Here is a 288,358-nt window from a genome sequence, read left to right as displayed (position 1 = left end):
CCAGGATAGTGGGCAAACTTCCTGTATGAGTAGCATCATTGCAGAAGCTCGCCCTCCTGGATGTACAGTAATGGCACAAACCACAGAATTATGTTGCAATAGGCGTGGCCACAATGATGTGATTCGTAATGTCACCCCTCCCACCTGGACCTCCCCAGATCTCCCAGACTCCTGATAGGGAAAGTAGGCAAGCATGGTTTTAGATCAAATACATACATAATCAGGGCCGGATTAAGGAGGGGGGGGTGACAGGGGCAGTCGTCCCTGGGCCCCGACATACAGGGGGCCCCCACACAGGCTCACTGCAGTAGCGGATTCACACTAAGAATCCCAGGCGACTGCTTAGGGCCTGGCAGGTCCAAGGGGACACACCGACAGAGAGCATTTCCCGGCGGAACCTGAGCTCCGCCGAAAATGTCCAAGCACTGGGCTGGCTAAAGCCCGGCAAGCTGTCAGTGATGACAGCTGCTGGGTGCCAGGTCCAGAGCAGCGCACGCCTACATTTTCTGTGCCCCTTGTGTGTGAGCCATCATGACGTATGTGCGTATGACATCACACGCACAGAGAGGATCCGGGACACACGCCGCAGAGGAGTGAGCCGCTGCCTGTGCCTGCTGAGGTATACGGTAGGCTCCGGGTGGCTAGGGGGAAGGGGGTGGCGGGGGGACAATAGACTCTGTGTAACCAAGAGGGGGAGTGTCTATGTAGGCTACGTGTGGTAAGGGGGGAGGAGGGGATGGCTGCTTGTGGCTTGAAGGGGCCCCCACAATTTAGTTGCCATGGGGCCCCCACAAGCCTTAATCTGGCCCTGTACATAATAGCAAAAATCTTATACCTGTAGCACACAACTATTTATTTTATCGCACCTACCCCTCAATATGAAGAAGCGAGTAAACAGTTTGAGTAGTTTATCTTGCATGAATATGGAATATGGACGCAATGCATATTCACATATGTGGACTTACGTGACTGGCATTCTCACCTGCCTGCACCTGGAGAAGTAGGACTGGGGAGGGAAGAGGCGTCCTAATGCAGCCCAAGTACAGTAAGGGAGTGGTTGAATAACTGGATACACATGCAACACTGTAACCAGACACATATACACCTGGGAGAGCCGTAGTATTTACTGGTGGTCCTGGGCAGGTGCAATCCACAATAATGACGGTCACCAACATTACCAACCCACCTGGGATTGGCTCATTGTAAATGCACCACTGACAAAGATTGGATTTTTAAGGTTATCAATGTCTATTAGCAAATGAATATTTTGCAAGCAAAATATTTGGTTTAAACCATATAAATGTATGTAATGTATGTCTGGTGTACACCAGGCACTGTGGCCCTGATTCAGAGCCGGACGCTCTGACAGAGCACTCGCTCTGAATCAGGGCCGGCCCTCTGTTTTTTTAGAGCAGCCTCCTGGCCGCTCGCATAGCTGTGGGTGACCACCCACAGCTATAGCGAGTGGCCAGGAAGATGGTCGTTATGGTCAAGACCATCGGGCTTGCGACGAGACTCTTGTGGTAGGGTCTCATTGCCGCAAGCCCTAGAGTGCTTTCGGCTCTACCAGAGCCGAAAGCGATCCCAATGACATCACTTGTGATGTCAGTTGGGCCGGCCCCAGACGGTAGGCGTTCCCATGGGAAGGCCTCCATCTGGCCAGCCACGCCCCCGGCCCGCCCACCAAAGGGGGCATGCTATCAATCAACATCGACAGCACGCCTACTTTGGTATGAGACCCAGAGCGACGGCTTGCCTGTCGCTATCCGGGTCTCGCGCATGCGCACTGGGCCAACATCGACCCGCTTGCGAGCGCTCAGCGCTCGCGAGCGGGTCTGAATCAGGCCCTGTGGTCACTAGAATTATTTAGTTACGAAGGATTTATGTATATTTGTTTTTCTCATCTGATGTCCACTGTTAATTTTCTTGTGACTGACAAGTTAAAATCACCATGCCTTGGGGTATGTCACCTTAGCCTGAAAGCATTTTGTGATTATCAAATTAATTCAGGAGGCTTAAATATGTGAACATGAATTTCTGGACACCATGGTTCTAACCCTGTGAACAGAATTTTATAGAACTAAACTTCAAAACTTTTGGGATATTTGAAAGTGAGATTGTAATTACTATACGCTGTTTACAAGTTTCAGATAACTAGATACGCAGCTTTAGACTGGACACCTAAATTGTTGGGATCTTTCAAAACCCATGCTAGTAACTTTCATATATCTCTTACCCCATAAATGAAAATAACCCTATGTTTCCAGGCACAATTCAATTACCGAGGGAAACAATGTGGAGTTTTAGATCAATAGACTATTACGCTTGCAATGTGCAAGGTAATTTCAATTTTAGGTTCATTGTCTGAAATATGTGATTGGATTTGTTGCCCTGCCAAAAATTTTTGGAGATGAAATATAAAACCAGACGCATCATAATTCCATTTAAGGAGTTTATTTTTATAGTTACAGATTTACTTATCATTTGCTTGGGCATATGGGAGTCTCATCACTATATAAAAGCAAGCATGGGAAATTTATGTTTTATATGCAGTATTAAAAAGAACCTTATGTTCCCAATTTGCTTTGCTACAGTCTAACAATAGGAAATGCAGCAAGGGGAGCTGTACTTTGAGCACCAATCTAATAAAGCAAATATATATTTAATAATATATATTTAATAAGGGCTGGCAAAAGGATTAATTAAGAATATACTGTATATCTTCTGCACAAAGCATGGGGTAGGTGTAAGTACCGATATTAGTGATGATGGTCGCTCTCACAGTCAGGAGGCTGAGGGCAGTTCCACCGCATATACAGGGCCGGCAATAGAAATCTTGGGGCACAGTCATGTTTTTGGAGGCCCTTATTCCCTCCCAGTAGGTACATGCAGGTTGGCCATTGACACATCCCCTTTGTCTATCCACCTTCATCCCCAACTGTGTCTCTCAGCCTTATTCTCACCAGCCTCAACCCTTGTCTCTCCAGCTCATCCTTGCCTGTGTCGCTCCAGCACCATCCCTGTCTCCAGCCTCACCCCCCTGTGTCTCTCCATCTCCATCCATCCACTCATCTACCCTGTGTCTCTCAGCATTATTATCCCCACACCCATCTCTCAGCTTCATCATTCATAACCCGTATCTCTCGGCTTCATCTGCTCCACTGAATGTGATTCATTCTCCAGCCTGTATCTCTCAGCTTCATTCTCCAGCCTGTATCTCTCAGCTTCATTCCCCAGCCCCTGTGTCTCTCAACTTCATTCCCCAGCCCCTGTATCTCTCAGCTTCATTCCCCAGCCCCTGTGTCTCTCAACTTAATTCCCCAGCCCCTGTGTCTCTCAGCTTCATTCCCCAGCCCCTGTGTCTCTCAGCCTCATTCCCCAGCCCATGTGTCTCTCAGCTTCATTCCCCAGCCCCTGTGTCTCTCAGCTTCATTCCCCAGCCCCTGTGTCTCTCAGCTTCATTCTCCAGCTCCTGTGACTCCCAGCTTCATTTCCCAGCCCCTGTGACTCTCAGCTTCATTCCCCAGCCCTGTGTCTCTCATCTTCATTCCCCAGCCCTGTGTCTCTCATCTTCATTCCCAAGCCCCTGTGTCTCTCAGCTTCATTCCCCAGCCCCTGTGTCTCTCAGCTTCATTCCCCAGCCCTGTGTCTCTCAGCTTCGTTCCCCAATCCCTGTGTCTCTCAGCTTCGTTCCCCAGCCCATGTGTATCTCAGCTTTATTCTCCAGCTCCTGTGACTCTCAGCTTCATTCCCCAGCCCCTGTGTCTCTCATCTTCATTCCCCAGCCCTGTGTCTCTCAGCTTCATTCCCCAGCCCGTGTCTCTCAGCTTCATTCCCCAGCCCTGTGTCTCTCATCTTCATTCCCCAGCCCTGTGTCTCTCATCTTCATTCCCCAGCCCTGTGTCTCTCATCTTCATTCCCCAGCCCCTGTGTCTCTCATCTTCATTCCCCAGCCCTGTGTCTCTCATCTTCATTCCCCAGCCCCTGTGTCTCTCAGCTTCATTCCCCAGCCCCTGTGTCTCTCAGCTTCATTCCCCAGCCCCTGTGTCTCTCAGCTTCATTCCCCAGCCCCTGTGTCTCTCAGCTTCGTTCCCCAATCCCTGTGTCTCTCAGCTTCATTCCCCAGCCCATGTGTATCTCAGCTTTATTCTCCAGCTCCTGTGACTCTCAGCTTCATTCCCCAGCCCCTGTGTCTCTCATCTTCATTCCCCAGCCCTGTGTCTCTCATCTTCATTCCCCAGCCCTGTGTCTCTATTCTTCATTCCCCAGCCCTGTGTCTCTCATCTTCATTCCCCAGCCCCTGTGTCTCTCAGCCTCATTCCCCAGCCCCTGTGTCTCTCAACTTCATTCCCCAGCCCTGTGTCTCTCATCTTCATTCCACAGCCCCTGTGTCTCTCAGCTTCATTCCCCAGCCCCTGTGTCTCTCAGCTTCATTCCCCAGCCCTGTGTCTCTCATCTTCATTCCCCAGCCCTGTGTCTCTCATCTTCATTCCCCAGCCCTGTGTCTCTCATCTTCATTCCCCAGCCCTGTGTCTCTCATCTTCATTCCCCAGCCCTGTGTCTCTCAGCTTCATTCCCCAGCCCGTGTCTCTCAGCTTCATTCCCCAGCCCTGTGTCTCTCATCTTCATTCCCCAGCCCCTGTGTCTCTCAGCTTCATTCCCCAGCCCCTGTGTCTCTCAGCCTCATTCCCCAGCCCCTGTGTCTCTCATCTTCATTCCCCAGCCCCTGTGTCTCTCAGCTTCATTCCCCAGCCCTGTGTCTCTCATCTTCATTCCCCAGCCCTGTGTCTCTCATCTTCATTCCCCAGCCCCTGTGTCTCTCATCTTCATTCCCCAGCCCTGTGTCTCTCATCTTCATTCCCCAGCCCCTGTGTCTCTCAGCTTCATTCCCCAGCCCCTGTGTCTCTCAGCTTCATTCCCCAGCCCCTGTGTCTCTCAGCTTCATTCCCCAGCCCCTGTGTCTCTCAGCTTCATTCCCCAGCCCCTGTGTCTCTCAGCTTCGTTCCCCAATCCCTGTGTCTCTCAGCTTCATTCCCCAGCCCATGTGTATCTCAGCTTTATTCTCCAGCTCCTGTGACTCTCAGCTTCATTCCCCAGCCCCTGTGTCTCTCATCTTCATTCCCCAGCCCTGTGTCTCTCATCTTCATTCCCCAGCCCTGTGTCTCTATTCTTCATTCCCCAGCCCTGTGTCTCTCATCTTCATTCCCCAGCCCCTGTGTCTCTCAGCCTCATTCCCCAGCCCCTGTGTCTCTCAACTTCATTCCCCAGCCCTGTGTCTCTCATCTTCATTCCCCAGCCCCTGTGTCTCTCAGCTTCATTCCCCAGCCCCTGTGTCTCTCAGCTTCATTCCCCAGCCCTGTGTCTCTCATCTTCATTCCCCAGTCCTGTGTCTCTCATCTTCATTCCCCAGCCCTGTGTCTCTCATCTTCATTCCCCAGCCCTGTGTCTCTCATCTTCATTCCCCAGCCCCTGTGTCTCTCATCTTTATTCCCCAGCCCTGTGTTTCTCATCTTCATTCCCCAGCCCTATACGCATAAGACTTCTGATAGCTGGAGACATTTGGAATAGCAAAAGCATTACATGTGACACCGAATCAGGCACTGTATGTTAGATGAGTAAATGACACTGGCCGGAAACAGAACAATAATCGCTGGATTATTAGATAAAATTAGATGTATGCAAAACAGGCTTGCCTACCCTCCCGATTTGGCCGGGAACCTCCCGATTTTAGGGTGCCACTCCCGGCCCCCCGAAAAGGCAAGCAAGCCTCCCGGAATCCACCAACCCTCCCGACCTCCCCCAAGAATAAACTAGAAATCGCAATTCGCGCTGAATCGCGTCATCGTGGCCCCGCCCACTGCTTCACAATGCCGAAAATAACGGTATTGTGAAGAGGGCCCACGGCTCCACCCCCAAGGTGACATTAATGCCCGGACACGCCCCCCGCTGTTAGCTGACAATCAGCTCCCTCCCGGAAGGAGGGAGCTGATTGTCGGCAAGTACAGTATGATGCAAAATGGTAAAATGGGGCTTAGAACATTATTAATAATCTCATTTCCACTCCATCTCTTTCCCTGAAATTGGGAATATTTTCGCTTTATGGGTACTAGCCAAGATTCCCTTCTGAGCTTTCATTTAGAGGCACTGAACATGCACAGCCTGTGTCTTGTAACACATAAGAAAAGCACTTAGGGTTTACTGTCCCCCATTACCTCAGCAAGGACAGTTACAAAACCCGGTATGTGGGCCTGCACCTACGAATGCACTAAGCAGACAATTAGACACATTTGTAGTAAACAAAATACTGTGCTCGCTGTTTTGTATATGAACTGTACAGACTTAGTGAACCTATCACCACAAGGGTGTTTGTGTTCCTTTATAATTACAGACAAAGCCGGTGTTAGGACATATATTAGCATTTCACACAGATTTATGTGTGATACAAACATGGCTTTACAGCGGTGGCGAAAGACATTTGACCTACTACTATACAGCTTCATTTATAAATGTATACATTTATTTGTGGATTCATACAGTATATGTATATATATATATATATATATAAAATATATATATATATTTATTTAATTATTTATGTGTTCCTGACCTTTATTTTTGTTCTTCATTTTCCAGACTCTTTAGAATTTTTCCCCTATACTCTTCATCTTGTATTTTAATCTTACTCTTATATACTTTTACCCCAACACCACAATATTTATTCCTATCCACACCTTTATTTTTTCAATATTTCCCTCCACATACAATCTGCATATTGCCTTTTTATCACACTAAGGAGTCTATGTACTAAGGGCCTGATTCAGAGACGGACAGAATTGCAGAGACGCACACAAGCGGCTGCACAACTCTGTCCATCAAATACTAAAATGCAGCAGGAGGCGTCTGTAGGAAACTGGGATCACCATCGCAATTGGTCGCAATGGTTGCTCCTTTCGCCAGGCTGCAGTAGCTGAAGCTTACCGCAGCCTTACTGGGTCCTGGTAGCTTGCAAAGCCAGGAAATCTGCATCCACCAATGCAGACACTGCGGAAAATGGGGGCAACCCCCGCTCTGCCCCCCCCCCCCAAATACCACAGTATGTCAATTATGCTGCACCTTGGGAGGGGGCAGAATGGGTCCTGCATAATCGCACGCAGCCCCTTTAATGCCTCTGCCTGCTTGACAGGCAGAGGCATTTAAGGGGCGGTGCGGGAGAGGGTCCAAGAGTGGCAAGGCCAGGGGCTGCGTTGACAGATGCAGTTTCTTGGCCTCGCAAGCCGGTGAGCATGAGTAAGCTGAGACTTACTCAGCTGGTTGGCGGCGTGGCGCTGTCCACCATCGCGACCATCGATGGTGATCCCAGCCTGCGGCCTCGGTCGCACTGCTGGAATGGCACATGCAGCAGGGGGCGACATTCACCTGCTGCATTTGCAAAGACGGAATTGCAAAGCTGCCAGCGTCCAACTATCTCGCATCCAGCTGGACAGTCCTGTTTTTCTGGGACTGTCCCGCTGTCCCACCCGCGGGCTGCAGTGTCCCGCGGTGGGGGGAAAGTTGGGGGTAGCACAAACCACTGCTCTGCTATGCAGAGCAGCCGGTGTGCATGAGGGAGAACAGATGCCGTGCGCATGCCCACAACATCTGTTCACCAGTATACGGAGAGCCTGGGGGCTGCCCAGCATCTCAGAGAGTGCTGGGCACGCCCCCATAGTGACGTAAACGGGGAGAACCAGCAAGGTCCTGCCATATTTTCCTGAGGCTCCTCCCATTTCCCCCCAAAGCCCCGCTCATTTTCAGACGCGCAAGCCTATGGCGTGCGAATAGTCCCTCTTCGGGGTACCTAAAAGTTGGGAGGTGTGAAATCAGCTCCTAACTGTCACTTTACAGGTTGTGTTTGAAAAATGACAATTAGGAGCTGATTGGTTGGTACTTTATCTTATCCACTTTATCTCTCTTCAAGGCTTAGTACATAGACCCCTAATTCCATTACAGTAACATAGAACTGATACACTGTTGTATACCTATCTTGTTCCCCTTATTACCTGCAAAATGTTTATATCCTACTTGGAATACTACCTAGGAGTTGTAGGGCAGCAACCCCTCCAGTAATAGCTGCCCGGCGAGCTCCCAGTGCATGCACTGGCTTCATACTGGAAGCGCTTTCTCCTGCTAATCGCACATCGGGCTGTCAGGCCCAGAATCTCCTTTTTCTCCATTGCACCGATAGTGGAATTTACAGATTCTGGGCCTGATTCAGACCCACTCGCGAGCGGCTGTCCGCACGCAAGTGGGTCGATGTTATGGACTGAGCATGCGCACGACGGAGGGAGCTCCGTCGTGCGCATGCGCCAGACGCGACGAGCGAAGGAAAGTCTTTCGCTCGTTGTGTCCGATCAAAGGGGGCGTGCTGTCAATGTTGATTGACAGCACGCCCCCTTTGGTGGGCGTGCCGGGGGCGTGCCTCCCTGATGGGGGCGTTCCCACGGGAACGCCTCCCATCAGAAGCCGGCCCACTGACATCACTAGTGATGTCAGTGGGAGTGATTTTGGCTCTGATAGAGCCAAAATCACTCCGGAGCTTGCGGTTGAAAACCTCAACCGCAGGCTCCGGCTCGCAAATTCGATGGTCGCGATGGTCTCGACCATCGCGACCATCACAATGCACGCTCGTATAGCCTGTGGGTGGTGACCCACAGCTATACGAGCGTCCAGGAGGACGCTCCATGAAAATGGAGGCCGGCCCTCATTCAGAGCGTGCGCTCTGCTCAGAGCGTACGGCTCTGAATGAGGGCCTCTATGTGGAAACATTTTGATTTGAGTCTTTGTAAATAAAGATTAGTTCTTAAATCGGCTGAAGACTTCTTCACTCGGAAAAGCTTTGAATAGATGCTTGTGCCTCTCTTTAATATAGGAACAGAGGATGTTGTTGTAAAGTAACGTTTGTTGTATGCTGTCGTACAATGTCTGTAGCTCCACTGGGGAGAATGGACCTGCGAGGTTTTTCCTGCAGGTGCGGATTTTTTGCTGTTCAATTAGATGTGTTTTTTTACTCTATTTTGCGCGCCGGGAGGTTTTTATTCTCGCGCCTCCACAGCAAGTTTGATTTTTTTCTAAAATCGCTAATTGTAGGAAAAATCAGTGGGACTTGCTCTGGGACCCCGGCGGCACCCCTCCTAATGACTAATTAAGCTTTTGGAAGTTTCCAATTAGCTTAATTAGTCAGTAATTACTCACCTTCCGAAGCAGCGTCGGGACCCGGACTCCAGCAGCAGCGGTATGTCAGTGTGTGTGACTGTGCATGAGTGATTGCGTGTGTGACCCCCGTTGTGTGTGACCCCCGGTGTGTGTGACCCCCACAGTGTCAGTGTGCCCCCCCCTCGGAATGGGCGCTGTTAGAACTACATCTCCCAGCAACCCTTGTCATTGCCACCAGCCCCCGGAGCCTCCCAGCAGCCCCCTCTCCAGTGAGAAGATAGAGGGGAGGCCATCAGGAGCCGCGGAGACCACCAGAGACCCCCGGGCAGGTAAGTGAGGAGTTATATTATATTTTTTTACGCAACGCAGGGTTTTCAGGCCACTTTTTCCTCGCTAAACCTTGCGCCCAATTGAATATACCCCTAAGTCGGAGGCCATCATGCTACATGTCCCCCACCAGGAAGCTGAATTCCTCAAAACCTTTTATAGCTTTTAGTTGCAGCACAAAAAAACTCTTTACTATGCTTCAGGTGGACCTGGTCTACTAAAAACTGCTCATAATCTTGTGGCTGGGCAGGATCATAGCTGTCAAAATGAATATTCTTCACAAATGGCTTTACCTCTTCCAAACCCACCCCGTATCAGTTCCACTCTCCCTTTTTCATAAACCAGATATCTATTAACCATTTTATTTGGCAAGGTAAATCCCGGTTATCTACCTCTACTTCCCCTAAAAAAAATCTCCAGAGGTGGCAGGGGGCTCCCTGATTTTAAGCTCGAATACCTGGCCTTGTACTTTTCTCAAATCGCCTCCTCATATTCCCCCACCCAGTTCAACCTCATGGCTTGACATTGAATCCAATTATATTCATTTCCCAGATATGACCTCCTTATGGGGAAATGGGTAAAATAATTCTGACTTTCCGCCAGGTCTTCAGGCCTCGCGCATGAAGTCATGGATTGCAACGTCCCTTTAATATCCTGCCGACTTCAGCTAACATGGCGTTTGGCTTCCCCTTTCGGACTTACAATTGAATTCCCCAACTCAACCTCTGAATCCATTTGAACACCTGCAAATACGGCACTTCTTACTCCCTACCACAGGCTCCACTTCTCCGTGCCCTCACCCTTTTTGGATCTCTTTGCAAATACAGTCCCATGTCCAAGGGTACGATTTCCCAGATCTGTGGCATCCTTACCGATGCCGCTCTCCCTGTCTGTAATCCCCATGAATCAGCCCCCTGACTAGCGATTGCTAAATCCTCCATTTCTACCCGCCTTAAGGAAACCTCTTATAACCTATACTACCATTGGTATTATACTCCACCGTGACTCTCCCAAATGTTTCCTTCTGCTTTACCCCTCTGCTGGAGAAACTGTGGCTTCTGAGGTACCCTCTCTCATGTCTGGTGGACCTGTCTTCTGCTGGAATCCTTCTGGACTTCGGTAAGCACACTGCTTGCTCGAGTCTCCTATACCAAGAGATCGATGGATCTTCATTCTCGCCCCTCCCCCCCCTCCCCCCTGATGTTTGTAAAGCTTCCGTCAAATTGCTGTCCCACGTATAAGTTGCTGCTAAAAGTCTCATAGCCGTAACTGGATTAAACCCCGTCCGCCATCTTTTTCTGCTTTCAAATCGTATATTTGACACGTAGCACCTATGGAGTATTACTACCTCCCTGACAAGGGACACATGTTTACCGAAGTGTGGGTTCCATGGCTCTCTTATCAGACTGCCAACTCACCCACGTCTCTCCCATCTACCATCCCCATCTGACCTATGCGTAATAGGTTGGTATGTTATACCTGCTACTACTCTTTCTTGCTGACCCTCACCTCCCTTCTCTCCTTGTGTTTGCTATGCGTGACATTCCCCTCCTTTAGATGTTTTCTGGCCACCATTTTCATATACTCCATAGCATTTTACTTCTCCCTATAGTCCAGTAATTCCTATTTCCCTTTCCTTTCCCCCTACTCCTTTGACTCACCTTATGTATAGTGTTTATTATTGTGTACAATTTGCCTACAACAATTGTCTCACTCATTTTACTTCCTGTATCTGTTCTTCTTTGCTATTTGTCTGTTTATGTGAGATGTTTGGTGCATAGTTGCCAACTTTCCATTTTTCCTCTCTGGGAAAAGCCAATGACCACTCTGGGGGCGGGACTGGGCGCCTCACATCATTGGGCCCAATCCCCCTTGCAGAAAAATGCAGCAAATGATCGGCCTTCATGGAGGTTGTGGAACTAAAATTACACTGATCGCATCATATTGGCCCCACCCCCTCCTCTTTGGACCCGTGATTCCCAGAATTATCTCCCCATCCTGCCCAGTTCACTAGGAAGTGGGCAGGAGATCCACCACTCTTCCAGAGGCCCAGGGGACTACCCAAAAAATCGTGAGTCTCCTGGACCTTCTGGGAGAGTAGGTAATTATGGTTTGGCGATATTTACAGTGTGAAAATGTTCATGTCAGATATCTAATGCTTTAACAGTTTAATACATATCATCAAAAATAAATTAGCATGAAAACCATATGTAAATTGTAGTTTTCACAAAATTTTCACGAAAATAACCTAGATATATCTGCACCTAAGCTCCGTTTAGAAGTTCTTCAGATTAGGCTGGCCTTTATCTAACATTTGTCATTCCTTGAATTTAGCAACATGAAATATACGGTACACACTGCTCAACCGAAGGTTCATTTCTCCAGATTTAAAGATATCTAATGACTCACAAACTTCATTATTCAGGTAATTGTCCAATTAAGATCTTCAGGGAGTTAGTAAAACATTACAATTGCTGCAGTATATGTGATACAAAACAACCATTTACTGATGGTTTAAAAGATGCATTATAAAGTTATGATACTCATTGTTTTTTGTCCTCTTGAACAGGCTCCAAGAGGGAACTGAAGAAAGAGAACGGTACAATAAGCCAATCCGTCACATAGGGGGAGGTATATCAAACCATCTAAAGGGGATAAGTGGAAATATTTCTATGGGTAACTGGGTATGACACATCTCCCCCATAATGTAGAAAATACCCCTGACTAGTTGCAAACATAGGACTTTGGCCCCCATTTACTAATGAGTTTTATCACTAAAACGAGTGATAAATGTCACTGTGTATGATAAATGGTGCTCCAGCCAATCAGCTCCCAACTGTCATTTTTCTAACAGTTGACAGTTGGGAGGTGATTGGCTGGAGCACCATTTATCATACACACTGACATTTATCACTTGTTTCGGTGATAAAACTCGTTAGTAAATGAAGCCCTATATCTGCAGGTTGTATGCTTCCCAGTATTTGCGCAGTGTGAACAAAACAGACAACACAGACTGCTAAAAGTAAGGAAGTAAATGTTTGTGTATTTTAATAAGAATGACCTGGAAGTGACATCACACGTGCACAGTGGCGTAACTACTGCCCCGCAGCCCCCGCGGTGGCTTTGAGGCGCTGGGTAGCTTGGGGGCGACGGGGGCAGTAGTAGTAACTACGGAGGGTGCAGGGGGTGCGGTCGCACCCCCTGCACCCTCCATCTGCTGGGCACCCGCTGAGTGTGTTACCAGCGGGCGCTCGGCTCCTATTCAAACCCCCGGCGGCTGCCGGAGGATGGAGCTCCCTCCGTCTTCTGGGTCCCGCAGGGCACTATGGGAGTGACGTAATGACGTCACTCCCATAGTGCCGAGGAGCGAACACCGGGGACGGAGCTCAGGAGTGAGCTCCGTCTTCCGGGTCCCGCAGAGCACTATGGGAGTGACGTAATGATGTCACTCCCATAGTGCCAAGGAGCGGACGCCGGGGTATGGACGGCAGCAGCACTAGAGCGGGGATAAAGGTAAGTGTTTGTGTTTTTTTCTTTTGTGTGTGTTTGTTTGTGTGCGCGCGGAGGGGGGGAGCAATTACAGGGGGCTAACTACAGGGGGCTAACTACAGGGGGCTAACTACAGGGGGCTAACTACAGGGGGCTAACTACAGGGGGCTAACTACAGGTGGCTAACTACAGGGGGCTAACTACAGGCGGCTAACTACAGGGGGCTAACTACAGGAGGCTAACTACAGGGGGCTAACTACAGGCGGCTAACTACTAGAAGGGGCACTACAGGGGGCCCTGCATAATGGGCACTACTACAGGGGGCACTACTTTAATGGGCACTACTACAGGGGGCCCTGCATAATGGGCACTACTACAGGGGGCATTGCATAATGGGCACTACTACAGGGGACATTGCATAATGGGCACTACTACAGGGGAAATTGCAAAAGGGGCACTACTACAGGGGACATTGCAAAAGGGGCACTACTACAGGGGGCATTGCATAATGGGCACTACTACAGGGGACATTGCAAAAGGGGCACTACTACAGGGGGCATTGCATAAGGGGCACTACTACGGGGGCATTGCATAAGGGGCACTAGTATAGGGGGCATTGCATTTTGGGGCACAACTACAGGGGGCACTGTATAAGGGGCACTAATTTGATACACAGTTTACAGGTTATAAACTATGTTCCCAATAATCTGGTTCTACACGGACATAAAAACTGTGCAACCTGTCTTGAGCTGAGGTGACGGACTGGCAGGAGCAGAAAGGAGGGTTGGTGAAGTAAATCTGTCAGGGTGGGATGTAATGGGCATTACTGTTTGGCATAATGTGTATTTGGCATTACTGTGTGCACAATGTGCTATTAGGGGCATTACTGTGTGGCATAATGTGTAAGGGGCATTACTGTGTGGCATAATGTGTTGTATGTGGCATTACAGGGTGGCATAATGTGAAATAGGGGCATTAGAGCACTGCATAAATTTGTTATAAGCGCTTTACTGTATATCATTATGTGTTATATGTGGCATTATTGTGTGGGATGTGTAAGGGGCATTGCTGTGTGGCATAATGTGTTGTAAGGGGCACTCCGGTGTGGCATAATGTGTTGTAAGGGGCATTCCGGTGTGGCACACTGTGTTATAAGTGGCATTACTTAGTGTGTCATAATGTGTAAGGCACGTTGCTGTATCATGTAACCACACACCTTATACGTAGTCTTTAGGTGTGTTTTATCTTTGGGTGTGGGGGGGGCGCCTGAAACTTTTTTGGCATGGGGGAGCAAAATTTATAGTTACGCCACTGCATGTGCACCTGCTGAGATTCTCACTGCATCATAGGCATCAGCATATAGAGAACAATAAAGCCCCCAGTTACCTGCTTGTATGTAGAGACCAGGAGTGAAAAGTGATAAGAAAGTGATAAGGTGCCAGCCAATCAGCTCCCAACTGCCATCTCACAGGCTGTGTTTTAAAAATGACAGTTGGGAGCTGATTGGCTGGCACCTTATCACAGACTTGTCACTTTTCACTCTGTCTCATAACACTGCTTAGTAACTAGACCCCCAGGTTACATATAGCCATACAGTTGGCCATGTTTTCTGGAACAAAACATAGCACAGAAAATGACCCACTTTTGCCACACACAATGCTGGGACAATGTATGCAGTACACCGGAAACAGGTAAATCCACATAGAGTAAAATAAAACCCTAGCTCAGGGGTTCCCAAACTTTTCCGAATCACGGCGCCCTAGAGTATCAGTATTTTTTCCATGACACCCCGGGCCAAAAGTTTTATTGAGAAATGCAGCAAAATGTAAATGAAGTAAATTGTGCTTATATGTCACCCTTAGGGTCCAGTGATGTGATGGTTGACAGGGCTGCACTTCTTTTTGTCCACAATTTTTTGATTGGCAGCCATTAGCACTGGTTTTTCCTATCACACTGACTAAAAATCATTTTATTCGGTACTGGACCACCAACCCAAGGCACCGCTGCAACTTCCCTGAGGCACCCCAGGGTGCCGCAGCACATAGTTTGGGAACCACTGCCCTAGCTGCTCTACAGGCCTCGTATACTTAGCTGAGAAATAGGAAAGACACCAGGAGCTACCTTACATACCCTCCTGGTGAGGAAAGGGACTTTTTTCAGTTTCTAGGTTATGCCAATGAGTAAAATAAGACATATTTTGGTTCTGTTATTTTTGTAGGTCATAGTATGCAACTTAGAGCGACAGGGAAGTGTGTAAAAACTCCAAAGGGATGAACCTATCAGGTGAGAAATGCATAACGGAATACGATTTTACATTGCAGATTTACATTCGTCCCCAGCGATCGGCACAAAAATCGTCAATTTTCACACAATTGTTGGTACCGTATACGGCAAATATACATGCACTGCTCTGCATTACACCTTGCAATTGAATCGACCTCCAAGAAGTGTGTTTGAATCCCCCAGTCTTCCTTCATTCATTTGATGAGAACCCCACATTATTGCTCTATGCCAAGGGTCTTCAACCTTGGCCTCCAGCTGCTGTGAAACTACACATCCCAGCATGCACTGCCACCTTTTTGATATAACACCATGCTAAAACTATGGCAGTGCATGCTGGGATATGTAGTTCCACAGCAGCTGGTGGGCCAAGGTTGAAGACCCCTTCTCTATGCTGTTGAGAGACCCTAATCCTTTTTATGTCTGTAATATCCATTTTGTCTTCGCATTTTAGGAGATTCCCTTTGTCCCATGCAGTTCTAAACTCACTCACATAGCAAGAGGGCACAGATTACTTCCTCCAACAAGATCAGCACATTAATATCCTGATATACTCTGTGCTGCTATGAGAATATTGATAAACGATTGGCTGCAGGTTAGACCCCCCTTCCACTTCAAAACTGGGGGGACACAGACAAGCAGGAGATTTAGGTGGAGATGAATCAAACATTCTAAACAGGACAAGTGGAGAATTTGTTCATAGCAACCAATCAGCTTCTGGCTATCAATAGCTTTATCATATTAAGTACAGTGGTTCTCAACCTCAACCCTCAAGTTTTCCCAACAGGTCAAGTTGTGAGGATTTTTGCCTGTTGAAACTGACCCAGCAAAATAGATTAACTCACCTGTGCATGACTAAAGATATCCAGAAAACATGACCTGTTGGTGGTACTTGGGGACTAGATTTGAGAACCCCTGATTAAGTACACTCTATAAAATGATAGCTAGAAGCTGATTGCTGAGGGCAACTTTTCCAACTGTCCACTTTGGAAGGTTAATACTTCTCCCCCTAAGAATGAAACTAAAAAAGTTGCTTTGACCATAATGAACTTTCAAAAACTTGATTTAAATGTTGTATTTTTTAATAACACTACTTTTTTCACATAAGTATTTACTGTACAATGCCCTTTGTTCCCAGTTTCTGTGATGATTGGTTGGCATGCTGCAATCTTTGTACAGAGTGAATCATACTTACATACGAGTTGCTGTGCAATTAAATAAAAAAATTACTTTCAACCCAAGTTTCACCTTTCATGTTTTTGTGATTACAGGTTGCCTTTAAGTTTGCCACAATTTAATAATACTGTAGTCAAGGGTGCAAGACTTCAATGGGGAAGGTGTGCCACTCAATAATTAGCCCAGCTCAAATTAACACTGAAAAATGCGCTTGGAAATTATAATAAGAGTAAATTATATTCTGCCTTTCCATCAGCCGCTAAGCTAATGCTTACTATAGACTGACACTGCTTTGCATTGAAGCACAGTGGAAATGAGCTAGAACAGTAAAATTGTGGGACTAAAGAGATATTGAGCACACATGGGACCTCATTTCGTGTTAGGATTAAAGGGGTCTATGTACTAAGCAGTGATAAGTGACAGAGTGAAAAGTGATGTCTGTGATAAGTGCCAGCCAATCAGCTTCCAACTATCATCTCACAGGCTGTGTTTGAAAAATGACAGTTGGGAGATGATTGGCTGGCACTTATCACAGACTTATCACTTTTCACTCTGTCACTTATCACTGCTTAGTACATAGACCCCAAAGCCAGAAGGTGCACTCCTAGGAGAGTAAATAGGGGAGCATTTGCTTAATGCTAAATATACTATAAAAATAAGGCAGATAATAATTTGTGTGCTGTACGTGTACAGGTCTGGTGTGCATGAGGTCTGTATATGTTGGGCACTGGACATATATGGAAAAGGAATATTATAATGGACAGAAGTGGGCACAAGATTTATACTTGCTCCAAACTCTGTACAGCCCATGGTGGTAAGCAGGGACGTGCGGTGAGGTCAGTGGCTGGGGAGGCACTGGGTAGTATCAGAGTGATATCTTGTTGGAAACAAATTGTGTAGTGTACCAAGCTTTACACAGAAGGTGCCAGTCCCTGCATAGTGACGAGGTGCCAGCTACTGGTGTCTGCAGGGAAACTCCCTATCCTGTTACAGTGATTTACAAGCCCCCAGACACTGTCCTGTTGTCCACAGCAGACCCTCCTCACCTTTTGCTCCTTTGTATTTCCTGTCTGCATATTCCAATTTTCTTCCCTCCTCGGTGCTGATGAGCTCTAATGCCTGAGTACTTCCTGAACTGGTCATCTGATCATCAGTGGTGTTCATCAGAACTCAAGGCACGCCCCCTCACAGTGAGGCATGCCTCCATTAGCTCTTTTTCTCTGTGTTTTTATTGGCTTCTTCGTGGCCCAGCCCCCAGCTTCAGGCAGTGTCTGAGCTATCAGAAATGAGACTGAGCTCTTCTCTCCCTGTATTTTCCAGGGAGTGCTGCAATTTTGGTGAGTTTTGCCTATAAAAACATTCAGAATACAAAAAATATATTTTCCCCTGCCTACCCTGACTGCACGTCCCTGGTGGTAAGGTGGGTACACATTAGACAATATATTGCCCGATCCCACAGATCGGGCCAACATATCGTCCACATCGGGGGGCAGCTGGGGCTGTTTGGCAGCTGGGACTGTTTGGCAGCTGGGTTTAAAAGCACCAAGTGTTAAAGGCACAAAGGACCTCATTCAGAGGCAGTCGTTAGTTGCAAGCGGTTGCACTGAATCAGGCGGCCACTTGCATCCTGACCGATCACCTGCTTGTCGATCGCTAAGCTGTGGGTTACACCCACAGCTCTAGCGACCGACATGGGTGATGGTCGCGATGGTCAAGATCATCGCGACCCTCAGGGCTTATGACCAGACCCTAAGGTTGGGTCTGGGCACTCGTAAGCCCCAGGGAGCTTCCTGCTCTGATCGAGCAGGAAGCTGACCACTGACATCATCAATGGCGGGAACACCTCCGTTTGGGCAGGCACGCCCCCTGCCCGCCTCCCAAACGGGGTGAGCTGTCACTCACCATCGACAGCTCGCCCCGTCTGCTGCGAGACCCCTAGTGATGGAGCGTCCGTCGCTAGCCGGGTCTCGCGCATGTGCACAACGGAGCCGGCTCCGTTGTGCGCATGCCCAGTGGGGCAACATCGAGTCGGTTGCGATCGCTCAGTGCTTGCGACTGACTCTGAATGACCCCTAAAGTGTGATAACATAACAGTTAATCAAACAGTTGAACAAGCATTGACCAACATCTAAGGTAATTTCAGATTAAAAAACTGATTTCCTTAAAATTTGTCTAAAAGTAACAAACCTAGGGCCTGATTCAGACCCACTCGCGAGCGGCTGTCCGCTCGCAAGTGGGTCGATGTTCTGGACTGAGCATGCGCACGACGGAGGGAGCTCCGTCGTGCGCATGCGCCAGACGCGACGAGCGAAGGAAAGTCCTTCGCTCGTTGTGTCCGATCAAAGGGGGCGTGCTGTCAATGTTGATTGACAGCACGCCCCCTTTGGTAGGCGTGCCGGGGCTGTGCCTCCCTGACGGGGGCGTTCCCACGGGAACGCCTCCCGTCAAAAGCCGGCCCACTGACATCACTAGTGATGTCAGTGGGAGTGATTTTGGCTCTGATAGAGCCAAAATCACTCCGGAGCTTGCGGTTGAAAACCTCAACCGCAGGCTCCGGCTCGCAAATTCGATGGTCGCGATGGTCTCGACCATCGCGGCCATCAAAAAGCACGCTCGTATAGCCTGTGGGTGGTGACCCACAGCTATACGAGCGTCCAGGAGGACGCTCCATGAAAATGGAGCCCGGCCCTCATTCAGAGCGTGCGCTCTGCTCAGAGCGTACGGCTCTGAATGAGGGCCCTAATACTCACCATGTACTACACATTTCTTTTCATCAAAACTATTCTTTATGTTTTCTCTAAGGATATAACATCCTTAAGTCTGCCTCTATCTCACCTCTCTGTGCTCATTGCATCCATATTGATTCACTCCCCTCCTCTTAAAACTCATGAGCTTTCTTTTCATCATACATTGACTATTACAACCTCATTGTGTCACTTTAAAAAACTTTTACACACCTCCTACAACTATATCTACTTCTCCATCCTTCTGCTTTTATTATCTGGATACATATCACCAAATCCAGGCACCACACACACAGCGGTTTTACTATGGAATAAATACTGTATCCCGCAAACCCCACGTGTCCCCCATCACCCTCCAAATCAATAAATGTGCCTTACAGTGGCGTAACTATAAATTTTGCTCCCCCATGCCAAAAAAGTTTCAGGTGCCCCCCCCCACCCAAAGATCAAACACACCCAAAGACTACGTTTAAGGTGTGTGGTTACATGATACAGCAACGTGCCTTACACATTATGACACACTAAGTAATGCCACTTATAACACAGTGTGCCACACCGGAATGCCCCTTACAACACATTATGCCACACCAGAGTGCCCCTTACAACACATTATGCCACACAGCAATGCCCCTTACACATCCCACACAATAATGCCACATATAACACATAATGACATACAGTAAAGCGCTTATAACAAATTTATGCCCTGCTGTAATGCCCCTATTTCACATTATGCCACCCTGTAATGCCACATACAACACATTATGCCACACAGTAATGCCCCTTACACATTATGCCACACAGTAATGCCCCTAATAGCACATTGTGCACACAGTAATGCCAAATACACATTATGCCAAACAGTAATGCCCATTACATCCCACCCTGACAGATCTACTTCACCAACCCTCCTTTCTGCTCCTGCCAGTCCGTCACCTCAGCTCAAGACAGGTTGCACAATTTTTATGTCCGTGTAGAACCAGATTATTGGGAACATAGTTTATAACCTGTAAACTGTGTATCAAATTAGTGCCCCTTATACAGTGCCCCCTGTAGTTGTTCCCCAAAATGCAATGCCCCCTATACTAGTGCCCCTTATGCAATGCCCCCTGTAGTAGTGCCCCTTATGCAATGCCCCCTGTAGTAGTGCCCCTTTTGCAATGTCCCCTGTAGCAGTGCCCATTATGCAATGCTCCCTGTAGTAGTGCCCCTTTTGCAATCTCCCCTGTAGTAGTGCCCATTATGCAATGTCCCCTGTAGTAGTGCCCATTATGCAATGCCCCCTGTAGTAGTGCCCCTTATGCAATGCCCCTTGTAGTAGTGCCCCTTATGCAATGCTCCCTGTAGTAGTGCCCATTATGCAGGGCCCCCTGTAGTAGTGCCCATTAAAGTAGTGCCCCCTGTAGTAGTGTCCATTATGCAGGGCCCCCTGTAGTGCCTTCTAGTAGTTAGCCGCCTGTAGTTAGCCCCCTGTAGTTAGCCACCTGTAGTTAGCCTCCTGTAGTTAGACGCCTGTAGATAGCCGCCTGTAGTTATCCCCCTGTAGTTAGCCACCGCCTGTAGTTAGCCGCCTGTAGTTAGCCCCCTGTAGTTAGCCGCCATTACGTCACTCCCATAGTGCCCTGCGGGACCCAGAAGATGGAGGGAGCTCCGTCCTCCGGCTGCCGCCGGGGGTTTGAATAGGAGCCGGGTGCCCGCTGGTAACACACTCAGCGTGTGCCCGGCAGATGGAGGGTGCAGGGGGTGCGACCGCACCCCCTGCTCCCTCCGTAGTTACTACTACTGCCCCCGTCACCCCCAAGCTACGCAGCGCCTCCAAGCCACCGCGGGGGCTGCGGGGGCAGTAGTTACGCCACTGGTGCCTTATTGTATTGGGATAGCAAAATGGCTACTGACAGCCATTTCTATTCATGGTTCTTATGTGTGTATCAGACATGAAGTGGTGTATCAGGCATGAAATGGTATAGGAATGTGGAAAGCAGACAGGCCATAAATCCACAAGGCGTTGTCTACTGCGATGTACGCTTGCATTAAGTTTTAGAAAGTCCTTATCAGTAGTTAACCAATAGAGTAGTTTGAAGTAGGTTTATGCCCATAATAGTAGAGTTAGATGGGTATGACAAGTAGGATACTATATAAACAAAGAACAAAGGAGATACCAGTGGCCTGCCATAAGCCTGGACCAGAGACTGCAGCTGGTGGCCAGGAAATTGTTTTTTCCAGCTCTATTCTGAGAGGAGGCTCCTGGATTGTGTAGCCATCTTATATTCCGAAGCTAAGTAACTGTTATTCTTTTATATCTTGTCATTTGTTGTAATAAATTATATATTTTTTCAAGATACTGGTTTGTGTGGCTTAATTAACCTTCTGCATCTAAGAACCTTATTCCCTTCCATCGGGAACATTTAAGTGATGTTAGAAAGTGGGATACAGAGAGTTAATAGTCATAAATCTTCTTGGAATGTGTAGTCGATTGTTTTAGCATTGCTGTGCAAACGTAGTGTTGTGCAAATGCAGGGTTGTGCAAACCCATGTAAAAAATCCTCTGTCTCATAAGTGAATGAGGGAGGTGTGACCTAATCAGTCACAGAGTGTATACTGTACGTCACAATATATCTGTATGTTGTCTGTTTACTGTCTTTGTGTTGTTGAAACAAACAAGAACAATGGATTTTAAGATTTTTAAGAAATATGCAAATATGTTGAAAGATGAATTAGGATTTCAGCTGGCTGATTTCCAGAAAAAGCATAATGTTGGTTTTTCACTGCCTGGTATTGATAAGAGTAAAAATAGTGACATTTTGCATAGACCAATATATGTTGAAAAGTGTAAAATCTGTTGAGAAGAATGCAGTGATAAAGCCTGTCTCACAGACAGAGAGTAAGCCTGAATTCACATTGTCCCAGAAATTCCCAAGGGAGGGGGAGTGAATGTTCACAAGAAGTTGACATTTTAGGTGATTTACACACAGCAGAAATTAGTGAGTTAGAGATATACAGAGAATTGTGTCAGAAAGAACTTGAAACAGAAAATGTGATTGATCAGAGGAGTCATTGTGTGATGCAAATTTCTGATGATTTTACAACATGTGAACAAAATGTTGAAACCCATAAAATTCAGGGAATATGTCCAGAAATCAGAGTCAAAATTGAATGCAAATGAGGTTTCTGACAAAATTGCAATTGTTTGTGATACTTCTGAGGTGAATGATTGTATGTCTGAATCACCCAGGACTGTCCAGCTTGCCATCCATTGTGATATGAATGCAGAACAGGATGTATGTTCATGGCCAATTAAAGGGGTGTTGCTAAGTGAAGGGGTGGTTATGATGCCTTTTGCCTTGTCCAATGAGACATGGGATTTAACCAAAGTCAGGAGATGGGAGTTAGGAGGGATTTCAGTAAATGTCTATGCCCCTGAGACTGAAGACTCCCCCTGTGACAAAATTACTTTTACATGGCATGATCAACGTGTCATTGTTGAGTTTAAAAATGTAAAAAGTGAACAAGATGTGTTTTCTGACGAAACATCCATTGCAAATGATGTTCATGGTTTACTTGTTCATTGTGAAGGAGGGGTTGGTGGGTACACACTGACCAACCACAAGGGGCATACATGCAGCACAGACACACTGATTGTGGGAATATTTTGTGACAAAGTTGCAGATTTTGTGTTTGGTAATGAAATTCGCATCCCAGTGTATTTCCTTACAAAGCCTTACCAGCCAAAGGTTTTGAAGCAGCTGAAAGACACACAGTTGCTTATGACAACGGCAGAAACTCTCACGCTGATTGAGGCGATTAAAAGGCTACTTGTTGGCTGAGTGAAATTTAAACCAATGTTTGAACTGTCCATACTGGATTTCTTTATGATCACAGCTCCACGGTGGTGGGAAGATTTCCAAGACAGAGAGCATTATTGGTTCATGGACTATGGTTCTGCTTGCACCCACACAGGATTGTTGTGGATTTTTGCTGAAGCAAAGCAGCTTTCTTTACAAGCTGACAGCCAACAGACAGAAGAAGGGGCTAGCGAACTTGTTGCATCTATGACTGTTTTCCAAGTCACTGACAAGACTGGTTGCCCTGTAAGTCTTCACACTGAGAAATGGACATTTGACACAAAGTCTATATGCGCTGCTGTCCAAAGCTGGAAGAACGACGTGGGGCATGCTGATACACACACCTACAGCTTCAATGGTGTGTGCACAAGTCAACTGAGCACAGAACATGGTGTGCAATTCACCGCAAAGACAGCACTGATGGTGCTAGAACTGTTAAGCCATGACAGAGCTGATGCTGCATTCAAGCAAGCTCAAATCAAAGGGATTCCTTACATCCAAACCATGGTCAGAGACATTTCAAAAACCTGTTGTGTTTGCCAACAGCTGGAAATGTGGCCTACCTTGCTTGCTACTGATAAAGGCCTCGTATACTGTGAAATGACTGTGAAAGTCTGGCAGTTTGAAATCATCGTTTGCCACCAAGATGATGGAGGACAAGTGCTGTACTGAACAGCTACAAAACACTGTTATTCAGGAGTGAAGTTGTCTTAAGCAGAGTGATACAAGATAAGAGACTTTCCTGAACATGTGACACAGACTTAATGATTTGTTGATATTATGGGATGTCCAAGAGGATTCAAGCAGACAAAGACACCCATTTTACAGATACAACATGAAGTATATTGGGTTTTCTATGCTTCATACCATTCACAAAACTGACATCAGTATGATTGAATGAATGGATGTGTTGTTTAGGAAACAGGAATGTTTATATAAATCTATATGCAATGTTGGGTTTTTAGAGCAGGCTGTATACAATATACAGTCAGGTGCATAAATATTGGGACATTGATCGAATTTTCATATTTTGGCATCTTTTCACCACCACGATGGCTTTGAAATGAAACAAACAAGATGTGCTTTAACTGCAGACTTTCAGATTTAATTTGAGGGTAATTACATCCAAATCAGGTGAACGGTGTAGGAATTACAACGGTTTCTATATGTGCCTCCCACTTTTTAAGGGGCCAAAAGTAATGGGACTATCAACTCAAAAGCTATTTCATGGACAGGTGTGGGCTATTGCCTCATTATTTCATTATCAATTAAGCAGGTAAAAGGTCTGGAGTTGATTCTAGGTGTGACATTTGCATTTGGAATCAGTTGCAGTCGACTCTCAATATGAGATCCAAAGAGCTGTCACTGTCAGTGAAGCAAGCCATCATTAGGCCGAAAAATCAAAACAAACCCATCAGAGACATAGCAAAAACATTAGGTGTGGCCAAATCAACTGTTTGGAACATTCTTAAAAAGAAAAAACGCACCGGAGAGCTCAGCAACACCAAAAGACCCGGAAGACCACGAAAAACAACTGTGGTGGATGACAGAAGAATTATTTCCCTGGTGAAGAAAAACAGTTGGCCAAATCAAGAACACTCTCCAGGAGGTAGGTGTATATGTGTCAAAGTCAACAATCAAGAGAAGACTTCACAAGAGTGAATATAGAGGGGTCACCACAAGATGTAAACCATTGGTGAGCCTCAAAAACAGGAAGACCAGATTAGAGTTTGCCAAACAACATCTAAAAAAGCCATTACAGTTCTGGAACAACATCCTATGGACAGATGAGACAAAGATCAACTTGTACCAGAGTGATGGGAAGAGAAGAGTATGGAGAAGGAAAGGAACTGCTCATGATCCAAAACATACCACCTCATCAGTGAAGCATGGTGGTGGTAGTGTCATGGCGTGGGCATGTATGGCTGCCAATGGAACTGGTTCCCTTGTTGATGTGACTGCTGACAAAAGCAGCAGAATGAATTCTGAAGTGTTTCGGGCAATATTATATGCTCATATTCAGTCAAATGCTTCAGAACTCATTGGATGGCACTTCACAGTGCAGATGGACAATGACCCGAAGCATACTGCAAAAGCAACCAAAGAGTTTTTAAGGCTAAAAAGTGGAATGTTATGCATTTTCCAAGTCAATCCCCTGACCTGAATCTGATTGAGCATGCATTTCACTTGATGAAAACAAAACTGAAAGGAAAATGCCCCAAGAACAAGCAGGAACTGAAGACATTTGCAGTAGAGGCCTTGCAGAGCATCACCAGGGATGAAACCCAGCATCTGGTGATGTCTATACGTTCCAGACTTCAGGCTGTAATTGCCTGCAAAGGATTTGCAACAAAGTATTAAAAAGTTAGATTTAGGATTGTTTAGTTTGTCCCATTACTTTTGGCCCCTTAAAAAGTGGGAGGCACATATAGAAACCGTTGTAATTCCTACACCGTTCACCTGATTTGGATGTAATTACCCTCAAATTAAAAATGAAAGTCTGCAGTTAAAGCACATCTTGTTTGTTTCATTTCAAAGCCATTGTGGTGTTGAATAGAGGCCAAAATATGAAAATTCTGTCAAAGTCCCAATATTTATGCACCTGACTGTATATATTTTGTTAACCGGAGGGTGGTAAAAGGTTGAACTTTTAAATAAGATATCTGGTGCACAGACACAAACACTTATGATAAGGTTGTTGTGATGAAATATTTAATAGGAAGAGAAACAGAGACAGGTAGAATAGATAATTGCTGCAGGATAAGTAAATGCTTATTTTATTTTGTTGTTATGGTTTATCTCACACTGACTGTTTCTTTGTTTAAGCCAACAGGTTGATGGTTGGATCAGGAGGTGAGAGAACGTCGCTGAAGGTGTGCCTGAGATGACGATGGCCAGAGAGTGATTTCTTATACAGGAGAGAAAGACCAGGAGGACAACAGAGTTATATATCTGATGGCACAGCTATTACATACATCGGTGTGTATTGTGCAAGACTGCCATATATTGGTTGGATCCACACTCTCACCAATATTCTCAAGACTTTTTCAAGATTTCACTGAACTGAACTTTAATTTACTGATATTAATTATCTTATAAGTAACTGATATATTTGATATAATCATATGTATTATTCACTGTTTTATTAGAGTATGCACATAGAAAAGGGGATTGTTTATGTTTGAGTACATGGTGGGTAGGGGAAGATATTTCATATCCGGGATGTAGGAGCTCAATTAGTTAATACTGCCAGGGAATGGTGGGCTCTGTTAAACATTACATGCAATTGTAGAAATACCCCAGACATGATGCAATTAACACCTGATCCTGATTAGAGCAGAGCTCTTTTGGCCAATGTATACACTGTGGTAGCTAATATTCCATATATTCTTCCAGATGATGTGTATTACCTTTGTGGGAGAAAGACATACAAATGGTTGCCCTATGGGGGATTTGGTACTTGTACATAGGGACGTTTGATACCCACCACATTCTTTACAGATGGAAATCAAGTTTATACCAAACAGATTCCACATCATTTGTTAACCAAGAGAGCAGTGCGGCCATTAAAACAGTATTATGAGAAAAGTTGGTTGCGGTGGTTCAACCCTGTTCAGAAATAGGGGGTTGCTTCACTGGTTTACTGCATACGCTTATTTATGGAATCATGATTATAATATGTATGTATCTTGGGATCAAGGTATTATTTCTTTGTGCAGGGAAATGTTGTAACATGCTGGTGTCACAACCCTGTCTGGTTTTTACCTTTTGCCTCTTGACTTTCCACTGCCAGCTGGCTCCATGGATCTGTGTGTGTGACTGCCTGGAGGATCTGCTCTGGTCATGCTGGCTGCTACACTTCTCTGTGTGCATTCCCTTCCACACTGATTGTCCACCTGAGCCTCCTCTGTCTGTGAGCATTGCTAGCCCTGATTTTAGTCACAGGTGTGATGCTAATTCTCAGTGCTGCAGAGATGAATACTCCCTCTGCATGCTGTGCCTTCCACCACTCAGAATGCTATTGCCAGACCACCTGTCCATATCCACCAATTGCTGCCAGACCCAGGGTATATATTTCCTCCCCTGATAGCATTCTGGGCCTGAACATCTCATCTTCCCGTGGTGTATGGTTCATGCTGTTTCTGCGTTCTAGTGTATCCCTGAAACCTGCTGGCAGCAACCCCCGGTGCATCCTGAAAACCTGTTACAGCTATACCTGGCAATCCAGTAAACCTGCTGGCAGCAACCCCCGGTGCATCCTGAAAACCTGCTACAGCTATACCTGGCAATCTAGTAAACCTGCTGACAGCAACCCCTGGTGCATCCCGAAAACCTGCTACAGCAATACCTGGCATCCAGATGTCCTATTATAGCAATACCTGGCCTGTGCTCTGCTGCTAGCCCTACTCCTGGTTGGTCCCTGGCACTCTGTAAACCTGCATCGTGTCACCCTGCCTTGCTTCCTGCTGTGGATCAACTCCTGCTCCTTTTACCTACCTATTCCCTCCCTGAACCTAAAATTCCCAGACCTACCCTTTCCTTCCTGAACCTGTTATTCCCAATTACCCAATCCAGCCTGCACCTGAGTTCCAGCCTTTGTCACAGCATTTCTGGATCACCCTGTTTAACCCTTGTCTCAGCATTACCTGACTTCCCTTCAGCCATTGTCACATTATTCCAGTCCAGAGTCAAGTTCCTGTCATATCAGTTCTATCCACGTTGTTCCAGTCCAGAGTCAAGTTCCTGTCATATCAGTTCAGTCCACGTTGTTCCAGTCCAGAGTCAAGTTCCAAGCTCATCAGTTCAGTCCATGTTGTTCCAGTCCAGAGGGAAGTTCTTAGTTCATCAGTTCGATTCAACAAGTCTTCCTGCCGGTCCCAGTCTGGTTCCTCAAGTTCCTGTCAGTCATCATCAAAGGCAGTTTTCACTGCTACACAAGTCTTGTAAATAGAGCTATCTACATCACCCATGGTTCTGGTCCAGCCAGCCTCCAGAGAATCCAGTTCATCACCTGAGACAGGTAACTCACAAGCACCAATCATGACAGCTGGATTCTGTTAAATTGATGCCAATTAGGAGGAAAGATTCCTATGAGAACATGATATACATGTCTTCCACACCATAAGCCCAAGGGTGGACTGTATTGGGATAGAAAAATGGCTACTGACAGTCATTTCTATTCATGGTTCTTATGTGTGTATCAGAGAGTTTTAGAAAGTTCTTATCAGTAGTTAACCAATAGAGCAGTTTGAAGTAGGTTTATGAGGGAAAAGAAATAGGGAGAGCGCTGGACAATAATGTTATATTTATTATATCACTTGAAAGATAAAAAATACATACAATAAAAATACATATAAAATACTAAGTAAAGGATCAGACCAGACTGTTAGCAAATAATAAATGGGAGCTCCTGGTAGGTCAAGTAGATTGTTAGTATGATGGTATAAACATAACACAGCGGTTGTTAGTGCATGCAAGGTCATAAGATGACAATATATTAATACATCCACAATAAGTGGGAAGAGGTTAGAAATGACCACTGTGAATCACAGTAAGCAAATAAAACTCGCACATGCAGTCACCCAACAGGAAAAGGGCAATAGGTAATCCGTGGGCTTTATATAACCTGCAGAACCAGCCTGCACATAGGTATGTAGCAGTCAGAAAGCACTCCTCTGATAGCCTCACAATGTCACCAGTAGACGGTCCCGCTGAATACCGGCATCCCGGTTAGTCAGCCCTATAAGGATAACTGTGTAACGGTGTTGAACGGTGAGCGTAGTGTTCTCCTGCTTGATAGCGGAGAGCTGCGTGCAGAGGTAGAGGTCCCCAGGTGGAATGAGTGGCGCTGAATAGTGCAGTGCAGGCTAAGGTGCGGGCGTCCAACACGTGAGGATCTCAGCGGCTGGGTGAACACCGCCGCGACTTCACGCTGACAAGGTGGAGCAGGCTCGCTGTGAAGGGATGGAAGCATGACCAATCAGAAGCTCTCTCAGTCTGAATCCTGAACTTGTCACCTGACGCGTTTCTCAGCCAATTAGAAAGGCCGTTTCATCAGAGGTAGCTAGCTGGTCTGAATGACCGGTATTTAAACAAGTTTGAAACGATTTAATTAATAACACTTGAGATAGTATAAATTAGTAACCAAAGACCTAACTGGTTATATATGGTTTTGAATTAACAACCATTAATCATAGAAGATGTCATTTAAAACAAGAATTGGACACTTGTACAACAGGAGATCTAAAATATATAAACACATATTACATAGTAATATATTGCTAATAAACATCAACACCATATTGATAATCTCAGAACTGACCACTAGTAACGTGACTTCTTTAAAAAAATAAAAATGAAATTAAATCATACTATTCAGAAAATATTATCATTACCAATATAAAATAGAATAGAAAAAAATAATAAAAAATATATAATATATAAACAAAATTATTAATAATAAATAATAATAATAATAATAATAATGGTAATAATAATAATAATGAGTGTATATACATATATATGCATAAACACATAAAAATAAATAAATAAAACGAATCAAACAATCCCTTATAATAAGGGGATCAGTGGGAGTGCAATCATCACTCCACTAGCCGACTGAGAACTCTATTGTATATAGCTGATCAATCAATGACACATATACAAACATATACACACATATAAATAAATACATGTGTAATGCACATATATAACACATATATGTGTACACACACCTAATATGAACATCTATATGCACATAACAAGAATGTTCTATATGTAGAGCCATATGGAAAAAAAATCCAAAGACGACAGAACAGAACCCCTAATGGTCAACATTTAATAAACTCCGAAAGATTGTTAAACTGACATAAGTCGAGAGGAAAAATGTCTATGGCTGTTGAATAGAAAATTAGACCAGAGAACAACATAACCTCAAGTGTAAGACTAAATGACAAAAACATAAATCACCTAATGAAGAGAACGGACCAATGTGGACCCATAGTGTCACAGACTATTCAAAAGAGAATGTTCTAAGATCAAAACCATGAGCTGTTTACAGATGATTAAGCTTTACTGTGTCATTCAGCCCGAAGGGGATCAAAGTGTCCAACTGGAAGATCCAGAAGGCCTCTCTTCTACACAGTCTCTGAAAGTGATCTCCCCCTCTAGAAGTCGAGGGGATCTGTTCCAGAGCTGTAATAGAGAGTCCGTCTAGACTTCCTTGTTGGCAAAGGGTTACGTGTCTCGACAAACTATGGTTCCTGATGCCATTCGTTATATTGCACCTATGTTCCATAAATCTAATGTGTAGGGGGCGACTAGTCCTCCCTACATATTGTAGACCACATTTACATTGGATAACATAGATGATATAAGTTGATTTACAGTTCAAAAAACTAGTTATACTGAACTGTCTCTTATTCTGAAACGAAATTACAGCAGTCGTTTTATTTTTAGAGAATTTACATGTAAAGCATCTTGAACCACCACATTTAAAATAACCTAAGGGTTTAGGAGGCAACCATGCAAGTGTGCTGGAGGATTGATCTTTTGTTTTCCTCCTAAAAAGACTAGGTGCCAAATGTTGTTTCAAATTGGATGCCTTTCTATAGACTATATGCTGTTGGTTATCTAGGACCGAGCTCAAGATCCTATCTGATTTCAATAGTGAAAGGTTTTTAGAAACAATTTAGTTGATGGCATAAGCCGCCGTATTATATCGCGTAATAAATGATATACGTTCATTTTTCTGTGTATAATCATTTGTATACGCAGGACATTTTGTTTGTGTTTTGAGTAAACTCGTTCTGTCTGTTTTAGCAGCTTCCTCCAGTGCTTTATCTAACAGTGCACAGGGATATCCTTGTCTCACAAAAGTGTTATATAGTCCTGAAGCCTGGAATTGAAACGATTCCAAGGATGAACAGTTCCTCCTAATGCATAGGAACTGACCCTTGGGAACATTATTCTTCCATGGCTTATAATGACTACTAGTTTAGTTCAAATAATTCCCACAGTCCACAGATTTAATATACGTGGTGGTAACAATACGATCATTCACTATTGTCAGAGTGATGTCCAAGAAATTCAGCGTGGTGCAACTAAAAGTGCTCATGAAACTTAATCCAAAAGTGTTAGTGTTAAGGTGATCAACGAAAGAGTTAATAGAAGCCAAGTCACCATCCAAAATAAAAAATAAATCATCAATGTATCTGCCATAGAGAACCAGGCTCACCCCGAACCCTCCACCCCACACGTATCGGTCCTCAAACCTACACATTTAGAGGTTGGCATAGCTCAGGCCGAACCTGGTTCCCATGGCAGTCCCCCATGTCTGAAGAAAAAATTGTGAATCAAAAGAAAAATAATTGTGCTCTAAAATAAATCTAATACTGGTTAGGATGAAATCACGTGATGTCCCTTCCACCATAGGATCACTTGCCAAATAGTGATTAGTGGCAAGAAGACCCTGCTTGTGTGGTATATTAGTGTATAGAGACTCGACATCACATGTTAATAAATGATAAGAATCTTTCCATTGTACTTTATCAATTAAATTAAAAAAATTAGTTGTATCTCTTATATATGAAGGAAGGGACACCACGTATTTCTGTAAATGTGTGTCAATGAAAAAAGAAAGATTACTAGTGAGAGACCCAACACCAGAAATAATAGGACGACCTGGTGGATTAATAAGTGTTTTATGGATTTTAGGTAAATGATAATAAATTGGTGTGACAGGGTGAATAATGTGTAAAAAATAAAAAGTGTCTTTAGATATATTACCACAACTTAATGCATCCTCCAGAAGTGATCTAAGCTCGGTCCTATAAACACCAATCGGATCACCCGAAAGTTTGGAATAGAAAGTATCATTCCCTAGCTGTCTACAAGCTTCTGTAATGTAATCTTGAGTATTCTGTATCACTAACCCCCCTCCCTTGTCAGCTTGCTTAACAATCAGATCTTTATCCTTAATCAATCTGTTAAGAGCTGCTCTCTCAGGTCTAGATAAATTATCAACCAAATTAGAGCTGTCAAACTTACTACATAATTGTCTAAAATCTTCCATTGTAGTGCTATAAAAGCTCTCAATGAAAGGACCCCGATATTGTAACGGATAAAAATTAGACAAAGTTTTAAATTGAGAACGACCAGTCGTCTTATTGATATCAAATATTTGTGTAGAATCTGTAAAATTATCTAAATCTCCTATGGAACACAAATCTGAGTACCCTACATTCTCATGAGCTAGGGACTCCAGAATATTAAGTGATACCCTATCATCGTTATCCAACACAATCGGATGTCCATCAACCTGTTTATTTTTCAGGGATCTCAATTCAAAAAAACGTTTGTGAAAGAGAGTCCTGACAAACTTGTTCAAATCCACAAATAGTGTAAATAAATTGGGTCTCTTAGCTGGCGCAAATTTGAGACCATTTTTGAGTAACAGAATTTCACTGGTGGTCAGAGTTTTATCCGAAAGATTAAAGATACCTCTGGGATTATCTAACGCCATCTTACGTTTTTTATGGGATTTCTTATTTATATTTCCTCATCGTTTTCCTCTAAATCTATTTCTCTGTTTCTTTTTGTGGACCAGCCGGATTGTGTCCCCCCTTTGTAGATCTGGGGCAGAGATGGAGGTGTCAGATGAAGTTTCCTTAAATCCTTCTCTAAAAAACGTGAGGAATTGGGAGATCGGATTGTGTTGGGTGATTTTTTAATAGTCTTTTGAGGCCTCATGTCATGGGTGAAATGATCTGATTCACCCGTCAGAGAGGAAAATCTATTTGGATGTTCAAAGTCTGACCATGACTCCTGTCTTCTTCTCATCGTGTTATTGGGCCTGGGTGTTCTCCTAAAGCCAAATTTATTATATGGTTTTCTATCCATATCATTTCCAGAGGATCTAAGTGAAGATCTCTCTGCTGGACGTGATATGTAAGGTAATCTAGAACCAAATCCAACAGATTGAGTATTCCTCAATTGTTTGTTGTAACTCCTTACTTGTCCCTTACTATAATCAGTTTGATCTCTTATCAATTTTCTATTTTTTTGTATCAGTTAGTGTTCTTTCAAAATTCTCAATTTTCTTATTAACTGACCTATCTCTATTTTCAAAATCGGGGTGCTGTTCATGGGCCTTTAAGGAGACTTGCAGTTTTTCTAACTCCAACTGAATACCAGTAATCTTACTATCTCTATATTTAATTAGAAGTTGCATCAAGTTGATAGAACATTGATCCAAAATAGTCTCCCACTGTTCAGTGAAAGCACTATCATCCTTAAAGGAACATGTTTTAAACAACCTCAAGCCTCTTGGGATTCATTTTTTATCAATATATTTTTGAAGTGCCCATAATAGTAGAGTTAGATGGGTATGACAAGTAGGATACTATATAAACTAAGAACAAAGGGGATTCCAGTGCCTTGCCCTAAGCCTGGACCAGAGACTGCAGTTGGTGGCCAGGAAATTGTTCTTTCCAGCTCTATTCTGAGAGGAGGCTCCGGGATCGTGTAACCATCTTATATTACGAAGCTAAGTAACTGTTATAATTTATTACAACAAATGACAAGATATAAAAGAATATCTTTTTTCAAGATACTGGTTTGTGTGGCTTAATTAACCTTCTGTATCTAAGAACCTTATTCCCTTCCACCGGGAACATTTAAGGAATCCACACTCTATCACAAGTTATCATTATTTTACATCTGAACATCTCTTTACAACAACTACTTTCACCAATTTCTACATTTACCTGAGACTGCTGGTTCAGACCTTAACCATACAGTAACCACCATGGCTTTCCACAGACACCCAAAGAAACTGTCACGTAAAGTAGAATGTCAGAGGTGTAAATCTTACTCCATCTTACTTGCTCACATAATGTAAAACAGGAATCCACCCATCTGTCATCCTAACCCTCTGTCCCATGCTCATTGTCTACCCCATCTGTGTCACCCCTGTCTGTCTGCTCTTCCCCTTTAGAATGTAAGCTCTCACGAGCCGGCCCCTCTTCCCTCATGTGCTTTTCTTTCCTTTACTTATATTGTTATCTACTCTATACTCCTTATAACAGCACCTAACCCTTGACTTTTGCCATCCTGCTATCATGTACTTGTCCTGCAATGTCTTATACTGTATGTCAGTGTTTTCTTGTTCTGTTCAACTGTTTATGTACTGACAACACAAACACAGCGGTTATCAGGCACAATAGTATAAAAAGTATTAACTAGTTGGGTTATAATTAGTTATATTGCTTAAATCGCTGCTCCTATTTGAGTGAATCTGTAACACTCCCAGAATACACAAATCAATTTGCAATCAAATTACAAATAAAAAGGAGCGCAAATCATTTAAAAAAACTTTACTGTGTCCAAACTGGACATCCAATTCCATAAAATCACAAAAAAATTTTTTTGCTTGGGTGTTTTACAATCTGACAGCATATCGAGGTTGAGAAATCACCTTATGCCTAATTAATTAGCCTGGTAACAGGTGTTCAGACAATACAGATTTAATGATTGGCTAAGGGGGTTTAAATACTCTCCCTGGGAGCCTTACACCCATATACGATTCCGTCTGAAGAAACCGCTGAAACCCTATAGCGGAGAAACGCGTCAAGGGAAAGGGGACTTTGCCGGCTGCAATCGTTTTATCTTCTAAGCATCTAGCAAACAATGCTAAACATACTACCGGTGATTGGTACACTCCCTCCCCGCTGCAGAGGACATGGTCTCTGGATACTGTGTCACCCAACTACCCTCTTGAGCGGTAAGAACTTGGGATTCATATTCCAGCTGGGCTGGATACATTTCCGCCAAACTAAGGGCTCTAAACTACTCACTAAAGAGACTCTAATAAATGGGGAGGTAGCAGTGTCTTCACCTCATCTGCTATTTGATAAGGATTAATAATCCCACAGGAGTAATTACTGAAAGGCTGTACAAAGTATAAATATACCATCGGGATACAAATGTTCAAAATTCTTTCTTCCAAAGGAACTATTTTGTGCTTTACTCAGTATCTGAGGGAATCACAGTATTAATACTTTGGATTGCATTTGCCAGAGGAGAGTGCAATACATTCTCACGCACATTTTTGTTGTTTTATTTTTATATTATTGAATTGTATTGATTTGAATTTATGTTGTGTGGAAAAAAATGTTTGATTTTATGGAATTGGATGTCCAATTTGGATACAGTAAAGTTTTTTTTAAATGATTTGCGCTCCTTTTTATTTGTAATTTGATTGCAAATTGATTTATGTGTTTATGTACTGTTTCTGTACTTTGTTTTTGTACTTGTCAGGCGGTGCGGAACCCTTGTGGCGCCATATAAATAAAGGATGATAATAATAATCGGCAAATGTGTACCCACTGTCGGACCCTGCACGGGCATTCATCGAAACGACAGATTGAGCTGCATGCATGCTCAATCTGTCGTGCGGTCACCCCTATACCCCACCCCCAGCCTGTCATGTTATCAAGCCCAAGGCAGGAGCGGGAAGAAGGAGAAGGAAGACAGTCACACACACAGAAACAAACACCCAGAGAGACAGGGAAACCAGAAAACAAGGAGAAACACCGCCAGTCAGCTGCCTCAGGATGGGCGCCCTATGGAGTTCTAAGAAAAGGACTTAACAGCTAAGACATGTCTCCTTTTCTTCTTCACTTGTCCATAGTGGACACAGGGACTATGCTGGGGACATCCCAAAGCAATCACCTTAAGGGAGGGGACGCTCATGAGCCGTACCCGTCGCACAAAAGCTGCATCCGCGGAGGCGGTAGCGAGCGGAGGCGGTTGCGAGCACATCGGTGCTTGCGACCGGGTCTGAATGACCCCCCCTGGCCCGCTTACAAAAAGGGGTGATCTGTTGATCAACATTGACAGCCGCCCCTTTTGTAGTGAGCTCCGGAGCGAGAGAGTTTCTCTCGCGCGCCGGGGCTTGCACACACGCAGTGCGGCCGCTGCACGTGTGCACAGGGCCACCCATCGACCCGGTTGCGAGCACATCGGTGCTTGCGACCGGGTCTGAATGACCCCCAGAGACCTGTACTTTTAAAGGAAGACAGACAAAGACGCAAATCCAGGCCGGACTGTAGAAACGAGAGAAAGCCGGAAGGATCTGGGGTTAAAACCTCTGGAAGTACACCAGGAGAAGTAAGCGCACTGAGGGCCTGATTCAGACCCGCTCGCTAGATGCGTTCGCACGCAGCCGTCAGCTGCCAAAGTATGCAAATCCTGCGATTGCACGCACATTATGCCTGGCGTGCGATCGCAGTGTGTAATTAGACACCCACCTGCCTGTCTTAAGATGCCCACTTTCCCTTAGTGATACATGTCATCTCCAGGATATGTTTGCAACCATCGGTAACATTGAGTACCATCGGACCCGTAGGCAGCACTTGTGGCGGACAATACCCTACCACAAGCACTGCAAGTACTTCAGTGTGTAATTCAACCATGTGACGTGTACTATGATGCTGTGTCTTATGCACGCCCCTGAAACGGTATTAAGACACTCAGACACGCCTGCATTCGCACCACCATTCCATTTCCATCAACCAACCCGTCACCACCCACAAACGGCTCGTCCTGTCATTCAATCTAGTGAGGCGTCTATGTACAAGGGGCAATCGCATGGACTGGTTCCTGCACTCACACTGCATTGCATAAGCACATTGCAAACATCGGCAGGCTACGTGTGAACGCAGCCTAGCGAATGGGTCTGAATCAGGCCCTAAATCCGATGATAAACTTTGGTGGAAGAAGGTTTCCACGCACTCAACATGACGCGAATGACTGACTTCGAAAAACCTTTAGCTCTCAAGACAGATGTCTCAAGAGCCCCCCACTACAATCAAAGTGAGGCAAGTCAGATCCATGTGGAAGTACGTGCCCTGAGACAGAAGATCCGGCCGTGGAGGAAGACGCAGCAGGACGACGATGGAGAGGCTCAGAAGATCTGCGTACTAGGTTCTCCGTGGCCAATCGGGAGCTACCAGAATCACGGTGCCGCCTTCCAACTTGAACTTGCGGAGAACACTCGACAGAAGTGAGATCGGAGGGAATATGTACATGAGATTGAAAGTGCACCGAATCGCCAAGGTGTTTCTGCTGCGAGATCCGTACTTTACCACCTTGTGGTTGTACCGAGACCCTATCAGATTGACTGTCGGCAGGCCCCAACGATGAACTAGAAGCTGAAATATGTCCAGATGAAGGGCTCACTCGCCGGAGTGGACATCTTGACGACTTAGAAAGTCCGCTTCCCATTTTTGGACCCCCGGAATGAAAACTGCCGACAGAGCTGGGACATGCTCCGCCCAACGGAGTTTGCGACTGACCTTTTTCATGGCGTTGCGAGTGCCACCCTGATGGTTTATGTAAGCGACGGCCGTCGCGTTGTCCAATTGTACTTGGAGTAGGCGATGCTGAAGGAATTGTTGAGTCTGACAGAGAGCTCTGAAGACAGCCCGAAGTTCCAGGACATTGATTGGGAGACGACAGCCATTCATCGAGCCTGGAAAGACTGCTGGCAGGTTACTGCTCCCCACCCACGAAGACTGGCATCTGTGGTGAGAAGGACCCAGTCCAGAATTCAGAAGGGGCAACCCTTGTCCAAGTGGGATCTCTGGAGCCACCACGCAAGGGAGAGATGAACCCCCTGAGATAGGACTATTGTCTACAGCTTGATCTGGAGATGGGATCCGTTCCAACGAGTCAGAAGCTCCACCTGGAGAGGCCAGGAGTGAAACTGAGCGTACCCCACCATGTCGAAGGTGGAGACCAGAGATCCCTAAATCCGCATGCAGGTGTGAATTGACACCCGGTAATGAAGTAAGAAATCTCAAATTCTGTCCTGCAGCTCCCGAATCTTATCCACTGGGAGAAACACTCTGAACCCGTGAATCTAACAGAGCCCCCAGGTGGAGCATCTGCTGGGCAAGAGTCAGGGAGGGCTTCTTCCAATTGATGATCCACCCATGCAACTGGAGAAGCTCTATTGTGAGGCAAAGGAGTTCCCTGATCATATCCGGAGATCTGGCTAAGATAAGAAGATTGTCCAGGTAAGGCAAAATTCTGATACGAAAAAAGGTATTGGGCGCTAGTCAAATAAAAGGTACATTTAATACATATTCACAATAAAGAATGTATAATTGAAATGAAAAATTAAAAAAATAAAAAATAGCAAATAAATAAAAAATAATAATAAAAAATAATTAAAGAATGGCAATGAAAATTTAAAAGGATATATAAATATACAAGTGAACGATAAAATCAGCATACACCACAATTGATATGGTGCTGTGTAAACAAGAGATCAGCTCTTAGATAAACCAAGTATTACTGCCTAGCAGCTCAAAAAAGATCCCATAAGGAAAGAAAATTCCGGTTTGTAATATAAATGTCATAAAGTGTCACATAATAAATCCAATTAGGATGGATACTTGATATCCTTGTTATTGAATCATGGCAAGTTCACAAGAATCTTAACAGCACAGTTCTCAAAAGAAATCAGTGTGTTTCATGTGCCGCTCTTTTGTAAATACTGTAGATCCAATTTAGATACTTTGTAATTGGTAAGGCTGTAAAGTTCACACGTGGTTTGCCGATAGTGGTTTAAAAAAACATGCATGTATTACGAGAAACATCTCATTCATGTGAAAGATAAGGTAAAAAAAAAAAACAAGGGTGTCCCTTGTCTCTATCGGGTGCTGCCCGCTTAGTAAGGCAGAGTAGTTACCAATCGCGATGTTTCCAAATGTTTCCAGATGGAGCAGGGAACCACAGTCAGAGGGGACGGCAGCCCGCAGACCTACAGCCTTTTATCAGGTGGGCACTTGTTACGCGTTTCTCCGCCTCCAACCCATCGGCGGTTTCCTCAGACAATGTGCCTCCAGAGTCCAGCAGCCACTATAAATGCTAGTCTGCCATCAATTAACCACATGTGTTTTCTCCAGTGCTGTAATGCGCTTGCACAATCTCATATGTGTGGCAAGCCTCATTCCGAATATACAGAGAATCGGGGCAGGATAATAAAGCTGATTTAATTGTATTGCTAGTAATTGTAACATAGACTCATATATATTGTCACTTTATTACCACAGTTGGTTTATAATGAGCGCTATGGCACATGATATAACCAAAACATAATCTAAGAATTGTATGGCCAACAATATTGTTCCAGTCTATATAATATTAAACAGATAAAGAGAGAAATATATAATAGGAAATCTACTGGGTGGCACGAGGAGGGGGAGGGGACAAGAGAGAAGACTACCTATTGATATCTAGATATACAGTATGTACTGTGTATAACTATACATAGAAACAATCAGAGGATACACTCCTATCTCTATACAATTATATTATATATTTCTCTCTTTATCTGTTTAATATTATATAGGTAAAGTGTAATATTTTAATGTATTTAATTTAATTGTTCTATATGATAAAGGCTCTTAATGTAGGTTATTTTATGTCAGTAATGCACCACTAAAAGATTTGACATTTGCCATAGCGCTCATTATAAACCAACTGTGGTAATATAGTGACAATATATATGAGTCTATGTTACAACTACTGGCAATACAATTAAATCAGCTTTATTATCCTGCCCCGATTCTCTGTATATTCGGAATGAGGCTTGCCACGCATATGAGATTGTGCAAGCGCATTACAGCACTGGAGAAAACACCTGTGGTTAATTGTTGGCAGACTAGCATTTATAGTGGCTGCTGGACTCTGGAGGCACATTGTCTGAGGAAACCGCCGATGGGTTGGAGGCGGAGAAACGCGTAACAAGTGCCCACCTGATAAAAGGCTGTAGGTCTGCAGGCTGCCGTCCCCTCTGACTGTGGTTCCCTGCTCCATCTGGAAACATTTGGAAACATCGCGATTGGTAACTACTCTGCCTTACTGAGCGGGCAGAACCGCAATTGAGACAAGGGACACCCTTGGGGGTTTTTTTTACCTTACCTTTCACATGAATGAGATGTTTCTCGTAATACATGCATGTTTTTTTAAACCACCATCGGCAAACCACGTGTGAACTTTACAGCCTTACCAATTACAAAGTATCTAAATTGGATCTACAGTATTTACAAAAGAGCAGCACATGAAACACACTGATTTCTTTTGAGAACTGTGCTGTTAAGACTCTTGTGAACTTGCCATGATTCAATAACAAGGATATCAAGTATCCATCCTAATTGGAGTTATTATGTGACACTTTATGACATTTATATTACAAACCAGAATTTTCTTTCCTTATGGGATCTTTTTTGAGCTGCCAAGCAGTAATACTTGGTTTATCTAAGAGCTGATCTCTTGTTTACACAGCACCATATCAATTGTGGTGTATGCTGATTTTATCGTTCAATTGTATATTTATATATCCTTTTACATTTTCATTGCCATTCTTTATTTATTTTTTATTATTATTTTTTATTTATTTACTATTTTTTTTTTTTTCCATTTTTCATTTCAATTATACATTCTTTATTGTGAATATGTAGTAAATGTACCTTTTATTTGACTAGCGTCCAATACCTTTTTTCGCATTGCTAATTCTTGTTTTGGGATTCCAGTTCCCTATTGTAGAGGGCTTGTTGTCTATTAGTTCATAATTATACATCAACATCATATTCAAGGTTTGACCATTACTATTTTATAAGTGTTAGCGCTTGGTTTCTTCCTTTTACAGAATTCTGATACCGTTGCGCCGCAAGTGAGCTGCCATGACCTTTGTGAACACATGAGGAGCTGTGGCAAGACCAAAGGGCAAGGCCCAAAATTGGTAGGGCTCCTCCTTGACTGCAAACCGGAGGAATCGCTGGTGACTGAGACAGATAGGCACATGTAAATAAGCATCCTGGATATCTAAGGAGGCCATGAAATCTCCCAGTTCCATGGCCAAAATGATGGAGTGTAAAGACTCCATACCGAGCTTGGGAACCTGCAAATTCTTGTTGAGGAATTTGAGGTTGAGAATTGGGCAGAAGGAGCCATTCAGCTTCTGAACCAAGAAGAGAATGGCTTAGAAGCCAGAGCCCCTCTAATCCTGAGGGACAGGGACTATTACCCTGCAGGCTAGTAGAGAGCGAATTGACTCCCGCAGTGCTTTTACTTTTCCCAGAAGGCCTGTGGTAAAAAATCGTGCCAGTGGACTCCAGAAAGTTAGAGCATAGCCCTTGCAAGACTATGTCGTGAACCTAGGTGTCTGACGAGGTTGTCACCCAGACGGAGAAAAGCAGAAGCCAGCCTCCCACACTGGGGTCCCTCCAGGAAGAGGCCTGCCCCATCAATCGGTAGGCCAGAGCTGCTTGCTTCTGGGTTTGGAGGTCTTAGCGGAAGAATTCTGGAATCTAGAAAAAGACTGCCCCTTGGCTTTCCCTTGCAGGCGAAAGGAGAATGCCCGAGCTCAATGGGCTGCCGCCAAAGGCAGAAACTCTGTCTTGGAAGCCGCCATCGTGGCAAATATTTTATCCAATTCTGGTCCAAATAGAACGTCACCGGAAGGAAGGGCTTAAAGGGCCTTCTTAGAGTCCGAGTCCACATGCCAGTAATGCAACCAGAGGGCCCTTCTGCCAGACACAAAAGAAACTGACACCTTGGAAATTAGGATGCTGGTGTCCAGAGCTGCGTCATCCAAATAGGAAGCAGCCTGCTTGATATGCGCCACCAAAAGTAGTAGCCAGTTGCCATGGATCCCCGACATAAGGCCCTCCTCCAGGGCATCAGCCCAAGCACTAATCCCCTTAGCCACCCATGCAGACGCCATGGCCAGACATGCAATAGCACCAGCATGTGTATAAATTCTCTTAAGGAAATTTTCCAGCTTCCTGTCCATTGGATCCTTGAGGGAAGCCGTATTGGAAATAGGAAGGGTAGAACTTTTGATGAGACGGACAATGTGCACGTCAACAGGAGGAGTGGACTCCCATTTGCTATGCTCCTCAGCAGGGAGCGGGTGAAAGGATGCAATGCACCTGGAGACCTGAAACCACCCGTTAGTAGTGGTCCAAGCCTCCACAGGATTTCCTCAAGTTGTTCAGACCATTTTCTGACATTTGACAATCATCACCTTGGGTCTAGGAGCTGGTTCCTCATCTTCAATAGAAAGGACCGATCTGACTGCCCTAACTAAGGCAATTACATCTACTTGAGGGAGAGGCACTTGAACAGACAAGATCTAATCCTCAGAGGCACCGGAAGAATCCTCCTTTAGGTCTGAGAGCTCTGTCTGGGGGACAGAGCTCTCATGCCTGGACGGTCTGCATCCGGAAGTACGGTCCCTATCCAGCATTTGCTGAAAGGAGGCAGACACCAGAGCTAAGCCTTGCACTGACTGTGAGATGCTCATCCATGCAGGTTCCAGTGCAGGCAGCTACAAATGAGTCTGCATAACAGGGGCAGACCCCCAAAGTAGGAAGGGCAGGCGCGGGAGCTGTAAGGCGATCCACCTAGCTGTGGCAAGTTGGCAGCCCATGTCGGTTTCTGGTTGGAAGCAGTAGAAGGGAGGTCTCGCTGCGTGTCTGAGTAATACCGGATACAGAGACCATCCTGGACCGCAACCTATGGGGAAAGACCAGCAGGACAGTGTCTACATGTACGCAGCAAAGGAGCCTCCTTCCCCTTGGGCGCTTTGTTGCAGTGTTCACACACCAAGTTACATAACAGGGGTGCATAATAAGAACCATTGCACTGAATGTAGGGGCCACACAAGTTTAACGATGAGTGGGGCAACAAAGGGTGAAGTTAACCCCTTTCACAGCTATAGCAAGATCAACAGGAAATAGTGAAAAATGAGAACAAGCACAGAGTCACATTCAATGCAATATAGTAAGCAAATAATGCTCAACAATCCAACCCCAGTCTGCTGGAAGGAGCTAGACTGTATAACCTGACCTGAGGGGATGTATACAGGGAGACAGGAGCCAAACCTCTCTGGAGACTAACTACCAGCATCTGTGTAAAATGGCTGCTCAGTGTCTGCCTGAAGGAGGAGTAAGTAACTAAATGCCCTTGTGGTCTAGCAGGGGTGCAGGCGACCTGGCCTCCCACTTCGTCAGCACCAACAGTGGTCTCCCTGCAGCAGGAAGCCGATCTCTTACCTGCGCTAGCCCCGACGTCCGGCTGGTGTCCTCTGTGTGCTGTGACGACCCGGCCAAGGTCGCTGACCCACTCTCGTGCACACTGGCGCTGGGGGTTGGTGGAGCAGCAGAACAGGCATCCTATAGGACACCCAGCGCTGCCTGCTCAAAGTAGAAGAAAAGAATAAATAAAACTGAAGAAAAATAAGGCTGCTTTAGCAGCAGCCCCCTTGTTAGAGGTGCCGGCTCTTGCGGCACCAAACTAAACTGGTCTGCCCTGGCTGGGGGTGGGGTATATGCAGGGCTGGATTAATAATGGGACGGGTGGAGCTGCAGTTACAGGCCCACCCATGGAAATAGGCCCACAGTATCTGCTGGCAGTGTTGACAGGAATTTTTATTTTTCCTGCTAGCAGCTATGTGGTGTCCATGGCCCCACCCACTGAGACTCTGCTGTGCCACTGTCGCTATCCCCATCCTCTCCAGTCATCCCACTTGGGAGATCTTGGAATAACTATCGTGGCGTGGGTGCAGTTGCTACTGCTTACTGGGTCCGCACTGCCTCCAAGGCCTGCCTTCTCCTCTGCACCCTGTCACGTCATCAAACAGAACACAACTGCCTGGGTCTTGTGGGAGGAACTGTGTAACGGCCGCCTCCCTGCGATCTCTACCCACTGCCCAGTGCCAGTTTATCAGCAGCAGGGCCCCACAGTATGTGACAGGCTGGGCACTTACTGCATTTGATGTTGGCGGCAGCACCGGTGACATAAATCATAATTACAGTTGTTTCAAACTTTGCTGATCGCTGAATGTCATTACCTCTGACTGTGGTTCTGACTGTAGGAGCACAATGGCTGTGGATTGAACCCAGCAGTGACATTATAATATAATGTTGAAGATATTATCATGCCTATGGAATCAACTCCAGCAACTTGCATAAGTACCAAGAAATCTCTATATATTTCATTTCATCTATCTATCTATCTATCTATCTATCTATTGTATATGCATGGAAATACAAAATACTTTCCTTATAGGAGATTTCTTTTTTTCAGTGTTTGATCAGATTTTTCATTAAAAAAAAAGAAAAAATGTAAACATAGTATGATACCATAGATGAAAAGGATTTCATAGATGCGGCAGCTGCCCTATGTGTATCAACGTAAAACATCCCAAATCACAAACTACTATATCAAAGGGCAAAAATACAAAATAAATGAGTTTATCACCTGCCATACGACCAATGTCGTTTATGTAATAGAATGTAGTTGTGGTCTTTTTTTATATTGGTCGTAGCACAAAAGCGCTAAAAACCAGAATGGGCGAACATATGAAATGTGAAAAAAGGACTTGAAACACATTCGTTATAAGACCACTTCAAAAAATTCCTAATTCCTCCATTAGAGAGATCCGCACATCCTATGCCATTGAACACATCAAAGCCACATAGCGTGAAAGGGACATTGACACAAAATTAGCAAGGACAGAGATGAAATGGATAAACAAACTTAAAACCCTCTCACCAGGAGGTCTTAACAAAGACTTCGAATTAAAGTGATTTTTAAATTAAAATTAATTTTATGTCATTTAATATATTGTTTTTGGACAACCTTTTAAATTGTTTTAAAACTATAGTTTGTATTTAATCTTGAAAGAAAAATGATTAATGGGTTACTCTATTACCAATTTTTTAGGGATTTTTTAAAAAAGGATATGTTTACTATGTTAATTTTGTCCCCTTCTTTTTCATATATACAGTATATATGGAGTAATACCCTTTTCTGCTTAAAGTGGGCTCCTTTGATAATTGGGATGACCAGATGTTTACAGAGAATCATTGAAAGTCCTTGGCTGGTGAAAGTACCATTGGGCCACGATGTGAGGCACGTGGAGCATGGCTCTGAGACTACTTCTGGTTTCTACAGTAGCTACTTCCGGGTCGGATGACAACAATCCCTGTAACCCAATGAAGAAGACAATACCATCCATTTCATGTGTTAGGAGTCCCACAGACGTCTTTACGGCTGTCCTCTAAATCACCAAAGGAGACAAGGAGTATAAGGACAGGAGAGTGATTACCACACAACGTACCAGTGCCGCAAAACCAGAAGTTCGGGACCGTGTCACTTCCGGTTTTTTGTTTGACACGCGGTCTCATGTGTTTATAAGGCCGTCCACAAAGTAATAAGGATAACCCTGAGGAAGAGCGTTAGCCCGAAATGCATTGGCACCATCCTTAACTACTCTACATCTGATTCAAGAGTACTATCCAGCATCCCCTCCAGTTAGACACGCAGGGTAACATTCGGAGTTACCTTACTTGCACCCACACATTTTCTTGGGAGGACATCTGGTAAAGTGTGCCATCTTGTGGCTATTCATATGCTGTGTTTACTTTTCTCTGCCATTTTATTGCACAGTCACTTTAGCCATTTTTTGCACTTTATCTCCTATGTACCATCCTGATGTTCTTTTATGCTCTTAATCCGAGCTGAGTCACCATTTTTATATATTACTTTACATTTTTATCATTTCATTAATACATTTATTTATTTTTTTATGATAAAAAATCTGATCAAACACTGAAAAAAAGAAATCTTCTATAAGGAAAGTATTTTGTATTTCCATGCATATACAACATATGTATTGTTAGAGTCATTAGCGCCAGGAATTGTCATTACCTACTTTTGTTGCACTTTAATCCTAGAATTTGGTCTTTAGGGTGACCTTAGTTTTTATAACTCCAGGCTGCTTTGTTGCCCTTTTCAGTCACTTACACCTTTTGCAATATCTTTCTATCTGATTGGCTGGTGCTTTATCTCTCACAATTTTATCTCTCTCCAAGCTTTATTAAATCTCCCCGTTATTGCCAGCGTTGGCGTTAGCGATACAGTGACAGACAGCTGTAAGGTAAGCTTACTGCTGTTATATAAATACTGAATGGAGAACATAACCCCTGTAACGAGTGCTAAAGGGGTTATGTCTCATTGGGAAATGGAGCCCAGAGTCAGAGAGAGACTGAGCACTGCAGAAACCCTTGTGGCAGACAGGCCCGGCCTTGGTGGGTACTAGCGCTTCCCTATACGAGTGATTTATTATAATATTATTACATTTAGAAATGCTGAGTTTTGAGGCAGAATTTATAATGAATGGGGTTATTCAGTTTCAAACAAGTCTGGTTTGATAAAAAACCACAGATGGTAATAAATTACCAAATAGGAGCGCTGCGATTGGGTGATTTTCAGTAAATTGGGAGCAGCTAGAAAAATAGGGATCGTTAGTCCCTTACACAAGGAAAAACATACAAATAATACCAGCGCTCAAATATGATGACATAAAAATGTAAACCGTTTTAATCGAAAAAATAAAATAAAATATACACATAAATTACAAATAGTAAAACCAATACACTGTATGAAATTGGTAAAAGAAAAATATGCGTTCTGGGCAATAAATGGACATGGAGTTGGTCCACCACAAAGGCTGTATATGATCCGTTAGGTGAATGTAATTAACAGTGTATTTTGCCACAATATCGCACTGCAGCCGTGTTGGTAAAGTCTAGTACCGCAATAGTCTAGAAGTGGCAGAGTCCCAAATGGTGGTATAGTGAGAGGAGGTGTACACTCTTCATAGGAGATATAGTTACCAGTGTCAATGTCCTCAATCAAACGGGGTCTTGATTTTTAGCAATGCTCTCAGAGCTCTCGCAGATAAGTAGTCCCCCTGGGCATGAATTCTGGTCCAAAAATCCGGAATCTCCAATAATGGGTAATCCCACCAAATGAGGGAAACGAATGTAAGTCAAGCGGTATGGGTGGTCTCCTGTAGGCCAAATCCTAGTCCAATCCTGTCTGGTTTGATGCTTGCATTAATAATGATAGGCAGCAGTAAGCACACCCCCATATCACTGTGGTCGAACACTGCAGAGAGATTAAAGCTATGGGGGGGAAGGGGTCCTTTAAAATTTTGCCAAGTGGCCCACAAAGTCCTAGTTACATTCCTGGTATGGGACATAATACAGATGTTGCCGTGGCGCAGTGAAAGGCTTCACAAGCTCTCCATGAGCAACATAAGGTCTCAGCGCCCCCTCAGCACCTAAAGGGACAGAGTAGCTGAGCAGCCTAAAGTCTGTGAAGTCGGCCCGGACCTCCCTATGACCCGTTGTCAATACCCACACTAATAAAGAGACCCGGGTCACCTCGGTCTGTCTCCCTCACTGCCCCATCCCATTTATGTGCTACCCACACCCTGCAGCCCAGGCCACAGCCCCACAGCATTGGTCATGCCTACCACATCACTAGTCACACCCCTGTGGTGCTGGTCACACCCCCAGCAGCACACAATAGGCCCTTCATAAATTTCAGCTCCAGGCCCATGTGCACCTTAAGAAGACAAAAGAAGAAAAGCAACTGTCATCTTTGCTGGGGATACTCTTAGACAAAATATAACTTTTGCATGTGCACCTTAATCTGGTACTGCTTTTGAAAACTGTTATTAATTAATATAATATTTTTTATTTTATTATATATATATATTTTTTTCTAAATAAATTTCTACAACACTTTTCATAGTTGCTCTGCAGTTCTTACTGGGGACGGGAGAGGATGGGGAGTTGCGCTTTCTGGCTAATATGATGTTTAATTAAAATCACAATACCAGTCAATGCCATAAACAGTGATTAATCCTTAATTGAGGTGATCACTGATACATTAAAAAACAATGTAACCACAGTGAAATTGGGTTCATACAAAGCCCTATATACAGTAGCCAAAGATTAATAGGGAAACCCTGCCATAAAAATAATCTGATGTGATTAGGTCAGTCATACAAAGAAGACACCAGGGGCCTCAAACCAGAAATAACCAGTCTTGGCCTGCCTGTTGGAGTCTGTGAGGTCATGCTGTGATGTCATAATGGTAACTGCCTGTATCAGGGCTTTGCTGTTGCTGCCTCTCTCATACACTACCAGGTTACTGACACTGCACCACACACCTGCAGGAGATACTCTATAAGGTTAGTGACTGGACAAAGATAAGGGCAGCTTAGTTCCATGCATCGGCAGACAGCGTGACTACTGTAATATGACTTATGACCTTGGGGACTGGGCAGTATTGGGTAAAAACAGAACCTCACACCTAGTGCGACAGTGTCATTACAGCCCAAAGCGGCTGCATCCTGGGTGGTCACTGTCTGGATGGGACTATACTGTTCCTAATTAATTCCGTTACACAGTGCTCCAGGTGGGTGTTGGATGGGACTATACTGTTCCTAATTAATTCCTTTACACAGTGCTCCAGGTGGGTGTTGGATGGGACTATACTGTTCCTAATTAATTCCTTTACACTCTGCCTCCTAAACCTGGTATGCCAGTATTGCGGCCTGTTCCATTATTATTAATCTGTAGAGGTGTGAGAGAATTACAGCATATGCAGAACACCACAAATAAAAAAAATTATTTTACTTTAAATAAAAGCTTACATAATTATTTAAATATATTTTGCTTGAAGTTGTCTTGTATTTTTATTAATAAATACTCTCACAACATGAAGAGGCTGAAGTGAGGCCTGGCGAGGTAAATGAGAGCAGAGTTGGTAATGGAAGTAATATGGTGGTAGGGAGGCTGAGAGGATGAAGGCACAGCTTAGATAAAGTACAGGTAAAAGGTGTGAGATCTGCAGGTTTAGAGCCAAAAACACTGAGGTGACAATGCAAATGAGAGGGCTTTATGGGGAAATTCTGAGAATGGATTGATGCCTCTGAGTAATATGTGATCAAGAATTGGTAGGGAAGCATTATATTTGTATGTGAGAGATTAATGTAAGTCAAAAATACCATACATGGGTGATAAACTCCTGCTAAGTAGTAACAATAATAAATAAAATACAAAATAATAATAATATAACATTTATATAGCACTTTTCTCCAATAGAACTCAAGGCGCTTTACAGATACCATGAACATAATACAGAGGTTTAGATTTTCATAAAATACAGAAACCATTAATAAAATACAAATAGCAGCCACTTTGGGTCATCATTTCCACAAAGGATCCAGGTGAGGCAGTCACTTTAAGCGCACTACAGATAAAAAAAAATACTAAGAGAGATCCATGCTAAATCATCAGAACCATGCATTGTTTATTCTACACAAGAGAGTACCAGGTGAGGCAGCCATCTTGGGTGCAACTTCATAGGTTACAATGTGCGATTAGCAATACGTGAAAATAAGACATACAAGGGAAAAATGAAGAGCGACTAACACGATACCCAATGCATAAATCTGCAGCTTAAAGAATGAGGAATATGGTCTTACTCTAATTGTTTTTATTCACTTTTTACAATTTTAAAGTGAGCTGAGGGGAAAATGTCAAAAGATGGTCCAGTCACATTAATAATTTACAAAACAGTATCTGACAAAGAGAAAAGAAACAAAAAAAACCCGATATTAATTATTTGACATTCAGAGTCTGGATTGCATAAAATCTTTGTATGAAGCCCTCATGGATTACAGACACCTCAGGTGTGATGTGGTAACTTTAGGCTGTGGTAAGGGTTCCAATCACACAGATTTTATTTAGGTGCAATATAGAGAAATGCAAGCGCTATGGGACCACCTAAACGTATATCATTACATTTCTAAACAGCAAGAGTGGCGTTAGTATCATATAGGTTTAATCTTACGATCATATCAGAACCAATATCAATAAAAAGGAATAAAAATGTGGTGGTATATTAGCATAAGCACTGTAGCTCCAATGTATATAAGGGACACTTTGAACAAAAATCAAATAACAATGTGCCTGTTATCAAATAAATCCTGCAGGGTGCTTGGATAAATGGCAGCTCAGGGTGGGCACTAGGTCTACTAGCAGACTGTGAGAGAAATGTTGGATACCTTATATTACATGTAAAGTGCAACCTGTCTTGCATTATTGTATATCTTCAAACTATACTAGAAAATGGATGTTGAGAATAAGAATACAGAAAGTATATCTGTACCAACAATTTATTACACTCATATTATATTAAGACTCAAAATACAAGAAAAAAGTACGTAATCTGGGTTAAAAAAAAAAAAAAAAAATACAAAGGTCAGAGGCCTGATACAAGTGACCCGCGCCATGCCTTGTGCCACGTATTGTTATGATTAAACTGACATATGTACATTTTTAGTAGGGAGCACTAAAGGAAATTTCTGCCCTGTGCTCCACTTTGTCTAGACCCCGCCCTGTACTCAACATAGTTCTGAAAATGTTGCTTATCTGGAGAACTACACTGTATATAACATGCCTGCTCCCCTCTAACCAGGATCCTCTTCACAATAAGAGAACATTCTGCTCCTGATATTCACACTAATTTCCCACCTGCAATCTCCTGCATTCATTATTTGGCGATAAAAGCATTTAACATCAATTTATTTCATCCATCACTTGCTCAGATGTCTCAGCACCGCAGACAGTCTTCACCTCACCAAAGCCAGCCGTAGTCAGTACTGTTGGGTTCTGAAAAAATTATCCCCCAGAGCACCATCAAATCCATCATCATCAAATGGAAAGAACATGGTACCACAACAAACCTGCCAAGAGAGGGCCGCCCACCAAAACTCACAGACCGGGCAAGGCAGGCATTAATCAGAGAGGCAGCACAGAGACCAAAAGGTAACCCTGAAGGAGCTGCAGAGTACCACAATAAGCCGTACACTCCATAGAGCTGGGCTTTATGGAAGAGTGGCCAGAAAAAAGCCATTACTAAAGCTGCATACACACACAACGATTTTCTGTCAGATTTTTTCAAGTGTAATAAACACCTACATGGAATATATAATTCAGGTTTAGAAATTGAGACAACGATTTTTATTCCTTCATTATACTTCCTCATACACATTTTAATAATAATCTTTAGTGGAAAGCATGCTTAATGATATTATCCATATCTCACTATACAGTTTATGTATGTTTAGGACTGACACTTTACTAATATTAATTAAACTTATGCACGTTCATGTTTACACAAGGTAACAGATATTTTATTACATGAATGTACCTCTATGATTCACATCACTTCACGATTAAATATATGCACTTTTATAATAAGAGTTAGTAAGAGACTTGAGCCCGTAATAAAGTACTATTTTCTTCTTATTATTATTATTTTTGAAGGTTAGAAATAAGTAGTTTTCTTATTATCATTATTCTTGAGGGTTATAAATAAGTGTTATTAAAAGGGTTAATACATAACTTCATGTATTCGGTGATAACAAGTATTACTACACTATGCCATAATTGATTTTAGTTGTAATACTATATAGTAATATAGCAATATACATACGGTAATGAGTGTATATTTACCCTATGAAGAAATGAATATCATCAGAGAATTAATTAGAATCCAACATCCGCTAGCGGGAATATATTAATGCTAATGATAAATAATAATTATTATTGATAAGGATTTGTGTACTACTAAAACGAAGACATTGCAGAGGATAATAAAGTAAAAAATTTTTTAATTCTTGAACATCTACTAATAACTAATTGATTAATGAGATCTAATGAGACATATATCCCTGTAGCTATACATTACAGTATATTTGTATGATAATAAGAACATCAATTATGAGCATATGAGATCACTAATAAGTCAAACTAAATAAATGCATCGGCAATGAATAATAAACCCATTTTTTATCTTCTGATGTTTAATTGACGGATACGTTAGTTCAGGTATGCTGCCATAGAAATGGTAGGAGGACCTATCAAACAGGAGTATATGGCAGCTATATTCAAACTGACCTATGAAAGACTTTAGCGGTGTATATAAACAGGATACGGGTGACATTCGGGTTGCACTGCTTTGATAAAGCCGCTTACAGGCGAAACGCGCGTCAGCACTACACGCTGCCGCCGGACTTAACAGCACAATAGTATGCTGTATACGCATGAGATATATATATATTATTTAGTCCGGGTGTATTGTTGCTGTCTGGACAACCTTATGTACATATGCTAGCGGCGTACTCAAAGCCGTTATGAAGGAAGACTAGCCTGTACACGAGGCTGTATAAGTTAAGCACAGTGTTATGTGACATCTGCAAATAGGTTCTGGGGACTGAGAATCCCTATTTCTCTATGCTGATATATAGTCACTTTCAAGGGGAGTTGATTATCTGTATTTAAAACTAGTACATGTACGAACCTATTCAAATGAAATACAATTGTAGCATGACTGCTCCAATGAATGACACCATTCGATCATTTTGTTAAAAAAAAGTGGCTAATGTTCATAGTAAAAACAATAAAGATACAACTTGAAACATTGTTGTTCCAGTATGAATACACTGGGTGTTTATTAGATTAATGTGAGAGTTGAGTTTAAAGAGAAGATCTTTGGAACCGATTGTTAATTGGCATGAGTAAGGTATTAAATTATAACTAATTGAACCTCTTGCGATCTATACCAACTCACACCTTTGTGAGATCTTATTTAATTAAAAAGAGAATTGTGTCAATAAATAACTAAGAACGTATATCTGATTTGAAACTGTGATACAATTTGTGATTCATACGACACAGAGATACACTCCCCAAATAAATGCATTACATATGAACCCCGGCTAATATTAATCTGCATAATTAGACCGACGACAGGTGACATTTTAAATCACTTTTTTCTTCTAGATTTCACGTATATATCTTATTCTCTGCATTTTAAATATTTCACCTTTCATTATCTTGGACCAATATTACCTTTTAAATAAAATAAAAGTTATATCTTAATATATAATCAGAGATAAGAAACTAATTACTGTGATCCCCTCAGTGCACCAGACAAGATACCTTGCTTTTTCTCTGTGTGTTGTCAATTTGATTTAGGTTGTCAGGTAGCACCTTCATATATGACTTCTAGAAATATGTTTATGAAGTTACTTGGGGTATTGGAGAATAATAATAATTTATCTCTGTAACATTCAATACAAGAAATATATTTTGGTGCGAGGTCATACCTTGTGTGTGTTTCAATAATCGTTCATCGTTTGACTCAGAAAGTGAATGATTTTTCAAATGATTATTGTTGAAAAATATCGTTTAACAATAATCGTTCACAAAATCATTGTGTGTGTATGCAGCTTTAGTGATAAAAATAAGAAGACACGATTTGAGTTTGCCATAAGGCATGTGGGCGACTCCCCAAATGTATGGAGGAAGGTGTTCTGGTCAGATGAGACTAAAATTTAACTTTTCGACCACCAAGGAAAACGCTATGTCTGGCGCAAACCCAACACATCCCATCACCCAAAGAAGACCATCCCCACAGTGAAACATGGTGGTGGCAGCAACATGCTGTGGGGATGTTTTTCAGCAGCAGGGACTGGGAAACTGATTTGAGTCAAGGGAAAGATGGATGGTGCTAAATACAGGGATATTCTTGAGCAAAACCTATTTCAGTCTGCCTGTGATTTGAGACTGGGACGGAGGTTCACCTTCCAGCAGGACAATGACCCGAAGCATACTGCTAAAGCAACACTCGAGTGGTTTAAGGCAGGGCTTGACAAGTTTTTCTAAAATCTAGGAGCCATGGTGAAAGTGTAGGAGCCAGACCACTGTGCAGCCCCCCCACCAAAAAAAACAAAAACAAAGTATTACAGGATTAAGGAGCACAGCTCTGTGTTATGCAGCTGTTACACGCACTCTACTAATCTACAAAATGGCCAGTTGAATGGATATAGCAAAATGTAATAAAATGGAGGCCCCCACTCTGCACAGCTCCCCTGCTCTACCCCCTCCCCAGAAATAACAGACCACATTTACACAGATGCAAAAGTACAAGCAATTATCACCCTCGGCAAACCCTCCCCAGGGCCACATTACGTCGCACCTCCCCCCCGGCAACCAACCCTTATGGCCACACAACTAAGGGGGTACACTCAGGCAAAACACCCCTCTGCACCATTTCCCCCAGGCACAGGAGGAGTCAGCGCAAGCCGGGAGACTCAGAACATGCACATCTCCATACCTCCCAACATGACCCTCTCCAGGAGGGACACAATGCTCTGGTCCTGGACATCCCTGGTAAGAGGTGGGGCTGCAGCACAGTTCAAATAGGGGAGTCATACCAACTGTCATTTCACACACTGTCAAACATCACTGGCTGGGACTCACTGGCAGTTGGTGTGACTCCCCTACTTGAATTTTGGACTGTTCTGCAGCCCCACCTCTGGACCAATCATAAATTACCAGGGAAGTCCAGGACCAGAGCATTGTGTCCCTCCTGGAGAGGGTCATGTTGGGAGGTATGCATCTCTGCTGGGGCTGACAAAGATCTGCTTCTTCCCTCCCTGTAAAATCTGGTCGCCATGGCGACCTGGCCCCCGGGATTTGTCGAGCCCTGGTTTAAGGGGAAACATTTAAAAGATGTTGGAATGGCCTAGTCAAAGCCCAGATCTCAATCCAAGTGAGAATCTGTGGTCAGACTTGAAGATTGCTGTTCACACGCGGAAACCATCTAACATGAAGGAGCTGGAGCAGTTTTACCTTGTGGAATGGGCAAAAATCCCAGGGGCAAGACGTGGCAAGCTCATAGAGACTTATCCAAAGCGACTTACAGCTGTAACTGCTGCAAAAGGTGGCTTGACAAAGTACTGACTTCAGGGGGTGAATAGTTATGCACGCTGAAGTTCTCTGTTATGTTGTACTAAATGTTTGATTCACAATATATATTATATATAAAAAATAATAATTCCTTGGTTGTAGGCATGTTGTGAATGAAATGATGCACACCTTCAAACAATCCATTTTAATTCCAGGTTGTGAGGCAACAAAACATGAAAAATGCAGAGGGGGTGAATACTTTTACAAGGCACTGTGTAAATATATTTTATTTTTTTGCCTCCCTCATTGCCCCATCCCGTTTATGTGCTACCCGCAGCACAGGCCACACCCCCACAGCATTAGTCATGCCTACCCCATCACTAGTCACACCCCCTCCGGCAGCACACAATGGGCCCTTCATCAGTTTCAGCCCCAGGCCCATGTGCACCTTAATCTGGTGCTGGGTATATGGGGGGTGGGGTTTGAGCCTCAGCTGCAAATCTCTGAAGAAATTAACGGTTTGGTGCCCACCTATACTCCCAGTGTAGTCCCTGTGTCCCCCCCTATGGACAAGTGAAGATATATAGAACATATTCTCTTTTGGCAAATTACTACACATTGCAAATAGCAACAGGACCTTGCTAACCAATTGTTACACTGCTATCATAATAAAAATAAATGACTGGCTCCAAATATACAGAACAGTATACCAAGACCCAAATATAATAAGCCTGTGATTTCTTGGCATCGGTACTAATATGGCAAGATGGCCGCTAAATTTAAAGCGGCATTTAGGTTTAAGGCAAAACCAACATTAAAACTAAATGGCTCTAAGTTTAGCAACAGTCTTGTCAGAATAGCGCCGATACACACATATCGCAGCCCATTAGATTTGGGCCCATGTCTTTATTATAGCTCCATGTTTACATCTTATACCTTTTCCAATTCAGCTATTACCTATAGAATGCCTTAGTACTAGATTGCTCCAAAGCCAACTCACAACACGTGTGTCCTTTACACAATGTTCTGCCAGAAATGCGGTTTTATAGCGCTGGAAGTAGAGCCACCTATAAGTATCGCTAACATAAGGTGGGAGCAGTAGAAAGCACAGAATCGTGATTTGGTTACAGTCGTAGACACTATTATTTGTAGTATTCGAGGGCAAAAACAATGCGGTCGATACATCGACGGCCCCGTTCAGCCGATCCACAGACTCAGATGATCAGATTTGTCGGGGGATGTTAATAGCCGACTCGCTGGTTCTGAAACGGCAAATTGAGATTGTGCAACATGTTGGATTTTCCTAATTTTCCCAATCCCCCGACCCAGGCATCGGCAGAAGAGGGAATTGCCCCGATAGAGGCCTGATGTATTTGCCCCATAAGTCTGCATGGACAGTTGAATTCTCTGAAAGTGGACTTCCCCTATAAGTCTGAGGACTACGTTATGTAGTAAACATTAGTTAATCACAGAGAACTATTTACAGTCAGTACAATCTGTAATGTTTACAAGAGACAGGCTTGTACAACACACATGGCATTCAATACATTTATTAGAAGCGTAAAACAGTAAAATGTGTTAAAGCAACAGATACATTCTGAAAAAAAAAAAAAAATATACAAATTTTTTAAAATCAATTGACATAAAATAATAAGACAGATGAACATGGAGAACAATGACTTGCTTTAGTTGAACGAGTAGTGCAGGTGTTTGCCTTACACAAAACAGTGATTATAGGCAGGTCTGACGGTGAAAGAAAATGGTGATCTCAAGTTAAACTTTTGCAGATGAGGTTTTTCAATGGGTTCACAGGAAGAGCTGGTCATGTATCCATGTTCAGTTATATATTATATAGGATTACAATCATGAACCAAATGAAGGCCAGGTAATGAGGTACAATAGATAAATTCATTCTTCTGTGTACATCAGATAACAGTAGAGTTAGAAGTTTGTATTTGCATCTGTACAAGTTAGGTAAAAAAGGCAGGACCGGCAAATTTCTCGTCATTGGTAAACTGCCATAATGCGGTTATAGAACTAACCAAGTAATGCAGCAGGAAATTTATTCATCAAGAGTATGGAGCACGACCGTTGGAAACCAACTACCATCCAAGTATGTATTCCATGGCTTTAGATACAATACTCTCATCCTTTTTTGGTGTCTGTTTGTCGGATAATACCTGCAAAAAAAAAATAAAAAAAAATGTTGTATGAATTCTAAATTGTGGTGTTTTGACAAGATGAGATGTGTGTACATATCCCTATACAAAAGGGCAGACACTATATGGTACTTACTATGGGATGTAGTCGGCATTGCCGCGCGCACATGCCGGCAGTCAGAATCGCGGCGGCTGATTTTAACAGTAAGTATTAAGGTTAGGCTGCAGGGAGGCGAGGGTTAGAATACTTGCCTGCATGTATCGGGATTTCCACCGTTGGGATTACACTGCCGGGATTCTGACCGCCGGGCATGATCAGCGCCGGGATCGCATACCCAAAAACTCTTACTATAGTTATAAGCAGGGAACACTCCCGGTATAAAAGGTCACATTCAGTCCACCATAATACAGGATTGGAACGCTGATAGTGGCTAAGGACCTGATTCAGTGGTGGGAGCGAATGCAGTTGCGCCTTTACTCATGCCGCAGCCTATGGGATCCGTACAGAGACTCCCACCGGCTACAGCGCTAAGTTATCAAACACTGCACCAGCCCTATGGAGACGCAGATCATCAGTCACAGCATGGCCAATTGAAATCAGTGCAACTGCTGTGTCCCAAACTCTAACCATCGGGACGCACGCGCAGACTGAATATATCGGCCACTTGCGGCTGACATGCATATTTCGGCCACCTCTGAACCAAGCCCCAATGTGTAAAATATATTTTATACATGTTTAGCAGGCAGATAGGGAATCCCCGGCATTGTGCGGTACACCCGACGCTTTTATGCAAAGAGTGAAGATCTATGTTCTCAGCTCTTGGTTTCAAGAAAACAAAAAACTTTTGGCCTGATTCAAGTATGGATGCAAATGCCATCGCAGCTGCAAACTCTCACAGATCGAACTTGCTAAAATATGCTAATGACTCCCCCCTCTCCCCCTGAAAGCATCTCACATACACCCCTCATGCACAAAACCTGAAACATCAAAACGCAGATTGGGCGGCCATCAGCCATCCGATTAAGCTGTCGCAGGACTCCCCACACGCAGAGGGCTCTCCTGCTGCCAGCAAGAATGCAGTAGCTAATTTATGCACAGCCGGAAAAGTGTTTAAATAGTCCGGCAAACCTGTGCTTTTCTGCGACTTGCGCACATGGGCTAAAAAATTGCTCAATCTGAGTAAACATCGGCATTGCGTCCAAATGTAAGGTGAACCTGTTGTATTCCCTCCGTCGCGGCGCCCCCACTGAAACAGCCTGTAGGTGCCGTTCCCACCCGCGGGTGGTAGTCCCGCTGGTGGGGAATACTGCGGTGTAGCTGTCACTGCCAGTGAATGGATGCTGGGTGAATGCGCCCAGCAACCATTCACACTTCTAGCAGCACTTGGGGGCAGCCCGCCATGTCCGTAAGTGCCGGGCAAGCCCCCAAGAATGATGAAAAGGGGACAAGTCTTAAAGACACGGTCCCTTTTCAGGCGCTCGCAGATGTGCCCTTTCTCTAGGTCCGGCGCCGGACCTAGAGTGAACACTATCCTGGTAGACTAAAGACGGCCATACACATTTGCCTTATCAACAGATTATCGGCTCATCAGCAGAAAATTGTTCAGTTTCTGGATATGACCAAGCAGCAATCATCACATGCCTGAAAGATACGATAATTGCTGCTCAGACCTGAGTGGATGTACTCCCCATTGGACCGGCCAATCATCTGGCAATGTCAGAGAAGACTGTCTGATGGCGAGTTCTATCTCAACGCGAAAGGCCAGACTAAGTGGTTCCCAGGCAAAAGAGAACATTTCAATTACCTACATTTCCCAGGAAAAACAGGCTATTTCCCCAACATACAGTAGGCACAGGTAACAATTCTTAGGTCAAATAAACAATGAGGATAATTTCCTACTGTGCCTGAAGGCCCCCATACATCAGCGATGGATTGCTGCGATGTAGCGATCCTGCAACACGGATTTCAGCAATCCTGCAATTCCAACGTGTTGGATTTCACAGAAGCAGATTACGATCAAAAAATGATCCTGATTGGCAGATCGGTGAAATTTAACATGTAGAATTTCACCGATCCTGCGACAAATCGCTTAACATCGATGTCCGCCGGTCAGCATTTCCGACCGGCGGAACGTGGAGATCCGTCGCAGATGGGGACCTTGACACATATCAGGCATTGTGCACAATACATGCCATTCACCAGTTATTAAATAAAAGTATTAGCCTTACAGCAGCATCACTCGGTCTGCCTCCTGCATTTCATCTGCCTGAGAGACTACAGAAAAGCCCTCGCAGTGGCTATTTTGAATGGTCTACTTACAAAACAGCATTTAAATATAAGCTCAAAACAAAAACAGGTCAATATATTCATACAACTACGAGTTTGTGGTTGGAAACAATTCCAGCCAAATAGACATACCTGGTAGTCACTAGTTGAAGCTTTGTAAGCTGCAGCAAGAGGTCTCATTGCAGATCTTGGAGTACCAACTTGCTGTTGAGTGGGAGTACCTATGGTTTTAACTGGTGGTGTGAAAACTGATGAGTACGAGGAGACTGAAGACTTCTCGTTGCTTTCCATAACACTCTGAAAGTAAAAGAATCACATATAATGTCAAGTCCAGTAAGGGATATTTAAGGAGCACCATGTGTGAGGTTATTTGCAGAGCAATAGCGACTGTTTAACTTCTCCAGTTTTAAAGCATCACCTAACAACTGAAGAAAAAAGAAAGTGTAGCGGATATTTGTTATTTAAAACTTTATTATCCATCATGCAGAGGTAACGAGGTCACCAAGCAGAAATCCAGCTAAATTCCCACTAAAACACTGCCCTACATAGAAAGCTCTGCCATTACCATCTCATGGCTGAGAAAGAAACCTCACTGCACGGTCATCGCCCGATTCTATTCTACATAAACATGCTGTGGGGAATGGCACGGGGCATATAAATAGATCGATAACTGGGAATAGATCATTTTGCCTGTTAGATACAGAACCGCTTTACAGGAATGCAGCTATCAGTTTATATTTTGGGAACATGGCACGTGGAAACAGTGTAAAATAACCAGATAAAACAACAGTCTATTAGAACACTATACGCATCTCAATCACAATAAATTTGTAAGGATATGCTGGGGCCGCACGGGACCTAGCTATCAGCTTTGCCACAGCAAAAAATATTTTCCACGTAATGCGAGGCAGAAATATCCAGTGCTAGGTCAAGGGATAGCCCAAAAATACATGGAGGAGAGGGACATGCACACCGGAATGATTGATTCCAGCTGCCACGTATGACAAGAATTTAAGCCTGCGGTAAACCCACAGATTGTGCCAGAAAGACCCCAAACCCATACTGCCAATGTGAAGCATACATAGGGGATTGTACAAGACCCTGTACACTGCAGCGTGCAGAATACATAATTGCACTTGTCACTATCCAGAACAAGATAAGGCATCTTTAGCACTACTTATTATAGTGTCCTACTCAGACACCAGCCCCAAAATCCACTTCCCATTTAAGCTGTAGGGGGGTTCAAAGTTAAGTAATGGGAGGACATCAGCATACTGAGGTAGTAACTTTATGGAACTCCAACCTACAGAGGAAAGCAGACGACAGCAAAGGATTTGCAAATAAAACTATGCCTGGTCCACTGTCTGCCTCTCCCAAGCTTTAGCATCTCTGTACAGGTACAATTACCCCTGATGGGGCACAACTGGGGTCAAGCCCCACAGCGCCGGATGAATAAACAGCGGTTTCACCTCAGTAGAGCCTGCAGAAGGAATGGAGCAGTCTGGCTGAAGATCCTTCTATTCAGGTGAACCAGAAAGTGGGAGGCGAGGGTGGAAGAAAAAAAAAAAAAAAAGTACTTTGTCTGCTCCGGTAGAAAGCAACGCAATGGGAAAATCACCAACCCATTCACAGCGATTGTATAGTTGAATCGATAAGTCAGGGCTCGACAAATCCCAGGGGCCAGGTCGCCATGGCTACCAGATTTTGCTGTCTGGCCACTAGATTTTGCAGTGAGGGAGGGAGCAGATCATCATGCCTCACAGCACTGAGGTCGTGGGTTCGATACCCACTGCGGCCCTAACTGTGTGGAGTTTGTATATTCTCCCTGTGCTTGTGTGGGTTTCCTCCCACACTCCAAAAAATATACTGGTAGGTTAATTGGCTCCCAACAATATTACCCCTATTGTGTATGTGTGTATGCGCATGTGATAGGAAATATAGAGTGTAAGCTCCACTGGGGCAGGGACTGATGTGAATGGTAAGATATTCTCTGTAAAGCGCTGCGGAATATGTGTTCGCTATATAAAAAACTGGCAATAAATACATTTATAAAGCTGTATATATTAGCGAATATGCGCTCGGGAATATTATAATGTTTGCATTCGAATTTTGTGGCTTTTTTTTTTATTCTTAAGCGCTGCAATAGTAACCTCACCTTATCAATGCAAGGCTTCACACCGATCATAATGCAATCGCCAAATATCCTGCCATCTTTACTTAAAGCCTTCCTGGCCTGTAATTTAGACTGGTACTGTATGTGCATCCAGTTTCCAGTGTTGGACATCTGTAAAGAAAACTAAACGTTATCACCAACAGAAAAGTTTGGCTTGGTCAAAGGAAAAGAAACAAAGAGAAACTAATACTCACCACATGTTTTATTACGTTCCCATACTGAGCAAACTGTAGTAAAATATATGAGGCAGAGGCCTGGGGAAACCTGAAAACACCAAGTCCCAGGGTCAAATACATAAAAGATTTTTTTGTAAAATAAAAGCAGTCAAAAGAAAATGATGCTACAGTTGTATAACAAGGACGACGACCATACATACAAATAAATATCAACTAAAAAAAAATAGGCGTTGCACAACAACACTTTGCCTAAACCCTGCCTAGTTATTTGGTAGGGCTTCCCCCAGCGATCACTGCTATCAGAAGTAGCTCCATTCTATCAGCACTCCAGCAATACTTGCATTTAGTAGAGCCTCAGGTCACTGTTTCAGGACACAAGTTGTAAATAGCAAGGAAAGAGGGTCCTGCTAGCAAGAACTGATAGGCAAATATTTTAAGTGTTTGCTCTTGCAGACTATTCACAATTTCAAGTATACATCAATTCTCAGCAAGATCAGTACAAGGACCCCCCAATAATGGCTGTGTACTGGACACAGACGGTGTAATGGTTTGCACCACTGCCTCACAGCACTGAGGTTGTGTGTTTGATTCCCACCACGGCTTCAACTGTGTGGAGTTTGTATATTCACCCTGTGCTTGAGTGGCTGTCCTCCAGGTACTCTAGTTTCCTCCCACACTCCAAACATATACTGGTAGGTTAATTGGCTCCCAGGATTGATGTGAATGGCCAAATATTCTCTGTGAAGGCGCTGCGGAATATGTATGGGCTTTCTAAATAACAGGTATTAAATAAATAAGGGACGGAAATAGACCTCTGCTACCGATATGATCTACTCTACCAACAGCTGCAATAGTTATTCTGCTCCTTACAAGTCAATTTCATCACTACTCACAATTATGGAAGGAGATTGGCCATTGACGATTATCAAATGGTTTGCTACCAATAGTCAATATTTTGAGGTCCGAAGGTGAGGCAATTTTTTCCCCCCTTGACACATGTCCCTTAGCCCTGCCTTCCTCCTGATTGACCTGCTGCTGTTACGTGTCCGGTGTCCCCACTTGTAACAATCATCAATGTGTCAAAATCATTTGATGGTGAATTACACCATGGCCATCTTTAACTTTCCTGTAACTGTAGCATTAGGATTCCAATAATGTACAGCAATGAAATATAGTAGATGTACCAACACTGAACAGAGTGGAAAAATGGACCAGTGGAGAAGTTCGGACAGCAACCAATCAACATTGAGGAAGCAGTTATCGGGCCAAATGTAATAGGGTGAGAGTTTAGAAAAGTGAGAGTTTCTGACACTTTTTAAACTTTGCCAATGTAATAGAGTCCAAAAACAAAGTAACAGAGCGAACTTGCATGTTTTTTTAGACTTAGAAAACTCACGATTTAAAATCTCATCCAGATGTTTTCCCATTTTGAAGATAAATCTCGACCAATGTGAGAGTTTACTGCTAAACTCTCACATTTTCTAAATTCTCACCCTATTACATTTGGCCCATCAAGTCTAATCTATAAAATGATGGGTAAAAGCGGATGGGTGGAGAAGTTCCCTATAACAACCAATCAGCTTTTACCCATCATTTTATAGAATGTACTTGATAATTGCTACCTCAATGCTGATTGGTTGCTATGGGGAACTTCTCCTCTAGTCCACTTCGCTCTTTACACTGCTCGATACATCCCGTCCCATAATACCTTACTTACCCAAATACCGTAACCCATGTATCATCCAGCTGGTCATCAGATGTCAGAGCATCACCTTGTGTGTAGAAGGGATCAAGTTGAGCAGGTGATAATGTCGCTTTCCTACTTTGCCCAATGTGTGCTGGACTGAATACGCTTGTAGCTGTTTACATAAAAGGTTTTCATCCATTAATAGTAAGCATAGAATAAAGCAGACTTCACAAACAAATTAGAGGTGTACATCAGACAGGATGGGTTCTGACGGTGTACCCTGACTAACTGTAACCTCCCTGGGCTAAAAAGTGTTTTCACCAACCACTGGTCCTAGACTTGTCACAGTAACAAAACAATATTTCAGATGAAAGGATTCTGGCGATTATAACTGACAACACGCGTTCTGGGATCATGGCTGGGAGAGATTGTGTCTTGTGGTGCAACGAGGACATCTACTGACAAATCATTTACACATCGGTCCTCCCTTTTTCCTTCTTTTCAGACTCACTATGGGGGAGCTCCAACTGAAAGCCCGAACACACTGGACAATATCCATGAACGATATTCGATATCGTTCAGCAGTGTGTATGCACTCACCGACGAATGATACGCGCTCCAGCGACTCGGCAACGATATCCCCAGTTGGCTATACATGCAGCTCAATATGGGAATATTGTTAGCGCTGCTATGCTGCTGAATGCAGCATAGTCCCACTCCCGCCCGCCGACGATAGTAGTTGCCGGCATCGGCAAGTGTGGATGCACTTAACGATGCCGGCACCCACGCCGTCAACTACATCGCCCTGTACACACATCATCCAATGTGAACGGGCCTTTAAATGTGATGGCACATTGAGGCCAGCAACATCGCTAGTTTTTCTCAGACCCCATAGGAGTAATACTTTTTACCTATAGACTCAAACCTGATAGACATTAACAAAACTGTTGATTTGTAAAAAGTTTTCCTTGAAAGATACACACAAGGAAAAGGCCATGATCTTTCACTATTTAATAAACGCACAAATAATTGCTAACGTAAAGCCCAGCCAAGCATACAACAGACATTGCTGTGATTTAGTATTATAAGGGTGTTTGATCTAAGTGTGCATGTGTTACAAGTGTATTAAGGATCTCTCATCACACAATTTGGAGTTAGGCAAGAGTTGATCTTCGTTACCTTTATCACTTTATCCGTTCTTTCACCCACAGATAATTATCTAATACCCTGGCTACAGCACAGTGCTCATTAAAACAAAACATGTTATTTTGAATGAATATAGGGTATATACTGCCTTACCATGATTTGTGTTTGGATTTTAGCTTTTGTGGTGGAAGGTTATTGGGCCTGGTTCATGTCACTGATCACCTGCATCTGTTACCTAACCATAATCAGTGAGTACTAGCTGCAAGCTGGTGTGGCTACTACACAGCTAGAGTCTTTGGGCCTGATTTAAGGTGCACTCAGTGATTGAGCAATCATTTGCTACTGCGCATGCACAAAAACACCTGGAAACAACTATGGCACATGCTTACTACTGAGCGTACGCAGAGATCGCTGCTACAATGCGGAATCGCGCCCATTTAAGCTGGCGGTGGATATCCATGGACTTTCCTAAAGTGATCGAGGAAGGAAAAAAAAAAAAAAAGACCCCTCATAGGTGTGTAATGGGAGTTTCATGCCTGCGTTCACCGACATAGAAAGAGGACTACAGAGCAGGCACGCATGTAACGCAGGAAACGTCACAAGCTCAGGCTTCTTTACAATGGCCAGTTATATACAGGGGACATCTAACTAGGAAAAGGTTATATGATCTAGCCCCACAATTCCGCCTTTTAAGTTCCGCTATTGAATACATCTTTATTAGACACTTACATGTACATGGAGTTGATGGCATTACACCAGTGAGAGAGGTCTGCATTCCAGAATAACTGGTCTGTACAAAGAAAAAAAAAAAGGAAAGATCTAATATATGACATTAAATTCATCCTTATAGAGATAAAATAAAAAAAAATCAGTCAATGCGTCGAGTGGGCTTACACTGGTAAATGTGCACGAAACCCTGTAGAGCCAAATAAGAGGCTTACATGCCAACGTGACATAATATGAGAAAACAAAACGTCAAAGATTACAGGTGTGCCCCCATATATATCTATCCTCAAATCGCACCAAATAGCCTCGCCATGGACCTAGCCACGCTAAGCTCCCGCCAGACGCTCTCAAAATATACATCTTATTGGCATAACATGACAAAAGTACAATGCACGGGAACCCTGACGCTGGCATATGATGCGGCTCATCTGGGTAAGACAGTAAGCGGTTTGATAGGAGCGACCCGCAGCATTAAGCTTAATCAGTGGCTTTAAACCAACCCCTTTCTAACAAAAATACTAATGCTTAGTACCTGGGGCACTAAGAAATTTTGGATGCAGCTCCAAAGCGAATTAGACGCAAAGTTCTGTGGTGGAGCATCTAAGTGTCGCACCAGATTAGTGTATGAGGCACATCTGTAGTCACAAGCACAATATTACTACCTTTAAAAAGGAAATCTCCTACTTACTTTTTATTAGACTATGGACCTGGTTCAGAGACGCACAATAAGTTAATGTCAGATGTAGTTCTGAGCTGTTTGTTACTGCGCACGCGTCGAAGTCACACTGCGAATGCGTCCCGATGGTGTTTGGACAGAGTCGCAGTTGCGATTTGAGACACACGCACTGAGAAACGTATTGGAAATAAGCTGGGTGTACTTGGGCAGTGACTTGGGGGGGGGGGGGGGGCTATTCAGGTGCACAAATATGATCCATCCTGTTAGAGGGTCACTGGGGTGTTTGCGCACACAGACGCTTACATCGCTCACATTGCCGGCCATACTCAGGCGGAGATTCTGCACCTTCCCTAGCGCAAGCTTCGATGGTGCGACCAATGATGGCGTCTAAAGACATACCCAGCGGTATTACAGTGTCTGCAGTCACACAAAGGGGTCCTTACACATTCAGACACGCTTATAAACCAGGGGGAGGGCTGATAAGACTGCGAGATGCAACTACGGCAACAGACGCTACAGCAGTCGCAGCAGACCGCAACCCAGAATCAGGCCCTAGGGGAGAAATTTGGGGGCATTTAAAAACAAAAACACATTTTCATATTCCACCTTTGTATAACTATTTGTTGGTCTCCATTTCCACTTGCAGCACGTTCTAGCCGACGTGTGCTTACATACTTGGTCACATTGTGTAAGCCAGTAACATGATCTAGTAATAGATGGACTATATAGTGCCAGCACTAAGATGCCCGTTTCATTAGCCAATATCCAGCAGGTTAATATAGTTCCAAGTCTAATTTTACTGCAGTGAGCAAAATGCTTTTCTTTTTTCAATTTGAACTCACTGAAGCAGTTGCTGTGACAACAGCCATGTTAGGCCAGGTACACATTAGATGACCGGCAATCTTGCCAATGGTTGGGGCGATTTACCTTTACCCTGGACCATGCAAGATTGCTGGTACACATAACCCAAAGTAATGGACGGAACAATACCACGTTCCGTTCTTCATTATACTGCACAGCCCCACATACGGGTTGGGTACGGGATCCCGGCGGTCAGAATCCAGATACCAGCATCCCGACAGGGTTATGGTACAGACACCTGTTTGTAGGTATTCTAACCCTCCAGTGCCAGAATCTAACCTCCCCCTAGTGCCTAAACATAACCTTCTCCCTTCCCCTAGTGCCCAACCCAAACCCCTAACCCCGCTACTTACCATCGGGATTCTGGCAGACGGGATGACAGCGCCAGGATTATGACCACATCCCCCGCATACTATATCTTGTGATTGGCCATGTAACGCGGACAATCACTTGCGGACGCAGGCGACCCGCAATCATGGGTACACAGACCAGGGGTCAGGGAACATTTTTTACCTTTTACCCCAAAATATATTTAGATATGCCGACGTTACCCCCTTGATTTGAAAGGAAGGAAATCCTATAGGCGTGCCCCCATAGTTATGCCCCTGTAGCAATGCCCCTGTAGCAGTGCACCCATAGTTATGCCCCTGTAGCAGTGCCCCCATAGTTATGCCCCTGTAGCAGTGCCCCCATAGCTATGCCCCTGTAGCAGTGCCCCCATAGCTATGCCCCTGTAGCAGTGCCACTTGTACAAAAAAAAAAACCCAACAAAAAAAAGCACTTACCTTAATCCCCGCTCCTGCATCCGCCGCCGTCCTGTCCACCCGGCTGCTCCTCGGAACTATGGGAGAGACGTCATGACGTCTCTCACGTAGTGCGCATGGAGAGAGGCGGAAGCTGGAGTTCAGAAGAGAGATAACCCCCTGGAATTTCAGTTTTACCCCATGTGGGGTAGTTTACCCGTTCCCCGACCACTGCATTAGACGCTGTGCCATATACATCGTTCTGATCTGCCTCACAACAATGTATCGTCTAATGTGTACCCAGCCTTATTGATCTGTGTACCCAGCCTTATTGCTCTGTGTACCCAGCCTTATTGCTCTGTGTACCCAGGTTTCAAAACAGGAACTTCCAATTCTCATTGCCTCAATTAGACAAAATGAATGCATGGACAGGTCTCATTCTGCAGATACAGCTTTCATTGCAGGCGAATGAACATTTTCAGGTTTATACAGTAATCTTAGATATTAGCACATACAATCTTAGATTAGATCTATTGACTATGTTTTATTGCTGCAAGTCATTATTCATTTACTGGACTGGTCTGTTCATTTGCTAGCATTGCGCGTTCATTCACTGGTCATTTCTACACCTCTCCTGTTTTTTGGTGGTAAAACTAACTATTTCTTTAAACTTTAAAAATAAAATAAAAAGTATTTTAGCAGTATACATAATGATGGCGACATTTCACAATAGTTATGTTGTATCTTCTACATACACCATCGCCTTAAATATGAGAATTCCCTTATCCGTTCACTCACTGGACGATTCACCCTACATAAAAAGGAAGTTTAACAGAATTCATTTACCGGCTTTCTGGAACTTAAAGGCGTAGAACCAAGACCTGGGCTTGAAAAGTCATCATAAATACTTCTAACTGGGGGTGCTCCACTCTTATCCTTATGTGTAGGGACCATAGGCTGAGGAGGGGTGCCACCTAAAAAGGAAAAAGTTTACACTTATTTACCAGTTTAAACTTTAACATACACATTATATACCATATTGCAAACTACTACTCCACCATGTGAATCAGACCTATTCCTTTGGATCAAAGCACCATTAACCATTTTTTTTTTTAGAATTTTTTTTTTCTTTTTATAAATAAAAAACAAAACGAAGAATAGCTACCCAATGTTACCTCCTATTAATTGGGTACGCAGCTCCATAACTCCTGATGGACGCGGCTGTGGGGTCACTGGTGTTGGTATGTCACCCATTAAGAAACCAGGCAGAAACTGGGCACTGGCACCAGGCTTAGGAGACGTTGGTGATCCTAACGCCATTGGTTCTACACCTGAAAAAGGAAACAAATAAATAAAAATCTAAGAAATGTAGACATATAGTACTTCAAATTTATAAAGGTGCAACTAATGCCTCCGCTCAAAGAACCAAGGGCCCGATTCAGACCCGCTCGCAAGCGGGTCAATGGTCGGCCAGTGAGCATGCACCGGAGCGAGTGAGAACTTCACTCGCTGCGGGGCTCGCTACAAGACAGGGCGGCTGTCTATGTTGATCGACTGCTCGTCACCTTTTGTAGGCGGGGGGGGGGGGGGGCTGGACAAACGGAGGCGTTCCCAAAGGGTTAGTATGGCCTGCCGTTTGTGGGCGGCCCTACTGACATCATTCGTGATGTCAGTAGTGAACTTCCTGCTCTATTAGAGCAGGAAGTTCACTAGGGCTTGCGGGAACAGAGACCCTACCACAAGGCTCTAATCGCGACCATCGCCAGGCCACTCGCAAAAGCTGTTTAAAAAAAAAAATCCGCCCTGATTCAGAGCAAGTGCTCACAAATAGTAAGCGTGTCTGAAACAGGCCCTAAATCCACAATCCTCAGATTCAGTTGACTTAGCATTTTTTGCTGCCGGGATTTTTTGCCATCATCGCCACTTTTCCTGGGGATAAAGTATCGGGCGCGTGCCCCATATTCAATTAGGAATCGACAAATACCGGACCTGACGGAAAGGTTAAGTACCGAAAAGTCCTGTCTCTTTTGGGGAAATCAGCCTGTCACTCCTCAAAAGATGGTCAGACATGGGGGCTCACTATGGGTACCCCCAAATTGGCCTACAAATGGTATTAGGGGTTTTTAAACAGCCGCGGCAGGTGCTTTAATGAGTCTTTAAAAAGTGAAGAATAGCATTTAGCTTCACTTTTTAAAAAAAAATAACTAGACCCATCAAATATGGGGTACATGAAAATAGGTGCAAGCATATTTTTAAGTCCCTAAAGTGAACGTTACAAAATTCTTCAAAAATCCACCTGCCGTAACCAGCCGCATTCTAGAAAAACAAGAGATATGGTAAGAACTTACCTTTGTCATCTCTGTTTCTACGAAGTCCATAGGGTCCACAGGGTTGACCTTGGGGTATAGCTGGATCTGGATCCACGGGCACCACGCAGTTAAAGCTTTGCTGCTCCCAGGATGCACTTGGGTCCGTCCTCCTCTATACCCCGCCCCGGCCACAGGCACCTCAGTTGGTAAGCAGCTAAGGCCGGAGGAGGAGACTAAACAGAGAGAAGGAAGACTGGAACACACAAGAAACCATACTCACAGAAATGGGAGACGGAAAACCGGTGACCAGCCACACAGCCCATTTGAAGCCAGGTGCGTCAGGGCAGGCGCCCTGTGGACCCTATGGACTTCGTAGAAACAGAGATAACAAAGGTAAGTTCTTACCATATCTCTTGTTTTCTACTTCAGGGTCCATAGGGGGTCCACAGGGTTGACCTTGGGGATGTCCCAAAGCAGTTCAACTAAGGGCGGGGACGCTCCTGTGCTGAAAGGAGTACCCGGCGCCCAAAGGATGCATCCTGAGAGGCGAAGGTGTCAAACGCATAAAACCTCAAAAACGTCTGAATTGAAGACCAAGTAGCCGCCTTACACAGCTGAACAGTGGAGGCGCCACGTCTAGCAGCCCAAGAGGGACCCACAGAACGAGTGGAATGAGCCTTAACAGAGGCTGGCACAGGTAAACCCTCCTGCGCATAAGCCTCACAAATAACTGAACGAAGCCAACGGGCTAACGTTTGCTTGTTGGCAGGCCAACCCCTCTTGTAAAAACCGAAGAGGACAAACAAAGAATCCGACTTCCTAACCGAAGCAGTCCGGTCCACATAGATTCTAAGTGCCCGGACCACATCCAAGGAAGCCTCACCAGCAGAAAGATCAGGTGACTGAAAAGCTGGCACAACAAGTTCCTGATTAATGTGGAACTTTGAAACCACTTTGGGCAAAAACTCAGGACGCGTGCGGAGCACTGCCCTGTCCTGGTGAAAAATCAGAAAAGGAGGGCGACAGGAAAGCGCCCCCAATTCTGAAACCCTCCTGGCCGAAGCAATTGCCAGGAGAAAAATGGTCTTAAACGTCAGCCACTTGAGCTCCACCGACTCAAGCGGCTCAAAAGGAGGACCCTGCAAGACCCTCAGTACCACCGTCAAGTCCCACGGAGCCACCGGAGGCACGAAGGGAGGCTGGATCCTGAGAACACCTTGGAAAAAGGTGTAAACATCTGGCAGTGTAGCAATCCGTCGCTGAAACCACACGGATAAAGCAGACACATGAACCTTCAGAGAGGCCAGGCGTAAGCCGAGGTCCAAACCCGATTGAAGAAATTCCAAGATTCTGGAAACCCGGAACACCTGCGGATCATAGTTTCTGGATTCACACCACTGAAAATAAGTGCGCCACACCCTGTGGTAAATCCGCGCGGAGGCAGGCTTGCGTGCCCTAAGCATGGTACCAATCACTGAACTGGAGAAACCCCTAGACCTCAAGACGGCTGTCTCAAGAGCCACGCCGTCAAAGACAGCCGACCCAGATCCGGGTAAAGGCAGGGCCCCTGAGACAACAGGTCCCGACGCTGAGGAAGAAGGTACGGAGCGTCGATGGAGAGGCACCTCAGATCGGAGTACCAAGGACGTCTGGGCCACGCCGGAGCCACCAGCACGAGCGTGCCGCCGTCCTGCTTGAATTTCCGCAGAACCCGAGGAAGTAAGGATATCGGAGGAAACAGATACGCCAGGTGAAACGTCCATTTCACCGACAGAGCGTCTACCAGACAGGCGCCTGCGTCTCTTGTCCTTGACCCGTAAACGGGCAACTTGTGATTGTGACGGGAGGCCATCAAGTCCAGCTCCGGCAGCCCCCACCTGTCCACGAGTAGCTGAAACACCTCTGGGTGAAGCGACCATTCCCCGGGATGCACATCGTGACGGCTGAGGAAGTCCGCCTCCCAATTGAGGACTCCGGGAATGAAGACTGCCGAGATCGCTGGAACGTGACACTCCGCCCAAGCAAGAATGCGAGACACCTCCGACATTGCTGCCCGACTGCGAGTTCCCCCTTGGTGGTTGATGTACGCCACCGTGGTGGCGTTGTCGGACTGCACCTGAACCGCCCTTCCGTGAAGAGCGGGGCCGGACGACTGCAGGGCCCTGTACACAGCCCGCAGTTCCAGGATGTTGATGGGGAGAAGTGCTTCTTCCGCGGACCAACGACCCTGAAGCGATAATGAGCCGGTCACTGCCCCCCAACCCCGAAGACTGGCATCCGTCGTGAGCAGGACCCAGTCCGGGATCCAAAAGGGGCGCCCCTCGACCAGATGCACCGTCTGAAGCCACCAAGCCAAAGACTGCCGAACCTCCGCGGACAACACCAGCATCTGAGAGCGGATCCGGTGAGGTAACCCGTTCCATTCCGATAGAATCAGCCCCTGCAGGGGCCGGGAATGGAACTGGGCAAATTCCACCATGTCGAATGTCGACACCATGGACCCCAGAACTCTCATAGCTGAATGGACCGACAGGCGGCAACTGCTCAGGCAACTGTGTATCCGCAGCTGCAGGGAGGAGACCTTCTCTGGAGTCAGGAAAATCCGCTGCTGACGAGAATCCAGCAGGGCTCCCAAATGAACCATCCGCTGTGATGGAATCAGGGAGGACTTCTTCCAGTTTATCAACCACCCGTGTGCTTGAAGACAAGCAATGGTCAGGTGGAGATGTCGAAGAAGCACCTCCGGGGAGCTCGCCAGCAGCAGAAGATCGTCCAGGTACGGCAACAGACGTAGACCCTGACCCCGAAGGTGGGCAGCCATAACCGCCATCACCTTGGTGAACACCCTCGGAGCCGTGGAAAGGCCAAAAGGCAACGCCCGAAATTGGTAGTGATGGTTCAGGATAGCAAACCTCAGATACCGCTGATGTGCCGGTGCTATGGGCACATGGAGATAGGCGTCCTGGATATCGAGGGAGACCATATAATCCCCGGGTTCCATCGCCAGAATGATGGAACGTAACGTTTCCATCCTGAACCTGGGAACTCTGAGGTATCTGTTCAGAGACTTCAAATTCAGGATAGGGCGATGAGAACCATTGGGTTTCTGTACCAGAAACAGAGTAGAATAGTACCCCGTCCCGCGCTGAGACTGCGGAACGGGAACAATGACCCCTGCTTGTAGCAAGGATTCTATAGCTACCTGAATCTGACCAGCTTTGGTCTTGTCCAGAGAAGGACTCGTACAGAAAAACTGGTGGGGCGGCCTGAACCGAAAAGACAGGGCGTACCCCTGAGAGACTACTTCTCGAACCCAGGCATCCGTGGTGGTATTGTGCCAACACTGGGCGAATTGGAGAAGTCGGCCTCCCACTCTGGGGTCCCCCAGAGAGAGGCCCGTCCCATCAGGCAGCAGGCTTATCCTCCTGCTTGGAAGAAGGGCGCCGAGCACTCCATGCCTGCTTCTTGGGCTTGGGTGCGGCCTTGGTCGCCGAATGTCTCGGGAAGGACTGGCCCTTGGCCTTACCCTGAACCCGAAAGGACCGAAAGGCAGAGCTCCTCACTTTAGCCGGCGCAGAGGCCGAAGGGAGAAAAGCCGACTTGGACTTAGCCAAAGTATCCACTATTCTGTCCAAATCCGGACCAAATAGTAAATCACCATTAAAAGGCAAGGCCTCCAGACCCTTTTTTGAATCTGCATCAGCCCTCCAGGACCTCAGCCACAGGGAGCGCCGAGCAGATACCGCTGCAGCCGACACCCTAGAAGTGAGCAGGCTGGCATCCAAAGACGCTTCCCCAATATAGGAAGCTGCATCCCGCATCTGTCCCACTAACGCTCTCTGGATATCCGGAGCCTCATCAGGAAAGGTATCCTCCAAGGCATTGGCCCATGCCTCAATGGCTTTAGCCACCCAGGAGATAGCCATGGACGGGCGAGCCACCGCCCCGGAAAGAGAATAAATGGACTTTAAACAAGTCTCCACCTTCCGGTCCGTGGGATCCTTCAAAGAGGAGATAGACGGCAATGGCAACGTGGCGCTTTTGATCAAGCGGGTAACGTGGGAATCCACCGCCGGCGGAGTTTCCCATTTCCTGCAATGAGCTTCAGGAAAAGGATAGTTCGCCGCCAACCTCTTCTGTCGATGGAACCTCTTACTAGGTAATTGCCAGGCCGCCGCCATATGATCCGATAATTGATCAGACAGGGGGAACACAGTTGAGGTCACCTTGGCCTTTTTAAAATTAGGAAACTTCGACCTAGGAGCCGGCGCATCATCCTCAACATGTAGGATAGCCCGCACCGCCCTAACTAAGGCTGGAACATTAATGGAGGACTTAGCTTCCACCTCCTGCCCCATGACATCAGAGTCAGAGTCCTCATGGATTTCTCCATCATCTGAGGACACTTCCGAGTCCGACAACTGCGCAGCTAGTGAACTCACAACCGGACGTTTAGACACCCTTGGTGGCACATCACCTTGCAACATGGACTGAAACGCCGAGGATGAAGCCGCCAGACTCTGTACGGAGCTGGATAGAACATCCACCCAAGGCGGAGGAGCCGTCGGAGCAAAACTCTGCAAAGGCACTACAGACTGACGCGTCCCTGGGGAAGACTGCACATACACAGGCAGTCCCGAGTAAGGACCCACAGTCTGGGCCCCGGGGGAAGACCGCAACATTTGTGGAACCCTCGGGGAATGGGGGATGGTGGGCTGCGGTAACGCCCTAGAAGGGACCGCTGATGGGACTGATAACCGGTCCGCAATAGACGCCAGCACCTGTGAAAACATCGCCCAAGGAGGTTGGAGGGGTCCGGTACCAGCTGGCACCGCCCGCACAGACCATCCTGAGATAAGTCCTCCCCATCAACTCCAGCAGCACAACGTCTGCAGGAAAATAGCACAGGAGCCACAGAGCGCTCAGTCTCCTCATCAGACATGATACCGTAAATCACAAGAAATAGGTATCACCAGAGGACTTACGGTTTTAACACCCGCGCACTCACCAGTATGCGACACAACAGCCCAGATATGGTACTGTGTAGCACACAACAGTATGTGACTGACCCCACAAATACGTGTTTTATATAAGTGAGGGTCTCAGAAAAACGCCCTTCCCCCACACACCTGCCGGGCCGTAGGAGAAGGAAAGGGATAGTTATAAGCTGACAGTAAGGAGAATAAGTCACAGACAGGCAGCACTAGCAATAGTCACATACAATGCAGAAAAGTTATACTCACTGCACCTTCCGCTACAATCAACCGCCCAGATTCAGTGTCTGGGAGGGCTATAGCGCTGTGTACACTGTCCTTTAGCAGGGGAGAGGTACACAGGGGGACCGGTCCACTTGATACCGCCTGGGAGTCTGCGATGTGCCAGTAAAGATGGCCGCCGGAGACCTCAGAGGAGGAGTGGCCGAGAGATAAGAGCAGCTCAGCGACGCCAGACTGCTAGTTGAAAGGCGCGCTGAGCTGAGGGGAGGAGCCGCTAGACAGGGAAGGCTGCCTCCCCTGGCTAGCAATTAACCCCCGGGTTGCCGGTCCCGCTACCAGCCTGATACCCTGGTGGTCTAGCGGACACGCGGGGTATTCCTCAATTGAGGGGGAGCCCGCCGCCGCCGCTAGCGCCTCCGGTCTGTCCCCAGAGACCGGAGGCTCCTGACTGCATTGAAGTATCCGCGGGCCGCCGCACGCGGCGACCCGCGGCTTACCTGATCCCCGTCGCGTCCGGCAGCAGTCAAGGGAGTCCCCAGAGCCCGGCTAGTACAGGCTCTGGGGTCCCGCCGCGATCCCCAGAGCTGTACTGGCGTCGCGGCGCCAGCGGGGAGAAGGAGCGGCAGCGTGGACGTCCTAAAGGACAGTCTGATGCTGCCGCTCTGACAGTGTAAAAAAAGTAGAAAAAAAAAAAAAAAATTTCTCTTTTAAAATAAAGCTTAGGGGCTGCTCCTGCAGCCCCACTGCGACAGGGTGACCCGACTCCGGCCGGGCACCAACTAAAACTGAGGTGCCTGTGGCCGGGGCGGGGTATAGAGGAGGACGGACCCAAGTGCATCCTGGGAGCAGCAAAGCTTTAACTGCGTGGTGCCCGTGGATCCAGATCCAGCTATACCCCAAGGTCAACCCTGTGGATCCCCTATGGACCCTGAAGTAGAAACACCTGCCGCATACTTGGGGACCCCCCCATAGTCAATTTTGCTAGTTTTTAAGTTTGTCCACCAACTTTTTTTTTTTTTTTTGCCCCCAAATCAAAAAACACTTTTTTTGGAGTGTTCTATGCTACTTTTTTACATTTGACACAGATAACTTTTAGGGGACATTCCAAGGGCTGCAGGGTACTTTTTTAAAGTCTGTAACCCCAAAACCCCAATTCTGCACTTTTTTTCGCCACCTATTCAGTAGTGAAAACTTAAGCCCGTTTTTTTTACAAAGACTTTTCGCACCTGCGAATAGTCTGAAATTGAATTTGGGGATAAGTGAAAATGACATCACCGTTTTCGCAGCCTACTTGAATATGGTTCTATAAGTCAGTTTAGAAAATAATAAGTGAATAAATTAGGTTGGCCTGGCGGCAGAGGTTTTGAAAAAAAGTTTCCCAACTTGTGGTGTAGTAAGTCAGTGGTGGCCACATTGTAACGTATGACCCTCTGCTGCAACTTTGCAGAACTCCCCTGCCCTTCTCGTCTCCAAAGAGACTGGATGAGCTGCTAAATCAATCACTGAAAATAACCAAACCCCTGGAATGACAGGTGGGCAGAGTACCATATACTCACATATGAAAGAAAACATTGGTTTGGGCAATAACAAGTCACTGCAAGTTAGTCTAGGAAGTTTCAATAGTGAATTACCCAAGAATCCCATCACAGTTTGCACAGCAGAGTGCTACCGTAGTTATTTGCAAGATGCCAGTATTTACAGGGTAAGCAAACTAGGCATAATTGGGTTTAGAGATTTTTTTTATTTTACCAACCACTCATTCGCCCTCCTATATAATACTGAGGAGTACACACAAGTAGGACGCATTATCTTAGGAAAAAAAAAAAATCCTGTTTTTCAGTTCCTAGGTGCAAATATCAGTTTATATTTTAAAGTTGGCAATACAGTGCATGATAGCCATGCAAACCATATGATCAACAGACTGGTTTGAACTATTATTGTCCAGTTGGGGGGGGATCAATTTGGTCACCAGAATGGCGCATAGCAGGCATCCACCAGCTTTGCAAGTTTTCCCTGATATCACTACCACCATAACTGGCATATAGGTGCGCAGCCAAACAACTAGCAAACGAAATCCATACTGTAAATGGTACTGAACAATGGATCGTTCACAGCCTGAAAATGGCTGAAAATCTGGGTAGATCATTCGGTTTTCATTCCTGTCCAATCCATCTGATCATTTGGGTTTCTAACATTTAAAATTTGTATTTAAGCAAATACTAAGCAGTGCTTAGTACTGTATATTCAAAACCTTAAACTGCTGGATTACACCAATGGTTGGCTTCTAAAGAATCTTTCTCCCCAATTTGTGTCCACCACAGAAACTGGGCTACGTAGGATTTGAGGTGGAGTCTGGATGTACCTCTGTGCTTTCTGTTGCACCACTTGGCCGAACCCCAAATCCTTCCTATGTGCCAAGTTTGGGCACTGCTGTTCAGGCCCACAGAATAGTGCCTGCGATTTATCTGTAAGTGCTTGAAGGCCAATTCTTCTGGTACTTTGGGAAATCCCAAATTATGACCATCCCTTCCAACAACTCAAACAGGAACAATAAGAGAGCAATCAACTGCAAAAATACCAATCTCAAATAGCCAAGGGGGGGGTGTAGCTAGGTGACACAACAGTCTATGAATGGCCATTGGTGGGGTATCCATCCATGTTCCATCAGTGGTTGCCTTCGATGTTACAAAAAACATCAGGTTTGCACCCCTCACTGGCTGCCACTGTTGAGGACACGGTGGGCCAATCAGAAACAGGGTTTCGCTGCCACCAGGAGCGGGGCTAAACTCAAACTCATAAAAAAAATGTTTTTTAAAAATACAAAAAAACACATTCATCTGGATCCACTCGGTCATCGATGGCAGAGAACCACTAGCTCTCAGCCATCGATGGCAAAACCATCATTTAACACCAAAGGTAGTTCTTATAAATAGCAAAGTACCAAAAAAGACAACATACAATTTATGTCATAGCAAATAGGACTGATGCGCTATGGGGGAGCACTGTGTTACATTTATGGAACTACAGCTAACATAACAGTATACAGTTATATAACTTATTCACTCTGCTGAATACTTATCAAGTATAAAACCAGCATAAGCATTACCAATGGGGGCAGTCTGGGTGGCTGCTACTACACGTGATAGGTATTATTGAGCTGCCCAGGAACCTACAGCCCACTTTGGGCAACAGTCTGACCCGTTGGACCACTGCGATGGGGGCGTGACACCGCTGCTCCTGGGCTCCCTTCCCCGCCGCGCGCAGTGGGCGCTACTCACCTAGCGGCTCCAGGAAGAAGGCTGCCATGGTGACTCCCTCCGCGCCCCGACTCACAGCGTGCGACCACGATTCAAATTAGACAGGGAAGGACGGGAACTCAGCCGGGCGCCAGGAAAGCTTCAGGCCACGTCACGTCCGGTGACGTCACACACACTGGTTACATAGCGACGGCTGCCTGCGTTCTATTTCAAATGATACGGAATGGCGCGCCATCTAGTGGTGACAGCGCCAGTGACGTGTGCAGACGCTATTGTAGATTTACACACGCACACACCTGCTGAGTAGGTGTTATGCTTCCTACAAAGTGTCCACCCAAAACTATGTTTATACACTTTAACCACTTCACTGACTAATATTTTTTACAATAATGTTCCCCAAATTGTTGATTTTGTTTTAAATTATCAGATTATGTAAATAATAGCTATTTAAACACGAAGCAGTATTAACAAATATGGCCAACATGCAGATTTGTTGATGAACTTATACTAAATAAGGGATAAATAGCTAACATTGACATCATTCGATCACTTAAAAAAAATTGTTTTATACAGTTAAAATAGAACTTTAGGTTATGTATACTGTATACAGTACTGTATTAGTTCGGATTTTCCAGCCAAGGCCCGTATTCAATTAGCCACGATAATGTCGCCGCCGTTGGCGGAATCTACTTTCCGCCTATATTGCGTGTTTTTTGGGAATTTCGTGCGGGGGCTGCTTTCAATTCCAAAAGACGCGGAAATGGAAGCCGACAAAATTCTAACAGGCGGAAAGTGCTGTTAAAACCGAGGATACCAGCCTGACACCCCCAAAAGATGCTCTAACATTGGGGATCAATATAGATACTCCTACTGAAGCTATTTGGGGTACTTAAGTTGTGTCAATAGGTTCGTATTAGGGTCTTTGTACAAGTGGTGAAGAATAGCATTAAGCAGTATTTTTTGGTAAAAATAAGTATTCCTGTCAATTTTGGGGTACTTGAAAATGGGTGCAAGCATATTTTGACGTCCCTAAAGTAAAGTTTTAAACAACGTGAAAAACGCACATGCTGCAAAATCCTGCAATCCCAAAAACACATGTCCCATACTTGGGGACCCCCCAGTAGTCTATTTCGCTACTTTTTATGTTTGTACCCCAACTTTGAACTTTTTTGCTCCCATTTTCAAAGTCAGATTTTACGGTGTCACTCATTTTTTTTAGTTTTTTTTTTACGCAGTTGTCCTTTGGGGGGCTGTCCCAAGGCTGCAGAGTGGTTTCCCAAAGTTTGCACCCCAAATACCCAATTCTGCACTTTTTTCCGCCTGCTATTCATAGGCGAAACTTGTCCGCCTATGACATTTCATTGACTTTCCGCGTACACGAAAAGTCTTTGGAACTGAATACGGAGATAAGTTTCTGCCTGGCGAAATGACGTCAACCACTATACTTTTCCACAGATTCGGACTTATCGCAGCTAATTGAATACAACCCCAAATTTGGAATTTTCACGCCAAAAATCAGGTCTCAGAAAGAGGCAAAACGTCATCTATCATGGACAAACATCATCTTTCATGGACAAAGGTCCATGAAATATGATGTTTGTCCATGAAAGACGAGGTTTTGCCTCTTTCTGAGACCCGATTTTTGGCAGGAATAATCCGAATTTGGCTGGAAAATCCGAACTAATCCGAGCCTGCACGTCTCTAGGAAAAAATGCTGCAAAGTAAGAATACTTTAAAAAATAGAAGTGTTAATAGTTTATTTTCAACAATTAACAAAATGCAATATGAATGAACAGAAGAGAAAGCTAAATCAAATCTATATTTGGTGTGACCACCCTTTGCTTTCAAAACAGCATCAGTTTTTCTAGGTACACTTGCACACAGTTTTTGAAGGAACTCGGCAGGGAGGTTGTTCCAAACATCTTGGAGAACTAAGCACAGATCTTCTGTGGATGTAGGCTTGTATAAATCCTTCTGTCTCCTCATGTAATCCCAGACAGACTCGATGATGTTGAGATCAGAGCTCTGTGGGGGCCATATCATCACTTGCAGGACTCCTTGTTCTTCTTTACGCTGAATAATGTTCTTAATTACATTGGCTGTATGTTTGGGGTCGTTGTCCTGCTGTAGAATAAATCTGGAGCTAATCAGACACCTCCCTGATGGTATTGCATGATGAATAAATACCTGCCTGTATTTCTTAGCATCGCGGACACTATTAATCCTGACCAGATCCCCAACTCCATTTGCTGAAATGCAGCCCCAAATTTGCAAGGAACCTCCACCATGCTTCACTGTAGCCTGCAGATACTGCTCAGCGGCCGCTGCGGTAGTGTGCAAGACAGGGACAGCTAGCTGAGGGTCAGAGGCGAAGCGGGCCCCCCGCCCCTGGAAACATCCCTGACTATGAATATTTAACTAGTGACTGGCTTCTATTAATATGAAGCTGCATATGCTTCAGTGGTTATTGCTTCTACTGGGATGTTATCCCTATGCCGGCTGCCGTTGCTCAGAATGCCAGCACTGGAATACCGACACCAGTCAGAATCCTGACCGCTGGCATCCCAATGGTAAGTAGTGGGGTCAGGGGGAGGATCAGGGGTTAGATTAAGAGACCAGGGGGAAGGATAGGCACTAGGGAGGGAGGGTTAGGTTTAGGCTGTGGATGTTGGTATCCAAACTATCGGGATGCCGTCGTCAGGATTCTGACCACCGGGATCCCTAGAGCTGGCACCCCGTACCCAACACCCTCTACTAACCAAACACCCACTGATTTAACTAGCAACTATTAATAAATCTGTACCCACAGTCCATTTGGATTGTGTGAATTTGAAGAACCAATTAGATTTGAGGATTACGGTATAGATGATTTATCACACCTCCCAACATTAAGGGGTCTATGTACTAAGCAGCGTTAGGAGACAGAAAAGTGATAAGGTGCCAGCCAATCAGCTGCTAACTGCCATCTCACAGGCTGTGTTTGAAAAATGACAGTTGGGGGCTGATTGGCTGGCGCCTTATCACTTTTCACTCTGTTTCCTAACACTGCTTAGTAAAGACCCCTTAGCCATCCTGGGGAGGGACAGTTCACGCGCCAAGGAGCGCGCGTCCGAAAAGGGGCATGGGTTCTGTAAAAGGGTGGAGCCTATGGAAACCAGGATGGAGCCTCGCGGCTTCCATCGTTTTCGTCACTATGGGGACGTGCCCAGCACTCTGAAATGCTGGGCAGCCCCCAGGCTCCTCCTGCACACCCACTGCTCTGCTTTGCAGAGCAGCGGTTTGTGCTCCCCCCCACCACGGGACACTGCGGCCCGCGGGTGGGACAGCGGGACAGTCCCAGAAAAACGTGACTGTCCCGCTGGATGCGGGACAGTTGGGAGGTATGGTTTATATTAGGGGTGAGCGGGTTCGGATTTCTGAAATCCGAACCCCCCCGAGGCCGATCCGAGTCAGGCTCGACTTTTCCCGCCTGACTCGGATCTGAAATCGAGGCAAAACGTCATCATCCCGCCTTCCGGGTCTCGCGGGTTTTAGATCCTATATAAGGTACCCGCGTCGGCGCCATTTTCTCACTCGGCTGTGGACAGTGAAGAGGGAGGGTGGGAGTTAGGGCTGGCTGGGCTGTGTAGTGTAGTGTATAGTGCAGAGTAGTGTTGTGCTGTGCTGTGCTGCGCTGCTGTTGTCCATAGGGGCTGTGTCCACTACTTCAAAGTCCATAGGGGCTGGCTGTGTTGTGCTGTGCTGCTGTTGTCAATAGGGGCTGTGTCCACTACTTCAAAGTCCATAGGGGCTGGCTGGACTGTGTTGTGCAGTCAGTTCTCCATAGGGGCTGTGTCCACTCCAAAGTCCTGTGCAGTGTCCCAGTCCTAAAGGGGTGCTGTAGTGTTGTCCAGGGGGTGCTCTGTCCGTCAGGCGTGCTCCCCCCAAGTGCTAAAAAAAAATATTTTTTCTGTGTTTGTGAATTGTGTGCGCAGAAGCCGCACGTGCATCAACAAAGTAGTGCCAAGCGTGCGCCTGTGTCATAAGTAAAGGGCCGGCTGGCTTGACCGTTAAAGGGTGCAGTAACCCCCAAAGTACACTCCAGTCCAAACCAAATAAAAAAATATTTTCTATGTTTGTGAATTGTGTGCGCAGTAGCCGCACGTGCATCAACAAAGTAGTGCCAAGCGTGCGCCTGTGTCATAAGTAAAGGGCCGGCTGGCTTGACCGTTAAAGGGTGCTGTAACCCCCAAAGTACACTCCAAACCAAATAAAAAAATATTTTCTGTGTTTGTGAATTGTGTGCGCAGTAGCCGCACGTGCATCAACAAAGTAGTGCCAAGCGTGCGCCTGTGTCATAAGTAAAGGGCCGGCTGGCTTGACCGTTAAAGGGTGCTGTAACCCCCAACGTACACTCCAAACCAAATAAAAAAATATTTTCTGTGTTTGTGAATTGTGTGCGCAGTAGCCGCACGTGCATCAACAAAGTAGTGCCAAGCGTGCGCCTGTGTCATAAGTAAAGGGCCGGCTGGCTTGACCGTTAAAGGGTGCTGTAACCCCCAAAGTACACTCCAAACCAAATAAAAAAATATTTTCTGTGTTTGTGAATTGTGTGCACTGTGGCTGCACGTGCATCAACAAAGGAGCAGCGCCAAGCGTGCGCCTGTGTCCCATAAGTAAAGAGCCGGCTGGCTCATTTCTTAAAGGGTGGTGTAACCCACAAAGTGCACTACTCTCCAGCAAAAATAAAAAAATATTTTCTGCGTTTGTGTGCGCTTTAGCCGCATGTATATATCAATATAACATAAATGGTGGACCAAACTTTCTCTGATAAAAATAAAATAGGGATAGATCAAGAACCACTTCCTCCTAGTGCTGTTGCTGCTGCTGGGAGTTGTTCATCATCCCAGAGAGGAAGTAGGAACACCACTACTTTTACTAAACAATTGACCCTCCAACAGTCCCTAGCGATGAGGATGAAGTATGACAGCAGTCATCCTGAAGCAAAACGTATAACTGAGGCCTTGACTGCTATGTTGGTGTTAGACGTGGGTCTGGTATCCGCCATTAGTGCAGTGGGATATAGACAATTGATGGAGGTAGTGTGTCCCCGGTTCCAAATCCCGTCTAGATTCCACCTGCATCCTCAAAGCAGCAGCGACAAGCGTGCGTCTGTCTGTTAAAGGGTGGTGTAACCCTCAAAGTGCGCTCCACAAACAATAAAAAACATTCTTATTTTTTTTTCTGTCTTTGTGAAATGTTTGGGCTGTAGCCGCACTTGAATCCTCAAAGCAGCAGCGACAAGCATGCGTCTGTCTGTTAAAGGGTGGTGTAACTCTCAAAGTGCTCCAAAAAATAAAAAACTATTTTTTTTATGTGTTTGTGACTTGTGTGCGATGTAGCCGCACGTGCATCAACACAGTAGCAGCGCCAAGCGTGCGCCTGTGTCATAAGTCAAGGGCCGGTTTGGACATCTGGTCCGGACTGAAGGACGTGCCAACAATTTCTGACAAGTCTACTGTCACTGCATATGATACTGTCCTAACAGCAGCAGCGACAAGCGTGCGTCTGTCTGTTAAAGGGTGGTGTAACCCTCAAAGTGCGCTCCACAAACAATAAAAATATTCTTCTTTTTTTTTGTGTCTTTGTGAAATGTGTGGGCTGTAGCCGCACCTGCATCCTTAAAGCAGCAGCGACAAGCGTGCGTCTGTCTGTTAAAGGATTACATCGGTGACAACATCCAAGTAGGCATGTCAGACAGTCCGTACCTGTACTGGCAGGAAAAAGAAGCAATTTGGAGGTCCCTGTACAAACTTGCTCTATTTTACCTGAGTTGCCCCCCCTCCAGTGTGTACTCCGAAAGAGTGTTTAGTGCAGCCGGGAACCTTGTCAGCGAAAGGCGTAGAGGTTGCTTCCACAAAATGTGGAGATGATGTTCATAAAATGAATTATCAACTCTTCCAGGGAGACCAGCCTCCTGAACGTACAGAGGGACCTGTGGTTGTGGATTCCAGCGGGACGAATTAATACTCTGTGAGGATGAGGATGTACACAACACTGAAGAGGGTGAGGAATCGGTGGATGAGGACGACATCTTGCCTCCGTAGAGCCAGTTTGTGCAGGGACAGATTAATTGCCAGCTTGTTTTGTAAGGGCCCAAACGAACCAATCATTTCAGCCACAGTCATGTGGCAGACCCTGGCACTGAAATGATTTGTTTGTTAAAGTGTGCATGTCCTATTTATACAACATAAGGGTGGGTGGGAGGGCCCAAGGACAATTCCATCTTGCACCTCTTTTTTTTCTTTGCAGTATGTACTGTTTGAGGCCTAGTTTTTCAAACTGCCATCCTGTCTGCCACTGCAGTGTCACTCCTAGATACGCCACTTGTTTGTGCCGCCCACTCGTGTCGCTTAGCATAGTCATCCAGCTACCTCGGTGCAACCTTTTGGACATAAAAACACTATTGTGAGGTGTGAGGTGTTCAGAATAGACTGGAAATGAGTGGAAATTAAGGTTATTGAGGTTAATAATAGCATAGGAGCAGAAAAACCCACAAATTCTGTGATTTTAGCTGTTTTTAAAAAAAATACAGATCCAAAACACAAAACCCAGAACCCAAAACACGGAAGGGTGGTTTTGGCAAAACCAATCCAGATCCAAAACACGAAGAAAGATCCAGATCCAAAACACGAAAAGTGGCCGGTGCACACCCCTAGTTTATATATATCATATCATGTATGTTTTTATATGATTTAGGTGTAACACATACAAATATTCATTGTTGATGCCTTTATATATATATATATATATTTTTTTTTGTTAACTCAGTAAAGGTTTTGTGAAGGTTTTCTCTTCAGATAGATTGGGCAGGCACCACAGGCGTCCTCTGGACCAGTCATGGGAGGAATTTGACTCTGGCCTTTCCTTTGAGGAGGAAAGTGAGGCAGCAGATACATTAGAGTAGAAGAATGTCTGTGTCACACCTACTTCATTCAGGACACAGACGAGTCTTACTCTAGACATTTTTCTCAGTTCAGAACCCATAAAAGTAACTTGGATTACAATGTGAACCTGATAGACCTGCAAACCCATTGGCAACTGGACAGGTTTAAGATGGGAGTCCCTGAAATGTGTGATATATAGAGAGAATAATGAGTTCCTGGTGTGAATGGACATCAAGAATACATACTTACAGGTTCCAACGTGGCAGGTCCTTTAGTGCCAACCCAGACTTTCTGTACCATCTCAACATTTTCAGTTTTCTTTTAACTCAGCAACAGCACTGTCTTTACTAAATTCATGGCTGATAGGGTGACTTACTTGAGAAGCAGAGGTGTAGTAGCCATTTATCACTTGGATGACCCGTTAGTAAAGGCAGGACCCTCATCCCTACTCTACGACAACATGCAGATATCAGCACTGGCCTTAAAGTTTTAAGGAGCCCATCAACTACCAAAAACCTAGCCTAATTCCAGCTAAGAGAATATATTCTGAGACTGCTATTTAACATAATACTGCAAGAATCTCTTATTACAGGATAAAGTTTCTGGAACTAAAAACAGTATTAAAAGCTGTCATCAAAGCACAACCTCGCCTATTTTAAAGGATGTAAAAATTCAGTCTGACAATGCCACAGCAGTGGAATATATAAAACAGGGAGGCACCAACAGGTCCAGTGCAATGAAATGGGTTGGGTACGGGATGACGACGGTCAAAATCCAGATGCCGACATCCCGACACCTGTCGGTAGGTATCCTAACCCTTCCCCTACTACTCGCTCCACGCACCTAACCCCTCCCCCCTTAATTGCTAAACCTAACACTCTTCCTAGTGCCCAACCCAATTCCATAACCCTAACCCTGCCTGTCCCCCCCCCCCCTACTTACCTTTGGGATACCTGCGGACATGTTCCCGGCAACGGGATTCTGACAGGCGTCAGGATTCCGGAGCTGGTATTCAAATCGCTGGTATCCCATGTGCCAGGATGTGACTATGGCCCTCATTCAGAGGCGCTCGCAAAAATCGAGCGCTCGTTCTGAATGAGGGCGGCCGCTTGTATTTTTTAGTGTGGCCTCCTGGTCGCTAGCTAAGCTGTGGGTTACCACCCACAGCTCTAACGCCCGACCAGGGTGATGGTTGCGATGGTCAAGACCATCGCGACCGCTCGCTAAGACCCCTTGCTAAGCTTCGCTAAACTGTGGGTGACCACCCACAGCTTTAGCGGGCAGCCTGGCTATGGTCACGATTATCGTGACCATCAGGCTTGCGACGAGACCCTTGTGGTAGGGTCTCGTCCACCGCAAGCCCCAGTGAACTTCCTGCTCTAATGGAGCAGGAAGTTCACTACTGACATCACGTGTGATGTCAGTAGGGCCGCCCACAAACGGCATGCTTTCCTTGGGATGGGAACGCCTCCATTTGTGCAGCTACCCCCACGACCCGCCTACAAAACAGGGTGAGCTGTCGATCAACATCGACAGCCGCCCCGTCTTGTAGCGAGCCCTGGAGCGAGTGATTTCTCACTCGCTCCGGGGCTCACGCATGCGCAATGGCCGACCATGGACCCGCTTGCGAGCGCTATGCGCTCGCGAGCGCGTCTGAATCAGGCCCAATGTACTTTGTGGAATTTGCACATACAAAGGGCCTGAATTATTACGGATCGCAACTGTGAATTCAATAGCGATTACGCACGCAGTTCAACTGCGATAGCATGCTAATTTATTACGATTGCTAAGCCGCCGCAGCACAACATAAGGACGCCAACTTTACCTTACACACATCCGTAATGTTCAGCAATACTGCGAAAACATTGGTACAATCGAGTACCATCGCAGCCTCACGCACACTTGCACAAGCTCTGACCTTACTCCGGAATTGCTAACTCCAGCGCACGTTATGAGGCCTCAGGCTGCGTAGGACATTGCAGTGGATAATTTATGCACGCCCATGCAACAACGTTGAAATGCACTGGCACGCCTGCGTTTCCCCGTCACCACCCACAAACAGCACATCCTGTCAATCACTCTGCGATGGGTCTGCGTCAATCACTCTGCGATGGGTCTGCAGTCCCGATCACAGTTGCCGGTTTGCGCATGCGCAGTACACAACAATCGGCCAATTGCGTGCCTATTAGCAGTTGCGTTCCTTGCTGAATCAGGCCCAAAGGACACTAGTTCCCATGGATCTTCTCACAGTAACCACAGCCAATCTTCTAAGACTGACTTCTAATTTGGGGGTAGATTTATCAAAGCATCTAGAAAAAAAAACTAGTGGTGTTGCCAACAGCAACCAATCAGATTTTGTAGGATGTAGTATGGAAATGATCACCACCGCTTTTCATTTTTAGAAGCTTTAGTAAATCTATCCCTTGATGTCAACCTAGTAACTAATGCTACAATACCTTCTTCTGTTATAATGCTGTGTGACTAAAGCTGGGTACACGCTATACGATGTAACGATACATATCGCCAGCCGTACACTGCACGATCCGGCGTACGACTGCGCAATATACCGCTCTATGCTGCATTTAGCAGCATGGCGTCATTCATTGCATCGTCCCACCTGTGCAGCACAGCAGATGGAACGGTGCGATGAATGACTGACGTGCACGGGCAATCGGGCGTACGCTATGTGCAGTGTGTACCCAGCTGTAGATCTAAAAGTGAGAGTGTACAAGAAATAAGCTGGCTGCAGAGTGAGATATGGAAGAGGCTTGCTGTCTATTCAGCAATTTCATACTGTACATTAGAACATCTAGGGGTAATACAGATATTTTATATTTAGGTAAGAGAAGAAATGAAAAACCAGCTATCTTTCATGAACAGGTTACTTTTTACTCCTATAGCAAATACACACACTGCAAAAAAAAATAAAAAATCTGTTTTTCTAACAATATAAAATTGTAATTAATTTATTAAATTAAATTAAAAAAAAAAAAAAATTAAATATTAAAAAACAGGAGAGAAAAGTTGTTTTACAGCAATTTCGTACCAGCAACGGAGCCTTTTATAACCACATTTCACAGAAAAATAAACAGAACAAACTGAACAAATGCCCTCTATGGTGTAAAAAAAAAAAAAAGTCAAAAAATGACTGTAAAAGAACCGACTATCTGCCAGCATTTACCCTCAGCGGCAGCTTCTTCAGTCCACATACTAGGTGACTCGGGAACAGAGGGGTGCTACACTTTTAATAGGATCCGTAAATATTATTTTCACCAGTGTGTGCTAAATTGTAAGAAGTGGGCATTGACCTATCAAGAATTTGGTTTACTTTCATTAGACACTTTATTTTGCACATATACAGTACAGAGCTTTTTCTGTGGGGGTACTCAGTGGGGGTTGGGTACGGGATGCTGGCAGTCAGTATCCCGACAGGGTTAGGATAGCGACACTTGTCGGTCAGTGTTCTAACCCGACCGCTAGCCCTCCCTCCCCGCTGCCTAAGCCTAACCTCCCCACAGTGCCTAAACCCAACTTCCCACTCCCCGCACCCTATACCTAGCCCTCCCCCCTTAGTGCCTAACCCTAACCCTCCCCCTAACCCCAGTACTTAATGTCAAGATGCCGACGCCGAGATTCTGACAGGTGTCGGGATTCCAGTGCCACCATTCTAAGCGTCGGCATCCCAACTGTCGGTATTTTGACCGGACCTCCTTAGTGGTACGCCACACCAGAACCTTGTGTAATCTTAAAAGTTTTGTCATTACTTCCATAAACAAGACATCAATTTATTTCATGAATAAATATCTGAACACATCCAGAGTATAGGAGCTTTACTATAAATGTATATCAAATTGTAACTTTAGGTGAGTACCGACACCTTTTTCCACAACAAAAACCTGTGAGCGTCCAATGCACTTTTCTCTCCTTATTTGGACACAATGATACCTATTTTTCCTAGCCTACTACTGTGGTGTTTCAAAAGGGTTTGAATGAAGTGTTGACCCAAGATCCCAAATTTTGACCTGCTTTTTGCTCCCATGGCAGCGACGATGAGGGAGAGAGCTATGGCCAGGACACTGACATTCCTGTTCTAAGGCAGCTGATTGGACAGTAATCATGTTGAATCCATACTTAACCGTTTTTTGTCTTTTATTCTTTGGAAACCGTCCCAGACGGTAGACGCAGAAGGACACTGTCAGGAGCGGGCGAATCGCTTCATTATTGCCTCGCACGGCACAGTACTGCAAATCACATCATCACACAGAAGTGGGCGGGGCCACGATGGCGCAATTCATGTTTAATGAGAGTAGGGAGGTACGGTCTAACTCTAAACCAATCGGCTGCTGCATACAACGCACATCTCCATACTATATCCTAGAAGAGCTGGGGCAGGTTGAGTCATCCACATTTGACAGTGCTGCTACGACACCATGTACTGGAAATTGAACATGGGTAAAAAATTACTGCAACACGGAGAAGACACCATTTGCTAAAAAAAAAAATAACACGTAACTTATTAAGACACAAGGCTGAAAACTCAGGATTTCGGAGAATAGAAGTCTTAACAGTTCCTGTCAGTCAGTCTTTTCGTGTATACCATCTGTCTGTCTTCTAATGCAGTCTTGATACTTGTGCAGCTGCTCCATGAAGCCGAGATTCGGACATGCCGAAGGTCTTGCATTTTTTACTATAGAAAAGGCTCGGGCAAAATTAAGTTTTTCATTGTACATCAAATAACCAATAATTATTGCTGGCGCACGAGACACTCCTGCATTGCAGTGGACGAGCAGCATGCCATCCTGCCAAGACAAAGTGTAGAATTGTCAAATAAAAATGACAGTTACAGTAATACAATCAATGACATCATCAAATATTATTATTATTATCATTTATTTATATGGCGCCACAAGTGTTCCGCAGCGCCTTACAAAGTACATGAACAAATAAGTAACAAGTGACTGACAATACAATGCAGGACGTGGACATGTATAATAAGCATTGTTATATTAGCGACCTTTACGCCCACATAAGCAGCCGAGTGTTAGTTGCCCTAGTGGGGAGTAAGGGATAAATTAAATTACAGTAGGGCGAAACACAAGAGGGTAGAGGGCCCTGCTCGAAAGAGCTTACATTCTTCAAATCCAATCACAATACATAATAAAAGTGTATGCTGCCAAATAAACCTCACTGCATTGTCTCAGGGCTAGATAAAAGCAAGTTTGCTTTGTCTTAGCAAATAAAAAAATAAAAATAAAAATAAAAAAAGATTCCTGATTTTAAATTAATATTAGCTACATAATTGTTACAAGGCCAATATGCAGTATGTAAGTGCCGTTTTGTCCAGCTAGTAACTACTTGTTTTAACATCAGTATACTTTTATGGAAAAAGATCCCAAAAATGACAGAATAAAGTGAGATTAACAAGTTTGTCAAAGAATTTAAAGTGACCATTTTTTAAAAGCAATAGATGCCTATAGATGTGACCTCATTTAGTTATCCTTCTGGTCAGGCCCGAATTAGGAGCCATATGAGCCTGGGGGGATGTATCAAACCTTGGAGAGAGATAAAGTGTAGGGAGATAAAGAACCAACGAACTAATCAGCTTCTAAAGTCAGGTACGCACTATGCGATCTATCGAACGATGTATCGTTCTGACATGAATCAGAACAATAGATTGTGAGTACAGACTATCTGCGCACACTCCCGCGTTCGCATACAATATCAGCCCGGATGGCAGTGCTGCCAGTCCAGCTAGACGATATTGCATGCAGCGCCATTGCAGGTAATGAAGGACGGAACGAGGGATCGTTCCGCTCAGGGATGGACTGACCCCACAAGGGTACAGGAGAAATCCCCGGTGAATCCCATTGCCTGAGGACCCGCACCCTCCTCTAGGTGCCTGGTTCCAGACTGTGCATATGTTACATTATACTGCATTTCCAGCATTATGGTATGCATGTACTATCAGTATTTACCAGTGGAGGCTCCAGAGGTGGGGCTGCAGTGCAGTTCAAAATTCAAATAGGGGAGTCACACCAACTGCCAGTGAGTCCCAGCCAGTGATGTTTGGGATGGCAGTTGGTCTGGTTCCCCTATTTGAATTTTGAACTGCGCTGCAGCAACACCTCTGGAGCCGCCACTGGTATTTACTATATATGTTTATAAAGGTGCTCAGACCATGTACTCTCTAATGGTTCGCCAAGCCTTTGTGGTGGCTTGCCGCACCCCCTCTGCAGCCATGGGCCCCTACCTCTGTATTCCCCTGGTGGGCCTTTCATGCACCAGTCTGACACTGGTTCCGCTGCTCAGTACATCGCTCAATGTGTACCCGCGGCCCTGTCGGCCCGTCATATCGTCCGGGTACACATTGGCAAGTGTGTGCCCAGCATTCCTGTCATTTTACAGACACTGCTAGAACTATTACAATAAGAAGCTGATGTGTTGGCATGGGGGCGCTCCAATTAAATTAGGCAGTATTTTTCTCCCCTGTCCCTTTCAGCTGATTTCCTGCACGATCGGGTTGTGTATGGCAGCTTAAGATTTTTAACTTAGTTAGTATTTAAGGGGTCTATGTACTAAACCTTGGAGAGAGATAAAGTGGACGGACATAAAGTACCAACCAATGAGCTCCTAACAGTCACTTTACAGGCTGTGTTTGAAATATTCTATTATATAAACAAGCTAAAGCCATGTGTCTAGCGCCGGTCAGGTACAGAGCTGGAGAGTGGCCCTGCCCCCTCCCCTCACAGCTCTCACTGGCTTACTGGACACACAACTCCTCCCTAGTGATTATACCATTTAGCTGCCTGGGCTTCCCCAACCAACCACGTTCCTAAACTATCACCACCGAGACACAGACAATCTTTGGACCACAGGTGGTGGCAGCTTCAGTTAATGTGTTAAGCTGGGTACACAATAAACAAGGTGTACCCAGCGCGATATCGTGAGTGGCAGGACCCGGCAGGGTGCCGCAGGACACGCTTGCCAATGCTGGCAGCGACAGAATGATAGCAGGGGCCATGCTGCATTAGGCAGCATTGCCCCCACTGACGGTATCGGTCCGATGTGCAATGTCACTGATGATACGCGGTAGCGCACATCATTAGCGACATAGTGGATACACCCTGGCTGATGTGCCCGATATGTCGTCTGACCTGCCGGATTGGGTGACATATCGTCTAGTGGGTACCCAGCATTAGACCAGGGCAGTGTGTGAGTGACTGGGGAGATGGTATTGGAGAGCAGGGAGACATGGCAATCGCCCCCTTCCTCGCCTCACAACTCTCACTGGCTTACTGGCCACACAATTCTCCTCCCAAGCAAACCCGCACATATTACACCATTCAGTCTCCTGGCCGTCCCCAACCAACCAAGTACCAGAACTATTTCTGCTGAGACACTGACAATCCCGGCACCCCAGGTGGTGGCAGTCCCAGTTAACGTGAGAGACTGAGGGTGGCGTGTGTGCGCGACTGGGGAGATGTCATGGGGGAGCAGGGAAACATGGCAATCGCCCACTCCCTCCTCTCACATCTCTCATTGGCTTACTGGACACACAATTCTCCTCCCTAGTGAACCCACAAACATCACACCATTCAGCTGCCTGCCCGCCTCCACCCAACCAACAAACCACCTGAGCTATCATCGCTGAGACACTGACAATCTCGGGACCCCACGTTGTGGCAGTCTCAGTTATCATGTAAGACCGGGGCAGCGTGTGTGCGTGACTGGGGAGGTGGCACGGGGGAGCAGGAAGACATGGCAGTCACAAGACGAGACCGTGAGCTGGATAGGGGAAAGTCGGGGGACACTGAGGCAGCTTGTGTGTGATCAGGGCTTACTCCCTCCCAGCTCCAGCATAGGGGAACAGGGAGACACAGCAATCCTTTCCACAGCTGGCAACCTGGGGAATCATGACGGGTTTACAAGAGCTTGTCAAATATACTAAAAAAATAACCACATTGCCAGAAGCTGAGTAATTAACCACTTGGTTGACATAATAAGTTCTATATGCTAGATAAAAATTGAAAACATTAAAAGTCTTGTCACAATTTGATTTGTTTATATTTTTCATGTACCATTTATTAGATAGATAGATAGATAGATAGATAGATAGATAGATAGATAGATAGATAGATAGATAGATATGACATAGATAGATATGACAGATAGATAGATAGATAGATAGATAGATAGATAGATAGATAGATAGATAGATAGATAGATAGATAGATAGATAGATAGATAGATATGACATAGATAGATAGATATGACATAGATAGATAGATAGATAGATAGATAGATAGATATGACTTAGATAGATAAATAGATAGATAGCTATGACCAGGGCCATAGCTAGGGTAGTGCGGCCGGTGCCATCGCACAGGGCACCACAGGTCAGGGGGCGCTGTTTGGGCCTGTCAAATTTCTGTTTATTATCATTCTTGCTTGTAGCTTCCTCTTATTTCATCCCCAGCATCTCCTGGCCTCCCCTATCTCTTCCCTGGCCCTTCCCCATGAAGCTATGGCCCTTTTTTGGGTACATTAAGTCCCTTTGAAAAATGAGGGGGCGCCAATGCTCTTTCTGGCATAGGGCACCAAAAAGTCTAGTTACGGCTCTGGATATGAGATAGATAGATAGATAGATAGATAGATAGATAGATAGATAGATAGATAGATAGATAGATAGATAGATAAACCCTTTGAGTGCTCTAAACTATCCAAAATTACATATATTGCCAAAATGGTGCAAGCTAATTAAAATCAGCTCAACCTTGTTGCAATCCACTCCAGCTGGCGGATTATTGAATTAACACCTGAAAAATGAGGAAGCGCTAATGGTGCCACATATCATTCCAATACACGTCAGCAGAAATGATAATTATGCATGCAACTTTTGAAATATACAGGAAAGCTTATCTGGAATATGGAATTCCTTCAGGCCGCACTGCACCAGAAAAAATCCTCTCTGGTGGTCACTATAACAGAAAATGACCAACTAGTGTAATAATGGTAAAATAGAAATTGTATTATAACACAGCATAAAATATGCTCAGAAGCGAGCTCTTAATAAAAAGGCTAATCTCAATATCCAAGTTACCGGATCACTCATGCGTGGACCTCTGGGCCAATATGGAAACACCAAGGACCAGATAACGGCAGTAGAAGCACCAGACTGAATAGCGAGGGAGGCCACCCACCACGTTTTTCCCGCAAGGACTACACCAGGGGCTATATATATATATGTATGTATGGATGTATATATATATATATATATATATATATATATATCCATCCTATCCTAGGATGTTTTGATAATTTCAGAGCAGTAAACGATTTAAGACTTATAAGCTTGTAATTTATTGTGCTCATTATTTTGTGACTTAATGTGATAATATATCTCACTGAAACTGAATGGTTTTGCATACTTAACATCAAATAGAAGCTTCTGTAAATGAAGAGCTAACAAGAAAATGTTATTGTACTGCAGTATAGTGCAATGTAATCACTGAACGCATTTCTGCGAGCCCATACATGCACACAAAACGGAAAACTTTTAGGTGTCAACAGTTGTACGTAACCTGAGTGAGGTCATTATGCAAAGTCGGATTCGGATGTCCTGTAAATGATTCCACACAAGGCAACAGGATACCAAACATCGCACAAAGGACCTGTGCAATATAATCTCCCTAGCTGGTAATCTAATGATAAATAATACACTTTAGGTCTGATGACAAATTAATCTCGTATAAAGACATGCACTATACCGACAACATCTGTTAATATAATACATGAAGTTATTCATTAAGATCTTTTGGGAGTTAGATCAGAAGGTGAACATTTCTGTTTTTTGCTCTTAGAAAGTTCCAGGAATATTCCTTAGCCCTACAGATGCAGGGGCGTATCTATAATGGGTGCAGGGTGTGCGGTCCACACGGGCCCCTGGGTCCAGGGGGGCCCGCACCGCACACCCTGCACCTATATAGTTTTATACTTACCTGACCGTAGTGCAGAAAAAAATCACTGGGAAAATGGCTGCGGACATTTTCCCGGTGACTCGCGCATGTGCAATACTGCTGTCCCTGGGAAAACGGGGCGGGTGCCATTTTCCCGGAGACCCGCACATGTGCAATACTGCTGTCCCTGGGAACACGGGGCGGGTGCCATTTTCCCGGAGACCCACGCATGTGCAATAGATTCTAACACTAAGCCATAATCTACTACACTGCGGGACCGCCGGAGAGAGGAGCGGACCCACACTGAGTCTGCACATAAGCCCCCTCCTCTCTTAAAACGCCCCTGTACAGCTGTGTCCTCATACACCTGCGTCATGTGGCACAGAGTTTCATACTTATTTCTGAATTTAGATTCTTATTGGCATTGTAGCTGCATCTATAGCTGCATACAGTCTTAGGGACGGTTAGTACTGTAATTCTGTCGCATATAGGTATTGGTAAAATGTCACAGATTAAACACGACACCGCCATGCATGGCGCGGCTCTCTCGTATCGGTCCTCAATCTTTTGCCTTTGTACCCAGGCTAGCGTCTGAGTCACACACAGCAGCTGCATGCCATGCCAGCGCCCATGGTACTTGTGCATTGTACTTTTCTCGCATTAGTGATGCCAATAAAGTGTATACTCGGAGCAATACTGTGAGGCGAGACGCAAGGTACTGCTTAGTCGCAAATTCTAGGGTGCGCCAAACATATACCAAACCTTAAATTGCCCCATATAGCCTTGTTTGAGGCACCATAGAGTTTGCAACTAAGCCGAACCATATACCCATTCATAAATTGCTGGCCTGGCGAATGTAATCTGTATATTGCTGAGATTTACACATCTGTATATAAATGTTCAATCTCACCAACATACAGATTACATTATACTTTTATGTGAATTTATATACTGTATTAGTCTGTTTTAAATAATACTGTCAGTTTTATTCCCATGTCCAGTGCTATGGAACCCCACATGGGGCCTTATAAATAAAGGATTATAATGATAGTATTAATCAGGGTCACTCACTGGTTCCGTCCTCCTCCTGGCTGGGTCCCGGCGCTTGCGCAATCGATCTGTCAGACGCCGGGACCGGCACAAGCGCACGAGCTGCATGCACATGTCACCACCGGCTTCAAAAGGGCTGCATTGTCTGCAGCCCCAAGGAGTCGTTTAGGGCTGGCGGAAAGGCAGAGTAGCGGCTTCCTCCTGGAATTGCTAATAGCAACCTGGACTGGCAGTCCCAGGGGGAGGAGACACTTCCCCCTGGGGCCGCCTGTTGTATATGTGACTGGCAGGTGGCACTTCCAATAGGAAGCCACTGCCAGTCACAGTGTAGCCAGTGCAGTCACGGACTACACTGAGGTGGCGGATTTTGCTGGGGGGGCTGCAGCTTCGCAGCTCCTAGGCAAAATCTGCCACTGGTAATTTAGATTCCCTTATATTAGCCATCTAAATAATATAACTGACATGATGCTGTACTGTATTAGAACAATGGGGGCACCTCACAAATGTCCCTGCACAGAATAGTATGATAATAGTTATCCCTTAAGAGCAGTGGTTCTCACACTGGGTTACTAAAGTTTATTCTGCGGTTCCCACCATTGACTTTAATGGAGGGAGCCGTTCATTGGCTTAGAGAGGTGTGGGCGGACCTCTCTCAGCCAATGAACACTCCGATACGGCTCTACAAAAGGTAGAAGTCGCGTCTTAGCTCTTCATTCGGGAGGCAACAACCATTGTGGTTGTTACCTAGTTCGTGGATCGCATTTCTCGTTTTTTTATTTTACGAAGATCATGGATGTCTACAGGGAGAAGGGGATCAGTCCAGGTAATGTAGGAGAGTATGTGTGAGTGTGTATGTATGTATTAAAGCTATACGGTCACGGTGTGTATGTATTGTGTTTATTTAACAATTTCTTTACAGGTGAACTACAGGTACCAGAGGGCCCTTAATGCCCCGTATGCTGGTACTTGTGCTTCTCCAAGTACCAGCATGCGAGGGAGGCTTGCTTGGATCTGCAGTTCTACTTGTAAAGACAATGTTTATACTCTTCTTTTTTTACACTACACTTACACTATCAACCCGCCACCCACCGCCCAGGGGTGGCGGGGATAGCCCCGGGCTATCAGCCTAGGCCAGGGGTGCCCTGGAAAGGGGGAGGGATCCCTGGCCTGACTAGCGGTCAGGGCAGATGCTTCGGCTGGGGAGCCCTGTGGCATAAGCCCACCGCTAGAAAGGGTCCGGTGCTGGTTGTGGAAATTACAGGGAAACCATACGCTTATCCCCTGTAATTCCAGAACCAGGACCGGATCAGAGCGCAGTGCTGGTTGTGCTAAGTGGAAATTACAGGGTAACCCTACGCAATTTTTTTCCCTGTACTTACACAACCAGGACTGGCTATGAAAAGTCAGGGGCTGGTTCTGTTTTAGGGGGGGGGGGGGGGGGAGACCGTGTAATTTGTTTTTTTAACTTTAACTCTTTCTAAGCTTTTTACAGTAAGATACACGCATGCATCTCACAGATGTATGCAAGTATCTGTCTCAAAACGAACTGCTCATGCTGAAAATTAAAGGATGAAGCAGTTCTATTCAGTCGGGGCTTTGAAGTTCGTTTTGAAGTGGGATTTGCTGTTCGATTTGTAAATGAACATGTAAAATCATATAGCAAATCACTGTTCAAAAACGAACCAAATCTAATTCGATTTAGAAAATGCTTCTAAAATCGAATTTTAGTAAATGTGGGATTTGAAGAAGGATTTGTACTTTTGATTTGATTCGAATTGAGGGGAGCTAAATTGAACATCAAAACGAAAGTAAAAAGAAACATTTAGATAAATATACCCCAAAGTAACTATGCACCCTGGCTACCATGCTGCACTGCAGGTGGGGCAGATGTAACATGTGTAGAGAGATTTAGATTTGGGAGAGGTGTGTCCATCTCAAATATAAATTGCAGTGTAAAAATAAAGCTGTCCAGCATTTGTGGGCTACAGGCAAAAGCAGCCAGTATTTACCCTGCATGCACAAAAATAAATGTACTTGCACCCCTTGCATTGCATTGCCGCATGGTTTGACCTTTTGCAAAGTTACTTGCTCTTTTCTTGCCTTACTCCCACCTCAGAATCAGAGGTGTCCACATACATCTTACGTCCTTGCGTGTTACACAGCCCTTCTAGTCGCGCCATGTCGTGGCGTGACTCAATAGCACCGAGCGTCTCTTCATGCGACTTTTTACCTTCAAATGTGTCTTATTTGCACCGCGATGTGGATCACCGCCTCAGAGACCGTAGCGTAGCATTTCGCATGCAGATACACCCGCAGTCGCACACAGAACATAGGCATGCCGCACGTCATTTTAATCAGCAGAAGCTGCTTGTGCCTCCTGTTCGCATCGCTGTGCGAATGAGATGCGTTGAAAGGGAAAAAGTTGCACGAAAAGACGCTCATGCGTTATGTTTAATGCGACATGTACTCTAGCACGGAGAGAGGATGTATGTGGATGTATGTAATATTATAGGAAGAAAAATCTTACTACCTTCGTCTTCGCTTGCTCTATAAAATCAAAGCACTCTGGGAAATACGATACGATGTCAGTCTCGGGTAGATCAAGGATGCAGAGCTTCTTGTAAGTGAATTCATCTGGATAAATATTTTCCACGCCATACGCCACATTCAAGATATGTGTAACCTGTATCAAAATAATACAAACATACATTTGTAAGTGCGGGCGGTGAATTCTACAGTATATAATAAGATAGACATAGTAGAGGTGCGTCCTATATTAATTGGTACACACAAAAACTAAATTACACCTCTGTTGGTTCCACTTCGTCAGTTAGATGATGAAACAAAGTAAAAGGGAATCCTCTAGAAATGTTCCCATATAATACATGTGGTTATATTGATTATTTAATTTGAGAGCCAGGGATTGCTCTTCTTCAGCTGATAAATGGATAAAGATGGCACCTATAGGAAACAAACCTGAGATTGGCAAAACAAAAATACTCAAAATAGTACTTTATGTTTGAGGCTGCACAAAACACATATTTTAAGATTAATTATAAAACAAAAATTAGGAACCCGATTTGGTTTAGTATTCTCCCAAAATCTTTTTGCAGAAGGATTTCCCATTCTGTAAAATACCAAACCCAAACCCTAATTTGCTAATTACAATTAAGTGGTACACATGTAAGTAATAAATAGATAGTGTCTTTTTTTTTTTGGCCTGAAAATGCAATGTAATGCGACTAGGACGCACCGGGAGACTGCGCTGATTCATTTGATATGCGACATTTGTATATCTGTGTGCCACTTCATCTCTCAATCAGCATGCAGAGTGCTTCGATGCAGCGATGCTTCGATGCTTCTTTCCACGCCAAGTTAATTTTACAGACTCAGCCGCACCTTTTGTGACTAAGACGCATTTTAGGTAATAAAAGAGGCCAATAGCAAGCAGAGTTTCATGGGACATGGCGGCTCACTCACTCCAAGCGTATTGAGACTAGATGTATGAGGACACATCTGTACTCTTACATTTTAGCTCCTGGCGGCAATAACTGTGCATTGCATGGACGCGGAACAGGTTGAATTCTGGTGCATTCAGAGTAAAAATAACCAATTATTGATATGTTCTTAATTTGGCTACTACCTGCAATATTTTCTCCTCCACGCCTTCACCATTTCATATGTTGTGCAACTACATCTCCCTACTTCACTCTTAAGTCGCCCATACATGGTGCGATATGCACTTTGCGAAGCGACGGGTGAGCCGACGGCCGACATATCGGGCGGTCCCCACACATGGTGCGATCGAGTGGCCGACCGCCCTCTATGCCAGCAACTCCCTCCCCCACCCGTATGGGATCGTACATTGCATCCCCAGATCAAATGAACCTGCAGTAAGATCTGGAGGTGCGATGTACGACCCCACGGGAGCGCGCACTGTCCGATATCATGCCCACACACGGTACGATATATAAAAGCGATATCGTACCGTGTATGGGGGCTTTAAGATGGGCAATCCAGTAAAAGATATCATGGAAGGGGTTAAACTAATAACTAATAATGGGAGAACGTGGCCATGGACAGTCTGCAAAATGTTTAATTTCATGTTGAAATGTTAACAGTATAATTTCCATAAAGCTCAGCTTTACGGGAACATTAGCCACAGTGCTCAGCTCGTGCAATGAGCGATGAGCTCCAGCAACAACAGGAGCGGCGTAGCCATTTAACTTAAGACAGCTTTTGGCAGTCACACTTATTATGGACGATGCCCGCGATGCAGTGCCCATTAATACGGCACATACGGTAGCTTCAAAATATCCATTTTATTACACACCACTATGGGACTGCGAACTAATATGCGCAATTTAGTAAAAAAAAAAAACTTTTTTTTTTTTTTATAGGCAATGGCTCCAGGGGTCGGAGCACCCTCTGCGAGCCCTTAACAGAGCGCCCTTGCATCGTGCGCGGCGAAGCCAAAATGGGGGTGTGGCCTAATTACCATAGGCCATGCCCCATAAGTGATGTTATTTGGAGGCGTACCCGCATAGCCCGCCTCCAAATAACGTCCGGCTTGGGGGAGCCTCACTAGCTGGGCTTCCCCCAGCCTTCTCCTGTCACTGAATGGATGCGGCGCACCATCCATTCAGACTCCGGGGGTTCGGCACCGCCACACAGCTGCAGCGATGGGGGTCCCCAACCTCCCGATTTGACCACCCGCGGGCCACTTCGGCCCTCGGGTGGAACAGCGGAACAGTACCACTGAAATCGGGATGTTGGGGAGGGGTGCGCCCTCTATAGGTGGCGCCCCTGTGCGGCCGCACTGGTCGAACACCCCTAGAGCCGGCCCTGTGGTCAATGAAGGTGCTCCAGAGTCCAGCTGCACATTTTGGGCATCGTCCGCATTGAAATGACCCCTTATTTTAAGCACTTTTTACATTTAGATGTTGTTCATTTAATAACTCTGTATTTATCATCACCACAGTCCTACAAAAGCAGAGAGATTATAGATGTATAGTTATGTTATGAATCTACAAGTTCTACAGAGCAGTCATGTGATATTTTAAGACATCGCCCTTCTCTATAACACGTGCAGACTACCATTGTTTCCAGGGACAAAAGGGGAAGAAGAAAAACTTTCTTTGTGAAATGTACAATATACAGTATAAAGCCATGAGCTGTAGATCTATCTGAGAATATCCGGCCTTTAAAAAGTGAAGATTATCCATTAACACAATACAGCAATAGCTAAATAATACATGAGCACTCAAGGTGATGACTGCTACATCCTTTAGTGGAAATGTAATGCCTGGGCTATATTTAAGAAGCGGCGGCTTTAATCGAAACCCATGTTGCGTTTCTGGGGCTAAATCCAATTGTCTGTTAGTAAATATGTGATTTAGTCCCAGAAACACAACATCGATGTTGATTGATTTTTATCGATTTTAAAACGATCAAAAATGAATTAAAATCGATCTTAAGTGTAAAGCACGTCGCTCTATCCCCGGTATCCAATTAGCCCCGACATTTTTTCAGAGGCAAAAAACGGGAATCTTTCATCCGATAATCCCCGTTTTTCGCCAATGTTTTTTCCCCCCATATCCTATTATTTTGGACAAAACAATAGGATATTTCGGGCCAAAAACACATAGGAACCGTGATAAGCTTGCGGACCTATGCGATTTTGACATTACAGCGGTGACAGAACTACACTTTTCATGGATTATTATTCGGGACACATCACTGATGGTCCTGAAAAAAACCCACGATAAGTGCTAGCGTCGGGCAGCACTTTGGGGCTGATTGGATAGCTCCGCAACGATCCATTAGCAGGGCTACTTTAGCACTGCTAATTGGACACCGCTGTATATGTGAGTGCCGCTTTCAAATTTCACCTAAACCCACCGAGTAAATATAGCCCATTGACACTTCTCCCGTACAAAGTTATAATACGAGATCTATCACTGTATAGCACATTACTAAAATCAGCCAAGAGCTCTCTTTTACCTTATACTTTTTCAATACATCCAGATCCTGTGCAACATCTTGTGATCCTAGTAAGATACATGAAATGCATATAACATATAATAAACACATATTACTCTTCAAATGCAACAGGATAAAGGGCCATATTCAGCATTGCAGGCAAGTGCACTGTTGATCGCAGATACCCGATTATCGGGAATCTGCACGTGCGCAGCACCCATTCTGTGAGTGTACAGAATGGGTCCTGCATAGTCGCACTAAGATCATTCTATGCCTCTGCCTGATGACAGGCAGAGGCATTGAGGTGGCAGAGCGGAGTCGGCTGGCATTCCCGGAAATGGGGGCGTATCCGCCCCGTTTTCCGGGAGTGGCAAGCCCATGGTCGCAGTGCCCTGGGTTCGCAAGCCGGCCAGCCTGAGTAACCTGAGGCTTACTCGGCTGGCTGGCGGCCTGTCGCCTTCCACCATCGCGACCATCATCAACCGATGGTCGCAATGGTGATCTCAGCCTGCGACCTCCGTCGCAGTGCTGGGATCGCAAATGCAGCAGGGGGTGCTATACACCTCCTGCTGAATTTGCATAATATTAAGGACTGAATTGCAAAGCTGCCTGCGTGCATACATCATATCTATAGCCTGCGTGCAGCTTTATGGTTGCCATCCTTGCTGAATCACCCCCAAAGAGTCTTGATTCTAGTAAAAACAGATAAATAAGGCTGATTGCTTTGTTGACATATTGATAGACATTATACATCTATTACACACTGAAATGGGATATCAATGAACTATGAAGAGATGAACAGTGGTTATGCCTGATATAGTTTACAGTAAGTAGTCCCCATTAAATGTTTCCATTTCCTAACTTAGCAACACTAGGGCTCGATTCAGACCCGCTCGCTAGATGCGTACGCTCTCTGGATGCGTATGCAAATTCGGCTAAGTGACAGCAAGGCAGGCGATCACACGGCAAGGCATAAGCACTCCCACTAAGTGTTGGCGTGCAATCGCTCTGTGTATACAGAAGCCCACCAGCCTGTCTTAAGACGCCCACTTGCGCACGTCATCTCCAAGAAGTGTATGCAGCCATCGAGTATCATCGGAAGCGAACGCAACACTTGTGGTTGAACATATCCTACCAAGCACTGCGGGCACTTCAGTATAAAATCCAGCCAGGTGTACTATGATGCTGCCTCTTAATTATGCACGCCTCTGAAACGGCATTAAGACGCTCAGGCACGCCTGCGTTCACACCTCCACTCCCCCCGTTTTTAATGGCCAGCCCCTGTCACCACCAACAAACGGCTTCTCCTGTCGCTCATTCAGCCGGGCTATCTATGCGCGGCGAGCGAACGCTTCCCGATCGCTCAGACTGGTTCACGCACGCGTACGCATGCGCAGATTGCAAACATCGGCTGGCTGCGTGTGAACGTATCCTAGCGAGCGGGTCTGAATCGGGCCCCTAGTGCGATGATGCTCTGCGAGATAATGCAGGTAAGAAACATTGCTTAGTTTTGCTTGCGTCTCATAGAGGTGTCAGCTAAAATAAACAGTGTTTTACTTACCCTAATACACGATGCACATAGAGCCCTATTTTTGCAGAGTTTGTAAGTTCTATACACATTTGCAAAGGTTATATAACATTTTTACAATTGAAAAAAAAAAAAAAAACAGCCCTAAAGTAGCAAATAATGCAAAATTAATTTCTATTGCTAACTCGTGTTCCCCAATTATTTTTGAACTACAAGTCAGAGCATGCCAAACTAGTTTTTTGGACCTGAGGTGCGGTGGTGCCACTATTACTGACACTTGCTTTGCACACAAGTTGCAGTCAGACAGGGTAACATTGTCACATACGGGCTGTATAATTACCCAGCAATAGCCAAGGCTTGATGACCCCAATCTGCAGGTCCAGGCTGAGATCCTGCACATAACCGCAGGCTGTACCGCCACGCTGATCTGGATCATCCACAACATGCACCAGGGAATCTTTCCACGTCTCTATAATCCTCTTCCCTGATAAGGTTGTGACTCTTGTGCATTGCTTTTTGAGTTTGTTTTTAGAAAAGCCTTTGATTTCATCTCCAAGCGAGTGCATGACATCAGCCTGAGCTGTGCAATGTGCAGCCACAGAGAGGGTTGATGCTACCTTGTACTCCAGCAGCCAGGCCCAGATAACAATGATCCCCAGATTACATTGTACACATTGCTGCAGGATTGTGTTCACATGCTACATGCTAGGCCATACCTCATTGGCTGCACTGTTGGCAGTTGCAATTGGCTGTTTTTTTCAACACATTAAACTGAAAGCTGAGACTACAGATCTTGTTTCTCGAATGCGTGTGTCACATACAGCGATCGCTCATTGTAGACTCTGCTATTTGAACAGGCTCACTTTTTACAGGGAATTTTATGTGCCCGGAGGAAAAACATTTTTCAATTAAAGCTTGAGAACAGGTTCAGAAGAAAAATAATTGAGCAAGACAGTCCCCACAGTTTCTCTTTGTTCTGAGTGCAACTCTCAAATTTATTTATTAACAGTTTCTTATATAGCGCAACATACAGAGCTGTAACTAGGGTGGTGCGACCTGTGCCAGGGCACAGGGCACCGCAGGGCAGGGGGCGCTGTTTGGACCTGTCAATTTTCCTGTTTATTATCTTTCTCACTTGTAGCTTCCTCTTCTTTTATCCCCAGCATCTCCTGGTCTCCCCTATGAGGCCATGGCCCTTTTTCAGGTGCGATGCTCTCTCTGGCACAAGGCACCAAAAACTATAGTTACGGCTCTGGCAACATATTCCGTTGCGCTTCACTATTGGAGACATTAATAAAACAAAACTGGATAGTGACAGACATAGGCGAAACTAGACATTTGGTAATGGGTGGTCCCAGTTCCAGCCCATTACCAGAACTTGTTACCTTGGAAGTTTGGCAGTGTGTTTGTGATCATTATTTAGGCAGCAAAGAATTGTAATGTTATTCCTATTAGTACATGATCAATGGCAAAATATTTTAAAGATTCCAGAATGTGGTTCAGATGGAACGCAAACTTGCGGTACGGCCTGGTGACTAACCGGAAGTCTGCTTCTTGATGACTCTTCCGGAAGCAGGACACCAGCGTGGGAGCAGTGACGGGAGGTTTTTGGTGTTGGTATATATGTGGGTGTGTTATGTTATTCATTTGTATTATCTGTTTGGTCCTGACGACGGGGCAGCAGCTCTGAAACGTTGCTGTTCTTGTCAATACAACTTTTTGCTACAATTAAATAATGCTCTCTAGTGCCGTTTTATATATATATATATATATATATATATATATATTAGGGATGTGCAGGCTCGGATAGGTTCGAGTTTGCACGTGGAGTTCGGATTTTTCCCTCCAAAAAAACGGAACTCAGAAAGAGGCAAAACGTCATCTTGCATGGACGAACATCATCATTCCTGGACAAAAGTCCAGGAATGATGATGTTCGTCCGTGCAAGATTTATTTATTTATTTATTAACAGTTTCTTATATACGTTTTGCCTCTTTCTGAGTTCCGTTTTTTTGGAGGGAAAAATCCGAACTCCACGTGCAAACTCGAACCTATCCGAGCCTGCACATCCCTAATATATATACACAGTCAGGTGCATAAATATTGGGACATTGACAGAATTTTCATATTTTGGCCTCTATTCACCATCACAATGGCTATGAAATGAAACAAACAAGATGTGCTTTAACTGCAGACTTTCAGATTTAATTTGAGGGTAATTACATCCAAATCAGGTGAACGGTGTAGGAATTACAACGGTTTCTATATGTGCCTCCCACTTTTTAAGGGGCCAAAAGTAATGGGACTATGAACTCAAAAGCTATTTCATGGACAGGTGTGGGCTATTCCCTCGTTATTTCATTATCAATTAAGCAGGTAAAAGGTCTGGAGTTGATTCTAGGTGTGACATTTGCATTTGGAATCAGTTGCTGTCGACTCTCAATATGAGATCCAAAGAGCTGTCACTGTCAGTGAAGCAAGCCATCATTAGGCCGAAAAATCAAAACAAACCCATCAGAGAGATAGCAAAACCATTAGGTGTGGCCAAATCAACTGTTTGGAACATTCTTAAAAAGAAAGAATGCACCGGAGAGCTCAGCAACACCAAAAGACCCAGAAGACCAAGGAAAACAACTGTGGTTGATGACAGAATAATTATTTCCCTGGTGAAGAAAAACCCCTTCACAACAGTTGGCCAAATCAAGAACACTCTCCAGGAGGTAGGTGTATAAGGATCAAAGTCAACAATCAAGAGAAGACTTCACAAGAGTGAATATAGAGGGTTCACCACAAGATGTAAACCATTGGTGAGCCTCAAAATCAGGAACAACATTTAAAAAAGCCATTACAGTTCTGGAACAACATCCTATGGACAGATGAGACAAAGATCAACTTGTACCAGAGTGATGAGAAGAGAAGAGTATGGAGAAGGAAAGGAACTGCTCATAATCCAAAACATACCACCTTATCAGTGAAGCATGGTGGTTTTAGTGTCATGGCGTAGGCATGTATGGCTGCCAATGGAACTGGTTCCCTTGTATTTATTGATGATGCGACTGCTGACAAAAGCAGCAGAATGAATTCTGAAGTGTTTCGGGCAATATTATATGCTCATATTCAGTCAAATGCTTCAGAACTCATTGGACGGCGCTTCACAGTGCAGATGGACAATGATTCGAAGCATACTGCAAAAGCAACCAAAGAGTTTTTTAAGGCTAAAAAGTGGCATGTTATGCAATGGCCAAGTCAATCCCCTGACCTGAATCTGATTGAGCATGCATTTCACTTGATGAAGACAAAACTGAAGGGAAAATGCCCCAAGAACAAGCAGGAGCTGAAGACATTTGCAGTAGAAGCCTGGCAGAGCATCACCAGGGATGAAACCCAGCGTCTGGTGATGTCTATGCATTCCAGACCTCAGGCTGTAATTGCCTGCAAAGGATTTGCAACAAAGTATTAAAAAGTGAAAGTTAGATTTAGGATTGTTCAGTTTGTCCCATTACTTTTGGCCCCTTAAAAAGTGGGAGGCACATATAGAAACCGTTGTAATTCCTACACCGTTCACCTGATTTGGATGTAATTACCCCCAAATTAAATCTGAAAGTCTGCATTTAAAGCACATCTTGTTTGTTTCATTTCAAAGCCATTGTGGTGGTGAATAGAGGCCAAACTATGAAAATTATGTCAATGTCCCAATATTTATGCACCTGACTGTGTGTGTATATATATATATATATATATATATATATATATATATATATATATATATACACACATACATAGTGAGGTGTGCCTGGCACATAAGTAGGGTTAATGTACATACAAAAAAAGAGCCAGCACATCCAGATTAATGAAAAATAGAAAAAACATTTATGTGCACAAGCGTAAAGTGCATTATAGTGTATACTGCATCAAGGCAGAGAGAAGGGAGGCTTTAAGCATCATGGTAAATCAACATCAGTAGAATCAAATATGAGAAAAGTACTCATCATATCCATATGTGAATGTACGCCATCCCAGTAGTAGCCAGCCCAACAGCCATTTCGGGGGTAACAACCACCTTCGTCAGGAGCACGGCCAGTAATGGGACAGGAACAAACCATATACCATTAATCTAAATCAAGCTCACCTGAAATGACTTAAGAACAAACACAGCCTTCCAGTGTCGCACAGCAAGCACCGGAAGTGACGCGACGGCAACCCGTAAAAATACAAATACAAAAAGACAAAACAAACACACAAGAGAGGCACTGAAGAGAATGACCAATACACCAGAAAAAAATATAAAAGAAAAATAGAAAAAATACACTAGAAAACTCCCACAAAAAAAAGTGCAAAAAGAACAGCATCTGGGCATACTGAGCAAAATGTCTAAGAGAACGATGGGTGTCAGACCAGAAGAAGATTCCACCAGGAGATTTCCTTCAATATAGGCACAAGTTTAGGGTCGCACTCACATCATAGATAGAGTCATCATCACTGGGGTGCCTCCTGAAGATGGCCCTATATGGACCGAAACGTTGGGATATCTTTCTTCCAGCCTAACCTATATGCTCTATATGGAATAAACCTGATTGATACATCTTTAAGAAAAATCTGGTGAGTGCTCCTTTTTTTCTGCTCTGTATTTATGGACCCCAAGTCCTGGATGCACCCCAGTGATGATGACTATCTATGATGTGAGTGCTACCCTAAACTTGTGCATATATATATATATATATATATATATATGTCAATAATGACGAAGGGTTGTCCCACTGGAACCTTACCTGCTCTGCTGACCTTGGCGGACACAGAAGGGTACCCTCTGCACCAGCCCTTCCCTGCAGCGGTCAGCGCCGCTCCTCAGCTTGCCAAGCGCTGGATCCTTACTTGCCTATCGGCGGTAGCTTGACTTCACCGGCTACTTGACGCCCGACCGACATAACTTGAACATCAAAGAAGCTTTCTCACTCTCTCTCTCTCTATATATATATATATATACACACACACACACACATACTCATACACATGTAAAAAGAATACATATTATGATTGCATTAGTATATTAGTATAATGTATATTAGTCCCATTTTTCTTCTTCATAAGATTATTTTGAGGTTTATATATGTCCTTTATACTAAAATTACCATTGCCATCATAACATATATTATTTTTGCATTATCTCACCTACACTGAGCCCCCCTTCCCTTATCTTACCTACACTCTCCCCCTTCCCTCATCTTACCTACACTCTGCCCCCTCCCCTTCCCTCATCTTACCTACACTCTGCCCCCTCCCCTTCCCTCATCTGACCCACACTGTGCCCCTCCCTCCCCTCACTCACCTATGACAACGCATGCCAGAAGTGGAAATTCTTAGTCCTGCTCCTCTGAGCCTGGCTGCTGCAGCTGTCATCAGGCAGCCGGGCTCCACCCCCACTCCGGTGATGCTGTGCTCAGCTTTCTCCAGGACAGACACCGCAGAAGATGCTGCTGATGCCCACACTCTCAGCGCCGCGTCCAGGCAGCCTCTGGGGGTAGTAGCGGGCGGCCGCAGGACCCCCGAATGTCCGGCCATTGGAGTAGGTAGGCAGAGCGTGGGAGGTGCCCCCCCAAGTATCCGGCCGAGACCATGATGCCGGTCCTGAGTGGTTTGGACTGCCATTGCAACTCCGCTCCTCCAGTCCTCACAAGAATGCGATCGCGCACGGCCCGACGTCATCGCGCGCTTGTGCATCAGCAGGATCAGATGGCTGATCCTATTGGTGCCGATGCGGGGGAGGCGGATCTGGGGAAGGTCCTCCTGGTCAGACGCGGAGGTAACGCATTACTGACCGGGTGGCGGTGCCCATTAATTACATATAAAAAATTTTTGAATCAGCACCAGAGGCTAATGGGTGGTCCGGTGCACCCCCGGACCACCCCTTAGTTTCGCCTATGGTGACATACATAGAGGTAGGAGGGCCCTGCTCGAAAGCTTACATCTATAGGTACCTCGGGCTCCATTTACCTTTAATAATCTATTATAGGTAAGTCCTAGATACATTTAATAGGTCAGTATTAAGGATGTTAAGGTCAACCCATCAGGTGGGTCCCTGACGTGGTAGGTGGGCATACATTTCTGGCCAAACATGTACTAAGAAACCGTATTGAAAATGTTAATGGATAGAGTCTATTATATATGTTTTGATTATCGGTATTCTTAGCACTAAGGGCCATATTCAATTAGAAGCGAAAAGTCAGTTGCTGGACTTTTCGCAGTCATCGCTGGTTTTGGGTGCGAAAAAGTATCGCGCTCGTCCCCGCTTATCCCCGTATTCAATTCCAAATCTTCAAAAACGGGACCCGGCGAAACTGAAATCGGCAAAAAGTTCTGTCAGTTTTGGGGAAATCAGCCTGACACCCCCCAAAAGATGCACTGACATGAGAGATCACTATAGGTACCCCCTAATAGCCCAGCTAAAGGTACGTGGGGTCTTTAAATGGTCTCAATAGGTGCTATATAGCATCTTTGGTAAAGTGGTGAAGAATAGCATTTAGCAACTTTTTGGGGGAAAAATACGGTGTCCCATCAGATTTGGAGTACATGAAAATGCGTACTAGCATATTTTAAAGTTGCTAATAGGAAGCTTTAAAAAACTTGAAAAATCCCCCAGCCGCAACTACCTGCAATCAAAAAAACACCTGGGGCATACTTTTCACTAGTTTAGTAGTTTGTCCCCCAACTTAGTTTTTTTTTTCGCCCCCAAAATGAAAGAACTTTTGTGGGGTGTCCTAAAGTACTTTATACATTTTTTTTACGCAGATTACCTTTAGGAGAGTGTCCAAGGGGTGCAGGGTGGTTTTTGGGAGTCTGCACCCCAAAACCCTTATTCTGCACTTTTTCTCGCCACCTATTCTATGGGGATACTTTTTCACCAGGTCTGTTACATTGACTTTTCACACCGGCGACAAGTGGGCCAAATTGAATACGGGGAAAACTGGAATCGGCAAAAATTACGTCATTGGCGAAAAAGTATCGCTGAAACTGACTTTTCGCTTCTAATTGAATACAGCCCTTAGAGTGTGCACCTGCATGGCTGATGCTAGAACCAAGTGGGCTGAAGGACTTCTGACGTCACAACCATGTGACCCGCAATGGCAGGGGAAGGGGCAAGGGCGGTGGGCTAGCACTTTTACTATTCCCGTGGACATTGGGAACAGTAACCTGTGGCGAGCGAAGCAGAGTGGAGCGAGCCACCTTACACAGAGCATGGCGAGCGAAGCTCGCGTACGAAGGGTACACTGGGTCTCATGTTCTGAACCTTGCTCCTCCCCCTTATGTCGCAGGTAACATGGTTGTGATGACAGAGGTCCTTCAGTCCACTTCAATTTAGACGTAACCCATTGGGCATGTGTGAGCTGATAAGGTCACGCATAACCAGTCAAAACTTCAACTTTCGGTACTGTGCATGTTGCACATGGATATTGCCCATGCACAGTAACACTTATGCCTAGGAACGCGATTCGCAGACGTGTAATTACAGCAAAACTTTATGCTTTCCTCTAAAACTGAAGAATTTCCTCTAAAAGTGAATCGTCGGCAGGACACTTTCCCCATACTTGTGTACAGTACGAAGAAGCAAACTTCAACTAAATTTGGGAGACCGCAAAGAAAATCTTAGATTTTTCCAGGCAATATCTTGCTACATGAATAGTCCAAAGCAGTAAGAAAGCCCTTTATCACTAATAAAGGGCTTTTCACAGATTTTTAAATGGAGCCCTTAGTATCACTGCATCTCCCAGTAATAATTACTATTACACCGTTTGTATTTAACATTACTTATCTGCCCAACGTTAGCACCCTGCCAAATTCTATATTTGTATCACATCATTCCCTTCCCCAGTGGAGCTTACAATTTATTTTCCCTACCATATGTGTACACTCATACACACTAGGGTAATATCTGTCAGAAGCCAATTTACCTACCAGTATAGTTTTGGATTGTGGGAGGAAACCGGAGCACCCAGAGGAAAACTATGCACTGACGAGGAGAACATACAAACTCCACACAGTTAGGACCTTGGTGGATATCTACTTGATTTCAAGTCATACAGGACCTTTGTCAAGACATTCTCCCTTCATCACAATACCACCAAGGGCCCCCGCTGCAATGTACATCAGCTGTGCACCCGGCTGTCCTGACTGCTGTGGGGGTTGTGAATAGATCAGTAGGAATCGAAGGGAACTGAACAGAATTGGAATCAGAGGTACTTGAACCGGAGGCGCCCTTGGATAGAACCGGATTGAGTCCGGAGGGACTGGAATCAGTTGGAACTGAAGGATACAAAACCAGATTGAAATCGGATTTACTTGAACCTGGAGGAGTCAAAACCAGATTGGAATTGGATTTACGGACGGAACTGAATTGTGTCCGGATGAACTTGAATCGGCTGGAACCGAAGAACCATGCTAGTAGTCAACACGGTAGTGCTCTCAGGATGTGGCTGACAGGAGTCCATGACTGCCTCTATGGCACTATGAATCCCATCTGTAATCTTGGCACTGAGGACCCCTGCTAGGGCTGAGACCTCAGATACCCTTCCTGGGGTTGGCAACACGGATACCCCTCCTGGAGTTGGCAGATCAGATTTTTCTCCTGGAGCCAAATGCTCAGATGCCTCTTCTGGAGCTAAAACCGTATAATCCACCTGGGGTTAGGACATCAGACACCTCTTCTGAGGCTGGCGGAATTAGACGCCCCTCCTTTGGATAGAACATCGGGTGCCTCTCCAGAGGCTGGAAAACTGAATGCCTCTCCTGAGGCTGGCAAATCAGATGCCTCTCTCAACCTGAAAGATTCTTGTTTGGTTCCCAAAACTGGTATAGGGTCTTCTTGTTACGGGACCCCAATCATAAACTTGAAACTTCTTTTAAATGGCAGACTGAACCACTTTGCCCAGAGCTGAGGAAACCGAAACTGCAGATGGTACACCGGATGGCTTGGAGACATGAACACTATGACACTGACTTATGACTATTGGCTTGCAAAAAGAAAAGTCTTTAATGAAGTGGTCTGAACTCCCACGGTAGAGGCACAGGTGAAACTCCTTGCAACGCTGACGTTCAGCTTCTGAAAGCTTGGGCCATGGGTAGCTCTGATGTTTACCTTTACTCTGCACTGAGAGAGAATCCTTGTTTTAAAAAAAAAAAAAGTCTGTAGCAAGAGTTTGTTTGGAGCACCTCTAATAATTTTCAGGTAACATCAGGTTGATTCTGGATAGGAGATCCTGCAACTGTTCCAAAAGTTGACGAAGACTCTTAAAACGTTTGGGCATTAGAGCACTGGGGAGCCGAGGAGTCTGAAATCAATTGAGGAAGAACTCCACTCAGGAGGCACTGCTTTAGCAGAAGTACCATTGAGATTGTTCAATGCCAGTAAATCAAGTTGCAAAGCGGGAGGAGGAGCTGAGACTGCTGAACTGATGAATTGATTCCCTGGAGAATCGAAAGTGGTTCGGATGAGTTAGGAAACTTAAGGCCTAAGACATTAGTTTGAAAGCTATCTTGGCGAGCCAAAATCTTTTGCAGAACCTGCACCAATTGCCGCTGAGATAACTCGGGCCCTTCAAGGCGACCTACAATGTTTTACAGGATATCTGCCCTACTACCAGAACTACCTGTCGAATCCATTAGGGCACACTCTTGAGAGGGTTCAGGAATACGGAGAGAGAACATAGGAGGTCTGATATAATTCCAACTCATGGGATGGATAAGGAACTGAAGGAATGGACCAGTGTAAGGGAAGTTGGCTGAGACCTAAGTAGAGGTGCGGAGTCTAACCCATTGGTGGTTTTCACCAGGGACCTCCGCAAGAGGATTTGGGCTTGGCTGCCCCCGACGAACAGGTCGCGGTCCCTTACTTAGGTTTCCCTGTACTGGTGGAAGATAATGAGAACACGCTGGATGAAGATGATAATGATAATCGGAATGGAACCGGACAGGATTCACCGGAATGGAACTGGACAGGATTCATCGGAATGGAACCGGAGCCAGGGGTGCAGTGAGGTGGGAATCTGTACTGAGAAATAGAGATTATTGCAGGAGCTCAAATGGAATCAACACCTAGGCTGAAGACAACATTGCACCGGCACAGTGCAAGGGACTTCCTTAAATACCCTGGGCTGGCCAGGGATTGGATCATGGAGTCAGGTGACGGCATATTGGGATTCCATTGGCTGTAGGTTAGTCTCCTGATTGCCAGCAAGATGGCTGCGTCCATCTCTGATTTTGGAGGGAACTCAGGTGTGGAGCACACTGTGGACATGTGGGGGAATGGTAAGCACTGAAGGACTGGAAACAATATATCCACATGATCTACGCAGTTCAGGTCCAGCCTATCAGCTGGATTGCGAATCTCTGCTTGTAATCAAGAGTCTGCAGCTCTCACAGACAGAGGCTCTCAGGTGCACAATCAGTCCAGAAGGGGAATCTGGCAATTAGCAACACAGACATATGCTGCAGCCTGCATGCTGAACAGATCTCACAGGGAAATCTTGATATCCTAACCTGCAGAGCAGGTGGCAGAGGTAAGTCACAGGACAAACTAGTAAATATGAGGAAAATAAGTCAGGATCATGACATTTATGATGGCAGTCAGCCCACTGGAGAGGGACTGCAACATCCCACTCAGGCCGGGCTTCCCCCATTGGGACCATAGAAAACTCTGGGAACAGCCGTTGTGAGCACTGTTGCTTGCAAAGCAGCAGATATCTCTGATTTATCCTGTCACAGCTGCGGCTTTTGCAACTGTGGATGAGCGGAAATATGCAAATGCAAGTTGCAGAAACATGTACTGAGACGCCCACTGGAGCCTTAGTGGCTGTCCGCAACTGCGTACACATACGCAGCATTGGACGCAGATCAGGCAAACAGACTCCTTGAGTAAGCCTACAGTCATGTAGAAATGCCGCCGCACCTGAGCCGCTGAAGCCATGTTCTTTGCATACACGATCGCAAAACACTGTCGGGAACACGCCCAGAAAACTGCCGGGACATGCCTTTAGCGGTCACTCTCCATTACCGCCAACAAAATGTTCGCTTCCTGTCAATTACTTGCGATTGAATCCTCACTGCAACAGTAATCGCAGTCCACCGATAATCGCTCAGCTGCGTGAACATCGGAATAGCGTACAGCTCTGAATCAGGCCCCTAATCTTCATTAGCAAATTTGTCCTGATAATTAATTTCTTATTGGTGGAAATAAGAAATTATTGGGCCAATGTATTAACAAACACATGCAGCGGTAGGAGCTCCCGCTATTGCAGTGTGCTTAATGTACGCTTTGGTTCGGAACCGGCATAGCTACTGCACACATGCAGACGTCCATCCGTTTATATGCAAGCAAACATTATTGTAGATAGATCCGAAAATTTGGTGGAAATGTATCCTATAGGTTACAATGGCTAACACCATCGAAATATGGTGGTGCATTGAGGACAAGCTCTGGGGAGCTTAGCTTTCCGGAACATGATACATTTCATACTTAAGCAGTCCCCATAGAAATCTATGAAGGCTGCTTTTGCGAATGAAAATGGGTACTGCAGCAGATATAGGGGGGGGGATGTATTATTGCAGCGCTTATCGTGCCGCTATAGCTCTTCCTGCTTCGCCTCTTATTGAGGCAAAGCAGGAAACAATAACGTTGAGATGTATTAACAGCTCGGCCACCGGAGTGGCGGGAGAGAAAACTCCCTCCCAGCGTCATCCCGGTGCATATCAACGTCCTGAGTACGCAATCCTGTGTACTGCCGCTAGTGTCATCCCGGCGGCACTTAGCGCATCCCAGCGTCACCTAGCCAAGTTTACCAGCCCTAAAGGCTGCTACTTGGCCCAAAGACCGTATCTAGCCAAGTTTACCAGCCCTCAAGGCTGCTACACAGCCCAAAGGCTGATACTCGGCCCAAAGGCCGCATCTAGCCACGTTTATCAGTCATCAAGGCTGCTACACAGCCCAAAGGCTGCTGCTCGGTCCAAAGGACGCATCGAGCCAAGCGTTCCAGCCCTCAAGACTGCTACACAGCCCAGTGGCTGCCACACTGCCCAAAGACTGCTACCCAGCCCAGATGCTGCATCTTGTTATTTGGCCCACAGGCCACTACTTGCTACACCCCAGCCTTCTAGGCTGTTGCTGGACTTAGTTTTTGGGTAACTATCCTTACAAACCGTAACAGATGTTCTGTGATCTGGATGGTGGTGGACCCTTTTAGCAAAATGGTGCATTATACCATTGCCTAAGCTCCCTTCTGCCAAGGAACTCTCCGCCCTATTTTTCCAGAATATCTTTCGCCTACACCTTATCAGTGGATGTCGTGTCGGATCGAGGAACACAATTTGCGGCACAGTTCTGGAGGGCTTTCTGTGCTTCCTTGGGCATTGACCTTAGCCTGTCTTCAGGGTTCCAATCCGCAGTCCAATGGACAAACTGAGCATATTAACCAGTGTCTGGAGCAATATCTATGCTGCTATGTCTCCATTTGCCATAATGACTGGGTATCCCATCTACTGCTTGCTGAGTTTGCTTTAACAACTCGTGCCATTCTGCATCTTCGGTATCTCCATTCTTTTGTATCATGGGCCAACATCCGAGAGCAAACTCTTTCGACTCCGGTTCTCCAGTCTCACCTTCTGTCTCTCGGCTCTCTCGTATTTGGAGCAAAGATCACCAAAATCTTCGGAAGGTATCCCTCCGCTCCAAAAGGTCTGCTGACAAGCATCGGAAGGCATGTAGGTTCAAGAAGGGCGATTTGGTTCGGCTCTCCTCCAAAAATATTAAGCTTCTCCAACCTACGCAGAAGTTGGGTCCAAGGTTCATTGGTCCGCATCATTTCGCAGGTGACCCCAGTAGCCTTCAAACTTCAGTTACCCAGGTATCTTTGTATCAATAACACCTTCCACTGTTCCTTGCTCAAACCGGTCTTCTGTTCAGTCAAGTTAAGACCCAGGTTTCTGTCCAGGCCTGCTTCAGTTGTGGTCCACGGTCAACACGAGTTTGTGGTGGTGAAGATCTTGAACTCTACAATTTCCAGGGATCATCTGCAGTTCTTAGTCCACTGGAAGGGCTATGGTCCAGAGGAACGCTCCTGGGTTCATGAAACTGCTCTGCATGCTCAGAGGTTGAGGAGACCTTTCTTCCAAGATTTCTCGGACAAACCAGGTTCTGGGGGTTCTTCAACCCCGCGTCAAAGGGGGGGTACTGTTACAAGTCGCGGTCATGACACGTTTTCTGCTAGCAGTTTACCTCTTACTGACGCTGTTGTTCCGGCGCCATCAGTTGCAGGCAATCAGCATGCCACAGGAAGTCACATGCTATCCATGGCACAGTGTGATTGGATGGTGTTCCTATTTCTACACTTTGGACTTTTTCCGCCTCGCCGACTATAGCGTTCCTGTAGGTTCCCCCGGCTCGGCTGCACAGTCAGCGTTCTGAACCTCCTTGTGGTGAAGATTCTGATATTCCCGCAGTAGTTCTGTATTGGCTTGGGCACTCCAGCCTCTGTAACGGCTCCATAGCCGCACCAATACTTCTGTGCTGCTTTCGGCTCTCGGGGCCGCAGCACTTGCTACCAGCGTTCTACCTTCGACTTTTGCCGCATTATTGTCATCCAAGCCGCACCAGCAGCTTCCGTGCTGTCTCCGGCTATCCAGTTTCTGCAACGGCTTCCTAGCCGCACCAACGCTGCCATCGGCTTTCAAAGCTGCAGCACTTACTACAAACTTTCTACTGTCGGTTCCCTAGCCGCACCAATAGTTTCCGTGCGGTCATCGGCTCTCAAAGCCACAGCACTGCTACCAGTATTTGGACCATCGGCACACAAGCCACACCATCAGCTCTCATAGCTGCAGCACTTGCTACCAGTTTGCATCTTCGGCTATTGCCGCACCATCGACTCTCATAGCCGCAGCACTTGCTACCAGTTTTGTATCATCGGCTATTGCCACACCATCTGCATATTTGCCACACCAACGGCCCTCATAGCCGCAGCACTTGCTACCAGTTTTGTATCATCGGTTATCGCCGCACCATCGAAACACAAGCCGCAACATCAGCTCTCAAAGCCATACACCGATTTCTAAGCCATTTCTCTTACTGTTTTTCCTTATTGTCCCACTCACCACTAGATTCCATTGTACCTTCGTGTGAACCACTACCACCCAGAGTATTAAGCCCAGGCGGCCGCCGCCTAAGTACCGGTGAATACGACCAGTTCTAAGGGAACATCGGGCGGTTGTTATTGGCGGAAGACCTCGTCAGCTGGGTTCTAGTCGGTTCACACGGGGCAGGCTTTGGCAATCATAACAGGACAGTCCCTCTGGCATCCTTCTGCGCATGCGATCGGATTCCTCCCAAGGGGGAGCGTCTTGATGAGCCCATTGTCACGGTCCTGCAAGCCGACCCTCCAGATACACCAATCTGAGAATCACCGCCCGTGAGTTTTACAGGTCACCTCAGCACATGTAGTTAACTAAACCTGGTAACTGCTACCAGCAGAAGAATATAATGCTAAAGCATAAGGTGAGCTTCTGCTCTCACCTGCATACACAACAATCAATACTTAGAAAAATAGGTAACATGAGCCCTATGAGGCCTTGGGTCATAAAAACACAGATCCAGAACTAGAATTAATGTTTAATTCAAGAATATCTTCAAAGCTTATGTGCAAAAGTTACAAAGAATATAATAATGTTAAAACAGAATCACACCGTTACACACTTTTCAGAAAATAAAAGTAAGAAACAAACCATTTGGATCACGTTGGATTAAATGGTTCTGGGATGAGGCCTTCCCAGTGACGAATTAGGGAAGATCTGTATCCTTCGATAGCCTCATGCAGAATGAACAAAGGGCCAGGGATGAGTCACATATTTATGCCTGCTATTTCAGGCACCCCCTCCCTGGGGATGATTTTAACCCTTCCATTGTTTAGGTGACTGTAACACAGGGTCTCCCGGTCACCTGAGCAGGGGTTAGGTAATTGCTCTCTCCATCCTGTTTGAAGCTCAACTGGCTAGGAGAAAGATTTGACACCTTGCTGGTCGGTCTGTCTCACGTTGGCCTGTAAGCCTGACCCCCTGTGGGCTTATAAACTTACCCCAGTATTTGATCTGTGCTTCAAGTGAGAAAACCACAGACATTAATGGTGCGTACACACTGGGCGATTAAAGTGGACGACTGAACGATAACGATATCGTTATCGTTCAGTCGTCCACTTTATCGTCCATTTTTAACACAAAAAAGATGAACGATGACGACGACGCGCGTTCCCGCGGGTCGTTCGTCATCCTCGTTCATCGGGCTGACATGCAGGCCAACCTGACGACCTCGTCAGGTTGCTGCATGTCAGGGAATGGGTGAGAGCCCGGCGCTGAACGATATCGCTAATGATATTGTTCAGCGGCTGTGCTCAATGTCATGAACGACATTGAGCACAGCCTGCCGGGGACACACTAGACGATATCGCTCAGGGAGCATATCGTCTAGTGTGTATGCACCTTAACTTGTACACTGAGCCTAGTGCAATAAGTAAACACTAGCCAGTCAATTACCTCTCAGCTATACAATTTAAGACATTTTTCCTACAGAAAATAGATACTATATACAATGTAAGCAGTACAATTTGTTAATACATAAATAAGTGGTAATAAATATTAATAAATAATACACCCATTCCAAGACGAAATGGGCTTCCCCACTACACCCATAGGCTTCTATTAGTGGCGGTAGTACATTCGGTGAAAGCGGTAAGACCCCCGAAAACTGAATTTTTATGGGTTCTACCGCATTTTCACCTTTAGTACATCCTGTCCCGACTGTAAAGCGACAGGTGCTGATTGGCTGGTACTCTATCTCCATCCAAATGATCTCTTTCCAAGGCTTAGTACATAAGGGGGGTGTCTCTGACACATGCACAGTCCACCTTTGAATCAGCTCCACAGTGCAGTGCTGCCTGTTGTACTTATATGACATATCTATCAGTACCCAGGTACTGTGGCTGCTGCATCATACGGGTAACCAGCGACCAGCCAAGGAGCGGCCACATGATGAGGGAGCAGTGACGTCACCACACACAGCGCACTAGGGCTGGCGGCGGCGACAGGAAGGCGCATGCCCGGGATCCGGGATCTCCTCGCAGCTGCACAGGGAAGAGGGAGAAAGGGGGCGGGGCCTAGGCTGGGCAGGAAGGGCGGGGCTGGCGACGGTGGCGGCGGGTGTCATAGCGTTACACTGCGGAGCATGGGATCTGTGTGAGGGCGCTCCCCCCCCTCCCGCCCCCACATAACAACAACAAACCCCCCCACCCCCCACCCCGTCACACCGAGAGCATCCCCACGAGCCAGGCCTGACCCCCCCAGCTCCGGCGGCATGTCGCGCTCCGTGCTGCAGCCCAGTCAGCAGAAGCTGGCCGAGAAGCTGACCATCCTCAATGACCGGGGCATCGGCATGCTCACCCGTCTCTACAACATCAAGAAGGTAACACGGGAGGGGGGAGGCCGGTCCGGGGATCACTGACCGGAGCATTATTACTGTGTGCCCGGCAGCGGAGGGGAGATCCCCGGGACAGCTGCCAATACAGGGGTGAGGTGGGGGGTAATGGGGTGGGGGTGAGGTGGCCCTAAGCATACAGGGGCTGGTAGAGACCAGGGCGGTGCAGGATCTGTGATCCCAGATGCAGGGTGGGTGGGGGGGGGAGGAGGAAATCCTCCATGTTACTGATTGCTCTCTCACATTCCCATGCTACACACATATGTACATACATGTCCTATAGGTGACATGCCTGTCTGTGTGTGCGATAATGGGACCCTGCCTGGCTCTGTCCAATGACTATTATGTGGCTCATACATTCTCTTACATGCATAGTGCCAGCTGTACAGAATTACCCAGATTTGGCCTGGAAAGGATCTGTCTCTTCATACCCTATTCTATGCCATCTGTCATGATGTGGCTGCAACAGTCAATGTTTTGCCCCCTAGACCAGCATGTGGCACTACAGATGCTATGGAACTACACATCCCAGTATGCCCTGCTGCAGCTTTTCTGTTAGGACATGCTAAAACAGTGGCAAGGCATGCTGGTATCTGTAGTACCGCAGCAGCTGGCTGGCTGGCCTGCCTGCCTTAAGCTGGGTACACACTGAATGATTTTTTTTTTTTTGGAGCGATTTGCCCCTATTCTGACAGATCAGAACGACTGCGACGGACGATACCATGCATCGGGATGCGGCAGGGGTTGACATGTTGGGCAGTCTGGCAGTGGATCGTCTAATGTGTACCAACTGCCCGATACGTCGGCAGGGGGGGGGGGGGGATTTGCCAGTCGGATTGCTGGGCACACATGCCGTTTAGTGTGTGCCCATCTTTAGACTGTGGTGTGGCTTATGTATAGCAGAAGTGTCTTTGGAAATTATATTCAAATGCTGGCAGCAATTATTAAAACAGCTTGTTCTGGACTACACTGATGATAATGTATTAAAACATCATTAGCCTGCTCTGAAAGTTTTACGTGTCACCTACACATTGCGCCTCCAGCTGAAGTCTCTGTCTCCTAAGGAGTTGATAGTTTTTCATTCTGCCCACAAAACAGCTGTGTTGTGGCAAGGGGGTAAACCTACTGTTTCCTGAAATGATTTAATGACGACTGGTTATTTAATATGTTTCCTTTGCTGTGGTTAGTGTGTGTATATATTTTGTGTATCTGTTTGTATATATTTATATGTTACAGCAGAGACATTTTAAAGTTCAATATATGTATCTTGTGCGGTATAATAATTGTGTATTAAAGTGTAATAGCTTGTTATATGCACATCGATGTCTGTGGTGTCATTGCTTTGATGAACGACACACCATGTGCACTTTAGGTAACTTTATGTTTAGGCTATTTGTAATGTTAACTGCATCCTATATATGGTTTTGCTGTTATGATTTCTTTGAAATCTGTATGTAATGACGGCTGTCGGGATGCTACCTGTCACAATACCAACAGTGGTATCCCGATGGTTGGTATCCCGACCTCCTCTCCCCCTAACCCTCCCTTTTTGTAGCCTAATGGTGCGTACACACGTAGCGATGATCCAGCACACCACCAACTTACTGCCGACTATAGCGATTCGAGATCGTCGATCGCGGGTCCCTATAGTAACTTGCTCAAAATTGAGCAAGTTGATCGGCATGCATGGACGATATCGCTATCGTCCATACGTGGCCGCGCATCTCTGGTCGAAGGTAAGTTGGTAGGGACCATTTAAAAGAACAATTTGAAAGATAGCGGTAAACTATATTGATATTGTTCAAATCGTCCTTTTAAATTGCTACGTGTCTGCACAAAATTAGCCTAACTGTCTCCACCCCGCTCCCTAACAATGCCAGTTAGTGCCTAAACATGTCTCCCCCCTTCGTGCCTAACCCTAATCCTCCTCCTTTAGTGCCTACACTCCTCCCCCCTCAAACCTAACCCCACTACAGTGCCTAAACCTAACGCCCCACCGCTAACAGTAAAGGCGACTCTGATTTACCTTCTGTATTCTGGCGTTAAGATAGGTGTCTGTATTTTGATGGCTATCTTAAGTCCCTTGTCAGGCTTCCCCCATCAGGATTTAGACCAGCAACATTGCAGTCGCCGATCTCATAACTTCATCCCGATTTCTTTCACTTCTATGCATACACAATGTTGTTTTGTGTTTTGATATCGAATTGTTTCTTTTTTAAATGGTTACAGCTAATTTTGTTGTACTTAAAAAATAAAAAAAATGCTCAGAAATTTTAAATGTAACCACGCAGGATTTCTGAAAAATGTCCTTTTCATATGCTCAATAATGAGTGCCTAAAATGTTTTACTTTTCTATACACCTTTTATGTAGTGTGTACTGTTTATATGTAATACTGTACTCTATTATATAAAACTAGCTGTCTTAAATGAGTGCTAGTTCAGTAACATGTCCTTATTCTCTTTTTTATATTGAAACATTTTGAGCAATTTGGTTGTTTGGCATTGTGTATTTTATAAACTTTGTTTTCTTTGTGTGATTTTATATATATATATATATATATATATATATATATATATATATATATATATATATATATATATTTTAAAGATTTATGAGAGAATACACTACAGAATGTTTTAAATGGAATCGCTTTGCAGAATCAGAAAATTTCTTCAATCCTTCACCCAGCCGTCTGAGCGGCCGATTGGCAAGCTATACACACCTGTGGCCAGTGTACAGGCGGTCAGGGGTCGCCTTGACACACAGCCAGAAGTACTGATATATCAGCATCGACTGTGCTACAGGGCCTACCTGGTATGTCTGGGAATCACATAGGGCGCTCGCTCTGAATCAGGGCCCTCCTACCCACAGCTATAGCGAGCGTCCATGATGATGGTCGCGATGGTCTTGACCATCGGGCTTGCGACGGAGACCATGCAGTAGGGTCTCGCTGCCGCAAGCCCTGGAGTGATTTGGGCTCTATCAGAGCCCAAATCACTCCCACTGACACTAGTGATGTCAGTGGGGCCGGCTTGAGACGGTAGGCGTTCCCATGGGAACGCCCCCGGCATGCCCAGCAAAAGGGGCGTGCTGTCAATCAACATTGACAGCACGCCCCCTTTGGTGCGAGACCCGGAGCGATGGAGAGCCCGTCGCTCGCCGGGTCTCGCGCATGCGCACGACGGAGCTCCCTCCGTCATGCGCATGCGCAGTGGGGGAACATCGACCCGCTTGCGAGCGTACTGCCGCTCACGAGTGGGTCTGAATGACCCCCATAGTTCACAGGCATATCGGGTGTACGCGCTTGCGATATGTCGTTCGATCTAATGAACGATATATCAACAAGTGTGTACCCAGCTTAAGAGAAAAGTCTCTTTAATTTTTTTTTTAATTTTCTATTAACTTAAGTATAATTCCAGATGAGCAATTTTTGATTGAAATCAGTCCGCTCTGTGTGCCTGATTCAGTAGCGATTGCTAATGCAACTACGTACGCAGTTTGAGCGATTATTTTAAGCATTACGCATGCGTATAAGCCACACTGCGATTATGCACTCACAGAGAAATCAATCGCAAGTGAATGACAGGCTGTGAGCGTTTGGGGGGGGTGACGGTGTGATTGGTAAAACGCAGCCAAGGCTGTCCGTGTGACCGCCATTTCATGGGCGTGCATAAATTAGCCACTGCAATTGCATGAGATCTCTTTGTGTGCGACGCGACTTGCAATATATGCGGCTGGTCAGACCTGGTGTAAATGCTGCGTGGCTGACCGATTTGCGTCGATGTTACCGATGTTTGTGCAGGAGACCGAGGTTGGCAGCAGTGAGCATCTTTTGCCGGCTGTGCTTTGGCAGGAATTAGCGTAATATCACAGCTGTGGTTGTATTAGCGATCGCCACTGAATCAGGCCCTGAGGCTGGAGCATGAGTCATCTAGTCTAGTTAAGGCGGGTATCCACTAGGCGATTTTGACAGGCGATTGAATGATAACGACGTCGTTATCGTACAATCGCCTACAAATTGGGCATGCAAATGACAAAAACGACCAGCGATGTGCGTGCCCATTGCTCGTTTTTGCCATCTATCATGCTGGTCCTGTCAGGTTCAGTATGTACGGGGATGATGGATGTGCCTGGACTGAACGAGAGAACGCTCAATCTAGGCACAGCCCATTACACACTTGCAATGTCGTAATCGTGCTCTCGTTTGTATGTCTATAAGTGGATACGCACCTTAAGTGTTGCTGGTTCATGCAGTCTATGGTCATTGGCGGATAATTTTAATGTGATCAGCTGTGATTAATGTTTGATGTAAACTCTCCTTTTGGGCAAACCAGCAGCACTTTGGGGCAGATTTGATCTAATGTTACTACATTGGTTGTTGAAATCTCTGTATGGGCATCTGATACTGCATTAATGCAACATATTAAAAAGTTTATGGATTGGTCTGTGCTTCTCTATCTGGATGGCCATATCTATATTGTCGACAAAACATGAGAATGTCAACATGGTTGTAATGGTGACATGCAGCACGTCGACATTGACCCTTGGGTGTCCTGCGGCAACGTACTGATGACTTCCAGCGGATCTTGTGGCGCTTTCAACGGTACTACAACTCCAGACATTGGGGGGCGATTCCATTCAGCGCAACATGAATAGCGCCGCGAGGAGTTCCTGGGGCTATTGACTGGGCTATTAAGCCCGACTACAGGATTTCCAACTAAAGTGCCAGCCGCGATGCTGTTTTCCGGCTTAGCGCGGCGCTAACGCCTTCTTGGCCGCCACTTTAGTCGGAGAATGCCAGTTACAGCGACAAAACACCCAGCTTAAGGTGCGGTAGCCGCCATTCTTCGACTTAAGTGGTTCTATTTGGACTTTCTTCCCGGGGCTATTCAGCATTGCGCTGAATTGAATCGCCCCCGTTGAGTATTTATAAAGACCAGGCTTTAAGGTACAATTGCTAATTGTAATACATTGTAGCATATGCTGACAATATAAATAGATGTTAATCATTAAAAGTATTGTTGGTACAGTCGTTATTTTGACGGTCACAATTGAGAATAATGAGGAATATCCCAAAAATATAGGTTTTACGGCGACCTCTTGGCATTTGGCCATGGTATCGTTCATTGTACTTTGAATGTGTTTTGGGAGATGTAAGGACTCATCCACACCCAGGGGCGTAGAAAGGGTGGTTCCGGTGAAGCGTGCGCTCCAGGCGTTGAATTGGTAAGAGGGCGCTGCCTGCGGCTGGAGTCCGGCAGCTGTTTAAAAGCTGACAGACAGCCGGGTGCCAGCTCTAAGTATGCTACTTCTGATCCACTCCTCCTCTGCTCTTCCACGGTGCCATAGCTAGCCCCACAGTGGGGTTGTTAGGATCCAGGGTGGGCACCTAGCTGACTATAGCACCGTGGAAGAGCAGACGAGGAAAGGATCAGTAAGAGTGGGAGCGACTCCTAATCTGTCCATCCAATGTCTCGGCAGCGGTTCAGATGTCGGGGTGGGGGGCAAGGACAATAAAAGACATAGGGGGTAGAAGACAATACAAGATATGTGAGGGGAATCTAAAACTTAGGGATGTGGGGGGACAATATATAAATCAGAAAAGGGGGCGTGCACACTACAGGGCATACAGATTAAAGAGGGATGTAGTGCATAATATAGATCATATGGGTTGAACAGTACAATCTAGGACATATGGATAGGGGGCAGCACAATGCAGGATATACAGATGAGGGGAGACAGTACATTACATGACCTACAAATGGGGAGGGGGGACCAACAGTACTATGCAGGACGGCTACAGCTAGATCCCCTTCAGTTAATGGACCTTGACATCATCATTTACTATCCACGTAGACATCTATTGGTATTAGTAACATGTGGTGAGCGAAGCTTGCCCAAGAGGGTACAAGTTTTTACTGTTGGTGGCCAGATACTACATTTGGGCCAAAATACCTGAGCTTTAAGGGCATGAAACTGTACTAATACCCTCACTCAACAACACATCCAGGTCCATTAACTGAGGGGGATCTAGACCTAACCAATGCAGGACATACACGTGGAGACGGACAGCACAATGCAGAAAATTTCTATGAGGACGAATAGACTGCACAGTGCAGGACACCCACATTCGGAGGGGACGGACAGCACAATACCAGGACATACAGACGAAGGGACGAAAGGCAAAGTACCGAATATAAATATACAGAGGACAATTCATGATTTTGTTTTTCACTTTAAAATGTCAAATTGGCATCATATGCTGGCCACGCCCACATAAGAAAAATTCAGTAGTGTGGGAGGCGCCATAGCATAGGCACGCTCCAGGCACTATGGCTCCACACTACACCACTGTCCACACCTACTGGCTGTTAATGCATTTTTCAGCAGCTAATTCCTGAAAAGTACATTAAAAACAAAATAAAGGTTTTTCTTTTTTTTTTTTATTCTTCTGACTTTTAAAAGATTTTTTTTAAATGTTAACACTGCACAAAAGAAAAGTGGCATGGCTGTGTGTGTGTGCGCTACCAGTATAGTGATAAAAGTGCAACTGTTGAAGAGCTTGTGGAAAACAAGTTTAGAGTCAAGGAGCCCATACACCGTGCGATAGGCACCTTGCGCTGCGACGGACGATCTGGCGGCCGACATGTCTGATGGCCCCACACTCGAAGCGATCCGCAAGGCCCCCACTCTTCCCACCCCCCCTCCCCCGAATAGCGCTGCATGTGATTGTACATTACATCCCTAAATCTTATGTGCAGCATGTAAGATACGGCCCTACCTGTGTGGAGTTTGTATATTCTCCCTGTGCTTGCGTGGCTTTACTTTTGTCATTTGCATATGTATGACTGTTCACCGCATGTCACTATGAAAATGCAATTGTTCATGCTCCTCCCTTTAACAGTAATGTATTATAATAACAAACCGCTATCTACCCATGTATTACATTATAAGAAGTCAACTCTCACACTTGTGATGTTGTCCAAGTCTATTAACAAAAATCTTACATTGTTGTCTGTGTGTTGGACTATCTTGTGGTTTGCGGAAATCTTCTTGGAGCTATACCTGTTGCACTCAAACATTTGCACCAATTCCCATACGTGGCAGTTACATTGTGCTTTGTCTTTTAGCTGCCAGTTAAAAGTAGTCGCAGTGCCTTTTTTCTATGCGTAAAATTGGCCTAGACTTAAATTTAACTTTTTTTTTCAAAGAATTGACAAATGCAGGTCTAAATCAAAAATTATTAGCGCCTGCCAGGCATTGTCTGCCAAAGCTGGCACAGATGGCAAAATCAACATTTTGCTGCAGAAACTCTGAAGGATTATAGATAGATATTAATGATACTTGCAGCCAAATACATTGCCTCACACAGGCATGTAAACTCTGTGTAGGGCTCCAACAAATTGTGATATACATATCATAAATATATGTAACACCCCTGCAGCGCAATAGATTGTACAAAGGGAGTGTTTGGTGTGATGCTGAATATTAGAGGGTGTACCTCTCACCTCATTATCTTCAATTGGTGCCCCACCCTAATTTTGACACACTTCAACCTTTCTGGGAGGAGTTTCCAGAATCGGGAGATCGGGGACACCGCATGCCCACTAAAGCTGGCCACACACTAGATCAACTTTCATCCAACCATCCAACTAGTGGATTGGTTGGAATGAAAATCTGGTAAGGAATGGGAGTAAATGATGATCAGCAATTTGCTCCTAAATGCCAGAAACCAGATGAAAATGGCCGTCAGACAAGTTTGTTAAATGTTTGATCTAAACAATTTGTTCAAACAACAGTTTTTGTCCATTTTCCGGCGTTTGGCAGCAAATTGCTGATTGTCATTTGCTTTCATACCTTACCAGATTTTCATTCCAACCAATCAACTAGTTGGCTGGTTGGATGTAAGTTGGTCTAATGTGTGGCCAGCTTAAGTGACTGGTCCCCACACACGCAAATTAGCCATGACAACTATTACGTTAGTTGCAGAAACCACTGCAACACATTTATTGCTAGATAAAGTCGGCTGCAGGACTTTTTATATATTTTCTTTGGAGAGAAAATATTTTAGATTTATAAAGGACGATATCTACAAATTAATTAGGGGTGTATATTGTATATAGGTAAGGCAATTCTCTGTATTAGTACATTGGTACCAGTAGCAATCTATGATGAATGGACCCACAATATAATGCTGTGAGAGCCTCTCGCTTTCTCCACTCATTCGCATCCTCTCCACAATTCTCTCATTCGAACCGCTATCTGAAACCCCTGGGTTTGCCTCTGTGACCTCCCGCGGTGGACAGGTACAGACATCGCCGCTCTGGTGGTTTATACATACAAGAAGTCCGTACATGGGGCCTGATTCAGAGCCGGACGCTATTTGCGCTCGCTCGTTCAGAAAAAGGGGGTGGCTATTCAAATGAACCATTCGCTCTTTGCGGTCTGTTCACGCCTCTAGGACTGAACGAGCGAACAAAACTTGCGGTCGTTTTTTGGAAAACTACGCCCCCTGGCCGCTCGCATCCTATGTCATGTCCGCTATTTATTAGATTAATCGACTACATCGACCAGCTTATGAACTGCTCGCTATTCTTATGGTTGGTTTTTCCTACTGCAATCATGTGAGCAGTTCTGACTATAAAATAACCCAGTGACGTGGTCAATGACGCTGCTGTATTAATTATGCACACCCATAAAACGCCCGTTTTGACCTTTTAAGCACGCCTGCGTTCTGATCTCCACTCCCCGTTTTCAAGCACCTTCCCCTGTTACCACTCACATACGCCTCCTCCTGTCACTCAAAATAGCAGGCATTCGCTATATAGCGAACAAACGATTTTCGGCCGCACTGACTGGTTCGCGCATGCGTATTACGATCCGTACGCATGCGCAGTTGTGCAAACATCGCTCGGAATGAACGAGCGGCCGCTTACGAGCGGCTCTGAATCAGGCCCATGATTCAGTCAAATAATGGTAGAAAAGTTGTAGCCTTTTATCAGGAATCTACACATTTTTTGGATATACTGTAAATATCAACATGGACTTAATACTGTGTTTCTCTTTAAAATGGAGGTTGAGCAAACAATTAATAAGTTACCGCAGGTGCTGCATAGGGGTTTACTTAGGATAACAAAAAGAGAAGGAAAAAAACCCTTCTTTGTGGTTCCCAAGCAGTTCATGTTTTCCAGGTCTCCTGTGGATCTTGAAAATGTGACCAGTTGGTAATACACCTGTGCGCCTGCTAGATGCCCTGGAAAACGTGAACTTTTTAGACTCGTGAGTACCATGGCCGTAGCACATTGCTGTCAGCCAGTAAAGAAATCTTACTATAATTGCCTCCTATTCATAAATAAAATGCAGAAGTCTTGGTCACATATTTGCAAATATATGATAAGCCATTCGCCACTTCACAGCCTCACTGCACTATGTGGGGAATGCAATATTTTCCTTTTCTAGATAAACCATTAGTCACGCACCTGTCGATTGTAACATAAGTGCATACCCAGTGGCGATGTCGCGTGCGACAGGACCTGGCGTGGTGCTGGCATCGGCAAGTGAATACACTCTTGCCGAAGCCGGGAGCGACAGCCATGCTGCATTTGACAGCATGGCCCTCGCTGACGATACAGCCCGTCTGACCTGCATGCAGGTTTGACGGGCGATGGCGCTGACTACGCATGGGAGTGCATATTGTCAGCGACATAGCAGGTACACACTGGCTAATGTGCCCGATATGTCGTCCAATCCGCCAGATCGGACGACATATCGTCTAGTGCACAGGTTCTCAAACTCGGTCCTCAGGACCCAAAACAGTTCATGTTTTCCAGGTCCCCTCACAGAATCACAAGTGATATAATTAGCGCCACCTGTGGATCTTTTAATGTGTGTCAGTGAGTAATGACTACAACTGTGCACCTGCTGAGTAACCTGGAAAACATGGACTGTTTGGGGTCCTGAGGACCGAGTTTGCGAACCACTGATCTAGTGTGTACTGTGGGCCTGATTCAGGGCCGGTCGCAAGCGCTGAGCGCTCGCAACTGGGTCGATGGTGGACCAGAGCGCATGCGCACGACAGAGCCGGCTTCGTCGTGCGCATGCTCGAGACCCGGATAGCGACGGGCACTCCATCGCTCCGGGTCTCGCAACAAAGGGGGCGAGCTGTCGATGTTGAGTGACAGCACGCCCCCTTTGGCGGGCGGCCTGGGGGGGTGGCTGCCCAAACAGAGGCGTTCCCATGAGAACGCCTCTGTTAGAGCCGAAAGCTCTCTGGGGCTTGTGGCCACGAGACCCTACCACAAAGGTCTCGTCGCAAGCCCGATGGTCTTGACCATCGCGACCATCATCATGGCTGCTCGCTGTAGCTGTGGGTGGTCACCCACAGCTATGTGAGCGGCCAGGAGGCCGTTCTAAAAAAAAATAAAAATAAAAAAAAAAGCCCGGTCCTGATTCAGAGCGAGCGCTCTGTCAGAGCGACCGGGTCTGAATCAGGGCCTGTGTATCCGGAAATAATTTTGTTAAGCATATATGAGCTCATTAGCTGACGGGGAATGCTTGTCTTTATAGTGCCTCCTGTTTAGAGGATTAGGTGTACCTCCAGGTCAGTTTATGCTCAGTTTAAAAAAGCATGAATAGGTGACCTATGTAGGGTTTGTACCATCCTTTTGGCAAAAACACAGTGAATAAATGTGTGTATGTATAAATATAAAAACAATTCTAATTTATATTCTAAAGAATTTCGCGTATGGTCATTAAAGAGAGCAATTTTATTATACATACAAATGTATTGGCCTCAAACATAGAAATCTGAAAAATTTGCATGAGACTTTATTTTTTATTTTTAATGCAGTGAAAATATTCCTTGCAGCTTTGCACAGTTGACATAACCTTTATTTTCATGTATGCGCTATTATATGTCCATATTGTTGTTTTCAATGGTCTTCATTGGTTGTAGAATGAAAATAATTAACATAATTTATTGAAGTGTAAAAAGTATAATAGTTTCTGTATGTCAGCTGTGCCACATAGCGCTGTTACTATTCTGCCTCAAGACGTTAACAGGTTAAATAGAATTCTTCAAATGTTTAAAGGAGAACTAAAAGCATGTCGTGTTATAGTTTCATTAGCTGTGTGGGCTTCTTTAAGAGCCTTGCAAACTTTTCTTGCAAAAAGATCCTTCTACAATACAGATCTTTTGCAGGAACATCGTATAGACCTTGTACTGTTAAAAAAAAAAAAAAAAAAAAAAAAAAATTAAATGGGATTCTATAGACACAATAACTGAATACTTAGTCACTCTTTCTCACTGGCATTGCATTTGTTAGATGCAATTGGAAAAGCATATAATTCCTACGCATTTGTTCTTGTGATGAATATGGATCACAGAAGATATATAAATGTCTGATATAATGCATTCAGCACGTAAGTGTTTGAAAAAATCTGGATGCATGCAACCATTTCCTTTCCCCATTAATTTCAGTGGGATTTCCAGCATATAAAGCTCCTAATTGCAATGAATAATGTATTAAATTTATGAAGAAGCTCTGCTAGTATAGAAATAACAAAATAAAGTCCAGTCTCTTCTAAAATCCGTTGTGGAACCTGGGCTTACCATTAATGGAGACAACAAGCATGGGGTTCCACTGATAGTGTGGGAATCAGCACCAGGTAGATACACTGAGCGTATTGCACTATAACGGGGAACACTGAAGCATGGACTACACGTGTCATAGACAGAAGCAGCGGTAGCCTAGTCTTTGCTGTGGTGGAGTAAAGGGATGGGGGCTCATGCCAGCATCCCCCTGGAGGGTCCACGTTTACTGCTAAGAACTCCCTAAGACCTGCCCTACAAGTATAATCTAGATAAAAAGAAATCAACAGGCACTCTGTTAAGGCAACAAATGTTTTGTTTCCCACATGGAAGAGGATGTGGTTGCTAGGCAGTAACGATGAATAATGGCATCTGTATTCTGTATGGCTCTACACATGCTGTGTCATGTGATTGAGGGCTGTCTGCTGACACATGCATATTGCAGTTACTTCTCTAACCGATAATTCAAGTCCGTGCGATGTTGAATAATGCCGGGAATGAGTTCCTGGAGCTATACAGTTGTCCCCATCGCCCCCTGCACTTGTCAGAAGATGCAGGCTACAGCGCCTAATGCTGGGTGTTTAGTCGTTGTAACCTGCATTCTCCAACTTAAGTGCCGGCCGTGATGCTGTTAGCACGGCACACGCTAACCCAGAACCAGCATCGTTTAGGATGGTGTGAGCAGAAATTTTCTAGTTGAGGTTTTTGGAGGCAGTGTGTGTGTGTTTTCCAGGTCTCCTCACAGAATCTCAAGTGAAGTAATTGGCTCTACCTGTTGATTTTAAAATGTCTTGGTGAGTAATGAATACACCTGTGCACCTGCTGGGTGACCTGGAACACATTAACTGTGTGGGGTCCTGAGGACCGAGTTTGAGAACCACTGGTCTAATAGAACAGCCATTAGGTTCTATTCATGTTGAAGAGTGTAATAAAATAGCCATTACAATATTAACTAGGGACTTAGTTTGGGAAAGTTCAGAATAAGTTCAGGCAACCATTGTAGAGCAGTTATTAATCCACCCGAAAAGTAAGCACCCTTCCCAGCAATTGCCCCAATTTACATATCTTCCCTCGTGTCAGAATATCTGGACTTGTGCGCTTTGTCCAAGATTTGCATCTCTCATTTACACTCACTACCTGCTCTATGGATCTAATCTCTCGTACAATAAAGCTGGGTACACACTCACTGAGATATATATTGGCTGTTCAATTGATCGGCCAAGATATCTGCCGCCTGTCGGCCAGTGTGTACCCGCGATATGTCTGTGAACGACGTGGTTCACAGACATATCGCACCTGCTGTGCTGCACAGCCGATGGACAGATATGTCTGCAGACATATCTGTCCATTGGCAAGTGTGTATGGGCAGTCTGCAGTCCGCCCGTACACACAGCGGCAGCCGCGTAGAGGGCGCAGAGCACTCCCCCAACCCCCCACACCCCCGCAAGCCGCTGGGACCCAAGGCCAGACACAGATAATGGCCGTTCAGTGTGTATGAATGACCATCTTCTTGCAGATATATTTGTATAGTGTGTACCCACCATAAGACTTCAGTTTATCCTAGTAACCTACAAGTGAAATTTCGCCTTTGTGGGCAAGCCTATGAAATTCCTAAGCCATCTGCATTAGTGACATTTGTTGTTTATGTGGGTTGTGTTCAGGCAGCAGACAAGTGACAAAGGAAGTATTGAGGAGGAAGCAGTGATGAGAGGAAAGATTGAATGCTAGAGGGAGAAAGGAAGTTGGGAGAAGAGGAACTATGGAAGAGTAATGGTAAAGGGTCATGGTGTGTATTTCCTTTATCTCCTCCCTGAGCTCTCCTCTCAGGCTAATGAGGCGCAGGGCTTTTCTAAAATCTAGGAGCCAGGATGAAAGTGTAGGAGCCAGACCACCGTCCCCCCAAACAAATTACAGGAGTGAGTGAGGAGCTCAGGTCTGTGTGTTATACACACTATACTAGTCAACAAGATGGTCATCGTTGAATGGATACTGTAAATGGAGGCCCCCTCACTGCTCTGCACAGCTCCCCTGCTCCACCCCCCATCCCCCAGTGATAACGGACCACATTTCACATAAAATAATGGTGTCAGAAAGTACAAAACCCCCCTCCCCTCGTGGTCACAACGTAGACCCTACTACCGGAGAGCTCTATGCAGCCGGATATAGGAGACAGTAGACAGCCAGGACGTACAGGAGGATCAGCCCAGACTGGGAAAGACAGCAGGGATCACTGCAGGCCAGGATGGAGAGGAGTCGTCAGTTCAGGCTGGGACGGACAGGCACAGCAGTCACCGCAGGCAACACTCAGCACATGCACTCCTGTGCATGATATGAACACTGCAATACTGTAGGTACAAATCTCTGCCGGAGCTGATGAGGATCTGCTTCCTCCCTCACTGCAAAATCTGGTAGCCATGGCGACCTGGCCCCCGGGATTTGTGGAGCCCTAAATGAGGGGGATAAGTTTGTATCTGTGCTTCTCTTTCCCCACCCCCCAAAAAATACCGCCTTAATTTATTTTCCATAGAGTGATGATGAATTAATCCAATAAGGTCAAAAATTATAAAGGAATAGGAATTTGGGGGCAATTCATTTGAACGCGATGTGAGTAGCGCCGGGAAGGAGTTCATTGAGTAATTCAATAGTTTTCCCGCGCACAGTACTTAGTTGAGAGATGCCGGTTGGCGCAACTTAAGCCGAGTGTTTAGGCACGCTAACCGGCATTTTCCAAGTTAAGTGCCTTCAGCGATGTGGTTATCGCTGCCCTAAAATGAATAATGGCATGGCGGCTAGCACTTTAGTCAGCTTTCTACTTGCATTCTCGGCAGGGCGTGAGAAGAAATCCTTTAGTAGGGCTAACAACGCGGTGAATTGAATAGCTCCAGAAACTCCTGGCCGGGGCTATTCAGCATCGTACGGAATTGAATCACCCCCTTAGAATGTAATAGGTGCGTATTTAAAAAAAGCAGAAAATATGAACGGAGTTTCCAATCTCCTATTTTGACACGACACCTGCGATAAGGCTTTGAATTTATATTTAAGAAACACTGAGGATAATCAATAACTTCAAGCCGTATTTTAATCAAATTGACGCATATTATTGAAGCATAACAGGTTTGGTATAAAGACTCCACACTACTTTGGTTATTTTTATATGTATCTTAAACTGGAGAGGTTTTTGTTTTTTTGACCACATTATTCCAGTGTCTTAACCGTCAGTGTATATGCAGGTCGTATTTTACCTTGTTAGTCTATATGAGAAACTGGTCTATTTTTTTTAAACCTGTAACATATTTCTAAATTACATTTCTTTACCTTTCCAGAATATATTGATACACTGGCATAGTATAAATGCCGTTTAGCTACTCCTGTTCCTCCTATCGGTCTAATTGAGGTGTGCCAGTCTGATAAAATAGCTTGAGTGCGTTGTCAATAGACATGGAATGTGGATTGTGATATCATTGGTGTCATAGTCTAGTTTGGAAAGGACCCAAATTTTGACGACAGACAGTAGAGTGGGATAACGTAAAACGATATCTAGCATAAACCTCGCTCTCTGTTGGTTAGTAGTGTTCATTCTAGCACCCTGCACCTGTCACAACCTGTGCAGTTCCTCTTTGCTGCCTGGGGTATCGCTCTCTGAGAGAGAGCGACACCCCAGGCAGGAAAGAGGAACTGCACAGGTCGAGACTGGTGCACCCTATAGATTGTAAGCTTGCAAGCAGGGCCCTCTTACCTCTATGTCTGTCTGTTATTACCCTGTTTTGTTCTATCAATGTTTCCAATTGTAAAGCGCAACGGAATATGCTGCGCTATATAAGAAACTGTTAATAAAAAATAATAAAATGGTGCTAGAATGAACACTAGGTTAGTATTGAGCACATAAATCTTTTGAGGTTATTGCCCCTTTTTAACTTGTGTGATCTGCTACAAACCAATGCTGAAGTGTGCATATAACGCAAAACTCATTCTATGGGTGCAATTCAATTGTTTTAGCGCGCCCGATGTCCCATCTAAAGTGACGGGAGATTGCGGGGCGCTATTCAATTGATGCCAGTTATCGTGCACATAGAGGTCGGGTTTAGCCGCGTAAAACAGCTACCCCCGACCAAAGTACTGGGCCACCGGCAGCTGATTGTGCTCGACAGGAGCACAATTGAATAGCTCCGTCGGGCGTGAAGAGGGGCGCAAACCATTGAATTGCACCTTAGATGTCCTTTATGCTTTGTGCATGTGAGTTCTGCGACCCAGCCCCACATTTACGTGTCAGGTGTGTTGGTAAAGTTAATTGCGTTGGAAATAGAAGAATTTAGTGCATTGATGGGGAACTTGAAAGGATTTTCTGGACTCGCCATCCTACAAATCTCCCTCGCAGAGTTCACTATTCTAACATTGTGCTGGACAAGGCTGTGTCACTTCTGCATTCAGGAGGGTAAACCATCACCTCTTCTTCCTTGATGGTGGAGAGTTTGTTCGTTCATTTCCTCTAGTGTCAGATCAATAAAATTACACTTAAAACACAAGCTTTGATGTAATGTGTTGATTGTGCTTATTAAGTCAAATGAATGACTGTTGTCTGTAGGCTGAGCAATTTGAGGTTCTATTTCTATTCAATAATCGGGAATCAGCGATCAGAAGTGCACGGCTGGATCAGTCCCAATGTCCTTTAATACACTGACCACAAGACAGTTAACGCCCCCCACACAGGGCCTGATTCAGAGCTGAACGCTCTGACCAGAGCGCTCGCTCTGAATCAGGGCCCTCCTACCTTTTTTGGAGCGTCCTCATGGACACTCGCATAGCTGTGGGTTACCACCCACAGCTATAGCGAGCGTCCTTGATGATGGTCGCGATGGTCTTGACCATTGCGACCATCGGGCTTGCAACGGAGACCCTGCGGTAGGGTCTCGCTGCCGCAAGCCCTGGAGTGATTTTGGCTCTATCAGAGCCAAAATCACTCCCGCTGACATCACTAGTGATGTCAGTGGGGTCGGCTTCAGACGGTAGGCCACCTTTGGTGCGAGACCCGGAGCGACAGCTTGGCTGTCGCAGTCCGGGTCTCGCGCATGCGCAGTGGGGAACATCGACCCGCTTGCGAGCATACTGCCGCTCGCAAGCGGGTCTGAATGACCCCCACAGTGCGATTTGCAAACGATCTGATGTAGTTTGCGATTTCCCCTAGAATCCTGAAAAAAAACATATTGTGCCTACACATGGAAGGATTGTACAAACGACCAAATGATATAGATGGCTCGTTGCCATCTACAGTCAGGTCCATAAATATTGGGACATTGACAGAATTTTCATATTTTGGCCTCTATTCACCACCACAATGGCTTTGAAATTAAACAAACAAGATGTGATTTAACTGCAGACTTTCAGATTTAATTTGAGGGTAATTACATCCAAATCAGGTGAACGGTGTAGGAATTACAACGGTTTCTATATGTGCCTCCCACTTTTTAAGGGGCCAAAAGTAATGGGACAAACTAAACAATCTTAAATCTAACTTTCACTTTTTAATACTTTGTTGCAAATCCTTTGCAGGCAATTACAGCCTGAAGTCTGGAATGCATAAACATCACCAGATGCTGAGTTTCATCCCTGGTGATGCTCTGCCAGGCCTCTACTGCAAATGTCTTCAGTTCCTGCTTGTTCTTGGGGCATTTTCCCTTCAGTTTTGTCTTCATCAAGTGAAATGCATGCTCAATCGGATTCAGGTCAGGGGATTGACTTGGCCATTGCATAACATTACACTTTTTAGCCTTAAAAAACTCTTTGGTTGCTTTTGCAGTATGCTTCGGGTCATTGTCCATCTGCACTGTGAAGCGCCGTCCAATGAGTTCTGAAGCATTTGACTGAATATGAGCATATAATATTGCCCGAAACACTTCAGAATTCATTCTGCAGCTTTTGTCAGCAGTCACATCATCAATAAATACAAGGGAACCAGTTCCATTGGCAGCCATACATGCCCACGCCACGACACTACCACCACCATGCTTCACTGATGAGGTGGTATGTTTTGGATCATGAGCAGTTCCTTTCCTTCTCTTCCCATCACTCTGGTACAAGTTGATCTTTGTCTCATCTGTCAATAGGATGTTGTTCCAGAACTGTAATGGCTTTTTTAGATGTTTGGCAAACTCTAATCTGGTCTTCCTGTTTTTGTGGCTCACCAATGGTTTGCATCTTGTGGTGATCCCTCTATATTCACTCTTGTGAAGTATTCTCTTGATTGTTGACTTTGACACATATACATCTACCTCCTGGAGAGTGTTCTTGATTTGGCCAACTGTTTTGAAGGGGTTTTTCTTCACCAGGGAAATAATTCTTCTGTCGTCCACCACAGTTGTTTTCCGTGGTCTTCTGGGTCTTTTGGAGTTGCTGAGCTCTTCGGTGCGTTCTTTCTTTTTAAGAATGTTCCAAACAGTTGATTTGGCCACACCTAATGTTTTTGCTATCGCTCTGATGGGTTTGTTTTGATTTTTCAGCCTAATGATGGCTTGCTTTACTGATAGTGACAGCTCTTTGGATCTCATAGTGAGAGTTGACAGCAACTGATTCCAAATGCAAATGTCACACCTAGAATCAACTCCAGACCTTTTACCTGCTTAATTGATAATGAAATAACGAGGGAATAGCCCACACCTATCCATGAAATAGCTTTTGAGTTGATAGTCCCATTACTTTTGGCCCCTTAAAAAGTGGGAGGCACATATTGAAACTGTTGTAATTCCTACACCATTCACCCGATTTGGATGTAATTACCCTCAAATTAAATCTGAAAGTCTGCAGTTAAAGCACAACGTGTTTGTTTCATTTCAAAGCCATTGTGATGGTGAATAGAGGCCAAAATATGAAAATGATGTCAATGTCCCAATATTAATGGACCTGACTGTATATCGTCTATATCCAGCATCTGCTGGAACATTTAAAGATAGTGAAGGGGAGTGGCCAGGGTCAGTGACGACAAATCGTGCGCGCACACGAAATGATGTGTGCCAAATCGTGAAAGATGGGTCGATATCTTCCTGCAGGTTCAATTGATCAGTGACCAAGATCAGCGACAGCGGGAGCGCGCATCGGCGTCGTAATCATCCCCACACACGGCACTTTTTACATGATTGGTCGTTCCAATCCATCGATTACGGCCAAATTGTCTAAAAAAACGCACCGTGTGTGGGGGCCTTTACTGTGTCTGCATTGGGGCCTGAAAACCAGATACTTGTTCATAGTAATATAGTTGTTACTATTATCAGCAGATGTGTGGTCATTAGTCACAACGATGTGCAGGGCTTATCAGATGACTGTTTTATGGCAGTAATAGAACAATGATCAAACAGTGCCAAGTTCCTCAACTGAAAGCCCTGAAAAACTACTAAATCACATTTTGTGGTATTGTGGTTGGGTGTCTTGTGTGCATTGGGGTTATAGTTGGGGGTGGGAGGCAGATTGTGCAATGACCGGACAAATGATGCTATAGGACATTTTCTTTGTGACTTAATAGTTTGCATGATTTTAACTGTTTTTATAATTTTTGTTTTTGAAAACTTAAAATTTTGAAAATTATTTTATGTTGTGATGCATTTTATACCAGAATCGAGTATTGTTTTCTTTACCTTTTTAAATAGTTGGATATTCTTGTTGTGATTATATAGTTCAATCCAATTAGGTGCGAGTTGGCTTGTGCTAGCCGTTTTCACGGCAACCAAACTCACATTTTTTTTCCAGAGGAAAATCGCGTTTGTTTTTGCAAGATAGTAGGGAAAATGTCTATTTTAAGGTAAAAATGTGCAAAACCCATTGGACAGCCCCCCTAATGACTTATTATGCATGTAGAAGTTTTCAGTTGGCTTAATTGGCCCAATAATTACATGTCATTTTAGGGTGTGTTTAAAAAAAAAAATTGGCCTCAATGGGGGCGACTCAATTCACGTCCGGGCGAGTCCGGGAGCCTGGAGGAGCAGCAGAAGAACCTAGTACTGCCCTGGACATATTGTATATGTACATATTGGGCTCTATAGCAGTGCATTCCTAACAGTGCATGTTTTCCAGATCTTCTAGTTGATGCAGAGGTTATTACTGGCTGATACATGTGAAAAGATCCACAGGTGGTGCTAATTATTTCATTTGTGATACCGAGAAGAACATGCAGCACTAGTAACAATCTATTATATTACGATTTCTATTGTGGTCATGGTGTTTGCCTGGGGAGGGGGGTTTCCAGGCAGGCGGAACCCCCCCTGCGTTTGCCTATGTCTAGTGTTATGAAAATGTAATGCAATATTTAGAACAGAGCATGACCTTGCTCTTATGTTGACGCTTGCAGTGTTAAAAAAAAAAAAAAAAAAAAGTGCATCATTATAATGTGAGCCCTGAAATATTACTTTTTAATTGGTGATTATTTGAAGAAAAATCTTAATCTACTGTTTTTCAATTGCAATACTTTTAATAATAACCTGCTAGTTTGCATTTGTACTCTTTAACATGCTCCAACTCATGCTATTTACATGCACTATCCTGCAGCTAAGGTACCTTGTGTGATCTTGATTGACAGTCTCTGCTCTGTAATAGGTACTTAAACTGTTGCCACTGTCGTTCAGCTGAAATGCAGGAGGAAAAAGTGTATACATACTTACAGTGCTCAAAGTGGTTCTGGTATCAGCACTTCTCCTCACTGCTAAGTCAGCAGTACCAATTGTTGATTGTCACAATTACACTTGTCTCTAAAGCAGAAGCCATAGCTGGAGAGCTACTTGCATAAGCCTGCGATATCGTTATTGTTCAAAACGGTCATTACTAACTCACCATCGACCAGCGTTGCTAGGCCACGTATAGACGATAGCGAAACCGTCATCGGCATGACTATCAGCCAGCGATATCGTATCGCTGGCTGATCGCTACGTGTGTACGCAATCTGCAGAAAAATGTCTTCTATAACTTACTCTGTAATAGAGACGCACAGTCCAGATAGAAGTAAATTCATCTGAATGTGAAGTTCTGGTGAAACTGAATGTTGTTCTCAGCATCTGTTCCTACTGGCCTATGTACCTCTGTGTGTGACATGGGAGACCTAAAGCAATGTTAAATTCTGTTATTTAATATGTCTTTGTATTAGTGTTCATTTTAGCTCTGATTTTAGATGCATTTTAATTAAGCTTACTAAGTTCCCTGAAGCACCAGGAGCAAAGGGGCAGTTACAGTCAGCCGCGAGCTTCCACACGTTACGATAGACAGATTCTGTTTGCAGCTTCCACGCCTAATTGAATCTGCCCCTTAGTGGCCCCTCAGTCTCATTTACCATATCACTATTACCACCACTGTATAGATGTATTATAGGATTGTACCTTAATTTACCATCAATACAAAAATATTAGAGGTCACAGGTATTCCGCACATAAGTAGTATGATGGGCGTCTCTGAACTAATTAGTATATACTCCAAAAATTCTAAATAAGTACTCCTGGCTACTAGGATTATGCAGAAAGCATTACCCCAAGGCGTAAATGTCCGTTTCTTTCCCAGAAGGTGCGGGATTTCTGCTATTTAGTTAGGTGAAGGGTTTTTCATTTTTTTTTGAACGGCAGGAGATTTTTTTTATTGTTTTTTTTTCGCAGCCTCAGAGTTCGACCAATTTTTTCTAAAAATCCATATTTTAAAAAAAAAATGGTGGGGGATCGCTCTGGGACACTTGTGGCACCCACCCCCTTATGACTGATTAAGCAATTGGAATTTTCCAATAAGCTTAATTAATTACTCACCTTCCGAAGCGGTGTCTTCTTCATCCAGGCTGTCTGGACCCAGTCTTCTGCAGCAGTGTATGTGTGTGACTGTGTGTGACTGTGTGAGCCACATCTCCCAGCAGCTCTGTGGTGGCCCAGTAGCCACCTCCCAAGTGGAAAGATGGAGGAAAGAAGTGTTTTCACGCACCGCGGGGTTTTCATTGCTGTACAGCGGGTATCGAAAGCGTATATACCCGCAGTAATCCAAAATTGGGCATGATGTTCGCGTAAAAACTTTGCTCATAATTGAATATGCCTCTTATGCTGCCCACACACATAGCGATATTTTACCCGATCTGGGCGATTCCGACACATTGGAACGACAGATCGTGTAAAATATGGCCAAATCCTGAGTAAATCGTGAGTCCCCACTCACGATGCGATGCGCATTCCAACTGTTCGCACATCGCATCATCAGATCTGTCAATCTAGGACACTGTGAAAGTCTGACTGCAGGAGAGATCGTATGAAGGTTGGACACCAAATCGTGTGCAGAGCTGCCGGGGAGAGTTTCAAGGGAAATCGCACACAACGCATTGTCTGATCGTGTACAGATCGCCATGTGTGTTGCCAGCTTTAGATGTCATGTGCAATGATGGAATAATGCGTAAAAGTAGATGGAAGATCAATAGACAAGGTGATGTTGTGCTGCTGCTTAATGCTGGCCATACACTAGTATGACCAGCATAAGATTCATCTTACAATTTCCCTTGAACTCCCCGGCGGCTCCTTGGCAGTCCCGAACGCACTTCTGCAACACGATGTAGATACGATCTCACGTTACGATCGATCGTGTTCCTGCTGAAAAACTGATCATCATTCTTCAAAATGTCACTGAAATGACAGCAGTCGGGCGCACGATGCATCGCATGCCCAAATACACGGCACGATCAACATACGATCACGATAGATATGATGGGCTGCACATCTGATCAAACGACACGTTTTAAGAGCTGCGGCAGCACGCATCGGATCGTATCCTACCTTTTAAAAACGACACTATTTCCACACGATTCATCGTACGCCGCTTCGCAAATCGGGCAATCGGCCCAATATCGCACTAGTGAATGGCCAGCATAAATCTTCTCCATCTGCTGAGAAATCATTAAACCGATGATGAATGCCTAAACCTACCCCATCATCCCCCTTCCTCTCCATGTATGTTTGATAAGCGCTTTTGGTGAATGGAATTTGATACCATTAACAAGCTGCAGAGTTGATATTTGAACCTGGGTTTTGTTTTAGGTCTGAATACAGTGACACTATTCCATGTTCTGCTACATACAATGAAATCGCTGCATTGCAGTTAGGATCGACTGTAAACAACTGCAGAACAAAATAAACCACTGGCTATGGTCACTGTCATTTTAGAAATGTAATTTCTAGGTTAACTGTTAAACAGCCCTGCTAAGGCTCGAACACACATTAGTTTCACCAATTAGACAATTGTGAACCCACTGATATCTTGTATTCCAATTTGATCGACCATCGGTTAACCAAAATATTTTATTGCAATGTTTGGACAGATTTTTTGTTTGTTTTTTAAATTGTTGATATTAAAAAAACATTTGTTTGGAGTGCTTTGTTGTGTGTTGGTTAAAGATCACTCTCTTATTGTAGGGGTTGCTGGAGTAAATCCCTTTTTTTTTGGACAGATGTTGCTTTCTTTTCTTTGCAAATGTATTTTCTCTTTATACACTGATTGTTTTGTTTCAGTTTTATCTGCGACTGGTAGGTCAGCTCCAGCAAGCAAACTTGTCTGTGTCTTGTTTTTCCCCATTGCAGTAGAAACCTTTTTGAGTAGATTTGTGGTATCGGGGCTGTTTTTTTCCATTGGTACACTGGAGCTTAATGTTCCTCTCCTGGCTTTTTTTGTTTGTTCGGCAGCACAGAGCTCTCTGGTTTGGACCACCAACATTGGCACTTTTTGCCCCATAACGCGGTGCTTGTAGCCTGTAATTCTAAGGTTAGACAATATTTACTGACCTGTGTTCTAACAAAACACAAATATACGAGGGTGAGTCAAAAATTATCCGCGCTCCAGTTATATTAAAACTTCTGCTGGCCGCACTGTCTTATCAACGCTTTCCATACTAGGGGGTCTTGTTACTAAGCAGTGTTAGGAGACAGAGTGAAAAGTGATAAGGTGCCAGCCAATAAGCTCCCAACTGCCATCTCACAGGCTGTGTTTGAAAAATGGCAGCTGGGAGCTGATTGGCTGGCACCTTATCACACACTTATCTATTTTCACTCTGTCTCCTAACACTGCTTAGTAACTAGACCCCTGTGTCACTGTTTCCCCAGCCTAACCCTAACCTCAATACTTACTGTCAGGATGTCAGCACCGGTATTGATTTAGGGCAGTGGCGTCAAATTCTGGCCCTTCAACTTTTGCGGGACTACATATCCCAGCATGCCCTGCAGCAGTTTTAGCATGCCCTAATAGCAAAACTGTGGCACTGCATGCTGGGATGTGTACTTCCACTGCAGCAGAAGGGCCTGAGTTTGATACCACTGGTTTAGGGATTCCAGCACCAGGATCTCAACTACATCCCGTTTGAAGTTGTTGGGAAGTCTGGAAGAGAGTGTTTGGAAAAGCTGAGTGGATGGTTTTCAAACAGATGTTGCTTATTGCTTACTTTGTGCTCAGTGGAAATGACCTCCTTCTCTTTATTTTACACTAATCCAAAATGAAAAGAAACTGGATAACGAACCTGAATGTGTTCCTAAGCTGAGTAGGAGACCTGCTCTTTGTATACATTAATATAGTGCAGGTCACATGGTGCAGCACTGTACAGAGAATATATAATCATTCACTCCAGACCCTGCTCCATTGGAGCTTGCTGTCTAATTCCCGAACGCCTACACACAGGTCTATTTGTGGCCAATTCAACCAGTATGTTTGTTGTACTGTGGAAGGAAAACGGAGCACCTGGCAGAAACTTACACATACATGGGGAGAACATACAAACTCCACACACATCAGGCCCTATCGGAATTGAACGCAAGACCCCCAAAACTGGGAGGAAGCAATGCTAACAACTGTGCTGTTGTGTTGAATTAAATAAGATTTTGTCTGAATGTATTTTTTTTATTTTATTTTTTTCCCCTTCCTCTAGTGAATTTCTGTTTTTCCCTGAATAGTTGGATTTGTCGTATATAGGGCTGAGTACCAGCTTGCTGTTCTTTCTATACCAATTAAAAATCGCTGTAAACCCTCCTGAACAATCCTGTGCTGTGTGTAGGAGGGAAATGTAGCAAGTCTGACATGTATCAAGGCTGGCTTTCTTAGCATTATGTGCTTGTTGGCAGGCAGCTGAATATTCATGCTTCTCCTACTGATTACTTTAGTTTTCTGCAACTAGAACACTTACAGGGAAAACAAAGTACCGGCATTCAGGGGGCTGAATTCATCCTGAATATTGCACAAAGACCAGCAAAGTAAGAGTGCCACACTAGGCTAGCAGAATCCCTAAACACGTGAACATAAAATGAAAGTGTATATATACATTCTGTATATGTATGTTGATAAAATAAAATGGCTTTCTTTTTGCCTGTAGTGGAAATGGTTACTATTCTCAGCCCTAAGGGTAAAGGTGCCCACACACACATACCGATGTCCTCACGATATGATTTTATGGCCAATTTCCTCATGAACTTTCACGGGAGCTCCCTTGCCGCCGTGATCACGATTTGGAGTTAAAAATGTCCAATCTGACTAAAGATCCATCTTGCAGCCAATGCATTGTATCCCAGATTGGCTAATCTGCCCTACAGCACGGCAGATCAGAAGATGCGATGTACGACGAGCGGGGACGCGCATCGGCATCGTGCTCGTGAGTATAAACTCACGATTTGTTCCTTTTTTACCCGATTCGTCGTCACGATTCATCGAAATCGGCCAAATCGTGTAAAATGTCGCTATGTGTGTGGGCACCTTAAGAGCGTGGCTATCGGATTGCTGCTTTTTTTATTCGTATTTGTACAACATGCACATGGCATCAATGATCACTCTATACTGACCGCCCGTAATGACTTATTGCTTCCCCTGTGCCAATGGATTAGTCTTTAGTGTGTATGGCACTTTCTCCATATTTCATTGTGACTCAGCCTGCTGTTAATAGCATGGGGAAGGAGTTCCCGGAGCTATTCAATTCAGCCTGCTGTTAATAGCATGGGTAAGGAGTTCCCGGAGCTATTCAATTCAGCGTGCTGTTAATAGCATGGGGAAGGAGTTCCCGGAGCTATTCAATTCAGCCTGCTGTTAATAGCATGGGGAAGGAGTTCCCGGAGCTATTCAATTCAGCGTGCTGTTAATAGCATGGGGAAGAAGTTCCCGGAGCTATTCAATTCAGCGTGCTGTTAATAGCATGGGGAAGGAGTTCCCAGAGCTATTCAATTCAGCCTGCTGTTAATAGCATGGGGAAGGAGTTCCCAGAGCTATTCAATTCAGCGTGCTGTTAATAGCATGGGGAAGGAGTTCCCGAAGCTATTCAATTCAGCGTGCTGTTAATAACATGGGGAAGGAGTTCCCGAAGCTATTCAATTCAGCCTGCTGTTAATAGCATGGGGAAGGAGTTCCCGGAGCTATTCAATTCAGCCTGCTGTTAATAGCATGGGGAAGAAGTTCCCGGAGCTATTCAATTCAGCGTGCTGTTAATAGCATGGGGAAGGAGTTCCCGAAGCTATTCAATTCAGCGTGCTGTTAATAACATGGGGAAGGAGTTCCCGAAGCTATTCAATTCAGCGTGCTGTTAATAGCATGGGGAAGGAGTTCCCAGAGCTATTCAATTCAGCCTGCTGTTAATAGCATGGGGAAGGAGTTCCCGGAGCTATTCAATTCAGCGTGCTGTTAATAGCATGGGGAAGGAGTTCCCGGAGCTATTCAATTCAGCGTGCTGTTAATAGCATGGGGAAGGAGTTCCCGGAGCTATTCAATTCAGCCTGCTGTTAATAGCATGGGGAAGGAGTTCCCGGAGCTATTCAATTCAGCGTGCTGTTAATAGCATGGGGAAGGAGTTCCCGGAGCTATTCAATTCAGCGTGCTGTTAATAGCATGGGGAAGGAGTTCCCGAAGCTATTCAATTCAGCCTGCTGTTAATAGCATGGGGAAGGAGTTCCCGGAGCTATTCAATTCAGCCTGCTGTTAAGTCCGACTAAAGCCACTTAAGTTGGAAATTGTTGGTTACTGCGCTTTTTAAGCTGGGTGTTTAGTCGCGCTAACTGGCATTCACCGAATAACGTGCCGCCTACAAGGCTGTTAGTGCGGCGCTGAGCCGGAAAACAGCATCGCGGGCAACACTTTAGTCTGATTTTCTGCTCACACACTGAGGAGGCTGCAAGAAGAAATCCTTTAGTTGGGCTAACAGCGCGCTGAATTGAATCGCCCCCACCATTCAGACTTAAGCTGGGTACACACTACACCATAATAATAATCATGGTGTACCCAGACGAGACAATGTAACGATACGTTGCGCCGTCCGTACACACTACACCAGTGGTTCGCAAACTCTGTCCTCAGGACCCCACACGGGTCACGTTTTCCAGGTCACCCAGCAGGTGCACAGGTGTATTCATTACTCACTGACACATTTTAAAAGATCCACAGGTGGAGCTGATTATTTTACTTGCGACACTGTGAGGAGAAATGGAAAACATGCACTGTTTGGGGTCCTGAGGACCGAGTTTGAGAACCTGTGCACTACACGATGCAGTGTACAACAGCGCAGTGTATCTTTCCATGCTGTTTAACAGCATGGCGTCGTTCATCGCATTGTCCCATCTGCTGTGCAGCACAGCAGATGGGACGATGTGATGAAGGACCCGTGGGCACACTATGCGATTTGCGTCAGAACGATGTATCGGGGAGCGGACCTCTGTGTGTACACAGCTTTACAAGTAAACATTCCATAACAACCATAAATTGCCCATAGAAGGCAGATGGTGCATAAAAATGTTACCCCCCACCCTACCGACCTTCCCAAGTAAAGGACCCTGTGCGATGTCACTTGCCGTGGCCCCTATCTTACATTCATTGTAAGAAAAACATGTTGCTTGGTCTTTATAGCCAGTCACATGATGCTGCCAGAATGCCACATACTAGTTTTGTTTTAAAAAAACGTTCTTTAATATATTGTTAAATACTCCCACTAAGTTCATATTCGAGAATTCTCAGTTCATCAGAGCCTGTAGAGTCTTCACAGAGTAGTCTACCTAAAACATTAGACATTAACTAAGATGGGGAAAGTTTTTATAGCCAGAGGGTTTTCACCTACTTTGATTTATAGACAAATTAGAGAAGTAATGAAGATGTCAAGGACTCTGTTACTACATATAACCCAGCCTGCTAAACGACTTCTGGTAGAGCTGTTATATTGTGGGGTCCATTCAATGAAGTGTGACGCATTGCGCACATCGGCCGTACATACAGTAGGTCCAACATTGGACGTTATAATATGCACCCTTATGTGGCTGTGAACTAAAACAAGCAATCTATGGGCTATGAAGGGTGCCGTAGCCAGGCATTCCAGCGGCACAACGCGGGCATAGTCTGCTCACTGTGCCTAATTGCTTGGACCGAAATGAGTTGGTTTTTTTACGTGTGCTTAAAGACCCAACACATTTGCCTCAAAAATGTGCTTATAACAGAGCTATGACTCATATATTTTTTTTTTTTTATTTTCAATAGGATTTTGTTGGTGTGTTTCATAAGAAAAAACATATCAAGTGCTTAGAGGGTTTCTTCTTTTTTCCTCTTTTTCAAACAAGTTTAATTTTACAACGGTTTACACTAATGGTACATTCACACTGGACGACCATCAGCGATAACGATATCGCTGAACCATCTCCCGGGTGTGCTGGATGATCGATATCGATCATCCAGCACACCACCAACGGCGGGCAGCGACCGGGTCGATATCGACCAGGTTGGCCAGCTTTCACGGTAGATGGACAATATCTTTATCGTCCATACGTGCCCACGCATCGCAGGTCGTTGATGGGTTGGAGGCACCGAAAAATGCACGATATTAACGATAAGATCGTTATCATCGTGCATTTTAATCGTACCGTGTGTACGCAACTTAAGACTATGGGGTATGTTTACTAAAGTGCGGATTTTTAGAAGTGAAGATGTTGCCCATAGCAACCAATCAGATTCTAGCTATTATCTTCTAGAAGGTGCTAGATAAATGATGAGTAGAATCTGATTAGTTGCTATGGGCAACATCTCCACTTCTATAAACCCGCACTTTAGTAAATATATCCCATAGTCTGTATTATTGTATTATAATACTTTGGCTATATGCAATGAGGGATTACCTTTAAGAATTTTGTACAGAATTCTATTGCTGGTAAGAGGTGTACAGTTGCCCAAAAACTCTTGCACATTCTTTAGAAATTAACTCCATAAAGTTATATAAGCTTTAACGTATTTAAAAAGCACTTGAAAGTTGTTTAGAAAAAACAAAATAAAAAAAAAACCAAACGCTTTCAAAATTATTTATTTCTACATTCCACACTGCAAAATAAACAGGAGTGAATGTACACTCGGGGCTTGTTTGCAAGTATGCTTTTGGTGTATTTGATTTTTGAATTGTGTCTGGTCTGTTCTATGGAGCAGATGTGCTCAAACTCTGCTGTTGCATTCCAGGTTTTAAGGATTTCCCTGCTTGAGTACAGGTGACTTAATTAGTACCTCCGTCAATTTGCTGTATCCATCTGGACTCGAGCACGGATATCCTTAAAACCTGGACTGTAACGGCAGAGTTTGGGAACCTCTGCTATAGGGGAAAGTACTGTACCATGCATATACCGTACACAGACATGGAGCGCCATGTTCTCTATAGACAGCTCCGTTAATCATGTGAGTCATATACATTGAACACACACACACAATTCAATTTATATGCGTGACGCACATGATTTATATCATATATCTATATATATATCTCACTGCTATGTACATGGCCAAACTACGTTTTAAGACGATTAAGAGTGTTTGGTGCTTGTAATAAGTTGTAAAGTCTTTTGGAAAAGTTTCATTCAATAGGAATTTTGTTATTTCATTGAGTTGTTTATTTCACTTCATAAATCATTCTCACATCTGTCTCCTTGGTTTCAAATACTAGGTCGTATGTAGACTGCACTATGCAGTTTGGGTAGATGTATAACTCGGGAAAAGGGTGCGTCTCTATGGGAGAAGTTGTTCTACTGCATTGATGGGTGTAGCATAAAAATATCCATGAGGTACACACTGTGAAACATGAAATCCAGCATAGGAAATGCTGTCATCCGTACAGCTGGAGTTCAGTTTGCCAGTGGTGTAAAAATCCAGCTATCTCACCAGTCAGGAAAAGGTCACTTGTCCAGCCCACACAATGCAAACCATCGCCTGCTTCTATACAGTGACCTGCTAGTCTGCAGCAGTTTCCTCTGCCATGGGAAGTGGCTTAGGGGCTGGTTACTGTTTGCTAGTCAGTCTAGGCCCACATAGGATTGTTTAAAAGCACCCTAGTTGAAGTTAGAGAGATGGTCTTTGGCTGCACACATACATTAATTTCATGTCTGTGTTCCCAGTGAAGAACTATTGTATATCTCTATGCCATCTAATCTGATGTACTGTTGCCTCTAGTTTTTATCTAGAATGGTTAATATAAGGGCACAAAATAATATCATGTTTCATGTTGGATTGTCCGCTTTAACAAAATGTATTTTAGGTTCATGTGAATAGAGTTCTTGGGGTATATTTACTAAAGTGAGTTCTTACAAGTGGAGATGTTGCCCCTCTCAGGAATGGGGAACCTCAGGCCCGGGGACCGTATAAGGCCCGCGGAATCATTCGGTCCGGCCCTCCTGAGCTTTTTTTTCTGCTAGCCTCATCTGGCTAGCATGGTGCCTATAATGGCATCCTGCAGCCAGAATCTATGCAGCAGTGCCGCCTGGAGCGTCCATAGGATGCTTCAGATGGTCACATCGCTGCCCTTACAGCTCCCTGGAGCATCCTCAGGATGCTCCGGGCATTGCTGTAATCACTGGAAATTGTGGCCCCGCCCTTTTGATATCACATGGAGGGGGTGTGGCCTGCACCAGGCTCTCAAATGTTCTATATATCAAAATGGCCCTCGGCAGAAAAAAGGTTTCCCACCCCTGTTCTAGAAGATAATAGCTAGTATTTGATTGGTTGCTATGGGCAACATCTCCACTTCTAAAAACTCTCACTTTAATAAATGTACCCCCTTGTGTCTGATGCTTATATGGATGGCAGCATTATACTTTTGATTTTGATTTTTTTTTTTTACGACTGTAAGGCATTTTTAAGATAGTTGTATTCAGAGATGATTATGGCAATATCTCGCTGATTCAGAGCCGCATGCAAAGCGGCCACATTGCATGCATGAAAATAGATACAGATCTCAGTCTGTATTCCACCGCCGGCCTCATGAATGCGGCGGCACAGTCCCTATACATCGATGAGAGCAGACATATCGTCCTTTTCAGCATTTCCAGCAACGCTATGATTTTTTTTTTCACGGCGATTAAAAAAAATATTTGTATACATGCTATTGGATATTGTAAACACATTTTATAAAATATCAATTATTCAAAGTCCTTATTTATGGCTGTAACTAAATATTTGGTGTGCGTCCAGCCCACCCCACACCCTGATGTATTGTTACGGCCTGGTGGAGCTCGCAGCCAGTGCCTAAATAACCTCTCAGCACCAGGAATTCTGTTCAGGGCTGGAAAAGACGCCAACGTGCCTCCTCCGTCTGTATGGAAGATCCCTTTCCTGAACAATGATGAATGAAGCACCAGCCACACCACTAGAAAAAAACATATTGAGCATCTTGGCGCACTCAGAGATATGCCTTGTCTATTACACCTGCCCCAATTGTACTGTGCATCCAGAACTTGTTACAGCTGTGTAGAACAATGATGAGGCTGACCTGGACGAGCATCCCGGTATTCAAAGGAGATAAATACTCCTCTGCAGGTGTTAATGTGATCTCAGCGTGAGTGTAATATTTTACTGGAGATTAGGCTATATTTGGCGAGTACTAACTTCCATTCACTAACAAGGATAGAGATGCATTTTAAACCCAATTATAATAATAATAATAATCCTTACTGCAGACATTTTAAAAGTACTTTTACTTTCTTATATAAATGGAATGTTCAGGGTAATGTAGCCGTTCCTAGAGTTATAGATACTGTAATATCTATGTATGTGTGTAATGACAAATGTTACAAGTGTCCCTGAAACACATGAGTAACATAGTATCAGAAAATGTTTGTTTATAAACCTAGTAACATTGAAGGCAACCTAACACTGTTTTGGATTTGTTGGTAGTTGTGTCAAATAAATAATTAGATATGTTTTTGTATATTATATTTGTAGGATGTTGAATATTTTTGTGTGTGTTCCAGTTTACCATGTCTACTTGCAATGATCATCATTTACTAGTGAGACATTATATTTCTCTCCTCCCAGCAGCCGCTTGTCCAATGTACTCATGTATGATAATTCCCTCGCAATAACGGAGACTGTACTGGCATGCTGTGGGTGCGATCTTGGCACGTGGCAGTGGTCACAGGTCTGATTAATATGACCGAGGGCAAGCAAAGAGGTGGCAGACACTACAAAGTTTGCTTCTAGAGAGGCATTGCATAACCTAGCTGGGACATTTTTGGAAACTAGTAAACTGGTGGTCTCCATAGTGGCCACATAGATGTTTGCAGATCTCCCCAAATGTTTACAAATCAGGACAAAATACTCTCTACCCAAACGCCGTCACAATTTGCACAACCATACTGGTGTTCCCATGAAGCCACGCACCGTTTAGAGTCTCACTTACCGGATCTATGTCTGCATTGCTTTTCTAAACTGCTCTCGAAAAATGGATATGGAGCTACAGGCAACACCTCTGCTTTGTTTTGCATCTGTTTTGATCAATGTCCCATGCGCTTTGTGCACGGATTCCTCTGCACAAGGCGCAATTAAGAGAATGTGGGGTCTATTTACTAAGCAGTGTTAGGAGACAAAGTGAAAGGTGCCATCCAATCAGCTCCTAACTGCGATCTCACAGGCTGTGTTCGAAAAATTACAGTTGGGAGCTGATTGGCTGGCACCTTATCTCCTTTCACTCTGTCTCCTAACACTGCTTAATAAATAGACCCCTATATTTCATGAGGTTAGGGTGTCTTTAAGTGACGTATCTCTGTGTTAATTGTTAAAATGTGCATGTTTAGTTTGCTATAAAATGTCTGTATGTAATTCTTTCTCTCTCTCTCTTTGTTTAAATGCTTTCCCAGCAAGGACAAGTTTGGAAGGTTTGCATTGATTTTCACCTTCCCTTTGCCCTTTTTTGTTTTAAAAGCCAGACTACACCATGACTACTTTGTCTAATCTACAACCTGACCCAAAAGATCAGTGACTAAAAGTAGTTATAGCAGCCTCACTAATGGCGCCCTGTACACTACCAGCGTGCATGCCGGATCAGATTTGCATGTAATGACTATTTCCAGTTTCCAGCATCTTTTTTTCTAATCTAGGTATTTTTTTTTATTTTTTTTTATCATTGTCCACAAAACTTTAAAAACTTGAAATATACATATAACCTTTACGCACCCAGAGCATGTTTAAAGGCCGTTTATTAGATGCTGTAGCACATGTGCTTCTAATAATTTGCTAGCCTGATGGAGATTCCTATCTCGTAATCCATACTTTTAATAACTAAGTCACCAGCCCACTTTTTTGTTTAACTGGATCGCCTCTCCTTGGGATTCTCCCTTTTGGGTCCCATAATAAAATGTTTTGCAAGTATATTTTAAAGGCAAAAGTGCTCTCTCTGCCTTTGCTTCCATCATGCAGCCGTTTTAAACTCCCAGCAGTAATAGATGTTATGCGGTAGCCTGATTCTGTGCGCCGATGGCGAGTAGGAAGTGACGTTATTAGCAGCTCTCTTGTCACTCGTTGCTTTGCTTACAGAATGGGCCCCTCTTTTTGTGAGACCAAATAGGATCCATGATGTTAACAGAGAGCAGGTTACCAATAGAAAAGGAGCTTTATATGGAAATCCTGTAAATGTAAAGACACACAAAAGAATGTTCCCAGTTCATTATGAGGTGATATGAGATTTACTGCTAAGATTTCTGCTGCTTTAATATTTGTTTGGTTCTAAAGTTTCTATTGAAGATTTATACTGTATTCGTTTGAAAACCTATGGCTTTGGGTCTTAAAAATCCTACATTCCCTATTTTATATACAGCAGAACTTGGATGGCCCGATCATACCTATCAGCTCTGTGCTTTTTATGCTAATAAAAGCACAAACAGCTCATTAAATATAGATCTCATTACCTGCGATTGAAATTTTCAAAGGAAGTGTAACCTATTTCTTATGCCGCCAGTACAGTTGATTTATATTAAGAGCCATGTATGTAGAGCAAATGTTAAAAAGCCATCGCTAAATTGCATATTAACATTATTTAATCTCTATACGTAGCACGTGTGCGAACAAGCTCAGAAAATTTGTTTTCTTTTTTTATTAACCCCCTCCCCCCCGTCTTTAGTCTATTGCAACAATGGTCCGTATTCAATTAGCAGCGAAAAGCGCCATGTTTTTCGCCACGGTGACCTTTTCAGGCAACAGGTAAAAAAAACTGGAGAAAAGTTTTCTCCATCCCAGACCAGGAGAAGAAAAAAAAAAAGCAAAATCCCTATTTTTGGCTAAAAATGGGGGTATTTCTTTCAGAAGCCTTTGGAAACCCCCCGCCCCAAATGATTACCATAAAAAAAAAAAAAATCATAAGTTGTGTACTTTGGCGAAAAATGGCTGCGCAAATTTTGGGCGGAAAAACATTTTTTTTTAAAGCTATTTTTTTTTTTTTTTTAGGAAATTACTGTTCCATGTAAATTAAGGGTACGTTAAAACGGGTGCAAGTATATTTTTGTGTCGTAAAAACATAATTTCTACTTCAGGGTCCATAGGGTATCCACAGGATACCTTGGGGTATAGGTGTGACGTCAGTCGCAGGGCACCAAAGAGTTAAGCTTTCAGCCTCCCAGGATGCACTAGGTCCCCCTCCTATACCCCGCCCCCGGGCCAAGGCACCTCAGTTTAGTTTGGTGCCCGGCCGGAGTCGGGTGCACCTGTTGGAGTGGGGGCTAGAAGAGCCCCTGAAGCTTTTTCTTCATGCAGCTGTGGCTGCACATCTGGATGAACAGCATGGACAGTCAGTCCTGACGTCCATGCTGTCTTCCCTACACCCCGCCGGTACCAGAACGCCGGTACTGATCCGTGGATGCTGGTGGGCGTCTGGGGTCACAGCTAGCGGTGACCCCAGATGCTCCGGACCATGGCCGGATTCAAGGGGGACAGAGGTAAGCAGCGGGGTCCCGCGGTGGGTCCCCGCTGATCACATGGTCCTAAGTCCCCAGGCAGGGGGCTCCCTGGGGACTGGCTGCAGCGTGGAGCCAGGCGACCAACCTGCGCTTCCACTACCCCCTGGGACAGCGGACCGCAGCAGAGCGGTAGCGCTGCGGCGTCCCAGGGGTTAAATGCATGCCAGGGGAGCGCGCCTTCCCTGTCTCACAGCCGGCGCCTCCCCCGCTGCACACAGCCCTCTCTGCATGCTGCCGACTGGTCCTGTGGCAGCGCTCCTCCCCCAGGCCAGCTTCTCTCTGCTCCTCGGCGGCCATCTTCTCTGCAACGCATGGTGAACGCTGCTGGAAGTCTGGAAGGAAGCATCGTGGTCTGGGTCCCCCCGCATACCTCTCCTCCGCTGTGGCTCAGGTCTGTGTATGCAGCGCTGTGTCCTACCAGGCCCTGTGTCTGTGTAGTTGAGTGATCAGCGCTGTTAGTGCAGGAATTGTTATTTCTCTGCATTGTATGTGACTGTGCTAGCGCTGCCTGTAACTTTTCTTCTCTAAACTGTCAGCTTTATTACTGTCCCTGTTCTTTCTGCTAAAGCCCTTGCGGTGCGGTGCTGCAGGGTGGTCTCTCGCCTATTTAATACTTAATTGGTGAGAGAGGTCACATACGTGGTGCCATCATGTCTGAAAGTGATTTTCCCCTCCGGCTACAGTGTACCACGTGCAAAGTACCGTTAGCGGAGGGGGAGGGTAGCGCGGAGGGCCTTTGCCGGCAGTGTTTGTCCATGGCGCGGCCTATTACGGTTACAGCACCGGTACAGGAGCCGCCCTGGGCTTGTTTCGCTCAGGCGTTAACAGCTTTAGTGGGCCAGTTAGCTCCGCAGCCCGCGTTTACTCCGATGGGTTTGTCCCAGCAGTCTGTGGTGTCGTCACCCATGCAGGGGTTCCCATGACAATTGGTGGTACCCCACAGTCTCCCTATTTCCCCGCTCCCGGGTTCTCAGGAGCCAGCGTGGGTTAACTCCCTGACGAGTTCTGTACAGCACTTGTCGGATGTGTTGCAAGGGGAGTCTGTGATGCGGTCTCATAAAAGGCCGGTGGCGTCTCTGTCCGCTCCTTATGAGGATGACGAAGGGACGTCTGATGATGGGGAGATTCTGGATCCTTACGATCAGGAACCTTTCCATACTAAGGACGCTGATGCTAAGTCCAAAGTATATATTCCTGGACTTATTCGGGCGGTCCGCACAGCCTTGGTGATTGAGGACGAAGTTCCCCCAGCGGCTAAATCTAAGTATGCCTTTTTCAAAGATGTGAAGGGCGATGCCACAGTCTTTCCTCTTTCGGGTCAGTTGGTGGACCATTTAGAGGAGGCGTGGAAACAACCTGGCAAAAGATACCAGCCGCAGAGACGCCTGGCGGTGGCTTATCCGTTCGCGGATAATTATTTTGCTAAGTGTGAATCCCCTCCACAGGTGGATTCTCACGTGACCCGTCTTGTCCGTAGTGCCACATTGCCGATGCCATCCATGTCCTCCCTTAAGGATGCTACGGACCGCAAGGTAGAAATCTGCCTGAAGTCCGCTTATTCCCTTGCTGGGGGGGCAGCACGGCCGGCTATGGCCATTTGCTGGGTTGCCAGAGCGATGGAGCGCTGGGCGGATTCATTAGAGGCTTCTTTTGAATCCGACTGTCCGGCCGAACAGGCGGAGTTGATTGGCAATCTCCGTGATTCGGCCACCTACATCAACGAGGCGGCTCTAGACATTAGTACTCTGGTGTCTAGAATTTCTTCAGCAGCGGTAGCTGCTCGTCGCACCTTGTGGCTGCGATCCTGGAAGGCGGACGCAGATCCAAGAAAGGTCTGGAAGCGTTGCCGTTTACCGGAGAAGTTCTCTTCGGTCCGGATCTGGATAAGATTGTGGCCACGCTGGCGGCAGCCAAATCTGCTTGTCTCCCGTCGGCCGCTGCTCCTTCTGGTTCTGGACCATCGTCCTTTCGGTCATCTAGGGCCCAGGGCAGGCCCAAACCACAGTCGTTTCCTCGACAGGCTGGCCCTAAGAAATCGGTCAAGCCCCGGAAACAGGCATGGAGTACCAGACGTCCGGCCCCCAAGCCAGATGACAAGCCTGCGGCCTGACGGTCCGGGTCTCCCCTTGGGGGATCCCAGGGTGGGAGGCCGCCTGCTGCAGTTCTCCCGGTGTTGGTCGTTCACTACGACAGACACTTGGGTTCTGGAGGTGGTCTCTCACGGGTACGCCCTCTCCTTCCGGCACAGACCCCCGGCTCGATTCTTCACCACGGGTCTACCATCAGACCGGAACAAGGCTACGGAGCTGCGGAAGGTATTGCACACTATGCTCCAGGCTGGAGTTATAGTGCCTGTTCCATTCTCCCAGAGGGGCCAGGGTTTCTATTCAAATCTATTTTTGGTACAGAAACCCAATGGGTCATATCGTCCGATTCTCAACCTCAAAGCACTCAACAAGTCTTTGCGGGTCCCGAAGTTTCGGATGGAGACCCTACGGTCCATCATTCTGGCGCTGGAACCTGGGGACTACATGGTGTCATTGGACATACAGGACGCTATGGCGGTCATGGCGGCTTCTCTGCGGCTGCAAGGAGTCCGCATGTTGCCGTACTTGGACGACCTGTTATTGGTGGCAGGATCTCCAGAGCTCCTGTTACACCACTTGGACCTGACCATTGCACTGCTGCAACGGCACGGCTGGCTAATCAACTGGCAGAAGTCCACTCTAATCCCGTCTCGGAGGATTCTGCATCTTGGAGCCTTATTGGACTCGGGACAGCAAAGGATCTTCGTGACGGAGGACAAGATCTCTGCTTTACAGTCAAGGGTGCGCAGTTGTCTGCACAGCCGCCGGGTGTCCTTACACTCGGCGATGAGGTTACTGGGCTCCATGGTGTCGGTGTTCGACATGGTGGAATACGCCCAGTTTCACTCCAGACCTCTGCAGCACCTGATCCTGTCTAAGTGGAACGGGCTGCCTCAGTCTCTGAAGTTCCAGACGATTGTGCTCACCCCGGAGGTTCGCCTGTCCCTTGCGTGGTGGTTAAAGACGACCCACCTCAACAAGGGACGTCCGTTCTGGGTTCCAAATTGGGTCCTGTTGACAACGGACGCCAGTCTTCGGGGCTGGGGAGCAGTTTCGGGTCCACACTTGTTCCAGGGCAGGTGGACACCGACAGAAGCGGAGCTTCCAATAAATATCTTGGAACTCCGTGCGGTCTTCAATGCTCTCCTGCAGGCACAGCGGTTTCTCCAGGGTCACTCGGTGCAGGTCCAGTCGGACAATGCTACCACCGTGGCCTACATAAACAGGCAAGGAGGAACTCGCAGTCGGGCGGCTCTCGTAGAGGTCTCTCGGATCCTGGTTTGGGCGGAGCATAATCTTCCGGCCATATCAGCGGTCTTCATCCCGGGAGTGCTAAATTGGGAGGCGGACTTTCTAAGTCGCCAGGACGTTCATCCAGGGGAATGGTCCCTGCACCCGGACGTTTTTCAACTACTGGTGGACAGGTGGGGTCTTCCAGAAATCGACCTCATGGCGTCCCGGCACAACAACAAGTTGCCGGTGTACGGGTCTCGCACAAGAGACGAAGGGGCGTCTCTGGTGGATGCTCTGTCCGTCCGGTGGACGTTCAGGTTCGCATACCTGTTCCCTCCGGTCTCCCTTCTTCCACGGGTAATCCGGAAATTCAAACAGGAAGGAGGAACGCTCCTGTTGATAGCTCCCGCGTGGCCCAGACGGCACTGGTTCTCAGACCTTCAGGGTCTGTCCGTGGACAGTCCTCTGCGGTTGCCGCTACGACCGGACCTTCTGTCTCAGGGTCCTTGTCTTCACCCGGACCTGACTCGGCTGTCTTTGGCGGCGTGGCTGTTGAGACGGCCATGCTGAGGTCCTGGGGGTTTTCCAGCTCTGTGGTGCGTACCATGTTACGAGCTCGGAAACCGTCTTCCGCGAGGATATACCATCGCGTGTGGCATACGTTCTTCCAGTGGTGTCGACCGAGAGGTTATGCACCGCGGGAGTTTCGTCTGTCTCGGATTCTCGCCTTCCTGCAAGCGGGACTAGATCATGGGCTTCGCCTTGCTTCTTTGAAGGTACAGGTTTCGGCCCTATCTGTCTGGTTTCACCGTAGGATTGCTACAATCCCGGATGTGCGCACCTTTATGCAAGGTGTTCTCCGTATTCAGCCGCCCTTTGTTCCACCTGTGGCGCCTTGGGATTTGGCTGTGGTCCTGAGGGCTCTCCAAGGACCGCCGTTTGAACCACTGGGCTCAGTGGATATTAAATGGCTAACAGCTAAGACTGTTTTCCTTCTGGCCGTTGCTTCAGCCAGACGTGTTTCTGAGTTAGGGGCTCTTTCTTGTAGACCCCCTTTCTTGGTTTTTCATGGGAACAGGGCAGTGCTCCGCACTCGGCCCAAGTTTCTTCCCAAAGTTGTTTCCCAGTTTCATGTTAACGAGGAAATAGTTGTTCCGGCCTTTAACTCACCGGGTCTTTCCGTGGGTGAGGCCTCTTTGGATGTTGTGCGGGCCTTAAGGACTTATGTTGACCGCACTTCTTTGTTTAGGAAGTCGGACGCTTTGTTGTCCTCTATGGCTTCTGTAAAAAGGGTTGGCCTGCTTCAAAGCAAACTTTGGCAGCCTGGATCCGTATGGCTATTTCTGAAGCTTATCTTCATGAAGGCCTACCGGTCCCTCCTTCTCTGAAGGCTCATTCCACTAGGTCTGTGGGTCCTTCGTGGGCAGCTCGACGTGGTGCCTCGGCAGTTCAGATCTGCAAGGCTGCTACGTGGTCTTCTGTCCATATCTTCGTGAGGTATTACAGGTTTGACACCTTCGCCTCTCAGGATGCTTCCTTCGGGCGGCGGATTCTCCTTTCTGCACAGGAGCGTCCCCACCCTTAAAGGATACTGCTTTGGGACATCCCCAAGGTATCCTGTGGATACCCTATGGACCCTGAAGTAGAAAATATGAGATATGGTAAGAACTTACCCTTGTTATCTCTATTTCTACGAAGTCCATAGGGTTCCACAGGACTCCCGCCCTGTCGCACCTGTGCTGCAGATGGGCTTTGCTCTGGTCACCGGTTTTCCGTCTCCCTCTGGTGAGAATGTGATTCTTGTATGTGTCCAGATCTTTGTTCTCTCTCTTCCTTCTCCTCCTCCGGCCTATGGCTTGGTAACTAACTGAGGTGCCTTGGCCCGGGGGCGGGGTATAGGAGGGGGACCTAGTGCATCCTGGGAGGCTGAAAGCTTAACTCTTTGGTGCCCTGCGACTGACGTCACACCTATACCCCAAGGTATCCTGTGGAACCCTATGGACTTCGTAGAAATAGAGATAACAAGGGTAAGTTCTTACCATATCTCATATTTTTAAAATCCTTAAAAAAAACGCCTGCTGTGACCACGTGCGATATTTAAAACACTTGACGCATCCATACCTCACCCCAAAATACCAGACCCAATATGTTCAAACCATTTTCAACTATTTTTTTTTTTTGTCTGTTGCCGTTGTTGCCTTTTTTTGGGGTGAAAAAAACAGCAGTTTTCAACGCTAATTGAATACAGCCCAATGTTGGTTATCTTCAAAATCTTTATAGTGATACAGAGAAGATCGGCATTTTAAGTGCTGTTATTTAAAGGGGTCCTTTTACCATTGTTGTTTCCCCAAAGAGAGCAGTCAGGTCCCCTTCATTGGCACCCACTCCATTACCTTAAGTTTTGGATTCTCAATAATCATTGTTAGTGTCAGCAGCGCAGGTGATTTGCGAAGGCTATCCGTATCGGAAACGCAGAATAATCTAATTACAAACCACCATTTTCTTCCAGACACAAAATACCTCTCGAGGTTGAAAGTCCCCCCATGCTTATAACACCATGGATTTTGTGATATTTGCAATTTTCCTATTTTTAGGTTAATAGTGAGTGTTCTAGTAGAAGAATCACCTTCTGGTGGGAAGGAACACATAATGGAGAGAGGTTCTCTAAAGATGTCCCTACAGGACATGACAGAGGTGGTCAGTTCCTTTAATGACAAACTCATGTCCAGGACCCCAGCAGGTTCTCTGAAACTCATCCGTCTTTATGGGTAACTTATTTCTGCAGGTCTAGACACCCCAGAGTACGTTGAATGATACCACTACTCTATCGCTATGATTGGGTCTATCAATACATGTGCCGCACACTTCATTCGCATTATTCACAATCTAGGAAATATAGATATAAATTAGTTCTCTTGTGTTTTGTGTTGTATAATGTTCCACTTGTGTGTTTTTTTGTTTTGTGAGTATTGTGTACTGTAAAAAATATAAGGTTTTTTTTTATTTATTTTTATTTTTTTACATGACACACCCATTTTCAGATATTTATGAAGATATATTGAGCCAAAGCAAATCATTGTTTTATCCTTATCACTCCTATTACCAGCTTCATACATTTATTTTTATTTTATAAATCTTGTTTTACTTTAGGATTGACCATATAGTGCTTTCTTCATGGCTTTAAACCTCTCCATATATTATTTCTCTAGGAATTTTTTTTTTTTTTTTTTTTTTCCGTCTTCAGTTACAGCTATGACAACCCTCAAACTCTTATTTATTTCTCATACCAATTTGAAACAACAAACTTTTCATTTGACAGCCCGACTATCCCAGGTTTGTTTTTGAGAGGGGAAAAAAAAAAATTCTGATTTTTCTTTTCTCATTTAACTTTTGCTAGGCATGTGGGGATCCCAAGGCAAAGCCTTCTTATCTGATCGACAAAAACTTAGAATCTGCCGTAAAGTTTATTGTCCGGAAGTTTCCAGCAGTTGAAACCCGCAACAACAATGTAAGTAAACTGCATTCCTTTAATGTATAGCGATCTAGTATTTTTTTTTTATTTTTTTTTAAAGCAACAAATGATGGACCTCTTTGTAGTGGCTATTTAATGTGTTCTAGAGCCAGCCAATTTGTATGATGAATGCAGCCGATCCGTTAAATCGAAGTCGGTGATATCACTGAGATGCACGCAAAGTGATGCCTGGGTACATAATAAGGGTAGACGTTGGAGATCTCTTTGCAGCTTTAAAAAACGGATTTTGCAATGCTTTTTATAGATGATGTTCTCCGATAACCATTTAGCTCTTTCATTAGTGGAGCCCCAAGACCTGCGCTCTGAAACCATTTTCCCAGGGTTCCAGTGTTGCTTGTTGTACAGCACCTGCAAAAGCCTGTGTGTGAGTGGTGGAAAGACACGAGCATTGAGCAGGGCAGCACAGATGGTGTAATGGTTAGCGTTACTGCCGCACAGCACTGAGGTTGTGGGTTCAATTCCCACCACGGCCCTACCTGTGCAGAGTTTGTATATTCTCCCTGTGCTTGCGTGGGTTTCCTCCGGGTACTCCGGTTTCCTCCCACACTCCAAAAATATACTGGTAGGTTAATTGGCTCCCAACACAAATTAACCCTAGTGTGTATGCGCATGTGATAGGGAACATAGATTGTAAGCTCCACTGGGGCAGGTACCGATGTGAATGGCCAAATATTCTCTGTAAAGCGCTGCGGAATATGTGTGCGCTATATAAATAACTGGCAATAATAATAAATAATAATAATTGAGCGCGCAACTTACTGTGGTCTTCTCGCTTGCATCCATTTTTGAATGCAGCAGAGTAACACTTAAAAAAGAGCCTTATGATAGTTTGCATGAGGGGTTATTTTTCCCCTGAAGCTACACACAACCTTAAACTTATTTAACATATGATGAAGTTCTATGCATTTTGTTGAAATTTTTTATTTAATGTGATCATCATGTTTGCCAGCTCAGGGCATTCTCCATTAATATATAGGTGTATTGAATCTTATTAGGTGCAAAAGTACCCCCAACATAAAATACTTTGTATTCTTACACTTTTTCCTCGCCCTTGCATGACTTTAGCAACTAATTTCACGTGTTTAATTCTAACTTTATCCACCTCCTGGCCTGCGTGCTTTAAGGATACTGAAAGGTACCTTGCAGCTCAGCCTGCAGCCCTTGCTGTGTATCCTATCGTTAGGTGACTGTATGCAGAATATAATCCTCTATGTTCGTCTTCCAACGCAGCAGTCTCATAGGTTGGCGTTTGCAGGGTGCACCTTTTGAACTGGACAGGGAAGATGCAAATCTCCCTAATAGAGCAATATGAATTTTCCATAGCCAAATGTATAAAGTTGCACTTAGAAGTCCCTGGAAGAGAATATCTCCTCGGAGCACATAGACTGCCCCACTGTATCCATTACCTTCTCCTCCGCCAGCCTCTGGACCAGGAGGACCCCTGGCACTGCAATACTGATAATGGGGGCAGCCTTTTTATGAGGAAACTGTACCTACAGGCAGCTGGAAGAATTTTATACAAAGAGGGGTTTAAATACTATTTGCACCAATACATTCACTTTTTCGCCATTTGTCTTCCTGCTAGGTATGGAATTAGTTGAAGCATTGAGAGAACCTTTGATCTTTATATAGATTGGCATATTTAAATGATATCCCTCCCCCCACCGCACAATCTTGTGATGTAATTTTAGTAGGAACACTCGCAAAATATTGTACTTTTTTTTTTTTTGTTCCTTTTTTTGGGGGGCCATTTCAGGCATGAATTTTGGTCCAGTAGACATTCCCTTTTTTCTCATCACCGTAGGTTCTCTATACCCCCTACTATACATTGTAGTCCCCCTACTATACAGTGTTATGAGATACTTCTAGAAATGGTAGATAGCGGAGCAGACTAATCAGCCTTAATAAGGTTAGCTAAGAATTTGAGGGTTTTTTTGTTTGTTTGTTTTTTGTGTTTTTTTTGTTTTTACTGTGCTCTTGTTCCTGAAATGAATCCATTAAAGTGGGAGAGCTTCCTTCTTAATTCTATTTAATGAAAATGACTCAATACAACCACAAATATCTACTGTTTTTTTTTTTATTTCCCCTATTAAAAAAACAAAACAAAACAAAAAAACAGTTGCCCTTCACGTAAACTCATTCCTGGGATAACCTGGCGTGATTGTACAAGTCCTTGTTAAACAGAGGAGGAGGGGTGACCCTCCAGCACTAATGTCCTGTTGGTAATATTGGCTAAACATTCTACATATCTAACCCTCAGTTCTCTTCTGTTGAGGCCAGAGCCTTTCACAGTGTTGTCACATGTGGGAAATAAATGTACGACACCTAATGGTTCCAGGGAAGACTATAGCATTCCTAGCTATGCTAACATGCTCTGTATGAAGCTGTAGCCATGCCTTTATTGATTCATTTCCGACACACTGAAAGGGTGATTCACTCACTGCGCGTTCTAGGGTTGGAGCGAAAGCTGGTTTAACCTGTTCCTTACCTGCGAACCTGTATTGCCATGCAGCACAGAGTAAATAAGTGTGTGCAGTTGGGCTGCCTGGGAAGTGTTGGGAATCTCAGTACAGTACTGTAGCAGTTGTTTATATATTTGAGCACATTTCATACCAGGCTGGGTGTGTTCTTTGATGTCCATACTTTGCACCCGATGAACAAGGTGTCATTTGTACATCAGAGTATTTTCCAGAGTGCCCGATTTACTGCAGAACTTATTAGTAAGGCTATCATTAGTCCAGAATGTTGGGAATTGTATGGAAATGGATACATTGTAATGCACAAACGTGGTTTGACCTTTAACTTCAGTCATTACAATTTTTAGTCTGTGTGGCCTTGGAGCAAAATGACCTGTACACCAGGCCAATAATAACTCCGTTCCCCAAATATCACCAACAGGCCATGTTTTGTGGATTTCTTTATCCATGCACAGGTGAGTTAATCTATTTTGCTGAGCCAGTAATTATGCCACCTGCTTCCACAGACAGAAAACTTGAGGGTTGAGGATTGAGAACCAATACTGTACACATTGGACCTGCCACCAAGTTAGACAGAAATCTGACGTATTTTGTTCCCGAACTGCGTGCATGTAAACACTGGGAAGATTCTCCCATATGTAGAGTTGTACGCCAGTGATCGCGCTGACCGGACTGGAGGGGCGGGGGACTAGTTGAGGAGACTCCGCCGGTGGCTATTGGTTGAGAAGATGCTGCCGGCGGCGATTGGCGGCTGCAGCTCAGTTTTTAAAACCGGGTCCCCATCTCCTTGTAGCGTGTAAAGATTCGCTATTGGGCGTATTTTGATATCCCTGGTACACATCTTACAAAGCACCTGCCCCCTGTGTGCGCCTGGTATGCTGTTAGGCATCAGTGTTCATTAGCACCTACTCTATACCAGTGTAAAAAGCACACCTCCAAACAGGCATATTTGCGCTTACGTCTAACGCTGCATAGCCTGCTGTTCCGTTGCTGCGCTCTCACTTTGCCAATGTGAGGATTCCCTGTAACAGTTCAGTTACACGTATTTCGTCGTAAGTCTACATGCGATCCAAATGCATATGACCCTGCATTACCTGCACTTGCGTGCTCATATTTCCAGAACTTGCGCAGTGCAGAAACTCGGGACCTACGCTCTGACCACAGGTGTACACTCTGTGGTGTTTTTATTTTACCTTACTGTGTTAATAGGAGATGAGCATGTGCTCAGTAAGAGACGGACAGAGTACCTTTTATATATTCACTTTTCTTTCATGAGAGGGATGTCACGCACACATCATTATAAACAACGCTGACGGTGCAATCATGAAGTACCATGATTTTACACTGTAAACTAGTGGTTCCCAAAAAAGGGTCCGGTTGTCGGCGGCAGGTCTCTGGGATTCCTTCTCTCTGGCAGTCGTCTCCTTTTCTTGGGTCCTGTCCAGCGGCCACGTCTTAGACGGCAGTGGGTCCTGACTCGGCAGCGTCGGGACCTTCAGCAATCACACATCTTCGTCTATCAGGCTGCGGGTAAGGGCACTCAGGGTCCATCACAGCACCCATCTTTCCGGTAGTGGGTCCCTCGTTGATCTGACCCTACTGCGGTCTCCCTTCTTCACAGCGGGGTAACAGCAGCCTCTTGCTCATCTGGGCGCCGGCTTCCACCTGTTCCGAAAAAATACTGGCTGGGCTCCGACTGGGGTGCCGCGGCGCACAGCTTGGGAACCACTGCTGTAATCTAAAATGACCATGTTTTGACGCAGAATGTGGTTTGGCTGCTAGCTGCAGGCTGTCTACAGTCTTGAAATATAGCAGAACCTATTGTTTGGAGGTCATGCTATATGTACAGTCAGGTGCATAAATATTGGGACATTTGACAGAATTTTCATGTTTTGGCCTCTATTCACCACCACAATGGCTTTGAAATGAAACAAACTAAGCTCTCCGGTGCGTTTTTTCTGTTTAAGAATGTTCCAAACAGTTGATTTGGCCACACCTAATGTTTTTGCTATCGCTCTGATGGGTTTGTTTTGATTTTTCAGCCTAATGATGGCTTGCTTCACTGATAGTGACAGCTCTTTGGTTCTCATATTGAGAGTCGACAGCAACTGATTCCAAATGCAAATGTCACATCTAGAATCAACTCCAGACCTTTTACCTGCTTAATTGATAATGAAATAACGAGGGAATAGCCCACACCTGTCCATGAAATAGCTTTTGAGTTGATAGTCCCATTACTTTTGGCCCCTTAAAAAGTGGGAGGCACATATAGAAACCGTTGTAATTCCTACACCGTTCACCTGATTTGGATGTAATTACCCTCAAATTAAATCTGAAAGTCTGCAGTTAAAGCACATCTTGTTTGTTTCATTTCAAAGCCATTGTGGTGGTGAACAGAGGCCAAAATATGAAAATTCCGTCAATGTCCCAATATTTATGCACCTGACTGTATAAGGGAAGATGGTTTGAGTAGATTATTTCATCATCTTGTAGGTGGATATGCTGCTGTCATGGCTTCCAAACAAAATATCTACCGTGCATGTGAAAAATAAGCCAAAAGCATACAAATGTGCATTAAACAAAAAACTAAAAAATAATGAAAATAGTTGTGTGGATATCTGGATAAAAATAGTTTACTTAGATTAAATATGCCAACTCCTGGTGAAAACATTAACTATAGTTAGTCAGCTTTCATTCTATGGTGTCATGAAATCGCTTTGCTTTTAATGTGCATTTTCTCATTGTGAATTCACACTATCCCCGTAACTGTATCTTAGCTTTCTAATATCTCTCTCTGCTTTGCTCATTATTCTCTCGTGTCTAACAAGAAGTGTTTTTGCTTTTTTTCTTTCTTTTGTTCTTCTTTTTTTTTTTTTTTTTGCTTCTGTCGTTCTTGTGACTATTTCTATTTCTCGATCATTTTTACTGTATTTTATGTTTGTATCTACATTTATTTTGCATGCGTAACGTGGCTTTGCCTGGATATTCTGTTTGGTAAGTTCAGAATTTTAAGTGTCCCTATGCTTCTACATCTGAGAACGATGCCTTCCTCTATCTTTCAATTAACAGCTATTTTACTCTTAACGTCTTTTTGTGGGCGACGGATTATTATTTTTTTTCTTTTCATTCTGTGCGTTTGACACATTGCGTAACAATCTTTTAAATGCGGCTGTCTTTGTATGTTGCTTGCAGGGTGGTAAGTGCTAAAGAAATTTTTTTTAAAAAGCTTCGAGCCTGAGACCAAATTATTGAATTATTTGCCGTTTTGTTGTTTTTAGCTGAATATATGCCTTTAATTTTACAGCAACAGCTTGCGCAACTCCAAAAAGAAAAATCTGAGATCCTGAAAAACCTGGCACTTTATTACTTCACATTTGTGGATGTTATGGAATTTAAGGTTGGTGTTTTAGCTTGTTACTAGTTCTGTTATTATAATGGTTGTGTTCTTCGCTTTTCATGGTGATCCCAGATGGGACCATCCGCACTGGTGTCTGTGTTGATAGCGCTGGCAGCATAGTACAGAGATCAATGGACCTCTGTGCCTTGGTACAGCCCCAGCGTTTTTGTAGCGTTGTTCCATTCAATAGACTATGAAAGAGAACTTTTGTAGAGGGATGAGCTTATGAATATTCCTAGTTAGGCACAGGTTATTTAACCACTTGTGATTATAAAACAAGGTTCTTATTTCTTCCTACTTTGAATAAAAAAAAAGTTCTAATTTGATAAGATGTGAACAATTATAATCTCTGACGAGGGGCTCCCCAGTTAAGGTGATTATTATTTTTACAGACTCAAAATCCAAAGTCCTTTTAATTGGGGGAATTCGGTCAGTAAATTGTCACTTTGGGCTATTCTTCATTCATATTTTATCCGATCTCCTAAATCTGAACCTAATACAGTATGTGGGGTTATCTGACACATATCTGGTTGTTTTTTTTTTTTTTTAAATCTCATTTGATTGGAGAGTTCCATACAGTTTGTGGCCAGTCCTATGACTGAGTTCAGTATTCTAGCAGACTAGTCCCTTTACACAATACTGCATTAAAAGCAGATTTGTAGTGTTCTGTGTGTGTGTGTTGTTTTTTTTTTTTTTTTTAAATGTGTACCACTCTCTCCCATTATAGTGCCCCGAAAGCCGGGTACACATTACCCGATCCGCCAATGCAAAGTCCTATAGAACGATATATCAGGCGGGCAGAACACACTGCACGATACGGTGTCCCACTCCCTGATACATCGTTCACATACACGATTCGCCCTCCTAACGTCGGTAGCTGGGTCCTCCGTTTGCCGTGCATGCCCGCTGATGGAGCGACCCCAATGTCACTGCCCGGGAGCTTGCATAGTGCACACACACTAGATGATCCGGACGATATCTCTGTCCAATTCACCATCTCATCCGAGAAATCGTCGAGTGTGTACCCAGCATAAGACTTTCTGCCCCAGTACAGTGTCTACATTCCTATGAGAATGCATGAATCAGTGTTCTTCCACAATTCTGTTTCGCTGAGACGTGTTCGCCTAGGTGGGGGCTGTGGGGCTAAGTGCTGTGCAGTGACCACTATTGATTATATTCCTATTCTTATTTTTCTAGGATCATGTATGTGAACTGCTTAACACTATTGACGTTTGTCAAGTTTTCTTTGATATTGTAAGTATACAAGAATGTGTGTGTGGTTACAGAACGGTTTCCTGAATAACGTTTTAAGTAATAACTGAAATGCATATACTTGAGCCCTGCAGGACTGTATCAGTGGGTCATTGACCTGTGTGTAGGTGTAGCTACTTAGTGTATATTATACACACCTGTGGTTTAAAGTGCACCTGTCACCTACATTCAGCAGTGTTGGCTAAACCAGTAATTATGAGAATGCAGCCTATATTCATGGCCTCCTGTTTATGTAGGACTGGTTCCTAGGCTGCTTTATCTTGAAGTGGGTTCAGTTCACAAAATGAAACCAGCTGTATGTGCATAGGTTACAGATACAAATGGGTTTTGTCTTTGGGTAGGCCTGGCTAACCTGTAACTCCAGCTGTTGTGAAACTACACGTCCCAGCATGCCCTGTCACAGTTTTGTTATTAGGGAATGCTGAAGCTGTGGCAGGGCATGCTGGGATTTGTAGTTTCATAACAGCTGGAGAACTTTTAAAGGAGACATCACATCTTTGTAAATATATTCAGTTTATGCATCGTATTTGCAGATAAAGTTCATTTGCACCAGTGTTTATATCCTGGTCATTATGTTTATGGAGCATCCTCAACAAAAGATTTTTTATTAAACATAATAATAACTGTGGTGTCGAATACAACCCATAGTGGGGGATCACTATAACAAAGTGTATTTATAATTGTATGCTTTGTCTTACATAGATACTAAACTGCAGTGTTGTGTATTTAACATCCTATAAATTCCAGTTTTTGTTTAGAGGACTGCTTAACCTATTAAGTGGGTAGAAGATCACTTAGCAAACTGCAGAACTGAATTTCCCATCCTCCTACATTGTTTGATCACTTTTCTGTAAAGATTTGTCCCCCCAGTGCTGGTATTGGCCGCAGCCCTCGGTAGGTTTTTGGGCGCTGGACTACAGCTTAGCAATAGATAATTATGCTGGGCCATACCCACCACCTGGTAATAGAGGACTGCCGAATCCGTTTTCTATACCAACTTAGAGTGGCGTTGGAGGAAGTGGGTGTGGGTAGGCAGGAGAGGACAACAAGGCACCGAGGGAGGTGTATTAAACCTTCTAATGAGGACAAGTGGAAGAATTTACCATAGCAACCAATCCGCATCTAGCTATCATTTCATAGAATGTACTAGATCAGTGATCTCCCAACCTCGGTCCTCAAGGCACACTAACAGTCCTGGTTTTAGTGATATCCATGCTTAAGCACAGATGGTTAAATCAAAATAACTGAGGTACTAATTATGTCACATGTGCTCAAGTATGGCTATCCTTAAAACCTGGACTGTTAGTGTGCCTTGAGGACCGTGATTGGGAAACCCTGCACTTGATAAATGATGGCTAGAATATGGTAGCTATGGGCAACTCCTCATGTCCTCTTTAGACAGTGTGATACATTTCCACCACAATTCCTTGATTTGCAGCCTGTGATTGGTACACGTGAGTGGAGGCAGCAACGAGATTGCATAGTGTCCTTTCTGACACTCCTACTGGCATACAGTCTTTCAGTTTCATTCCAGGAGTCCAAATACTGTGACTATATGTATGGTGTACAAATGACAGCACTGTAAAAGTGTAAAAAAGGAGATATTTGCATAAACACTCTCATATTAGCATTTCCAGTCATTGTGCAATTGGTTTACAGTGCAGTTTTCTAATCATCTGTTAGAGCTTTTCTTCTCTTGCTATAGAGGTTAACGATCCTGTCTTTGTTCTGCAGACTGTCAACTTTGATTTAACCAAGAACTACTTAGATCTGATAATAACTTACACTACACTAATGATAATGCTTTCTCGGATTGAAGAGCGAAAAGCAATTATAGGACTCTACAACTACTCTCATGAAATGACTCATGGTTCCAGGTATTTGCGTTATGATGTATTTAAATACTGTCTTCTTGATTTTAAAATTAAAGTTGGGAACAAATCCTTGTAAAAAAAAAAACACAAACTTTGTAAATTAGGATTTTTTTATTCTTTTGGAACTTGTAGCATTAATTATCACAATTTTACGTCTGCAGAAAAATCATTTTGAATCTTACAACTTTTCTTGTAACAGTCATTTAATTGCTTTGTGGGTTTAAGAAATGTGAAGTCGGAATCGTAGAGCTTATTGTAATTATAGAGCCGTTAACCTGCAAATATTGAGAAATATGCTTTTAGGGGGCGATTCAATTGTTTCTGAGTTATGGTTCTAATGCCGTGTGTGCTCACCCAGAAGCATCAGCTTTTGCCGTGCAAAGCATCTTAACCCACCTAAAGTACTGTTTTGGGCACCCAAAGAGCCAACTTATCACACATTTCTGCTGTCACCCCAGGAGGCTGCGAGCAGGAATGTGTGTAGCTGCGGCTCTTCGCACCCGGATACAGCAGCAATAGAATTGCTCATTCGGGCACCTAAAAGAAATAGCCGCGGTAAAAACAATTGAATTGTTCCCTTAGTATTAGTCCTTTTACTAGAGCATTTTTGTAGTCACAGTGCATTGTTTTATATGTTCTTACTAGTGATCGGGAGTATCCTCGACTTGGACAGATGATAGTAGACTATGAAAATCCTTTAAAAAAGATGATGGAAGAGTTTGTACCCCACAGTAAGGTAATGATAGAATTTGTAACGTGACAGGCCATTTTTAATTTTTTTTTAAATGGAACTTCCCTGAAATAACTAATTTATTCATCAGTAAGTAAATTAGCCCAGCATGATCTGTACCATTCCAGTTTTTTATTTGCGATCTTTTAAACAAATGCTGTTCGTGTAGAGCTTCAGGATTTTACATTCGTTAGTACAGAAGCACAGTTCATTGGCTCGTAGTCTCATAGTTAACAGGTGGGTTCACACATAAGAACGTGGCTAGTGACGGTACCGCATGTTTGAGGGTAAACGGACTCAAATAATAGTGACTCCACCCTTTTAGCCATTGTCCAAACCTGGTCACTCACACTGTATTACCCGTGTTATTGACAGTTAGCTGCATATTACTTCATGCATTATCTTAAAATATGCCTGATACTGTTTCTAAATGGATCGGGTCATTGTCATACATGCTGATGTTATCAGAAGAATACCGCTGTTTTCCTGTGTGTTACCAAACGAACAGGCCCCAGTGTCAGCAGAAGAGATACATAGCCAAGGGGTACCCCCAATCTAGTGCTCAGCCAAGTACATGGATTGGTTTGTGTATGTCCATTGTGGTTTATATTCATTTGGGTTCTTATATTTTGTCAGAATAGCCACATTGAATGATTAAACCAGATGCTGGGTCTCAGGTTTATACCTTCTCTCCTGAGTCTGTCTGTTATAAAGCTTCTGTGTGGGATCAGACATCTGGGAACAGATTTATGTGTAGTTATAGTACAATGTGTGTGTGACAATCCTAATACTGTCCACGCACTAATAATGTCTTCCTGCCCCATCACAACTAGATTGTAAGGTGCAGGAGATAATAATTTTGTTTAATTCCAATTTTTATGCCTCCATTGTATTGTGTAAAAAAGAAATAAAAAACCATATGTGTGTGTGTGTGTGTGTGTGTGTGTGTGTGTATATATATATATATATATATATATATGTATGTATGTATATATATATATATATATATATATATATATATATATGACAACTAGGTGACCGGCACTCCGTTAAAAGAGAAAACAGCTCCGGTGTCCTTCCCAGAAAATTCAGTATATAGATCGGAGATGGGAGGCACTCAGCGAGACTTACAACAGAAATAAATCACGGCAATACTGTGCGTCCTTTGGTCAACGTTTCAGTGTAAACCACTTTTATCAAGACATATGTCTTGATCTATATGTGTGTGTGTGTATATATATATATATATGTATATGACCAGTTTTAAACTCCACCTAAAATTAAAGTGCAAGAAACTAGCATGGATAAACCAAATCAGTCCATTACAATCTGCGGTTATGTACTATTTTAGGTAAAATGAAGATCAAAATAATAAGAAAAACTTAAAAACAAGGAAAACCGTATTTGAAACATTTCTAGTGTCAATGGGGGACATGTATCAAGCTGTGGAGAGAGATAACGTACCAACCAATCAGCTTCTAACTGTCATTTTACAGGCTGTTTGAAAAATTACAGTAGCTGATTGGTTGATTTTTTTTTTTTTTTTTTCTGTCTTTCCCCACGGCCCCTCCTCTTCTGTTTTATACAGAGCAGATATCAGACAGGTGGAGAAGTTGCAAATGGCAGCCAATCAGCTACTAGCTATCTCATTATGGAATGTACTAGAGAAATGATAGCTAGAACTGAATTGGTTGCCCTCTCAGGAAGGTTTGATACACTTCATACCATAATGGCATTAAGGGAGGATGTATTTCAAAAGTAACCACTGTTTTATACCTGGAGTTGTGACGCCCCCCTCTGGAGTAACGGGAGCGCAAGTCATTGGGACCATCACACATTGCACCATTAGTTGAAAGTTTCGGCACAAGTAATTAGGGAGGCAGGGCTATATCCATTGTTACATGCGAGATCCAGAGTGGCCCCATAACGCTATGCTTTTCCAGCCAGTCTGTATATTGGATCCAACTTTGTGGAAGTCCAATATCATTAGTGGCAACCTCAATATACAGTATCTGTGCAGGATATTTGTGGGGGCTAAGATTACTGCACTGTTGTCCTCAGTTACCTTGTATGTTACATTTGGCTTGGCAGCATCTAATGAACGGCTACGTCTGTTGGAGAAGTGCTGGAGTTATAATCATTTTCCTATCTGTGCGTTTAATCTCCTATAAGCATCCCAATCAATTTGTAACTCTGAGATTAAAAAAAAACAAAATCTTCTTGGAACACGTTCTACTTATCACTGCAGCTCCGTAACCAAAATAACAGCATTGGCCTGCAGTTGTGATTTTAATAGCTGCAATTATTATACTGCAGAGTATTTATTCACTTTTCTTCTCTTGCTGTATAAATATATCCATATTCCTTCCGTTATACAGAGATTGAGGATCGCTTTGTGTTTTCTCTTTTAGTCTTTGTCAGATGCCCTAATTTCACTTCAGATGGTTTATCCTCGGAGAAATCTATCGGCAGAACAGTGGCGAAACGCCCAGCTCCTCAGCCTCATCAGTGCCCCAAGTACAATGTTGAACCCGGCACAATCGGATACGGTAGGACTACATCAACAAAAACAGCTAGGGGTCAATTTATGAGCCGTCGGTTTCAAAACCGACGGACACTGATGGCGTGTTTGTATCTAAACGGTGTGCAATTTACTATCCATCGGTTTTCAGTGTCATTTGAGAACCGAAGGCGATGTTGGTTTTTGCTTGTGTTAAGTTAGTCAGTGTTGTGATTTCCTATGGAAATCAAAAACCATCCAAAAACTGACTAACACACCAAAGTGTTTTTCTATTGGCCCAAATATACCACACGCTATTTCTCCATCACAAACTCCTTATAAAAATTCCCCAAAGCGCCCAGGCACATTGTGAGGGGCTAGTGAGGTGTTAGAGTTGAATTTTGAGAGTATTTCGGTGAGTTATACAACAGTTAGCTAAAAGTTGTCTTATGTTTCTATGTGGAGTCTTTAGTTTAACGTTTGTCTCGTCAGTGTTTATTTGCGTTGGTGTGTAGGTGAGGAGTGCAGTGTAAAGTCGGGTATCCACTTGTAGATATACAAATGAGCGCACGACAGCAATGTCGTAATCGTGCTGTCGTTTGTATAGCTAGTGATGTGCCTAGACTGAACATTCACTAGTGCCTAGACTGAACAGGCACATCCTCATCCCCGCACATGCTGAACCTGACGAGATTGTCAGGTTGACCAGCATGTATGGGCGATGTTGGAAGCAACCAGCGGGCATGCACATCGCTGGTCGCTTCTGACTAAACATGCCCGATGCATGCGCGATTTACAAGTGATTGCACGATAACGACGTCGTTATCGTGCAATCGCTTGGTTAAATCGCTGTGTGGATACCCCCCTTTAGTGTAGGTTTTCTTTTTCTGTGTTTATCTTGTAAGTCTTTGTGGTGTTTGTTATTCCTTTACATGGAGGAAGAGCAGAGAGGAGGTTAGGGAGCGTGAGGTAAAGGAAATGGCGCCGGAGGTGGATCGGGAGTCTAACTTAGCGGAAGAGAGGAAGGCAGCCATAACCAAGTCTAGACGTTATGTCCGATCTTTTGTTAGGAGGAGAATGTGGTCCTGCTGCACGCATTAGTGCCAAATTATGATGCGTTTTTGGGATTCAGGCTTCACACACTTCATTTTGGCGTAACAAACATCTGTGGACGGTGGCAGTGGAGGCTGTTAATGCTATCGGCCATTTCACGAGGAGCAGCTCCCAGTGTGCTAAGTGCTTCTCTGACGTCAAACACAGGTGGTCTCAGCCAATGTGCGTGCAATCTGTAACACCCAGGACATTGGGCATGCCCGCGAGACTACAGTAAGCTGGGACTCCCGGCTGTAAAAGGAAAGGGTCTCTAGTGCTGCCTTGACCTGGGTGAGATGGCAGCTAAAAGTTGGCTGAGATATGCCGAGCACATTAGACGTGACTGACTGGAAGGAGCCAGTGGCAAAAAAATGCGGCATCTAGCGCAGGCCTGATACGTCACGTGACCGTGCAGTGTCTGGCTAAAGCTGTTCCTTGATGAGATCATACAGATTCAGGTGGTACGGTTGAGGTGGAACATCTGTAATGACCTCACCAACAGACACTGCATTGAGATTTAGCTGCTCCCTGAAGAACCTAGGCCTGCGTAGGCTCTGCGGTACCTCATGAAGCTGTGTCTCTGCTGTTTCTGCGTTCCTGGCTCCTTTGTCAGGTGGTGGTGTGCTGCATATCTCACGTAAGCCTACCTCCCAACATGACCCTCTCCAGGAGGGACACAATGCTCTGGTCCTGGACTTCCCTGGTAAGAGGTGGGGCTGCAGCGCAGTCCACAATTCAAATAGGGGAGTCACACCAACTGTCAATTTCACACACTGCCAAACATCACTGGCTGGGACTCACTGGCAGTTGGTGTGACTCCCCTATTTGAATTTTGGACTGTGCTGCAGCGCCACCTCTGGAGCCGCCACCAATCATAAATTACCAGGGAAGTCCAGGACCAGAGCATTGTGTCCCTCCTGGAGAGGGTCATGTTGGGAGGTATGCGTAAGTGCTGAGTATAGACTACTCTTCAAATGCCATAGTGTGTGTGTGTGTGTGCCTTTTTATTGGCATCATGGTGAAGCTTTGTCCAATAGAATGTGTTTTAGAACTCACATGCCTGTCAGTTGGTAGTGTATTATATGGGTAGGTTGGCCGTCTGTTTTTGGTCGGTTTGCAGAACAGCTCTTAGTAAATATGCTGTTTGTATACTTGTCTATGTTAAATAATTTGATAGTTTAGTCCGATGCTCCATTGTATTCTAAAGTCTGTCATTTGTTCGGTTTTCTCTTTATTTTGACTTAAGTAAATGGGTGGATTGCAAAACCGACAGAAGATCGCCCAAAAAAAGCAAAACCGGTGGTTAGTAAATTTACCCCCCCTTACTCTCAGGGCAGATATCTGCTGTCTGTAGTAGCTTGGATTATAAATGTGGGAGACTTGGCAGCCATAACAGACCAGCTCAGTTGTCATTGATAAGCCATAAATACGGATCAGTTATTCATTTTATCTGACACATTGCACAACTATGAGAATTGATCACGTCGTAAAGATGTTAATTTGCTGTCAACTTGCAGATGCCGTGTGAGTACCTGTCACTGGACGCAATGGAGAAGTGGATCATTTGTAAGTGCCCCATAAATATTTACCCATGTGCGCTGTGTATGTCTATATTGTACAAAACCGATACAAGCGTCTGTTGATGATTCACTATTTGAAGCAGGAAATGCTGGTGTCACCGTGTGCCGCGCAGTCCTGGTTGATCAATAGACTATACAATAATTAGACTTTAGGAGAATACATATTGGGGTCTTTTCTAGTGGTGAATAAAAACGTTGCTCTCTAGCAGGGATTAAAGATCGTTACAGCTACAGTATGTAATTCACTTATTCACTTCCTGTTGACTGAATGGTACAGCCAAAGGGGGCAGTAGGGGGGGTTATATGGACACTTAAAGCACATCTGCTGAAGCCCCATGTTCTGCGCTTCAGCTTGAAGATCTTCCAGTCATTATTATTTACCCTTATACCACCATTACTGATCTGATTCTATTCTGCAGAACTTAGACGTGTTTTGAAAATTAGTTATGTCAAAAGTAAGGCAGGCCCTGTTGGTTCAATCATACGGACGTACAGAAAAATCTGATGCCATCAGTGGTAGCTTAAGGGCTCCATACATCTGCTAGCGGATCCGACCGGAACTGCTGATCTGCCGGTCGGAAATGCAGATTGACGGCCATCGATGATCGCCGATTTATCGGTTATGTTCCTCATGTTAAAATTCCCCAATTTGCTGATCGATCAGCAAATCGGTGAAATCCAACATGTTGGACTTCACTGATGCTCCGGCATCTGGTGAACGGAGATTTGGACAAAGATGTGTGGGGGCCTTTACTTGACCTCTTGTTCACAATGTTAGTGCTGGGAGCATGTTTCACCTCGAGGGGTAAATTTACTAAAGTGAGAGTTTTTAGAAGTGAGTTTTAAAAGTGATGTTGCCCATAGCAACCAATCAGATTCTAGCTATTATCTTCTAGAAGGTGCTAGTTAAATGTTAAGTAGAATCTGGTTGCTGTGGGCAACATCACTTTTAAAACTCACTTCTAAAAACTCTCACTTTAGTAAATTTACCCCTTAGTCTCATTAGACTTATGCATTATTGCAAGTGGGCACCGGTATGGTGCAAACCTGTACTCGCCTGGGGTGCAAGTGGCTTGTGCCACATTGCTTAAATTAATAAAAACAGAAAACTCACCATTGTTAAATCACTTACAATAATAAATAAATAATGGGGTTTTGGTTCATGGATTGATCAATGCATTTAAGCCTGCAGCCCTCATCACGGGACCCCATTTCTCTGCAGGTCCTACACTATATATCATATTTATGGAAACCTGGTAGCTGCTATCACAGAGTTCAAACTGACAAAATGTTATCTGGTTTAAAGCTCACCTGCCACTTATGGCTTTTAAAGGCAAGACAGTCACCAAATATTGCTTCTGTCATACTACCAAAAAGGCAGCTGACACAGGTTATTATAAATGAGCTTGCACAGGGGAGCATGAGACAGCTGTGATCACAAAAAGGCTAATTAAAAATTAGCTAAATAAACAAAGTCAGAAATCCACTGCACTCGCCACTCTCAGATTTGGGGTGCAAACCTGCACTCGCTGTTCCCAGGACTGGGGAGCAAGTGGCTTGTGACCACATTGTTTAAATAAATAAATAAAAACCGAAAACTCGGCACTCGCCATTGTTAAACCACTCACAATAATAAATAAATAATGGTGTTTTGGTTCATGCATTATTGTGAATGATTTAACAATGGTGAGTGCTGAGTTTTCTGTTTTTATTTATTAATAAATAGATTTTATATATATATATATATATATATATATATATATATATATATATATATAATCTCTAGTTTACCTATTTATCACGTTAAGTGAGACATTGGTTATACATTACTGTATAAAATTTGTTTTGACTAAAGACAACATTTTTGCTTTTGTGTGTTTAAACCTTTGGTATTTTTTATTTCATTTTTGGTTTTTGTTTCTCTGCTACAACACAATGCTTTTTCATTTTGCGAGCATACTTTTACTGCTGGCTACCCTGGCGGGCGCACATATATTTGTGAATTATCCTGTCACTGCATTGCAGTATGATCTGACTGATATAAATGACGCCCACAAAGACACATTACAATGCTTGGCAAGCAGCAGATGAATATTGCTGAAAATGTGGTTAGAATATTGAAGCGATAACTGGGTTTTAACTCCTGCAGTGCCAGCGTAGTATTGGGTAAATTGTAATCAAAATTTGTGCAGGTAATTACTCAACTGGTACTGGTTACTGGTAACAGTAACATTGAAGCATATCATTCTTAAGCTGGGTACACGCCGGAACGATGTAGTGCCGATTTGACCAAATCTGAGCGACAAATCACGCAGTGATACGATGATTTAAACAGCACAGAGCCTAAATTCTACATGCATTGATTTTGCATGCTTTTACATAATTGGTTGCCTCATCCATACGTTTTCTGCGGCTTCAGTTGTAATTATTTTTACTTTGGTAGTTCAGTAGACTTAGGGCCATTTTCATTTTGAGGTGAAAAGTCCGTTATCGGTGATAATTTCTTGCCGAGGACGTCATTTTCGCCTGTTTCACTTATCCCCATATTCAATTTCAAAGATTTTTCCCAGGTGCGAAAAGTCTTTGTGAAAAAACGGAAATACGTTTTCTCCACTGAATAGGTGGCGAAAAAAAGTGCAGAATTGGTGTTTAGGGATGCAGGATAAAAAAAAATAGCCTGCAGCCTTTGGAATGTCCCCTTAATATAATCTGTGTAAAAAAAAAAAAAAATCCTTAGGACACCCCAAAAAATATACTTTCATTTTGGGGGCAAAAAAAAAATGTTTGGGGATAAACTTAAAACTAGCGAAATTGACTCAGGGGGGGTCCCCAAGTATGCGGCAGGTGTTTCTAGAATGCGGGTGATAGTGACAGGTGGATTTTTGAAGCATTTAAAAAAATTACTTTAGGGACTTGAAAATGGGTGCAAGCATATTTTTTTTTTTTTTATGTACCCCAAATTTTATGGGACTAAGGTTTTTTTTTTTTTTTTTTTACAAAAAAAAAACCTAAGTGCTATTCTTCACTACTTCAAAAGCCGCATTTAGGCACCTGCCGCGGGTATTAAAAAACCCCGACTACCTTCAGCAGGCCAAATCGGGGGTAATTATAGTGACCCCCCCCTGTCAGGACATCTTTTGGGGGGTGACAGCATTATTTCCCAAAAACTGACAGGACTTTTCGATACTTACCTTTCCCCCGGGTCCCGTTTTCGCCGGATCCTAATTGAATACGGGGATAAGCGGGCACGTGCCCGATACTTTATCCCTGGAAAAACCTCCGATGATGGCAAAGTCCAAGCTCTGACTTTTCGCCTCAAATTGAATACGGGCCTTAGTCTGTTTATCACACAGTCTGCATCATTGAGACTGGTTCAAGTTGTTTTTTTATTCATAGAAGTAATGCTTCAGTATTTGGAGATCTTTGAACAAGATTTCAAGGCATTTTTACTTCAACCACTTCCTGATGCTCAGATCTGAGGTGTCCTGCACTGCCCCCCAGGGCCAATCAATGTAACTGCACCAGCCAGAAAGGCAGTTATTAATCAATTTGAAACACATACATAAACAGCATTATATAAGTAAAAAAAAAAGCCTATTCTGTTGCATTTTGCTAAAGTAAATAGCCGTGAGCTAAATATCTCTTTCTATAGGTCAGGCTTTGAAATTAACACTTGTACCTTCCACATGAGAACCTGAGCAGACTTAATTATGAAGTGATTTATATAGCATAATCGTATTACGCAGCACTTTACAGAGAATGCTTATTCATATCAGTCCCTGCTCCAAGGGAAATGAGTTTATATTCACTATCGCATGGACATACCGATACATAAGGGTTCATTCTATGTCAAAAGCCAGTTAACCTACCTGTATGTATGTATGTATGTATGTATGTTTGCTTTTTTTTTGTGGAAGGAAATCCGATCCCTGGAATTCATGTAAATACGAAAAGTACTTACAAATTCCCCACATATAGGGCCATGTACAGGAATTTAACTCATGACCTCAGTTCTGTTAGGCAGTAGTTCTAGCATTACACCACCATGCTTCCCAGGGTTAGACTGTATTGTGGTTGAAGTCTGGGTCTAAGCAGCTATGCATTTGGAAATTTGATGTTCTCCAGTGAATTCAGGGTCCGATGCAGTAGATAAATAGAATTTGTTCTCCTGAATATCTGCAGCATTATACAGAACATAGTCTTCATACTGTACTTCCCTAAAGTATAATTTGATAGTATATATAAATAAAGCTACCATACTTTCTTCTTCAGGGTTCATAGGGCTCCACAAGGAGACATTGGGGTGTAGGTGGTGGTTGAGGACCACACAGTTAAAGCTTTCAGCTCCCAGGATGCATCGGTCTCTCCCCCTATAACCCGCCCCCTCAGTTTCGTCAGTGCCCGGCCGGAGTCGGTCACCATTATGCAGTGGGCTGCTTAGGCAGCCCAGACAGCTTTATTTTTATGATTTTATTTATTTTTCTGCTGAGCGGGTAGCAGCAGACTGTCCACAGGATGTCTGCGCTTCAGCTCAGTCACCCCTCCGGGCGCCGCATCGCTAGCTGTGGCTGGGGATTTCGGCGGGCATCCCGGGGACCTTGATAGCCGGCCCCGCGTATGGACCCAGACTGCATTCCGGACATAATGGGACAGGTAAGACGGGGCACCGGATTGGCAGTCTTACCTCCGGTTTCAGGGGACGGACCGGAGGTGCTGAGAGTGAACACAGGCTTTGTCCACAGTGATCCACTAGACCACCAGGGTACATATGGAGAGGGAATCCAGTGTCCCGGTGGTTAATCAGGAGGTCAGCTTTCCCCATTAAAGCGGCCATTCCCCTCAGCTCAGGGCACCATTCCTCTTGAGGTCTCTCTTCCCTGAACTGCTCTCCTCCTCTGACCACGCCCCCTCAGAGGTCTGCAGCTGCCATTTTATCCAGGCTCAGCCACAGTTCTCTCAGGGAAACACTGGGTCCGGTCCCCCTATACACCTTAACCTGGAGTCAGGTTATCTAGCGCTATAGCATACCTGATGTTGAGTCTCTGACCACACAATCTGTGTAGTTGATTGTGGTGCCATTCCTCAGTTCTATTGTTTTTCTGCATTGTGTGTGACTTATGCTAGCACTGCCTGTCTGTATATTTCTCTATACTGTCAGCATATATCTTTCCATTTTTTTTTTCCTTCCTTACTTTGCCCTAACATACAGGTGTGTTCAGGGTTTTCCTGTGCACCACATATCTTGTATTTGTGAGGGTTGTCACATAGTTACTGCACTGTGCCATATTTGGTATCATTGGTACTCAGATCTTCGGAGTGTCTCATCGACACTCCGTTCCTGCTGCCACAACATCCGGACCTTGTTGACCCAAGTCCGGGTAAAGGCAAGGACCCTGAGATGTCTGGCTTTGACGGTGTGGCTCTTGAGACATCCCTCCTGAGGTCCAAAGGATTTTCTAGCTCTGTGGTCCAGACTATGCTCAGAGCGCTTAAGCCATCCTCTACTTGGATCTACCACAGAGTGTGGCATACATAATTCCAATGGTGTCGTACCAGAAGCTATGACCATCGAGTGTTTAGGATTTCCAGAGTCCTGGCCTTCCTTGAAGCTGGATTGGACCTTAGACTCCGCCTTGCCTCGCTGGAAGTGCATTTCTCTGCTCTATCCAATTGGTTACAGCGTAGACTTGCTCCACTACTGGATGTCCACACCTTCCTCCAGGGTGTCCTCCGGATTCAACTTCCCTTTGTCCCTCCAGTAGCTCCATGGGATTTGTCAGTAGTTCTCCGTTCCCTTCAGGGTCCTCCGTTTGAACCCCCTGGAATCGGTGGATCTCAAGTGGCTTACGGCCAAGACTTTTTCTTCTGGCTAAGGTGTTCGCCTGTAGGATGTCAGATTTGGGGGCGCTTTCCTGTCGCTCCCCTTTTCTGATATTCCATCAGGATAGGGCTGTGCTTCGTATTCGCCCTGGTTTCCTTCCAAAAGTTGTTACTCTTTTTCACATTAATGAGCAAATTGTAGTCCCGGCCTTTCAATCACCAGATCTATTGGCAGATGAGGCCTCCTTGGATGTGGTCCGTGCCCTCAGGATCTACGTGGACCATACCAGTTCTCTTCGGAATTAGACTCCTTATTTGTGCTCTATGCATTTCACAAGAAGGGATGGCCAGCCAACAGACAGACATTGGCTAGGTGGCTTTGCATGACTATCTCACAGGCTTACACACAGGCAGCTCTTCCTGTACCGGCTACTGGTACTGCTCATTCTACCTTTCTGAGGTTCTATGCGTTCGATACATTTGCCTCTCAGGATGCTTCATTTGGACACAGGATTCTCCTCTCCGTGCAGGAGCGTCCTTCAATAACTGCTTTGGGAAATCCCCAGGGTCTCCCTGTGAAGCCCTATGGACCCTGAAGAAGAGAATGAGAGTTATTGTAAAACTTACCTTTTGTTAACTCTTTCTTCGAAGTCCATAGGGTCCACAGGGCACCCGCCCTGGCTTCACATGGGCTATGTTCCTGATCACCGGTTTCCTGTTTCCTTCTACGTGAGAGTGTGATTCTTGTATGTACCAGTCTTCTTTCTCTCTTCTCCTCCCCCGGCCTTTGGCTTGTCACGAACTGAGGTGCCTCTAGCTTGGGGGGTGGGGTGTAGGGGGAGGGACGGATGCATCCTGGGAGCTGACAGCTTTAACTGCGTGGTGCCCGGTCCTCAACCACCACCTACACCCCATGGTGTCCCTGTGGATTCTATGGACTTCGAAGACAGAGAGTTGAAAAATGTAAGTTTTTACCATAACTATCATTTTTATTGTCATGTGAAAAATAAAGTACTATTTATTTATTATATATGGTTTGTTTTTAGATTTTAGGACCTAATTGATATTCATCCATATCCTTTATAAGGTCTTAATTTCATAAATCTAATCTCATGTGACAAACATCAGATTTTTTATTTGTTTTGTTTTAAAAAAGAGCCAACACAAAATCTCCAAGGGGCTGAATTAGCGGTGATGTGCCGCCGATATCAGTCTTTTGCAGTTGGCTCGGCATTTGCTAATTTTCTGCACACCTCTATGCGGTGCAAAGACAAGCTAGCCGTGTTACTTGGAGTATGGCCCTGGAAGGCACAATGGCGCCAAGCCACTAATTGAATTGCTCCACATAAGCGGAAAAAAGTAAATACACATGTACGGCTTCCATATCAATAGAGAACTATGCAGCTATGTAAGCTCTTAATTTGATCAGCAGATAAGAGCTACTGATTGTTTGTTTATAGAAAACCATTTTACAGTCATTGGCCCTCATTCAGAGCCGTTCGCTATTTGCGGTCGTTCGTTTAAAAACAAGGGGTGGCTATTCAAATGATCCGTACGCACATTGCTGTCTGTTCACACCTCTAAGTCTGAACGAGCGTGCAAAACATACGCTCGTTTATTTCTTAAAAACGCCCCCTGGCCGCTCGCATCCTACGTCATGTCCGCTATTTATTAGATTAATCGAGTACATCGACCAGCGTATGAACTGCTCGCTATTCTTGTGGTTGGTGTTTGCTACCACAAATTTGCGTGCAGTTCTGGCTATAAAATAACCCAGTGACGTGGTCAATGACGCTGCTGTTTTAAATATACACACCCATAAAACGCCCGTTTTGACCTTTAAGCACGCCTGCGTTCAGATCTCCACTCCCCATTTTCAAGCACCTTCCCCTGTTACCACCCACATACGCCTCATTCTGTCACTCAAAATAGCAGGCACTCGCTATATAGCGTACAAAGGATTTTCGGCCGCACTGACTGGTTCGCGCATGCGTACTAAAACGCGTACGCATGCGCAGATGTGCTAACATCGCTCGGAACGAGCGTACTGCCGCTAACGAGCGGCTCTGAATGAGGGCCATTATTCTATAGCAACTCTGAAGACTGTTACCAAAGCATTCCAGTGGTAGATGCCCCAGCAAATTCATCCTTGTGATTTCTCAGAGCATCATATGGTCTATATGATGCTCTGAGAAATCACAAGGAACACTGGGTCTCATTCAGACCCGCTCGCGAGCGCAGGACGCTCGCAAGCGGGTCGATGGTACCCAAATGCGCATGCGCACGATGGAGGCTGCTCCGTCGTGCGCATGCGCTTCCCCGTCGCTCGGGGTCTTGCACCAAAGGGGGCGTGGTGTCGATGGTGAGTGACAGCATGCCCCCTTTGGTGGGCGTGCCGGGGCGTGGCTGCCCAGACGGAGGCGTTCCCATGGGAACGCCTATCGTCTGGGTCCGGCCCCACTGACATCACTAGTGATGTCAGTGGGAGTGATTTGGGCTCTGATAGAGCCAAAATCACTCCAGGGCTTGCGGCAGCGAGACCCTACCGCAGGGTCTCGTCGCAAGCCCGATGGTCGCGATGGTCTTGACCATCGCGACCATCATCATGGGCGCTCGCATAAGCTGTGGGTGGTAACCCACAGCTATGCGAGCGTCCAGGAGGACACACCAAAAAAAAAAAAAAAAGCCCTGATTCAGAGCGGGCGCTCGTTCAGAGCGTCCGGCTCTGAATCAGGCCCACTGATCTGTCCAGAGCTCTACCGGCTTCTGACGTTAACAATGTAACATGCATACATTTGTCCTCCGTGTGCTACAAGTCGCATTACACATTATTCGTGAGCGCTGTGCGACTCTGTAGACCAGATTGTCTTTTCATGCAACTTTTTCCCTTTAACATGCTTCTTATCCGCAAAGCACTGCATATAGGACCCACAAGCGGCTGCTGCTGATTACAATGATATACAGCATGCCTACATTCTGTGTGCGACTTCGGTTATGTCTGCATGCGAAATGCTACGCAAATTGCTGCGTTGCAGTGTCAGCGGCTGTGACACTGTAACATAGCATTTTGCATGCAGATACAACCGCAGTCACACAGAATATAGGCATGCCGCATATCGTTTGAATCAGCATAACCTGCTTATGTGTCCTATTCACATCGCTTTGCCAATGGGGCACATTTTAAGGGAAGAAGTTCCATGAAAAAACGCTCTGCACCACAGAGTTGTGCCGCGGCATGGAGCGACTGGAAGGGCTGTTTAAGGTAAGAGGGTAGATTTATGTGGACACATCTGGAAATATACAGTATACTGATGACAGTATACAAGTGATCAGTAATAAAAGTAACAAACTCCTAAATCAGAGAACCCTAAAAAGGGGAAGCAATCGGGTAGCCGACTGCCTATATACCGGCAGCCGGCTTCCCGACTGTCTTATCCCGGCAAGGGTGAAATGCCGGGCGTCTAGATGTAGACGCCCGCATTTCCCCGACGTTGGGAGACCGGCGCCCGGCATCACGATCGTAGTGATGCCGGGCGCCGCGGGGGGGAGGGTTAGGTTTAGGGCTCCCGGGGGGGACTTAGCGCTAGGCACCCCCCCCCAGGAGGGTTAGGGTTAGGCTAGGGGGAGGGAGGGTTAGGCACCCCCGGGGGGGACTTAGGGTTAGGCACCCCCCCGGGGGACTTAGGTTCAGGCAGCGGGGAAGGGGGTGGTTAGGGTTAGGCACTTGGGGGGAAGTTAGGGTTAGGCACCCCTAAGGAGGGTTAGGGGGGTTAGGTTAGGTTAGTGGATACTTACCTATCCACGATCGGGATTTCCAGCGCTGTCGGGCTTCCGCTGCGTCGCACTCTGCTCCTGTCGGGCTGCCGCTGACGGGAATCAAACCCGATGATATACCAATTCCCTAAAAAGCAGTCTAGAACGGATCTGCTGGGTGTTCACCAACACACCCTCAAGTAGACACACATACAGATAAAGAGTACTGGACATCCTTTTCCTGCTGCTTTAAATTCAATGGATGGACAACTAAAAAAAAAAAAAAATAGGGCCACAGTAGTCTACTTTCAGTCTAATTCTAAGATGTTGTGTGTTCTAGCATTCTCCAATAGTGCTGATCAATCCTCCAAAACCGTCCTGTCTCAAGTGGCTAATTGGTGTACTACACTCCTCCACGCATGCCTGTTTCTACCTGAACAGGTCTATGTCAAGGCATAATTTTTGCCTTGGCAAATGCCTGTTCAGGTCGAAACGCGTTGGCAGGGATGACTGTACATCACCAATTGACCACTTGAGACTTGCCAGTTATCTTCTCCCTGGTTGAATGGGCATTTTCCATCACAGAAGATAGATTGAGGATATGCTTGAAATACATCATTATCTGGGAAGAGAGAGTACATTGATCTGCCTACTTCCTTCTGAGTTTCAGTAAGTTTACATCCAAGGGTGATGCATTTGGAAGTTTTTCCATTTGGACAGAGGGGGATAACTTTTTCACTGGCATTGGGCATGTGATCACGTGTGTAAGTCTATTTAATTCTATAACAATCCACAGGGGTCTTCAACCCATGGCCGCGGAGCCATTCCCCGTGGCCCGCTGGTGGTTAATGTAGTGCAGACCGCAGTAAGTGCAGTCTGCACTACAGACAGAAACAAACACACCGGCGCCGGCAGCAGTGTGTTTGTTTTGACAGCCAGCCAATGAGAGTCAGACAGACTCTCATTGACTGCTGCGCCCACTGCAGGAGCCAGGCTAGAGCTCACTCATGAGCTCCATCTTCGGCTCCCACAGTGGGTAATGGGAGAGACGTCATGACGTCTCTCCCATAATTCAGAGCGGGTCGGCCCGGGAGGAGGGAGGAGCGAACTGCGGCAGGAGCCGGGATTCAGGTAAGTGTGTTTTTTTTTTCTCTTTACGTGTGTGTGTGTGTGTGTGTCTGCACTGCTGGGGGGGATGGATTACTGTTGGGGGCACTACATCGGGGAGGGGGGGGGGGGCGACTACTACTTGGGGTATTCCTAGGGGGGGACCCACTACTGGGGGTACTGTATCGGGGGGACCACTACTGGTGGCACTGTATAGGAGGGTGGGACTACTACTGAGGGCACTATATAAAGGGCACTGCATAGGGGGGGACCACTACTGAGGGCACTGCATAAGGGGGGACTACTACAGGGGGCACTATATAAGGGACACTGCATTGGGGGGACCACTACTGAGGGCACTGAATAGGGAGGAAAACTACAGGGCGCACTGTATAAGGGGGACCACTGTATAAGGGGGACCACTACGGGGGGCCTGCATAAGGGGGACCACTACGGGGGGCCTGCATAAGGAGAACCACTACTGGGGGCACTGCATAGGGTGAACCACTACTGGGGGCACTGCATAGGGTGGACCACTACTGGGGGCACTGCATAGGGTGGACCACTACTGGGGGCACTGCATAGGGTGAACTACTACTGGGGGCACAGCAGGGGGGGACTACTACTGGGGGCACTGCATAATGGGGACCACTACCGGGGCTACTGCATAATGGGGACCACTACCGGGGCTACTGCATAATGGGGACCACTACCGGGGCCACTGCATAATGGGGACCACTACTGGGGGCACTGCAGAGGGGGGGCAGTCATGGGATATAATTAAAATTGTAGGAGGGGGCAGTTATGGGTCATAATTGTGTGAGGAGGGGGCAGAGTTTAAATGCCGCAGCATAGCTTAGTGGCTCTCGGCTTCGTTGAATTTTTTAATGTGGCCCACACTGCCTTAAAGGTTGAAGACCCCTAATCTACTACATTATACTGTATATATTTTTCACTGTGGGCATTTATTTTGTTTACTTGTTTTTGGAGGATTGATCAGCAGTGTTCATTTTGACAAGGATGCTACATTTTTAGTCTTAGGGGTACAATTACTAAAGTGGGAGTTTTTAGAAGTGGAGATGTTGCCCATAGCAACCAATCAGATTCTACTTAGCTAGAATCTGATCGGTTGCTATGGGCAACATCTCCACTTCTGAAAGCTCTCACTTTAGTAAATTTAGTCTCGTATTAAAAATTGTAGTTGGTTTTTAGTCTCCTTTTTTTGCTTTGTTTTAGTCAGTGAACCTCAGTTTTCATTTTAGTCTAATTTTAGTCAATGTTTTTAGTTTGTTTTGCAAACCATTTAATGATACTTTTCTCTCAAATTCCCTAGAGAACGTGAAGTCAGCATACATTGACCTGTGTGTTTAATAATCTAGGCGCAGTATGCTGAGTGAGAATGTGTTATATACTGACTTACCGTAGTACTCCTCCCATGTATCATGTACAAATGAATGCCTTAAGTTAGTTAGAATAAGTGCAAAACACAATCCTATTTCCTTAACAGGTCATATTTATTTGTTGCAAATATCTAGAAAACATACTTGTACTTAAAAAATGTAAAGTAACCCTACTTCAAAAATAGAAAGTAGTGTATGTAGTATCGTTGTTTCATTTTAAATTGAGTTTTAGCCACTTATTTAAAATTGATCACTGATTTCGTTTTAATATCGAAAATTACCGTTAGTTTAGTTCTCAAAAATAAATCTCGATTACGTTTAGTACTAATTAACCACTTGAGCGGTAGAATACACAACGTCTTAGAATTGGACTGAAAGTGGACTCCTGCTGCACTTTTTGTTAAATTTTTTTTTTTTATTCTTTCTTTGTCCATCCATTGAATTTAAAACACCTGTAAAAAGTTTTCCTGTACTCCTTAATCTGTACAAGTACCCAATACACTTATCAATTGCACATTGCTGGCTGGACATGGGGTCAACCTGTTTCTACCCTGTCAATCTATCATTAAGACTGACGGAAATTTTGGCTCCACTATGACCCCTATCTGACTTTGGCTACACTAATTGGGCCCTTTATAATCTAGCTATTCGGCCAATGCTATGGAGATTGTGGTTAAAGGGCCAGGGACGTATCGTTGTATTGGTACCTTTAAAACCGCCCCAGATATATTCTCATTTATTATTTGGTCTCGGAAATTGGCAGCCTCTTCCCCCCTCATCACACACTGCCAGTTTGTGGCCCTGAATTGGCACACATTGTCAGCTTGTGCTGCCATTAACCATTTAGGGTGATTTTTTTTTTTTTTTGGCGCCATTTAAATAAATGATAACAATAGGGTGTGATCTTAGTGGTGACTGCATGTCCCATGCACAGTGTTACTACACAATGTGCTGCTGTAAAACCCTGGACGGCTCTGGTTACCCTTAAGTTGTACTATATATGTCTCAACGCTTTATCTGGAATCGAATCGCCAAAACCCAGCTCCTGCGGTCACTGGCAAAGCCACAGTCCTGCACAGCCTCTTCCAGTTTAGAGCAGAAGGTGAATTCTTCAAAGGACCCTGTTACATCTAGATTACAAACGGATTTTTAAAATCTAATGTGCTTCCGGCTACTGGACCTACTTCAATAACCCAGCTGTTTATAGACCCGCACATTCTACAAAGACTCCATTCCGAGTGAGTTCTAGTATTATACTGACTTGCAGCAGCGAATCTAGGCTGTGCTATATAATAAAGCAGAACAAATGTTCCGTTGCTTACTGTTCTCATATATTTTTGTTTTTAACTGGGGATATGTGTGTGTGTGTGTGTGTGTGTGTGTGTGTGTATTTATGTATGTATGTGTGTGTGTATATATATATATATATATATATTTTATGGATATCTATTATTGCCTGCAATTTGACTATTTATTTTTTTTTTCTTCCAGTTGGATTTATCCTCTGTCACGGAATATTGAATACAGACGCTACCGCGCTTAATCTGTGGAAGCTCGCCCTGCAGAGTAGTTCATGCCTTTCCCTTTACAGAGATGAGGTTTTCCATATCCATAAGGCGGCAGAAGACCTATTTGTCAACATCAGAGGGTGAGTCACTAATAAATTGGTTTTGGTATTACAGCAAATACTACAACGATTAATATCTTTAACCACCTAACTGGCGCTATCACATGGGATGCGACCGCAGCCAGCCGTGATTCAGCGGACACATCGCATCCTGCTGCATCCCCGCTATTTAAGGAGAAAATCCGTTTGGGTACTCCCTCCTGCCTGATCATCCCCCTGCAGTGATGCGGGGGGGTGGTCTGTGACCGCCAACATCATTGCCAGAATTGCGCACCAGAATGCCGCGTGAACAGCGTTCTGGAGCGCATGCACTGGAGACAAAAACGCAAGGAGGGGAACTTCGGTTACCGTCTGAGCCCTGTTTGGCTGATCTCGACAAGTGCAGAGATCAGCTGTAGCGGGGGGGGGGGGGGGGGACTGATGATCATTCCCCCTCTGAACCAGGCTCCGTTGCGCTCTGCAAGATGGTAATTTTGTAGGTAGGTATTGCCCCATTAATAATTATTGGTGTGGGAGGCCTCTGCCACTGGGGATCAATAACCACTAGGGAGTGGGGGAAAATGCCAGTGGTGTTCTATTGCCCCTGGGCAATCTGTTAACACTCAGGGCTGGGAGGTACAATTAAAATGGGGGCCTATGGAGATGGGGGAGGGTGCGAGGACACCCCCAGAATTATATATATTTTTTTCAACAACATTTTTAAAAACATATTCTAAAGTTAATTAATTGAAAGAAAAAAAAATTAGCCAGTTAAGGTAAGAGACAAATGAAATGGCAAATACAGTACGTCCATTAGACAGGCAAAGTGATAGATCGTCTTTGTAGGTTTGATGGGGTTCCGGTCAGAATGTCGACAGCTTCTTAATGTTGACGTTGGATCAACATGTGAAATGTCAACATTCCCAAATGTCGATAAGTTGGTATTGTCAAAATGTTCACATGTTCATTATGTCAACATTTAACATGACACCAGAAAAAATGAGCAAAAAACCTGTATGTCGGCTTATAGCCATGTTGACCTTTTCCTTTGTCTACCTAATCCTGACTGTCAGCATTCAGAACCTGTCAACTGTTTACACCACACCCGTTTGCACTCTTATTATCCCCAGTAGCTGCAATGATTTCTGCTTATTGGTAACACGTAAAGTAGAAGCTCCATGCTAAGACTCCTCCCTTCCCTTACATATAAGAACTGCTGTGTTTAGCAGACACGTACCCCGATTTCGCCTCCGCTCCTTTTATTCCTAACAGCCTTGCTGTTGGGGATAAGGGTGTTTATGCATTGAGGCGTTTGTTTTATCATTTTTTCGGTAATCAATTGTTACGTTTCTTGTTCCTCAGCTACAACAAACGAATAAATGACATCAGAGAGTGCAAAGAAGCTGCCGTCTCGCACGCGTAAGTAACCATTATACAGGGACCCTGGATTCAAATGTTCATCTTCAAATTGTGTTTTCTTTAGCTCTTCTCGCTGTGTAAGGTAGTTGTACAGAAATGCGCACTTAAAGACCGTTTCTTGATCACTCTCTGAGGGCACTGTACTATTGGAGCCTATGAGTAATGTTTCATTGTCCCTTGACTTTGTGTCTGGCTATGAGGAGTATTTATTCCTGCATTGCTGAAACGGGGACTTGGGTTCACGTGTGACCAGGACACTGTGCTTGGGGTGTATGTTATGTCCATGCTCACGTGGGTTTTCTTGGGTTGCTCTGGTTTCTTTCCATAGTCCCATAACAATACAGGCAGATTTATTGGTGTCTGGCTTTTCTGTGTGCGAGTTTCCGAAACCAGTCTACTAACTCTTTCCTACATTCCTTTGGTTTACAGGTTTAAGCTTATTGAAGTTTACTTCTACGCATGATCAGGACTATTTGTAGGGTTATCACAGCAGCGTCCTTATACTGCATAACTTGTGAAATAGGGATGTTCAGATTTTTCCCTCCAAAAAACGGGACTCAGAAAGAGGCAAAACGTCATCTTGCATGGACAAACATCATCATTCCTGGACAAAAGTTCAGGAATGATGATGTTTGTCCATGCAAGATGACGTTTTGCCTCTTTCTGAGTCCCGTTTTTTGGAGGGAAAAATCTGAACTCTGCGTGCAAACTGGAACATCCCTAGTGTGAATGGGTGAAGTTCAATCCTCTTGTTTAGTGGGGATCAACTACAAAGCAGTTGTTGTACATGCCGACCACACTCTGTAACATCATGGCCAAAATTGGACACAATCAGATTGAACTTGATGTGATGGTTATCGGTCATGTTTCTAAATGGTGTCAGCAGATACACCGATGAGGCTGTCTGGTTATATAGTCCCCTTCTGACCAAGCTAACTAAGCACCTTGGGCTGAGCAGCAGGTTTCTGTCCAGCTTGTCCTTTGTGTGACCAAGTCGGACGCTGGTTTTGTCCCCGTATTATCAGTTTAAAGCCTTTTAAATACATGTTTTGTATTACCTTTTTTCTTTTGTATAGAAATGCACAGAAGGTGTTAATAGTATTTTCTTCATATTTAGTGGAGCCACACATAGAGAGAGGCGCAAATTCTTAAGATCAGCTCTCAAAGAACTTGCCACCGTGCTTTCCGATCAGCCAGGGTTACTGGGGCCCAAGGTATGTGCTGTGAACTATATACCGGTTTATTTTTTTTATTATTTGTTGGATTAGTTTAATTTTTAGACAGATGATTATTTTGTATTTATTTATGTTTTATATATAAAGTAAACCATTGTAGTACAAATCATATCTCTGCTGCTTTCTGGGTGGACTGTTTATAATATTTAAAGTATCTGAGTGTTTTATGTTCAAAATAATGTTGTGCCACTGTATCATGTTTGGGTTCAATTAAATGTGTAGTATTCCTTAAAATCAGGTTTGATTTGACTGAAAATAATTTAAAATGTAAATAATAGGGTATCTTCTCTCCCAGACCATTTCTGTGTATCATAGTAGACTTCCACACGTTTACATGCTGACATAATGTAAAATATACGTAATTACAATGTTGCAAATATTACACTAAAGCTTTCAGTAAGCAAAAGTTAAATGTTTTCTTCATAATAGAACGTGCATTATAAAGTTAAGGATAAATATATTGCAACTGCTGTTGGCTTACTGCAACCTCTTATTACCTGTCTTGATGTATTACACCGATGTATAGATCACTGCAAGGTGTCTGCAAGGCTTATCCACAGTCACCAATCCAGGATACTGTTCTCCGATAACAAATAACCAGTACTTATTCTCTGTAGGCACTTTTTGTGTTCATGGCTTTGTCGTTTGCTCGTGACGAAATTATTTGGCTGCTCCGACATGCGGATAACATCCCAAAGAAGGTTGCAGATGATTTTATGGATAAGTGAGTCGCAAATCTGATTATTAATATTCCATTACATAGAAATCCTATTCAATGCTACTCCTAATGCAATGTAATTGGGAATGTATGGTATAAAGGACTGAATAGTGTGCTTTAAGTAATGGAATTGCTTCTCATATTTGTATCCTGGACTTTTCATCTATATAATAAGCGAGAAAGTGTCTGTCCATTTATGCACAGCCAGAGTTTTCTACCTAGCTCCACCAAATTTGGCATGGTGGTGTAGTTTGACCAGGATTAGGTTTTTGACTATATGGGAAGGTTTCTGGACTGCACACCCTGAATATATATAATGGGAGGTGCTACCTGATGAGACTAATTGTAGGCACAAAAACAGATACATCTCAGGTGCACAACTCCAAATTATTAATAATATTAGGTTTTTGACTAGGTTTGAACATGGTCCGGGCTACACACTGTCACACAATCCCATAAAACCGGGACACTTTTAAATTACACAGGTTCTGGGGCTGAGAGGCTGGCTTCATACACACACACACACACACACTCACACTCCGACAGGCACATGAGCAGCTCAGCACTATATACATTCAGAATGTGGTAGACAGCATAACCAATCCACAATCTTTGTTTCTGGAAAATCTTAGCATACGGAGATTACAAACAGCTGGGATGGATTGATTGAAGCCACACAGTGCTACCACGGACGGGTCCCCTTCTGTCCGGGAACGGGACTTCAATCCAGGCATTTCACACTGATGGCAGCCCTACTAGATATGGTCTTCAATGTTGCTCTGCAGAGTGATTTCAGGCGGTGATTCAGCTGCGGACTGAGACTGGGATCTCAGAGATTCCCGATTATTGGGAATCTGTTCAAACGTCTGACCCCCTACTGCGCATGTGCAGTACGGGTCTGCGATCCCGCATGCAGTCCGGCAATAGACTGTCCGTGATTTGACAGCCTTCTGCTATTTCTGGACGTGGAACGGGCGGCTACCACCTACGTTTCCCACAAAGGAGACGTGTCACCGCCGTCGGGGATTGGAGGGTCCAGGATCCCTGTCGGCTGACTAAGATTTACTGGCCTCTTTTACTCCATCTATGGCGGCTGGCTTGCGTGTCCCATTGGTCACCCAGCCGGCTGAAGGGATTGCAGGTGATTCGATGCTGTGACCTTGGACGCAGCTCGGATCAGTAATACAGGTAGGAGGCGTCACGCCTCCTGCTGCATTACCATATTACAGCTATTGCAGCTGCGATACTATATCCACTCGCAGCCAAATCACCCCCTTCTGTTTCTGTTCTGCAGTGATTTTGGAAGCTATACTGATTTATGTTCTGTAAGTCAGTGTGCTCCTGATTTTACTCCGTTCCGAACGGTATGAGAGTACGGACCAGTCTTGCTGGAGAAACTGAAGGAGAAGCCATCGCTGCATCACGTGCCTACACTGTCATTTGCTCTTATTTTGCATAGTTCTCCAGGTTATAGGTGAGGACAATGTAAAAAAAATGAAGGCTGCAAGTGTACTTCAGTGTCCAGTCTTCAACCTGGGCAATGCCGGGTATCCCACCTAGTATCTTATGTTAAAAAAAAAAAATCACTAGATGCTCTTTAGCCTTATTTTGGAAGCGGTCCTCTCCCCCACACCAAACTTTGGTTTATTGCAAGTATGGAGAAGATCACTTCCATCCTTCATGATAGACTTGACACGTTTGATTAGATTTACCTATGCCTCCGGTCTCACCACCGTCTCCTAGGAGTTAGGTTTAAATGTTATGTAGAGGTAAAAAAAAGGTTGGTTTTACAAATTGAACTATCTTAAACTGAAGGTTCGTTAGATACTCTACTTGAGTGTGCACCTATCAGCTGAAATTGAATCATGTTTCTTAAATTGTCTTGCTGGGACGGGTATAGTATGAATACACAACCACCACCTCATCATCCTAAATATAAGTATTAAAATTGGTTGAAGGGAGCCTATAGCATATTTATGTCAATTGAAGGTAAAATCAACTAGGCTGACCTCTGAAAAGGAATCGGAGAAACGTGGATTTTGTAGCGATGTAATTCCTGTTTGCATGTCTCTTGCAGGCACATAGCTGAGCTCATATTTTACATGGAAGAGCTGCGAGCGCACGTCAGGAAGTACGGGCCAGTCATGCAGAGATACTACGTGCAGTATTTGTCCGGCTTTGATGCAGTGGTTCTGAACGAGCTGGTACAGGTACGCAACTCTGAACACTCACCCTTCTCCCCTGGGGAGAAAGCTGTTCTTTATGGATATGTAAAAGCTGTAGTTACAGGGTCACAGCAAGCTTGTTCTTTTATTTCCCGTACCGTGTGCAGCTGTCACAGCACCTTCTCTTCATTTACCTGTTGAAAAGTTTTCGTAAAGGATAAATAATACAGGACATACAGATGTGCTGGGATTGTGGCATACAGAAGAAGGGGTAAATCTATAGTGAACTGGTTCATTCTACTTGGGGATGTGTCTGACGTTCTTCTCAGCCCGTAAACTTAAACAATACTACAGATAAAAAAATAAGAATACTCAGCCAAAACACAGCGCTCACTGTTAGCAGGCAAAATCCATCTGTAGATATTAATATACACAACCTATAATTGTAGTATCCTAAATGGGATAAAGTCACCAAATCTTGTAGCAAGTCGCTGAGGACGATTGGGCTGCCTCGAATGTTCTTATATAAATGTTCTGATGGTTTGGAATACGATAGTTCCTGGTCAATTTTTGCTTCTTCTGTGTTCTCAAGATACATAGAAAAATAAAGAATCAGGGACGAATGTAGGGACAATAAATCCACATACAGGTAGAGAGTAGTTCAGCTGATAGCAATTCCTCTTACAACCACTGATTTCAATAGTGTGAAATAGGAAAGTGCTCCCAAGATGCACAAGAGATGTTATGGGGGGTGGTAGTCAGCATCCCGGCGTGCGGGATGCCGATGGAAAAATACTGGCACCCGAATCCTGAAAGCATTGGGACACCAGCTCCAGTATCCCGTCTGCCGGCTTCCCGACTGTAAGTATCTGGGGTTAGGGGGAGCGTTAGGCACTAAGGGGGAGGGTTAGGTTTAGGTTGCGGGGAGGGGGAGGTTCGGTTTATTTTCGCAGTATGGGGGGTGGTTAGGTTCAGGCACCAGGGAGGGTTAGGAGTAAGGGTTAGTGTACTTACTACACTTACCATTGACTGTAGTGGTACTCCTATTCTTTACATCGGTATGTCTACCTTGGGACCAATTTAAAATAATAAAAAGTGCCCAGGATCAGTATGGGTAAAATATCCTTCGTTTTATTTTGAATCATTTTAAGAAAGCCTTAAAAGAACAATCAGATGTGCAGACGTGAGTAGAAAAGAAAGAAGCTTATAACCTGAAATGAGGCAGAAAGGTTCGGACTGCCACTGCGTAGTTTACAGACTCCACTCCGTTTGCATAAGTGGGTCCACGTTACCTCCGCCACCAATCTATTTATCTCATGTGCTAGGTGACAGTCACTCAGTCTCCACTGCAGCAGTATAGACTTTATTCTGTTTTCCTTTAATACAGATTAGTCAGCGAGTTTGAGTTTCGGAAAAGACCAAGAATTTAGTAGCAGCCAGTGTACGTGCTAAATTTATCATTAATTGGCATTGTATATTGCCCGTACACCTGCCATAAACTGAAAAGGTTTATCGCTGACATTGAATTTAAATGTAAAATACACTTTTCACTTATTTAAACAAAATTAATTAAAATGGAAAAGTTTCTCTTTGTCTAATTCTGAAGTCCTGACATGCTGCACCTATTTAGTATAATCCAGGCCAGATTCAGATAGTTATGCAATGCATTGCTGGCTTTCCTAAAGCTTTTTTTGTTTTTGTTTTGAGCATTTTGATTTTTGTGTTTCATTTAAATATTTGTTGTAATAATGCTTTATAGGCACTAGAGGGAGCTCTAGCGTCATCATAATGTTTCCACAGACCTAATAAACACACTGCTTGATTATTTGTTTTCCCTGTTGGTTATTGAACAAAATACATAAAGTAATAAACAGATTGTGTTCTGATGACAAATGCAGTTTCACTCTGAAGGGTTTACCTCTCACACTGTAACACCTTTACTGTAACAAAGGAGAACCCTGACTCAACTGTTATTTACACTACACATGTAGCTATTGATGATTACTATATAGTTCGACAAGTGTGATCATCTAGTTATGATGGGGAGAATGTAGTTCATTTGTCTTGTCATTCTAGAATCTCTCTGTATGCCCTGAGGATGAATCGATTATCATGTCCTCTTTTGTAAATACGATGACATCTCTGAGCGTAAAACAAGGTAAGACATAAGCCATACACAATATATTAATGGGTTTCTGCCTGACTGGCAAAGTTGACTCAGCTCGAAGTACGAGAGTGGTTTAATAATTAAGGTAATAAGACCTCTCATTGTGTAAACTTATTCAACTTCTACATACAGTACCTTGTAAAAGTATTCATACCCCTTGGCTTTAAACCTTTTTTGTTACATTACAACCTGTCATTTTTTTTATTTAATCTGAATTTTATGTTATGGATCTGCACAAAATAGTCTAAATTGGTGAAGTGAAATGAGAAAAATATATATAAAATAAAAATATTTATAAATAAAATTCTGAAAATTGACATGTGCATATGTAATCACCCCCTTGGCTATGAAGCCCCTCAAAAGTACTGGTGCAACCAATTACCTTCCGAAGTCACATAATTAGTGAAATGAAGTCCACCTGTGTGAAATCTAAGTGTCACATGATCTGTGAGTATAAACCTTTTCTGAAAGGCCTCAGAGGCTGCAACACCACTAAGCAAGAGGCATCTCACCATGAAGACCAAGGAGCTCTCCAAATAAGTCAGGGACAAAGTTTTTGAGAAGTACAATTCTGGGTTAGGTTATTAAAAAAAAAATAATAAAAAAAAAAATACAAATCTTTGATTATCCCCCGGAGCACCATCAAATCCATAATCATCAAATGGAAAGAACATGGTACCACAACAAACCTGGCCGCCCACCAAAACTCACAGACCGGGCAAGGAGGGCATTACTCAGAGAGGCAGCACAGAGACCAAAGGTAACCCTGAAGGAGCTGCAGAGTTCCACAGCAGAGACAGGTGTATCTGTGCATGTGACCACAATAAGCCGTACACTCCATAGAGCTGGGCTTTATGGAAGAGTGGCCTGAAAAAAGCCATTACTTAGTGATAAAAATAAGAAGACCCGATTTGAGTTTGCCAAAAGGCATGTGGGCGACTCCCCAAATATATGGAGGAAGGTGCTCTGGTCAGATGAGACTAAAATTTAACTTTTCGGCCACCAAGGAAAACGCTATGTCTGGCGCAAACCCAACACATCTCATCACCCCAAAAACACCATCCCCACAGGGAAACATGCTGGTGGCAGCATCACACTGTGGGGATGTTTTTCAGCAGCAGGGACTGGTAAACTGATTCAAGTCGAGGGAAAGATGGATGGTGCTAAATACAGGGATATTCTTGAGCAAAACCTGTATCAGTCTGCCTGTGATTTGAAACGGGGGCAGAGGTTCACCTTCCAGCAGGACAATGACCCGAAGCATACTGCTAAAGTAACACTCGAGTGGTTTAAGGGGAAACATTTAAAAGTGTTGTAATAGCCTAGTCAAAGCCCAGATCTCAATCCAATTGAGAATCTGTGGTCAGACTTGAAGATTTCTGTTCACAAGCGGAAACCATCCAACATGAAGAAACTGGAGCAGTTTTGCCTTGAGGAACGGGCAAAAATCCCAGGGGCAAGATGTGGCAAGCTCATAGACTTATCCAAAGCGACTTGCAGCTGTAATGCAGCGAAAGGTGGCTCGACAAAGTACTGACTTTAGGGGTGTGAATAGTTATGCACGCTGAAGTTTTCTGTTATGTTGTCCTAAATGATGTTTGATTGACAATTTAAAAAAAAACACAACTTCACAGTTGTAGACATGTTCTGTGAATGAAATGATGCACACCTTCACACAATCCATTTTAATTCCAGGTTGTGAAGCAACAAAACATGAAAAATGCAAAGGGGGTGGTGAATACTTTTGCAAGGCACTGTAAATGTATAATCAATAGCATGGCCTTGGTACTAAGCCTTTGTTCCAACGGTACACCAAGGCATATATGCCGGCATAGAAGAAATCAGTGAAGCGCCTGAAGCCAGGACAATGACGGCTTGCTGAACTTCACCATTGGTTGCGAATTGCCTTCCACCCAGTTGCTGCTTCAGTGATCCAAAGAGATGGATATCACTCAGTGCCTGGTCAGGGCTGCAGGGAGGATGGTCCGGTACCTCCCAATGGTAGCGCCGTAACGGTTCACACATGCACTTGGCTGAGTGTGGCCTGGCCCAAACCTTTTTCTGTAACATGACTTTATCACCGTACACCTCAACAAGTTGGCAATGAATTTCAGCTGCTGGTGTGCCCTTTAAAAGCAGTAACCTGATCACACTACGCACTTCAACGTTTGACCATGTTTACGCCAGCCCCGCTATCTTACAACTGATGTTGGGAAAGTACGACTGAAATGAGCCGAGAGGGGAAGCAGTGGTCTGCCTGCTATGTTCTGGCAGGAAATTGGAATTAAATATTACACACGTGAGACGTTTTGTTACCTTACGTATTGAGCCACCCTCGTAATTCACGCTTTCATTTGCAACAACCACCTTTTTATTGCCCCCGATGCACTCGGTGTTATATATTATCCACAAATACATACAGATAAAAAATATTAACACCTGTGATTGCCTGTATAGCTAATACTTAATGCAACCCTCGCCTATATGAGAAGTACCTCTAGAAATAAATATAGTTTAGATGGTAAAATGTATACTAGTAGGTGAGTGGCCCAACACAACAAGGCATGTGTGCAGAGGGTTTTCAGGTTTGGAATGAAGGCAGGGGGGAGACTTTCCTCTTCTCTTGCATGAACATGGAAAAGAGAATAGAATAATTGTGGATGAAAAGTGCCTGTGCGGCATATACTCTTACATTTTACCAATTTGTTTTTTATTTATGTGTATAAACGTTGGCGCATTGTTTTTCTTGTCAAAGCTAAAAAATACTTAGCAGTGAAAATAACAGAATACTGTGCTCTATAAAGCAATAACTCTATAAAGCATCCTTTCAGTTCTGAGTAATCGTTACACAGGATAAGCTGTATAGAACCTACAGGTACTGGACGGAACATGGAAACTCCTGTGTAGATGAGACACACCAGGCATATTGAAAGAAAGCTCGTGCACACATAAGTGGCTCATTGGTTGGTGTGTTCTGTAGCCATGTTGTTGGAGCAGTTATTTTGCAGGAGGAGCATTTGTTGGGGGACATTCGGCATGAGTTTGTCACCAAGATAACACAACTTGCTATTGTTTCATGTGCAGCGGTGTCTGGGGAAGTGTTATTATGGAACTAGGAAGAGCAACAGGGCAAACAATCCTTGGTCCAGGATCGTGATGATGTGCAAGACAATGGGGACCGCTGCAACTCAGTTGGCTTCATGTTGTGCAGCATCCTTTCTCGATTGGATGAGGGTGCAGTCATCCTGAAAAACACCCCTCCCGAGTATGTGTGGTCTCCCAGTCATTTTGATGAACATAGCATTGATGTTATCCATTGGTTGTGCCCCCTTCCCAGTCTCCAGATCTGAACCAAACAGAGCATTCATCGGATATCCTGAAACACTCCCTTAAGGCGGCCATACACGGTGGGCACCATGCGACGCGACGGGATCTGGCGCCCGACATATCAGGCAGTCCCCACACATGGTGCAATCGGGTGGCCGACCGCCCGATATCCCGGCTCCCCCCTCCTCCTCCCGCATGACGCTGCATGGGATCGCACATCGCATCCCCTGATAATGCGATGTACGACCCCACGGGTGCGCACTCAGTCTGATATCAGGCCCATACACAGTGCGATATAACAGCCAAATCGTACCAATCAGTCGGATCGGCTGCTTTAACGCACTGTGTATGGGGGCCTTTAGATTGTATTGATGTGATGCGTTGACTAATGGTTCAGCCAGAAAAATGGCGATCTCTATAATGTAAGCTTGTTTACAGCCAGATGTGTATGAACCAGGCACACAATCCAGCATATGCATACATTATTTCCGCAATGGAGAAAGCTGGCCAACAACGTGTCGAAATGTACGTCAAAAATAATTTTTCAACGCCTTAAAGCAACTTTGTGTTATTCTGCTGATTTGTGGATGTGTATTATGGTATATAGCTTTTAAATGAAGTCCATTCAGTTATTTTTGTGTGCATAAAGATTTCAAATTTAAATTGTTTTTTCCCAATTGTTTTTTCAATGTGTTTGTTTTTTTTTCTACTCCCCATGTTTGCAGATTATGTAAACGTGTGTAATTTGTGAAGATGAGTGCTAGTTCCTAGGATGTACATAGTGCATTATAATATATTTTAATATAATCTGTGCTTTTTTTTTTTTCCTTACCTAGTTGAAGATGGAGAGGTGTTTGACTTCAGAGGAATGAGATTGGATTGGTTTAGATTACAGGTATATTTTTTAAAATGTATTCGATCACAAGCAAACCATTCTAGAAGGTTTATTCTTTTTGATTTGATGCCCGGTATTGCAGATGCTTTGCCTATATTGTGATGGTACTGTGTACAGAGAAAACCGATAGATACAAACTATTTTCCTTTTGCTGCTTAAAGTACTTTTTGTTATTTTTTTTTATTTTATTTTATTGATCTGAATACAAAACATTTTTATATAGTTGTTGTGTTTTGAATTGAGATTTGTTTGTTTCATACAATAAATGTCCTGTTTTCAGGAGTAGAAAATTTAAATCGTTTAAAAAATCGTTTAAAAAATCTTTACGTTCAGTGACAAATTTTAAAATCTACAGATTCTCAACATGCTGGTGAATCCTTTTTATTCAGTGTTCTCCCCGCAAGATCAATTGCTGGGAACTATTCTATATCCAGCCAGTAAGTGCAAAATATCTGCAAGAGTCTTTAAAACTGATATCTGTGTACAGCCAGATTACAGTTCCCCCACCCGGCTACTACTTAATGCCACACGGCCGGCAACATTTTCTGGGGAGAACACTGTTATTATATAGTCTGAAAAATAATTTCATGTTCTTCAGGTTTATGCAAAAATACCCACAATAACCCTCTTCTCTGCACCAACAGCAAGTGTAGTATCTGCTTCCTTTGGTACCGATGGATGGAATGAGGATTATGTATTTGGCAATATTCCTCCACCTAGCTGAAAACCCATCTGATATCTTTTTAGTGTTGATGATCTCTTGAAACATATATTTTGTGTATTATAATCTGTAGCTCTTTGTGTATATATAGCAATTGGTATTTTAGGTTTAGTTGTCTTTATATCACAAAAAAATAAATAAAAATTAATAGTTTAGAGGTAATTAATTGGGATGTACAGACCCGTCAAGCTTCGCTGTGTGGGACATTCATCCTAAAAATTAATTTATTTATTTTGTAAATGATAGAATAGTTTATTTGCCTCATGAAGAGCAAACAACATTTATAAGTGAGGATACATTTAAATCTAAAAATAAAAACTCAATTGAAACCCTAGCGATCGATTTTCTATACAAATGTTAATGGTTTCCTGGAAAATTGGACGTTTTTGTTGCATTGCGTTTGTGGAACAGGTTTAGCTTGAGTCTGTGGGACATGTTTACTGTCTAATCTCTAGGTAATGTAGAAGTCAGATTAATGTTTATCTGAAAAAGGGAATTGTTCATCCGTGTTACAAGCCGAATGGCAGGGAACTGTTCCGCGGTGTCTCTATAAATTGCCCTCCTCAGCCGGCACTGAATGATTTGTGGCAGCACGGAGACCACTAGCCCATAAATCGTTTATAAGGTGCCATCTGAATTTCTACTTCTTAATGGATTTTATTTGGCCAGTTTTTTTTCCTCTTCAATTGAGCAGTAAGTTACAATGGGTTTGTTATTTTAGTGGGGTGCGGGGGGGCTTTAATTCAAAATCTTGGCTAAATGTAACCTTTGTTTGTAAGCACTAAAGCTTCATACAGACAACGATATTTTGAACGATTATCGATAACGATATCGTTAATCGTTGAAAAAAATCGTTCACTTTCTCAGTTAAAACGATGAACGATTATCGTTCACGTTTGTAGTTCAGTCACACTGACCAACTCAACGATTTTCAGTAAGGGAATATGCAAAAATCGTTTGTAGTTCAAAAATATCGTTCATGACATTTAGTAAATTAATGATTTTAGTAAACTATTCATTTTTCAAGGAAAAATTAACGAAAATCGTTTACTAAAATCGTTCATTTACTAAATCGTTGTGTGTGTATATGCAGCTTAAGTGTTCACATAGTGAAAATTGCAGTTTTATTTGTGGTCATGTGGAAAGTAATTATGACTGACTGGTACTTTTGCAACTAGTATTAAAAAAAACAAAACAAAAAACAGTAATTTGCATCCCTTTGGTGTTACACTGGGCTGCACCAAACTGGTCAGTGAAATGACGTACTCAGTAACTGTGTTTTGTAGGTAATTTATGCTCTCTCTTCCAATGTACACTTATAAAAGGAAGTCACATAATCTAGCAACTAAGCAATAGTGTAAGTATATTCTTTATAGTACACACTGCACATGGCCGTTTTAGATGCACTTGATCCTTAACTGTGCATAAAAAAGTCCCAGTAGCCATTTAAAGGGGGTGGGGGTATCAGACGGTTAATGGGATGGATGCTATATGCCTTTCTGACAGAGACGGCACCTGTGTATATCTTCTGACGTCATTATATAGCTCTGTTTATGCCGCAGAGCCGTAACTAGACTTTTTGGTGCTCTGTGCCAGAAAGAGCATTGGCGCCCCCTTCATTTTTCAATAATGCACTCAAAAAGGGTCATGGCTTCATGGGAAAGGGCCAGGGAAGAGATGGGAGAGGCCAGGAGATGCTGGGGATGAAATAAGAGGAAGCTACAAGCAAAAATGATAATAAACAGAAATTTGACAGGCCCAAACAGCGCCCTGTGCGATGGCACCGGTCGCACTACCCTAGCTACGGCCCTGGTCTATGGGCATAGGTACAGCCCGTGTAGCCTTCTTATCACGAAGCACCTGCACTGTGTAGACAGTATGTTGGTTTTGTATGAATGCAGAAAAATGCTTAGAGATAACATCGCTGGAATTGGGGGATATCTGGTTTCCCCTATCGACCACTGTTTTCATTAGTTCCAACAGAGCCCTTCCAAGAAAAGCACAAGCCTTGCCAAAGAGAGAATTGCCACATAGTAACCGAGGGACGTTTCCCTCCCACTACCCCCATTCCTCTAAATCTTCTTAAGAAAATATTTTACAGATAATGAAAGTGAATTATGGGCCTCAGTTGTCCCAAGTTAAATTGGAATGAAGAGTCACCTTTTTTCTTTTTTTTTTCTTCATCCACAATGTCGCGCATTGTTTTACAAGTAAGACATTAAAATGATTGTCGGGTTTGGAAGCAGAGACTGGTTGGCCGGAGACTGAACGTAAGAATTGCACTAACATCTGTGCAACAGTAGCTGAATAGCACTTTGTCTTCTCTGACCTGAGAACGCTTTGATGATTGCAGAATGGCTTCCGCCCGTATTATTTTTGGCCTGGAAGCGAGGAGGCTGTGCATCAAAACGCATAATAGTTTCAACAAAAACAAGCCGGCCTTTTCTCAGTCGTCTTTCAAGGAGAGGGGGGAAAAAAAAAAAAATGAAACCACTTTAAAGTCAGGCTATCTGAGCATTTAGTCTTTGTTTTGAGATAATGGCGAAACCTTGCTTCAAAAGATGTGCTGACAAACCCTAGCATCCCACTCTGATTGAGTCATGGAAATCCGCAGAGAGCGTTTTTAACAGATTCATAGCTGCCCAAAATGAAATACAGAGCAACTTAAAGGCGAGGAATTTTCATCAGAAGTGTCTGCCAAATGTCTTTTTAAGCTGCGTTTTTTTGTTTTTTGTTTTTTTTAATAAAAAAGGCCAAATCTAAGCTTTAGCCTTTAAACAATGGCACTTTAATCCTCCAGAATTTAAATCTTAGGGTTTTAGTAGGTTTGGTACAGTACTGTTGGCAGGTGCATTGAAATCTGTAGGGGCCCGAGAAGTGGAAGCAGGTTGGGTTCAAATCTCAGGGTTTTAGTAGGTTTTGTACAGTACTGATAGGTGCTAGGAAAACTGGAGAGCCCGGGCTATAGATGCAGGTTGGGTAGCCCCGGTTGTGGGTTACATGTATAATATTTTTAGATTTTTTTTTTGCCAAAATTGCGTGGGTGTCTATAGCTAATTTCTCATAGATGGGAACCTTCTAAGTTTCATAAATCATTCCTTTATGTTACGTAGACCAGGATATCTCTCTCTATACTGAATAAAGCACATATATGTTTTCTGGTTACATGATGATGTATTAATACAATTATACTTGTGATTTGATCTTTGGCAGTGTCGGAGGTCGATTTAAAATATTTTCTCAACCCACGCCAGGTGATCGCTACCGTGAACATAATCCTCATTAAATGACAAAGTATATAATATTTGGTCTGTCATATTTTATATCATTTTCTCCCATCCTTTTTTGAGGGCCAGCTGTGATTTTTTCACCCTACACGGCTAGGTGGATCCATTAGTTGTAAAAAGGGAAGACCAAAAAAGACTTGCAGTAGGTGTTACAGCATATGTGACCCACATCAAGCTGCTTCTGTGTAAAAGTTTCATGGGAAACACTGAGTTAGAATCACAACAGTCTTGGTGCCCCCAAGGCAGTACTAAGGATGTAAGCGTTTCACTTGCAGATACAGTTGCACACAGGATATAGGCACGCCGCATATCATTTTAATTACAACAACAAGAAGAGCAAATGAAATGTCATAGGATGGTGCACTAGATTAATATATTAAAATATAACTTTTATTAAATAAATAGTAAAATACTGTTATCCTCAGATTATAACACAAAAAAGAAATAGCGAAAATAAGTTAAAAACAGATAGACGGTGTCAAAAAGAATAGAAAACATGTGATTTAAGATGTAGTTCTAAAAAGAACTTCAAAAGCAGCGCTCCTACATAGTCATACAATATTTGGTATTGTTAATGATATTCGTGGTGTATATTCTGTTTAATATATGGATATAGTGTTCCCACACTTCCAAACCCCACCATACAAGAATAATAGTCTCTGCTGTTAGTGTTTACTCAGTGTACAATACTCTGGCAATTAATATATTTCACGTATGTTAGAGAGCTCTGCCCGTCTGACATTATCCCATATGATCATTCATAGGGTTACTGTAGAGAAATCATATTATGTCCCTGACACACATCATTAGTCACATGCACAACCAATGTTAACAACATATTAACATAACAAATGAATGGTAGGCAGCTCCGCATTACCAACGCAGCGTTTCGCTATAGACCTTTATCAAGGTAAAGCTCTATAGCGAAACGCCGCGTTGGTTATGCGCTGCCTACCATTCATTTGTTATGTTAATATGTTATGTTAAATACTGCTGCTAAAATTAATTGTGTATTTACGAAAGTGGACAGATTCCTCACGATAGTGTTAACCAGTTCCACTCTGAGTGGTGCGTTACACTATATGTGAGAGTAATACAGTTAAAACATTGGTGGTGCATGTGACACCAAACAGCTTACTTATCTACATATTGCTCCCAGGAGCACTCTGGCCAGTTAAACACACGAATGAATATATAACAGAGGGATATGAGAGAATTTATCATATGTACTCTATATGACTATGGGCCTGATTCAGAGCCGCTCGTAAGCGGCCTCTCGTTCGCTCCAAGCGATGTTTGCCCAACTGCGCGTGCGTACGGATCGTTATACGCATGCGCGAACCAGTCAGTGCAGTCGAACTTCATGTGCTCGCAAAATAGCGAATGCCTGATAATTTGAGTGACAGGAGGAGGCGTATGTGGGTGGTAACAGGGGAAGGTGCTTGAAAACGGGGAGTGGAGATCAGAACGCAGGCGTGCCTAAAGGTCAAAACGGGCGTTTTATGGGTGTGCATAATTAATACAGGAGCGTCATTGACCACGTCACTGGGTTATTTTATAGTCAGAACTGCTCGCAAGTTTGTGGTAGCAAAAATCAACCACAAGAATAGCGAGCAGTTCATACGCTGGTCGATGTACTCGATTAATCTAATAAATAGCGGACATGACGTAGGATGCGAGCGGCCAGGGGGCATATTTTTCAAAAAAACGACCGCAAGTTTTGTTCGCTCGTTCAGACCTAGAGGCATGAACAGACCGCAAAGAGCGAACGGTTCATTTGAATAGCCACCCCTATTTTCTGGACGAGCGAGCGCTAATTGCGTCCGGCTCTGAATCAGGCCCTATATCCACTTTGATATAAGGATCATCTGTGTATAATATGTATATTAAGAATACCAATAGTACATAAAATATTTAAGTGACTTTAATAGTACAAGTGTCTCCAAAAAACTACTGTGGGGATACCGAATACTATTCAACTGTATAATAACAGATGTGACTAATGATGTGTGTCAGGGACATAATATGATTTCTCTACAGTAACCCTATGAATGATCATATGGGATAATGTCAGACGGACAGAGCTCTCTAACATACGTGAAGTATATTAATTGCCAGAGTATTGTACACTGAGTAAACACTAACAGCAGAGACTATTATACTTGTATGGTGGTGTTTGGAAGTGTGGGAACCATATATCCATATATTAAACAGAATATACACCACGAATATCATTAACAATACCAAATATTGTATGACTATGTAGGAGCGCTGCTTTTGAAGTTCTTTTTAGAACTACATCTTAAATCACATGTTTTCTATTCTTTTTGACACCGTCTATCTGTTTTTAACTTATTTTCGCTATTTCTTTTTTGTGTGTTATAATCTGAGGATAACAGTATTCTACTATTTATTTAATAAAAGTTATATTTTAATATATTAATCTAGTGCACCATCCTATGACATTTAATTTGCTCTTCTTCTTGTTGTTGTAACCTCAATAATGTGTCTATGGTAACACCCCCTTGATAATATTATTCATTAAAAGGGGTTATCTATTGTCTCCATATTTTGGAGACATATATCCTGTGCGACTGGAATACCAGTACATGTCATTTTAATTAGCAGAAGCTGCTCGTGCGTCCTGTTGACATCGCTGTGCCAATAAGACGCATTTGAAGGTAAAAAGTTGCACGAAAAGACGCTCGGCATTACCGAGCCACTTGTAGCACACGGAGGATAGATTGAAACTATGATCTTAAAAACTGTGTTGTTCCCTTACTAGTGTGCACCTTCTGGTAGATTTAAGGTCTGGCTTGTCTGGATATTCATCTGAGTGGAGCAGGTGCTGGCATTTTACCAGTGTCTCTTTTGTAGTTGGCATCAATGTAAAGGAAATTGATATAGCGTATTGCCTCCTGCAATGTCCAAAAGTGATTAGGACGGGATCACGTGCCATGCTGATACCATCTCTAGTTGTTAATCTGGAACACAATATACACATACATGTGTTGATATAGAAGACCTTTTCTTTTCCTAGGCTTATACCAGTGTTTCCAAAGCATCGTTAAGTCTTGCAGATCACCGGGAGCTCGGGAAGATGATGAATACAATAATATTTCATACAAAAATGGTGGATTCCTTAGTTGAAATGCTGGTGGAAACATCTGATCTCTCCATATTTTGGTAAGATTCTATTATTAGAAGTATAAAGGTCCTACATTTCTTGTTACATGGATTCACTAGTGGTCTTCCTAGCTTAATGTCCTGGTCTTCATAAAGTGCAAGAGCTTGTTAATACTTGTGGTGTTGTAGTAGAGCAGGTGCAGGCACTTACTGAGCAGTGAGAATCTTTTCTCTACATTAGCAACTGATGCGGCCATTTTTTCTTGTACTCCCCTCCCTTGTGCTGTCCACTCCATAAGTGGTTTCAGATTGTAAGCTGTTAGGAGCAGGGCCCTCTTGTGCTTCTCCGTTCTCTAATTTCATCTACTTCTTACTCCCCACTAGGGCACCTAACACTTGGTTGCTTATGCTCTGTTGCTTATCTGGGTGTTACGTTCTCAAATGTAGCATTATATATTATCCATGTCCTGGTCCTGTATTGTATTGTACTGTAAGCGACTGGTCAACCTATTTGTTTATGTACTGTGTAAGGCGCTGCAGAACCCTTGTGGCGCCATATAAAAAGTTGCTTGGAGAGGAAAAAGAGGAATTTGTTTTAATGTATGGCGCACATAGGATTGTTTATTGACACATAAAAAGAACAAATCTTTATTAGGTATACGTTAAAAAGGTTGGTGCAAATAGCACCAATTAAGCGAAATATCGATTTAAAAAAGTGATACAAAGTGAAAATGTGATAAGTGTCTTTATATGTTTTTGTTTTTTTAATAAAAATAAATAAATCCCCGCCGTGTGTCTCAATTTGTTAATCTACTATTGTTCTGATATGCAATTAAATTGAGCAATAATATGGTCAAAATATTAGTGGATGGAACTACTAAATGGAGAAAAAGAGGACCTCAGAGAATGCTAATAAACCTACAATGTTCATAGGTTTCAAGAGATATATAAACATACCAGTATGAGAATCTCCTTGAATGAAGGGGGCACTCTTCTACTCAATAGTATCACATGTGGCGCCATTCATTAATGGGAAATCGATATCTCATTAATGAATGGCACCATCAACCATAAGCATACTATTACTACTATAAGGTGATTGTGTATTAATCCAATGGTGGGTTGACATATATATTTTTTGGTGTGAAGTATGGATTCAACGAACCATTATTATAATGATAAAGCATGAGATAGACCAGGTGTATTTGTGATATACAAAGGGCGACTTAAGGACCAGTTATGGTGAACCACATTAATATAAATATTTAAGAGACTATGGGCCAAATGTAATAGGGTGAGAGTTTAGAAAATGTGAGAGTTTAGCAGTAAACTCTCACATTGGTTTAGTTTTATCTTCAAAATGGGAAAACATCTGAATGAGATTTTAAATCGTGAATGTTTTTTAAATCTAAAAAAACATGCAAGTTCGCTCTGTTACTTTGTTTTTGGACTCTATTACATTAGCAAAGTTTAAAAAGTGTCAGAAACTCTCACTCTCACCCTATTACATTTGGCCCTATATATTGAAACTGTATCAATACGTGTGATACTATTGAGTAGAAGAGTGCCCCCTTCATTCAAAGAGATTCTCATACTGGTATGTTTATATATCTCTTGATTCATATGAACATTGCAGGTTTATTAGCATTCTCTGAGGTCTACTTTTTCTCCATTTAGTAGTTCCATCCACTAATATTGTGACCATATTATTGCTCAATTTAATTGCATAACAGAACAATAGTAGATTAACAAATTGAGACACACGGCGGGGATTTATTTATTTTTATTAAAAAAACAAAAACATATAAAGACACTTATCACATTTTCACTTTGTATCACTTTTTTAATCAATATTTCGCTGAATTGGTGCTATTTGCACCAACCTTTTTAATGTATACCTAATAAAGATTTGTTCTTTTTATGTTAATAAACAATCCTGTGTGCGCCATACATTAAGACAAATTCCTCTTTTTCCTCTCCAAGCAACTTAGTAAATATCAACAATTGTCAGATGGCAGCACCCCCAATATGAATACAAATTATATACACTGATTACATGTTGCTATAAAAAAAAAAAAAAAACACATAATGTGTGCAGATGTACTGTCCCTTTGTTCGATCTCTCTGCACCATATAAATAAATGATGATAATAATAATAATGTCATTAACTGTAAAGTGTTTGTTTTGGAACCATTGTTTAATTTATCATTTATGGAGGGTCAATTCAATTAACCGTGAGGGGGATGAGTTGACGTTGCAGCGGCACCTTATCTCTCCCCCTTGCGGCCCAATATCAATGATTTTTGTACGCTGCCCTATGGGGCTGTGAACATAAATCGGGGAGTCCAAGGCTACTACAAATGTGGCATATAGCCACGCTTACTTGCGGGGGGCGCGAGGTAATTAAATCAGCCTCATGATGTTATAGTTAATCATTTTAAAATGATTATGTGCAGAACTATTTAATCACTTTTGATCCTAAATGTTTTAGAGGTATAAAACTTTTTTTTTTTAATCAAAACTGTCCAGCGAAATAGCCTCTTTCCGTAACTAAGGTGCACACATTTCACCAGCGAACTTGGTTCTTAAGTTCTTCCAGTCCTACACCAAATAGAGGGCATTATCCATTGTCCCAACTTTCTTTATAGACCATAAATCCAAAATGCTAGGTTTTTATCCCTGAGACCTCTGAGACAATTGATGTGTTTTTGTAAACCGCCAAATTAGTTTTGTTCAATTTCGCCACTACTTTATTCCCGTCTACTGAACACTTTCTTCAAACTTTGTTACTATGGGACCATAACACCCTGTAGAAACCGGTATGGAATGAAAACAGAGCTGCATGTGATTATCTAAAGAGCAGCTGATTGGATAGAGCCAGACTCTTATACCTGACTATCGTCCATCAATGTTTTCTGTCAGTGACAAAATCCCATTACTTTAGTTAACTTTAGATTGGTCGTGTCTCCACCTCAAAGATAAAAAAAAATCCATAGGCCATTGATGAACACCCTAAGCTGTGATATACCATGAATAATAATTAATTAAAAAATGTGTTTGTTTAATTAAAAAATATATGTTTGGTTAATATAACCATCAGAATCACAGTATAAGAGGAGCATATAAAAAGTGCTGTCCAATGACCAAACAAAATGGAATGAACCCGTATAATGTTGGGAATTATTTGCAAGCCTATGCTTGGAATTGTACAGTAACACTGTCCGGTGACGTCAAAACATACTGGAGTAATAATGGAGTGTACAGTGTTGTAGGAATAGTCACCAAACAAATGAGAGACAGCTGTTAGTGGGTTGGTGCGTAGTCTTTTAATCCATGTGCGCTTCTAACAAATAAGTCCATATCACTTTGGGTGATAAGTGGAAGCCTCAAGGTGGACGGACGTTGTCATAATAGTTACACTGATGTGCCAAAAGTCATAGGATAGCAGTATGTAAAGGTAATGGTAGGTGGCATCACCGTTCTGTGCTGTCTTGGAAATTCCCAGACCTGTATCAGTTGTAATCTGAGTCACTTTGACCACTAGCTAGGCTGCTCATGGCAAGGTGACGTGAGTTACTGGAGTTTGAACGGAGCATGATAGTGAGCGCCCAACGGATGGGACATTCCATTTCCGAAGTTGTGCGTACGTTCAACATTCCTCGATCTACGGTGTCAAGTGTGTACCAGGAATACCTCATGGAAGGCATTACCACCCACCGTGGATAGCGCAGTTGCCAACCATGGGCGTAGTAACAGACAAGTGACACTGGCTCAAATTACATCCACATTTAATTCAGGAGGTACCAGATGCATTTCCAGGAGGTCAGTGCAGCGTTCTTTAGCTTCCATGTGATTTGGGAGCAGAAGTCCCACCAGAGTGCCCCTGTTAACACTACAACACCGGACACCACTCCTCACCTGGGCTTGTGACGTCATTAATTGGACCCTGGAGGACTGGTAACGTGACGTGGTCTTATGAATCACGGTTCCAGTTTCGGGCGGATACTAGGGTTTTGGTGTGGCGCAGACCCCATGAGGCCATGGACCTCAGTTGTCAACAAGGCACCGTGCAGGCTGGGGTTGGTCCCATAATGGTGTGGGATGTGTTTACCTGGCATGGATTGAGTCTGCCTGAACACGTCATTGACCGGTAACCGATACGTTGCACTGCTTGATGACCATTTGCAGCCCTTCATGAACATTATGTTACCCCCACAATGATGGAATATTCCAGCAGGATAATGCACAGTGTAATCGATCCCAAGTTGTCCAGAATTGGTTTGAGGAGCATTCTGGAGAGTTCCGACGAATGGTGTGGCCACCACGGTCGCCCGACATGAACACTGTCGAGCATTTATGGCAAGTGGTGGAGAAGTCCATTTGCACCCGAGAATCCTGCACCTACTAATATCGGGGAGCTGTGCAAAGCTATCGGGATGGCATGTGTCAACATCTTTCCAGAGATCTTCCGTTCACTTGCGGAATAAATGCCATGTTGAGTTGAAGCACTTTCGGGCTAGAGGGGGTCCTACGCAATACTAGACTTCTATCCCATGACTTTTGGAACTTCAGTATATAGTGCACATAGGGCCTGATTCAGCAGTGCACTGCTGATTCTCGATTATTGGGAATCTGCACGTGCGCTGGACCCGTTCTGTGAGTGTACAGAATGGATCCTGCGTAGTCGCATGCAGTCCCTTGAATGCCTCTGACTGATTGACAGACAGAGGCATTTAAGGGGCGAGGGCGGCTCCGTTTTCCGGGAGTGGCCAGCCCAGGATCTGCGTTGACCAACGCAGTGTCCTGGGCTCGCAGGCCAGCCTGCCTGAGTAAGCTGAGGCGCCATCCACCATCGTGACATCAACCACTGATGGTTGCGATGGTGCTCAATGCTTGCGACCTCCGTGGTCGTGGGTTGTCCTACACCTCCTGCTGCATTTGCATAATAGCAAGAATCGCAATTGCAAAGCTGTCTGCCTGCTGAATCAGGCCCATAGTTCACTGAATTGTGAGATTATATATGACAATAGGTGGTTAGAGGTCCAATACCAGGTAGGTAGATCTGTGGCTGCAGCCACAAGGGATTATAGTTCCCAGTAGCGATGGTGGACCTTCCAATAATAGAGATTGACTGCCCACAACAACAATCCGATGTTGCCACTGATAGCCAGTGGTAAGATCAACAGCCTAATGCATTTCATCGCATAAATGCAATTTCCTCAGAGACTGGACTGTTTCCTATTCATTCTCCATTGTTATTGGTATATTCTGTTTGTTACTTGTGTATGTTTCATTGTGGATTTATTGTAGCATAACATTTTTTATTTGTACATTTATTTTCACTATACACTGTTCTTTTTATGCTTTTTGTGGGGAAAGTAGCTGAGTTGAATGTATTAAATGTAAGTTTTGGGTTAGCCAGTTACGTGTCATGGGCACAATACTAAACCCCTAAATCACAGCATAAAAGGATCTGCATCTAAGAGCAGTCAGGACGCTGACCATTCCAGTAATTGTGCTTCTAGACTAATGCAGGACAAAATGTTTTATTTTTCTGTGCATTTATCTTACGATTTGTCACTACGTAACCTATCTTGCTCAATGAAGAAGATACGTTTTGCTACTTATGTGTAATAAGAGGCGTTTCCTTATTTTAGTTTTTACAGTCGAGCATTTGAGAAGATGTTTCAGCAGTGTTTGGAGCTGCCATCCCAGTCAAGATACTCAATCTCATTCCCTCTCATTTGTACCCATTTTATGAGCTGCACGCATGAGCTTTGCCCAGAAGAGGTAATTATCTTCTTTTTTTATCTGTTTTGCTTTGTGTCTGTCTTGTAAGTGGGACCTATCGCCGGAATATTGGGCATGTGTTTTTTAGTTTTTTTAAAAGGTGATTTGTCTTCAGTGTTATGAGAATCAGTTTCTCCCAATCTGTAGAGGGGTCACTTGGTAGGATACCTAAAATTTTATGTAGCAGATTTGGGCACTGTTATCTCCCACATAAGTAACCCATGGACGTGGCAAGGTTTATTGCCAACACCAGCCATAGCCAGATTAAGATCCCATGTGCTGCTTTGGGTCCTCTTCCCATCTTAATTTGTCAAGATAAAACCTAAAAACAGGTATGGGTAATCTTTAGGTCCCTGAATGCCCACTGGACCCCAGACGTGAGCCTAGTTTGCCTAATGGATGGTCCGGCTTTGATTAAAATTTGCTTGTGGGTGGTGTCACATTTTAGAATCGTGGGTATGTCCAGCAGAAAACGTGCCTCGTTATGCTCGTACCCTGGCACATGAGGGCTTCTGGTGTGGGAAGGCTGCATGCAAGGTCCTGATAACTAACCGTTAGGACGCTTTTGTATATAAGCGAATATCTATTCCAGTTTATGTATCGCCACCCTGTTATGCAGATGAAGCACTGTAAAGAGGATTTTAATCACTGCAAATCTCTTCTCCATTGGAGCTTACAGCCTTAGTAGTTGCTCAGTGTGTAGATTTAACAGACATTCTACACCGCTAAGATTTCTTGAAGTGGCAATGCTTTATTATGGGTGTTTTAGCTATTCTAAACATTAAAATGTATGCTTCAGGCTATTCTGATGGTGGATGATGCTCAGGTGCCAGCTATGTTTTTCTTGGAGAACCATTTAAAAATTAGATTTTTACTCAGCATAAAATCTCTTCCTTGGAGTCCATCTGGGGAATGCCATTATTTCTGGGTTATTGTAGTGAGGTGTGGAGTCAGGCGCTAACTAATTAAAACTGGCCCCCACCCCCTATATAACCCCTCCCCTTCGACCAGAACCTCAGTCTATGTTTAACAAAGCCGGTGAAAGACCCACGCAAGAGCTGAGAAACAAGAAACCAACAGGTAACAGGTAAAACATAGAAACCTATAATTTGACGGCAGATAAGAACCACTTGGCCCATCTAGTCTGCCCTATTTTTAAACATATTGTTACCTCAACCCTTATTGATCCTTACTTCTGAAGGATATCCTTATGTCTATCCCATGCATGTTTAAATTGCTCTACTGTCTTAGCCTCTACCACCTCTGATGGGAGGCTATTCCACTTGTCCACTACCCTTTCTGTGAAGTAATTTTTACCTCAAATTTCCCCTGAACCTTCCACCCTCCAGTTTCAGAACATGTCCTCTTGTTCTAATACTTCTTTCTTTGAAGAATGTCTCCTTCCTTTACCTTGATAGAAACATTCAAATATATAAAGGGTTTTATCATGTCCCCCCTTTCCCTTCTCTGCTCCAAACTATACATATTAAGATCATCTTTTAGTCTTTCCTGGTACATTTTGTGGTGTAGACCTTGAACCATTTTAGTTGACCTTCTTTGTACAGTCTCTAATGTATTAATATCCTTCTGGAGATATGGCCTCCAGAACTGAACACTGTATTTGAGAGGATGTACCAATGACCTATACAGTGGTATTATCACTTTTCTACTACTGATTCCTCTCTTTTTTGGCATTAAACTGTAGTTGCCAAATTCTTGACCTTTCCTCTAGTCTACCTAGATTATCAATCATTTGTTTTACCCCTCCTGGTGTGTCTATCCTGTTGCATATCTTTGTGTCATCTGCAAAAAGGCATAGTTTCCCATCAATACCATTTGCAATGTCACAAATAAAGATATTAAAAAGCACTGGTCCAAGTTCAGATCCCTTAGGTACTCCACTGGTAACATTTCCCTCTTGAGACTGCACTGTGTTTACTACAACTCTGTTTCCTATCCTGCAGCCATGATCTTATCCATTCAACTATCTTTGCATCCAATCCCATGCTTTCCAGTTTATTTAACAGTCTGCGATGTGAAAGTGTCAAAAGCCTTACTAAAGTCTAGATAAGCTATATCTATGGCCCCCCCTTTATCTATTTCCTTAGTCACCCAGTCAAACAAGGGAGGGATCCCAGCATCCCCCAGATGGACTCCAAGGAAGAGATTTTACGGTGAGTAAAAATTGAATTTCCTTTTTCATCCATCTGGGGGATGCCATTACTTTTAGGATATACCAAAGCAAGCCAATTAAGGGGGGAGGGGGGAGCGTTGGAACCGACCGCTCGAATTTTCCGCCCAACACTGGTGTCCCTTGCTCCAAATGTATGGAAGTGGTAAAATTTTGTAAAAGTGTGTACGGATGACCAGGTAGCTGTTTTGAACAGCTGCTCAACCGAGGCACCATGCCATACAGCCTATGAAGCCCCGACAGCACGAGTCAAGTGGGCCCGAATTGAGGCCAGAACTGTCCCATTTGAGAACAAATATGCCTGCTGAATGGCAGAACTGACCCATCTCACGATGGATCCTTTTGAAGCTGGCCAGCTTCTTTTTGGTGCATCAATCAAAACCAACAGAGAATCTGTACGCCTTAAAGACGCAGTGCGCTCCAAGTAAATGCGTAACCCACGTACCACATCCAACAGTGCTGATGAAGAAGCTTCACTAGTCACTGAATCCTGGCGAAAAGCTGGAAGGACAATAGCTTGGTTATTGTGGAAAGCCGATACCACCTTCAGAAGAAAGGAAGGCTTAGTGCATAACACTACCCTATCTCCATGAAAAATGAGAAGCGGAGATTTGCAAGAAAGAGCCGCCAACTCAGATACCCTTCTGGATGAGGCAATGGCCAAAAGGAAAACAACCTTCAAAGTGAGATATCACAATTCTACAGATTCCAAAGGCTCAAACAGTGCCTTTTGAAATGCCTCCAAAACAAAATTCAAGTCCCAAGGAGGAACCGGCGGGACGTAAGGAGGCTGTATGTGAGGAACCCCCTGCAAGAAGGTTTGAACTTCAGGAATGGAGGCCAATTTCCTCTGAAACAGGATCGATAAGGACGAAATTTGTCCCTTAAGAGAGGAAAATCTAAGACCCTTAACCAGGACAAGAGACGAGGCACTCTGAACCTTTCAGGTTTGAACTTGTGTTGTTCACATCAAGAAATATATATCTTCCATATCCGATGATAAATCTGGGAAGTGACTTGTTTGTGAGCCTATATCATGGTTTTCAAAACAGATTCTGAAAACCCTTTTGGCCCTCAAGATATTGGATTCAAGAACCATGCCGTCAAAGCCAAGCAAAGCAAATTGGGGTGATGACATGGACCCTAAAGTAACCAATCTGGATGCAGGGGCAGATGATGCTGAACATCTGCCAACATGTTCCGAAGAACTGTGTTTCAATGACTGAGCAGCCAGTCTGGAGCCACCAGAATGACCGGCCGAATCCGCTGAATTACCTTTGGTAACAGTACCAGAGGAGAAAAGATGTATCTCAACTGGAACACCCAAGGTGCTGTCGTGGCATCCACCAGAGATGCCTGAGGATCCCGGGACCGAGAGCCGTACCTTGGAAGTTTCTTGCTGAGACGAGAAGCCATTAGATCTATGTCTGGAGATCCCCATCTGGAAACTATTTCTGCAAACACCTTGTGGTATAATTCCCATTCCACTGGATGCACACTTTGGTGACTTAATAAGTCTGCCTCTCAGTTGTTCACCCCTGGAATGTAAATTGCCGAAATAGCTGGAACCCCATTTTCTGCCCAATGAAGGATGTGAGAAACCTCCCTCATTGCATGCCAGCTGCATGTGCCATCCTGTTTGTTTATATAAGCAACTGCCGTGGCAATGCCAGATTTGGATTCGAACTAGTAGTCTCCTTAGATGGCTTTGAGCCTGAACCAATGCATACCAAATCGCCATTAATTCCAGTATATTGATGGTAAGAGACGGACCAAAGACCCTGTAAGTGCCTGTCTAGAACCACCGCCCTCCAACCTGTTAGGCTGGCATCTTTGGTGACAATGATCCAATTTATTACTGACAATTGGCTACCCCTGTTCAGATTTTGCATCCTGTAGTCACCATAGAAGTGACTGTCAGGTCTGCAGAGATAATCTGAACATCTGCCTCTTTAATCGAAGGTCTGACTTCACCCATCAATGAAACAAATCGTTTTGCAGTGGTTGGGCATGAAATCTGGTGATAGGAATGGCTTTGAATGAAGCCACCATTTTTCCCAGTAGCTGCATAGCCCTGAGGACTGAGAGATGAGACCTCTTTAAAATGGTCATTATCTTGGATTGAAGATCCTGAATATTTGCCTGCAGAAGAAACACTCTGTGACACTGGGTGTCGAAGAGAAGACCCAAAAATACCATCCTCTGAGATTGAATTCATTTTAACCTGGGAAAATTGATGATCCAGCCGAATCTCTGGAGCATGCCTAAGGTAATCTGAAGATGATGTTGCAATATGGCTATTGACAGTGCCTTTAGCAACAAATCGTCCAGATAAGCCAACACATTGACCCCTCCAACTCTGAGTAGGGAGCTCATGTGTGCCATAACCGTTGTAAAGACTCTGGGAGCAGTGGCCAAACCGAATGTCAGAGCCTGGAACTGAAAATGCCAATGTCCCACTGCAAACCGCAGAAGATGTTGATGACCCACCCCTCTATATAGGAATATGGAGGTAGGCATCCTTGATATCTATGGAGGCCAGAAATTCCTCCATCATGGAACAAATGACTGACTTTTATGGACTCCATATTGAATTTCTCAAAATGGAGAGAAGCATTTAACCCCCTGAGATTGAGAATGGGACGAAATGACCCGTCTGGTTTGTCTATCAAGAAAAGACTGGAGTAGAACCCCAGGCCTTGCTGTAGTACCATAACCGGAATAATGTTATCCGGAATTGGAAAGCTCATAAATTGCCTGTATGAGAGCCGCCTTTCTGCAACCATCCACAGGGAAAGGAGTGGAAAAGAATCTTTCTGCAGCAAGACTCTCCAAATCTAAAATGTAACACCTGGTTACTATTTTTACTTATCCAAAAGTCCAGATTGGATTGAATACAAGTTTCCCGGAATTTGAGTAAGCGGCCTCCCACCAAAGAATGGGTCCCCGTCCAGTGACAGTCATGTGGATTGACCTTCTGGTTTAGCAGCAGGGCGACTAGTGCCGGGGACAGCACGTCCCCTGAAGGTTCCTCTCTGGGGACCCCTAGGTGCACCCCAGAAATCCTGAAAACTTCACCTACCTTGAGTCCGAAAGGAATGAAATCTAGGGGATTTTGGTGGTGTTACATGAAGGTAAGGACATTTTCGTCCTGTGACCTGAGAAATAATTTTAGTTAATTCTGGACCAAACAAAGACCCTCCTTCAAAAGACAATGCCTCTAAAGCATGCTTGGACTGTTTGCCTTCCATGTTTTAAGCCATAGTGAACGCCTGATGTAAATGGCCAAGGCCGAAATATGACACTGTACCTGAATAGAATCTATTAAAGCATCATCTATATAGGTTAACGCTTCCAAAATTTGATCAGCTAAAGAACTAGCTTCAGACAAAACCCCTTATTGAAATCCAGTAATCATCTGGTTTATATCACCCAGGCGCTGGCCAGAATTGGTCGCAGCGAGACTCCAGATAAAGTGAATATAGATTTAAGTACAGCCTGATTCTTCCTATCCATAGGATCTTTAGGTGTTAACTGTGTTGTGGGAATAACAGTATTCCTGACAAACCTAGCAATAGAAGCATCCACCATGGGTGTAATTTCTCAGAGCTTTGGTATCCTCTTCCGAAAAGGGATAAAGATACTTAAATTTCTTCGGAATATGACATTTGGAATCTGGTTTTAACCAGGCTTCTTTTAATATTTCCTCAAATTGTGTTGAAATTCTGCAAAAACAGATACATGTTTCTTCTTATGTTTAAAGAAAGAAACTGAACTAGTTACTGGAATAGCTGTTTCCTGTAGATGCAAGGTCTCCCTGACCGCATCTATCAACATAGAAACTCCTGAATCCGAATTGGAGCCACCCCCCCAGTTTGAGTTGTCTTCCCAGTCATAATCCAATTCCCCTTCTTCCTGGGAAGAGGTAGCTGAAGCCTCTTCTCCAGGGAAATCCACCGAGGAATGGCCAGAACGTCTCTTGGCGGCTATGGACCCTGCTGACGTTACCATTTTATATCGGGAAGTTGCCATTTGAGCGACACATCGACCCATATCCTGGGCCCATCTGGGCTCTACCTAGGGATCAGACAAAGTAAGAGCTTGTGCACAGGGTAGTCATATAATTTGCCTGAGAGTGAAGTAATTCACCTATGGCCTCAACCATAGACCTGGCCCAATCCGGCATCACCGACTATTCAGCCGAACCTCCCGGTAATGAATCTCCTCTGTGAACAACCAGCACAAAGCGATCCTGGGTCCGGTACCTTTTGGCAATTATTTTGCTCACATTTTGTACAAGAATAAAAATTGACTGATCCCTGTTTTTTGGAACCCTTGTCTGGCTTATACATACTGAGAGAGAAAGACAGCTGCCTAAATTCCTCTGAAAAATTGTAGCAATGTTTGAATAGAAAAAAAACAAATGATGGGGGTAAATAAGACTCTAATTCACTTATCTGTTAAATGCAAAAAAAACCCGGACTCCTTAAAGTTCATTGCAAAAAAAAAAAAACCAAGACAAACAATCTTTACTATACCCTTGTGTATATATATAATACACCCACGCATCACAATATTCTAAGCCCCATACAGATCACCAGGTTAATACCCAAAAGTACTAATCCCAGTTAAACTGCTTATCTGTTGCTATACAGCCATCCCCCTGTAATCTGCAGTGAGTCTTCTCCAAGCAGAACTCCAGTAGCTCTCAACAACTGTTGAGCTGCTTATACTCAAATACCTGGGGGAGGAGTGGCCGGGCCTGACATTGGCGTCCTGCTTCATCCTAGCCTCCGGTGTTTCCGGAGAGCTCCAATGACACCGCTGCACATCATACTGATGACGTCATCCTAGCCTCCGGTGTTTCCGGAGAGCTCCAATGACACCGCTGCACATCATACTGATGACGTGTCCTGGAGGCGTTCTACAAGAAAGCCGGCAACATGTAGCTGCTCTGTAATCCCAGCCGGCAGTCCTCCAGGAGGAACAGTCGGGGTTTGAAAGCGGCAGGTGCTGTGGAAGCCCGAGGAGGTGTGAGACACGCAGGCCTTACAGCTGCAGCCACGGAAGCAATAACATGCCCGGCCGCTCTCTGCTGAAAAGTGGCGTGCCGGGAGGCAGTAAATACGCCAACAAGGTCTTTTACATACCATGTATAAAGCTTACCTTTTCTTTTGCCAGCAGCCCCCTCAGATGTGTCTGGTATGGAGAGAGACCCAGGGACTATGTAGTTTGGTGACTCTCCCAGGGGCTGTCTTTAGAGTGGTGTTACAGGGTTCACACAAACCTCTATTCTATCTAACTCTCCTACTCTGCTAGTGCTTGTCGCCTGTTGCCAGGATCTAAGCAACCAAACCTCAAAATAAGGAAACTAAACCTAACTAATAGCTATCACCTAGCTAGTGCCTTACTCCAAGACGCTAAAAACAAGACTGAGGCGCTGGTGGAAGGGGAGGGGTTATATAGGGGGCGGGAGACAGTTTTAATTAGTTAGTGCCCGACTCCACACCTCACTACGCATAACTCGGAAGTAATGGCATCCCCCAGATGAATGAAAAAGGAAGGTTCTTCCTTTTTGAGACATAAAAGAATTATACCCAGGTTATGGTAAATTATCACATTGTAGCAGTTTCTACATATAAGCTTTGCATGATTTTGATTGGACATTTATATTAGAGCATGTGTAATTGCTGTGCTTCGTTCCGTTAGTAGGCAAATAGGGATACAACTTATTATGTACATATATAGGTTACATTGGTCACATAGCCCCCAACAGCAAATTCAAAACGTGTTTCAGAACAACGTTTTAGCTTTCCGTAGTAGGTTGTTTTATGTAGGGCACACTCTTACACTGAGAATAAATAAAACTGAAAATGCAACGGGACTTGCTGTGTTGTAGTGATCAATAAATGTAACAATAATAATGGTAAGGTCACGTACTAGCTACGCTTAATTGACACGCACAAAGAAGGGCAAAACTGTTTGTGCGTGAAACTGCAACTAATGGGAATTGGATGTAAAAACATTCATACTTCCAATATGTTATATGTACATATATAGGACACATATTAAAATGAAGACTAGTAATAGCTGTTTTCTAATGGGGTTGTCAAATAGATACAACATCAAGTTAATTGACCTTTTTGTTTTATATTGCCTGGTATCAAACCGTAATCACTGCACATTACTTACACGAGCAGTGTTCCACCGGAAAAAGGAATAGGTGTTAGTGGTTCATTAATTGCTGTAGTATTCAGTCATGTCTGCTATAAAGTAATAAGCCGCTGAATAATGCCGGTGTATATGCCACACATACTGCAACAGCAGGCGGATAAAGCAGTGTTTGCAATTTATAAAGCTTATAACGGTATAATTAATCCCTAAATATATACTTAAACCACACTCGTTACTGTGATGTCAGCAAGTCCTAAAGACACTCCGTAAATTGGATTAACGCTAGTGATTGAAGTGGTGTATCCATTTCTCAGGCTCATGTTTGCACATATCCGTTCCCAAAAAGTCTGTAAAGCCGCTGCTGCTCAGCCGTTGTCAATCCAGATAAATACTGTGTGATGACGTGTATGTATATCTTAGAGCAATCACAGAAATGTGTGGCCGTAATGCGAAATCTCATTGGACCTCTTGTCTGAACGCTCTTGGTCACTGTGTGCAGCACAAATGCCGTCATTTGCTCTTTTGTTTTTGCAAATAGATTACTGACCTTGTCTTCTCTTATTCAGAGACATCATATTGGAGATCGCAGCTTGTCTCTGTGTAACATGTTCCTGGATGAAATGGCAAAACAAGCTCGGAATCTCATTACAGACATCTGTACAGAACAGTGCACACTGAGTGACCAGGTAAAAGCTTTCCTGCTTCCATTCAACCATTTTTGGGAAGTCATTTAAGATTATTCAAATACAGAATAAAAACTTTTTACTGGAGTAATCCACCTATAAATCTATGAAAATGTATAGTTGATCCAAGGCTACCAGTTTTGGCTGAATCCCCTGGGGGGGGGGGGGTGATTATATATAATATATATATATAATAAAAATCTGGCGATGTTTTACCCGATCTGGCTGATTCCGACGCATTGGAACGACAGATCATTTAAAATATGCCAAAGTCCCCACTCACGATACGCTGAGCATCCCCGCTGGTGGCACAACACATCTTCAAATCTGCCGTGCTGTAGGGCACATCTGACAATCTAGGATACAATAAACAGTGAAAAGTCTGGATGCAGGAGAGATTGTATGAAGATTGGACACCAAATTGTGTGGAGATCGTGTGCAGAGCTGCCGGGGAGAGTTTCAAGGGAAATCGTACACCTCGGCTCATCGTGTGCACATCGGTGTGTGTATGGGCACCTTTAGGCTTGCTTGAACTGGCAGCTCCCATGATGATCTCTTGAAATGAGCAGTGTTGTGTATAAGGATTAAAGGCCAATACAATTCTTAGCAGGTTTGTACTCAGATTGCCCTCTATAAACAAGTCATGTTCTATATAAACTGGTCGCTTAATCGTGCTGTTCAGTATGTTTTATAGCAGGCCTGGCCAACCTGTGGCTCTCCAGCTGTTGTGACACTACAGGTCCCAGCATGCTTTACCAGCTGATTGCTGGGAGGGTGTGCTGGGACCTGTAGTTTCACAGCTGGAGACTTCATTAGGCCCGCCCCTTTTTCTGGGCCTATTGTTTTCTACACTTTTGCTCAGTCCGTTTAAATTCCACTCTGGCCTATAAATTATAAAGACTGTACAGCCAGACTTCAATCTATTTTATGATCAAACGATTTTTATTTGGTTTTTATTAAATTTCCAACTTCTTTCCCCCTGTGTATTCTTGTTTTCTGCTTTATGGCTTGGCTAGCCTGTTCTCTTTGGCACAGCAATGAGGTAGAGTGCCCACCTGAACGGTTACAATATATATGAGCTGTCTTGGTGCCAATGTTGCATCTTTATTCTTCTCCTGCAGCTGCTGCCAAAACACTGCGCCAAAACAATCAGTCAGGCAGTGAATAAAAAGTCGAAAAAGCAGACCGGAAAGAAAGGAGAACCCGAGAGGGAAAAGCCCGGCGTGGAAAGCATGAGAAAGAACAGACTTGTAGTAACAAAGTGAGATTCATTTCCATGGTTTATGTGTCCTTTATTCGTGTATACGATTGCCTTAGAACTAAGTTGTAGAACGATTGTGACATTCAGTCTGAGTTTACCAGATCCGGTAATGGAAGAACAATTTTGCATTCAGGCTACATCATTTATTTGTTGGTCATTGGGATGAAGTTAATCATTAAACGCCTACTACAGTCAGTCATAAACGGATTAGCGGTGGCTCCTGTTGTGGAATATAGGTTTCTAACGGCACACGTTGCATCGGCCATGAGTTGTTTTGGAACGATCCTGTGCCGGATTATCTATTTCCACATTTATAATGGGTTGGTTCATCTTAATGCGTGGGCCACTTTGGTCCTATATGAAAGCGTGGCTCATTATTTAAGCACGTGTGTGTTTCAGACCTGAGAATGACACTGAGTGAGCTCTCAATTATAATAGATAGTTAATACTCCTTTAACACTGCTTTTCTGACCCTGGGATATTGCCGGGGCAACCCGGGTCTAAGGTGCCGTGGGAAAGGGCTCTGAGCTGCTTGAAACCATGAACATTGACCCAGTTCAGAGCTGCGATTTAGGTGTGAAAGTGGGTATAATGTGGGTGGACAATAACCATTTTATATATTTTTCCGGTTTTAAAAATAGTAATGTTTAAAACTTGGTCGATTGTTTTATTAAAAAAATATATATATATTCTTTTTTTTTTTTTTCTCGGTTCAATTAGCAGCACATTTTCTTGTCGCTTTATAGTAAATGACTGTATTTGGTACAGATTAAGGAGCTGATATCTGTATCCCATTACCACATGAAATCTGCTTGGTCAAAAGGCATAATCGTGAATGATTGTAAAATCAGCATAAGTTAAGGTGCCCATCCACCTAGCGATATTTTCAAGCGATTGCACGATAACGACATAGTTATCGTGCAATCGCTTGCAAATCGTGCGTGCATCGTGCACATTCATGTCGGAAACTACCAGCGATGCATGTGCCGCTGGTCGTTTCCAACATCTATCATCGTGCAAACAAGCTGGTCAACCGGACGAGAACGTCAGGTCGAGCATGTTTGCAGATGATTGATGAGCCTGCACTAAACGACTGCTCGTTCAGTGCAGGCTCATCACAGACCGACAGATGACTGCACGATGTCGTAATCGTGCAGTCGTTTTCAGCTCGTCTAGTGGATGGGCAGCATTACGCTGAGATTTTATTTTTTATTTTTTTCTGGTGAAAATAAAAAGACAAATTGATTTAATCAATTCTTGAAACTTTTGACTTTTCTCCCCACAGCTTGGATAAACTGCATACGGCACTTTCAGAACTCTGCTTCTCTATTAATTACGCACCGAATATGGTGGTATGGGAGCACACGTTCACCCCAAGAGAATATCTGACGTCGCACTTGGAAATTCGCTTTACCAAGTAAGTGTGGAGTGCCCGGTACGAGCCTCCAGCTTTTCTTATGGAGTTCCCAAAAAGTAGAAAGACAGACAGATATTTTAGCTGTAGCATTGCCAATACATAGTAAAGTATTTTTACGAGGTAAGAGTGTGTGGAATTTATGGATTATCTCACATCTGTTATATGGGATTGGGAGTTGATGATGGAGGTTTTAAATGGAATGTACTACTTGAAAAGTGAATAAATTTGCAGGCAAATTTTTTTTTTTTTTTTTTAATATAGCTAAAACCATGGTGATGCTTGCTATTTCTAACTGTGCTGTTGTAGTATTTACGCATATTGTAGCACCTAGAAAAAATGTAAAAAAAATGTCTTAGTATTTGTAGCTTAACTATGTACAGGCTCATTAGAGCAGAAATACTATCTTCCATGAGAGAAGCTTTGCATCCACTAACTCAAGAAGCTGAAATGGAGACTGTATGGCTGCGCGCACACAAAATTCAAGTCCCAAAGAACAGGGGTCATTCCATGTCAAGTGGACCAGGGGTCCCTCACATGACCAGCTCCAATTTTGCTACATTTTTACATGAAGATTGGCATATATGTCAGACTAACTTTGGGAAAATGTTAGTTCATGGCCCTCAAAGTGGGGGTGGGTGCAACGGTCACCGCCTCCACAGTACACAATCAGATGCTGAGGAAAGTCCTCAAAAGTGATCCAATTGACATGGGATGACCCAACTACAGGTGGACTGAATGTTGGTCACAAACCACACGCGACATGCAATTCCCCGCACCTGCATATTATGTGGTGTGCACTGCAATCGCACCATGCATTCCTAAGGAGGCGCATATGCAATGCGCGTATCCATTCTAAGGCGTGTGTCTCGCTCTATGCATGGCGCAGTTTGCCGCCCCAGGGGCAAGGATATAGTTGGGCATATCTGTAGCTCTTTTTTTACCTTCATGGTGGCTGGTTAGTACCACAGCAGTGGCCTTGTTTGACTGAATGCTTTTGGCCTTTCACCGAAACAGAAGCAAACTGCGGGAAGCAGTCAGGAAGCCGACGGACGTAATCCCAACCGCCGGCTTCCCGACTGTCTAATCCTAGCAAGTGTCTAATGACAGGCTTCGAAATCCCGACGCCTGTCATTAGACCTATGCCGGAAGCCCGACACCCGGCTTACCGAACACAGGTAAACCGTGCGCGGACAGGGTTAGACTAGTGGTTAGGCACCCCCACCGGGAGGCTAGGGTCAGACTAGGGGAAGGGAGGGTTAGGGGTAGGCACCCCCAGGGGGAGGTTAGGGTTAGGCACCCCCCCCCCAGGGGAGGGTTAGGTTTAGGCGGCGGGGAAGGGGGGGGGTAGGTTTAGGCACTTAGAGGGGGGTTAGGGTTAGGCACTTGGGGGGGAGGTTAGGGTTAGGCACCCCTAAGGGAGGGTTAGGGGGTAAAAAAAGGTTAGTGATACTTACCTGTGGTAACGGCGGCCGGTGGTAAATCATACTGATTCCGCAAACTGCATGGCCTGGGTTGTTCAGACCAACCTCCCCAGGACAAATAAGAACAGGTGCCTGATGGCGAGCCAGTAGACCATTTATTTTGTGTAATGATTTTCTTGTCTACTGGGAGAAAAAGAGACGAACAGCTGACTCGGAGCAGTTTCAGGGGAAGTAGCCAGGTAGGATTTCCAGGTCTCTGCATATTGTGCCCTAAAGCAAGAGTCAGGGGCTCTGCTTTGTTTAAAAAAATCATCCATGTAAGGGATTACCTTTCAGACCTCAGAAGGGCAGCCATAACCGCCATTATATTTGAATACCTGAGGTGGTGATGTCGGAGCCTGAAACTAGAGTTATGAACCAGTTCTTTTCTAGTCTGTTCAAGACTGATCTCATTTTGAACTTGTCCACTTGAGCATAGGGGTACAAAATGAGCCACTAGGAACAGTTTGGTTTTTGGATCCACCAAAGGTTTGAATAAAACCTTAATATAAAATAATGCCTGCTCAAATTAACTTAATGGTCTTTCACAGATGTATGAAAAGAAAGGGGTCTCATCTAGAAAAGGTTCCCCAGCACACTGGAAAAGACGAGGAGTAACATTTGAATACTACATTATAACAGAAATCCAGAGATCTATGTTGCATATATTTTGAAAGATCAGTTTAAGCCATCCGGGCTGCGCCAAGGCGTCTCTGTACCGAGGTCCCTAACGCTACATGATAATAGCACTCATCTTGCGTCATATAATTGCACACTCTTATGCCACATACATTAATATTTCTAAGTTGAGAGCCAACTCACCTGGTGGTACCCTAGAGGCACCAGGGAGGAGGTGCTATACTGCCTTGGGGGATGCACCTCACACCGGGGTCCAATGCCATTGTCCTCCAGGATTGTGTCTTCTGGCATAACGGTGCTTAGTGTGGGGATCCCATATCCAGGCTGAACCACATTGGGAGAGACGAGGAAGTACTCAGAACATCACCTCCTCTGCCTACTCTAGGTTTCAGACAGCCCAGTAAGGGTTTCAGATTTTCGGCGAAAGAACACACCAGTAGTGAACGTTAATAATAAAATGCCAAAACAGTCCAGCAAAAAAACACCCTGTACTGTACGTATAACAAAAACCTAGTTTCCCTTCATGATTGGGATATAGAAGAGGGAGGAGCTTAACCAGTTGTAGAATATTCAAAGTACCAAAGTCCTTACTGAGGCTCTGTATCTAGGTGACCACAGTAATCCTTATTAGCTATAAAGCTAAGTTATGCGCTTAACAAGTTGTGAACAATTAAAGTGAATGTTAGTCAGGGCCAGGCATTTTTGTATGATCATCCTAGAGATATAGGTTATATATGCATTTATTTCCTCCACACAGGTCTATTGTTGGCATGACCATGTACAATCAGGCCACACAAGAGATTGCAAAACCCTCTGAGTTGCTGACCAGTGTAAGAGCCTACATGACTGTGCTTCAGTCCATAGAGAACTACGTGCAGATTGACATCACAAGGGTCTTCAACAATGTTCTCCTTCAGCAAACACAGCATCTAGACAGCCACGGAGAGCCCACCATCACCAGTCTATACACTAATTGGTGAGTACTTACACCAACACGTTGTGCGATTCCTTTCCTCCCTCATGTTACATACCTTGTATATCCCTTTACAGATTCCTTTCTATTGTCTGTTGTCACTTTTTATACTTTCCATCTGCCAAAGTACATGGTTCTGTGCACAGTGAAAGAGAAGTTTCAGACACACCTTGAATTGTCATTAGAAGATTACTCTCCATCCTCAACTTTACCCCATTAATGCCCCACTTTCCCAAATCCTTATACCTGACCTACTCTTCTACTTGTGTTGTATTCCCATGATCTCTCCCACCATGTACTCTGTCTCTTCACTCCTCCCCACACTCCAGTCCACCCCTCCTGCATGGCATTAATCCATACTAAAGCAAAGTGTTCTGTTCTGGATGTAACATTGTGTGTTCTTGGCCGGTCCCTTTACACCCTGCACGCAGTAGTACCTCACAGGCACTCCCATGACACTGCCTGCTTTCGGTCCTCTGCCTCAAACTGTAGTCGGTAACAAACCCTCATGCCAACTCTCCTGTCCGCCTCAGCTCTCTCTCCACCTCTCCTGTCCTCAACCCCTGCCCCGTACCTCCTGCCAGCAGACGCTCATCCTTTCTCCTGTTTCCAGTGTATCTCCTAATGGTTACTGAAGATATTATACTGCACATTGGCATAGTGTCTGATCACCCAGAGCTGGAACAATAGACGGAGCACAATTCTTGAAGCGGAAACTATCTATTATTTTTACTGAATGTTCTAAGTCTAGATTACTTTTAAATGTGAGCAGCTTTAAAAATACATTTTCGCTTCTGCTTTTTCTTTAAGGTATTTGGAAACACTACTGAGACAAGTTAGCAATGGCCATATAGCTTACTTCCCAGCCATGAAAGCCTTTGTAAATCTTCCCACTGAGAATGAGCTAACCTTTAACGCTGAGGAATATTCCGACATATCTGGTAAGTGAGATGAGGCGGTACAGTAGCCGTCAGGAGAGATCTGTGTACTGCGTCTTTGGCACACAATGTTCTGATTACAACATTCACTTTTTTTTTGGTATGTTAGTATCACTTTATTAACTGACCCCTACAAAAAGTGACCTATACTGTAATAGCAGATTTGTCGTTTACTTCTGGCAGCGTAATAATGTTTTACAATATTATAGCATATGTCACTAAGAAATGAATCTCCTCATATACGTCAGCAGGATGGAACCCCTGTTCTATGCATTGCTTGTGATAGAAGGATGGCAAGTGTGAATAGTGGTGGTCGGCATGTTGGTACCCATGCCAGGTGTGGTGGAAGGGGGGATTGACCATTTTAACTTTTTATAATTTAATCCTATCTAAATTTAAGCATTCCAAAACTCTTTACATAAGCTTTTGTGGTTATGGAAGTTGTATGTGTTAATCGTAAGCATTCTGTATTTGCTGATGACTCCGCAGAAATGAGAGCACTCTCCGAGCTCCTGGGACCATACGGTATGAAGTTTCTCAGTGAAAGTCTCATGTGGCATATTTCCTCCCAAGTGGCGGAACTGAAGGTACGGTTTCCATATTTACAGTATGTATTATAATGTTACGATCTTAAATTAGCTGTAGGCGCAATGTGTGTATTTAGAATTTTTTTATTCTACAGGTATTCTCAATATGTTTATTTCAGTCTGTAATGGTCGGTGCTCACGTGTAAAGCTTTATGTGGTTTGATATGATAAATGTATGCATTATAGTTTTGATTTTGAAATGTATACAGTTGATGAGCCAGACGAGGCCAGTACGTGTTTGGGGCTACAATTCTGTGAAAAATAGTTTCTTGGGATTGATATCTGGTCCATATTACAGTAATAATTGTGATGTTACTTTGTAAGCAAAGTCCTCCATTCTAGGTGCATAGCTATTATCAGCTTCCATTGTGACCAGCAATTAGGGTCCCCAGATCATCCCTTTAATAAGGGACACACATGAGTTACATAGATTCTGTGGCTGGCTAAATGCAAGTCTCCATTCCTGGTGGTTACATTGGTGAACAATAGAACATCGGTATGCCAGTAACATTTTCTCTTTGGTTAAAAACTGGGAATCACAGATCAAAGACAGTTGGTCAAGCCTGGTTCTCCTTCTACCGTAAGAGTTGGGCAATCTTGCAGGAAACCATTAAAAGAACCCCCATAGTTGTCTTTTGGAACTTTTTTATTTATTTTAGAAATTACTTCTTTATCCCCATTTTTAAAATGTTGTATTGAGGAACACAAAAGAGATGTACTAAGCCTTGAAAAGTGGAGCGTGATAAAGTACCAACCACGCAGCTCCTAACTGTCACTTTACAGGCTGTGTTTGAAAAATGGCAGCTGATTGGTTGGTTGGTACTTTATCCCTCTCCACTTTATCACTTTTCAAGTCTTAGTACATCTCCCCCTATATGGTGAAATCTCCGTCCGTGTGCTTCTCATACCCATTCCTCTGGACACACTAACAGTGCATGTTTTTCAGATCTCCTTGCTGGAGCACGTTTTAAAAGATCCACAGGTGGTGCTAATTATTTCACTTGTGGTTCTGTGAGGAGACCTGGGGAACATGCACTGTTAGTGTGTACCGAGGCCAGGATTTGGGATGTACTGCTTTGGAGAGAGGTTTTATTAGTTTTGGTGGTGTTAGGATTTACCGTAGATCAATGTTAGATAGGTCGCTCCCTATGGTTTTTCAGGTGTCCGATCTGACTCCTTAAAAAACTCACTGTATGTCTCCCTGCATCCATAGCCATGGAGGGTTAGTGGGATGTCATGGCCAGTTTTGACTATTGTGGTCTCTGTATTGTATCAATGGGGTTTAATTTTAATATTTTTTTTTGTGCACTGATCTCCAATTCTTGATTTTTTTTTTCTTTTTTAGATATTATCACAGGCATCTTTTACTAGTTAGGTAAAAAGTATTAATGTGCTGCCAATGAGGTGCTCATCGGTCTTGAAACAGATTGATCTTTTTTATTATTTTTGTTCTCCTGTGAATTGAAAATCTAGCTAGTAGCAAATGCTTTTATCGAGGACGTATGTCAAGGGCTGTCATTTTGGACCTCATAAAACCATTCCGTTTGCTACTCCGTTTGTTGGGCCTTTATTTTATAGACGCTCCTTATCAGTTGAAGTGGGTATAATGCAACACAAGTGCCCTCATTCTGATTTCCCAGGCACTCAGGATGTTGGTCTTTGTTCTGCATCTGCTTGGTGTTCCCAGAACAGACGTTGAATGATGAAGTATAGTCATTACCGGGGACTTTTTTTTGGTTTACATGCTACTGTATAAGTGTAATCAGTTTAAACTGCTTTCATTACTTGATATTACTGGGCCTCGTACATCATTTGTCTGTGTGATCTTTTTACTTCACAGAAACTTGTGGTGGAGAATGTTGAGGTCTTATCCCAGATGAGGACAAGCTTTGACAAACCAGAACAAATGGCAGCACTTTTCAAAAGACTGTCCTGTAAGTGTTCAGGTCATAGAGGATAATACACCTAGACTCAGATTTATCAAAATTGGAGTACCAACCAATCGGCACCTAACTGTCACTTTACAGGCTGTGTTTGAAAAATTACAGGAGCTGATTGGTTGGTACTTTCTCTCTTCAAGCTTTGGTAATTCTGGGCCCGAGTCTTGTTTGTGTATTGTAGTTATCAATGCAAACTATATAGCTGGTCCCTCAATTGTATTTCTTTTATTGTGTTGAAGTCCCATTTGGTGTTGGTTGCACAGAGGTCTTTTGATTTTAATTCCTGTCTGAGATCGTCCAGTGAAATAAAGATCATAAGCGTTAATTATTCGTTAATGCCCCGTCTCCTATTGGCTAGTGAAATACGCTGCCAAGGATTGTGGGTAGGAGTGGTCACCTATATGCCAGTTGTTTTCCAAAAGCTGATTGTGGCTTTTCACATGGTAGCCGTGTAGTAAGCCAGTTTTTCACAGTACAGGTTGAGTCTCCCATATCCAAAATGCTTGGGACCAGGGGTATTTTGGATAACGGAATATTCCGTGTTTTGGAATAATTTCATATCATAATGAAATATCTTGGAAATGGGACCCAAATATACACACACAATTCATTTATGTTTCATATACACCTTATACACACAGCCTGCAGGTCATTTTATACAATAGTTTTAATAATTTGTGCCTTGGACAAAGTTTGTGTACATTGAACCATCAAAAATCAAAGTTTCATTACATCAGTCATGCCAAAATAATTATATTTGGATATGGGAGACTCAACCTGTATATACTGTTGAAGCTCTCTTGTAGACCGATCTATATTCCACACATCCATGACAAATGATTATAGCGTCTCGGGAGATCATGTACTTGGACAATAGACATTCAGTGTTATCTGTTATTTGCAGTTTGTTTTCTCTCAAGTTACCTTTCAGCTGTAGTTATTTATTTGCACATTTCTCTCTCTTGCTATAGCCGTAGACAGTGTCTTGAAGAGGATGACCATTATCGGAGTCATTTTATCCTTCCGCTCACTTGCACAGGAATCGCTAAGAGATGTAAGTGATTGAGTCTTTCACCTCCCCTCCTATTGTCCTCTACCACCTGTTCTCTTTCCCCCATTCTCTCCGAGCTGTCTTCCAGCAGACCTATCTGTTTTTCTAGTGCTTGTGTCTGTAATTAACATTTAACAGCTACATTCCTGTTGATGATTAGGGGTCATTACTGTGTTTAACCTTCTGACACGGGAGTTATTTATTATCATTTTGTTTTGCACAATATGTTTACAATTTATAGACTCCTTTTTGTTTTTGTTTGTTTTTTTGTTGGGGGGGTGGGGGGATTGTGTTTTTTAGGGGGAGACGGTAGCTAGCCTTTTATAGAGAGGTCAAGTGAGAGGTTGTTCATAGCAACCAATCGGCTTTTAGCTAGCATTTATGATGTACATTCTATAAAATAATGGAAGCTGTTTGGTTGCTATGGGCAATGATGGAAATCTCAGAGCCCTATTCCACGAGAACGTCACGTCTCCTAGAAGGGCTGAGACAGCTCTGCGCTCCAGCCTTTAATTTAACTCCAGAGTTGTTTAAAAGCAGCTGTTATATAGCATTAGCGCAGCATCACAGGGTGTCTACTGCTCGGCTAATCACACAGAGCACCGATTGTCATAGAGAGAATGAATAAGAGCTTTTCTATCTCCAGATGACACAGACAGCGCCCTTGATGTAAATCCCAACATATGAGTGAAATGATAACTTTTCGATATGGTCAGGTGTATAATTATGGACTTGACAAGTGCTGGGTTTCTCACATATGTCTAAAGCAGACAGGATCATTTTTGAGGCCCCAGCTGTTCAAAATCGACTCATCCTCTTAAATATTTCAGTCTGTTAAGTGTGAAAAGGAATACTTCTAATAATTCTCCATGCTTGGATGCCATTGTTCGGCTGTTTGAACTCTCCCTTTTCAAACTACAGGGAATGTTATGTTCTTTCTTGGCAATTATGCGTTTGCAAATATTAGACAAGCCTTTTATCGCCCCAGATTAACCGTGCGAGTCAGCTTTAGGACCTATTGTCCAGTCTCTCTTTATGGACGAACAGTGGTCTTGATGAGAAGCTTAATAAGCCATATCGATGATTTATGCAAAATATTAGTAAGATTGAGCAAAGTGTGATTGTTTGTTTGCAATCGATGGCTCGTATAGGTTTGTATAATGAAAAAGGACTATACGGTGACACCCAGGGGGGAATGTAACAGCCTGCGAGTTACAGACATCATTGCAATTCCGCAGTGTGCGCCCAACGTTTTAATGCGGCGATAATTTGAAAGGCAAAACTGATGCCTCGATCTCGCAGCTTATTATTACATTTCCCTCATAATGTAACAACTCCTGTTATAATTTAATAACCAGAAGATAGCAGCCTGCTTGAGACAAGAAAAAACTGTAGCGAAACGTGCCCTAGCCTTTGCTGCTTTTATTGTTTTCTTTTATCCTCCTTTTTGTGTGTACTATTATTGCTTTTGGTTTTATATATTTATCTGGCCGATCGTGTCTGGCATTTTAGTAGCAGTATTTTACAAACTGTAGCGGGATCGATCAGCTCATCACTCTCACATTCACTGCCATTCTTTTTTTTATCAGGTCTTATCTTACCACATTCCTTTCCTTGTAAGTTCTGTGGAGGATTTCAAGGATCACATTCCAAGGGAGACTGACATGAAGGTAAAACTTGCACATGGTTTCCTCTAAAACTTTACAACTAGCTGTGACTTTGACAAACTTCAGTTTAGTTGGATGAACTTTTATAGCAATGTTTTTGCACATTGCTTTTTCTTTAATTTGGGCATATTCTTTAGCGGTCTGATAACACTGGTTTGCACACCACAACAAGCATAAATGTGAATAAAGTTTTCCCCAGTTTCAGAGGTATTGGCAACTCCCTTTTGCAAGCCTAACGTGAGCAGTTCCCATATGTTTTTCGTCCTATTGGTAACAAATTTTTGTCAGACTGTACAGGCATCTAGACCAGGGGTCAGGGAACTTTTTTACTTTTTACCCCAAACTATATTTAGATACGCCGACGTTGCCCCCTTGATTTGAAAGGAAGGAAATCATATAGTAGTGCCTCCATAGTTATACCCCTGTAGTAGTGCCTCCAATATAATACCCCTGTAGTAGTGCCCCCATATAATGCCCCTGTAGTAGTGCTCCCATATAATGCCCCTGTAGTAGTGCTCCCATATAATGCCCCTGTAGTAGTGCTCCCATATAATGCCCCTGTAGTAGTGCTCCCATATAATGCCCCTGTAGTAGTGCTCCCATATAATGCCCCTGTAGTAGTGCTCCCATATAATGCCCCTGTAGTAGTGCTCCCATATAATGCCCCTGTAGTAGTGCTCCCATATAATGCCCCTGTAGTAGTGCTCCCATATAATGCCCCTGTAGTAGTGCTCCCATATAATGCCCCTGTAGTAGTGCTCCCATATAATGCCCCTGTAGTAGTGCTCCCATATAATGCCCCTGTAGTAGTGCTCCCATATAATGCCCCTGTAGTAGTGCTCCCATATAATGCCCCTGTAGTAGTGCTCCCATATAATGCCCCTGTAGTAGTGCTCCCATATAATGCCCCTGTAGTAGTGCTCCCATATAATGCCCCTGTAGTAGTGCTCCCATATAATGCCGCTGTAATAACGCTTGTACAAAAAAAAACCCCCAAAAAACACTTGCCTTAATCCCCGCTCCTGCAGCCGCCGCTGTCCTGTCCGCCCGGCTGCACCTCGGAACTATGGGAGAGACGTCATGACATCTCTCCCATAGTGCGCATGGAGAAAGGCGGAAACTGGAGTTCAGAAGAGAACTCCAGCCTCCGGCTAACGCGGCACTGCAGGGAAGGAGCCGGGCACCCGCTGGTAATAACATCTCAGCGGGCGTCTAGCTTAGAGCCTCCCTGCGGCACAGCCAGGCATGCATATGAATCATTCTATATTATATATGCCCGACTGTCAGTCCATTACCCCCAGGAATTTAATTTTTACCCCATGTGGGGTATTATACCCGTTCCCTGACCACTGATCTAGACACAAAGGCCGTATTGGCCTGGCTGATTCTGCCCACGGGCACAAAGGCACACAATTCACTCTTCACAATTTACTCTTGCATAGCGATGACATTTTGGGATTTGTAACAGTGCACAAATGCACCATACATGATTGTCATCCATTACCCCCATGGGGCACAAACTATTTTTAAGTCTTCAAGTGAATTGATGAAATTTGCTTTAAAATGTGTATTATTATTATTATTATAAATAATAGTAGCCTTCGCTTATGTTTTCAAATCTGTTTAAGCTGATGTATTGTAATTATGACAAACATACAGTATGTCCCTTTATGATGGTGGCTAGCTCTTTTATGGAGAACTGGGAACTACTTCCGTCAGCATAGATTGTACAAATTAAGTCCTCCAATGTTCTATAGTCGTGTACAGCATCATCCACATGTGGTGTTCTAGCACATATGAGTTACACATACTAACGCCTTAAAGGTGACCTTCTGTATACTTTTTGTTGCCCAGTGGTATTTGCGGAGTGGCTCTAGACTGCACACCCTAATAGTAATGAAAGGTGCTCTCATGCTGAGATTTTATACTAAGCACAGGAAAAGAAAATTCAGATGCACTATGCCATCATTACTGTTCCAATTTAAATGTACATTGTAATTATATATCATATCAGAGATAGTTAGCATATCGTTGGCCAATGATCCGGGCCTGCCCACCAACATCATGGTCACCTGTCGATAACAATCTGGGTTCACATCTGGGGCGCAGGCCAGCCAAAGACACCTCCCCAGGGCATCACACGAAAAAAAGATCGACGATTAAGTGTTATAAAGACAATGAGTGTTGAAATAGTTACTAAAGTAAAAAATGTGTGAAAAAAAATACATAAATAATAAACTTAATACACATAGTCACTCTTTATATCACTCTTTAAGTGGGGATGCCCTGAAGAGGCCCAGCTGGAACAGCTCAGGGGGCCCCACAGCTTGGTCCCAGTACCACTCCATTACTTAGACTTTCCTTTGCGGTGTCAAATCTGGCTTTATAGCTGCTGCTCTCCAAGGGAGCATAGAACTTCCTGCTGGCTACGCTACTCTGGCAACTCGTGCATGATCCCTTAGGCCTTCGAATGCTACACCAGGAGCCACCTTGCTGTCTGCACACGGAGTGTTGCTGGACAGATTTTAATACGCGTCCAATTATAGAGAAAAACTGTTTATCCGAACTACTCTCTGTACTCTCTGGTCCAATTAATTTTGCGAATCAATGTTCATGCGTACTTCTAAAAGACACTATTTCAAAGATTGCGCACAATCGGTGGGTCAAAATGGTCTTTTGTTATGAGTGTTTTAGTCCAGGATTGCAAGAAATACAGCAGATTTTCTTGTTACCAGACAAACGCTGCTTGCTAAAGAGATTATGTGCTGACTGAGCATACCCTGAAACGTAGCAATACAGTTTAGAATCAGTAGTAGTAGATTGAGAGACTGATGGTGACCATTGGACAAACGTCAAGATGTATGTCGTTTCCAATGCTGGGTGCAATCTGGAAGAAAGGCGACGTCCTGAGACAACCGTTAGATTTCATAGTTGAAGGAGGGAGGGTATTTTGAGATTTCAAATTAAATATTTTGGGTAATGTGAAGAGGCCTAAGGTGCATCTGTAGAGACCCATAAGAGGTACTTATTTTGAAAAGTAAATTGTAGGACTTTGCTGGGAGTTACATAATTTGATATGGACTATACAACAGATTTGATGTTCTGTATATCTTTAATTTTAAGGTTGCAATGAATGTGTACGAGTTGTCTTCTGCAGCTGGGCTACCGTGTGAAATTGATCCGGCTCTAGTTGTGGCATTGTCATCTCAAAAATCTGGTATGTTGTATCTGTTGGGTGGATTTGTTTGTTTTAACCAAATGGTCAATATTTTCTGTTCTGTACTAATTTAAGATATGTCGAAATTACAAAATTAATGGTTATTTAAAATCTTGTAATGATATCTGTAAAAACTAGCACACCAAAGACAATTAGTAACTTTGTTTTTTAAGCAAATGTTAAGTAGATTTATTTTATTGATATTGAATGTAATTTTTCTTCTTCGGGGTCCATAGGGCTCCACAGGGAGACAATGGGGTGTAGATGGTGGATAGGAGGACCGGACACCAAACAGTTAAACTTTTGCTATCCCAGGATGAGGCAATTAGTTTGTCTTGGTGTCCGACAGGAGCTGGATCACAGTTAGAACAGTGGGGCTACTTTAAGCAGCCAAAGCTTTATTTTATTTTATTTCTTTTAATGGGTCTCATCAGCCTATCCACAACCTCAAATCTCTGAACAAGTTTATCAGGGTGCCCAGGTCTTGTATGGAAACCCTCCACTCTATTGTCCTAGCTATGGAACCTGGGACCTTTTATGGTATCTCTAGAGATTCAGGAAGCTTATCTACATGTACCTATAGCGCCATCCCATCAGTGGTATCTCTGGTTTGCTGTCCTACAACTACATATCCTATTTAAGGCGCTGCCCTTTTGGGCTTTCCACAGGTCTTTACCAAAATCATTGCAGTTATGGCAGCCCACCTGCGTCTACAGGGCATCGGGCTACTCCCATACTTGGACAATCTCTTGCTCTTAACACGCTCTACAGAGGTCCTTCATCGCCATCTTCAGGTACCCATTGCCTTTCTACAGAGGCACGGCTGGTTGATCAACTGGAAAAAGTCTTCCCTGGCCCCTTTACAAAACATGGTACATCTGGGAGCTCTTCTGGATTCTCAGGCTCAGAGAATTTTCCTGACCGCAGACAAGATCTCTGCACTGCAGCAATAAGTGTGCAGGTTACGCCACAGTCGCCAAGTGTCAATTCACTCAGCAATGCAGACCTTGGGGTCCATGGTATCCACCTTCAACATGGTGGAGTTCGCACAGTTCCACTCCAGGCCCCTAGAACACCTAATCCTCTCCAGGTGGAATGGGCTGCCCCATCTGATCAGATCCCAGACGATGGTCCTTTCACCATCAGTTTGCCTGTCCCTCTCCTGGTGGTTACAGACGTCTCACTTAACAAAGGCCGCCCCTTTTGGATCCCAGAATGGGTACTCCTCACCACGGACGCAAGCCTCCGCGGTTGGGGCACAGTGGCCAGCCAGCACTCCTTCCAAGGACGCTGGACACCAGCCGGGGCAATCTTGCCAGTCAACATCCTAGAACTCCGAGCCATCTACAGAGCCCTCACTCTGGCTCAGGATATTCTTCAGGGCAGGCCAGTACAAGTACAGTCCGACAACGCCACGGCGGGTGCCTACTTCAATCACTAGGGAGGCCCTCAAAGACGTTCAGCAATGGCAGAAGTGTCACACATTCTCACACGGGCCGAACGCCATCTCCGCAGTGTACATCCCGGGGATTCTAAATTGGGAAGTGGATTTCCTCAGCCATCACAATGTGTACGCTGGGGAGTGGTCTCCACACCCATAAGTCTATTTCAGCTCCTGATGGACAAATGGGGTCTACCGGATGTAGGCCTCATGGCCTCATGACACAACCACAAGCTTCCAGTGTACGGGTCCAGGACAAGGGACCCCGAAGCAGCATTCGTGGACGCCTTGTCAGGGGCGTACCTCTTCCCTCCAGTCTCCCTTCTTCCTTGGGTCCTTCAGAAGTTCAAGTAAGAAGGGGGCATGGTCCTGTTAGTAGCTCTGGCTTGGCCCAGACGCAATTGGTACTCCGATCTTCAAAATCTCTTCAAAGATGCTCCTCTCCAACTTCCTCAATGACCAGACCTGTTGTCTCAGAGTCCCTGTCTACATCCAGACCTGGCCCGTCTGTCTTAATAGGGATGTCTCAAGAGCCACGCCGTCAAAGGTCCAAAGGGTTTTCTCGCTCTGTGGTCCAGACCATGAAAGCGTAAGCCGGCCTCCGCCCGGATCGATCACCGGGTGTGGCATACATACTTCCAGTGGGGTGCTGCCAGAAGCTTTGACCCTCAGGTTTTTCGGGTTTCTAGAATCCTTGCCTTTCTTCAAGCTGGATTGGATCTCTGACTCCGCCTGGCCTCTCTGAATGTGCACTTCTCTGCTCTGTCCATCTGGTTCCAGCGCAGATTTGCTTTACTACCGGATGTTCACACCTTCCTTCAGGATGTCCTCCATATTCAACCTCCATTTGTCCCTCCAGTGGCTCCGTGGGATTTGTCAGAGGTTCTCCAAGCACTTCAGGATCCTCTGTTTGCACCCCTGGAATCAGTAGACGTCAAGTGGCTCACCGCAAAGACTTATTCTTATGGCTATCACGTCTGCCCATAGGGTGTGGGATTTAGGAGTGCTTTTTTGACGCTCCCCATTTCTGATCTTTCCTCCGGACAGGGCTGTTCTTCGGACTCACCCTGGCTTCCTTCTCGTTTCCACCTTAATGAGGAAATTGTAGTTCCAGCCTTCCTATCACCAGACCTCTCGGCAGGTGAGGCCTCATTGGATGTGGCCCGTGGTCCGAGGATCTACGTGGACCGTACGAGTTTCATCAGACAAACTGATTCCCTCTTAGTCCTATATGGATTTCACAAGAAGGGCTGGCCAGCTAATAAACAGACTCTGGCCAGATGGCTTCACATGACTATCTCACAGGCTGGTGTTCCTGTGCCGGTTACTGTCTCTGCTCTACTCGCTCTGTGGGTCCGTTGTGGGCAGTCCACAGTAGAGCGTCTGCCAAACAACTGTGCAAGGCGACCACGTGGTCTTCTGTCCACACCTTTCTTAAGTTCTATTCCTTTGATACATTTGCCTCTCAGGATGCATCATTTGGATGCCGGATTCTCCTCTCAGCTGAGGAGCGTCCCCATCCTCAAACAACTGCTTTGGGACATCCCCATTGTCTCCCTGTGGAGCCCTATGGACCCTGAAGAAGAAAAGGAGAGTTATGGCGGACGTACCTTTGTTAACTCTTTCTTTGAAGTCCATAGGGTCCACAGGGCACCCGCCCTGCCGCACCTGGCTTCTATGGGTTTCTTCTTTTGGTCACCAGTTTCCTTCTCTGTTGTGTGAGAGTGTGATTCTTCCATGTACCAGTCTTCCTTCTCTCCTATCCTGCTCCTGCCTTGGGCTTGTTGACAAAACTGATTGCCTCAGGCTGTGGGCGGGTATAGGGAAGAAGGAACGGAGCATCCTGGGATAGCAAAAGCTTAACTGTTTGGTGTCCGGTCCTCCTATCAACCACCTACACCCCATTGTCTCCCTGTTGACCCTATGGACTTCGAAGAAAGAGAGTTAACAAAGGTAAAGTTTACCATATCTCTCGTAATTTTTATCCATACAAGATGTGTCCTCATACACCTAGCCTCAATACGACATGCCGCGCGAGTCAGCCACCAGGACCCTTGCGACTTTGCTTGCTCCGAGAGTCTTTTTAGTTTCTGGCGAATAAAACTCTCAGCGCAAGCAGAGTCAGACGTGACCTGGCTGTCCTGCGGGACTGCAGCAGTAGTGTATTTGGGCACATCTGTAATTTTAGTGTTTTGTTTTTTCCCCCAATGACATTTAATTAAAGCTTTTAGGAATATTTTCCACAGCTCTCAAGGTAAAGCTGCCAAATCTTACATAGCTTACTTTTTTGATACAAAATAACTATTCGACCACATAGCGACAACGCGACAGACCAATGAATTTTATATTTAAGATTTGTCACTGTTTGTCTGTCCGGTTATGCATTTGGACAACCCTGCACCGATTGGGATGAAACCAACACGAGGTGGTCCTGGCCAAGTTTTTAGGGGAGTTAGGGTCCCGGTTGGACCTACCGTAGGTATACACTGGGCAGCACTTTGATCCGCAGAGCCTGCTCTGAGCCTTCCATTGGATAGATTTGGATGAAAACTTCACAGAGTGGTAACATTGGATCCCAGAAGACATATTAATCGGGTTAACGTTCCGGTCAGACCTCCCGCTGGTGCACTCTGGGCAGAACTTCGACCCGGGGAGTATGTTCTGGGCCTTTCACTGGATGGATTTGGATGAAAACTTCATAGAGGGGTGGCAATTGGTCTGGGATGCTTAATGGAGTGGTTGGGTCCCAGTCGGACCTCAGGCCCCGGAGTGCATCGGGCAGAACCTTGAGCCAGGGAGCCTATTCTGGGCCTTCCACTGGATGGATTTGGACAACATCACATAATAAAACTTAATAACGTGAAGATTTAAACCCGGGCAACGACGTGTACTTCTGCTAGTTGTAATATATTTTTGGGATCCATTGGAAGAGATGTCATTTGGAATTTGTTTAAAAAGTCTATTAGTACTATTAGTTTGACTCTGCTTGCTGAATACACTATTGTTCAATGTATGCTGTTAAATTGTTTAAAAGTGATTTGTCTGTAAAAAACCAGCAAGTTTTATACTGTGATTGTAGAAATTGCAGTGCCTGGTTTACCATGTTTTTTGGGAAAATGTGTAAGGCCCGGTACATATCAGAATGATGCCAATTTCCCTTTATCCCCGAACTAACCATATGGAGCGTACACACAATGCAATCATTCAAGCGACTGTTAGCTTAGGAGCTCCCAGGGGAGACTCAGGGTTAGGCACCCCCTTGGTGAGGTTAGGGTAAGGCTTGGGGAAGGGGGGAGGTTAGGGTTAGGCACCCCCCCCGGGAGACTTGGCGTTAGGCTGCGGGGAAGGGGCGTTAGGTTTAGGCACTTGGGGGGAGGTTAGGGTTAAGCACCCCTATGGGACGGTTAGGGGGGGGGGAGGTTAGTCTAGTAAATAGAAAAAAATACTTACCTGTCGGGATCTCATTGCCGGGCTTCCACTGTCGGGATTTGATGCGGCCGGCGGTAAATCATACTGATCCCGTTTATATAGGTGTTTACAGTGTGGTACATATGGCATGGTGAGAAAACAGCTGATGATTTTTTATTTCTGCCTGTGATTCCTTCCAGAAACCATCAGTCCAGAGGAGGAATATAAAATCGCCTGTCTCCTCATGGTGTTTGTGGCGGTGTCTTTGCCGACTTTGGCCAGTAACGTGATGTCACAATACAGTCCGGCCATAGAAGGTATTGCCGTGTCCTGCCTGCCCACCCATCCACACACACTACTCCGTAATCCAGCAGGCTGTGCTGAAATACCAAGCAGCTGTACACAAGCTTTACCGTTTGCTTTCCTCTCTTAGGTCATTGCAATAATATCCATTGCCTGGCAAAGGCCATCAACCAGATTGCCGCAGCCTTGTTTACTATTCACAAAGGGAGCATTGAGGATCGTCTTAAAGAATTCTTGGCAGTCAGTACATCTTATCTACTAGATATACATGTTTTGTTTTTTTCAGACCATGTTTTTTATTTTTATTATTTTCGTCAGTAATTTATGACTATGCTGTATCTATCGGATATGCATAAAAGTGATTTTATATGTATTATTGAAGCTTCTAAACTTTGTAAACAGTAAAAGCCATCTCGTAATGTAAGTGATCAATGCTGCAAACGTTATCCCACCGCTGTTACAATATAGCATTGTGTGCATTTATGTAACATGTTATATGTGTAGCTACAAACGTCTGTAAGCAGGATTCTGAATCTCACCATTGTTCCTGCAGCTTGCATCTTCCAGCCTGCTGAAAATTGGCCAAGAGACAGATAAAACTACTACAAGAAACCGGGAATCTGTTTATTTGCTGCTAGATATGGTAAGGTGACAAGAAAGCAATATCTCGCCTTATCCCTTAAGTTTGTTCTGCAGATATATCTGTCCGTCGGCAAGTGTGTAGAGGCGATCAGCCGATTGGCCGCAACACATGCAGCGACAGCTGCGGAAAGGGGGTCGCAAGGTGACCCCCGGCCCGCGGGACCCACAGCTGCCTGGAAGATGATGGTGTATATGAATGACCATCATCTACAGATATTTCTGCAAATCACTCGATCTGCAGAAATATCTGTGCAGTGTGTACCAACCTTAAGTTTGTTCTGTGGTACATTGGGTATTTTGGGGAATAATAGGCGTTTTTTAAACTGTTCACATTTAACTACAATATTTGTGCATGTGTAAGTCATTGGGCCTAGTGCAGGACGTGTAAGGGCCTATGCAGTTTAACATGTTTCTGGAAAATACATCAGTCTGTACCTGGAGAGGATGGATGGAGGAGGAAAGGGGGTTCTAAGTTAGTACAGTGTTAGGACAGTTGCAGCCTGGGGCACAGGAGCACTTATGCATTTTATTACTAGTAATTGGCTGTTTGTTACTGCACTGCAAATGCCTTATAAAGTGCGGATAAAAGAAAATATACTTGCCTGCAGTAAAAATACCATTCACGTTATTTCTGTCTGCATCCGTTACATCAGTGGTGCGTAACCTGCACCCTGTTTCATATATGCAATGAGGTTTATTAAATTGCCTTGCTTGGGGTCCCAGGGTAACGGCGCCCTGGCACTTGGGGTTCCAACTAAAACGGGTTCATCCCTACGGAATCGGTATGAAATAAGTTCCCGGCAGCGGAAGCCCGACAGCGCTGGAAATCCCGATCATTGATCAGTAAGTATTGACTAACCTAACCCTCCTTAGGGGTGCCTAACCCTAACCTCCCCCCCAAGTGCCTAACCCTAATACCCCCTCTAAGTGCCTAACCCCCCCCCCCCCCCTTCCCCACTGCCTAAACCTAAGTCCCCAGGGGAGGGTGCCTAACCCTCCCTCCCCCTAGCCTAACCCTCCTGGGGAGGTGCCAAACCCTAAGTCCTCCCCCGGGTGCCCTAAATCTAAACCCCCCCCCCCCCCCTCCCCACGGCTGTCCGCCCGTGGCGCCCGGCATCCTTTCGATCGGGATGCCGGGCGCCGGTCTCCCAGCGTCGGGGAAATGTCAGGCGTCTACATCTAGACGCCCAGCATTTCACCCTCGCCGGAATATGACAGTCGGGAAATTGTAATAAATATGTTTGGTGTATATAAGCATTGTTTATTTTTAAACTTTTTAAAATTATTTTATTTTTAAATTAACAGATTGTGCAAGAGTCGCCATTCCTGACCATGGACTTGCTGGAATCATGTTTCCCTTACGTCTTACTGAGAAACGCTTACCATGCGGTTTACAAACAAAGTGTCACATCCTCTGCATAAATATTTGCTTGATGAAAATACTAGTTTCTACCGGCTCTGTTTTGCCTAAAAACTATGGAGTACTTTTAATGGTTTGGACAATAAATACAAAACGGTTTTGTGACTTAAAACTCTTCCCTCCCATTCCATTGTATTTTTGACCAGTGGTTTCTTTATGCAGTTGTACTACCAGATAGGCTTGGTTGGTTGCACTTCACTGATATATAAATAAAAAAAAACAAACACAAAATTCTAGAAAAAAACAAAATAAAACCGAAAAAATATTTGATTTCTGGACAGTTACATGCAAAGAATGGGGAAATAGAGGGAGGAGGGAAGCACGAACACTACTTTTTGGCTGTTTTTTGATATCTGATCATGCAAAATATTATTGCTTGTTTATTTCAAAGAAATGTATTTAGTGATTATTTTAGATGGTGGTATAGGTGATATACATCTGTGTGTAAATTATTTCATATAGGGAGAGTTATAATCTGTACCTTTTTATGTTCTTATCGATAATGGTTTGGATAGGTGATTCTGTGATTTCCGTGTAGTAATTGCTCCATTTATGTTTCTTTTTCTTCCCAATCCATTCACCAAACTGAAGTGGAACAAAACAAAAAAAAAAATGCCCAGTTCTCCCATATTTTGCACATTGAGCATTTACAATACATAAATCCTCCCCTGTATTTTAAGCAGCAGCAAATGTTTGTAAAAAGCATAGTATAACTTTTTTTAGACTAATTTCCAAAATGCTCGGTTGGCATTAACATTACCATTGTACCCTGCTATATGATATGGTAAGATATTCTTATGCATTTCTCAAACGTTGATACATTGTTTTGTTTTTTTTCCTTAACCACTTTTATATGTTTTAAGTTTTTGAAATCCAAGTGTACCTTCCATAACATACAATAAACAATAGACTGTATCAAACGAACATGTTTGCCATGTGTATACATTTTTACATTTTGGTGGTATGTATTGCTTTAGAGATTTTGTTTTTGTTTTTTTTGTATTTTTTGTGTAATGTTTTTTTTTGTATATATAATTATATAGTTTTAAATGTAGACATTAATTCCATCAAACTACGCTAACCAGACTCTTTTTTTATTTTTTCCCTGTAACTCACCTGTTGCAGAAACTGGTAAAAAATAACCTAAAAAATACAAAGCCATGATAAATGCTAATATTTGAAATCCTTCCATCAGCATAAATTACACATTGATATTGATTTCTTTCAAACACCCCAATGGTGCCAGCAGACATTGAAGAGTCACAATTACTACAGGGGAGGGGGGAGGGGGGTGAGATTATGTTTGGAATGATAAAAAAAACAATAAGTAGTAGGGATTTTTTGTTGGAGGCGGGGTGGCTGAGGAGTTGTTTAAAAAAAAATATATATACATATAATTTTTTATTTTTTTTCAATAATAAAAAATAAGTGTTTTGGTCTTCATCTCTAACTTTGATCTCCAGTAGTAAGTGCCAGTGTTTGCTATCTTCCAATTGCTGGAACATTGAATATTCAAGGTGCTTGACTCATGATGATTATTATTATTATAAAGTCTTTTAAACCTGAAATGCTGTTAGTTTGTAATTTTTTTTTTCACTTTATATACATTCCTTATTTCTTGCATTATCTCTTTAATGCTGGTAACATTGTATGAAAATGAAAGGGAGGACATTCTCGAGAGATTCTGGTTAATAAGAATAAAAAAAGGGCAGCAGTGTGGCACAATGATTAGTTTGCTGCCTCACAGCACTGAGGTCCTGTGTTCAGTTTCCACCAAGATGTGTGGAGTTTGTATGTTCTCCCTATGTTTGCGTGGGTTTTCCTCCCACAATCCAAAAACATACTGGTAGGTTAAATTGGCTTCTGACATAAAAAAAACCCTATTGTGTATATGTTTGTGCCCATGTGAAAGGAAATACAGATTGTAAGCTCCACTGGGGCAGAGACTGGTGTGAATGGCTGAAATATTCTCTGTAAATCACTGCAAAATATGTGTGGACTATATAAATAACTGTTAATAAATAAATAAAATTAAATCGGCCCATCTGACATTTTATCTTTGGGTTGATGAATTGATGACTTGATTACAAAACATGTTTTAGCTTTGATATTCCTCTATTGCAGTGCTGCTTAATCTTTTTGTTATGTGTGTGTGTCCTTGTTAGTATATAATTATTCATCAAGGCCACCAAAAATAAATAATAATAAAAAAATTATATATATATATATATATATATATATATATAATATAATTTTTTTTCTTTTTTTTTTTTTTTTTTTCTTTTTTCCATTAGGCATCTGTTAAATCAGTAAGCTAAAGGTTCAATTCCGGAAGTGCCTTATTGATTTTGCCCTTCTGTTCCTTCGTTTGGATGGGATTAGAAGCTACCCTCTGTTACTTGTATAGTTTGAAATACTAATAATAGTACTAACTATGAAATATTAGTCATGAGAAGAATATCTCCTCTTACTGTACTTTATTCTACAGCATAATGTAGATAGTGGTGAAAGCTGTTCACTTGTTACCCACAGTGACCAGGGAGTGATGACAAATCTCTTAAAATCAAGGCAATATGGGGGGATTCAATTGTCGGCGAAGGGTGCGAATTGCCGCCGCGTTTAAACACCGTCAATGGCAGCCCGTTTCTCAACCTTTGCCTGGCTGGTCGAATACCCTTTTTGGGATAGCAAAAACTTTTGTGGGAGATCCCGGTGCCATAAAACGTGCAAATTTAGCCGGGCGAACAGATTCACCCTTAATTGAATTCCCCCCTACATCCCTAATGAAATGTACCTGTTAAATATAGCCTTACCTGTGTTATAAATTATAAACATCAATATAATTTTAAAAAGTCATCTATAGATCAGGTGTAGACTGCCTGTAACACTCTAGCTGCTGTGGAACTACACAACCCAGCATTCCCTGCCAGAACTTTACTATTAGCGCATGCTAAAACTGTGGCAGGGCATGCTGGGATGTTTAGTTCCACAGTAGCTGGAGTGCCACAGTTTGTCTACCCCAGGTATAGAGCCAGTTATTCTGTGATTTGAGCTGAACTACTAGGATCACCGTGAACTGATCCACTGTGGTCATTGATTGACCATATACACAAATGTCCCGGTGATCATCAATTGACCACATTTCCCAGTCTGGTTAGTAGTTTTGGACCCCACACAGGCTAAAGGCCCCCATACATCAGAGACTGATTGCCGCGATACAGAGATGTGTGTCGGCGGAACTGTGAAATCCAACATGTTGGATTTCACAGATTGCCGATCAGGATAAAAAAATGATCGTGATTGGCAGATCGGTGAAATTTAACATGTAGAATTTCACCGATCCTGCGACGGATTGTGGAACATCGATGTCCGCCGGTCGGCATTTCCGATCACAGCGATCCATCTCTGATGTATGGGGGGCCTTTAGATCACTTTGTTAGACCAGTGTTTCCCAAACTCATTCTTATGGAGCATACACACGGTCAGATTTGTCAGATGAACGATTTGAACGATTTTACCAAAGTTTTGAACGATTTTTGACTGCATTAAAATGAATGGAATCGTCCAAGTCTGACTGCAAACACATCAGATGTCAGATATCGTTATCTGACAAACGGGAACGCGCATCGATCATCGTCCATCGCTCAGGCATGTCAGATTTTCCTCCAGATATGAACGACTGAACGATTTTTAAATCGTTATCGTTCAGATCTGAAGGAAAAATCTGACCGTGTGTATGCACCATTAACCGTGCATGTTTTTCAGGTCTCACAGAATCACAAGGAAAATAATTAGCTCCACCTGTGGATCTTTTGAAATGTCGGTCAGTAATGAATGCACCTGTGCACCAACTAGGAAAAATGGAAACTATGCACGGTTAGTGCTTCCTGAGGAATGAGTTTGGGAAACACCGGTTTAGACAGACTTAAACAAGTGTATGAGGACAGGTTTTTTTTTTTTTTTTTTTTTAATTTATCCCAAAAACTTGTAATAGAATAATTACCATCCCTAAAAGGTAAGTAAGGTACATGAAATCCTCAATTTTTTTTTTATTATTTTATTTTAAATGTTGTCCATTGAGATGCTTTAAATATTTATTGTATATCTTACCATTACATAAACTAGAGATGACATGTAATAAAAATTTTAGATTTTAGCTCATATGGAGATATTTCCATCCATGACAGTGCATTAAATAATCCTCTGCAAAAGCTGTGTTGTTTGTATTCTATTGACCAGGGGTCTTCAACCTTTGGCCCTCCAGCTGCTGTGGAACTACACATCCCAGCATGCCCTGCCACCGTTTTGATATAACAGCATGCTAAAACTGTGGCAGGACATCCTGGGATCTGTAGTTCCACAGCAGCAGGAGGGCCAAAGGTTGAAGACCCCTGCTATAAACTGTAGCAGTCCTCATATTGGCCAAATTACCAAGCAATTACTGCTGAATAAGGTATGGGGTCAGCAGGAATTCACTCGCCAATCTTAAGATTTATTATAACGTTTTTTTTCCAAAATTTTATTTTATTTTTTTGACTACCTAAAATTCCTTCAAATGGAGGGCCACAACATGTACACATTTAGCATGACTGAGCAATGCTGCTCCATGGTGCAATCACGGCTGCCATGTTGTTCACACCTGGAGTGTAGTGAAGTATTAAAATATAAATAATAAAAGCTAGGATCATATAATTACTTAAACCTATAACACTGGGTGTTGAACAACCTGTAGTACATGCATACTGTGAAGAATTAGCTATGCTAATTTTGGATAAAAAAAAAAATCTGAGTTTGGACAAATTTAGTGAAAGAAAATAAAGGGTCGATGGAATCCAAGAATAGGTTTTGCCAGTGACCATAACAAAGTTTGAAATGTTACCAAACCAAAGGTCTTCACTAAGTAATTTCCTCTCTAATCCATTATATACAGTTTAGCATGCTGTGGGATCTTACGGTGATCAAAAAGCCAAAAAATTACTAATTTCATCTACTGCGATATTACTGGCCCTGCCCTTGTATCTGAATCCATGAAAGTAAGTCTGCCAAGTTGTCAGTCTCTCTGTGTTTGCTCTATTAGAGAAGTGCCACCGTTCTAACATAACAACCAAAGTGAGCAGGCCATAGTGGACGTGTACTATAAACACACCAGTTATTTCTTGATTATTATGTTGTATATACCTTTAAATAATGGACAATCCCTTTAACCAGCAAGTACAGTCGCTATCTGCTATTGGTGTGTGTACAATCTTTATGTATTCTTTAATCTACTCCCAAATACCTGTACATTTTCCAAGCAGTTACTATTGAATACAAAACAAAATGACAATTCTGTGCCATGGCTATCGGTAACCAAGTAAATTTACTCTACCTGTACGCCAAAAAAGAGTTTTCATGAAAAACACAGATCAAAAACCAGAAGATTGAAGCATCACAACTGGTGAAAGTCACCTGAAGATGTGCACAAACCAATAAATAGTGGTAGAAACCCATTTCATGTACAGTAAACTTGCTGCTCACTAGACTTGTAATCTCGGCCTATGGAGAGAGAATAAGTGGATGGGGGTCTTCTGACGAGATACAGTATAAAGAAGAGCTGTGTCTGTTCGGTGGGATCCTTCAGATGTCAGCTGGAAAGATGCAGTCAGTTCTCACGAGGGTTTCATGTTTAATTGATCTCTTCCATGGTGTTGCATTAGGTGCTCATCTCCCACACGATTTATGTGCCAGGGTTTACTCCCAGCATTAACTCAGGACCTGGGAACACTGCACAGGCTTGGCATACGGACAAGTAGTGTGTGGGATGGTGAGAGAGAGACGTAGCGGCTGGCGAGCAAGCAGTTATGCATCTCTACTTTCAGCAGAATGGGCACAATTGAATGGCAACAGGGCTGCCTTTAGTGACGGCACACAGATTCTACATCACATTTATCTAGCACCTTCTAGAAGATAATAGCTAGAATCTGGTTGCTATGGGCAACATCTCCACTTCTGAAAACCTGCACTTTAGTAAATATATAGCTGACAGTCCAGGTTTTGGTGATATCCTTGCTTGAGCGCAGATAATGAAATCAAAATAATTGAGGTACTAATTAAGACCTGTGCTCAAGTATGGCTATCCTTAAAACCTGGACTGTTGGTGTGCCTTGATGACCCCCTGCCCTATAGCGAGGCATAAATAAGTTTGCATGCCTGAAAAATCCATCTTCCCACTATTTGGCCTGTATTGATATTAAGAGGATTTGGCACAGCTAATTTGGCCCTGGGCTATTCCGTAGCAGTGGCATGCTGTCACAGGTCTGAAGAAAGGAGTGCCAGAAGCAGGTGTGTGGTATGAAATGTTGACATAACATTTTTACATTATTTAAACCCTAAACATAACAGTGACTTTGCAACTGTCAACATAATGACCATGTTGAAATACTGGTGTCAGCATTCTGAATGTTGACATAATGACTACATACCAGAAGCATAGCCCAGCCAGTAACCCACGGTGATTGAGTTGGTGAATTGAGGTTGAGGAACAAGAGCAGAAAGATAGCTTTAAAAAACTGTCAATAATAAGGGTAAAGAAAATGTAAAAAGGAATTCTCCTTGTTGCATTACGCAGTCCTTACAGAAAATGAAAGCAAACGACTGGCTGGTTGCTGTGGTTTATAGCAGCTATTTTGCACCTTCACCCTATAAGATTTGGTGATCTTTTCTTAAATAAACTGTCTGAGATACTTTGTCAAGTTGAGATATGAAAAGGTAGCTTTAGCGCTTCAATACAGAGAGAATCATTCATGGGTGCAACATGATCTGTAATAAATTCTGTATAGAATAATGCATATAAATGTAATACAGTGACCTGACCAAATACATTGAAAACAATCCCTATGCCCCAATGGGGAATATTGTACCTTTTTCAAAGTGCCAGTTGGCACGAACTACATCCATGAATTCATTAATAAAAATAAAATAAACTGTAAGCAGTTAATCTCCCAGATCTCTGGTTAAAAGTGTTCAGCCAATTAGATATAGATCTATGGAACTGGCAAATCTGGCCTGCCATGTGATTTTATCCTCCACCAACTTGATCGCTCACCTCACAGGCATAGGAGAATGACACTTGTACTGCGACTCCTACCTCCGCCGATGCCGAAACGCCAGTATTACTATATGGGGATTTCGGCAGACCAGAGCGTGGCTTAGCTAGAGGCATCGCTGGGGTCTGGACTGCGATCGTATTCAAGGAGATGGTAAGGTAAGGCGAATCCTCTTTGCTGGGAATTGTGCACTGCAGTCCAGGTCTCTGGCGTAGAAGACGCTTCGGAGACTGTTGCGGGTGAAGGACTTGTCAGCGTTCCTCACTATGGTGGTCGGGGTCTTGTAGTCTGTCGCCGGGGATGGGTAGTAGACACACATGCGAACGCACTAGTAAGCGTCTGCTACTGTGAGGCCAGCGTACCCGTGCCGTCAAAATCGCAGTTTAGTTGAGATAGATGCTCCCCTGGCCGCTCCTCCCCCAACCCAGACGCAACTTCCGGTATGGATTCCTGCATCTGGTTTGCTACTTCTGACCACCTCGTGTTTGAGATGCTCACAGTCCGCCTTGGGTGCACTGCTGAAAACTGCTTGTCTCAGAGGTTTGGTCTGTCTCCTTATATACTGTACCTCTCCCCTGTATCAGGTATATACTGTAGCACTCTATATCCTACCAATACCCCTGTGGGGCTGGTTAGTTGATTTAGAGTCCATTTGCATTAGCATTTGAATATATATATATATATATATATATATATATGCATTGTATATGACTTTCATGCTAGCTGCTGTGTTTATACTGCCTTTTTGTTTTCCAAACTGTCAGATATATCTATATATGTATAAATGCAATGTCTAAAGGTGAAGGGGAGAGGGATGAGCCTCCAGCACTGATGTCATGTAAATCCTGTTTGGCAGGTCTGTCAGCAGGATGTTGTGCAATATGGCTTGTGTAGTGTCTGTTGTAAGCACCTGCACAGGAACCACCCTGGGTGGCCTCTTGGTCTCAGGTTTTGTCCCACTAAGTGGACAGGGCTGCAAAATCACGAGCTCCTGCTACGGTACTGCTGCCTACTATGGGGTGCCCACAGCATTTGCATCCTTCTATGTATATGTCCCCCATGAATCCCTTTTGGTTTGATTCTTTTGCTCATTCTAGTCAGAGTATGCTGCCAGCTATAGCCCCTCAGCAGGTGGTGCAGCAAAAAGACCTGTGGTGGTAAAGCAGGGGTATAAGAGAGATTCCCGTCAGACGTTGCCTCAGAATTCTGACTCTGCCTCCTCATCGCACTCTGATACTCAGAGTTCTGGTTCTTATTCAGTTCAGGAAAACCATCAATCCTCAGGTTGTTGCAAGCTTCTCCCTTTGATCCCTTGAATAAGGTGGACCTTAGATGGTTGACAGCAAAGACGCTTTTTCTCCTCGCTATTTCCTCAGCTTGCAGAGTTTCTGATTTGGCAGCACTGTCATGTCGCTCCCCATATTTGATTTTTCATCAAAACAGAGCTGTCCTCCATACTAGAGCGGGTTACCTTCCAAAGGTGGTATCTCGTTTTCATATAAATGAGGAAATTTTAGTCCCAGCCTTTCAGTCTTCAGACCTTTCTAAGGGTGAAGCTTCCCTGGATGTGGTTCGAGCCCTGCGCATCTACGTAGACCGTACCAACTCCATCAGGAAATCAGATGCGCTCTTTGTGTTATATGGGTTTCACAAATGAGGCTGGCCAGCTAACAAACAGACTTTGGCTTGGGTGACAGCACATTCTGCTCAGTCTGTGGGACCATCGTGGGCGGTTAGACATAGCGTCTTAGCTGAACAGCTGTGCAGGGCAGCCACTTGGTCTTCCGTCAATACCTTTATCAAATTCTATGCATTTGATACATTTGCCTCTCAGGATGCTTCCTTTGGGTGGCAGATTCTCCTCTCTGCTCAGGAGCATCCCCACCCTTAAGGAAACTTCTTTAGGATGTCCCCAAGGTAGTTCCTGTGGACCCTATGGACCCTGAAGAAGAAAATTAGAGTTATGGTATAACATAACTTTGTTAACTCTTTTTCTTCGAGGTCCTTAGGGTCCACAGTGCACCCATCCTGACGCACCTGGTCACAGTTGGGATCTGTTCCTTTCTTTTTGTATCACTGATTCCCTCTTTCGGTTTTTCAGAGTGTTTCTTGTGTACATTGTACTTCCTTCTCCACTTTCCATCTCTTGCCGTTAGGCTTGTTTACCCCGGGAGGCGGGGTTTATAGGGAGGAGGCCCTATTCATGCTGGGAGCTGCAAAGCTGTAAGCTGTTTGGTGCAATGGATCACTCCAACTACATACCCCAAGGTAGTTCCTGTGGACCCTATGGACCCTGAAGAAGAAAATTAGAGTTATGGTATAACATAACTTGGTTAACTCTTTTTCTTCGAGGTCCTTAGGGTCCACAGTGCACCCATCCTGATGCACCTGGTCACAGTTGGGATCTGTTCCTTTCTTTTTGTATCACTGATTCCCTCTTTCGGTTTTTCAGAGTGTTTCTTGTGTACATTGTACTTCCTTCTCCACTTTCCATCTCTTGCCGTTAGGCTTGTTTACCCCGGGAGGCGGGGTTTATAGGGAGGAGGCCCTATTCATGCTGGGAGCTGCAAAGCTGTAAGCTGTTTGGTGCAATGGATCACTCCAACTACATACCCCAAGGTAGTTCCTGTGGAACCTATGGACCTCAAGGTATGTTATACCATAACTCTTATTTTTAGTATATCGCAGACATATGCAGCAATTTATAGAGAGCATCAAATTATAAAACTACAATTTTTTTCATCATTTGGGAAATCTGCGCCAAGTTCTGTTACAGTGCAAGAAATGTACAAAGCAGCTGATTCTGAGTTGCACACTGATGCGACCAAATTTGCGCCTTTTGCCGTAGTCGTGTCTGCGACTTTATGCTAATGCTAGTATAAGCCTTTTCCCTGGTGTACAGGCGCGCGTCTGCGTGTGCAAGGACTTTGTGTAACTGCCGAGGCCACCATCGAAGCACCATGGGGACTTGCACCAACCCCATGCTAGGTGCAGAATGTCCGTCAGAGTCCAGCCTCCAATGTAAGCGAATAAGCATCTGAGTCAGCAACCACCACTGCGAAGCGCCCGCAACACTCCCGTAATATCATCACGAAGGGCTGAACAGCGCTATGGTGAATTAAATGGAAAGTGAGTAATAAATAATATAAAGTTATCAATAATGATATGAAAGAAATATATATCAATAAACATTGATACGGTTAATAAATGGATATAAATACGGTTTGGTTAAAATACTGTCATTTTTAATGCTACACAAAACATAAAAAAACAAGTTATGACCACAAAAAAAATATTTATACTATTGATAATATACAGTATATAAATTATGTATAACACCTAAAGCAGGGGTTTTCAACCTTGGCCCTCCAGCTGCTGTGGAACTACACATCCCAGCATGCACTGCCATAGTTTTAGCATGCTGTTATATCAAAACGGTGGCAGGGCATGCTGGGATGTGTAGTTCCACAGCAGCTGGAGCCTGGAGGGCCAAGGTTGAAGACCCCTGACCTAAAGGATTCCTGGACCATAAATCATTAAGGAGTCTATTTGGAAACTAGTAATATTCCAAGCAAAGGGATAGTCTATTATGTAGTCGAGGAGTAATCCGGATTAATAAGTGATTGATAAAGATGTTACTAGCTTGATATAGATCAGTCATCTTCTAGCACGGCTTCCTCACAGTATGGTGGATAGATGTCTGGTGGTGAAAAGTGCTGGATTCAGGTAGGTGCAATAAGGCTGGTCCGAATTAACATGTCCAAGATGTCCAGGTGGATAGTTAACTCAGGTAAGTAGTTTGCAGCCAACTACAACTATTCTGAGTCGTATGCCAGGGGCAGAGCCGTAACTATGCGGCACCTGGCGCATCCCCCCAGGATGACGTCACGCAGAGAAACACAGTGATTAAAGGCGGGGGGGGGGGGCACAGCTGCAGGGTTCCGTTCCAGGCACCCTGCTAGCCAGAAATAGGAGCCACGGATGAGCTTCGGCGGTGCCCACAGGGCTCTGTGCTCTGTTTGCCCGCACCGCTCACACTCCCCTAGTTACGACCCTGACCAAGGGGATACCTATGTCATATGGCTCTCTTGCACCCAGCATAGGGTAGGTGTATCTGTTTAGTAGATAATAGTAACATTATTTATATACATTAAAATTGAATCTTCTTTTGGTTGGTACTTTCTCTACTAGCGGCTGTTGGGATTTTTCTGTAGTTGGTTCATTTAACCTGAAAGCTGACTAGATGGATTATTCTTTTATCGCAATCATCAAAACTCTGTCCCTGGACAGTTCCCAGTCTGGACATTATACTGGGCTCCCGCGTGAATTTTATATAAACACTTACAGCAGGTTTTTTTCATTTTATGATGAAAGGAAAGCTGCTCTGCGCTCATCCATTATAATGGCTTCTTGTGTTCCAGAATGAGCGGAGGGAAAAAAAAAATCTCTGTGGGGTGAGATGGAAGTAATACAGGGTTACACATTGCTTTGATATCGCCCCTTTGTCTAATACATCAAGCTATGGCTCCGGTTCAGCGCAGGAGAAAACGTGGACCAGCTGATTTAACAAGGATATTGGAACAGTAAGAAGCCGGCTTAAAAGGAAGGGACTCGTCAGTAAATCAGGACTGTACAAAGTGGTCATGCGTTCAGGTGTGTGTAGAATTGTATACTAGATTTACATATTGTGTTCATGTTTGGGAAGTAAACCTACAACAGTATGATTATAATGAGTAGTTCTATTAGGGGGTATATTTACTAAAGGTTGATTTAAAATTTATCAACATCGATGTTGTGTTTCTGGGACTAACTCTCACATTTACTGTACTAATACTTTATAAAAAAAAATTTGGCATTTGGTAAATGTGTGTTTTAACCCCAGAAACACAACATCAATGTTGATTGATTTTCTTCCTATTTAAATTGATTAAAAATTAATCGACCTTTAGTAAATATACCCCTTAGACTTATTTACGATTAGGACATTTTTATAAACAATAACAAAATTAGTTGTAATAGGAAAAAACTCATCGCTGTTAAACTGTTAAAGATTTTTATATACCGTATATACTCGAGTATAAGTCGACCCGAATATAAGCCGAGGTACCTACTTTTACCCCAAAAACTGGGAAAACTTACTGACTCGAGTATAAGCCTAGTGTGGGAAATGGCAGCAGCTGGTAGTGCCCCCAGTAGTAATTCCCCCTGGTTGTGCCCCCAGTAGTAATCCCTCCTGGTAGTGCCCCCAGTGGTAATCCCCCCTTTCAGTGCCTCCAGTAGTAATCCCCCCTTGGTAGTACCCCCAGTAGTAATCCCCCCTTTTAGTGCCCCCTGTAGTAATCCCCCACTGGTAGTGCCCCCTGTAGTAATCCTCCCCTGGTAGTTCCCCCAGTGGTAATCCCCCCTTTTAGTGCCCCCTGTAGTAATCCCCCCTTTTAGTGCCCCCTGTAGTAATCCCCCCCTGGTAGTGCCCCCTGTAGTAATCCCCCCCTTGTAGTTCCCCCAGTGGTAATCCCCCCTTTTAGTGCCCCCTGATAATGCCCCTTGGTAGTGCCCCCTGTAGTCATCGCCCCCTGGTAGTGCCCCCTGTAGTCATCGCTCCCTGGTCATGACGACGTGTCTCCCATCACCCACTGCGGGAGCCGGAAGATGGCTCCCGCAGTGGGAGCAGCAGCAGCCGCTGAGAGTCTAACAGACTCTCAGCGGCTGCTGATTACACCAAACACGCAGCTGTCGGCTCCGGCGGCTGTGTGTTTGGCAGTGTGTAGCGCTGACCGAACTCCGTCCGGTCAGCGCTACACTTGACTCGAGTATAAGCCGAGGGGGTACTTTTTCAGCACATTTTTTGTGCTGAAAAACTCGGCTTATACTTGAGTATATACGGTATACAGTTTGGAATACAGACTTTTTCTTGGCTTTGCAAAAGTGATTTATTCCTTTGCTTACAGCATACTTTAGATCTTGAGTATCCGGGTCAGATTAAGATTTGTGGGGGCCCTTTTTTTAATATAAAAGTCAACGTGATATAGTGATATACCCACAGAAGTCTGTATATTACAGAATTGTGGGCCCTTTTATCTTTTTATTTCCACTTTATCAGTGTATTACATCTCTCTCTCTCCTCTCTCTCCAGTAAATGTGTGATTTAGCTTCAGAAACACAACATCGATGTTGATCGATTTTCATAAATTTTAAATCGATCAAAATCAATGAAACCCCCCACCCATTCTATTTGCTCTATCACAAAATTGTTTCTATCCATGGGGGTGATTCAATTCAACGTGCCATGGAATAGCGATGGGAGGGACTCCCGAAGCTATTCAATACACCGCGCTGTTTGGGCGCGCTAAGGATTTCTTCTCACACCCCCCTGGGGATGCGAAGAGAAATCTGACCAAAGTGCTGAGTTTTTCTGCATAGTGCTGAGTTTTTTCTGCATAGCGCGGCTGTTTTTTTGCATAGCGCGGCTGTTTTTCTGCATAGCGGGGCGCTAACAGCCGTGCGCCCAGCACTTTGGTCACAGAATGCCGGTTACCACGCGTTAACACACTTGTTAAGGCGCGATGACAGCGATAACCGGCATTCTCCTACCACACAGCACACTGAATTGAATGGCTCCGGGAGCTCGCTCCCGGGTCTCTTCAATTCGCATTGAATTGAATCGCCCCCAATGATCTTTATCTCCCATTCACTCCTCCTCTTAGATGATTGGTAAAATTTAATAAAACATGTGGAAGCTGAATAATATCTAATGATATATGGAGGGGGGGGTTTGTTGATTCTGCACAGGAAACATTTTTTAATACATTTATAGAATATTGAACCAACCTTATTTGTCTTCTAATCTAAGGGTTTGAAAATTAATCTAATATTTCAATGGTTGGCGGTGCACCACTGGAAAGTACAGTATACTTCATACAGTGGGTGTTGAAACATTCAAGAAAAAATGGTTCAACTACAAAAAATAATTCCTTTTTGGTGCACTCTTTTCTGACAATACTGTCTAAAACTGAGCTTTTAAAACAATCAGAAAATATAAAATGGACTAAACAACAAAAACAGTTTTCTTATTTTCAAGCTTGTTCCTGCAAGCGATTTTTAAACATAAATCGCTGCAAGGTTCTTCTCCAATTCTAGAGAGAGTATTTAATACATGAATAGTATTATTCTGGCTCAAGGTAGTGTAGGAATACTTGTGGTGTTTATAGCAACAAAATATTTTGGAATAAAGAAGCCGCATAGCTTTAAATATAAACACATTGTTGCTTTTAGTCAAGTATCAGGTATTCCAAAAGACAGAGTGAAATATTTTTCAAATTATAGTATTTAAATGACATTAGACCATATACCAGATTTGTTTTTATTTAATGCATCAGTTCAATACCTTAATTTTTGTAATCTGTGTACATGGTGAATTGTCTGTTGTAAATATCACACCGTTGTAATAAATCTCTAATAACTGCTAATTAATTCCCAAAAGCATTTGATCAGGTATATGCAGATTCATATATTCCTATCTCAAGTCCTGTCACCTATGACATATAATAATTCTTACCACAATAGTCATCAAAATGTGATTGCCTCTACTGTGTTGCAAGATTGATATCAGCTAATTTACAAATAAAAATAGCAAACAATTGATATTGCATACTTGAAAAAAGGCAGGATAAAGTGGTCAAAGGATTCTGGGCCTTATTCAGACCCGGTCGCAAGCGCTGAGCGATCACAACCAGGTAAATGTTTGCCCACTGGGCATGCGCACCTCTGAGCCGGCTCCGACGTGCGCATGCGCGAGACCCGGCTAGCGACGGGCGCTCCGTCGCTACGGGTCTCGCACAAAAGGGGGCGAGCTGTTGATGGTGATTGACAGCTCGCCCCGTTTGGTACGCGGGCAGGGGGGTGGCCAGCCAAACTGAGGCGTTCCCGACGGAACACTTGCTGTTTGGGGGCGGCCCCACTGACATCAGCAATGATGTCAGTGGGGAGCTTCCTGCTCGATCAGAGCAGGAAGCTCCCTGGGGCTTGTGCTTGCCGAGACCCAACCTTAGGGTCTCGTCGCAAGCCCCGATGGTCACGATGGTCTTGACCAACGCGACCATCACCCTGGTCGGTTGCTAAGCTGTGGGTTGTAACCCACAGCTTAGCTAGCGACCAGGAGGCCGCACTAAAAAGAAGCGGCCATCTTCATTCAGAGAGAGCGCTTGCTTCTTGTGACCGCCTCTGAATGAGGGCTTCTGACTTGTTGGAGGAAGACCCCTCACCTCTGTCTCTGTTTACCTATTGGTATTGAACAGAGCAGAGGGAGAGCGAGACCCCCTAAGTTCAAAATAGAAGCAAGGGGAATAGGTCCGGCTTCTTCTGTCCATGCGGTCACCGGTTATCCCCTGTTGTGAGACCACATTGCAGGGTGAACACACCGGAGATCCAGGGGCGTCTTAAGAGAGGAGGGGGCCCGTGTGCACTTCCCGTGCGGGGTCCCCCTCCTCTCTCACCGGTGGCCGGCAGCCGACTGACGCGGGTAACCAGCCACCGGAGCCTTAGTAGACTCCGGACACTAGAGTGTCCCCGGAGTCTACTGCGCATGCGCAGAACACCGGAAAAGCGGCAGCCATTTTCCTGTGTTCTGAACAGCGCTGACACCCAACGCGGGACCACGGACAGGTAAGTTTAAAATAATATGGGTGCAGTGCAGGCCCCCCCTGGACCCGGGGGCCCATGTGCCCCGCACACACTGCACCCATTATAACTCTGGACCACGCTCCCACATACCCGCACTCACACTGCTCGCCCAGCTATACAGGTATTTCTGCCGGCTCTCTCATCCAGGGATCTCCGGTGTGTCCGCCCTGCAGTGTGGTCTCACAACAGGGGATAACCGGAGACCGCATGGACAGAAGAAGCCGGACCTATTCTCCTTGCTTCTGTTCTGAACTTAGGGGGTCTCGCTCTCCCTCTGTTCTGTTCAATACCAATAGGTAAACAGGGACAGAGGTGAGGGGTCTTCCTCCAACAAGTTAGAATCCTTTGACCTCTTTATCCTGCCTTTATTCAAGTATGCAATATCAATTGTTTGCTATTTTTGTTTGTAAATTAGCTGATATCAATCTTGCAACACAGTAGAGGCAATTACATTTTGATGACTATTGTGGTAAGAATTATTATATGTCATAGGTGACAGGACTTGAGATAGGAATATATGAATCTGCATATACCTGATCAAATGCTTTTAGGAATTAATTAGCAGTTAATAGATATTTATTACTATGGTGTGATATTTGCAACAGACAATTTACCATGTACACAGATTACAAAACTTAAGGTATTGAATGGATGCATAAAATAAAAACAAATCTGGTATATGGTCTAATGTCATTTAAATACTACTATTTGAAAAAATTGGTAACAATAGTTATTTCACTCTTTGTCTTTTGGAATACCTGATACTTGACTAAAAGCAACAATGTGTTCATATTTAAAGCTATGCGGCTTCTTTATTAAAAAATATTTTGTTGCTATAAACACCACAAGTATTCCTACACTACCTTGAGCCAGAATAATACTATTCATGTATTAAATACTCTCTCTAGAATTGGAGAAGACCCCTGCAGCGATATATCTCTTTAAAAATCGCTTGCAGGACCAAGCTTGAAAATAAGAAAACTGTTTTTGCTGTTTAGTCCATTTTATGTTTTCTGATTATTTTAAAAGCTAAGTTTTAGACAGTATTGTCAGAAAAGAGTGCACCAAAAAGGAATTATTTTTTGTAGTTGAAACATTCAAGAAAAAATGGTTCAACACCCACTGCATGGAATATCTAATGATCACAGAAACATTTTGTATTTGCAACTATAATTTGTAAAATATAATGACCAATGGCACTGAAAGTTCGTTTGAAATATTAATGCATTCCTTTATCAGTCCTTTGTCTATTTAGGGTTAGGCACAAAAAATTGCATTCCATTTCACATAACCTTCTCTCAACAATATCCTCATCAGATAGAAATCCCTCTTCTCTGGTCAGCTGGCGTAGTCGGCAGGAGCGTTCTGGATGAAAGATGAGCTAAAATGATAGCAAATTCTTATGGGGTTTGAAAAGAAATCTGTCTCTACTTTGGAGACACTCCGATAAATCCTCGGATCCAAAATAGTGTTTTATTGACTGCAGACTTGAGAGATTCAGAGATGGAAGTTTCACCTTTAACTGTTGAAAAGCAACATTGCAATCCCAATGGGGCTTGTTTATTTATTTATTAGTTATAAATTCTACCTCTACAGAATTTGTAGCCAAGCAATCCAAGCTGCCCGACTATGGGTACAAAATTAAAAATGTTTTTGCAGCACAGACGGTGTAATGGTTAGCATTACTGCCTCACAGCACTGAGGTCGTGGGTTCGATTCCCACCACGGCCCTAACTGTGTGGAGTTGGTATATTCTCCCTGTGCTTGCGTGGGTTTCCGCCGGGTACTCCGGTTTCCTCCCACACTCCAAAAATATACTGGTAGACTAATTGACTCGAAACAAAAATTAACCCTCGTGTGTGTATGTGTGTGTGTGATAGGGAATATGTGTGTGTGTATGTGTGAGCATGGGATAGGGAATATAGAGTGTAAGCTCCACTGGGGCAGGGACTGATGTGAATGGCCAAATATTCTCTGTAAAGCGCTGCGGAATATGTGCGCGCTATATAAATAACTGGTAATAATAATAATAATAATAATACCAACTGGTATAAAGGGCAAACACTGTATATATATATATTGTATATACTGCAGTACATACGGAATGTGATTGAAATACCAGCAGCTCAACAGCCGACAGTAAGAGATTCCGACGGGCATTGATAAATACCCTCTTTCCCCTCCCCCCTAACCCTCTTTTAGGGGTGCCTAACCCTAACCTCCCCTCCTAGTGCCTAACCCTAACCTCCCCCCAAGGGTGCCTAAACCTAACCTCCCCTCTTCCCCTAGCCTAACCCTAACCTTCCCCGGATGGGATGTCTAACCCTAAAGCTGGCCACACACACAGCGATATTTTACCCGATCTGGCCGATTCCGACACATTGGAACGACAGATCATGTAAAATATGACCAAATTGAGAGTAAATCGTGAGTCCCCACTCACAATGCGTGGCGCGTCCCCGCTGGTCGCACATCACATCGTCAGATCTGCCATGCAGTAGGGCAGATCTGACAATCTAGGACACGATGCACTGTGAAAGTCTGGATGCAGGAGAGATCGTATGAAGATTGGACACCAAATCGTGTGCAGAGCTGCCGGGGAGAGTTTCAAGGGAAATCGTGTGCACATCGCTATGTCTGTGGCCAGCTTAATTCCCCCCGGGAGTCCCTAAACCTAACCGCCCCCCATCCCCGGGCTAAGTGTTATACTTATGGTGCATACACACGGTCAGATTTTTCTTCAGATCTGAATGATAACTATTTTAAAAATCGTTCAATCATTCATATCTGAAGGAAAATCTGACGTGTGCAACGATGAACGATGCGCGTTCCCGTTTGTCAGATAACGATATCTGACATCTGATGTTTTTGCAGTCAGTTTTGGACGATTTCCATTAATTTTAATACAGTCAAAAATCGTGCAATCATTCTCAAATCGTTTGCAAATCGTTCAGTCGTTCAATCGCTCATCTGACATATCTGACTGTGTGTATGCACCTTTACCCGTCAGCAGACGATCGGGATGGTGGGGGTCGCTCCTCCGGCATCGGGATTAAGATAGGTGTCGGCATTTCGATCAGAGATGTATATGACTAGTGCCAAATTCCCTTTAAGATCCAATAGATCCAGACATGCAGCTGGGAACAACAGGGGCCTTTAAACAGTGCCCCCAGAGAGTAATTGTAAAGAAATGGAATGGTTCCAGAGCTATCTTGAGATCTTTCTTGTAGATAGATTTGATCTTGTTTCTGGTGTATTACGAAATATGTAAAAAAATATTAAACTAATATTGTGTGATATCGGTAAATGGAATATGTTATATTCAATGAAATTGAAAATGCACTCACCATTTGTAGGTGGTATATGAGCTTTGGACCAATTTCCACCGTGGTCCTACGGTGGTTGCGAGATACAACGCTGATCCGATGTGTTCTTGGATCACTCAGGAACGGTGTCAGTCATTAAGAAGAAACAAACGTAACATGCCTCCATAGTGCAAATCAGTAAACCCAAAAGCAGTCCTACAAAATTCTGTAGGGTACTCACCTTCTGTGGGGTATGATATAAGCCTTGGACATTTATTAACAACCAATGTCCGTTGGTTATATGGGATTTATGGTCCTTGGATCCAAAAGACTGATTTATGAAAAAATCAAATTGCTGTATGTTTTATAAAAAACACTTTTATTGGTCCATAATTGGTGTAACCTAATTTACATCAATAATCTAAAAGGACATATAAGATACACGATAAAAAATCTATATTCAAAAAAATATTTTTTTAAAAAAAGAAATAAAATATACTAAAAGAATTAATGAAGCAGTGAAGAGAACCAATGAATGGTTACCTAGCAACGCGTTTCGCAGAGCCTCTGTCTGCTTCCTCGGCATTTCAATGACTATCTTAAATCCTTTGTCAGGCAGGTCTAGTCGGGATTTAGACCGGCGGCATTGCGTCCGCCGGTCTATTAACTACATCCTGTACATACATGTGCTTGTCAGCCGTTCCCCTTGACTTCAAAGGAGCCAGAGAATTAAACTCTTTTGAAAGGAGAAAAATGCTGATAATGTCCATGTAAACGCTCCAGCAATACATATTTATATTTTTAAAATAATCCCATACAGCAAAATAAAATATAATTTTCCCACTTTAATGCAAACGAAGGTGACCTAATAAGCACAGTCCTCGCTGAGCAAAGAACATGGGATCCACTCATTTCCTCTTGGAGACAACTCTCCCAATTCTGCAAATATTGTCAACTTCAAATCTATTCACTTCCCCACGCAAATGCCCAAAAGAAAGCATGTGATGACCCAGAAGCAGAGCAGTAACTAGACTTTTTGGTGCCCTGTGCCAGAAAGCATTGGCGCCCCCCTCATTTCTCAAAGGACATAATGCACCCAAAAAAGGGCCATGGCTTCATGGGGAAGGGCCAGGGAAGAGATAGGAGAGGCCAGGAGATGCTGGGGATAAAATAAGAGGAAGCTACAAGCAAGAATGATAATAAACAGAAATTTGACAGGCCCAAACAGCGCCCCCTGACCTGTGGTGCCCTGTGCGATGGCACTGGCCACACTACGCTAGCTACGGCCCTGCCCAGAAGATCAGTCAGTCAGTGCTTCCACACATTACAAATTCCTAATTGAGGATACAGAGATACTATTTCAGCACAGAGTTCCGATACAATGAATGATAGTGAAGTTAGTTAAAGTACAATGGGGGAAATGTATCAAACCTTCGAGATAATTCAAGTGGAGACGTTTCCCATAGCAACCAATAAGCTTCTAACTGTAATTTCATAGACTGTACTATATAAATGACAGCTACAGTAGTAGCTGATTCATTGCTACGGCAATTTCTCTACTTTCTCTCTCTTGAAGGTGTGATACATCTCCACCAATGTAAGAACTTTCTATTTGTCCTTATGAAAAGATTAAGTCACCCATAGTTTTATTATTTTCACCATACTTAACTTAAACTTAACATCTAAAATAACGACACTGACAACTGAATAGATTTGCAATAAAGAGGTCGCAGCCAAATTTATTTAATTGGATTGTAATTGATCTGTAATAGCATCGAGCATGGTGGCGAAAAAGCAGTGCTAACTCGGCTACAGCCCATAAGCGGAATGTATTACTAAGATGGGGGTGGAGATTCCACCCCCAAGTGCGAGCTATCTCGAGTAGTACCATCTCCCCTTAATCTAGCAAAGTGCTGATCCCTCCATAAGATGGAGACCTGGTCCTCCCCTAAGGCAGTGACCAACTCGCCTCCTCAAAGGGGGTGATGCTAGCCAAGTTCAGCTGCACTAAATTGAGCCGCCGAGGAGCACTGCTTTCCGCCAAATATGGGGTCCACTGACGACGTACCGCCACCAGCTAACTAGGACCGCTAAATGCTTCCAATACCAGACAAAAGAGCTGATACAAACCAGATCAAACCTTCCCCATCCAAATGCACTCCATTTGATCTAAAGACGTCAACCTCTTCATAGCGGAGACGGGGGTGTTTGATAACACGCCCCGAGACTCTGCACGGAACAAGACACCGCAGCATTCAGTTTTCTCCTCACTCTCTCTAAAGCTGCACCTCCTTGTTCTCCTCTCCAAAATACTATGGGGAATGACATCAGACCAAACCAACTGAAAATGTGACCAACGCTGAGCAATTATTTGCAAGTCTCTCTTTATAGCAATGATGAACTCTAAACCTTTACATGTACCCAAATCATTGCCTCCCAGATGGATGACCAAGCAGTCTGGGGAACCGCATTGTTTCTCTGAATCCCAGAGAAGAGTCAAAAGGCCATTCCATCTGACACCGCGCACCCCAATCCAGTGGACATTACAGGGGGTCTCTTGAGCAAGGGGGTGCCTGCCAGCCCAATACACATATGAATGACCCACAATCCACACTCTATCAAGTACCCTACCACGACCTGTAAGGAAAAAGTTTTTAAATTAACATTATTGCTCATAGACCATAGCATTTTAACCACCAACCAGGGAGGGAAAACTGAGTTGATTGAGTGACCCAGATGAAGGTGAACAACACCAAAACCTCGTAGAGGGCAAAAGGTGAAAAGAGCTCCAATCCCCCCTAGTGGCGGGTAGCTTAAGGCACTGGGTTTCCCAATAAACAAACTCACATGAAGCGCTATCTAATTAGGCAGCTTGTCACCTCTAGCATAACCTTTATAAGCGGAAGACTTCCACCGACTCAATCGTTTGATTGCCTCGCTGGAAGAACCCGCTGCTGCTGCCCAAGTGGCCGCGCCAATTCTGAATGAGTGTGTGCCATAATGCCCACCTGCAAATCAAGGGCTATCAAACAATGCTTAAAAATCGCTGTGAACTGAAAACGCGAGAGCGGTGAAAGGTCCTCATGCACTAGCCATTGCAACCCCCTACGCGGACGTCGCTGGTTGTAAAGCTTAGCTACGGCCACGGGGCATATGCTCGAGTCCGGATGCTCAGTAATTGACAACCAATGTCCCCTACCTAATTGGTCGGTCTTTGATCTCTGAATTTTCAGCAAAATCGAGTCCGATTTCATAATCACATTCTCCAACAAAGTTCCTGTGCGCACTGACTTCTTACTAGCAGTTGCCAGTTCTCCTACATGCAGCGCCCCGACAAATGTCACAACAAAACGCCAAACTGACAACATTGCCTCATAAACTCCAAGGGCCATACCTGCCGCTGCCAGGACGATATTCCTTAACAAACTGGTACCTACAGGCCTACGAGAATCGTCTGAATGCGCCTGCTCTTACGCCCAACCCTTCAGAGCTTTGGAAAGAATAAACGACTTAGTTTGGTCTACCAAGACACGCAATCGTGAAAAATATGAAGTGCCTGCCAAAGCACCAGACATTGCTGCCTTTGACCGTCCTTGTTCATGCCAAAACCAAATGAACTGCAACATGTTACCTTCAACACTCTTACCCTGATCTATTTTTTTAATGAAAGCCAGCAAAGAATTCCACGCTTCCGTATAGGACCTTAGGGTACCCGGCGCCAATGCTTTCAGAGCGAGTCTGCCGATGCCGACCTGATGCACTGCCAGACATGAGCATGGCAAGGTAAACCATGATCGCTAGCTGTGGGCGCCAATGTTCTAAATCTTGACCATTGGAAACGAGATAAAGCATCCACTAACTCGTTTTAAACTTCTGGAACGTGTTAATGGCCTGAACCACCCCCAGGTTGTCGCACCAGAAAATTATGCTACGATTACTAAGCTGCGCCATCTAGATCTCTATGGCAACTACAATTGGGAACAATTCGAGGAGGAGCATATTGCTTGTAAAACCAGCAGCTCGCCAATCCTGTGGCCAAGCTTCCGCGCACCACTGACCCTAAAAAAAGGCCCCAAAATCCAAAGACCACTGGCTTGGGCAACCAAAAACCGAACCCCGTTAAAATCCTGTAACAAAGTACACCATAAGAGCATGTCGTCCTTGAGTTCACTATTCAAATGAATCAAATGGTGCGCCTTTTTTTACGCCTGCTGTGGCCCTCTCTAACCTATGACAGAAAAAACCTTGCCCATAGGAATAACTCTGCAAGAGAAATTAAGAAGGCCGAGTAACGATTGCAACTGCTTTATGAAATCTTTTTAGTGGAAAGGAAAAGCCCTAGATACTCACGTATCTTAGTAACTTTATCACTAGGCAACCGACGTAAACCCATCCCGGTATCAATTCCGATACTTAAATAGGACAAAACTGTGGTCGGCCCTTCCATCTTTACCGCAGCAATGGGCACACCCGTAATGCGAAAAAGAGCCCGTACCGAAAAAGTAGCTCGCTACAAATGGCACTATCAGCTGGCCCAACCAATAAGAAATCATCTAAATAATGGGCTATACTTGATTGCCCTGAACCTTGCTGAATGAACCACTGTAGGAAAGAGCTGAAACACTCGAAAAAAGGAGCAGGAAATGGAGAATACCATTGGCAAACACTTATCCACAAAATATGACGCATCAATTTTGAAACCCATGTATCTGAAAGAATCAGCCTGAAAAGCGGACTCCATGTCACTCTTTGCCAATAGGGCTCCCTCACCGAATTCGTGCACCAACCATAGAGACATCCTCAAAAGATTGATAAATGCCGAAACAAAAAATTGGACGAGCAACGGTCAAACGAAAACCCTCAATAAAACCTCTTAACAAACCTCTTAACAATCAGGATGCTTCCCCTTTAAAAGGATAGCGACCCAGCCAAGACTCTAGAACTTCTATTTTAATTGGGGAAAAGGCTCTACTTAGAGCTACGCTGCTCCTCTGCCCAGCCACCTGTCCACTTGTACACTTACAAACTTTGGCTGCATGAGCATCCCCGCACGACAGGCAGACATGTTTAAAAACGGCAGCTTGTGCCTCTGCCCGTTATTAAAGCAAAGCATTTACCTTTTCCTGCTGTGTTAAATCCTGTGCGGGCAACAAAGGGCTGTTTACGCCCCATGGAAGTAACGGTGGGGGGGGGGCATATTCTGATGGAGGACCTCTAGCCAAAACTCCACATCCATTGAACCCGAAACTGAAGAAAAACCTCGACGTACTGACGCCGCACGTTATGCCCAGTAAACAGTTGCATGCTATGCACAAGATGCAACTACTGAATATTCAAAAATTCGGCAGGCCTAGTTTCTGTATAACAAGCCGCAAATATGTACATACCCGAAAGCCAATTAACGTAGTTGCGCCGAACTTCTTCGGCAACCGTTACTCCTGCTTTAGCCAGGTCTAAGTTTTTTTATCATCATGCGTAATAGCAAACATATCCACTCGCTTGCCTTTCCTAATACGCTCTATAATTTTAGATCTAACCCCCGCAAAAACGCAGTATTAGAGCAATGAACTGCATCGCCTGATGCATCCGGAACCGAGCTGCCTGCATAACTACGGAATCTATTTGTGCTCTTACTCTTCCCTTTTTTCTTTTGAACAAAATAACGCATGAGCCTGTGCGGTTTTTCGCTTGAGCCAGATGAATCGTATGAGACTTCAGAGTGTGATGACGTGGCAGTGTTATGTGGCGAAGTGATCTCACTTGCTTCAGACGTCGATGGGGTAGCGGCCCCGACCGTGGAAACAGATTCCTGTCCCGCGCTGTGAGATGTGCCCACCACGACTTGAATCGATAAAGCCGGAACGTCCTCCGTGACAGCGGCAGCAGGAGCCAAAAACGCTGGTGACACGATGCTCTGCGAACTGGGGACATCAACCTTAGTAATGGACAAAGTTGAAGCTGAAAAAGCAACAGGGGTGGGAGTTCCGGCTCGGGCAGACAGAGGGGGATGTGGATGAATTTAGGTGGGGTGCGGAGGGGTGGGAGGCCTGACAGGTGGCGGGACCAGATCCAAGGGAGGTTGTAGGGTGGGATTCGGCTGTAAAATGTCCCTGGATACCTGCTGGATAAATTGCGGGTAAGGGTTATATACGGCCGAAGTGGAAAGAAACTGCTGACCGCACGAAGGGTGTAGCACCTGCGGGACATAATGGCCCAAAGCATGGGGCCATTGAGGGTTAATAAAATGCTGGGAAAAGAGAGGAAGGGCAGGCAGAAATGTCCGTTGGCTAAAACCCTGACCAAAATATGGGGACCGATGTGCAGCGGGCGGCGCGATACCTATTGAAAATTTATGGTGGGCCAAACCGCTGATGGGAACGCTGGTGACAGGTGGTAAAGGGGCTAAACCTGGGAACTGCTGAATTAACGGGGTGTTGCGGTTTGAATCACTATGATGGCTGTCCACGGCAATGTGGCTCATTGGTGAATAGTTCAACCCAGCTGTGCTGGCAAGTAGCTGACCCCTGGAAAGGGGGTGCACATTGGCAGGGGTCAGCAGCAAAACCCTCCCCGCTCCTGGAGCAGTGGAGGGTGACATTTGTGGGCTATGGGGGCTCAGGCCACCTAAAATGGCACCCGCTACTTGTGGGGGCGGGGCTTAGCGCAGTGTCTGAGGACACCGCGCTGCCCGGCCTCATGGAAGCGGCTGGTGAGCGCGGGGGGGGGGGCCCGATGCAGCACCCGGTCGCACCAGCCATGCCTGCAGGCTGGATGGGGAAGGAGCGGGTGCACTAACCAACGCTCCCCGTGTGTGAGGAGAGGCGGCCTCCAAAGCTAGAGGCCGGGCCGCCTCCAGCAATCGACGGGGAGGGGGGGGCATTTCTGTGGAGACGGGGCATGGCAGCAGTATGAATGTGCACAGTGGGGAGAAGCAGAATGGAGGGGGATTGAATAAAATGGGGCTGCACACAAACGGGGACAGTAGGAAGAGGGGAGGGGTGACTGTAAAAGAGCAGGCGGGGGATGTAAAATAGAGAAAGGAGGAGAGGGGGAAAATGAATAAAGATATGAGGATAGGGTGAAAAGACAAAGAGTAAAAGGGATATACTGCTGAATAAGCAAGGAAATATGATAGAAAGACAAAATACAGTATATGTTTTCAGTGACACTGATGTACTAAAAAACAGGGTGCTTATCTCCTCTCATGCTTATGCTAGCATTCGTGTGCTTTAGGTGTTTATTTGACACCTGTTCTGCACTGACTGGGAGCTGCCCTGATGGCCTGTAGATTTGTGCGAACAGGGGCGTATTAAGAGAGGAGGGGAGCCTAGTGCAGTCTCTGTCAGGGGTCCACTCCTCCTAACCCGGTGACCGGCAGCACACTGAGCGCAGCAGACTCTAATGCTATGCCAGAGTCTACTGCGTATGTGCAGGCCACCGAGGAAATGGTGCGGCAGCCATTTTCCTGGCGATTTCCCTACTGCGTATGTGCAAAACCCAGGTAAAATGACCATCGCGCCATTATGCCGGTTGTTTGCACAGCGGGGATTTTTAATATACTGTATTCGTTCAGTATTAAGCTGTTCGATCTATAGTTTTGGAGATGATGATGATGTACTTAGAGAAAATGTGGCAAGATCCCTCTTTTTATTCCAATTTGGTACAGTTTCTGGGTCCTTGGGAACAAACACATTTTATTTCAGTTACTTCTTATGGGAAATCAATCTTTTCTGCGATACACTCTTGGGGGGTATATTTACTAAAGGTCGATTATAAGCGATTTAAAATCGATTAACATCGATGTTGTGTTTCTGGGGCTAAATCACACATTTATACTAGGGGTGAGTGGGTTCGGATTTCTGAAATCCGAACCCCCCCGAGCCCCCCCGATCCGAGCCCGATCCGAGTCAGGCTCGACTTTTCCCGCCTGACTCGGATCCTGAAATCGAGGCAAAACGTCATCATCCCGTTTCCGAGTCTCGCGGGTTTTGGATCCTATATAAGGTACCCGCGTCGGCGCCATTTTCTCACTCGGCTGTGGACAGTGAAGAGGGAGGGTGGGAGTTAGGGCTGTGTAGTGTAGTGTAGTGCTGCTGTTGTCCACTACTTCAAAGTCCATAGGGGCTGGCTGTGTTGTGCTGTGCTGCTGTTGTTAATAGGGGCTGTGTCCACTACTTCAAAGTCCATAGGGGCTGGCTGGACTGTGTTGTGCAGTCAGTTCTCCATAGGGGCTGTGTCCACTCCAAAGTCCTGTGCAGTGTCCCAGTCCTAAAGGGGTGCTGTAGTGTTGTCCAGGGGGTGCTCTGTCCATCAGGGGTGCTCCCCCCAAGTGCTAAAAAAATAATATATTTTCTGTGTTTGTGAATTGTGTGCGCAGTAGCCGCACGTGCATCAACAAAGTAGTGCCAAGCGTGCGCCTGTGTCATAAGTAAAGGGCCGGCTGGCTTGACCATTAAAGGGTGCTGTAACCCCCAAAGTACACTCCAGTCCAAACCAAAAAAATAATTATTTTCTGTGTTTGTGAATTGTGTGCGCAGTAGCCGCACGTGCATCAACAAAGTAGTGCCAAGCGTGCGCCTGTGTCATATGTAAAGGGCCGGCTGGCTTGACCGTTAAAGGGTGCTGTAACCCCCGAAAGTACACTCCAATCCAAACCAAAAAAAAATTATTTTCTGTGTTTGTGAATTGTGTGCGCAGTAGCCGCACGTGCATCAACAAAGTAGTGCCAAGCGTGCGCCTGTGTCATAGGTAAAGGGCCGGCTGGCTTGACCGTTAAGGGTGCTGTAACCCCCGAAAGTACACTCCAGTCTAAACCAAAAAAAAAATTATTTTCTGTGTTTGTGAATTGTGTGCGCAGTAGCCGCACGTGCATCAACAAAGTAGTGCCAAGCGTGCGCCTGTGTCATAAGTAAAGGGCCGGCTGGCTTGACCGTTAAGGGTGCTGTAACCCCCGAAAGTACACTCCAGTCCAAACCAAAAAAAAAATTATTTTCTGTGTTTGTGAATTGTGTGCGCAGTAGCCGCACGTGCATCAACAAAGTAGTGCCAAGCGTGCGCCTGTGTCATAAGTAAAGGGCCGGCTGGTTTGACCGTTAAAGGGTTCTGTAACCCCCAAAGTACACTCCAAAACAAAAAAATATATATTTTCTGTGTTTGTGACTTGTGTGCACTGTGGCTGCACGTGCATCAACAAAGGAGCAGCGCCAAGCGTGCGCCTGTATCCCATAAGTAAAGAGCCGGCTGGCTCATTTCTTAAAGGGTGGTGTAACCCACAAAGTGCACTACTCTCCAGCAAAAATCAAAAAATATTTTCTGTGTTTGTGTGCGCTTTAGCCGCACGTATATATCAATATAACATAAATGGAGGACCAAACTTTCTCCGATAAAAATAAAATAGGGAAAGATCAAGAAACACTTCCTCCTAGTGCTGTTGCTGCTGCTGGGAGTTGTTCATCATCCCAGAGAGGAAGTAGGAACACCACTACTTTTACTAAACAATTGACCCTCCAACAGTCCCTAGCGATGAGGATGAAGTACGACAGCAGTCATCCTGAAGCAAAACGTATAACTGAGGCCTTGACTGCTATGTTGGTGTTAGATGTGGGATTTAGACAATTGATGGAGGTAGTGTGTCCTCGGTTCCAAATCCCGTCTAGATTCCACCAGCATCCTCAAAGCAGAAGCGACAAGCGTGCGTCTGTCTGTTAAAGGGTGGTGACACCCTCAAAGTGTGCTACACAAACAATTAAAATATTGTTCTTTTTTTTTCTGTCTTTGTGAAATGTGTGGGCTGTAGCCGCACCTGCATCCTTAAAGCAGCAGCGACAAGCGTGCGTCTGTCTGTTAAAGGGTGGTGACACCCTCAAAGTGTGCTACACAAACAATTAAAATATTGTTCATTTTTTTTCTGTCTTTGTGAATTGTGTGGGCTGTAGCCGCACTTGCATCCTCAAAGCAGCAGCGACAAGCGTGCGTCTGTCTGTTAAAGGGTGTTGTAACTCTCAAAGTGCTCCAAAAAATAAAAAAATTTTTTTAATGTGTTTGTGACTTGTGTGCGATGTAGCCGCACTTGCATCCTCAAAGCAGCAGCGACAAGCGTGCGTCTGTCTGTTAAAGGGTGGTGACACCCTCAAAGTGTGCTACACAAACAATTAAAATATTGTTCTTTTTTTTTTCGGTCTTTGTGAAATGTGTGGGCTGTAGCCGCACCTGCATCCTTAAAGCAGCAGCGACAAGCGTGCGTCTGTCTGTTAAAGGGTGGTGACACCCTCAAAGTGTGCTACACAAACAATTAAAATATTGTTCTTTTTTTTTCGGTCTTTGTGAAATGTGTGGGTTGTAGCCGCACCTGCATCCTTAAAGCAGCAGCGACAAGCGTGCGTCTGTCTGTTAAAGGGTGGTGACACCCTCAAAGTGTGCTACACAAACAATTAAAATATTGTTCATTTTTTTTCTGTCTTTGTGAATTGTGTGGGCTGTAGCCGCACTTGCATTCTCAAAGCAGCAGCGACAAGCGTGCGTCTGTCTGTTAAAGGGTGTTGTAACTCTCAAAGTGCTCCAAAAAATAAAAATTTTTTTTTAATGTGTTTGTGACTTGTGTGCGATGTAGCCGCACTTGCATCCTCAAAGCAGCAGCGACAAGCGTGCGTCTGTCTGTTAAAGGGTGGTGACACCCTCAAAGTGTGCTACACAAACAATAAAAATATTCTTCTTTTTTCTGTCTTTGTGAATTGTGTGGGCTGTAGCCGCACCTGCATCCTTAAAGCAGCAGCGACAAGCGTGCATCTGTCTGTTAAAGGGTGGTGTAACTCTCAAAGTGCTCCAAAAAATAAAAAACTATTTTTTTAATGTGTTTGTGACTTGTGTGCGATGTAGCCGCACTTGCATCCTCAAAGCAGCAGCGACAAGCGTGCGTCTGTCTGTTAAAGGGTGGTGACACCCTCAAAGTGTGCTACACAAACAATAAAAATATTCTTCTTTTTTCTGTCTTTGTGAATTGTGTGGGCTGTAGCCGCACCTGCATCCTTAAAGCAGCAGCGACAAGCGCGCGTCTGTCTGTTAAAGGGTGGTGACACCCTCAAAGTGTGCTACACAAACAATAAAAATATTCTTCTTTTTTCTGTCTTTGTGAATTGTGTGGGCTGTAGCTGCACCTGCATCCTTAAAGCAGCAGCGACAAGCGTACGTCTGTCTGTTAAAGGATTACATCGGTGACAGCATCCAAGTAGGCATGTCAGACAGTCCGTACCTGTACTAGCAGGAAAAAGAAGCAATTTGGAGGTCCCTGTACAAACTGGCTCTATTTACCTGAGTTGCCCCCCCTCCAGTGTGTACTCCGAAAGAGTGTTTAGTGCAGCCGGGAACCTTGTCAGCGAAAGGCGTAGGAGGTTGCTTCCACAAAATGTGGAGAAGATGATGTTCATAAAATGAATTATCAACTCTTCCAGGGAGACCAGCCTCCAGAACGTACAGAGGGACCTGTGGTTCCAGCAGGGACGAATTAATACTCTGTGAGGATGAGGATGTACACACTGAAGAGGGTGAGGAATCGGTGGATGAGGAGGATGAGGATGACATCTTGCCTCCGTAGAGCCAGTTTGTGCAGGGACAGATTAATTGCCAGCTTGTTTTGTGGGGGCCCAAACGAACCAATCATTTCAGCCACAGTTGTGTGGCAGACCCTGGTGCTGAAATGATTGGTTTGTTAAAGTGTGCATGTCCTGTTTATACAAAATAAGGGTGGGTGGGAGGGCCCAAGGACAATTCCATCTTGCACCTCTTTTTTTTCTTTGCATTATGTACAGTTTGGGGCCTAGTTTTTCAAACTGCCATCCTGTCTGCCACTGCAGTATCACGCCTAGATGGGTCACGTGTTTGTGGCACCCACTCGTGTCGCTTAGCATAGTCATCCAGCTACCTCGGTGCAACCTTTTGGACATAAAAACACTATTGTGAGGTGTGAGGTGTTCAGAATAGACTGGAAATGAGTGGAAATTAAGGTTATTGAGGTTAATAATAGCATAGGAGCAGAAAAACCTACAAATTCTGTGATTTTAGCTGTTTTTATGCTTTTTTTCAAAAAAATACAGATCCAAAACACAAAACCCAGAACCCAAAACACGGAAGGGTGGTTTTGGCAAAACCAATCCAGATCCAAAACACGAAGATAGATCCAGATCCAAAACCAAAACACAAAACACGAAAAGTGGCCGGTGCACACCCCTAATTTATACCCCTTTTACACCGACCTTAAAATCCGGGGTTGATGTACGTGAATGTGCATCAACCCAGGATTTTTGTCAGTGTAAATGGATCTACCCAGGTCCAGGGATCCAACTCGAGTAGTTTGGAGGGTTAACCATGTTCCCGTGTCACCCTGCAGTGTAAACAGCCTAATCTGTGTCATGATGACCCGTATCGTGCTGCATGCCGCCTGATTGGCCAGCTTCAGTGATGCTTGCAACCAGGGCCGGGCCGACTAGCACGGAGCAGCACACCCCACCCGCACTCACTGCCTCTGGACCGCTGCAGAGTGAGGTTAGAGGGTCGGGGAGGAGGAGGGAGGGGAAGAAGTGCTGCTCACCATGCGCCGGAAGAGCAGGGTCAGTGCTGAACCGAGCTCTGGAGTGAACGGATGCCCGGGTCTGCGCCGCAGTGTAAAAGGGGTCTGTCCCGGGTGTTCCAAATCCCGAGTCAGACTCGAAACTTTGGTATAAATAGGGTATTACTAAAACTTAAAAAACAATAAAAAATTGTCTGTTAGTAAATGTGCGATTTAACCCCAGAAAAACAACATCGATGTTAATCGATTTTGATCGTTTTTAAATAGATTAAAATCGACCTTTAGTAAATATACCCCGTGGAGTTGCATTTGTGCTTTTCTATTCTTCAGAATGGCCATTCCTCACTCTCGGCCTCATTCAGACCCGCTCGCAAGCGCTATGCACTCGCAAGCGGGTCGATGGTGGTGCACTGTGCACACGCGAGCCCCAGAGCAAGTGAGAAATTCACTTGCTCCGGGGCTCGCTACAAACGGGGCGGCTTTCGATGTTGATCGACAGCTCGAAGGAACGCCTGCCGTTTGGGGGCAGGCCTACTGACATCACTCGTCACTGGGGCTTTCGGCAGACGAGACCCTACCACAAGGGTCTCGTCACAAGCCCGATGGTCGCGACCATTCTGTGGTCACCCACAGCTTAGCGAGCGGCTAGGAGGCCGGTTTTAAAAAAAAAAAGCGGCTACCCTGATTCAGAGCGAGCGCTCGCTTTTTGCGATCGGCTCTGAATCAGGGCCTCTGGGCCTGATTCAGAGCCGGACGCTCTGACCAGAGCGCTCGCTCTGAATCAGGGCCCTCCTACATGAAAATGGAGCGGCCTTATGGACGCTCACATAGCTGTGGGTTACCACCCACAGATTATGTGAGCGTCCATGATTATGGTCGCGATGGTCAAGACCATCGCGACCATCGGGCTTGCGATGGAGACCCTGCAGTAGGGTCTCGCTGCCGCAAGCCCTGGATTGATTTTGGCTCTATCAGAGCCAAAATCACTCCCACTGACATCACTAGTGATGTCAGTGGGGCCAGCTTCAGACGGTAGGAGTTCCCATGGGAACGCCTCCGTCTGGCAGCCACGCCCCCGGCATGCCCACCAAAGGGGGCATGCTGTCAATCAACATCGACAGCACGCCCCCTTTGGTGCGAGACCCGGAGCGATGGAGAGCCCGTCGCTATCCGGGTCTCGCGCATGCGCACGACGGAGCTCCCTCCGTCGTGCGCATGTGCAGTGGAGCAACATCGACCCGCTTGTGAGCGTCCTGCGCTCGCGAGCGGGTCTGAATGACCCCCTCTGTTCATTAACTTCACGTTTTGTTACATTTGTCATGTATAAATAAAGCTTGGATGATGATGATGCCAGTTTACATGGTGTGGTTGGGATGCCTGGTCTCAGTATTACGGTTATGAGGTGTCTAATAAAATTCTATAATAATGAAAATTATATTCTCTCATTATAGATTATTTTTTGAAAACAAAAAAAGTATGTTGCCAATTATTTTGTTTAACTTATTCTTTTTTATGTCTGTATTAAGGAACAGCAGACAATTTAGAACAGACAGTCAATAAGGAACAACATTGGATGCAGATCTGAAGGAAAAGTACTGTGTAATGTATAGATATCAAGATAACCGTACAAATGCTGTAATAACCACAATCCAATCTAAGATATGACTAACTGGAATAACAAAGGCTGTTCCAGACATAAAATAAAATGAAAGGATGTATAGAGAAAAACAGGGGTAGGTGGGAAAAATAAGGGGTAGGGGACAGGGGAAGGAGGAAAGTGGGAGGCAAGAGTCAAACTACAAATTGATGGGGAGATAACTGGAGAGGGGCCAGATGCAGTAAAATGACCCAGGGATGGGGAAAGAAAAACTTGTGAATCCCAGGAAATATCCAAAAGAGGCATAGAGGTCCTAGTCGTTGTCATCGAGGGAGTGGGGAAAGAGCCACTAACGTAGGCTGCATTTAAATGTTCCCGATATGTATCAGATTCTGTGAATCTCAACCCGTCATACTATGAACTTATATATCCTTATATATTATTCAGGGCAAATAATGATTTATCCTCCATAGTCATGTAAAGATCAATTTCTTTAAACGAGAGGGAAAGTGTAAGAGGATAGGACGATCTCCACTGACATGGAGTAACAGCCCTGACTGCATTCATTACATTTACGTTTAGATAGAGATTTCTTAAATTGAGAAAGTGTTGATCCATTAAATTCGGGAGTCATAATTCTGGACTGTGAGGAAGAGGGAGCCCAGATATATCTTCAGGAATTTCCCTTACCTTATGCCAAAATTCATGTTAATAAGGAGCAATGCCACCAAATAGAGAGAGGTATTCCAGGAGCCTCACCACATCTCCTGGTCTGATAGGCCATGGACCATTTACTTAAGTATAGGCGGACAACGATACCATCTCGTGAAGATTTTATATTGTGTCTCCAAAACCAATGTAGTATTGGAGCTGGTCTGAACAAATTGAAAAATCCGGTGCTACTGCCCCCCATCAATATCCATTTCAAATTCCTTATTCTAAGCCAGAGTAAAAACAGAGAGAGAAGGGAGGCTATGTCTAAACATTGCTTATAGAGTTGGGAAATTAGATGTAACATAGTAGTTTACAGAACAAATGGGAGGCAGGGAGTGAGTGTAAAAAATATTGGCAAAAAAGCCAGAAGGAATGAGGTGGGAGAGGGCAGGTATCTTGAGGGTCTGCAAAAACCATTACCCTCAGTCTACCAGCCGACCGAGCCTCGAAAACCCATTGGGTGACTTCAATTGGTTGCATTAGAGTCCCGTGGGGGTGGATAAATCTGGTTTGGAAATTAAAGAGGTGAGAGCAGAGGACCCATGACTGAACAACGGGAAGTGGCAGAATATTTGTCACCATTGTAGTGTTGATATAGTGATAGGGTGATGGACCTTGGGTATGTTAATCATCCACGGGACAACATGGAGTCATTAAGGTGTTTCTCAGTGTGGACTCCTTTTTACACTGCGCCATCTCATGTCATTCCCACCACATGTGAAGTGTGGTGGAAATTGCATGAAAGAAGTTAGAATTATTGCTGGTCAGGGTGACCTTTCATATGATAGAGGAGCCACTTGAAATGGAAAGTTTTGTGATACTTTAAAATTTGACAAATAACCAAATCTTCAAAATTCAACCTATGGTGAAGGGAGCAAAACCAGCAGAAGGGAAATGGTAGCAAGGAAGTCATCAGCAAACAGACCAATCTTATGCTCAGTTCCTCGAACCCGTATCTCACAGATGTCTGATCACTTTCACCAAGGCCTCCATACAAAGGACAAAGTGGGCTCTATTTGCTACAATACGCATATTGAATGCAGATTGTAGTGTGATATTAATGACTGAATTCGCATTGAGAATTCAGGCAATATCACAGGGATTTAGTACAAATCCCTTGCAGGGACAGAGCTTGCGATAAAGCTCTGTCCCTGCGAATCCCCTTCGGAGCCTTATCACGGTATTTTCGCAAAAAATACCGTGATTAAGTGCCCGCGCAAGCGCCAACCGGTCGCCGCTGCTACCCCCCCGGTGCTAAGCCCTGCCCCCTGGCGCTAAGCCCCACCCCCACTATCGCGGACCCGCCGCGACTCCCCCTCCCATCCCCGCGACCCCCCTCTCCCTCACTTACACTTACCTGCATGCTCCGGGCCTCCGGTGATATTCTCCATTCCTCCGGTCAGTTGATCTCCCATACTGCACTGGGACCCGATCACCTGATGACCGGGCAGCAGTTCACTATGGGAGACCAGCTAACCGGAGGCGAGTCATCACCGGAGGCCCGATCACTGGTCCCTGGAGTCAGGTAAGTAATTTTATTTTTATTTTTTTTACAGTAATCAGCTTGCGGTCTGTTTAGACCACACAGCTGATTACTGGGACCGACTCCCGGCTCTTCTCTCCATTTTAGAGCAGGGCAGGAGTCCGGGGTAACCAGGGGAGACCCTGGATAACATCACCTCCAGGTGGCGTTATTATCACAGGGCTTTCCCCGATATTTGTTCATATTTTATTTTTAGTAACTCTGGTCGGATCACATTTCCCATTACAATTATGGGAAATGCGATCTGCTTTACTAAAAATAAGTGATACTTAGGGGTTGGAGTAGAATTTTACGAATTCTACTCCAATTGCCCTGTAATAACTATAGGTGATACTAAAATAATGTGAAAAGGGTGTGAAAATACCCTTTTTCACTTTATTTTAGTCAAAATAATGTTAATAAATAGAGCCCAAAAAGAGAGAGTGAGGTCTGGAGGCTCTCTTGTGCTCCTGTGAGTCCGTCCATGGGCACCACTATCTTCCCTGTGACTGACTTTTCTGATTGGTCCGACTGCGTCTTATGACAGGGAGCTACACCATAATGATAAAGTGGTCAGTTCTCCCAGGTGGGAGAGGCTTGGGAAATATAAGTCTCTCTCTAGTAGGGGTGGAGTGCCAGGACTGGCTGATGGTCACCAGGACAGACAGCTTGCAGGTACTGGGGACACATAGCAGCTTCAGCTACCCCAGATGGAGACTTCCTCCACAGCCTACCTTAAGCAGAGCAGCCGCAGGCAGCAGAACAAGGGCATGTCCGGTTGCAGCTGTGATTGGGGAGCTGAGAGTTGAACTGTGGCTCTGGGTGATTTGTCAAGGCTGAAGTCCAGCGGGATAGGAGCCGCTAATTGCAGACTGCAGATCTTCAGCAGCGGGATCCAAGGGTGTCTTTTTTTGGTTTATCTTAATGCCATCAGTGCTTTATGAGGGAAATTTTAATGTTTGTACTCTTGCAACAATAAATTATTTAGTGACCTAAGCTAGATATGATCCTGTAATGCAGAGTTACTATACAGTAGATAAACTGTAGCTTTTTATTGCTGTATAACTATAAGTTCCAGCATGAGGTAATATTTTGACTGAGAGCCTTTATGGGTACTATTTTAAGGTAGGTAGGTACTAAATATAAAGCACATTCCAAGTAAAAGTACATGTCTAGCTACAAGACGTGTGGGAGGTCAGAAGGGAATGTGGGAGGTCAGAAGGGAATGTGGGAGGTCAGAAGGGAATGTGGGAGGTCAGAAGGGAATGTGGGAGGTCAGAAGGGAATGTGGGAGGTCAGAAGGGAATGTGGGAGGTCAGAAGGATGTGTGGTACACTATTTAGACAAAAGTGATTGGACACACCCCAGTTTCAGCTGGTTTGGCATGGGTCCACTAGTTGTAATGCATGGTTACATTAACTCTGAGAAGTATAACTCTGTGCTCCCCACATTGTGACAGATTTACGCAAACAACAAATGTTTTTTGTCAGGACGACAATGCCACCTTTCATGTGTCCAGGGTGACGCTGGACTGGTAACCCGGATGACGCTTGTGGTAACCCGGATGGACCGACCAGCTCAGAGTCCAGATCTTAACCCCATTGAGAACCTCTGGGATGAATGGGAGTGACGGGTGTGTTCTAGGCCGACTCAACCTTCTCCAGTGTCACAGTTGGTCACTGTACTTAAGGCGGAATGGCAAAACATACCGCCTGCTGTTGTCCAGGAACTTGTGGATAGTTTGCCAAGAAGGGTGTCTGCAGGAGTCACAGCAAAGTAATGAAGTCAATAAAATATCATTGATCTATTTGCTGTCAGTGTCCAATCACTTTTGTCTACATAGTGTAGATCTGATGGATGAGTGATAGGTCCGAAGGGTGTGTGGTAGGTCTGATGGACGTGTGGTAGGTCTGATGGAGATGTGGTAGGTCTGATGGACATGTGGTAGGTCTGATGGAGATGTGGTAGGTCGGGTGGACGTGTGGTAGGTCTGATGGAGATGTGGTAGGTCGGGTGGATGTGTGGGAGGTCTGATGGAGATGTGGTAGGTCGGGTGGATGTGTGGGAGGTCTGATGGACGTGTGGGAGGTCTGGTGGACGTGTGGGAGGTCTGGTGGACGTGTGGGAGGTCTGGTGGAGGTGTGGGAGGTCTGGTGGAGGTGTGGGAGGTGTGGTGGACGTGTGGGAGGTCTGGTGGACGTGTGGGAGGTCTGGTGGATGTGTGGGAGGTCTGGTGGGTGTGTGGGTGATCTGATGGATGTGTGGGAGGTCTGATGGATGTGTGGGAGGTCTGATGGGTGTGTGGGGAGGTCTGATGGATGTGTGGAGCATAGTTAACTACTTTTGAAAAAGCATTTCTGGAAGATTGTGAAAGTAACATCTATGTCTGTTCTGCACTGAGGGGGCGTGTCCTGCTCCACCTGAGAGGAGTGTCATAAATTGACTTATGTCCGATTGCAAACAAGCCCCAAAGCAGCTAACCTTCATATTTCAGCACTTAAGATAGATATATAAGACAGGTCTGGTGCCCACCTCCGCCACCTCCCAATTTATATAACAGCTAGGTAATGAGGGTAAGGTGCAAATATTTTAGGAGACTGTGCTTTGAACCAAGTGTTAAGTTTTGCAAACCATGCACAGTTGTCACATAAAAAGAAAAACAAATCTGCAATGTTCACAGAAAGAGACAGGAAATACAGTCAGGTGCATAAATATTGGGACATTGACAGAATTTTCATATTTTGGCCTCTATTCACCACCACAATGGCTTTGAAATGAAACAAGATGTACTTTAACTGCAGACTTTCAGATTTAATTTGAGGGTAATTATATCCAAATCAGGTGAACGGTGTAGGAATTACAACGGTTTCTATATGTGCCTACCACTTTTTAAGGGGCCAAAAGTAATGGGACAAACTAAACAATCCTATATCTAACTTTCACTTTTTAACACTTTGTTGCAAATCCTTTGCAGGCAATTACAGCCTGAAATCTGGTACACATAGACATCACCAGACGCTGGGTTTCATCCCTGGTGATGCTCTGCCAGGCCTCTACTGCAAATGTCTTCAGTTCCTGCTTGTTCTTGGGGCATTTTCCCTTCAGTTTTGTCTTCATCAAGTGAAATGTATGCTCAATCAGATTCAGGTCAGGGGATTGACTTGGCCATTGCATAACATTCCACTTTTTAGCCTTAAAAAACTCTTTGGTTGCTTTTGCAGTATGCTTCAGGTCATTGTCCATCTGCACTGTGAAGCGCCGTCCAATGAGTTCTGAAGCATTTGACTGAATATGAGAATATAATATTGCCCAAAACACTTCAGAATTCATTCTGCTGCTTTTGTCAGCAGTCACATCATCAATAAATACAAGGGAACCAGTTCCATTGGCAGCCATACATGCCCACGTCATGACACTACCACCACCATGCTTCACTGATGAGGTGGTTTGTTTTGGATCATGAGCAGTTCCTTTCCTTCTCTATACTCTTCTCTTCCCATCACTCTGGTACAAGTTGATCTTTGTCTCATCTGTCCATAGGATGTTGTTCCAGAACTGTAATGGCTTTTTTAGAAGTTGTTTGGCAAACTCTAATCTGGTCTTCCTGTTTTTGAGGCTCACCAATGGTTTACATCTTGTGGTGAACCCTCTATATTCACTTTTGTGAAGTCTTCTCTTGATTGTTGACTTTGACACATATACATCTACCTCCTGGAGAGTGTTCTTGATTTGGCCAACTGTTGTGAAGGGGTTTTTCTTCACCAGGGAAATAATTCTTTTGTCATCCACCACAGTTGTTTTCCGTGGTCTTCCGGGTCTTTTGGTGTTGCTGAGCTCTCCGGTGCGTTCTTTCTTTTTAAGAATGTTCCAAACAGTTGATTTGGCCACACCTAATGTTTTTGCTATCTCTCTGATGGGTTTGTTTTGATTTTTCAGCCTAATGATGGCTTGCTTCACTGATAGTGACAGCTCTTTGAATCTCATATTGAGAGTTGACAGCAACTGATTCCAAATGCAAATGTCACACCTAGAATCAACTTTTACCTGCTTAATTGATAATGAAATAACGAGGGAATAGCCCACACCTGTCCATGAAATAGCTTTTGAGTTGATAGTCCCATTTACTTTTGGCCCCTTAAAAAGTGGGAGGCACATATAGAAACAGTTGTAATTCCTACACCGTTCACCTGATTTGGATGTAATTACCCTCAAATTAAATCTGAAAGTCTGCAGTTAAAGTACATCTTGTTTGTTTCATTTCAAACCATTGTGGTGGTGAATAGAGGCCAAAATATAAAAATTCTGTCAATGTCCCAATATTTATGCACCTGACTAAGTCTATTCTTAGGCCATGAACTCACTAATGTGACACGTTTTTCCATAGCTGTGACTGTGCATTTAAAATATGCTGCACTCTACGTTTTTAATAGTATCTGACCCATTCTAACACTCGCCCTTCCACCACATTCATGCGATTCATCACGAATCCCCTGTATTGTAGCACACACCCAGTGCAATGCAGCACTCATGCCCTGTAATACGATACACCTGCCCTGTAATGGAGCACACATCGCCAGTATATCAGCACCAGTAGTGAAAGTAGGGTGGTACGGGCAGGAACGGCGTACCACTAAAAAATTGGTAGCTGTTACACCCTACCTGACTACCACCTTACCGCCGCCATTAGCTGTGCCTCTAAGCGAGTCACAGTGCTTGGCAGCGAGACAGACCACGGTGCCTGGGCTTGCTTGTGAGTGACTGGGGGCAGCACAGCAGCTCCTGGAGTGTTGGGCATGCACCCAGAGTACCAAGAAATGGGGATGTGTTGAGCAGACACTGTGACCCGTGACCATGCCCTCATGATGTGTGACCCCACCCATTTTCGCTCACGTGCAGATAGAGTACCTGTAAGACTATATATCTACATTGCACCACTGATCAGCATCCTTGGGTACAAATCAGCTGTGAATCATCACACATCCTTCCGTACACAACCATTCATGTAGTCATCTGTGAGCTGGATCGTGGCAACCATTCTCTTGTAGTAAACATCCTCCTCATTCATCTCCCCAGTGTTTCTTCCACGGTGAGTGGAGAGTGATGACATCATCACTGTGTTATGTACATCCAGCCCAGGATCAGGGAGATTGCTCAACTCTCGAAGGTGTCATGGAAATTACTTTTTCAGGGAGTCTCCCTGATATTCAGAGAGAGACGACAAGTGTGGTGTGGAGAGGTCTGCGGAGCATGTGGAGAAGTTTTGGGGTAACTGTATATGAGTGCATTTTGTGGCAAGTGGGAGTCTGAGGGCATGTCGGGCTTTTATAGAGTGTGAGGAGCATATGGGGGAATTGGGGATGGGTGATGTGACTATTCCAAGGCCATTTTAGGGCTGTTTTTGTTATTCTTAAAAACTGATGGTAATGTGCAACCCTTAAAGTATATCCAATTGCCTCTCAATAATGTAGAGTAACAAGGAGTGTTCCAGAATATGCTCTACCTCACAAAGCATATTTACCTGACATTGATTACAGCTTATCAAAGCATATTATTATTGATGTTGTTATAATAATAATAATACCATTTGTTTATATAGTGCCAGGATACTCTGCAACGCTTTACGGTTGTGAACAATTACAGTAACAAAACAAGTCTGGCTATTGGCAAATAGAGGTAGAGGTAACAGGGCTATCCGCACAAGCTTACCCTCTACAGGAACATATACATTTATATGATTTTTCACATGGTGGGAACTTGGACTTTAGCCATAATGTTCCTTTAACCATGTTCTTATTAAATCCTTTCTTTATACTCCTCCAGATTAGTTTTAATGTTTGAAATTCTCATTAAAATGTTTTAGATTTTTTCATAACACTTTAATAAAGGTCAAATATATATTTTAAAAATGAAATCTTTGACATCTTGTGATATGAACAGCTGCTTTCTATAGCCTTGTTGCTTTTATGTTTACATAGTATATGATTTTGAGTGGAATGTGTCAGTTCTCTTTTGGGTCAAGTCTTATTAAAGCAATAAGTCTCTGACACTAAGAAGATAGCTGGTTATGCATGTAGCCTACTGCTCAGCATAATGTTAGAAATCATGTACTGTATATATTTAATATGATTATATATTCTGGGTAAATATATGTATTATGTATTATATATTCACTAGAGATTCACACAGTGTCATGTCTGGTGGTTGGTTTGGGCTGGAAAGGGCATTGGAGGCTTTAGTGGAATACTAATTGTTGTGACAAAATTCCTCCCAATGAAGCAGTTC

General features: G+C 44.2%; 3 protein-coding genes across 8 annotated transcripts; 1 reads left to right on the top strand and 2 right to left on the bottom strand.

Moving 5' to 3' along the window:
* Positions 1-56,281: 56,281 nt before the first annotated feature.
* On the bottom strand, positions 56,282-78,348 carry NUP35 (nucleoporin 35). 2 transcript variants are annotated; one of them, XM_088476425.1, is made up of 9 exons: positions 78,185-78,348; positions 68,557-68,712; positions 68,228-68,355; positions 65,105-65,165; positions 63,260-63,401; positions 61,561-61,630; positions 61,349-61,477; positions 59,326-59,490; positions 56,282-56,927 (listed from the first exon to the last, which is right to left on the bottom strand). In XM_088476425.1, exons 1-9 carry the CDS (start codon positions 78,210-78,212, stop codon positions 56,850-56,852), a joined length of 957 nt encoding a protein of 318 aa, XP_088332551.1. In that variant the 5' UTR covers positions 78,213-78,348; the 3' UTR covers positions 56,282-56,849. The 2 variants fall into 2 exon arrangements, with proteins under 2 accessions (XP_088332551.1, XP_088332552.1); XM_088476426.1 differs by lacking the exon at positions 78,185-78,348 and adding an exon at positions 78,013-78,152.
* Positions 78,349-88,694: 10,346 nt separating this feature from the next.
* DUSP19 (dual specificity phosphatase 19) lies at positions 88,695-104,277 on the bottom strand. Of its 2 annotated transcripts, none has more exons than XM_088476368.1 (4): positions 103,931-104,277; positions 102,099-102,145; positions 98,626-98,778; positions 88,695-89,888 (listed from the first exon to the last, which is right to left on the bottom strand). In XM_088476368.1, the coding sequence occupies exons 1-4, from the start codon at positions 104,169-104,171 to the stop codon at positions 89,664-89,666; spliced, it is 666 nt and encodes a 221-aa protein (XP_088332494.1). In that variant the 5' UTR covers positions 104,172-104,277; the 3' UTR covers positions 88,695-89,663. The 2 variants fall into 2 exon arrangements, with proteins under 2 accessions (XP_088332494.1, XP_088332495.1); XM_088476369.1 differs by having other exon boundaries at positions 103,946-104,277.
* Positions 104,278-119,772: 15,495 nt separating this feature from the next.
* Positions 119,773-248,648, top strand: NCKAP1 (NCK associated protein 1). 4 transcript variants are annotated; one of them, XM_088476363.1, is made up of 33 exons: positions 119,773-120,097; positions 152,799-152,816; positions 161,607-161,717; positions 167,523-167,615; positions 168,813-168,869; positions 170,622-170,764; positions 171,407-171,497; positions 173,903-174,040; positions 176,601-176,649; positions 190,235-190,391; positions 191,712-191,768; positions 192,886-192,982; positions 193,621-193,727; positions 195,799-195,931; positions 197,963-198,044; positions 202,217-202,275; positions 209,324-209,469; positions 215,068-215,200; positions 217,309-217,374; positions 224,132-224,251; positions 225,370-225,509; positions 226,795-226,926; positions 229,783-230,001; positions 230,809-230,939; positions 231,426-231,523; positions 233,364-233,457; positions 234,435-234,517; positions 236,104-236,184; positions 239,305-239,398; positions 244,448-244,564; positions 244,681-244,790; positions 245,104-245,193; positions 246,498-248,648. In XM_088476363.1, the coding sequence occupies exons 1-33, from the start codon at positions 119,990-119,992 to the stop codon at positions 246,612-246,614; spliced, it is 3,471 nt and encodes a 1,156-aa protein (XP_088332489.1). In that variant the 5' UTR covers positions 119,773-119,989; the 3' UTR covers positions 246,615-248,648. The 4 variants fall into 4 exon arrangements, with proteins under 4 accessions (XP_088332489.1, XP_088332490.1, XP_088332492.1 ...); XM_088476364.1 differs by lacking the exon at positions 152,799-152,816; XM_088476366.1 differs by lacking the exon at positions 217,309-217,374.
* The last annotated feature ends 39,710 nt before the right edge of the window (positions 248,649-288,358 follow it).

This window comes from Taudactylus pleione, unplaced genomic scaffold (assembly GCF_031769625.1).
Source record: "Taudactylus pleione unplaced genomic scaffold, aTauple2 ptg000188l, whole genome shotgun sequence".
Lineage (NCBI taxonomy): Eukaryota > Metazoa > Chordata > Amphibia > Anura > Myobatrachidae > Taudactylus > Taudactylus pleione.
Note: the sequence above shows the minus strand (reverse complement) of the source record. Positions and strands in the feature narration are given on the sequence as shown.

What these genes read in the sequence shown, in the direction of transcription:
- NUP35 (XM_088476425.1), bottom strand. Translation starts at nt 78,212, where the DNA reads ATGGCAGCCTTCTTCCTGGAGCCGCTAG. An exon ending in CTTTAAGTTCCAGAAAGCCG is followed by an intron (nt 65,166 to 68,227) that starts GTAAATGAATTC and finishes TTCTTTGTACAG; the next exon opens with ACCAGTTATTCTGGAATGCA. An exon ending in GGAACGTAATAAAACATGTG is followed by an intron (nt 61,478 to 61,560) that starts GTGAGTATTAGT and finishes TTTTCTTTACAG; the next exon opens with ATGTCCAACACTGGAAACTG.
- DUSP19 (XM_088476368.1), bottom strand. Translation starts at nt 104,171, where the DNA reads ATGCACTCGCTTGGAGATGAAATCAAAGGCTTTTCTAAAAACAAACTC. An exon ending in GCTGGGTAATTATACAGCCC is followed by an intron (nt 102,146 to 103,930) that starts GTATGTGACAAT and finishes GTATCTTACTAG; the next exon opens with GATCACAAGATGTTGCACAG. An exon ending in ATGTATTGAAAAAGTATAAG is followed by an intron (nt 98,779 to 102,098) that starts GTAAAAGAGAGC and finishes ATTTTGATACAG; the next exon opens with GTTACACATATCTTGAATGT.
- NCKAP1 (XM_088476363.1), top strand. Translation starts at nt 119,990, where the DNA reads ATGTCGCGCTCCGTGCTGCAGCCCAGTCAGCAGAAGCTGGCCGAGAAG. An exon ending in TCCAAGGAAGAGATTTTACG is followed by an intron (nt 217,375 to 224,131) that starts GTGAGTAAAAAT and finishes TCTCTTATTCAG; the next exon opens with AGACATCATATTGGAGATCG. An exon ending in ATTGTCATCTCAAAAATCTG is followed by an intron (nt 239,399 to 244,447) that starts GTATGTTGTATC and finishes GATTCCTTCCAG; the next exon opens with AAACCATCAGTCCAGAGGAG.